The following is a 269,753-nucleotide window of genomic DNA, read 5'->3' as shown; positions in this document are numbered from 1 at the left end:
TTGCATAGAAAAGGGCCTATTTTGGCCAGATGTATGCATATGACCTCATTTAAATACCTGCAAAGCCCCGGAGCACAGAGACGCCCTGCCTGTGTAACCTTCATTTCACAGTAGTGCTGTGTCGTTTGCGAATCTTTTGGGTGAACGAACTGAACGTGAACCCCGTTCTCCTGTGTTTGTGGACTTTCTCGCTCGTTATAATACGTCACCTGACTTCCTTCAGGCTTCCTGGCAGCCCTGTGCGTCCCATACAAACGCTAAAGGGTACCGTCTGTGTGACAAAACGCCCTGTTGACGCCCCTGTTGGACTGGGAATGAGGACGGGCTGGAAGATAATGTCCCCATTCTCTCCAAAGCTCTGATTGGTCGACTGTTTCTCCAACATCCATTAATGAGCCCAACACCAGACCAGGGTAACCCAGCGTGTTTGTGTACGTGCAGATTTTAGCAGAGTGTTCAGCATCAAACGAAGACGTGTGTGCTCCTCCCGTCCCATAGAAGGAAATGTGAGGAAACATACTGCGATGAAAGGTTCGTGTTGTCTCCGTTGGATTTGCCACATGGTCCAAAGGAAGCTGTGGCTGCGAGTGATTAACGTGGAGGCTGCTATCACTGAGCATCTGCTTTAAATGTCTTAGAGACTCAGACTGCATGAACGTTGCGTGCTCATCCAGTGCATGCAAACACGTGCTCATGTTCCCAAACACCGGCCCAAAGAGCTTTTCCTCGTGGGAAGTAAAGATGTGCCTTACACAGGCAGAAGTCAGCGAAAAGCTTGTAGAGAAGCCACAGCTACAGTCGCCTGCTGTGAAAACGTAAAGAGATGAAAAATCTGATACGCTTCAGCGTGACCTCACATTACAGAGCAGGTTTAAACTACAGTAGTTCACAATAGATCATTTACATTTTAATGATGTTTATTTTAAAGTATATATATGTATCATTACATGCCTTATTACTGAGGGAACAATCGATCAAACGACTCCGTGTAATGTGCGAGGGGAGAGTTATCCCCAGTTTGCCTTTTTGTCTAATTTGTCTTCATTAGTTTTGAAGTGGGCAGCTCAGTGATTAGCACCGCTGCTTTCAACAAGAAGGGCTGATGGTGCGTTGCTGTGGCAACCATCTGTATTTCACAATATAAAAAAGCCATACAAGCTATTGCTCTGTGACATTAACACACCAAGCTGATGTGAGAAAAGGACTCCGCCCGTGTCAGAGCTTTGAAGTTCCTTTTTTCGGCTGTCTGCGTGACAGACAGCAGCCTGTCGCTGTATCTCAGCTCACAGCTCTTATTTTTCATATCCCGCTTTCCCCAAACATCTCCCCTGAACCTGACTCTTCACAGCTGCTACACATCTGCCCCTCCTGCCACCTGCTCAGCTGCTGCCCATTCTGCTGATTACCTCCACCCGTGTGAGCCCACGTTCCCCTGCTGTTTCTGCCTCAGCATCTACAGCCGTTGGTTGTGTCTGTGTTTAGCCTTAGCTTCCCTGTGTATCCCCGTCTCACTGAGCCTGCAGATCTCCAGCATCTGGTCAGGCCCTTCTTTATAAACAGGCTATGGACAGGTCAGCTGCTAGCCTGCTAGTGCTAAGCTAGCAGTCCTCTGATCGGGTACGGTCTGCCGTGGACCCTGCTGGTCTTCTGGTCTGCTGCTGGGTGTCAGTTCTCTCCCATCGTACACCCATTCCAGCCAAATGTTGAGGAGGTGTATATGCATCCATCTCTCCAACCTGGATATGTAGTTTTTACTACACCGGTGGCTACGTCAGTGAGCGGTCAGGACCTCTCCTCTCTGTGTTGATGGCAGCTGAAGTTACACTGCCATTAGCCGTCTTTCTCTGCGTCTCATTACACAGACAGGAAAAAAGTGACTCAACAGTTTGAATTTCGTGTGACACCTGGAGACACCTGGAGACACCTGGAGACTTTATCTGACTTATTTTATTGGAACGTCTTTTATTCAATTTATTACAACAACATTGAACTTTATTTCAATGATTCAAGCTTGATTTCATTTCTGTAATTCACCCTTGTCCCTTCTTACACATCCAGCTGTTAAAGCATCAGGAGCGCTCTTTGAATTGCGTCTCCTGACAATTCTTGCATTTTTCTTTTTTTTTTTATGTGCTACATGTTTTGGCAGGAGGAGGTTTCTCTTCTCCGTAGAGAACTTGAGTCTGGAACTGTTGCTGTAAAGCCCACTGAGACGTTATATGTGATATTTTAGCTAATTATAGCTACAAATAAACTTGACTTGACCCGGCAGCCTCTGGTTAGCTTCAGCCAGGATTTGACACATCCAGCCGTTTGTTGTGTTTGCTAACACAAGCAGATTCAGGTTAGTAGAGTGAAGTAGAGCACAGACTAACAGGTTTCATAAGCTGATGAACAGGTTTCACTGCACAGTACACACACACACACACACACACACACACATTGTGTCGCCAGCGTCACTGTACTTTGGTTTAACATTCAAAGAGGAAATCCAAGCTTGAGACTGAAGTCCGTCAACCGCACTCTTAAACAAGCGCACTTCCTCATACACGTGCACTTGCTGCTTCACCGTTACTGTTAGCAGCTCGATGCACTGCCTGCTGTGGAAGGGAACATTTTAAGCTAGGTATTTATTGACGAGAAGAAATCAGTTCAAAGTTATGACAAAGGCATAACGTCAGCACTGGATCCAGTGGATAAACACAGTTCTGTCATCTGCTCAGCCAAGACAAATGGACAAGACATCAGAGCAAGCACAGGTGGTGAGTGTGTTCCTTCCATTAATCACGCTCTTTGTGTTTTTATTCATTCATATCAGTATCTGAAATATATCAGAAATGAAAGTAAAATATCCTGCACAGTCTGCGGTGATTAGGAAAGCAGAACAAAAGGCTTCCACAGTGACATTTAAAGACGTTAAACATCCGAGAACCTGAAGTTTCCTGTGAATATCACATGACAGGAGGAATTGAGAACTTTGATCTTGACAACATCACTTTTACTTCCTGTGGTAACAATTACGAGTGCACATCATTTTGATGTTGATTCTGGGGAGGGAGGGGGGGAGGGGAGGAGGTTTTTTTGACTTTAGGGTAATCATGTGTAGAGACATGAAATGTAGCAGCAAAATATTGGCAACCTCAATTATCAGCTACTGCAACTTCCTGTGCTCACCTTCAGAAAAAGACACAGACTCTCATTTCCAGATTGTTTCACATGTTTTTATTCCAAACAAGTTGAAATTTTCACACTGCACAGCAAAATAAGGTTTTCAGGATTCAGTTACAGACAGAAATGTCTTTATATTTTTTTGCAGATTACACTGCTACGAAAGGGCCATTCTACATAATTAAGTACGTTTATTTTGAACACTTTAAGTACATTTGACTATTAATACTTATGTACTTTTACTCAAGTAAGATTTCGAATGCAGGACTTTTACCTTACATTGTTGTAGTACTACTTTTCCCTAAGTAAATGATCTGCATACTTCTTCCACCTCTGGTGCTTTTAATGTTACAAATGAATCAAACAGCACACAGTGAACCTAGAGCCCCGGGGCCCCCTGAGGGTCTGGGGCCCCCGGGGCAGCTGTCAGTGGTAGAAGACGTACTCAGATTATTTACGTACTACTCTGTAAAGTACCAATACACCAATGTAAAACTTGTGTTACATGTAAAAGTAGAACGTAGGCGGTAATAAAGCAGAGAATACAATGGCCTTCCATTATTGAAGTTGAAGAGATAAGATAACTGTGAGTTAAATCACATCAGGTTTGTGTACTTACAGGCGCGGTCTCGATAGTCGCCTGAAGCCATCTGTTCTTTGAAGCGAATGATAAGCCAGAGGAAGGATGTGTGCACAGGCCTAAAAGCACTTCAGTGGCCACTGGCCAGAGGCCTAACGTGGCATTTGCCTTTTGGAGGTCTGATGTGCTTTTTAGAGGCAACAGCAGGGTTTGGTTTCATTTAAAGCCTCTATGTGTGGAGCTTGTATGTCATTAAAGTGTCTTATTCTAGTGGCATTGTTTGTTTTGTTTGGGGGCGGGGGTGTTAGCAGTGTGTCGGCCCACTGTAGGCCCCAACTGAAGGAACAGCTCGACGTGGTGGGAAATCTACTTATCTGCTTTCTGTCTGAGAGTCAGATGAAGAGGAAGATCAATATATAAATCTGGTGGTTAGCCTAGCTTAGCATACAGACAGGAGGGGGGGGGGGAAGCTAGCATGGCTCTGTCCAAACACCTCTAAAGCATCTGTATCATGAATGTTTAACCCTTACGTAAACAATGTGAAAATGCTGCAACTATTTCTTGACAAACAACGGCCGGCCGCAGGAACTGTGCAGAGCTTCCCCAAGTCTTGTCGTCACAGTGAGGTTGTCGGGTTCGGTACCATCGAAGCAAAACCGGAACTCGCCGACACGCTGCACTGAGGTGCTGGGCAGATGGATACACGTTTGTTTGTTAAGAAATAGTTCCAACATGCAATTCTACAGTTCAGTTTGTGTACAGATTAAACTGAAGAAGATGCGTGTTAATCAGTGAGCTCTGCAGGTGCTGGTGGGTAGCCAGGCTAGCTGTGTCCCCCCGCTGGCGTGTAATAGACAAACCGACGTCACCTTTCCTACGCACCACCACATGAAGTCATAGAGCAGAGGAACAGAGCTTGTTTAGTAGTAACAGTACTTTATCTAGCAATCAAAGTCACGTCTGTAAGTGAATGTGTACATTTCAGCCATCTGGGTTCATCAGTCTGATTCAGAAGCTGTTACGTTTTTAGTACTGACCGCTCCTTGTTATGAGTGTTTTTAATCTCCATATTTGATGAGCAGTGATTGCGCTGCTGCTCTGCAAGTCTTCTGATGCTCTCCGTCACTGCACTGCGGCATCTTTCCTCTCCTAAGGAGCTTTGACTTAATGTAGGTGGCGCTCTTGCTTGCTTTTCCCTTCGCTGCTCGTGCTCACTGCCCGTTTCATTTATTCAAAACAAACAAGAAACATAAAACTCATTGCTTCCTGTGCCAGGGGATTTTTCCCAGGAAAGATCAATGACTGACTAAAGAGCAAATGTCAAAGCTTTCAGAAACTGAAATATGTAAATTTCACTAACGTGTTACTACTTTAACCAACTAATGCTCCGAATGCTTTACGCTATGCTCCGCTAGCCCCGCCTTGATGCATTCCACTCGTACGCTGGTGGTTTATATTGCTGGGGAGTTTTCCCATAGGGCATCGTCATGTCCTGTCATTTTGGTTGGCTATAAATAGTGGCCGTGTCTTCCCATGCAGAACCAATAATGCTCATATACAGGACATGCAGCATGAGCTTCCAGCTGAGTATTCAGAAAGGATCGGTGACTTTGGCTAAACACGCTCTTGAGTTTCTAAGACTAGACAGTGTGAGTCTGTACTTCCCTTAGTAACTACCATGAAAAAGTAAGTGGAAATGTACAAGTTACAAAGTTGCAGCACTTTACAAGAGTTTAAAGCTACACTGATTACTTTGAGACTCGCCACCACGGCAAAACCCGTTGGCCCCGCAGATATCTACTGAAAAAAGTAGATCGTTTGACCTGAGATGGTGAGAAAATCATGTAATGGGACATCTCCATCCATCCGTCTATGTTGTCCTCCCAAGAAAAACAACAGAATCGAAATGCCCCAAAACAACATCTGTTTACGTTCAGGTGACAGCGCCCTCTAGTGGCCGTAGTAACTATGACGCGAGCAGCGAGGTCCACCTAGCGAGGAGGTCGGGGTCGATGTGTGAGTCCACAAAACATCGGACTTTAACACAGGAGACCTGTTTCCTACCAACAGTTAACGCTGCTTTCTTTTAACCACGACCACTCCTGGACCTTAACCATGTTTATTATTATAACCAAGAGTCATTTAAACCCAAACCACGATGTTTCTCTAACCCCCAAACAAGTCGTTTTTGTGCCTAAACCTAACCAAAGTGTTGTCACATCATCAAACTTGTGTGATTTGTAACGGTTTTGGAAGGCACAGACAAACAATGTCGTGCTGCTGATTAGGGCGGATGATCAGAAAAAGCCATTTTAATCTGGAGGAGCTGTTGCATACGCAGCCTGAAGGGTCGAAGGGTTTATGAAAAACACTGGGATTCATCCTCTGTCCGCCGTGAACATCCACACGAAATTTCATGACAGTATGAAGTTGAAGTCGTCAAAATGGAAAGGGTTCATCCCCTGAGAACTTTCTAGAAAACTTCTTGGAAAGCCGACCATTAGTTAGGACACGTTGGACCAAGAGTGAAGATTGTGGCAGTAGATGAAACGTCACCAAAGTCGTTAGGAATCATAGTTTTATATCTCCTTTAAATGTGTCTTTATTCCCTTTTCTGTCAGAATTCGGAGCATCAGCTGTCTCCAAACACAAGGAGGAGTTTCAGCTTCTCATCTCTCCGTATTAAAAGTAAGACAGCGGATCAGACAGTTACACGTTCGCATGCGATGTAAAATGTCTTCATTGAATTAAAGACCATACCTGCATCGCAGTTAGCCTTTTATTTACTGACGGCTGTCTTTTCTGCAGAAAGGCACAACAGCGGCGATGAGGGTGGATTCACACGGCGGAGAGGGTTGCTGTCTTTTTCATCCGTACGAGAGACATCGAGAAAGGGTAAGCGTCATGCTGTCACCAGACCCGGTCAGTCAGCTTCTCTCACTGTCTCACGTCTCCCATGGTGATAACAGACGTCTCATACGACAACATGACAGATCAGCCTGTTCCCTCGTGGAGAACACCGACAGCTTTTAATGCTAATCTGTTCACTTTGAATCCTAGAGTCAGTCCCAGATGAAGATGCCTCGCAGCTGTTCGGGACGCAGGACCAGCTGACGAACACGGGTATGTATGAAGGCAACGTGAGCTTTACGTGGACAAAGCGTGGCACGCTCACTGTAGCATAGCCTTCTTTAAGGCGGAGCGCTGAAGTCACGCTTGCATTAGCAGATCAGCATCAGCTGTTTCACTGGCTCACTCATCAGCCGCCTGGCTACCAGCTGACTGGTCACGTCCAATCATATTCACACAGGTGCGCCGTTTGGCCTTTACGACCTGACACTTCTCACTATTCAGGTGTGTTCGCACAGGATGCAAAGGGACTTTTAGACGCATACAAAGCCAGCGGGAAGACGCAAGGTGAAAAGGTGCTCTGCTTTCTGTCCGAACACACCTTTCCTCTGCTGGTACGCTCACGCCGACGCCGTTTGCTGCTGCAGCTGCCTCCACCGCCCCGCTGCTTGTGGCAACTAAAGCATGATGTTTGTGACGACACCGAAGCGACGTTTGTTAAAGTTAGGGGAAGACGGTGGAGCACGAGACAGGATTTGTTGTACTTTGTCAATGTTTAACCAGAGCCAAAAATCTTTCCCTAACCAAGTGTCTTAGAAGCCTAAACCGCTTGTGGGACGCAGGACGCAAACCCCCGGACTCAGGCGTCCAAGTCCTGCGCTTTGGTGGGCGCCAAACACCTGCACACCACGTCTGTGAGGTGAAGAACACAACACTTCCTGGACTGGACAAACAGCGCCAGTGAACACAACCCATAATCCTTATCACACCAAGCCATGGACCTAATACCTGAGAGACCGGGGTAGAAACTTTTATTTTAAAATACATAGGCCCAACTTTTCTACACACCAAGCAGCAAGTGACGCCATAACTGATATTATCAGCCTTTACATTACAACATAACACTCAGACGCTCAGAAATAATCACCATTGTTTCCCCTGGAGCAAAAACGGCACTCTGGCCAGATCATTAAAAGGGCGCGGCACCGATTTCACACGTCAAGGTCAACGTACTGGTCATGAGAAGATCTGCCAGGCCCGTGAAACCAGTAATGTCTTCCGCGGCTCTCTAAAGTTATAAAGTGTTCCACGTGTCTGTCCAACGTCCCCCTATTCTATGAAAGCGTAAGACTAAGTCACTGCAGAGCTGCTATAGGTCCAGATCACAGCTGGTCACTGGTGCTCTGGGGGACAGCTGACAGTTAGTTGGGGGGTCCGCCAGCTACTGGACTCTGCTGTGGTGGACTTGATTGTGAAAGGTCCTTCAGTGTGATTCAGCTCTCTGACAGGGAACAGGGAAGTAAAAGCTGCTGTGGCCTGCACACTCTGGAGGAGTGTGAGTCCCGGCGTCCTGCCAGGGTAATAGGAAGCGTGCCCCGGGCCGCGGGAGCGCGCATGCCTCCGGTGGAGGTGGACCTTCATTACTACGCTCAGATTTCTCCAGAGTAAATGAAACACACAGCATTATTGTTTCAGTATTGTTGTTTTTATCAAGGACTGATAAAATAACAATGGCTCATCTGTCGTATTGCACTGAAAAACCAAGGCAGTCGTGCCTTTTTCCACGTGAAGCAGACATTTTCTCACGATAATCTCACAATGTTGTCATTTGGTCATCCTACATTACTTCCTGGTGTGTGTGTGTGTGTGTGTGTGTGTGTGTGGGGGGGGTGTAGATCCAGACACGCTGCAACCTTTTGTACGGAAGTTGTTCATTCAAAACGGTAACCCCCCCCCCCCCATAAAGGGTAAATAATAATAATCATCATAAAGACAAAGCATTGTATTTAAAAATCACTTTTCGCAACACAAAGCGGTTAAAGTCGGCTGGACACGCAGCAGTCTGTACAGTGCACAGCGGGCCTGATGACCGCGGGGAGGTTCCGGTGTGCGGGTTGCGGGTTGCGGCCTCGGGGGTACAGCTGGAAGGAGCGCGCGGTGTTCGGTGCGTCCCGCTCCGGTGTGCGTTACGCTGCTGCCGTTACGGACCGTGAAGCCTGCGCTCACAAATCATAAACAAACGTGGGCCGGCTCTCGCACGTGACATGCAGGAGAGCAACGCCTGGGCGCGCGCCCAGCAGAGCTGTTTCAGCGTGTGAGGCACGCGGATACCGGTGGGGAGCGCGAGCCAGGATGCTGTGTCTGTGCGGGCATGGAGAGCCCGAGGTGCCGCTGCGTCTCTGAGTTTGGGAGGACTGCGGTGAGTCTGTGGAAGCAGGAATGAGTGAAGCGGCGGTGAAGAGGAGAAAGGGGCGGACGGACTGGAGGAAGAGATGGAGTGAGTAGCTGCCGCTGTTCCCAATGCGACTAACTCATGTCAGCTTATGTGATGTCCAGATTGAGAGGGCAGCAGTGGGCGCACGTGGGTAAAAAGAAAGCGTGCGTTGAACGGTGTTTTTGTTGGTCATACCTGTCGGAACGCGCGAGGTGTCGACCTGCCTCGAGCAGGTTGTTGTGCCCACTTTGTATATCCGGGTGTCAACTAACGACAGTCGACCAGACTTCTGTATTAGCCGCTGGCCCCGACCTGGATGTGTTGTAGTCAAGTCCTGCGGGCGAATAAAGCGGCACAGGGCGCAGCACGGGGGCATGTGGACCAGCCGAAGTGACTAATGGACCCCGGAGACTCGCTCTGTGGCGCAGCGAGATGTGCGCCTCCACCGACCAGGACGGCAGCATTAAAGTCACAGTTTACTTAATGCGGTTCGGCGTTTTTCCTTTCACGGCAGGCGGGTATTGGACTTTAAATTGACGTGGTATTCCTGTGAAACGACTTGTTAACAATGTGTGTCGATCCAGAACCAGGTTTTTGGCCGTGACAGGCACGTTGCCTAACCTAATACCTGTAAACCTGTCCGTGATCTTAGTCCATCAACTCTTAGCTGATCCACTTGTTGATGTTGGATTACTTGACGGAGACACTGTTGTTAACAGTAATACCAAACCACTTTGCATATTTGAAGTCCACTAACTTTGATCACACATAGGTGAGGTGGACACAGACACGGGTCACCTGTTGAGAATGGACAGGTAGAAAAACAGATAAGTTGACGGTTTTGATTGGAAATCTTTTGGTTGCAGGTTTTCTGAGAGAAAACGAGCCCAGGAACAGGATTCAGGCAGTTTTCGTTGGGCCTTAGTGACTGCGCCACCGACAGCATGGTGCAACATGCTCAGGAGCCTCGGGGCTGAGCAGGGCTGTTATTTACACCCACATCCCAGCTGAACAGCAGTAGCACAGCGAGGCGAAGCCTGCAGCCTGCTCTGCTCACTGTTTATGTCAAGAGTTTAAAAAACAAAAGACCCTACAAGCTGAGGTGGTGCTGTGTTTCTCTGCAGCCAACTGGGTGCACAGTGGTGCAGAACTTGCAAGGCGCTGGGTGGGGAGACCCTGCCGTTGCTGTTGACACAGTGCAAACACCTTGTCCTGTCAGGGGTAGCGTGTCCCGGACTCGAGCCTTCAGTAAACACTGTTGTCAGGAACCAGGGAGGTGAGCCAGATTGAAAGTGAAACCTGGACAGTGTCCAGTGGGAGTCCTGCTCTGTAGGTCGTGGAGGACACGTTCAGTCGAACTGCGTGTGCTCGCTCAGCTCTTTGACCTAACGAGCGGGTGATAAATCTGAGATCTGTGTCTGACAGCTAACCGAGCATTGCAGCGACGACCACAAACCAACAGGAATGCAGTTTGTGGCAAAGTGTTACCAGTTTTGTCTTAAAGCGATTCTCTCGGGATTAGAGCTCCGGTGTCTGTGTCTTCTCTTCAACGCTGTGAATCATTAAGCAGGATCTCTTTTTCCGCTGAGGACACACGTTCAGCCCATATTTGTCCTCACTGGGATGATCTGTGTCGGCCCCCTTTATAGCAAACCGTCTGAACTGCAATGTCCTGACAATTAGAACTGGGCTTTTGTTGCTTTGCACACTTGCGGTATTACAAGTACAAATAAGTATATTTATATAGTTATTGATAGTTTGATGTGCCTGTGTTTTGAAAAAGTCTGCCTCCACCCCAATACAGCGGATGGAGGTGGATGGATGTTTGTCTGTGCTGCCCAGAGCATTGAAGAATTGCATTCAGCAGCAAGGCGTCTTTTTGTTTCTTCTAACAGACTGGTTCTTAAGTGGAACCTGCAAGCGACTTTAAGAGAATATGTAGCATTTATCAATTATTTATAATTTTCTCTTATGCATGCATGCAACTCGGCGGTGGTCCAGGCCTTTCTTAAGAGTCACATACAGAAAGCCGGCCTTTCTCCGCTGGGGGGAAACACTGGTAATAGGCTATATAAGGATGGTAATGCCTTCACCTGAATCAGTCTGGAGTTTAAACACGTTACAGGAAGAAAAAACACCAAATGTCATGTAAAATTAATTGATTTCCGACAGCAGGACTTAAAGGAATAGTTCGGCTTTGTGGGAAATACGCCGAGAGTTCGATGAGAAGACAGAAACCAGTCACTTCCTGAAGTCTCGTCACGGACGGGAAACCGTCCGGCACACGTCCCCCTGAAAAAGCACAGCGTGGGGTTTTTTACACTTCGGTTGTTGTACAAATCAAACAGACGGGATACAACTTGTTAATCAGGGATTAGGTGGATTTAGTTGTCTTTGGACAGAGCCGGGCTAGCTGTTTCCCCTGTCTCCAGTCTTTATGCTAAGCTAAGCTAAGCTAACCAGCTGCCGGCTGCAGCCTTGCAGCCACACAGACATGAGAGTGGTATCGATCTTCTCATCGACGTCTCGGCAGGAAAGCGAAGGAGCGTGTTTCCCAAAACGTCAAACGACTCCATTAAGGCTCCGCGGTGGCCGAGGGACTGGGATCTCAACGGATTCTGGCTTTGTTGCATCTCGTCCTCCCCTCTCTCTCTGTCCACATTTCCTGTCTGCCTCTTGACCATACTCTTTCAATTAAAGGCAAAAATGCCCCCCAATATAATATGTAAGACAAACTTAATGGAAAAAGTATAAGAGGTTTGGGATAACAACACCACAATGTTTTTGTCTGAGGCACAGCTACCCGGGACAGCCAGAACACACTGTATTCAAAGGGACTACTTCTTTGGTAGAAAGTAGTTCCGGTGATAGACTGGCTGCAGCCACTGGTGTAAAGTAATAATGTAGGGATACATGTTTGATACTGTACTGTGTCTTTACTCACTTAGTCAGTGTTTCATTTTTACGTCACTGTATTAAAGTAGAACGGACAGTCAGCGCAGTTTCCCCCTCTCCCATCATGCCTTGCTGCGACATGAACAGAAAATGCAGACGTTAGAGCTGCTGAACTGTTCTGCGTCTGCGTCGTAGGATTGATCTGCACCTTTCAATGTGAAAGTTTTACTTCTGATCCCGAGTTCACCTAACACGATCACGCCTTAACACTTTTACTTGGGCCAGTTTCTCACAAGGTGTCTTGAGTTGGGGAATTTTCTCTTTGTTTGTAATGAAGCCAGCTCATGCTCTAGACTTGAAGTGTGTCCTTGTTTGTAAAACCAAAAGGTAGCAGGTCGAAGCCTAAGGTGAATCGCACATTTAAGATGGTACTTAACAGCTTTTCCCTAGTGTGCTTTATTTACCATCTGAAAGATGAGTTTGACAGCATTTTCCTGAAGAAAGCAGTTTTTCCCACATGACCTGAATGCAGCACAAGCATGAAAATTCTTCCCTCAGTCTGAAGTAAACAAATGATTCAGCAGCCTGTTGGTGCTGCAGAGTATACAGAGGATTAATAGGAAAGACCGGTGTTGCGAAACCCTTTTTTGTTAGGCAACAGGGAGATGTTATCAACGCTTGTAATGATCCAAATCCAGCAACCAGAGCCATGCAGAGAAATCATGCATCTAATATTAAAACATGGCCGTGATGCTGCGGCCACAGTACGTGTGATATCAGCGCCGTTACTTCAGTAAATCCAGCCTGTTTAGTTTTCAGGCTTAGCTTCACCTCAGACTTGAGCAGCGTTACATGTGACATTTAGTACAGTTTATTTCAGCTTCAAGTATCTGCACAGTATTACGGACACAACGTGTGCTTCCAACTGCACTTTAAACTTTGCTTTTGACTGCTTAGATTACAGCTAATAAGTAAATCTGAAGGTACTGCTGTACTGTATTTATTTTAGGTCACGATGATGTGACATCTGTTGGGGTCTGTACCAAACACACATGTTGTCTTACATCTGGAGAACCAGATGTGCACTTCATTACAAAGCTGTTTGTCACACATCTTACCTTCATCAAAAAACTGCAGCTTATACATCTTGTTCTCTGCATTTATGACAGAAAACTCACATTTCAAAGTCAGGAATGAGCAGTTCATAAACCAGACTGGAGTGTTCAGGTAGTTGGACTCATTCGAGCCTGGCTTTGCAAAGTCAGCTCTGCCTTTCAGAGCCTTCCTGGTTGTGACGTGGACGCAGACAGAAGATGAAATGCGTATTTTATAAGTGATGTGGGTAACAGTGGTCTCTAACAGAAAGAAGCCGTCTCAGAACTGTTTAATCACCCAGCTTTTCTCTGTGTCGTCCAGGTGAGCAGCCCAAAGGTAACTTCATCCCTGACGTCGCTGGGAAACACAGTAAGTACAGTAGCTGCAGTAACTCGTGTTACCTTGGAGGGTCAAATAAAGGTTTCATAATTGGAATTCGTCATTTTACGTCTAATTAGTCCAACAGGAGTGGACCCTCCTGAGGATTAAAACCCTGCGCCTGCAGGCTTGAAATGTGGCACTAAAGTTTGTAGTGGACACTTTGTTTCTGCAGCGTGACCTCTCCTCCATGTTTGATCTGTGAGCTCGGTGTGTACTAGTGTCAGCCAGAATACTACCAACCGCCGTTAAGCTAGCAGGGGAAGCTAATGTTGTTGTGTGAAGGTTTCAGTATTGAGCAGCTGCTGGTTTTGTTTCCCCATCAGGTGAAGATGAAGATGGACGACAAGGGGCCCTCAAGAGGTTTAGTGCCATGTGGTCCTCCTTCCGCAGAGGCAAGAGAGATAGTGAGTATTACCGTACGTTACCACAGCAAAGGAAATTATTCACTTGTTCGTGCTGCAAGTACTTCCACTCTGTCGTTCACTGTTACCTTAGTGCCCAGTCAGACCAGAGAGGTGCTGGGTGTTTGGTCACATCGGGATTAGGGCTCACACGGCTTCTGATATTTTCTGGTCGGGAGTAGAATTGCTCTTCTGAAAAGATACTGAACAGGTCTTACAAACAGAGTTAGCTGCAGCAGACACGAGGTGCTTTCCATTTGGCTAACATGACATCTTCCTCGCTGTCACGGCACAGGACGTACTGGTTAAATGACTTGTTGTTGCTTCTAGTGCAGGGTTTCAAACTGTGAGGCGTCTCCCCAGGGGGCCGCAGGAGAGTTGAAGGGGGGCGTGGAGGGAGAGACATGAAGCAAAGACACTGTGAGTTGAACCCAGCTTAGAAATCATAGAAGAACCTAACCTAACTGCAGAACCTGCCTGAGAAAGTTTCCTTCAGTCTCACAGTGATCCAGAGACGGCTGTCTGTCCGTCCACGCGTCCACTGCAGACAGGAGCCCACAGCGTAAATTACTGTCTCCATTATACTTCCTGTTTAGATCCCCCGAAGCATCATGGGAACTGTATTTCCAAAACTTCAAACATGATTACCCCCAGAGGAGTAAGATGGAGAATAATAAGGGGGGGCTGCCACCCCCTCAACTCTGGCCACAGAAACAAACAGACAACAAATCTGCAACAAAAAACTCGCTTCAGGAGGAGTTTCGTGCCCTCAGCTGTAACTGCTTTAAATAGCCTGGGGACACTGTAATAGACTTGTGTTGTTGTAATGTTATACCTTGTGTTGAATGTTATATTTGTGTACAGAGTGTGAAAACAAATTTCCGCTATAGAGGACAATAAAGAATGAATCTGAACATGACTTTTACATGAATCGTTTCAGATGCTTGGCCCCTGTGGATTTAACTCCACTGTGCAGTGGTTTCCGTTGCTCGGGTCGCTCAGTGTAAAAGCAACTGTCTGACATCTGGATTGTTACAGATGTCACTGGGACAACACATAGAGACCAGTATCATGTTAACGCATTCTCACAAGCAGCTCTGTCAGTGTGGCAACCATCTACTGTTCGTACCAAAAGGGACAGCCAAGGCAAATGAAACCTAATGATCATCAAACTTTGCACCAGCAGGCCTAAAACACACGGCCACACAAGGCTGGCGAGCTGAGAAGAAAGCCTCTGCTGGGGCGCTTTTATTTGAGACAAAAAGGGAGGAATGCAGCAGAGAACACATGAGCAGGCTGGCGGCCTGTGAAGGAGACGGGCCGAAGCTGGGCCGGTGAATGACGGACTCTGAACTGAGCAGCAGGTAGAGGCGTCAGGGCCAGCGCCTGTAGGCAAACATTTGTTGGATGCTGTGAATAAATAATTCAGTAGAACGACAGATTCCATCCAAACAGAGGAGAAATATAACGACAGCATAGTGGCTATAGACAGCAGCGGCCTCCTCCCTTACTTCGTTATAATATTACCTTCACTGCAGTGGTTACTTCCTTTCACCAGCCACACTGCAAACTGTGCCGTTACCAACGTACAATGCATAACTTTGGGTCAACAGTCATTATGGTGGGATGCACATTGTGTGTGAGACTTTCTGAGGAAGTGCAGCCTCTGGTGACGCTTTTAACGTCGGGAGACACTTTACAATCGATTACATACAATATGGCGATCAGACCAAGCTGACCGAGTCCAAGGCCAGACAGAGAATGGTCTTTATTGATTCTGATCAGGTCGCATCATTTTAAACACGTTAGATTTTTAGGACAACGCTCGTCTCTTTAGAGTGATTTAGCCACAGCTCGTCTGAACTTCACCTGGCTCTGTCCACCATCTCGTCCAAAGTTAGCGCCTCTCCTTTCCTCCAGGCTCTCAGACAGTAACCGTTCCAGGTCTCAGGCCTGGAAACCTTTCCATCCGGATCACAGTGGTAACCCTGCGTGCTAAAGCGCAATGTATTTCTACATTTCTGTGCAGAAGTCAAAGACGCTGAGCCCACAGAGCCGCTGGACCCGGTGGTGGCAGACACATCCAGGCAGCAGCGCTGCGTCAGCGGTCAGTACTTCTTTGAGTATCTGGTGGTGGTCAGCCTCAAGAAGACCAAGGACGGCAGCAGCTACGAACCTCAGATCACCTACCAGTTTCCCAAGGTCAGTTTGATGGTGGGACGTACATGCAGCAGTAAACCCGAGAGAGATCGCGGTCACGTGCGGTCCACTTGGGAAAGACGAAGCTGTGTGCTCTGTCCCACAGCTGCACTGGCTAATTATCAAGCTGGTGGTCGGGAACGGTGGTTTAAACTACAACAAACGGCATTGAAATAAAAAGCTTATTGTTTCTCAGAAGTAAAAATGTAACTCGAGAGTTTCACATCTCCGTGTGTCACACTGCTGCAGGACTAAGCCCTCGAAATTGCATCCATATAACCATTAACCCCCATGACACAGATAGGAACCGTTACCTCTCATTAGCCTCTAGTTTCATGGCAATCAACAGGTGGTTACAGCGGCCCACAGTGCAGGTACAACATGGTCTGCTCTTGCTTGTGCCATAACTCGGTCCATTAATAACTAAACGGTCAGCTTATCAGTCTAAATAATCTGCTCGAGATGTTTGAACTGAGGTTTCCTGCAGGAGAACTTTGTTACTGTGAAGCAGGGAAACCTGACGTTCATATGTTTGTCTACGAAAACCTGGATTTGTTTTAAAGAACAGACGTGTGTGTGTGTGTGTGTGTGTGTGTTCACTTTCAGAGAGATGGGATGGCGAGGTTTCAGAAGGAGGAGGAGGAGAAGACGCTGAAGGCGATCACTCTCTTTTGTTTCCCAGAGGGCATCAACTGGGCTCCTCTGACAGAATACCACAGGTCTGATTACCTGCATTCTGTGTTCAGGGTTCAGGTCGGGGCACACCAGCGTACGTCCCTGTTCTGAGTTTTCCTTGTCTGTTTCCAGTGAGACCTTCTCCTTTGTTCTGACTGAGATTGATGGCAGCAGAAGAAATGGATACTGCAGGAGGTTACTGGTCAGTGTGCAGACTGAGGGTGTCTTCACCGTGTCCTCATTTAGACTCACGTTCTAATGTTCATTAACCGTCCTCTCCTTTCACTGTCCGACCCGCAGCCTGGAGGGAAAGGAGCTCGGCCGCCCGAGGCTTACTGCATCATCAGCTCCGCGGCTTGTTTCGGCCTCTTCTCCAAGGTGAGGAAATCTTCCTGCCAGTCTTTCATCTTATTTCTTAATGTGACTGAACGTCTCTCCAAACATTGGGAATTTCCAAAATATCAAACTGTCATTTTAAAACTACTGGAAACTCGAAATTGTGAATTTGTGACCAAATCATCGATGTTTTGTGTTTGTGGCGTTGCCTTCAGAAACGTCATCAGCGTTCAGTTCTTCTTTGGAAGAAGGCGACTTGCCAAACTAGGTATAGAGGCCCATCATTCGGCGTCAGTTTAAGAACTATAATTATTACATTATTACTATTATATTGACTCTTTGACTGTAGAGTGAGCAAAGTGCTTCGTATTCTATACCTGAACTGGCTGTTTATTTTACTGTTTATTTTATTGCTTTTCTGTATTTCATGTGTTTTATTTCCTTATATTTCGTCATTCATTGTGTTATTTTATTTTTCTTGTTGTGAAGCACTTTGTACTTTGTTTTGATAAGTGCTCTATAAATAAAGTTTTATTATTATTATTATTATTATTATTATTATTATTCCCATTGTTCCAAGCTAACTCCTACTAGGCGACTATACAAGCAAAGTGCAGGTGTAACCTAAATGTAATGCAGGGATCAATATATTTTATCAAATGGAAAAAAAGAAAGAAATCCTACTGACGCATTTATTGATTTATATGGGTCTGTATATTGTATGTAACAGGAGCTGGGTGGTGACCTAACACTGACAGAACAGTAAGTGTGTCAAGGGCGTCTCGCCCGTTGATTTCCAACAAGCGGACACACCTGTTGTCAGGTGGTTTTCTGTTTGTTTAGCGATGTGTGTCACTTGCACTAAGTGCAGCCTGAAGGTCGACGGGAGCACAGCTGCTGTGAATAATTGATTGTCTGAGCTGTACAATGATTCAGTATTTCCCCCCCAGAACTGTATTCCTGGCAGAGTGGGTGAGGATTCGAAACAGCCTTCAGATGTTGGGAAATAAAAGTTACAGACATTATAATCGAACAATTAACTGAATAAATCAGATGCAAATCAAATCCCGCTCTGTACTTTGAGTTACAATACTCAGACTTCACAACTGCCGTCTGTCGCACTTTTGTTAACGAGCGCGTGCTCATTGAGCTGAAGCTGAACCTTTTCTTACATACAGCTCTGTTAGTGTACTTCTGTTTCACGGCACTACCTAAAAAGAAAGTTGTGCAAATTCTGGCTTTTGTTTAAGAAAGCAGGAGAATCTCTAAAGAATGAGTTGGGTTATATTAGTATTTATTGGTGCTGTATCATGACTGTGTGTGTGTGTGAGTGTGTGTGTGTAGATATTTGACGAGGTGGAGAAGCGGCGGCAGATCTCCATGGCCATGATCTACCCATTCATGCAGAAGCTGAGGGAGGCTTCATTCCCAGCTCCGGGAAACACAGTGGAGATTAAGAGCTTCATTCCTGAGTCGGGCACTGAGGTCAGTCCAAACTACGATAGCGTGTTATTTTCTGAACGTCTCTAACAAACCTGCAGGTTAGACGAACGTATGTGGAGGAGAAAATGAATCACCCAGACTGTCTGTCGTAAACATCCGTCCCAGTTATGTCGGTCCTGACATGTTGTCAGACGTTCCCCACCTCTGAACGAACCGTGGGATTGTTGAGACAGCGGACTGAGCTGCAGGAGGATGTTCAGTCCTGTTTCAGTCGAACACTGTGGCCACTGCAGCTAGCAAGCTCATCATTTGCAAGTGTTGATTTGAGCATAAACTTAAATTAACTTTAATGAATGAATCACTTTTAATTGGTTCGTTATATTTTTAGGAATTATTGTTATATACTGCTGGAAAGTACTGAAAACAGAAGTTAGACAATAAATAATTCTTTGGCCACATCGTCCCTTCTGGTTTTCTGTCAAACTTTTATACTTTGGCCGGTGTGACAGCGAAGCAGGTATTACATTTTATTCTATGTTGCATTAAAAAGTCTTAAATTTAACTTGCAGAAACCTGGAGTACTACTAAAATACTAGCCAGATTGTAATAAACCATAGTTTTCCTTTAAATTTCAGCTTGAAAAAGATCTCCAAAGTTTGGCTCTCTGAAATCTAGACAGGATACACGTGTTTCGGAGATTTCAGACGGCCTAAAATGACGAGAGCAGGTGGGATCTCCCTCCACGGGGGATATCTGCCAGTCAGCTGGGACAAAGTAGGACTACATTCAGTGACACGGGAGGAAAACATTAAGCAGACAGACTGAACGTTATTACTGTACACAGCACGGCCTCGGCTCCTCCGAACTGAGAAACGAGAGTGCAGAGGCAGTCGGGCTTACTCTGGTAACCCAGTGCCTTTATACAGCGCTCCAGGAGGGTGTGTTTGTGTGGAGATGTGTCTGAACCTGTCCCGTATTACCCAACCTTTACCTCACAGCAGAAATCAAACGCTTCTCCCATCAGGCCGCATACCATGTTTCAACAGCTCTCAGTCATCTCAGGTATTCACTGATGCTGGCCATTGTTTGTGTTTACTTGCTGTGACCAGCCCTCGGGGTGAAGCCGGGACAAAGATTCGGTTCTCTGGCTATGTAAAGACCCTGGTTCATGATGGCAGGAAGGGCGCTGTTCTAAATCTGAACAATAATGTAAAGTGGAGGGAACGAACCATGAAAAGCCCTAAAACGAACCTGCATCTCACCCCCACCTTTAAATAAGGTATTTCTTAGAACCCGAGGCGGCGGTGTGGGAGGAGCTGAAAGCCAGGGACTTGTTAGTTGAGTGACGACGTGCTGGTACCCCTGTTGACATGTTTGTGACAGTGGTGGCTCTCCACTAGATCATCAGGCTGACCCGGCCGTTGGACTCCTGGCTGGAACACGTAGACTTCGCCACGCTCTTCGGCTGCCTGACGGACGAGGAGGTGTTACAGGTGTTTGCTGCCGCCGTCCTGGAGAGACGGATCATTTTCATCGCTGATGAACTGAGGTATTATACGACACAAACGGTGAATAGAAACAGCAGTCTGTACGCAGGTTAACGTCACCATCAGAGACACCAACGGGACAAATGAAAGACCTCGTGTATCTGTTTGTGTCGGCTCTAGACGGGTCAAATCTGATGGAAGCAGACTAAAGTCTCTGTGGGAGGCTGCTGGGAGTCCAGCGAGGCCCCCTGAGCTCTCTGTGGCTCTGACTGGATACGAGATCGTTTTTGTTTTCCACGCTGAGATTACCAAACCGACGCGTCGCAGCAAACGTTAGAACCTACCGAATGAAAGAAGTATAGAAGACTTTCAACACTAAAAAAGTTGTTATCTTTTTAGTTTTGGACTGTTGGTCTGACAAAACAAGACACGTGAAGAGTCACCGCGGGCTCTGGGAAACTGTGATGGACATTTATCACCGTTTTCTGACTTTAGTTTCTAAAATAAATCAGATTAATCGATGATTAAAAGTTCTTCAGCAGCCACGTCTCTGATATTGTGTTTCACAGCAGATGGAAAACATGTCTGCAGCTCGGTTATGACTGATCTGTGGTAACAGATACCATATTGTCTTCATCTGTTTCCACAATAGTAAAAATTAGCTGAGGGAAAACTGTTCACAGACGTTGGAGTGACTTAAAAAAAACAAGACAAAATAGTTTTGCTGCATGTCTGTAAAGACAAAGTTATTGACTGAAAAGATATTAATTTCATGGATACATATACGCATTTAAATACATTCACATGCAAATTTTCACCCTTCAAAAAACAAAGCCGGCATATTAAAATAGCAGAACGGAGAAAAGAGTTCGTAGCATCCAGAGGACATTTCTGCGTGACAGCATGAGCTCATCTGATTGGCTGCCAGTTACACATGGCAGACATTTGTAGATCAGTATCATATGATAAGATTTTATCCTCATAATGATATTCCTGAAAGTCAGTATAAAGTACAATAACGTTGAATTATTGCATAGCTGTATTAGAAATAAGCACAAGTTGAGTAATGTGCCTCTATGTTTGAAATAGTAACTCGGCCGTTCACCTAGCTCGCAGCCATACTGTCTGTGCCTCAGCTGCAGAGAGAACCAGACTCTCCTGAATTCTTCATTTTCCTTGTTCTCCGTTTAATGCAAACTCACTTCCTCAAACTCGGCTGTTCGTGCACACGTTACACATTAAAAGCCTTCCAGCAGATAAAAGGGAAAAATCCCTCCCTTTCATAGTAGGCTTTTACTGTGAAAGCTCTCCAGGAAGTGACTGGAATTAATCAGTGAGTTGTTATAGTACAGTTTTAGTACAGACCCCTTTCAATGTTGTCATCAGCCTCATTTGCAACATTATTTAAATACTGGCTTTTATCAGAAACCTTGCGGTGTATGCGTAGTTTGGAAAATGCTGTCGCTTCAGAGATTAGAGTTTTGAAAGGTGATTGGCTGATCTCCAGATGTAAAGGTTGCTGGCATGGCGGTGGTACTGAATGAACCTGTGCTTTAATAACTTTGCAGCTAAAACAAGGAGGAACTGAAATGACGAAATTCAATTTTATTTATACAGCGCCAACTCACAACAGAAGTTATCTCACTGCACTTTTCCTACAGAGCAGGTCTAGACCGAACTCTTTATAATATTAATTACAGAGACCCAACAAATCCCACCATGAGCAAGCATTTGGCCACAGCGGCAAGGAAAAACTTCCTTTAAGAGGCAGAAACCTCGAGCAGAACCTTTCGGATCTGACGTCAGCTCTCTTGTCTCCCTACAGCACATTGTCCCAAATCATTCATGCAGTAGCAGCCCTCCTTTACCCCTTCACCTGGCAGCACACCCTCATCTCCATTGTCCCGGAGATCCTGATCGATGTAGTGATGGCACCCACCCCCTACCTGCTGGGGGTCCAGAAACACCTCCTGGACCAGATCACCGACCAGAGTGATGTGAGTCACCGTGGAGGAGGACACAACAGAACAGCAAAGGGTTTGTGTATTTGAATAACATTACTCTGTTTCTCTGCTCTCTCCCTGCGACGCAGCTGCTGGTGGTCGACTTGTCCGACGATAAAAAGGAGACCTTCATTGTTTCAGTAAGTATAAAAATAATCTTTTGGTTATGACTGAACAGGAAACAGCCATTTGTTAAAACACTGGTGTAAAATGCTCCTTTTCCAGATTGGTGATGAAAGGTCTATTCTGCCCCCGAAGCTGAAAACTGAAATACTCGAGGCTCTGAGTAAAAGACAAAAGACATCAAGTGAGTGAACTGCAGAATCAAACGCAGGTGTTTCAGTAAGGCACACAATATAAATGTTTCCTGTCCTGTCCTTCAGCGGTGGAGGAGCTGAACCGGGTGGTGTCGGAAGCCTTCCTGCTCTTCTTTGTGAAAACAGTCGGCCATTACGCTTCGTATGTGAAACGCGGCCGCGCTGGAGGCGGGGTGTTTGAAAACAGAAGTTTCTACAAGGCCATTGAGTCCAAGACCACGCGACACTTCGTCAAGCAGTTCATCCAGACGCAGATGTTTGACATGTTTATCCAGGAGGTGGAGCAGCAGCCCGGACCGCAGCAAGGTGAGGGCGGGGAACGCATCTCACACACACACACACACACACACACACACACACACACAGAGTAATCCAACACAGAGACCTGATCCAGGTCCAGATCCCCTGCAGGACTGCAGTCCAGATATCTCTGCAGGGCCTCGCTGCATCTCTTAGAGCTCAGACATTAAATACGGAAACATTAACTCCGCCGCCTGTCCTCATCAAAACCTCGTTAACAAGGATTCGAACTCGACTGACCAGAGGAGGAGGAGCAGCTGGTGCGACCGCATCACGCCTGTTTCAGCCTCTTTACGTCGGCTCCCGGTTTGTTTCAGGATTGATTTTAGGATCTTATTGATTACTTTGAAGGCTCTTCGTGGCCTGGCTCCAGACTACATACCACTGATATTTGAGTGTGCTGTTGATGGACGCTGTTGTCCCACAATGCAACGCCCAAATGAGATGGAGGAGCTGCTCACAGCTGGAAAACAAATAGCGTCAACAAAATCTAACTATTAAACCTTTGTGACGTTTAACTGGCAGCGACCTTCCAAAGTCACAGTCTGACTGACGTCCGACAACTCAAACTATTGTTTCATTTCCTCTCAGCAAACAAGAAACAAACATACTTACATACAAACGGTATACTATAAATATTAGTGTAGAGTACACGCTGTATGCAGTGAGCGTGTAGTAATGTTTCCAGAGCATCCGCCATGTTTTTCCAGTTAACCAATCAGAAGCCAAGCCCAGCGACAGCCCAGGTGTCAGTCAGCTCCAGAGTCTGACACTGGACGCTGTTACAGATATTGATATTGGACAGTTTTTAGAAATCTGCTAAGGATAGATCAGCTGATACTCTTTAAGGCGGTGACTGAAGGACATTTTACAGTGTGAAAGTCAACTCGTCAGCGCTCTCTGGTGGACCAACTCCGTAATGGTGACCGTGTTTCTAAATGACCTCAGAGATACAGCGTCTTTGACTGTGCTGCAGTGTCTTGTTACTTATCAGCTGACACACGCCAGCAACAATATATCTGCTAATATCGGCGGGTTACGCCTGACTCGGCACATCATTATTCCAATCTTCAGTGTTTCCACAGGGACTCTCTGCACACAGCGCTTTCCACTGCCACTTCTTTCAGATTTAAGGATGAGAGCGGCGTAAAGGTTTAGCACAAGTATCTCTCTGTGTTGTGTTCCCTTTCTTAATGAACCCAACCGCCACATCAACTCGCAGCATCGCCTCCTACAGCCACGTCCTTTAGGCCGCGGATCTCACACTTACGAGACTCGACTCGACTCGGATGAAGATCGTTTTGAGATCACTTCTTTTTTTTTTCTCCTTTGGCGAATGCAGCCTGCATCGCACATTGTAGTCGTTAGCTGTATGTAGTTTAATACATCCGGTCACCTTAAATAGTCTCACGTTCAGAACCATTTCATATTGTGCACTGATTCGAGCTCCTCTTGTTTGTCCTGCAGGAATATTTCACACAAAGATCGTTGAATACCAAGAGAAGAAGAAAAGGGAAAAGGCAAGGAAACACTAGCTCTCGTCGTGGGAGCCGGGGTGTATATAAAGGAGTACATAGGAAAAGATGTGAACGTTGCACTGTGTGTTTTATGTCCTGTGTCAGTGTGGTTTTAAATAATTATGTACTAATGTGTGAATCACTGTCTGGTTATGTTGCTGCTACTCTGTGAAACACTGGCAGAATGAGAGACTTCACTTCCCCGTGTTGGTTCTCAGTCCGTGGCCACAGTCCGTCACTGACGAGCAGGAAAATCATTTCAAATAAAGACTAGTTTTTGAGTCCACGTGCCTACAGTCTCTGATCTTTGGGCATCCGGGCCCCGACGGCTGGAAGCCTTTTGTGTTTGTTGGTTTCTTTCTGTAAGTCTGTCTTGCTCGCTTTCATTCTTCCTTTTTTAATTCTTTTGTTTCTTTCTTATTTGCGACAGACAAATAACCAAAACCTCCTTTTCATGAACAGAAATACAGGAAATTTAGCAGAGCAGTCCAGATCTCCCCCAAAAGATATACACTAACTTTTTGAGCCAAAAGATACATTAGAAACTATAAAGCAATATACAAGCCTTGTATTTACATTCTTATCTGCGGTGGATTCATGGAAAATCATGTAAATGTTTTGAACAATGAACGGGAAAACTTCAGCTTTCACCAGACTTGGCCCACAGGCTGCTGTTTGCTCACCGCTGCTGTTTTGTAGTTTCTTGCAGTATCTGCGCAGCGTCACATGGAGTTTTCTTTCCCCCGCTTCACCTCATCTGATGGGTTTAGTTGTCCTTACGGGGTTAGTTGTTACACTTTCATTAGCTTTACATTTATATATATTTATATGAAGTTAGCTCTAAAGATAAGGCAGCGCTTAATAACTACAAAATGGCCACTTTAATAAAATACACAAATTGAAAGATGTATATGTTCCCACTGTTTGGATGCTTTCAACCGTTTGTTTCTTGCATTTCTGCATTGGCAAACAACATGAAACAAGTAAATTGTCTCTTTTACCTGGACAAGTGAAAGGTAAATGTCCTTATCCTAAGGACGAGTGTCTCAGAGAGTTAGTGTCGAGCCCTGAAGTTGTCGTCCTTACAAGTATGGATTCTTTAAATGGATTTAATTCCCTTATTGTCAACATCTGAAAAGACCGAAACCTACAATGCGTTTCTTCTGTAAATACTCTTCCTGCTCTCTCCGAGCGTTAGGAAGCCATACATCCCCATCGTATGCTGAAATCATTCAAAACTGCTCGCAAAGTATCACAAAGTATTACATGAAACAGGGGTACTGTAGTTATTACAAACTTTACTTCAAAAGGCACCAAGCTCCATCGATCGATCAGCGTAGCTAATAACACCAGTAGATTAGTTGAGTTCAGGTCATATCAAACAAATGAATTATAGCCATTTTACAAGTGATATACTGGACTTAGTTTCAGCAACATCTAATTCATGCACCGACTTCCAGTCCATCCCTTTACACCAGTGGTAGTATGTTAAACGCATATTTATAACTCGTTGTTTTTAATGGGCAGAACGGCAGCAGGAGAAGAAGAAACAGCTGAAGAAGTGATCGAGGACGTAGTAGTTGAGGTAGGGTGGTTGTAATAAATAAGTGCATTTGTAATTAAAAAGACTCTTATATTTATGTCACCAGAATTAAGATACTGGACCTTTAGGGACATTTTGGTCTTTTTCATTTTTCAATCATTATGGCTGTGTTAATGCATATGGCATGAAGTTTTTATAGAATTTTCTTTCTTTTTTTTTTTTAATCCTCAGAGCCTATAATGAGTATATAATACATTCATTGTGTACTGAATTTACAGCATGTTAAGGACATTTCTGTCCCCACTGAAACCCGTTAAAACCTCAATTTTTGATCCCATGGCTGTTAAAACGTAATGCAATCTATGATATCAGGCTGCAGGGCTCCTGGCTTCAAAGTTATAACTCTTTACTGTTTTCCACCAGATGGCGCCACTCGCCCATGTTTGGCCTGTAGGGGAAACACATGCTATTTTCCTGATTTCCTGTAGCTGCGTTGATCTTGTTTAATGGAACCAATACAGCGTACGTTTGAAACGGAAATGATGTGTGTGTAATGATATGGATGTCGGAGAGTGGTGTGTGTGTGTGTGCATTTAATCCCATCCACCCACTCATACACATGCACACACGTGCACGTGCAGGCCTTCAAACTCAATGGGGGCTGTATAGCATGATCCTATAAGCCAGGAGCAGGTGGTTCACGTTATTATTTTGTCTTTGGTGTACAGAGGTAAAACGTGAGCTTGACTTCGATGTATAAATTCGTTCCTCAGCGAGTTTATACAGGTGCTGTCGCAGCCAAACCTATAAATATAAGGAGCTTGGGGGGGACTAGTCATTTCATATCCGACCGACGAGATGGAGAAACGGCGTCTCTCCCTACTTTTCAGCCCGGGCCGGGACATCTGCGTGGATGAACGGCTGGTACCATTCAGGCCGCTGTGGGTTCCGGCAGTTCGTGCCAAACAAACCGGCCAGATATGGCATAAAAACTCGGGTCGCCTGCGACGTCGGAACATCCTGTGCCTGGAGGATGCAAATTTACACCGGGACACCGTCTGGTGCTGCCCCGGAGGTGAAGCAGGGCAAGCGGGTTGTCCTGGAGGTGACGGAGGGGCTCCAGGGGAACACAGTCACTTGCTGAGGAGCTGCTGAAGAGGAAGGTGGCCCTGGTTGGAACGAGCCGCAAAAATAAGCCGGAGCTTCCCCCGCAGCTGCTTCGGGCCAGACGGAGAGCGATCTTCTCGTCCCTCTTCGCGTTCACAAAAACGCACACAGCGGTGTCGTACATCCCGAGACGGGGGAAGAATGTGTCTGTGATAGATGGACTCACGGATTAGGAAAGGAGTAATACCCTCTGTCTTTCCAGGTCTGCCACATTATCTGCAGACGTACAGTGGCGTAGTGAAAGTAACAATCTAAAGTAGGGCTGCACAATTAATCGAAATACTATCGAAATCGCAGTATGGCCAAGTGCAATGTCCAAATCGCAAAGGCTACAATTTTGAAGTACTGTAGTGCGCTCCAGTCAAAATAATCTCAATATGATTTGTTTTACCACATCGTGCAGCCCCGATCTAAAGCTTAATGAACCGTTTAAGGAAAGGGAACAGGCCACTTTTGCACTGACTCAATCCTACTTATGCCAAGGACCACAACAAATTCCCAAAGTGCCGTCATTCATATGCAAGTAGAGGAAATGCCCCCAAATCTGAAACAGCAAACTCTCCCCCCCCCCACTGCCTGGTTAGGCAGATATTGGAATATACTATTTCCAAGGAACCACAACCGCAGCGTAGATGTTTTAGCAATATTATACGTAGACGAAGGTGTCCGAGTCAGTGAGAAAGCCCTTCAGCTGGAAGACACTCTGGCAAGTATTACTATTAAATAAGATTACAGAAGTCATTCGTGGTTTTCATAATCAGACCGTGTTGTCATAAAATGGCAAGAAAATAAATGTAACTTTGTGTGAAAATATTCCAGTGCACCTCTTCAAGAGGAGCAGCAAACAGTACTCAGAGAGAGCAAAGGGAGTTCCTCCTCACTTTACACCTTTATGGTCCAAAGGCATTCATGTAGGCGACATCCACCAATACGTTTTAATTTAAAACGCATAACTTACGCTACGTTTACACCAAGAGTCCACACTACTCCGGCGTTTTCAAACCCCTCAAACGGAGACTTTTGAAAACGCTGCTGACCCCGTTTTAACTCTGGGTTGCGTTTTAGTGTGGACGGGCGGAAACAGAGACTTTTGAATACGATAATGCAGACACACACGTTCGCTTCCTGATCAGTCACGACGTGTCAAGCCAAAACATTACAGCTAGGCCTACATACCTTTTGTGATTCAAGCCTTCTTGTGTGGTTCCTCCGGCGATGGATGACGCTCCCTGTAACGCTCTGATATGTCGCCGTATTTGCTTTGCGACGACTCCCGATCTATGTTTTCCGACCGCCTTATACTCGTGTTACTTTCAGTTCCACCTGATGGAATATTTTTATTTCTATTTTAATTAATTATGAGCTTTGTGAACACTTCTTCTTCAGACAACATGTGCAAAACATGATCCCTTTTGCCTCGTGCTTGATGCCACGGCACTCCGGAGGCAGGTCTATGATCCATCATTAAAGACAATGACAGGGTTTGTCAATTTAGGCAATCACAGTGATGATGAGACAGAAGAAGCCTCCTGTGTCTTCCAGGTCAAAGTTCATTAGAGAAGGAGACGGCATTAAAAAACGCGAAGAAGAGGAAGAAGGCGCAGCAGGTAGGAAATCACAGCTCAGGCAGCTGAAGCTGAACATATAATGTTATTGCACAAACAGGTCAAATTTTAAACATTTAAAAAAGAAAAGTTATTTATTGCAGCTGTTTAACGTTAGCTAGGTTAGACGTGGTCTTGCGACGACAGTAAGCGAACGTTAGCATGCTAGCATGGTGTGCGTGTGACGATGGCTAGCTAACGTCATTAGTATGGTCTTTAGTGAGTTGGCTACATTTTAAAGCAAAAGCTTTTTCAACAAAAATTGTATAAAAAATAAACTGTATTCCCCTGGACAAAGCAAACAGGGGGGACACAGTATGACAAGAGGTGAGCTCACGACACGGATGTTGAAAATGTTCAACAGATTCAACAGCACAGGTGTGAAACAATCAGTCACGATCGATCGTGGCCTGTTCGGGGACTCATTATTGCCCCCGGCACTGCACCAGAGGTATTATAGTTTTGTGTTTAGATCTCGTTTGTTTTATCTCAGAAGCACTGTAACCGTTAGCTGATGTTCTGAAATCTTATAAAAGCTAACATACAGTTCAGAAAGGATTAACGATGGGAAGTGATGTGTGTTAATCACATCAGTGGCATTCCTCCAACCTCCTCTCACTCTGTTATCTAAAAAGAGGCTAATGCTAAACCAGTGGGAACGCTGGCTGACAATGACCATCATTAACTAGTCTCAGTAGAGAAATGACTCGTTTGTAATTTTTGTTTTCAGTTCGGTTTCAGTGCAGCAGCGCCTCCTCGAGCTGGTTGTGGTACTGTTCTTTATCAGTGCCTGCTTACTATGACAACATACAGTTGGACTGGTAATGCTGCTAGCATGACGTTTATGTAGAATTAACAGCAGAAATTTGTAATATTTATATTTTTCCATGTCAGTTGTATGCTTTAACTGCTTACGTCATACTTTCCCGGATCCCTTGCAATGTTTAGCTTGTGGAAACGAGAACAAATTGAGCAAATGAGACTTTAATTTTAATGTCTTTATGCTAATGCTATGCCTCCTCCTCAAACAACATGTGATTAATGAAGCAGACAGTGTGTGTGTATAACGTACGTTTCCCACCAATCAAGTTTTCTCATTAAACTGAAAACATTAAACGAACTTCTGTCTCGTGTACACGTTAAACATAGCTGTACAGTGTAAATTAACATCAGTTCTTGGGTTTTTCTATTACATTTTTATTAGAAAGCCTATGCTGTTGTTGTGCTGTTAGCTATAGCCAACCAGAGATTCTGATTAACCTTTTCATGCAGTTTAATCTATTTCCCAGCATCGGACACCTTCCAACATTGGGATGACCAAGGTTGAGAACCGCTGACCTACTTGGTGTTGACCAGAATATTTGTCTCTGACGCCACAGCAGCACGCTGCAGAAACACTTCTTGGCGTTTAAAAGAAGCTCCTATCGAGAAGGAAACTCGGAGCGATTAACTTTTAAAATAATGTCCGCACAGACGCAGATGAGTCTTACAAACATTTTTGTTTTTTCAAAAAAGATTTCCGTCCACCCTGAAACAAAAACTGTGCTTGTTCACCTTTTGTTGACTTTAGTGTTAATAAATGGTTCATGCAGTGAAACTGTCCTGAGCGCCATCGCAGCTGTCTAAAAAAATCTATATTTCAGAAGCTAAAAGTTTAGTTGTGTTTCCTCCGGAGAGTTTCCTCTGTCCTGTCTACAGTTTTTTGTTTTGCTGCTGAAATGCCCCACGATATTTGCTGTGTTGCATGGAAACGTTTAAACGGCAGCCTCTCTGATCATTAAAGAAAACACTCATAAATCACCTGGAAAGCTCGCGCTGCTCGACATCATTTAAAAGGCGATGCAGCCTACAGGGACCGGCAGAGGAGGAGTGAAATGTCCGTGCGGGTCTCTAACTCGGAGGGAATAATTCGTTCGGGTGGGGGCGGGTGGACGATTCATGCAGATTCGGATCACGTCAGAGCCGATCCACACATCACTCATTTATCCATTCCTGAATTTATCTATGAATTTGAAACATTTTAAGCATTTTTTCCATGTAATTTAGGATGTTAGCAATGTTAGTGAGTATTTGCCAGTGAGTTAGTGTGTGTGTGTGAGAGAGAAATATATCTTGCCTTATGTACAACTTATGACATTAATTAATATATTACAGTAGATGTGTTTGTGATTGCAACTGTCTGCCAATATAGGCCATAATAATGAATCTATTTAGCATTTCTACATAAAATATATTGCTTAATGTAGTATATTAGCAATTCAGAATACCAAATACAGTTCTTAAAAAATAAAATCATTGTCAATATAAATGCACAGTTATAACTGATTAATGACTGAAAGCATGATTTGTTCTCTTGGAGCTATGATAATCAAACCAGAATCTTTGTTTTTTTGGTTCATTAGTTTTACGTACAGAATAAAAAACAGTATTGGTAGAAAAATACAAGCATTATAAAAACAACATGAGATTCTTTCACCATAGGTTCCAATCACAGCTAGTTTAAAACTGGACTCAGGTAAGATGGCTGCCATATGGTCATTATGACACGTGGCATCTATGCTACTAAAAAGCTATTGTCCTGCTGTATTTCACATCTGCTATTTGACTTGACCGTGCAGAAAGTCTTCTGGCATGACACGACCATTCCCACTGTGTCTCTCCAGTGATGGTCCGGCTCTGTCCGTCTGTCTGTTTTGTCTGCAGCTCCCTCAGACCACACCAACACCTACAGGCAGGAAGGCTGTTCGTACAACCTGAAGTCCAGGAGGGTCTGTGTGGGAAACCGACCTAATGATGATGCAGTGTGGGTTGGGAGAGGACATTAATTAGTGGTGATTGTAAAGGGTAAGAGCAGTGTTTTCAGCCTTGCTCACCAAACTTCATTCATAAATCCTACAGTTTCGTTTCCTGTTGATGTACAAAGGCGCTCACTTAGTGAACTCTCTTCTTTTAGATGTTTTATAAATCAAGAGTGTCTTAAGGTAAATTCAGCATGGTTGACACGAAACAAAACAACGGTTAACGTCGACGAAGTGAAGGGACAGTCAAGTATTCATTCAAATTGTCATAATAGTCTAACCTGTAATATTTCTCTCCCATAGACTTGCACTGAATTGATTCTCAAAAACACGGAACAAAAGCGTGTCCTGTATCAGTTCAATACGGACGTTCAATACGTCTTTTAGTTTCCAATTTCGGGACCATTACGTATTTTAAAAGTATGAGCAGGTTTTGATGTTTCTGTAGGTCTTAGTTACTTAGTTTTTTTTGTCATGTGTGCAAGCAGCGAGTTTGCTACGTTCCACAAGTTCTCGTAGCTTTTACAGTCTAATAAATAATAAAAATAAACTCATAAAAAGTCAAGTCTTACACCTATTTTCCTTATTAAACAGAAAAATGCAACTGCACATCTTCTGAATTCACGTTTCTCCTTCACCGAACTAAGACCAGCTATATATTTTGGAAGAGGCAGAAACTTCGAGCAGAACCAGACTCGGGGTGGACGGCCATCCGCCGTGAGCAAGAGAGAGAAGGGGGGAGTATATCGATGTACTATATGTTTATGTCCTGTACGCGACTACAGCGCCAGTGTGCGTCTGTTTACGCTGTTTAGGGAGACCAATAATGACCTCATCGGCTTTCGATAATCAGCAACGATTAGTTTTTCTGTCCTCTGACATGTCATATCTGCGTGGTACTGAGTACCCAACTGTAGCTGAACTGCTGAGGATATGCAGCAAATGGCTGCACGTTTTTAACAATGTGCTATGCAAATAAAGTGTAATAAATTGTCATCAGCCTGTCAATGCAGCGATGTGACTTCACATTCATTCATCTCCTAAGCTGATGGGTTTTCGGCCGCCTTCTCGGCCGCCACACGCAGCAAATGCTGCCACTTTCAAGAGATTGTTTCGATAATTATCTGTCCCTTTAAAAAACAGTCCTGACTTACCAGACTTTGTTGGGTACTTATGACAAACCTGACATATGTATTATCATCATTCTCAACCCAGTCAGAAGTTTTTCTCCAAGATGCAATGAATGTTCTTTTGCATTTTAACTCATGTAGTTTTAGGACTGACTGCCATTTCATCTGTGAAGTAAACAAGCCCGCCTGTGTCTGTCTTCTCGCTCTACATATACATTCAAAATATAAAATGCGGGACTGGGTAGAGCGCGAAGACGGACACAGGCAGCACGAAGTCTCGGAGAGTAGAGCAGACGTAGTAACGTTGCTCACGAAGCAGTGTCTGGAAAATTATTTAAATGGGGAAACTTCTTCTTTTTCAAGCACTGGCCCGATCAGGCAACTGGCTGATTGTATTTACTGGCCCAACATAACTTTTTAGTGGCCCTGGGTTATTGGGCAGATCTTATTGTTGGGCCGCGCTGCTGCAGCGTTCACAGTACGAGCAGTCGCGCAAGACGCAGCGGTGGCTGCTGATGCTGTCGGCAGCAAAGTTAAACAAGTCCACGACATTTGTTCTTACCAAAACAATAATTTAATGCTAGGCATGACCATGAACAAAATTATTATTATTATTAATTAGGTTAATAAACCCTTTTAATTGCAGAAGGCGGCTTTACTAAAACAAAAAGACTTTAAATGTCACAATACACTGTGTACACACTTAAAACGGTCTGTCTCAGTGTTTTCTTCGTGTCCTCCAATCGTTTCTGTATTGCGTCCATTGTTATAGTGGTGCAAAATGTTTCTCATCAGCAGTCTACCCTCATGAGGGCTGAAGGGCAACGCCTCTCTTATGTTTGTATGTGTTGTCAGTATCCTTGCAAAATCATATAAGGTCACAGTGTGGAAAGGCTTCGTTGATAGCAGCAGGTCAGCAAAACCTCTCAGGCTCTCGGCCCTTAGGTTCAACGTAACTGCATAAGCTACAGCACAGGGCCACGTGACCACAGGCCAGTTAATCTAGTTATTCTACCTGTTCTGAGTAAGTATTTAGAGTAAACAGCATTAAGACATGCATAGAGGTTTTGTTTTACTTGTCCTGTCTGTTAAGGCAGGTGGGCAATACGCAAGGGACTGCAGATGGTAACAGTCAAATGGTATTGAGTTTCATCTCAATAATATGAGGTTACAGCACGTTCAGACCGCACTGCCACCTTTAAAAGGTTCTGCAGGTGATAGTTTTTCGTACGTCTTTGAGTTGTTGAATAAGAACACCCCGGCCGCTAAAGGGATGTCTGGTTCTTCCGCAGTGAATTGGGTGGCATCCTGCTGACACAACATATCGATGGACAGCCAATCATTACACGGTGGTTCAACGAATATTAGATACAAATGACATTTTAAAGTGTGTGTTTACCTCAAAGCTTAATCGCTTTCTTTTCTATCCGTACCAGTCCTGTTAGTTGCACTGTGGTCAACTTAACTTAGGCTAAACGACAACTTCCGTTAGCTTACGGCCTAATGTTAGCGATTAAGCTAGTTAAGCTTCACCGCACTGCAGCTACAAAGGACTAGCATGGATAGAAATCCACAGCAGCAGATTTACCTTATAAATCAACACAGCTACAATGAATCTTTCTTGTTACGGTTCTGTTGTCAGTGTTTCTCAATATGTAGCTAGTAAGCTAACGTCAAGTACTGCGCCACACACACATTTAACATGTTACATTAAATGTTTTAACAACTAACCTACAGTTTAGCTTCCTAACGTAATATTAACACATTTCACTGCAATAAAACTTCTTTTAGCAGTGCAGTCAATGCATTTGAGCTTTCAAATTTTACAGGCAATTCATTTCACATTTCTGCATTTCATCAATGCTTTCAAAATCATTTCAGTTATTACAACTGCTACTACTACAGTCTTTACTACAGTCTACACTATTACAGGCCTTTAATTCCTTTCGTACAAAACTCTTGCTCAGCAAAGATGGGAAATAAATTTAAACCAGCATGAATATTACTTACAAACATTTGGCTATCGAATAACATATCAATCACGAATCATTCATTTGATCTAGCTCCGAGAGAGCACATCTAGAGAGAGAGAGAGACCCTGGTACCAACGGTTTCCTACCTTAGAAAGGGTGAAAGCCGAAGGTTACCGTAGATATTTCAACTTGGAGTGATTTTTATGGAAAAAACGTTTTGATTCTTTTGATCGGTGGACCCTTACGGACTGAAGGAATATAAATAATCGAGGAATGGACATATTCGGACTTTATGACTGCTTCAACGGTGGGGAGTCACCACTTTTTTACCATGCCAGTAAATCTGAATGAATTATATTTTGGTGTTCGTGGTTTCCGTAAAATGAGCCGAACGATTGAATTGAGGAGAATCTAACTGATCTAACGGTGTGAACATTTATTTATATTTGTATGGGCGATCTAAGCAGCTTAGAACTGGGCTTTAAGAGGTTTTATATATCCAAATGACTTCGATAAAAACCAGACCCAGCATCTAATTGAGACCTGCGTTTATTTGTCAAAATGTGTAACCACACCCGGCCAGTAAAAGGGACTCTGCGTTTAATTTAAGTTTTACAGTAAGTGCACTTTATTTTCATCATCTCCCAGGTCGCGAGACCAAAACCACACCCATCCGAGTGAAATACAAAGTTTCTCCCAATCTCACTGCACAACACAGCTCCACCATTTTGTTCTCAAGTCTTTTCTGGTAAGTCAGTGAGCGTCTCTCCTAACTGCTACCGTTTTGAATGGTAGAAATACAGGTTTGGTGTTTTAAAATTACAGTAAAAGTGGTTTCTAACTCATTCAGACTTTAAACAGCATAGTAAAGCCCTTATTTAACCCTAACCCTAATATTAGCCAAAGTGCTATCGCTAGCATAGCTGCTAATGCTAACTTTAGCCAAGTTAACTGACAAAAGAACCACGAGTTAACAATTTATTTCCAATAATCAATAAACCTTAGCTTTATTCACTAACTTACTAACTTATTCCAACACCAGTATAAAGCTGGGAAATCTAAAAAGTGAACCAGTAACTTTAATGGTGTTGTGTGCTGTGGTACACAGTTGGGGCTAGCTCAGCAACGGGACATCAGAGACTGTTGTGCCCACACATCTGTACAGAGAGCTGGCTTCGTCTCAACGTACCGGATCAATCTGTGGCACCCGACCGTGTTTCTCCGCGCCGACAGAACCCAAGACTGAGAGGCGGACTCTGTGTTTAGTCCAAGCTGATGAACAATGTTCCCCCACTTTCTTTTCGTTATGCAACCCTGTGTTATAAATTAACGTGGAACCTTGTTTTATTGGCCCGCTGACTTCTGAGCCCTTTTTATACCCGTTCACACAGGAGGAATCAGCAGGATCATAGGAAAGAGAATAGCCTACGAAGTAGTCTGTTTTTAACTTTTTTTTTGTGGTTCCTTTGAGGTAATATTAAAAATGCTTAAAAAGTAAAGGCTAGTCTGTAAATAAATAGAAGACCATATCAATGGTAAATACAGACATCTAACAATAGGCTAAGTCACGGCTAGTGGCTATTCAAACAGCATTTAAAATCAAAAAGATGATGAAATAATGTCAACCATTACAAAGGTAAAGTTTTATTTGAAACATTTCGATATAACGGAATAACTAACAATAAACTGAAATATGAACATTTGGATAGAATTGAAAAAAATAACTAATACATTACAATAACTACTTTTTTCAGAACTTCACATCAATTAGAACAACAGTAAAACTAACAACAGGTACACAATTACACAACAACTTTACGCAACAGCTTTATTGTGACTGTAATTGGCAATTTCTCCTCTGTGGGCTTCCACGGGCCTTCCTCGATCAGCAGTTTCAGGATGCCCGGACCGCCCTCTACATCATTACCCCAAACGCACCGACTATCTCGTCCGACTTCCTGTTGAGAGAAAGTAAACATCAGGTACCAAGATATTCTCCCTCTGCCACCAATTACCAAAACATGAATCTTGCTTCTTCTCACTAAAATGACCCGGTTCTGTCGCCAGAAATGTCTTGACGTCGCGCTATAATACCTGGTTTTGTCAGTTGAAACGGGAAGCAAACTGTGGTCTCTGCTGCTTTTGCAACTTCCAGCCCTGCAACTACCGATCTCGCCACCAGCCAACCCCTCCTCACCAATCAAGAAAGTCCGCTCTCAGACGTCGTCTGAACTACGTCCCTATGATACGCATTGTAGAAATGTCGATGTGATGCGTATTAGATGTATTAAAACATAGAGATTCAACGTATCTGTGGTTTGCAGAAACGTACAACATTTTATTCTGGCGACTTGGCTGCCTATTCGTTTTTAAATTGTCACTTCAAATCCATTTCATTTACATAGAAAATCTACAAATCACTTCAGCAGACTTCATTGTATATTTTGAAAATGCGATTGTGTAAAAAAAAAAAGAATCTAAAAAATCACTGAAGTACAAATAGGCTACGAAATCAAAAGTAACTGATTGCATACGAAATTATCTCTGCTGCAGCCACTTGCTTTGTTAATTAAATTGGTAAAAACTGATTAGCCTAATTATTAATTTTTGCTGTATATTTTGAAAATGTGATTGTGTAAGGGTTTCTGAGACATTGACGAGTAACTGCGTTACTCCAACCAATCAGAATTTCGAAGTCCTGCGCTTGTATTTTGTTACCGAGCATTCGAACGAACTTTTCCACCTATTTCATCTACGTCCACGAATCTTTCTACAGCGTTGTTGGCAGGGCAGCAGGAGCGAATTCTGAAGCTCTCGCTGGCGGCGGTCTGAACGCACGGTAAGTGTGTCACCGTTGAAATCCTCAGTCCGTGTTCCAATATTGTTAAAAACAACAACAAAAACTACAACAGCAACAACCAGGTACCTCGATCCTCGAAAAGGTCGGCGACTGTGGCTGGAAGCCGTAGTCAGACCTGGTGGCTTTGAGGCGAGACACCTGACCTGGGTCCCGGCTGCAGGTGGACTCCCACCACGGCTGCTTCTCCATAGGCAGAGAGACACCTGCGTTTCCCCCTGTAGAAGGTAATGTAATATAGTATTTTAATTTATAACCTCCCTCTCTCTCCCGTTTGTATCACTACACAAACACTGAATATACCAAGGAGTGAGCTGACCTTTTTAACTTGAATTAAACGAATGATCAATATATCCGACATCTATTGGATAGCCTACCTGCTGCGTGCGGCGTGACGTTGCACAGACGGATGGCCTCTCTTCGGACAGCTGAACAAGGCGCATTGGTGTGTTAATATCACGTTTTATACTGATACTCAACAACTCTTAAACTTGTTTTCCTGTGCTATAACAACAAATGTATTTCCACACCACGGCCCAGTAGGCCAGAAATTTACTTCATGCTTCCCACACCTTCTTAAACATCAAATTCAAGGGCTTTCCAGGCCCAATTCAAAAAAATTCAAGGACCCAACATGGCATAGTTTGAGACACAGATCAAGGTTAATTACTGTTACAACGCTGAGAACTTTTACAGAGGCTCCGCCTTTTACAGAGGGCGAGGCTCGAACGTGTTAAAAAAATATATCAAAAGAACTTAATAAAAAAAGAATACAAGCACTTTCAATGACCCATGTCTATTTTTAAAAAACTTTCAAGACCTTGATTTTCCTCCCTTAAATTCACAAACTTTTTAAGGATTTCAAGGACACGTAGGATATAAAATGCTGATGCCATTTTTTTTTTTTTTTTCGTGTTTTCCCATTGGAGACTCACCTGCGGCCCTGTCGCCGGTCTGGATGCCCATCTTCCTCACGGCTGCAGCAAACAACGCCACATCATCGCACCTCAGCTCCCCAAACGTCACCTTCACAATCTCCTCGTTTGCCTCCGCTGGTAGACGGAGACACACGAGAAAGCGGGGAGGGAGAAACCCCCTATCCTGCCTCTCCTCAGCAGATATATATATATATGTTTGTTATATTGTTATTAATCAGCATAGCGAGCTCCTTTGTCCTGGTCTGCATGTTTGAGCAAGTTCTCAGCGTAGTTGAGCCGAGCTCCTTTAAACCCTCCGGATCATCTGAGATCTGTGTGGATACACCCGCCACCCGGCACACACCCATAAAACACACACCGGAGAGATGCAGCACTGTCACTGACCAGCGCCGTGCGTTTTAAAGCTTTGGCGCTCTCGTCTCTCGTATTCAGAGAACATTGTGTCCCTGGCGAGGACGGCCCCCTCGCTGTATGCCGACTACTTACGGCCACCAGCCTGGGCTGCTCTAAAACCGCCACCACACATACGCGGAGTGGCGGGGGCTTGAAATATGGCGTTGGGGGCTGCGTCCACAGCAGAGTTCTTGAGGCCAAAGTCCTAAGCTAGGCTGCAGACCTACGACAGGAGAGTGATGACTCTGTTTGGAAACGATGATGGATAACCGAGCTGTTTTGTTTTTTAAAAAAAGGCTCTGGGATTTAATTCGTGCCAGGTTTTCTAAATACCAGTCGAATTGTATGATCACACTTTGAGAAGAGCAACACTTGGCGCTCTCAGCTTCAGTCCTGCTGGACAGACGACCACCGATGCTCCTGTTGTCCCACCGCTGTGGACACAACTGCCTGAATACGGCACCTAATACTGATAAATAATCTTAGATAAATGATTCAAGTGATGAATTCATTAGAAAATCAAACGTATTAAATAAACACATATTAGAAAAAAAATGGATCATTTATCTGATTGATTATTTATCAATGTGTGCTTGTGTTTGCACGAGGCTTTTAGATTACCGTACAAACGCACATTAACGCCGATTTCCAACATAATGCCGACGTTCACCTTCCACGAGCGGGAACCGCTTCCTCCTTCCTCATCGGAAAAAAAAACACGGTACGGTCATCCAGGGCAGGGCGGGACGTCCAACCCCGCCACAGCCAGGACCCTCGCCGACCAACCGCTCGCCACAACAATAACTCCCTGACATACATTTTTCCTTTTCTCCCACAACTACAACACGGTTTAAGACCAAGTTCTGTGTTTGGCTGCACAGTTTGTACTGACTGACCGACCCGGAGTGAGTTTAAATAATGAATAAAATACTACATTTATTGATCATTTTACAACACAGTGGTGTATAATGAGATTTTGATTGCAGGTCCCTTTAAGCTACTCAAGAACAAAGTAGTTAGAAATGGTTGTGTGGGATGTTTTTAGTGTTTTCGTGACTGGGCACAGAAACACAGTGACATTTGTAATGTTAGGGGAAGGTTTCTGTAATGAAACGTCGCAAATCCAAGAAACGTTATTATAACCACAGAGGGAACGTTCGAGGAACCTTTAAAAACTACCCACTGAAAACGTTCCTGGAACTAAAAACAACAATGTACTAACTGTCTCGCACTTTTTCCAAAAAACGTTTAAAGAACGTTTTCAGGAAATGTTGTAGGCACTTGGAACCTAACTGCAACGTTAGGGGAACGTTCTGTAGAGCTGGGCTTTTCCAAACATGTAGTATCCCACAGTTCCCGGCGGCCAGTAATGTGCCTACAGGCTGGGGTTCGAACTGACGATAATCAGACGTGAATACGTTTGTGACCTGTGGGATTCTCCATGAATATTATTATTCATAATGCAAAGTTATGGCCTCCACAGATGGTTATCACTTAATATTAACAATCTGTTCTTCTTGATGGGACTGGTAGGAATAATATCTGACACTGTCAAGATCAAGATCAAATATTGTATAATTTCATGAAAGATTTTGAGGAATGTTCCATCTTTAAACATGTTAGACAAAAAACATTCAAAATAATATCATGGTATGTCTCTTTTATGTACTGTAGAGCTTCGTGTTTCTAGATAATTGAATGTGTTTATTAATGTTATTAATCTGATTGTAACTAATACTGCATCCTGCTTATCAAATCATCTGTGCAACTGTGGGACTGGAAACCCCCCCCACGCGCATGCGCTCTTTACGGGCACTTGGTTACACAGTGGTTATTACCAGAAATGCGTCACTGCTCGCAAATGTAGACAAATATCTCTGTGGCAAATACTGAAGAAGAGGAAGGAGGAGTGACCGCCAGAAGGTCATAAGCATCTTGGCCGCTAGGTGTCGCGCTGAGCCCAGACTGACGGTGACGCAACACGGCGCGGAGCAGAGGAAGAGACGGCAGTTAGATACCGCACCTTCGACCAAGGTAAGCGAACAAAGACCGACTCTAAAAATGCAGAATAAAAGGACTACAGAAGGCGATGTGTTGGAGGTTTTCTCTAGTTAACTGTACTACTAAATGAATCGTGAACGCCCTCTGTCTTGTGATGTTCTATTTCAAAACAAACTACTCGGGCTATTTTAGCATAGATAAGTAGCTAACGTTTACTAGCTAACTTTCCCTTAGCTATTCGCTTTGGTTAACTTCAAAGCTGTCAAGTTCGTGAAAATGGAAATCGAGATATTCGAAAGAGATTTCAAAATAAAAGTCAGAATAACGAACAGCATGTGAAACTGTGTTTCCTGTAAGCGTGTCAGTTTTATTTTGAAGGAAGTATCCGGCGTTATTCATACTGTTCCTGTCTGGCTTGACGCAGAAGGAACTTTAATAGCTAACTAGGTAGCTAACTAATGCTAGCAGGTTAAATCATTTGTTTATGAGGCTATAGGTTAACCGAAACTACGCCAACTTAAAAGTAGTTTAACTACAGTTGAACTAAGGTTGCGTTAAAGTACGTTAAGTGGTGAAATTACTCTCTATTCACAATCCTTTACTCTTTGGTAGTTCATGGCACGTATGGCTACGTTGCAACCGAAACTGACAACTTTGTTAGCTACGTGTTGTTGACATTGGCTGGGTCAGTGTGTTTCTCAGAAGAGCTGAACAAAACGAGCTAAAGTAGCCGCCAACACTGCAGGGCTCGTTTATTTATGGAGGACGACACGATGAGCTCTCGTTTAAATTCTGTTAAAACGGAACTTAAGGCCACATTACACGGATCGCTGAACACATGATATTATCATCAGTAACTACGTTGTTTTTTTTTTTTGCCTACATCCAGAATTCATGTAACTGCTTTTCCAATTAACACTGCAACTTTTGCAATTTAGTTTACTGCCATTCCCAGACTGTTTTTAGGCCAGTAAATGCTTTTTGTATCATGTCAAACGCATATAAGACAATTAATTAACTGATGCAAACGATGGCTGAAGTATTTAATATGGAGAGATCAGTATTTCAAAGAACAACGAAAATGTGTATTAAAGTGTAATTAATTTAATGATCTGTAATTTAGCCGTGCCAAATTCTGTCCAGTAACACCACCACAGATTAATTGTGTGTATTAACTCCATACCCTTATGTTTCCTCTCTGAATAAGCGCCAAAGCCAGTTGTACAGAAAAGTCACAACAGCGGTCTTACGAGTCCAACGTAAAGGACAGGTTCAGTGGACTTTTTACAGCTTCCGATAACTTAGTTTCAGTGTATGGTATTAAGATGAATTAGAGAGAGACTTTTAAAAGCACTATATTAAATCTGTCACTTAATTTAACATCTTTTGTACACAAAGAAAATAAAATCTGTTTAATGAACCAGGAGACGATGCCAACTGCATGAATGAAATCTGAATTTATGAATTTATTTTGCTTTAGATTACACTTAACCCTTCCAAGTATGCTGTTTCAGTTCTTACTTTTTCTGACATTTACAGCACAAAATGCCAAAATTGGGTTAGTGTTGCCAAAAGCTTTTGGTTAAAATATTAATTTCAGCAGTTACTATGTCTGTGTAGGCTCCATATTCACACATTTAACTTCACATTAACTGTACAGGCTGCAGCTATGAATGCACCTACTGTGCAGTTATCTTTCCATCTTCCATTGTCAGTCCACCATTGCATAATGTACAGTGTACAAGTGAATGAAGTGAGATAACACATTTATCTGAAGGATTGTGTTAAATCTGCATTAAATCTAGAAACATATTGGAGCTCGGCTCGCCTGAAAACCCCGTCTGTCACACAGAATGACTCCTCCATCAGTTCTTGCACAAATTGCAAAAGATTTCCTCATCATTTCTTCATAACTGCACAATGTTATCATCATTGCTCTGCTCGGGCAGCTTAGCCAGCCGCTTTCCTTCCTCATTTGTTGGGCCAACAGTCGTCTCCTTTCATAGTTCACATTTTTTAGAGCTCAGCTCAGTGTTTTTTGCACTGTTTCCTTCAGCCCTCTGTTGTCCCACCTCTCACTCCTCAGTGGAGCAGTGTTTTTGCTCAGCTGTGTGGCAGCGGTCTGGATGTGCGTGTCTTTCCAGCAGCGCGAACTGACAGGGGATGTATTGTACTGTGGACACGCTCTCTGCTCACTTCATTGTCGGCGTGTCTTTCCAGGTAAAGCATGGCAATGACCGGCCAGAGCTCGTGCTCCTCCATGAGTAACCACACCAAGGAGCGGGTCACCATGGCCAAAGTGACCCTGGAGAACTTCTACAGTAACCTCATCGCGCAGCACGAGGAGAGAGAGATGAGGTAACGTCCACAAGTTTCAGATCTACATGCAGAGTTTTTCCGTGGCCGCACACTGACTTTCTGATGACCGCGATGATGTAATCCCAGACTAAAGTGTTCTGAGAATTTAATTCACAGTGAAACGGAAAGATGACTGCTGCTTATGCTTATAACTTTATGCACTCACAAATACTGTATATGTTTGGGGGGGGGGGGTCATCAGGGGTGTGGCTTATGTCAGATTTAAGTTGAGGCAAGGCCACTTCCTGTTGTGACAAGTTGCTGGGTAATTAATTTATTTTTAATGCAGATTTCAGTCACCTGATGATGATGATGATGATAATAGGAGCAGTAGGCAATTTGAGGTGAGGCTGCCAGCCCCCCTGTTAGAAAAATGACCCGTCCCCCTTGTTAACCTGCTCTGTCTCGTAGCGGCGCTTCACATTTTAGTAATCGCCACGGTCTCTGAACATACGAGACGTACTGGTTTTGAGCAGCCTGTGGGAAGACTGAACGTATAAGAGTCAATTCTGGATTAAAACTTCTCAGTTTCCGCTGTCGACTTTTCTCTTTTTAGAGCACGCCATGTGAAATAATTTCTCCGACTCGTGTGTGTGTGTGTGTGTGCACCTCACTCACTGACTCGAGTCGCGGGCCACTAAACCAGCGCCATAATGGCTGATCGGTTAAAATTGAAACGCTCCAACAAAATGTAATAATTCTCCCATTGGGCCATCCCCCCCCTGTTAAACAAATCACCCACTGAATAGGAGTGTAACTGTACACAAAATTCAGTATATATGTTTTGTTTGAGGGTCACTGTATGAAAAGCACAGAAGTTAACAACATTATTGTCATTTATTTAGAAAAATATAGACATTAAACCGGTGGCTCATCTGCGGGAATTCTTTCAAACTTGCAACACAGGCTTTCTGTTAGAAATGTGTAGTCTCCAAGACCACTCTGAGATAAGGATGCAGTCAAATAGTTCAGAAACGTCATAGTTATAAATCACTGTTTTTTGGTAGCATCAGTAAAGTGTGCCGGCTTCTTGCCAAGATAACTGATATAAAGGGATGTGCGTACACTCCTCTGTGGCTGTACAACAGTGGTAATGGTCAGATTGTCATTTCAGGCAGCAGAAGCTGGAGAAGGTGATGGATCAGGAGGGCTTGGCTGATGAAGAGGTGAGCGACAAACGCACACCGAATTCACTCGAAGCACCTGAGGTTGTTTTCAGTCGCTGTCGCAGCGTTGGCTGGATGTCTGCTTGATGTTTATTTCCTTTGAAAGAACTGTGACGTTTATAATGATACAAGCGTTTGAGCCGATGTGCGTTACACATGTGACAGAAAAACTGTTGCACTGCGATCACAAGATCTTAAATTCCTGGAGGAACTGTACAATAGTGAACTTATTGCTTTAAAAATATACAGTTATGAACGATGCATTTAAAAGTGGCGTCTGTGCTCTGCAGAAACGAATGCGGCGTTCTCAGCATGCGAGGAAAGAGACAGAGTTTCTGCGTCTGAAACGCACTCGACTGGGTCTGGAGGACTTTGAGTCCCTGAAGGTGATTGGTCGAGGAGCCTTCGGAGAGGTAAAACCCTTTTATATACATACTTGGAACACGATTCCCGTGTGCCATTGTGATCCCAGCCATCTGATAATCAACACACCTGCAGACTCTTGGATCACACAGAGGACAACATATTATATCATCTCTTATAATAAGTTCTTGTTCTGTATATGCACTGTAATATCTGAGCACACTGTTAATACCCTGAGCTAGTCAGTAAATATGACCTGTTTGTGCCCAGTGGTCGAGAGGAGTGCTTTTCTGTCTTGTTGACAGTTGGTAAACAGGGTTAGGGTTCAGACATTTCGGGGAAAACTCAAAATATCTCAAAGTTTTTACACTTGTCAGAGGTGGGAAAGCGCAGTGGAAACAGACTGAGTGAATAACTGCTGACCATGAAGCGTGAAGAGCTGAAAACATCAGATGTGTGTGGAGCGATGAGGAGGCTGTAACCTTCCTCACATTAACTAACAGAATCGTCACGTTTTCCACTTGGTTTCCCATCGTCTGAGCTTCCACTGGAGCTCTTTTAATGACGTCGTCTCGCTGCGTCCTCTTCTTCTGCGACGCTTTAACGGCAGCGGCTGGAGGACCGGCTCCACCAGCTGTTTATCTCGACGAACAGTAGTGGATGGAAACACGCATAAATTAGCATTTTCTTCTGCTGATTGTCTTGAAATTCAGTTAAAATTTGCGCTACATTTGGATGGAAACCTGGCTAGTGACTGTGATCAGAGAGTTCCTTTAAATGAGAGCACAGAGCCGCAGTTCTGCTCAGTTTTCTTATTAGTTTGGGTATGATTGTTTTTCAGTGTCGTGTTTCCCCTTGATCAGGTTGTATGAGCGTCGTTGTGTTTGCCTCCAGGTTCGTCTGGTGCAGAAGAAAGACACCGGTCACGTCTATGCCATGAAGATCCTCCGCAAAGCTGACATGCTGGAGAAAGAGCAGGTGAGGCAGCAAGAAACACACACACACACACACACACACACACTGTGAAGCTGCTGTTGCATCTGTTGGGCGTCTTTGAACCCGTGTGTGTGTCCCTGTCTGTTGGTCAGGTCGGTCATATCCGTGCTGAGCGGGACATCCTGGTAGAGGCTGACAGCCTGTGGGTGGTCAAAATGTTCTACAGCTTCCAGGATAAGATGAACCTCTACCTCATCATGGAGTTCCTGCCTGGAGGTATGACCCTCTAACCCTACAGCACACAACGGGGGGACCAGATCACAAGCCAGCTGACCTTCGGCTTAACACAGGTGTTCTGACTCACTTCTAACCAGGACAGAGCATCGTGGCGGAAGAGCTAAGCTCAGGAACTAACAGTTCCTGTTTGCATTTCCACCACATCTGAAGAATTAGCTGATAAAAAAAAAAAAACGGTGGCGTCGTTTGAAACACAATTTTCACACACAAGTAAACAGCAGAGTGATTCTGTCGACTGGCTGAAACATGCAAAGGAGGAAAAGGAGACTGACACAGTATACAGTGTTTTAAAACGTAACCATTGAAATAATCAGAAAATAAAGTTTAATTTCTCTCCTTCACTCTCTTTCTCTTGTTCTTTTTACAAAAACGAGTAACAGCAAACTTTGTTGTAAACGTTACTAAACACTGAGAAATGTCTGCCCCTCGTCCTAATATCGACAGTACCTCTGCAGTACTTTTTGTTTTCTGAACGAAGCGGTGCACAGGCAGCCGAACAGCTGTTTGACCCGTCGGCAGAGACAACACGACGAGTGCTAGTGTGACTGAGGTCTCTGCTGTTGTGGTGCAGGAGACATGATGACTCTGCTGATGAAGAAGGACACTCTGACAGAAGAGGCCACTCAGTTCTACATAGCAGAGACGGTGCTGGCCATCGACTCCATCCACCAGCTGGGCTTCATTCACAGAGACATCAAACCAGACAACCTGCTGCTGGACTCCAGGGTGAGCCACCGTGATTGTGTCCATTTTCATTTTTTGTTAGACTGCAGCAGCTTATTGCATCATGTCAGATCAGTTTGGAGCTCCCTCTGTGCTCAGTGGTGTTTGGCATGTTATTCAAACCATGCTGAAATGATCCAGTCACGCTCCAGCTGGAGGTTCGGTCGTTTTTCAGGTAGTCCTCCTACGTGATTGTGTGAAGCTGATAGTGTTGGTTTACTGTCACACAACCAGGAAAGAGGGATGGACCTTTTTGAGAAAGTAGAGAAGGACACCTGAAGGAAACCGTGAAACCTGTCCTCCGCCAGGCCCGGCCCCTCTTCTTACCCTCCCCAGTCTGCATTCGTAGCATACACAGAGCCTTACTATACTTTAATTCGCTCTTCATGGTGTCCACAGTGTGCCCACTTGGCTTCCAGCACCTAAGCTTGAGTGTGGGCTCATTTTGTTGAAACGTCAGTGCGCGCTGCAGGCGTCAGTAGTTCTGATGGTGTGTTTTGCGTTTCCAGGGTCACGTGAAGCTGTCGGACTTCGGTCTGTGCACGGGGCTGAAGAGGGCTCACCGTACCGAGTTCTACAAGAACCTGAACCACAGCCTGCCCAGTGACCTCAGTAAGCAAAGTCAGGCAACCCCTTCCATTTATTTCAACTGTATTTGTTCATGTCATTTTTATATTTAAATCCCTGTGAAACTGTTTTCTGGCTAAAATGAAGCATGAATGAGTCCAAGATGCAGCACGTCGGCTTGTATGAGAGATTCGGGTGTTTTTAATGCGTCAGTGGGGTCACAGCTTGCTTTTAACGCTGAGCCGTCGTGTCTCCGCAGCCTTCCAGAACATGAACTCCAAGAGGAAAGCAGAGACCTGGAAGAGGAACAGGAGGCAGCTGGTAGGTCTGAACAGGTCACATGGCACAAGAGCCGGCTCTACATTCAACGTGTGAACGCATACAGCACAATTTAGAAGAAAACGTGTCGATGGTGCCATAAGGCAGGGTATCTCACCCCAATACCTTTTTGGTCTGAAGCTGAAGTTTGTCTGTAGCACAGACTTGGCGTCGTAATCTTGTTGACTTGATTAATAGTTCGCGACTTGACTCCACATTTCGCCACTGTATTTCGTTTAGGCAAAGTTCTTCTTCAGCTGTTTGTAGGGCTGCAGCGATCGATTATTTTAGTAATCGAGCATTCTACCGATTATTCCATCGATTAATCGGGTAGGAAATACTTTTGCTTTATTAAAGAGCGATAGTAAATATGCAAAAGAGAAAACTCATTGGTTTCCTTTTATAGAAAAATCTACATTTTTATTGCTTAAATTACATACAATAATATTATCTGTCAGAACAAAAACCCATTCAGTGCATTTAAGTGCCGTATTACATTCTGGGTTTAAAGAAAACATGTTCTGAAATGCAAAAACAGCTTTTGCTTTATTTTATTATATACTCAAGTTTCAGAACTACAAGTTTCAGCCTGACTGCAGCTCAGGAGTAACGTGAGCCTTCACTGTCTTCTTCGTGGTTTCTGCAGGAGACAGAAACGAGCGGACAGGAACTGTGACTGTCATAATAACATGAATGAAGCTCAGGCTTTCAGACTCACTGCAGCATTTTAGTTTCTGTGGTTAATATCTTGAACAAAAAACCCAGCTAACCCAGGGACGTCATAACTAGCCACCACATTGATTTACGTGGTTAACGAGCCGTTACATACGGCCATAATGAACGCAGCCTGCGGCCTGGATGCAGAGACTGAAGCGGAGGCGTCGAGCTGTTGTGGCCGGCTGGTTCAGTTTTACAACAGACGCACTGTGCAGAGTTCTCACGGACACTTCCTGTCTCTTCTCCCTGCCCCTCGCTGCTTCCTCTCTTCCTCAATCCCACCAGAGACGCTGAACGTCTCTGATCACACAGCGTCAGCGCGTCGTGCGACTGTAATGATCATCCGTGCGAAACACAGTGCGCTGTACGTAATTATATGGATTAAACGAAGCTTCGACGCGAATAATTTGAATCGATGATTTTTAGTAATCGAGTTACTCGAGGACTCGTTTCAGCCCTAGCTGTTCGGCTTCTTTTGTTAAATAAAGGGAGTCCTGTACATGAACATGCTTATTGTTTATAGAAGTATAGTTTGGGTGTCAGTAGCAAAGCTTCTCATACTGGCAATGTTATTGAAAATGTTCAGGCCCACAAATGATTCAACTCTCAAATATATACCGCCTGTCTGGATTTATAATGTTATTCAGTAGCATTCACTGAATCTGAGTCGGTCCCCGATCGCATCCATTTGGGTTCAGCTTTTATTTACGAAACAAAACATTAAAATCTTTTTTAAAAACAAAAACAATTCAAACTCAGTTGAGATCAAATTACCCAAAATGTTCGAAAATAGCGTGTTCGTGTAAAACCTCACTGCTCATAGTGTGAAGCTTATTGAAATGTTTTGGGATATTACTCCACATTCATAAAGTGTTTTCCCCTCAACATAGCTGACGGAAATAATTCCCATTCTAGCTTTAATGTCACAGCCTCTAACTTGTTTCTTCCTCCCCGGCAGGCTTTCTCCACAGTGGGAACCCCCGACTACATCGCTCCAGAGGTCTTCATGCAAAATGGATACAACAAGCTCTGTGATTGGTGGAGCCTGGGTGTCATCATGTATGAGATGCTGATAGGTAATGACTCAGAGACGTGTCCACCTTATTTACCTGCAGGGGTTTTGGACCAGGCCAGATGTGGTCTAAATGATTGGTTGTTGGTGTTTTTGCTGCCCTCGCTGTCTGCAGGTTACCCTCCGTTCTGCTCAGAGACGCCTCAGGAGACGTACAGGAAGGTGATGAACTGGCGAGAGACGCTGACCTTCCCTCCAGAAGTGCCTATATCAGAGAAGGCCAAAGACCTCATCCTCAGGTGGGAACACGCCTCCGTCCGTCTGCCGTCACCTGTGCTGTCGTAATTTAAGCACCAGCCTGTCGGTCAGCGATATCAGCGACTGGACTTGTTTTGTATATTGACAGCAGATGCATTGTTTTAGTTATCGATTAGCACCTCAACTAGTTTGTGTTTGATATTAAGTGAACGCGTGTTGTGAGCAGGTTCTGCTGCGAGGAGGAGCACAGGATTGGTGCTGCAGGGGTGGAGGAGATCAAGTCCAATCCTTTCTTTGAGGGGGTGGACTACGACCATATCAGGTGGGGACACTTATCACCTGTGCAGGACACACTATAACTGCGCCTGTGTGCAGATGGCCTTTCTTTGTTTGTGCCTTGACTGGGATGTAACTGACCGTGTCCTCGGTGAATTCCCAAATGTGTGCGTTCTAAATTCACTGTAACGGATTCGTTTTAGTCTCCAGAGTTTTCTGTCTGTAATGACTGAGCGTATTTAAAAATACATTTGATCATAGTGTGCAGATGTGACCACAGCTGAGGTGCCCCTGAGCCTCGCCCTCGAGCGGCCAACACTTCAGACTGTGGTCGTACTGGGCAGCTTCAGCAGCATCGCAAGTCTGACTTCAGTTACCATAGAACATATCCCATCAGACCAGGCTAGTTTCCAGTCTGCCGGACTGGAAGGCTTTGTCCTGCCCAGCAGTCTGGTCTGTAGGCTTCTAGAGAAAGAAGCCTTTTTTGCTCTAATTTTAAATGTTGTGTAAATAAAACCACAGAACAGAAACAGACACCCAAAAATAGTTGTATTAAAAATACACGAGGGACCAGACAACCAGTGTGGTTTTTGAACAACACCCCCACTATACAGAGGCTGTAACCGAGAAGCACAATCCACCAGAGAGAGAACTGGCCTTAATGAACCTTAATGCTATAAAATAAATAATCTGGCTGATGCTTCAAAGTTGTTTAAGGTGATGCTGCATTTTCTACATCTTGCACATCAGTTTTCAGCACTTTGCTGTATTTGAACATCACCTTTGTCCCAACATGTCAGTTTTCTTTATTGCGATTCGATCTGTTTAAGGTACTTAGGAGTAATTAGTTGTCCAGCCAAATGAGTCGTTCTGTGTTAGCCTGCTCAGACGATCTGCTCATTGTCGCTCGGCTTCTTCCTAAGTTTCACTTTGGCAACGTGTCCAACGGTTTTCTCTAACTGGTCTGATGATCTGTTCTCCAGAGAGAGACCCGCTGCCATTCCCATAGAGATCAAAAGCATCGACGACACCTCAAACTTTGATGAATTCCCGGACTCCGATATTCTCACACCGACAGGTATGCTGGCCGTTTCTGTTGAACACATATTTCATATTTTATCTGAAACGATTGAAAACCTTTCCTGTCCTCCTCCTCCTCCAGTCACCCCGGTGTCCAACCAGACCGAGGCCGACCTGAAAAACAAGGACTGGGTCTTCATCAACTACACCTACAAACGCTTTGAGGGCCTGACTGCTCGAGGAGCCATACCGTCCTACATGAAGTCAGGGAAGAGATGAACAGCTTCAGACAGGCTGTTAACCAAGTCCACCGTGAAACCTGAACGAGTCGTCCAAACCCCTGTTCTCTGAGGAACTTGAGCCCTGAAAGGAGAACTCTCTCTGTTACCTGAGTGATGAGGATTCTTGTCACGCGGGACTCAGCAAATAATAAAAGGGGCTCAAATTCACCCGTTGCTTTCAACCATAGGAACTGCTGCTGCCTTCATTTCTGCGGGTCTTCACTTTCTCTGACGCTTCCGAGGGTACCTTCCTACTTCCTGCTCACGCGTGAAGACTGAACTGGGATTAAAGGGACTGGGATTCTCTCCACCTGCCTTCTTCACCAGCGGATGCAGTGGGATGTCTTCACTCCTGATACCAGCATCATTTACATTCCCTCTCTATAAACCAGCACCAGCCTGATGGACCTACCAAGGGCTCCTGTCCTTCCAAACCAGGACATCCACTCCAGACTCAACAACTCAAACACTGCATTAAGCCGTCACTTGTTGTGAATCAGGTGCTCTTCAGGGATTCTGTCCAAATGTGTCTCGGGGTTTCCTACAAGAGCTCACTTCTCTGAAGTGACCTAACCAAAGACTGTGAGCTGAATGGTGTTTCTGCTTGATCTCTCTGTCACGTCACTTCTTGGAACTTAGAGATGTCGTTTTTATAGATTGATATTTGCAAGGTTTGCTTGATTAATATGCGTGAATATATGAGAACGATGCATTTTGATGTACAGACACAAGAGTCTTGTTACGTTTTCACCCACTTATGTTCAAATAACCTTTAGCACCTTATGTGATGCTTGATCCAACTCCAGTACAGCCGGGCCTGCAGCTCGTTAGTTTGTGTTTTTATCGGACTGGAAAAGTTCACGTGTGCCCTCGCACAAATGTCTGCGTCTTGCTATTTTAATGCCATGAACACGTCATCAGGGTGGGAAAGCCCAGATCATCGTGAAACAATACGTCTTCCCGTTCAAACTTCAACTAATGCGACTCTTGTAGGGTGACCCACTCCACCCGGTCGGTGTTACGCAGACTGGAAACTGTGGTGCGGACGCCTGCTGCTGCTGCGGCTCTTTCGGTACCGGTGTTTCGCTTTAGGCTGGGCTGATGAGCTTGTTGTGATGCAGCAGAAAAAGCAAAACCTCGTGTCGAAAATCGTTCCCAATAAAAAACGGTTGGGTGAATCACGCAGAGTAACGGGGACACGGTTGAGCTGCTTAGTGTGAACGAGACTCGCCACACGATGCTGAGCAGCCGCCCTCAGGCCTCTGTTCAGTTTCTTGTGGGAATCTCCGCCTCTGCTTGGCGTACTGCATTCACTAGACATTGGATTGGTTTGATTGATGGACTTACGAGACGTTATTTCTGTTTAGTGTTTTTAATATATATATATTTTGATGTGTAATAGCGGGAAGCTTATTGCTTTTATCAGGTTGTCACCTTGAATGTGTGCGTTTGTTTGTTTTCAAGGCACTCGGCGTGTTTAAGGAGTGACTCCACATCAGTGTGGAGTCACTCCTTAAATTCAGAGGCACAGGGCTAAACACTTTCCAGTGAACACAATATCCAAAATGCTGTCATTTAAAATGAATGTAAATGAAGTTTCATGGAGAAAACTTTTTTTTTTTTTTTTTTTTGCCACAATAATTCCAAAATGCTGTTTGTGTGAATGTAGCCCGGACCACACACGTTGTTTCATCTGCGTCCTGGCACATGAGGGTTAACTGTGGAAGCCCATTCCCCCAGAAACAGGAGGAATGGTCAAATAAAATTATAATACGTTTCAGAATTTCGCAGCAGTAGGTCAAAATTCAAGTCAAACTTTGACTTACTCTCTTAAATCTTTGGATTCCTCTAGTAGTTTTTACTTTGTTTAAATTGTCTGTTTTATGTCTTAACTTTGTAAATCTCATAACTTAGAATTCAAAACTTTGACCATATTTTGAGTTTTACACAATTTTAACTTTAAAAGATCCCTTCGGAGATCAGAGACCTGGTATTTTATAATTGACGTCTCGTCTCTCCTCCGGGCAGGAATGGGCTTCCGTACGTAACGGTTCAGTCTGAAGGGTTTTCTTCTTGTCTGTAATATAAAACTTGGTGTATTCAGGTAGTGTGTAGGCGAAGCTCAGCACATTTTAGAAAAGCACGCAATGGAGCCTCTCTCTGTGGCAGGACGTCACGGGAACGCTCCTGCTCCGCATGCTTTACCCAACAGCGGACGAGTCGGCTTAAAGCAATAGAGCACATGGATGACTTGTTTTATTGATGATGCCGTGTGTGCGTGTGTGTATGAATGTGATCAGTAAAAACAATGCACAGTTGGACTGCTTGAAGACCTGTGTGTGAGGCTCAGATGTGTGTGCGCTCTGCTCGTGTCACCACGTGTGGTCAGAGAGGCGGGGGGGGTTTTGGGAAGGTGGGTGTACATTATTTAAACCACTGTTCTCTTTGTAGCGTGTGGCTGTTGTTTTGTTTTCTGCTATTTGACAATGAATTACTCTGCACTTACTGTGTCGTGTCGTCCTTCACGGTACGAAACGGAGCGTCTTCATCAGGATTCAGGGTGCGGAGCTGTCGACCCGACACGTGACCCCCTGAAGCTTAAAAACTAAAAGGTTCAAGTCTCTCTGACTACCTGTTAGATTCCTGGGACAAGATAAAGTACAGTGACAGGTAGTCCACAGATATGACATCTTTTCAATTAATAAGCCTATTAAGGAAAATGTTCCAATGACGTCATTTAAATGTCAACTGGTGTGAAAACATTAGTAAATGACTTATTAACCATTAATCAACTCATTAAGTGTTTTACAGTCTGCAGTTGTAAATGTTGACAGAAAGTGTCCAGCTGGAGGAGTTGCTCTCATTAATGACTTAAATCTGAAGCAAATTATTTATTAACATAAAGTCAGCTGCTTAGAAACGCTTTAGAAATGATGAATATAAATATGTTAATATTAGTTCATTTAACATGAATTGAAAACTGCAGAGTAGCAAAGAATTTATTTTGTATTTTCATTTTTCAGCGAACGACAGTGACATGATTAAAAACACAAACGGCAGCCGGCAGTTCGGACTTCACTAATCTTTCATCAGTCACGGCGAACGTGATTGGCCCTTTGGTTCAGGTGACAGACACGTCATCCAACAACAACAACAACAACAACAACAGGTGTACGTGTGGCTTTTGACCAGTCGGAGACATTTAAACGCAACACAGACGTGTTTCATGGAAAGAAAAAAGTTTAGAGCACAAAAACATTTTAAAAACAAGCAAAAAGAAAAACTTCAGGGTATAAAATTAAAATTCAAGAAATAAACTGCTGAGCACATCTACATACTTACAGGTCATGTCACATTTTTTCATTTTCCATGCATATATATATATATATATATATATATATATATATCGTATATCATATTTATATTTTCCCAAGTGTTTTTTTCAATTATTTTCTTTAAACTTAAAAAAATACTTTTTGTTGGTCTCCACCAAACCAGACACACGAGTAGTTTCCATAAACAGAAACACAGTTTTGAATTGCAAAGAAACAGCAGAGCCTTCAGATGCAACGCGTGTCCCGTGCAATCGAAGCCTCGCGCAGCTTCAACACTGATCTGGCTCCATACACTTACTGCTAACTGGTGCGGATGAGGGTAATTACTGGCAACAACAGGCTGAGAGTAAGAAGTGGAGTGAGGTCTGAGAGGAGGATTACGTATCGCAGATACATGAAAGGTGACTTATTTGAATGTTGAGCAGCTGCTGCTTGGGGAAGTAAAGACTGTGACTTTTCTGATACGATATAACACAAAAGTTACATTTATCAGCACGAACACACACTCATGCTGCTGTAGGTCTGACCGGTGCTTTATGGTGGCTAACGTTAGCTAGTTTAGGCTTTATGACTCTTCTACTGTCGCACTACATTTTAGCACGTGACATATCAATGGTTCTATCACTAAAGCGAAACAAGAGGTCAACACAGTGCACCTCAGCAGGAGACAGGGGTGTTTCCTGCTTGTGGTCTCGTTCTCAGGAGGGTCCAACTGGAGACCTCACAGCCAATGAAAACAGAGTACGGACCCCAGGCGTAGTGCGTCATTTCCACTGGCAACCTGAGAGATTTGAAATAAAGTCTGGACTTAAAGTAACGTTAGCGTAACGTTGTTTGTCAGGTAACAAAAGCCTGTCCTGTTTCTTGTGTGAAAGAAATCAGATGAGCTACATAGATTCACCCCAGGTGACATTAGGCAGGAGGTGTTGTTAGCCTGTTGGAGAAGCTAACGATGATGTTGCTCAAGGACTCGTGGACAAACGCAACAAGCTAATCTTTAATGGCACATTAGCTGACGTTTAATGTTAGCATTCAGTTGGATCCTACTACCCATTTTTTCTCACCTTGCTAACGTTCAAATGCTAACGTTGTACTTGCCCAGCAGGACTTGAACGTGTAACTCTGTGTGGCTTTTCTCGTTTTTCTGAGGGGAAAGGATGAGAAGCTTTGTGTTTTGCCTTTGCTTTTCTACAGTTGCGGCAGTAAAGGAAGTGATGCACCTCATGCCTCGGGACACTTCTCTCTTTCCATTGGCTCGCAGTCAGGTCACCTAGTGATGACGTCTTTAAAGCGACTCGCTCAGCACACAAGTTCAGTTATCCTGTAATTACCATCGGTGGCCACAGCGGCCGCTATTCAGCAAAACACACAGTCTGCTAGCTACAACACCTGTGTTGTTTAGCTCCTTAACTGCAAAGCATGTATGCTTCGTGTATGATTGATGATGCCATTGGTTTCCACTCATTTCTGTAACAACATGAAAATCAGACTTGTGAGACTCGTGTGTCAGTGAACATCAAGCCTGCAGTAAAACTCTGCACTGCGTTGGCTCCCGGCGATAATGTGCCGCTAATGTTCACTGTGATGGATTATACTTTATAATAATAATACCATATAATACTACAGTGGACTAAAATGTGAGCAAATGAATGGAAATCTATGGCTGCCTGGATCGCTAAACAAAAAACAACCACGTTTGCAAAACACTGAAACATGTTTTTGTCATGTTAAGTATAATGTTGGTGATTAGTAGTGGATTGGGCGGTGTTACGGCCATCACTTCCTTTGAGGTCAGGGTTCTTCTCTCAGTTTGGTTTGTGTGACAGCATTAAGTACTGCATTACCCATGAGCCTCAGCGGCTGGGTGGAGGAGGAAGAACATCCCAGCAGGCGACGACGATGACGACGTCAGTCCTCGATGGAGGGCAGGGAGGTCACAGGCACCCGGCGGAAAAAGAAGCTGGATCCTCTGAAGAGGTGACCCTGACGGGAGGAGGGGGGCGGGGGGACGGGGGGGACGACATACTAACTTTAAGCACTTTGGAACCACTTCAGTCCAATGTGAGCATCAGCCTGGTCAAACTAAGGGACTCTATGAAAATGAGGTTGTTTCACTCCCTCCCATACTCAAAGATTTTAAGATGTACCCCAACCGAAAATAAAATGATTAATTATCAAAAATTACACACACACGTAAACAAAGAGACGACAAACTGTGCGCCCATGTGGCGTCACTACACGTGCTGGAGTGTGAGGCGAGAGGCGGCTGAACGCCTGTACCTTGTGGCTCAGGTGATTCCAGCAGTGCAGCCAGGACTTGAAGACGGGAGAGTGAGGAGGAAGACCTGCAGCCAGCCTGACGACACAAAGCACAACCAGTGGGACTGAGGCCCCCCTGTGCACAAGGGCCCCAAAAGGACATTTCTGAAATCTGCTGTAAATGTTTGAAGGCCTTCTGCACGCCGCCAGGAATCAAACTCTGGTGGGAAAATAGTGAATCCGTATCGTAGAAAAGGTTTCAGTCGTAGTCATCTGGACACTGTTTTCAGAATCAAGACGTTTCGGCTCCCATCAGGAAGTCATCTGTTAAGTACCTGATCTGGACTGTCTGAAAAACTACAAAGGATCTTTAGACAGCACGATGTTCCTGTTTTCTTTAAACCAGGCAACACTTTAAGACAGGAACTCGTTCACCCTAAGGACAAGTTACCCACACAGAAACAGAGCAATGTTGTCTACTCCATTCAGTGCAGTGAGGAAAACTGCAAAGAACGGTACATAGGCGAGACCAAACAGCCGCTTCACAAAAGACTTTATCAGCACAGACGACACGCTGACTCAGGATTACAGAGCGCCGTGCGTTTGCATCTAAAAGCTACAAACCGCACATTTGAAGACAGCGAGGTGAAGAGTCTGAGTAGAGAGAAGAGCTGGTTTGAACGGGGCGTCAAGGAAGCCATTTTTGTGAAAAAAGAGAACCCCTCTTTGAACAGAAATGGTGGTCTGAGATTCAATCTGCCCAAAGTCTGTCACAGTGTGTTAACACCGTGGTCACGCCAATCACATGCTAATCAGGTACTTAACAGTGATGAAGAGGTGCAGCCAGAAAACAATAGGCCTGATTACTGATTACTGGGCCATCATGGAAACTATTAGGTCAGTTTCAGGTGAAACTAGCTATTAACAGATACTCAGGTAGACTCCTCCCTGAGGGCGGGGCTTATGTAACTCAGAGTAGCTTAAATTTCTAGTTCCCGTCCCATTTCTTCACAATTGAGAATGACTTCCGGATGGGAGCCGAAACGTCTTGATTCTGAAAACAGCGTCCAGACGACTACGACTGAAACCTTTTCTACGATAGATCACTCCTGGACGAATGAGGGACTACACAGTCTTATTTTGAAGTGAATCCGTATATATTTCGTTTGCTTAAAACGGGCCAATTTAAATGGATTCATCAGTGTATCTGCAGAACATGAACGTCCCTAACCCAGACTGAAGGAACTGACCACATGTAGAAGGGCCGTCTCTGCGAAACTGTTGCTGATTGTTAATTAGCGAAAGACCGACTCACCCACAGTTGCTGACCGCCATGAGATCAGCCACCAGCATGAACGGGTATGTTAAAACACTCACTGCAATCTGGAGGAAAACACACACCATCAGCTGAGGTGATGCTGCACGTGGGAAACATCTCAAAGAACGGTGCGAGTGTTGAACTTACGCCCATCACAAACTTGGTGTAGCTTCGTACAGCCGAGGCCTGACTGAACTGCAAACACAAGCAGAGAGCTCACGGTCACTGCTTTGCATCAACGCCACATTTAACTGCATTCAACACTACTTGGTTCAGTTAAACTAAATGTAATCTTCCCGTCGTTAACAAGATTAATAAGATTTATCGTCGGATCTCAAAGTAACGCTGGAATTGAAATAACCTGCGCTATAAAAAACTCACAGGGGAAATTCAGTATGACGTTTATTTCCAGAGCCGGGTCGTACTCAGCACTCTGCTGACACTTTAACACCGACACTGTTCTCGGTCACTGATCGCTTCCAGCTGCTTCTACTCAAGTTATCGTCAACGGAACAACACTTCCTGCAGATGTTTCAAATTAAAAGCCTACTGGAACAGAGGGAATTATGCCCTTTGAGCTGCTGGAACGCTTTAATTGTGAAATAACTGAGAAATAAGTGTTTAATTTCACTGATGGGGACTTAACAGTGATCGAAAGAGCCAGAAGGAAGGTTGACTATATATATATATATATATATATATTATTATTATTTATTAATGATCTGATCACTGTAGCACAAACAAATGGTGGACGGGGAGTTTTGGCTGAACTTGACCATCAGTGAACTTTAGTATCACTACAGCTTAGCAACTAAACTGTTCTGTCTTTGTGAAGACATTTAAGTGCACGTTTGGCTGCATTTCCCTCAGCGTACATTACTGCGCACATCTGCACGACGCCGCGACGTCTGAGGAGGTAGAGACTATCTCGTTATAAATGAGAGCGGTTCAAAAGCAGGCAGACCTGTGGCACTTTATGTGCGTATGTGTCGTCAGTAAGGACTTTATTGTGTTAATATAAAATGCTGTTTATCGCTAGCTGTCTCTCTTCTACCATCCAAAGAGGTGATGGACTTACACTTTCGTCTACAGCGTAGGTGTTAATAAAGTGAGCCAGGAGGTTACAACACCACAGGAAGAGGACCTCTCCCAGCACATGGGGTACGAGACCACTGCAGACACACAACACACTGCTCAGACTGCTGGACGCCCAACATCAAGGTTATTATATTAGTGAAATTATAAGTAAGACTCACACATAGAATCCAGCAACTCCTTCCTCCTTAAAAATCTTGATAATACAACTGAACATCCCGCTGCAAGTGTGACACAAACTCCATTAACGTGTGCAGAAAGTCTCCAGGGTGCAAACCTAAAACACACGTTTGGCTCCGGAAACTGTTTTCTTTAATGCCGCTGTCATTCAAATCTGATCCAAAGTCCTGCCGCAGCAGATTAGCGGCGTTAACTCTTAATAATAATGACCATATTTGATATATTTTGGCAACAATATATTGGCCAATATTGGTTCTGAACATAAACACAAGAATAGTGACCAAGATGTGCAGTGAGCCGTTTCTAAACGACCTCAAACGTTTGTTGACATTTCTGCACTGAAACGTCTTCTGTCTTATCGACAGACATGTTATTGTTGTTGCCTGTTTAGAGATAATATTTAATGTCAATGACACAAAACATTTCTGCTGCTTCACATTAAAAGTGTTTGACTGGCAAAACACAGGGTGGCTTTTATTGTGACACAGCCACAGGAAACGCGACGTATTTCTCACAGAGGTTGCTCTGTGAGCGCACTGACATCTTAAGGATTATAAATAAACGTAATATATAACCACCACGGATGTTTCTTCATAGCTTAAACCCCTGAGTATTTCATGTTGTAGAGACAGCAGCATCACAGTCTTACCCGTACTTGACCTCTCTGCCAACAAACTGGGCCATGCAGCGCACTGACATCACTGCCAAAGGAAAACAACACAGGTTCAAGTCGTTTAAGAATGACAACAAGTGTTTCCGTTTCTCCGCTGTGACGACTTTTTGCTGTTTTATGTCGACGTTTAACATCTTTGGGGCATTTCAAGGCGAATTTGTGAAAGACTTTTTCACAATATTCTGACATTTTACAGACTAAAAGATTCATTGAAGAAATAACTTCACAACCAGCCAATGATGAAAATAATCAGTTGCAGCCATAGTTGTGGTTGTGAAGTTGCTTCTGCAGATCAGGCAGAATACGTCATCAAAGATGGTGGAGTAAAGTTTGACAGCCTTAATGAGGACGTACCATGAAAAGGATGAGTGGCCACTCTGGACAGGCACTGGACGACCATCTCATGTGACGTCTGGAGAGAGGAAACAATTTCAGGAGACAAGTTGAAGAGCTCTGTTCTAAAACAAAGCAACAAAATGAACGTGCAGTGTAAACGTGTCTCGAGTCGGGCATTTTGTGGCACCTTATAAACATATTTATGGGAGCCAGATTCAATTGTGCAGTTGAATATTATTCATTATTATTTACATGTTGATATTTAGTCGTGTTTGCTTCTGTTCTTAATACATTATGTTTAATCCAGCTGTACTCTGAATAACGACAATTAGATGTTCTTTGTTTGTTACCTGTAAGGCACTTATAATACAGGGCAGTGAGCAGCTGCATGAATAAAATATATTTGGAGTAAACAGAGATAACCCTTTTCTGTTTTTGTCGTGGATTAATTAATGATGCAAGAGGAGTCGTGTGAGCTGTGCCAAGTTTTGGATGCTGCGATGTCCTCTTTTTCCATCCAGCAAAAGAAGCCTCAGACTGAAACGGGAATAAACACGACTAAGTGACTGTACAGAAAATTTTAAAAAATTAATCTAACATCAGCAAAGCATTTGAATCTGAAAGTGTCTGATCAAAGAACGAGTGAAGAAGAGTACAAATGTGATCGGACCAGTTTTCCACACTCGGTGTCCTTGTCTTGAACCTTGATGTGTGAGAACTACATTTAAATAGCAAAATGTCCGACAGAAAGTACAACGAGACGCTTGAGCGAGCAGATGACCTCTCACCTCTTTGACCACCTTCCCGAGCGAAGTCTGCACGTCATCTCTCTTGGACAGAAGCGCCACCTGCTCAACAAACAACGACAATTACTTTGACAACCATTCACAACACCTTCGCCTTTCAGTGCTTTAACACAACCGTTCACCCACAGACATGTTCTTCTGTTTCTCTCACCCCCCCCGTCGCCCGTATACGCCAGACTCGGGCTGACACATCTCAAACTTAGAAGAGGCAAGAAACTAAATGAACAAGCCGATCTCTGTGAGTCACGTACAGAAACAGTTACAGAATGACTTAAGAGTGAAATGAGGGAGTCATTCTGTAGTTACACTGGCTAATAATAATAATAAGAAGAAGAAGAAATAAAATAAGACTGTAAAGTGAATATTATTATTTAAATCAATCGTCTTCCAAACGTATGTTTTTGGTGTAAGATTCCCTCTTTGTGTTCGTGCTGAGCTGTGACGGAGGGACAGTAACACAACGGGGGAGTTTCTTACCAAAAAGGTGATTCGTGTAAGTCAAAAGGAGCTTCAGATGAACATTTCTGCACAGAACAGGGACCGTGGACTTTGTCCCCCATCAGTCACATCTGCAGTGCGTTAGGAAGAGATCTTTAAATGTCCAGTATGAGCAGGAGGAACGATTACAACCTGTCCTTTAATTACTCCTGTGTGATCAGTTTTATCTCCCTGACTTAATAATCTTTTCATTGTATTCTCGACTGTGAAGCAGCGTGTCGTCTAAATCACTGTTATCCTTTAATAAATGACTGAGGGACCGTATTGCTGCCGAGGACGGGTTACAGGTGCGTGTGATGAATTACTGCTCCAGGTGCTGTAACGGCCACAGCTGCTCTGGCGTTGCTGGAGAACCTCGCAGATGTGACACATTTCTTTCACTGACAGGCCCGAAAACATGCAAACAGGTGGATTCGATTACGGGCAGGTCTGCATCCATTCATGGCCAGCTGTGGGAGAGCAAACCACCTGTGTAACTGAGCGAGTGATTGGTTTAAGGTGCCATCATGGATCCAGTTTGGGGCTAAAACTAAACAGTTTCCCTCCAGTGAAACGTGTCGACCCTCGCTTACCTGCTTAACTTTGCTCCTGACCACGGTGGAGATGGCGCTGGACACGAGGCGAGGCGAGAGGCCACGGAAGAGTCCTCTCTTTCCGTCCACCTTCACGATGTGCTGCGCTGAAAACAAATTCACTTCCTGTCACCTGCTCTTAGCTTGGGAAACAATAAGGCGACTGATGATCAATCACACCTCGCTCACCATAAGAGAAGAAGCCAGGCAGGTATAAGACTCTTCGTCCAAACATAGTCGTGCCCACAGTCGGGGGAAGAGGTTCATGTCCCACCTGGAAACGACAGAGACGGAGATTAAACACAGCGAGCCTCTCTGCTTCATTTTCAAGCCGACTGATTTACTTGTCACATGACACGAAAACTACAGCCAAGCAGCTGGTGGCAATAAAATTCAACAGTGCTCATGAAAAATGTATAGAAAAGAAAATCGCGCGAGTAAAAAATGAGAATCTAAAGACATAGAATAGTGCACTTTAAAATACAGGAATAAAATAATGTAATGCAGCGGTAGAGTGGTGTATAGTAGTGATGAAATGAATAACTCTGCTGTGATGGTTTAACAGCTTGTAAAATATATATGTATACTGCGATGTGTGCAGGTACGAACAGGTAGTATAAATATATTCACAGAGATGAATAAACACGTAGTAATATCAAGTGTACTGACAACTACTGTAATGACCGAAAACACCACGGCCCTTATCCACATTAGACACTGAGTTCTGAGGTAGTGATCTTCTGACCCAAAACCAGGATCCAGAGTGGACGATGCTGGGTGTTTCGGCGATATAAACCTGCCTGTGTGGCAGTAAGTTAACTTTCTCTGCGATCGATCATTTTATCCGTCAGTTGTTGGTATCGACCTGGTTGATTCTGATGTTGTGATCGTGTAAATTTGATCTGTGTTTCTGGCTAAAGGGTCGGCTGATCAGCTGATCGCAGAGTCATAAGGTCGTGGCGGCTCTGTGCTGGCCAACACATCGCAGAAGTGGTCAAACTCTGCCAGAGAGGAAACAAACGCTACGTGTGATATAACGTATACGTCCGTGCCAAAACCCGAGCCAAAACCCCCACAGCACCGTAACAGCAGGACTCTTCTGCCCAGATAACGGTGCACGGGGACCACCACCACCAACAACACCACCAGCAACACCACCACCAACAACGACAACAACAGCAACACCACCACCAACAACACCAACACCACCACCAACAACACCAACAGCAACACCAACAACAACAACAGCAACAACAACACCACCACCACCAACAACAACACTAACACCACCAACAGCAACACCAACAACACCAACAGCAACACCAACACCACCAACAGCAACAGCAACACCAACAACACCAACACCAACACCACCACCAACAACACCAACAGCAACACCAACAACAACAACACCAACAGCAGCAACAACAACACCACCACCAACAACAACACTAACACCACCAACAGCAACACCAACACTAACACCACCAACAGCAACACCAACACCAACACTAACACCACCAACAGCAACACCAACAACACCAACAGCAACACCACCAACAGCAACACCAACACCACCAACAGCAACACCACCAACAGAAACACCAACACCACCAACAGAAACACCAACACCACCAACAGCAACACCAACACCAACACCACCAACACCAACACCAACAACAGCAACACCAACAACAGCAACAGCAACAACAGCAACACCAACACCACCAACAGCAACACCACCAACAGCAACACCACCAACAGCAACACCAACAACAGCAACAGCAACAACAGCAACACCAACACCACCAACACCAACACCAACAACAGCAACACCAACAACAGCAACAGCAACAACAGCAACACCAACACCAACAACAGCAACACCAACACCAACACCAACAACAGCAACAGCAACACCAACAACAGCAACAACAGCAACAGCAACAACACCAACACCAACACCAACAACACCAACACCACCAACAACAACAACAACAACAGCAGCAGCAGCAGCAGCTAGCTAGCTACACCGGCTACCTGTATTAGCAGCTTCACGTATAGCAGCGGGTGTGTGATGGCTGTTACTCCCGCTCCCAGCATAAACACGGCGGTGTCCACATCCACGGGGGTCGGCGTTACGCCTGGCTCAACGCCGACTGCCTGACCGGACCCGTTTTCTGGCGATTCCATGTTTAATTACCGTGATGGAGGGAGACGGTTCATCCCGGTCAGCGCCGAGCCGGAAGACTGCAGCAACAACTTCCGCTCTGAACTTTCAAAATAATACTCCCTGCTTCAGAGGTGAGTCAGTTAGAGAACAACATGCGGTTCTAGTCATAGACTGTATAAGTAATCAATAATATATGATACTACAGACTATGATAGGTTATAACAATAATAATGTAATACATCGTACTGGTTAGTAAACCAGAGTGAGAGCACGGGCGCGTTTTATTGTGATTTCATAACTTGTTGTGTCACGTGACAGCGGAACCACAACACATGGGCGGAGTCTAGCTCGTGCCGTCACACAAAACGCACGTGCGCACACGCTCCTGTCTAATCTCGTGCAGCCAGACCTCAAATATGCTATCACGTGTCGTGATAACGCCAGGTGACGTATGTAGACTTTTCCTCCCTGAATACATTTCATACAAGAAGAGCAAGGACAGCGCGAGATCTAACACCTGTTAGTGAGCACGTGAGAGGTGATGAGCAGGTGCATTTGAACACAGCAGCGCTTTAGCTCCAGCAGGTGGTGATGTTAGCCTTACAATGGTGCAGGCCGTCTCCAGTCAGCAGCAGGGCTGATTTTACTTTGATTTCATTGCTTTTTATTCTTGGCACTGAGTTGGAGACAGACTGGTGTCCAACAACGCAATAAAAACAGTATTTCTGCAGCTCGGTCAAAAAACAAAACAGGATGAATAAAATAGTAGAGCCCACGGCAAATACGCTCCTTGAGGCTTCACAGTACGTAGGTGCTGTTCAGGGTGGTAACCAGGGCGCCACCTCCACCTTTATATTTACAGACGACGACCTGAGAAGGAGAGATCTTCGGTTCAATGTGGTCATGACGCCATATTTGTTTGTATTAAAGGGCCACACGTCACCTCTTCGCTTTAAACACACATGTGGCAAACATTTCCATGTTTATATATATATAGTGTGTGTGTGCTGCAGGTAGTTTTCTTTCACAGGTACATCTACATCTACATCAGTGTGGCCAAAATGACTGAAATGCATTGAAGCCATTAGATCCAGCTGTTCGGTCTCAACGTGTGGTCGTGCTGTTGTTTCTCACTGTGAAATACCAGAAAATGGCGTTAAAACAGAGTGAGAGTGAATAGTTAGAGGCCTGAGGCTCGTTTCCTGCTGCGCGGACGTTTAGATGGCCCTGAGATGTCCGAACAACAGAAATACAGTCGAAACGCAACGCGGATTGAACAGCTCCAATCGTGGAAATGTCAACGAGACGCTTTAATTAACATATCATCTGGTGTCGTCACCGTGGCAAAGCACGATCATATGTGACGACGCACCAAAAGGCCAGCTCTGATGATATATAGATGATTATATGTGATTGGTAGAAGGAGAGGAGCTCACACACACACTATGGATCAAATGGCCGTGCGACTCGGAGCATGATCAATGACTGCAGTCGTCTTTAGACTCCAGCGCGTGAAGAACTTCTCATGCGTGTTATTTATTCACTCTTCTGAGTAGCCCGAAGGGAACTACAAAACACAGTTTCATCACACAACTCTGTGTTGGATAATAATCAGAAAATCTGTCTTGTATCGAAGTCGAGAGAAAAAAGCATCTCTCGCTGATGCATTAGCTGCGCTGAGTGTCGACTCTCAGGCTTTATTGTTGTTGAGTGTCGTCGGCTGTTGATGAGACGTTTGACGCGACTGTAAGTCACATTTTAATGGCCTCGCTGAATCCCAGCGCGAGAAACCAGAGCTGTGGGTTTGCTGTCCTCTTCTGTCCCGTTAGGTATCAGTTTAAATTAAATCTGTGTCCGCCAGCTCGTCATAAATTGAAATGACGGCGTCTCTCGTGCTGGGCCGAGTTAACGTTTCCCCGGCTCGGTTTAATTAAAAGCGTCTTCTCGTTCCATCTGTTATTGATCCCAGGCTCATCGTTTTTCTGCTCTTTGATGTCCACGCACAGCTGTGTGTTTTATTAGCTGCTGCTCGTGCAGGCTGTGGATGTGATGGGGTCGTCCTCAGGTGTAGACGGGGTCAAACGCTGTAGGCAGGTCACATATTGCACATTGGGTCATTAAATCACGCTCGCTCGTCTTTCCTTGTCACATTGCTGATATATAGTTCTGTGGACGGAGACTGCGTGGTCTCTCACATGTGCTGTTTGCTCACACGTTCACCGTGTCGGATATACACGGTGATAACACGTCAGCCGTGAAGCATTTCCAGCTGGTTGTTGTGTTCTGTGAAAGTGCAGCTTTAAAGCGAGTTCTTCTTTAAGAATAACTGATTATTAAGAGCGTTTCAGTCTGGCAGGAGGACTCTGTGACGAGACGTGATGCGTGCACTCCGCTGGTCTCGAACAGCCGTATCAGGCGCGGTGACGTCATCGCCGGCATCTGGGCTGCGTGCCGTGAAATGAAAGAGTCTGCAGTGCAAATTGATATAAAGCGGCTTGAACGACGGACATTTTTCAAGCAGTGACACTTTGGAGAGAAGTGTACGAGATGAGAAATACATGTTCGCCGTAAAGAGTCTGATGTTGAACAGAAGTCGATGGACTGAAATACTGTGTCACGCTGCGTCACTCGGGTGTTCTGTTGTTTTATGGCATAAAGATGCAGAAATCAGTTTATGCACTTCCATACAGTCTGGACACAACCAATGTGATGCTGATCTGACGCCTGTCGCTGCCCATTGACGACAACAACAATATCACAAAATACACACATGTTCAGTTATGCTTAGCTCGAAGACCGGAAGTGACACGTTCCAATAAAGCTGTCTGATTTCTTTCATTCGTATTGTATGTTGTTTATACAGACACGAACGCTGCCGGGGTCATCGACGCGTTCGTGTCTGCTGCTGCAGGAGACCAAAGAGCTCCAGACTGTTTTGCTGGATCTGTAATAACAGTCATAGTAATGTAAAAAGGACCAGCATATTTAATGGGGTGCGGTGTCTTAACTGGGGATCGAACACATCTTAGTATAACGCAGTACAGTTCAACAGCATCGCCAACTACAGCCTCCAAAATGACCCTGAAGCTGTTGCGTTAGACTGCTTTCGTTTTAGCTGGATGAAGCTAATAAACGAGTGTTTATCCAGAGCACGTCAGCAGGGGGAGACGGCGCCTCAGCAACGAAAACTGAACTGAAAACTGAAAACTTTTCCCGTTATTGCAATGTTTCACACTTCCTTTGTGCACCGTAATTAAGTTCCCGTGGTCCTGAGGTTTAGATAGTTATTCACCAGCGTCTCATGGTGATGATACAGATAATGAGTGCCCCCCCATCCAGCTCACTCATTAAAATCCCTGCAAACAGATCACAGACGTCTTGGGACATATTATTGTAGTTTTAGCCCTCGGTACAGCTGGTGACGATAACGTTGTAGTCACCCTAGTGATCCGGGAACGCAGTGATGATTAAACAGATTGTAATCATTCTAAAGGCCTTTGTTTGGAGGCAGGCCTGAACGTGTGTCAGTAATCATCTACAGCCTGGTTCCGCACCTCTGAATCACCAGCCGCATCTCACATTTGTTCAGCAATCAGGCTGTTTAGTGTTGGAGTAACGACCAGCCAATCGTCTTCCTTCACAGCTGGCTACCTGCGTATAAAACTAGCGACAGGAAATAGCAACGAGCCTGAATGAGATCGACGCAGCTGAGCAGAAAAACAAGTGAACTGCAGAACTAAAACATCCCTGGCTGTGGATTAATAAGGACCTGGAGATCTGGACCATGTGAGACCTGGTAGTCGCACACATGTCACACGTATTTGCTCGCAGGTCTGCAGTCGCATGCAGGGCCGCTGCCTCTGAGACGCTAACAGCTCAGCATTCGGTTCCCTTTGATGCTCTTTCTCTCTGTCCTCGCAGTACGAAACAAGCTGAGCAGAAAAACAATCGGTAAATAACTTCTTTACACGACATCGTGGATTGCCGTCTGTAGTCAGTGTTATATTCAGTTTGATCGGTAACATGTGTTCCACCGAAGTCTTCGTGCATATCACATATCTGGTGTTACTGGACATTTTCCCGCCTGCGTTCTGGGCGAGCTGTTGTGTGGAGTCATTTTCATTTTCAGAAATTCAGTAATTGATGTTGTGCTCCCAATAAAATGACATTTTTCACGGCTGTAATTTCATCACTTCTCTTTCGCCTCTCAGTAAAGAGCATCGCGCTCTACAGAGCAGCCCGGACGAACCGTGACCCCCTCCACCCTGTGCACACCATCTCAGTAATCCTAATTATATCTGGCCACTTCAATTAAAACATCAGTGAGCGGATGATGGCGGCCTTAATCACTGGCTTCATCCGCTCAGACACAATGACTTTGGTCTCAGTCGCGAGATGATCCATCAGCCTTGAACGTGTCTTTTTGTCCTCTGAGCTGCAATCATCTGGCTCCCAGCATGCCTTTGTTCTAGCGGTGCGCTCTCATCAGGCCATTCAGATGTCCCTCTCATGTCCAGAGCCGGGCGGCTGATGAGTCTGGCTCCTGTGACTCACCAGCTCAGCGCTCTCACGCGCTGACGAGGACAGAGGACGTTTGCTGAAGTTCATTAGCGAAGACGCCCTCATCTGTGGGATGTGACAAACTCATTAGCAGAAAGACTCGTGTCGTGTTGTCGGCCGCGCCGAAAGCTGCAGACGCACGTGGGGAACGTGGGACGAAGCCTGTGGTGCTGATCGTCATTGCTGCCGAGTCCACCGTGCCGGGATCTGATACTGATCAACAGGAGGCCAGATCCTGCTCGTCCTGCTCGTCCTGCGGCTGGAAACAGCTCGCTCACGCTCAGTGTTAGCTAAATACAAAAGACATCATGAAATAAATAAACGCATGAACAAAGAGTGTAAATCATATCAATAATTACAGAAATGCCTTTATTGCAGTCTGTTGCAGTTTTACCACCATCTCACCTTTGAGCCAATCGCATGCCCCCTCCCTCGCCCAGCTCACAGTGCTGCTGATTGGTTGGAAATGAACTGGCTCTGTCTCGGTGTATAAAGACCAGGCTGCCGCAGCAGCTGTAGGTTCAAACGTAGCCGAGTTATCCTGTAAATTATTACCAGGCTGTGATTTATGCATTACTACAATAAAAGCGCTTGCACCACGGAGAAGTTACGACGACGAAATAGTTACACGTGCGCCGAGGGTGTCCATCGCAAAACGTCAGCCTCTTTACTCCCCAACTTAGCAGAGCAGGACTGTTGCCATGACGATCAGAGGTCCACACTTCCTGTTGACTTGCATGTTGACAGTGATGGAGCGTCTCTCAGGTTTTCCTGTGTAATTAGTTTCAGTCTGAAGGTTCACAACTGAGAAGCATCAAACGCGCGTCTCTGACAGCTCTGTCACACGTCTTCATCTAGAATTTCAGCTCCTCGGTTATATAAGTGTCTGTTTCTAAAAGGGTTCCTACTGAAGGACAAACGATCGCCACAAACGCCTCATTTATCTGAAACGATCATAAGAGGTGTTGTTATTTTTACATTCGGCCCCCATTTACACTTGTCAAGTGTCTGGTATCTGGATAAAATCCAAACATCTGGATTTACACTTTGCCACGTCACGAATCTGATTGCATCTGTTTTGGATTTCCTGGGCCACGTGCTAATCAGGGTTAGCCCCAGTCCGGTCCAGATCCGACAGAAATCAGATATCCAACATGGCAGATGCGATGTTGGTGTTTTTATCGGAGAGCTGAAGAGTGACCCGACAGGCTTTCAACCAGACAGGGCCCGGTGTTGGCCTTTAACGTTGTGCAGCCATTTTATTGTAAATACACATTATGCACGAATAGCACTCCACGTGTTGCATGTTCCTAACGCAAGCTGCCTCCCTCTGGCACCGGCACACACACAGCTCGGTGCTGTCCAGACGTGTTCAGATCCGTTACTTCAGTAAAAGTACTGACACGACACGGTGAAGTAAACGTGCTCCGCGAGGACGTTCGTGCCGTTGGCCCTGCGGCTGGCTGAGGAATAAAAAAAGAGAGCGTGAGAAAGAAGCTCGTCTGCCTACTTCCACACCTGCTCACACCTGGCCAGTCACTGTGTAAAGTGGTTTCAGGTGACACACAGACGAAGCCTCCGGTCAGCTAAGTGTTGCTGCCTGATGCCCTTCTGGTTTGTGGTGACGCTGCATCGATCTGTTTGGCCCTAATCCTGCTGGACGCCTCAGTGCTGGAGTGGAAATGCAGCTGCTTCCCAGGAGTGGAGCCGAGCGGTGCGGCCGGAGCTCCACAATATAACATCGTAACATCCCGCGAGGCTGCCAGGGTCACTGTCCGTGAGTGCACGAGTCACGGCATGAACACCATACTGTACAAGGACGTGACATTAACGACTGCATCCCTGACCCACGAGCCAAACTCTACACAGGGCTCATATGAAATACCTGAAAGTAATACTTTAACTTCTTCCTCGAACAGAACACCAACTTACAGTAAATCCAACCGACACGGTCTAACGTCACAAACATTTGTAAGATTCATTTCCTTTCATCCCTCGGCTCGAGGATGAAGCAGAACCAGCAGTGGGAGTCCTGCAGAGATTAGCCGCATCCTAAATCAAACAGGCTCACGGTCTCTCCAGATCCGTCTGCAGCGTCATTTTGATTAGCTCTGGAGATAAAGGCCAAGACATGCGGGATTAGAGCAGGAAGACACAGCTCAGGCCAGTTTATACAGGCCTGTAAATTACGCCTTCCGATTCGACCTCCTGATCTGCACTCTATAAACAATGTCCATAAAGGTCTGCTTCCGTACGCAGCTCCTGGTCGGTGTGTTTGACAGTTAAATCTCGTTAATGAATGCCGACATTATCATGTATGAAATGAAAATACGACTCTATGGTTATGGCTGGGAAGATTTTCCACGTCTTAAAGAACTCAGTGCACCATTTGGAGCTTCTTCGTCCTCTGTGTGTTGTGGTATTTTTGCGTTGTGACCACCGGATGCAACAGACGCCTATTTGTCAACACACAGCACCTGTTGCCGTTTTACGATGTTTGTGCTATTTCAGGTCTGTAATAATTTCAGGATATTATATTTTGATAATATTGCTGTTTTAGACTACTAATTGAATAATAACAAATGTAATGTTTTTTTACTTGAACTGTATCCCAGAAGATACGTTGCCCAAATGGGGTTAAAACAAGGACTAACACCAGTGTTTTAAACCCGCTACAGCCAGGAAATCAATAGAATGGGATCAATGGAAAAGTTCAGAATCAGAAAAACTTCATTGCTCATGAAAATTAGTTTTTGACGTGACTCAACAGAAAAACATACATTTTAAATTCTATTCTAAGTTTCACTACAAGTTAAATCATAAATAAGGGTTTCAGAGGGCAAATGAGTAAAACAAATATTAGTTATAATAGTTAATATTGTGTGCTTATAGGAAACGCATTTATTGAACACAGAAGGGTATTTTATTTGCTCAAAGTTAATTATACTTGCTGTGCTTGAAATATCCCATCACACACTCATAAACGAGCGGAGAATGTGTGTGAAGAAGAAGCAGCTGCTTGTTTTTAACGTCATCTTTCACAAATATGTCGCCACTGTTGTTGGCGTGAAAAGATTTGCATAAATAAGTGATCCTCTATCTTGCAGAAGACTCTGATTGGGTTGTAATTCAAACGAATCATTTAAATGTCTGACAGGGGCTGAAGATCCGAACGACAGGTCAAGGCGTTTCCTATAATCACTTATTGATCCAGCAGATGTGGGTGACTGTGTGCTGTCTGTGTGGTGCCTGTTGATCATTCACCAGCAGGGGGCAGCCTCCAGCTGTGGCGAGCCTCTTCTTCATCAGGTCAGACAGAAGCTTCATCACCTCCTGTGTTCATGACAATGTCACAAACAGGAAATCACAGTTAAAGCAGCAGTGACAGCAGAGTGCAGCACACCTTATTCATCAGAATAAAATCTGCTGCTGAATTATTCACACGGTTTTGGACGTTTTATGAACAGTTTTAGTGTCTGGAGACAGAGTGTATGTATTAATCATTTGTTACAGCGCACACAGGAAGAGGATGTAGTTGTTGTGCTGTGTACATCATCATGGCTGGTGCTGCAAATTTAACATTTACAACACAATATTTTGTTTGTCAGGGATTGTTTTTTGGTTATTAATAGTTACATTAATTAAGTCATTAGTAGTATTGCTTAGTAGTTAATGGTGCTGTGGCTTTAGGACATTAAAGGCTGTAATTTAAGAAAACATCATCACCACAAAACAAAGCTGCAAATACAGAAAACACAAGCAAATATAGAAACACTGGAAATCACACATAACATCAGACTGATGAATAAGTCCACCTCGGGTCTATGATGCTGGAAAATAAACTTTATTTATCTATTTTTAACATTCTGATCGCATGATTCTCACATTGTTGGAGCTACCTAGCGTTAGCATTTTAGTAATTATTAGCGTGTTAATCAGTTTGTGGCGTTCCAGAGGACCTGCTGTTGTTGTGTATAATATGTTTATTTTGGCAAAACTGGGTTGGAGTTGTACATGTAATGCAAGTAATGATATTTTCAAAGTCACTATACATGTAAATACATATACAGACAGGCAGGTACCAAACAGGTGACAGTCCAAACATTAGCGAAGCCAAAACCAACATAGCAGCTGGGACGAACTGACAAAGAACAAAGGAATCACCGAGACGATGCACACAGGTGAGGGCGGGATAACTACACACAGGTGAACTTAATTAGGGCCAATCCAAACTGCCGGGAGGCAAGGAGAATATTTCACAATAAAACAGGAAATAACCAAACACAGACCCTCAAACCATGACACATACTAACACTGTATCTTAAGCACTGATCAGCTGTGACTCTACAGGTGTCCTCTAAATGAGTGGTTCTCCATAAAACAGAGTAACGTTTACGTGCGACACAGTTGCATGTGTCTAAAAGTTGTGACCAGTTCAACCAAAGAGTGATTTTTTTCCTCTGTTTTAATAGAAAATTATATTTAGAGGCCTGAGGAAGTAAAACGATCGAGTAGTTCACTAGAAAACAGACTAAGAGTCTGCAGCCGATGACAACGCTAACATGCTGATGTTCGGGTATGATGTTCAGCATGTTAGCTTAGCGTGTTAGCATGCTAACATTAGCATAACTGTATGTAGCAGAAACATGTTTTTATCTGCTTTCCTGTCCTCTTGATCATCTCGTGACCCCTCATGAGGGTCCCGACTCCCAGGTTAGGAACTGCTGATCAATATGCTACGAATCTCTGAATCCAAAACCTCCAAAATGTGATGACCAAACACTACCTGGAAGTGAACCCTGCTCGTCCGCCTTCTTCTTCCCGTGTTGCTCTTGAGCAGGTGTCACTAATGGATGAAACTTCAGTCTCAAAGGCGAATGTTCTGTGTCATGAGGAACGAGGCGAGACGCATCTGCTTCTGTAGCTCAGTACAATCTCTCATTCAGCATTTCTTTCATGGGTCTTTCTGAAATAATGAAGCGTGTTAAATCGGCTCCGCTGCAGCCGTGGATATTAGAAACTGAAGCATTCGTGATTTTAACAAAGTTAAACCACAATTTGTTTGTGAGTACAGACAGAACTGGAAGCGAGGCAGCGTGGGTTCTAACGTCACTGTAACTTGGTTTTATCCCTTTCCACAAAACTCACCAACCCTCTCTTCTAAAGGCTTTTTTCGTCTTCCTAGCTGTAATCTCTGCGGGTTTATGGGAAATGGTGTTCATTGGATAAACAACAATATTAGATTGTTTTCCAGTAAACGACCGTCCTTATCTAAAGCGAGCCACACGGCTCTGTTCCAAGGCCGTGCTTCTAGTTTTTAGCGCTGTTGTGCATTTTGAATGAGGTTTTCTTACTTCTGGAACAGAACCCGGAAGTTCTGGTTTCACTTCGGATCTATGTCCAGTCAGTTTGACAGAGGCGGTGCACTGAAATCTTGTTTTATAGCTGCAGGTGAGACAGTCCAGGCAGCAGAGAAGCAGGGAGGCTGTTTGGCTGAAGTGACGCGCAGTGAAAACAGCACTCACCTGTCTGTATGTACAGCGAAAGAGTTATCTGTCGCTGTAATCATTCCTCCCGTTCAAACTCTGCCGAAACCTCACATGTGGGCTGCACTGTTACACAGACAGAGAGCTGGGGAGTCGACGTTGGACTAGCATTGGGACAGGATCTGCTCCCAGGAACCATGACAGTGACCCGTAACCCTTACGACTATAATATTGACATAATCATTCACTTTATAAGTCAGCAAACAGAAAAGAGGTCTATATTTAATTGTAGTGGTAAATAATTAATAGTAATAGTTGATCATAATGATAAGTACTTTTACTGTACTTGAGTAAACAGTTTTGCTGTTCTTGTGTATTTCCGTTTTAAGCTACTTTATACTTGTACTCCACTACATTAAGCTTTAGTTACTTTTCAGATTCAAACTTTACACACTTTAAAACCTTTAATGGGTTCCAAAATGATGTAGTGTTAAGGGTTAAACTACCAACTAAAGTATATGAAGTATGGTAGTTAAAATTAGCTCCACCTCGACCGGCTACAACATTAATATTAATGTTAGAGTAATAATAATAATCGGATAATATAGGATATGAACGACGGGGCCCATTCTGCTGCCTGATGAGTACGTTTGAGGGGCGGAGCCTATGTGTATGATTTGTGACATCACAAGTAGTTTGGAAGCCAATCCCGGTCCGATCTGCACCTGTGTGATGTAGAAACTTGAGCAGGAGACATCTTGGGTCCAGCAGGAAACTTTAGAAGTGAACAGCATTTGCATGTTCATAGATTCTGCAGTTTTAAGCCTTTTTAAGGATTTTAATGTGGAAATTATACTTTTTTTTGTGGAAAAAACATATCAGACACACATTATTGGTCCAAGCTGACTATTTGCATACATGGAGGGGATATAAGTGCTTTTTGCTGCAAATACTTTTATACTTTTACTTACAGTTTCTCGATTGCTAAGACACATTTCTTGAAAGCTGCTCTCCTTTTCTCTAAACTGTGAGCACAAAACACAATTTTCAAGCTACATTCACAAAACCTCAGACTCTTCTTGCAAAACCAAACCTTCACCTCAAAACAGTTCAGTCTGTGCTCAGAACTGAAATGTGTTGTCAAATCGCCCCGAGTCAATCAAAATTAAAAACACTACTGAACAGTCGCTAAACACTACGTAGAACAATAGAAAACACAATGCTCGGGACATGAAGCTGGAGAAATAAGTGTTTATTGTTCACTGTGGGCTAAATGCATGTTGCAAAACAAAACAAACCTGTGCATTTAGCACTTGGACAAAAAGACAAAATCTTATGCGTTTGCCGCTGGTGTGCAGGAAGCTCATGTAAAAATACAGTACAGAAATATACATGAATACCAGGCCTACAAACAGTTAGACCAGCCCTCCATTACAACACTGCAGTATATTGGTGCAGTGATGTACTGAAACATATTTACTGACAGTGTACTGTGGTACAGGATATAGCATGTCATACAGTAATTGCTGTCAACATTTACATGCTGTACTATAATGTCAAAAAAGGTAATTACCTGTCCTCTTCTCTAAATCTTGGGGTTATGGTGGCCACAGTGACTCTGCTGGTGTTTGGTTGGACCCTTTGTCCAGCCTCCCTCATGCTCACACCACGGACAGGAACATGGTCAGTCCCAGTCGCTCTGAGTTCATCAGATATTACTGTTCCTGGTCTTCGCTGACCACCTCGACCTCCTCTTCCTCTCAGGTTTCTATCCGTTGCAGGGCCTCACAGACCAGCGCTCTCTGAGCTGGCTTACTTCACATGTTCCCTCACGTCATTCGCCACAAGTGGGATCAGTTTTGAGTTGTTGTGTTCAAGTGGTGACATCTGTGCTTTAACTGTGTTTGACTTTTGTCACCTGTGCTCACCGTCATGCAGCACGGGTGCATCACAGTGAAAACGTGTCGGCGAGTTGTGTCTGAACAGGTGAGAAGCGCTGATGGTTTTGCCAAAAGAGCGATTGATTCAATCAGTGGGTTCAGGCAGCTGAGCGTTTGGTTCAGTAGGGTTTAGTGTTTTAGCAGTTGAGAAAAACTGTGAGTAAAATGTTTGGCTGCGGTGCGTCCTGTGCTGGCAGATAGGGGGCAGCACTGCTCCCTGCATGCTGCCGCTGTGCTTCACAGATGAGCTGAGCTCTCATTTCGCTCCCAGCCATCAGTTTCCAGGCCGAGGACACAGAGCTGTAAACGTGCTGGGACACAGTGTACCGAACGCTGTGTGCTGCAGCTCAACACACACACACACACACACACACACACAAGACTGGACTGCTGTCACGTGAAACCCTCGTATGTCAATTATTGCAGTCATAAACCAGTGTGGTTTGACATTATTTGGAATTTTATATCATTAATATGTCAATTGAAATATATTTATTGTTTTGCTTATTATTGCCTTGTTCCCTTGTACACAATGTGAAGCTGGGGAATAAGGAGTATATAGTAATGATGAAGAACTTATACTAACTAATGTTAGCGGGTACAGTTTGACTCGCTGACAGCAACAAGCTGGTGTTTGGGAGGAAATGAGAACGTATGCTGTAAGTATTTTTAACAGCCGGGTCGCTATTCTAATTTAAGCATGACCGTCTCTGAGAGCTGCACACAGGTGACAAAGTGTGGCAGCTGAGACTCTCGTCCACAGAGCTGTTGTTGAGGGACGCTAGAGAGACGTCCTGTATAGAGAGACGTATGGAGACGTGTTGTATAGAGAGACGTCCTGTATAGAGAGACGTATGGAGACGTGTTGTATAGAGAGACGTCCTGCATAGAGAGACGCATGGAGACGTGTTGTATAGAGAGACATCCTGTATAGAGAGACGTATAGAGACGTGTTGTATAGAGAGACGTGTTGTATAGAGAGACGTATAGAGACGTGTTGTATAGAGAGACGTATGGAGACGTGTTGTATAGAGACGTGTTGTATAGAGAGACGTATGGAGACGTGTTGTATAGAGACGTGTTGTATAGAGAGACGTATAGAGACGTGTTGTATAGAGAGACGTATAGAGACGTGTTGTATAGAGAGACGTGTTGTATAGAGAGACGTATAGAGACGTGTTGTATAGAGAGACGTCCTGTATAGAGAGACGCATGGAGACGTGTTGTATAGAGAGACGTGTTGTATAGAGAGACGTATAGAGACGTGTTGTATAGAGAGACGTCCTGTATAGAGAGACGTATAGAGACGTGTTGTATAGAGAGACGTCCTGTATAGAGAGACGCATAGAGACGTGTTGTATAGAGAGACGTCCTGTATAGAGAGACGCATGGAGACGTGTTGTATAGAGAGACGTCCTGTATAGAGAGACGTATGGAGACGTGTTGTATAGAGAGACGTCCTGTATAGAGAGACGCATGGAGACGTGTTGTATAGAGAGACGCATAGAGACGTGTTGTATAGAGAGACGTCCTGTATAGAGAGACGCATAGAGACGTGTTGTATAGAGAGACGTCCTGTATAGAGAGACGCATAGAGACGTGTTGTATAGAGAGACGTCCTGTATAGAGAGACGCATAGAGACGTGTTGTATAGAGAGACGTCCTGTATAGAGAGACGTCCTGTATAGAGAGATGTATGGAGACGTGTTGTATAGAGAGACGTCCTGTATAGAGAGACGCATGGAGACGTGTTGTATAGAGAGACGTCCAGTATAGAGAGACGTCCTGTATAGAGAGACGTATGGAGACGTGTTGTATAGAGAGACGTCCTGTATAGAGAGACGCATGGAGACGTGTTGTATAGAGAGACGTCCTGTATAGAGAGACGTATAGAGACGTGTTGTATAGAGAGACGCATAGAGACGTGTTGTATAGAGAGACGTCCTGTATAGAGAGACGCATAGAGACGTGTTGTATAGAGAGACGCATAGAGACGTGTTGTATAGAGAGACGTCCTGTATAGAGAGACGCATAGAGACGTGTTGTATAGAGAGACATCCTGTATAGAGAGACGTCCTGTATAGAGAGACGTATGGAGACGTGTTGTATAGAGAGACGTCCTGTATAGAGAGACGCATGGAGACGTGTTGTATAGAGAGACGTCCTGTATAGAGAGACGTATAGAGACGTGTTGTATAGAGAGACGCATAGAGACGTGTTGTATAGAGAGACGTCCTGTATAGAGAGACGCATAGAGACGTGTTGTATAGAGAGACGTCCTGTATAGAGAGACGTATGGAGACGTGTTGTATAGAGAGACGTCCTGTATAGAGAGACGCATGGAGAAGTGTTGTATAGAGAGACGTCCAGTATAGAGAGACATCTTGTATAGAGAGACGTATGGAGACGTGTTGTATAGAGAGACGTCCTGTATAGAGAGACGCATGGAGACGTGTTGTATAGAGAGACGTCCTGTATAGAGAGACGTCCTGTATAGAGAGACGTATAGAGACGTGTTGTATAGAGAGACGTATAGAGACGTGTTGTATAGAGAGACGTCCTGTATAGAGAGACGTATAGAGACGTGTTGTATAGAGAGACGTCCTGTATAGAGAGACGTATAGAGACGTGTTGTATAGAGAGACGTCCTGTATAGAGAGACGTATAGAGACGTGTTGTATAGAGAGACGTCCTGTATAGAGAGACGTATAGAGACGTGTTGTATAGAGAGACGTATAGAGACGTGTTGTATAGAGAGACGTCCTGTATAGAGAGACGCATGGAGACGTGTTGTATAGAGAGACGTCCTGTATAGAGAGACGTCCTGTATAGAGAGACGTATAGAGACGTGTTGTATAGAGAGACGTCCTGTATAGAGAGACGTATAGAGACGTGTTGTATAGAGAGACGTCCTGTATAGAGAGACGTATAGAGACGTGTTGTATAGAGAGACGTATAGAGACGTGTTGTATAGAGAGACGTCCTGTATAGAGAGACGCATGGAGACGTGTTGTATAGAGAGACGTGTTGTATAGAGAGACGTCCTGTATAGAGAGACGTCCTGTATAGAGAGACGTATAGAGACGTGTTGTATAGAGAGACGTCCTGTATAGAGAGACGTCCTGTATAGAGAGACGTATAGAGACGTGTTGTATAGAGAGACTGTTAAAGGCTGCCAGTCAGCCAGAGTGTCCCAGTCCTCCGTGCAGAGCTGAGTCCTCTTGTCACCGCGGCCCAAAGAAATCGTCCGGTGCCTGGAGAGCGTCTCCTGAGAACGGGCCATCGCAGTGTTTTGTTATGTGCATTAATGCACGTTAGTACAGGACTAGATTATCCATATTTACCGTATATCAAACAAATGAAACTTTCAAAGGAATGCCTTCAGAGACTCACCTCTGCGTGCGCCGCTCGTTGTCTTTGTACTGCCTTGGAGGAAATGACCGAAGCATAATCCGTCACTGCATTATTTCATAATCAGCATTTTATTTGAAGATGCAACAGCGGTCACAATTCAGGGACGAGAACATACAACATGTCGCTCTGAGAACTGCGCTTATTTTGAGTTGCTCTGCAGAGTCTGAGGCCAACAGGAGAAGAAACTGCATTTCTTGTCGTTGAAAACTGAGCCAAAGCCGTGCAGAAATGCATGAAGAACTGTAATGTTGTGAAAAGTAGCATGAGCGCAGAACGGCAGGAGGGAAAGGCCAGCTTAATGAAAACACTAAAGAAATGAAGCCACATGTGATCTGGTCTGCCCTGTCTGTGTGCTGACTGCATTCTGCTGCTGAGTCATCCTCGGTGCAAAGACTGGACTGAGGTCCATCATCCAGACCAGACCAGACCAGGCCAGACCAGGCTGAGGCACAGCATGTCCACAGCCTGTCCTCGCAGCAGATTAAAGGCCCGTGGATTAGGGTTAGTCAGATCTATGTATACCTGCGCAGCCTTAGTGTTGGTGGGAAGAAGCGAGGTCAGGAAGTGAGGACTGTGAGGATAAAGACCCGGGTCAGAGGACAGGCGGCTTCATGTTAGTCTGGATTGTTATTCACAAGCTCGCAGAGCCGCCAGCGTGGCTATACACTCGTTCGATAAGCTGGATGTCATGTGTACAGATGTGCCGGACCTGGACTCTGTAGAGCTGAGACTGATACTGATGTTGATTTCTGTATGTTCAAATCAAAAAGTTCATTAGTTTTGAAGAACATAAAGGACACACGTTCACTTTTCACGGACGCATCGTCACTGTTTTTGACAATAATAAGCAGAAATCTTTCTGTGAACAGCAGCCACGACACCACGTCGATCTTAAAACCGATCGGAAAAATATGACTTCTGCTTTTAGCGACAGAGAGAGATAATTGGTGTGTGTGTGTGTGTGTGTGTGCGTGTGCGCGTGTGTGTGTGCGTGTCGGCTCCACGTGCCGCCCTGCAACAAGGCAGCACCACAGAAGAAGTGGGTCAGCCTGCTCTGAGACAGCCGCTCACTGCAGCTCGTGTGTCTGGCTTGTTAAGTCCCTGTGTGATTGGATTCAGACAGTGTTTCCTGTCTATCTGGATATTTAAGTTGGACTATTTTCATGCCAACGAATACGTGCAGAATAAGTAATGTTTCGTCGTGCAGTCTCCGTAAATCTACTTTTCGGTCGGCAGATTGATGTGATCTGGTGTTTGTGGGTTCACAGTCTCTCTGCTCTCACACGTCCACGCTGTGTGTACATTAAACTGACATCTTTCCTGTAACAGGCTTCCAGTGCAAGTGATGACTGTGTTAATACGAGCGGGTGACTATCTTCCAAAGTTAAAGGTGTTTTAGTACAAACGTCCCTCTTGCTGCGTCTTTGCTGAGCTGCTGTGGACGGAGAGTAACACAAAGACAGAAGACGGCAGTTGCATTTCTAAAAAGCGGGCGAGAGCCCCGATGCCTTACCTCCAACCTCTCGTGATTCTTTACGGGTTTTTCATGAAGCACTTCCATGCAGAGAAAAAAGAACGAGTGTGAACGAGGCTGTTTTGCGTGGACGTGTGAAAAGGAGACACTTCAGGCAAACACAAGCTGAGATTCGAACCAAACCAACAAGCCTGCGGTCGCTGCCCGGGCGTCTCCTCGCCTTTCACAACGGGACTCAGAAAAACGCATTTTAGACATCTTGCCATCAGAGAACAAGACGCTCCGTGTGAAGACGTATTAAGGCATTAACCCAGATCAATACTTCTTTTATGAGGCGAAGAAAGGGAGAAGCCATTAGGCCCGTTATTATCACGTTCACTGTGTGAACCAGCACATCAGACTGTGTGCAGCTGAAAGGACAGAAGCTAATGGAGTACTTGAAGATCAAGACGTCTTTCAAAGCTGTGATCGATTTCAGCAACTTTACAACACCGGTGAAAAACCAAGGAGGACCGATGGATCGATGTGCATCGCACAAAAGGTCCTGCTCATAATCAACCTGCTCACGAGGAGGGGAAGCAGCTCCTCGATTCTAATGAACTCATAATAATTCATGTTTTCGCAGCTGCATCTTTAGACATCGTGCAGTTTGGTACGCAGAAGCACAGAGACTGAACTGTCCTCCTGTGAGCACTTCGTCTCTGACGTTCATGTCGCTCCAACTGTCCAAAGCTGACATTTTCTACAAATAAACAAACTTATTGGGGGAAAACCCCAGAAGCTGAGCACTTCAGTTATTACCCAACTGTCTTCCTGGTCCACCTCTGGCGGACTTACCGAACGTTCAGCGGTTGTGCCCCGAATTCAACAGGTTGTACCGTAGTGAAATGTGGAGCAGTGGAGCAGTGTTACAGTGCGACGGGTGTCCTGCACGCTGACAGCACGTATGATCCCTGCAGCGCTCTCCTGTGTGTGTGTGTGTGTGTGTGTGTGTGCGGAGCCCCTCCCTCCCGTTCTGCATGTTCGGGAACATGTTGTTCTCTGGCAGCGGGCCTGAAAACACCACCACGTCTTCAGACTGCAGCAACGCGAGCTCACCTCTCAAATCTGGCAGAAGGGAGCGCTTTGTGTTTTACAGACTGAATAAGTCTGGTTGTTGATTTTGCATCGTGAGAAGTGGAAGCTTTTCGGTCACCGTCACAATCTGTCTTCACGTCGACTGCTTCCAGCTTGGTTAAAGAATTCATAAACGTATATACTGTATATATACAGTATATTTATAGCACCCATTTAAATGACAAAGAGCTCGTTATCTTTTCAATCAGTTGATGGAGACAATGTGATGTTTTTCTATATTCGTTACCAGTTGTTGATTATGGATAAATGAGCAGAATCTTTTTTTCCTCAACAGCCAAATACGTTTGTGGAGAATTTAATAATTTATTTTAAAAGATGGCCGCATGTCTCTTTCTGTCGTGTATTTGATGAACATGAACACAGGATGCGTCACACAGGATTCCAGCAGCTAATACGAAGCTGGCTCCCAGCCACCACAGGTGATCTCTCAGGCGTGGACATGAATTATGAGCGGTTCAACCAATGAACGACTACCTGTAGGATCGCTCCACTGAAGGACTTGTCGAGGCCCGGAGGAGGAACCACCCGGATGCCGGGAACCACTGACATCGGGGCCTGGAGCCGGAATATGATGTTTCCTTCAAATCCTGAAAACTGCTTCGTCTGGTGTCACCTCAGACGTCGACTCCAAGACTCACTTTATTCAACTCAAAGCTCAAGAACACGGTTTTGCAAATCTCTGCAGCAAAGATGATATTACACAACTGGTTCACGAATATTCAATTCAATTTTCTTTATATAGCGCCAGTTCGTAACAGAAGTTATCTCACTGCACTTTTCCTACAGAGCAGGTCTAGACCGAACTCTTTATAATATTAATTACAGAGACTCAACAAATACCTGCATTTACTTTCCAATATATGAGCAAATTATATATATATATATATGAATATAAATATATATATTATTAGCCCATAATACATTCGATGGCTCATATTTTCTTCTTCTTCTTGAGGTGAGCTGATAAATTGATTCTTAACTCAAGGTCCACTTACTAGAATTCTTCCAGGGCTTTCAGCCACATGTCAGGGCCTTCATCGGCGGACAGAGTAGGAATGTTTTTTTGGAGGCTGTCACCCACATGTTCATGTATGTTCCACTAATTTCACACTTGAGCACATGTGGAAAAATATATATCAATGTCAAAATGCATTTTAAATATTTGTTATTATACACATTTATTGTATTATATAAAACAATATTTATAAATCAGATGTTGCGTATGAATAATTTCTCTGGCAACATTTCTCTGCAAAACAATGACGTTAACTGCACGACAGCTAAATAATAAATATAAGACCACATGAATAATAGACTCTTGGTTCTCGTCTGAGGTTTCTTGCGCTCCTATTGGCTGTTTGGTGCTCATGTCACAGCTGTTTTCAGCGGCTTCTGGTGAAATCTCCCCACCCCCACCCCCGGTGGAGCTCATGTCAGTGCCCACAGCCGCCCCTCCCTGCTCCTCCACTGTGTGTACACTGTGTACCCGGCTGGACGTAAAGAGCACAGAACACTGACATATTGTTGTGTGTCGGTGCGTCTGTGCTGCAGGAAGCCTCCCTGCGGTTTCCCCGCCCCGCCCCCCCCCCGCCCCCGCCCATCATTAATCTGCACTGTCCAATTAATCCAGCAGGCTAATCACCCTCAGCGCCGCATGGAGCAGAGCTTTGTTTCTGACCAGGACTGCGACACGGCAGCGCTGCTCTCCTGTGGAGATGTTTACTGGTCTGTCCTTACTAATTAAGGCAGGGGGCATCCACTTTCCCTCAGCCAATAGGATCCCTGCCCTCTGTTATTCTTTCTGTATTATCCCTGTTAGCTGCTACCGCTGCAGCTGCTGCTCCTCCTGACGTCTGCACAAAAGACATTCCAGACGGCAGACAATCGCACGCACGCAGCAACTCCTAACTCACGCAAGAAAAGCAGAAACAAAGTGCAGTTTTAAAGGGCAAGTCCAGTGATTTCCTGTTGCACTTTCGTACTGTTGGATGACTCACGAGAGACAGATAAAAAAACAAAACAATGGTCAGAACTGAAGCAGGAGAGCCCGACACATCCTGACTCTCAGTTCCCAGTGTGGCTTCGACTCCAAAAACACTGGATCCTACACTTCCCATGATGCAACTCGATAACATCTTTTCGTTAGACCCTCTCCACCTTTCAAACCTCCAGTCTGTAATGGTTAGAAGTCCATGCTGACCCGACCCTGATGACATCACTGGGGTTATCTGCGAGTCACCGCCCACGATTCAAACAGGTCTGTGTTCGCTGACGGCCGTCAAAGTTCGACATTTTAGGAAATTCACTTATTCACTTTCTTGCTGAGAGTTTGATTGACACCACTCGCATGCCTGTACGCTAAATATGAAGCTACCAGCAGCAGCTGGCTAACTTAGCTTAGCATAAAGACTGGAAACATGTGGAAACAGCTAGTAACGAAATCCACCTACCAGCAGCTCTGAAGCTCATAATAAACCATTCAGCACCCAGAAGGTGACTGGATTAACTGATCGAACAGAGCCACCACCCTACAAAATGTCAAAGGAACTGACAGCCATCACAGACCGTAATAACGCCACCGTCTAACGCCGAGTATATACAGTTCATGCACAGAATAGTCTGAATACTAATATGATCACACCGGCCTCTCGGATCTGTTAACCCGGTGAAGCATCACTCTGAAACCACGGCAGCACAGTAATAATCAGTTAGCATGAAGAACTGAAACCTGTCCTCGTCACTTACATGACGTGTGAACGTAAACCGTGGGGTTGTTCGTCTGCAGCTCTCTGACACACGGTGCCGATGGATGCGGGTTTACTTTGCCCTGCGGCGGCCGGCGCTACAGTCTGATTTCTGCTTGGTGTTCTCTGTAATCTTTAAATGCAACATGGTGTTTTTAGTAGCATCCACAGAGGATTTTCCCATAAAAATAACTGTATAGGTTTTTGTTTGGGTGGTGATCAAAGATTGGAGCCTGTCTGGTGTTTCTGGACTGATAAAACAAACCGCGAGGGATAATCCACTGAGGATTAGTGTCAACTGTGGGAAACAACTTCTTCCATTTGGAGCCTGTGCCTAATTAAACAGTGACGGGACATAGACGCTGTAAAACAAACCAATATTCACTTCGCCATGCTTGATAATACGCTACCACTGGAACGTTTGCTCGTTGTTTTTAACGTCAGAGAAGTGAAGCTTCATGTGCACGTAATGTGCAGCTAGGTGGGTTCACAGCTTCATAGAGTTCCACTGATGCTAAAAATACTGTGATCGGCTTGTACGACATAATTCAAGTGTTTCAACATAAGTCAAATAACTATTTCAGACGATCAGTTTCCTCTCTGACACACACTGGTTCGATCAGTATGGCTTTAGTTTCTGTGTCCTGTACAGAAACAGGCCTGAGACATGTTTGGACTAGCTCAGCAGAAAAACTGGAAGCAGGAGGAAACTGCTAGCATAGCTCGAATGTGAAAACATGCCTTCCAACAACTAGAAGAAACAAACACACATAAGCTCAAATCTGGCAACCCCGCTGCAGAGACAGCCAGCCCCCTCGAACCCACTACGTCTTGTGTTAATATTTCTTTGTCTGCAGCGGTTCAGACACGCTAATATGTTTCTGCCGTGGCTGTTTCTCGAACGCAAAGACCAGACTGATATCAGCTGTCTCATTTGAACGTGTAACCCTGTGTTTTTATTGAAAGTTCAAAGCTCAGGAGGAGCCCGCATTTCTGTTACATTTCTGCCCATATTGAAACTATAAAAACCACGTTTACCACGATCCAAAGCGGCCCCGGTTCACATCCGGTCGGGACCTTTGTTGCATGTCAGTTCCCATTTCTGTTTTTAAGCAAAAAACTAAACACACGGCAGATGAAGGGATTCAGTACCTGGCAGCATTTACACATCATCAAAACGCTAAATCAGCAAATACAATGAGGACTTCTTTTAATTAAAAAACGTGTTTGTGTGTTTGGACCCAGGATTTCTGACTACGGCCCTGCACACACGCACACATTTCGGTTCATTTCTGCAGATTCCTCCTTCAGTCTGATCTTCGTAGCTCAGAAAGTTCTGGTCTCTGCTGGTTCAGGATCAGGTTCGGTAACAGAGAAGTTGTGGATTCAAATCTTTTCTTCTTCACTTGGAATAAAAGAAAAAAGGAGCAGCTACACCATCTTCTCCCAGACCGGGACTTGAACCCACACCACCTGGGTGGAACCCAGGAGTCCTAACCACTAGACCATCAGGGCCAACAGGACAAGAGGATCTGGTTTTCCTTGTAAATAATGAGACAAGCAGTTTTGTCTCCAGGTGGATCTGCTGCAGGTTCCTCTCAGTCTGATCTTTTTTGTCTCTCCGGTTGTTGGTGTTCATCAGTACTGAAGACGGTCCAGCGGGGAAGGACTCCGGCCAGCGACGTGGACCTGAGGTAGGTGATAAAGGTGTGTGTGTGTGTGTGTGTGTTCAAAAAGGGGAAAGACAAACCTCTAAAATAATCATAAAACGTTAAAACCGACCGAAATCACGTTGCGTACATTTCTCGTCGCGAATTTCCGACTGCAGCAGAGCCGACCTTCAGAGGAACAAGCAACAGGTGAGTCCAGGTGCGTCGAGCTAGCTGGCTTGATGAAAGCCAGCTAGCGAGATGAGTTTTTGTGTCTCGCTACATTATCTATCTCTCTTTGGACTTATGAGTTTTTATTTATACCAAACAAAGTACGTGAGAAAGAAATGATGTCTTCTGCTCTGATGTCGCTGCACACGTTTCTCACTGTTTTCACCAGTTTTCCAAACCGATCGATCGATCGATCGATGGAGAAAAGCATCATCAGCTGCAGTCCGATACAAACCGGTATCGTGACATTTGTTGATGCAGTTATGTTCAGATGAAGAGATTCAGTACCTGGCAGCATTTACACATCATCAAAACGCTAAATCAGCAAATACAATGAGGACTTCTTTTAATTAAAAAAACGTGTTTGTGTGTTTGGACTCAGGATTTCTGACTACGGCCCTGCACACACACACACACACACACACACACATTTAACCCACACAGTCGTAGTTTTTCATCATTTATTCCAAGAAAAGTTGTCAAACATATTTACAGCAAAAAAACACGATGCTTTCTCAAACATCTATGGCTCCTGTCAGCTTCATTAACAAAACAGTTCTTATTTTACACATCTGAAACACATTTCTGTACACACTGGAAATATGCACGAAAAGAAAAAAGACATTTCACACAACAGTTAGAGAGCGGCGTGGCTCCGCACGGCGTTGACAGAGAGGCAGTGAAACATTTTGCATAGTGTAAAGTGTCTTCAAGTGGAATCATTACTAGTTCGAAGAGAGCTAAATGAAAATGGCTCGTACAAAAACACAGCGGGGCGAGGCGACACTCAGTTAGCTTACGCACCATCGACGATATCACAGCCATGCCATATACAGTCTTTAACCATGTCAGGTTTAACACTTAAAGGAATACTGAACGCTGCAGAGCAGGTCAGAGATTCAACATCCCAAAGGGTGAATAACAGAGTTTCTATGTGCTACGCTCGTCCTTTAGCAAAAAGCCAAAAACGGAAGTCTCATCCCAAAAGCAACAGCTGCGTTAGCCTCCAACAGCTCCAGCTCCCGTGAGCGTCCGAGCGCTTTCATACCGAACGCAAACGAGCTACTTCTGGATCTCCGCTCACGGAGTGCTGCACCTTCGGGATCAGCGCCTCCTTTCCGACAGCAGGAGCAGGTGAGGAGGGTGGTGGACAACTCTCCAAAACAGGCACGCACAATCACGGCCACATGACGCAGTGACTGGTCAGGTGTGACAGCAGCCGGGGTCTTTTGTCTTTCTTCACACAATTGCTTCTGTCACCTTTCGTGTAAAGAAGCGATTGCAACACCGCGCCCGCCTCCGAGGAGAGACGTACTATCATACTGTCATACGAACTAGTTTGTTTGAAACACGCTGAGGCCTTCAGGCTCTACTACAACCTTACGGGAGCTGTAGCTGTGGAACGCAAACAACGTACTAGTAACCTGGACGCGGGGCAGCACTAGCTCTGTAACACAGCCATTACGAGAGAAGCTGCAGTCATAAAGGGAAAAGCTAGGTGCAGCTACGGCAGAACACCACACAGAGAAGTGAGTCAGAAGTAAAAATCTATCCCAAGCAAAGTGCCCCTTGTACCAGAAACTGAGACGAGGCTGCTAATGAGACTGAATGTGCTGAGAATGAGGTAGGACCACAGAACGCCTCAGAGTCTACTGCTGCGCTACTGCCGAGTCACTGAACTGAAGCCCAGCGCCACGCGGTGCCATGAAACCAGCAGTGGAGGCTACTGAGCCTTCCAGCTCTGGATCATACAAACCCTGTAACTACTCTCTATCTGCTTTTTATTCTGTGTTCATTCATCTTGTGCATTTTCTTCTTTGTATCTTCCTGGAAATCCTAGTTGCTTCAAGTACCATCTCACCTGTGGGTCAGTCATGTGGCTTAATATTTCGGTTGAACCCCGGGGTGCACATGTAGTGATCGGTTTTCATGAATCAGAGCACAAACTAGCTGTGATTTTCTCACAGCACAGACAGCAGGCTACAACCAAGCCCTGGCTGAACGTCTTCAGCGTCACGTGCATTCAGAGTCTGAAGCGCTTCAATAAAGAGGGGAAGTCGGGATCCCGGGGCTGCTTTGGGGATTATTTCCAGATGGTAAATCTTCAGCCGCAGATGGCTCGACACTGCTCAGGTGTCAGACCCATTAAACACGATTCCTATCACACCAATCAGAAACCTTAAAACTCAAAAGGTAGAGTACAGAACAACGCTCAATATCTCGAAATGACAAGTTACCCACTGGCTCGATATCTTGAAGTGTATTCAAAGAGTTGATTCAGTTTGTGAGGAGCCCTAAAATGCCACACTCAGCCTCAACGTGAAAAACATTCAGTACAGTTACCAAAACCCACCAGATGATCGCGATTGTTTCTTTGTCAAATATGTGAATACTAAGCTCTGCAGTGATGATAAACAGATACAACAGGTTCTCTTTGGATTAATGCCCAGTAAAACCAGTTTGAATTCCCTGCTGGACATTGTTTGGTTACAACTGCTACTTCCAAGGTGTGTGCTCTATAGTTCACCTTCAAAACAACGTAAAAACCCTTAATGTTCACATCTGTTCTGCCTCTGCCTCCGCAGCGTGCCACAGATTTGTGAAATAACCTTCTTGCGACACTGAAACTAAACCTTTGATGACCGTATCTTGATGATCCAAATGATCACATTCTCTCTTGACATTACTGCAGCCGGGGATTTGTTTAGAAATCCTTAAAAATCATTGAAAGCAAAATATTCCACTGGTCAACTGCACATTTCTGCAGAGACAAAAGTGTTTCCAGGCTCGTGAAGTTTCTGTCTTGGTGCGTTCCTCTAAAGATCCAATCGCACTTCTGTGAATCATCTTTAAGGCACGAGGTTGTACGGGGCAGCGTGGGAAACAGGACCCGGGAGTGTGGCCCGTCGCTCACATGCTATCATCAGGAAAATGACGGGCAGCCCGCGCTTTGACCTTAGCACACCGCTACAGTCCACAGCCGAGGACATCACACATGTTAAGGAAGAGCAGGCCTATACTGGAGCTGCTGGGAACACAAAGCAACACATTTAAAACCAGAAACGTCATAAACCTGGTCGTCACATCCTGTCTGACACCAGTTAAACGTCCTCCGTGGTGACAGTGATTGTAACTGGATGGTGCTGGAAGTGCACTGTGGTCTGATCTGCATACTGTTCCTGTCCCCGAGGTTTGGAGTCGTCAGCCGGTCCATCACTTCCCGCTCAAATTATGATTGTGGATTCTTCACAGTTCAGTTTGTCAGAGTCCCTTTTTCCATCGGAGTCCACGTCCACGTAGTAAACAAAGCTGCGGAGACACAAAGTTTAAAACAGGTCAGCGCCGAGCAACGACAAGAGAAAACTACAGTTTTATTTTCAGAGCTGTGACCATCACTCCTGCAGTCCTGAGAACACTGTTTGAGGGCTGCGGCATGTCAAACACTGGGTGGATGATAAGGCTGACTATACATGTTAGTTAGTACACATCTGAACACGCCTACGGTGGACATATATGACACGCAACCACCTGAGAATTCATGTGTGGAAGCGTGTGCGATTCTTCGCCACAGGCAGAACAACAGAGGCTGATATTAGATTGTCACTGCGGTGAGGCAGCAGAGGTCACGTTCAGATGAATCCGTGTTAGTTAGTAGTGACAGCGCTAACAGATAATAGCTTCTTAAGTACAGTACATATAATACTATTCTTCTGTGCTACGTGCATCACATGAGATGTATTTCATGCGACGCCACCTCAGGCCTTGACGCCTCCATCACTGTTGACTGGCTGACAGTGATGGAGTCTGTGTCACAGTGTAAATCTGAACTGCTTCTACCAGCTGACGCCTGAGTGTGCCTCCTGCCCGTCTGCGTCCAGGTTTGGCTCAGCGCGGGGCTCTAATAATAGCCCAGCGGCTGACACGCCACGGCCCGGCCTCGCGGCGCTTTGTTCCCCCTGTCAGAAGTTGCGTAACCTCACAGCACACGGTGTGAACACAAGTGGGTCAGTTCAGCCCGCCTGCTGGTGACTGTGCTGAATGGAGACGTGGAAAGTGCTTATGTCACTGCTGAGGAGGATTATTATATTTACAGTAAAATACAGTATGCTGTTCACAACATGGTGCTACTGGAAAAAGAAAATTCATTCATTCAGATATCGGCTACGAAAACAGAGTTCAGTCCGCGGGATTCGTCGCCTCCGAGCCTCCTGCCAGGTATCAGAGCTGTAAAGTACCCTGACAGGCTAAGAGCCAGGCTGTTTTCTGGTCCGGGGGAGGACAGAGGCCGCCGGTCGCCGATTTAATCTCCTTTGTTCATCTCAGAGTTTTGGACAAGCAGAAGGATTTCATTTCTGACCTGAACCCAGTTTTCCTTTGGTTTACCTTCAGACTTTAAAAAGTCAGTGTTGCTGCTGAAAAGAGCGGCTGGTGAGCTCGGAGGCGTCTGCTCGGACGCCCCGCTGTGCCTCCGCGTCCTCTCGGAGGGAGCTGTGTGTGAACTCGCCGAACTCTGACCCGAGGCACACGTTTAACGAGCACGCCTCCCACACCTGAGCGCGCTCCCCACCGCGGGGAAGTTACGTAACTCTGCACACTCCGCCCGCGGACTGCACAGGCCGCGAGCTGCAAAGCTCCGACAAAGATGAAGCGCTGCTTCCTTTGGAAGAATCATGGGTTTGCTGCTGTGCTTTCTATTAAAGCAAAAGCTGGTATTAAACAGGAGAAACATGTGGCTGAGCACGCACACAAACAGTAAAGCAAAGTATTCTGATGGAGCGTTTGCATGACCAGCTTTAATCTGTTGAACCGACTGTTTACAGCAGCCGTTTTACACAGACCGGCATTTATCTCAGAATAAACCAGTTGGTTTCTTCTGCTTGAGGTGTTTACATGACGCATTTTACTCTGACTGCGCTTCAGACTGACTCAGCTGGTTTGGGACATCCAAGCACGCACCAAGCCAACCTGAAACATGTCGTACAGATGAATGCAAGGCCTCAGTCCTCCTGGCCCGTCAGCCACAGACACAGACCAACACACAGTCAGGCGTGAAAACTCGCTCTAACGCTTTGTTTTAATCTCCTAATAATTTCCCCTGCAAGGATCCTGGAGAGAACAGATGATACAGACAGAGATTACAGAGAGGCAAAGGTCTGAAACAGTTCGAGTTTAGCTGGTTGTGTTCACTGGAAGTCGATAATTGAACAGAATTTGTAACAAAGTACATACGTCTTTAATAAACGGCTGTACTGATTATAACTAGAGCAGCCCAGAGCAGACAGCCTGTACCCGTCTGCTCTGATTGAGGTTTCTGAGCGTCACTGTTCGGGCAGCTGAGGATTCACATTTTGCCTCCACAGACACGGAGACACATAATGGGCCCAGTGTGCTTCAAACTTGCTAGTCCATACGACGTGTCGTCTACAGACATCGAAATGTAAACGTGTTTCTCGCCGCACTCGAAGGCAGAGTGACCAGCCAAGAAGCGTGAGGAGGGAAAAGGTGCGAAGACTAATAAACGCAGCTCGGTGCACACTTTCAGACACTGTGGGATTTGGTTCAACGCAGATAAAGTCAGAAGGGAAGGGCGCTGTCAGTCCGATGGTCGCACCAGCTGGGTGTGGTCTTTTGCGTTCTGCTGTTCAGCTGCAGAGCAGCTGGGAGACCAGGTGACTGGACAGAAGGTAATTCAACTGGGGGACATGGATTCAAGGATTCAAGCCCCCAACCTCTTGACGTGTCCTACAACAAGACACTGAATCTCTGTCAGGTCCGCTGGAGCTGTTCTGTAGGGGCCCCTGACCTCTGACCTCCCTGCAGAGCAGAGGGCAACGACTAGTTCCTCTTCACAGCAGTCAACAAGTACATTACTAGCCAGACTTACATTAACATCCCACTGAGCCAAAGGTACATTTAGCATATTTATAGAAGAGTTATTTGCATATTATTTGTGTATATATATATATATATGTGTATGTATGTATGTATGTATGTATGTATGTATGTATGTGTGTATGTGTGTGTGTGTGTGTGTGTGAGATACTTATGGTGGAAACCAGCAGACTGAGGACTAACTGAGGCCTGCTGCCTCCTCAGCCGCCCTGCCAGCCATTTGTTGTTGCATAACCCACAAGCAGACTCCCTCGTTAAAAACCGGCAGAGACCGGTATCTTTAGGGAAGTGGTGGGGGCTGGTTTCTTGTGAGCCCAGGACACTGTGGCAGCTCTCTGTGATAACCAGTTGGAGAGGGGGCGTTGGTGTTTTACGAGCTCGGGGTGGTTTTGTGGCCGTGCTGCATGCAGAGCAACACATTCCAGTTGGCTGGCATTCGCTGTTCATTATGTAAGTTTAGGTGTGTGCCTCCGAGCTCCTCTTGATGCAAAACTGACAAAGCACTTCCAACAACAGAGAAAAGCTGCAAGCCCCTTCGCTGATAAATCACTTGTTCATTAACTTTCTGTCTGATCAACTAATCAATTAATGAACTCATTGCTTCGGGTCTATATGAGGGAGGGCACGCACGCACTCGACAGAAACTCTTCTGTTAGAGATCTCGGAGCCACATTCTGAATACTGTCTGTCTCTAAAGTCTCGATAACAGAGAGATTTGACAAATGAGACGGAAATCTGTTCCTGAACAACATCTGCAGAGTGTCTGGAGAGTTTCAAAGACAACAAGGACAAATATTTGTCAAGCCCCGCGCTGGTTACAGGTTTGTTTGTTTGTTTGCTTGCTCCACCATCCGCATCCCTCAGGTCATCCCGCCATCTTGAAGTTCTCGTGTTGTCATTGTCCCGGGCAGAGCGCACGCTCAGTAACAGCGGTGACACGGCAAATCAAAATATGATCAGCGAGAGGAGACCGATGTGTACGGTCTGCGACAGATGCTGAGCACGCCTCTGTTCATCTATTATTTACAGGTCGAAATGCAGCCCGTCAGCTTCGTTCGGACCGTTCAGACAATATGAGCGGACAACACAACGGAGGAACCACAGAAGCGCCGACGAGAACCCAGAGGCCAGAACATCACCACGCACAGCACCTGCAGCGAGCTGTGAGGCGATTAACACGGCGTAAAGAGCTTACAGCCCATTAGATCCAGCACAGTCACCATGAATGGGGACAGCGGAGTGGAAAAGATGTGGATCCGTGTTATTCCAGAGCACTGTGGGATCGCAGGGTTTCCTGGACTGTACAGGGCGCTGACGCTGCGTCGCAACTCGTAGATTTTTATGGACAAAATGTCATAAAAATAAAAAGGAAGTGGTCAGATTCCTGAACTGGCTTGAGCTTTTCTATCTCAGTCTTTTCTTCTCCCTTACTCCCCGATTTTCTACTATTGAATAAACACGAGAACACAAAGAGGAGCTTCACCAGAATCATCTGTACAGGAACTTGTTTTGGCAGTTCAGGCTCTGAACCCTGAGGGCCCTGAGGAAATATTTACAGCCTTCTGCAGCACTGAATGCTCACTTTTACAAGCAGGTTGCATAAGAACGCCAATGCGCTCATCACACCCACTCCCAACATCTCATAAAAGGTGGCGTTTCACAGACCCTACATAATACCCCCCACTGAGTGAGCCGATACAGAACATACCGTACCCTGCCTTCAAACCGCTGTCCAAACAACTTTATTTCCTTTCCAGGAGCAACATCAGCACTGTCTTTGTTTAAAATGTTAGCTGCTTTGGCGTTTTCAGATGGAAGACACATGCAAAGAGGAAAAGATCGACCCTGCTTGAAGGCATCAGTGTGTTTATTACAGTACGTGGAGGCATTCATGTGTGCAGTGCGAGGACAACACCCTGAAAATGCCTCAACTTGTAAAAAGCCTGTTCATGCTGTCAGTGAACTCGAAAAGGATTCTCAAAGTAAAGACTGCACACGTGGGGAGGGCCGGGGCTTACAGCGCTGGCCTGGTTTAGACAGAGGCGGCACATGGCTGGCAGGCAGCGAGAGGACAAAATGTTCCAGACACAAGCCGCCATAAGCCCCGAACCAGGAGCAGCACTCTCTCCCATTGTCCAGCAGAGGAGGGGGGGGGGGGCGGCGGGGGGGCGGACAGGGAGGATGGGCGAGATAGATGGGCACAGAGATACACACGGCTGACATGATGCTGACATTACACATTTTATAAGGATTTCCCACGCCTCCTGACCCAGGTCGTTATTAAATATTCAGTATTTGTCCAAATGACATGTTTATTTTCTTTCATGAAACAGCAGCACTGTGACTAAGGCCAGTCAATTTAAGAGAACAAGTATTTGACTAGTGAAGAGGCTCGCACTGAAACACAACTAGCTTTGATCCCAGCGTCTTCATTCTTTGTAACTGACAGCTCCGCACAGACTGAGAGCACGCCTCCACGTAGAAGAGACGTAGATTATTGTTAGCACGACTTCATCAAACACGGGGACTGCAAAAAGTACACTGGCTGTTTTTCAGTTTCCAGAAATTGTTCCATTTTAGGTGCATGGGAACTTCTTAAAGACGTGCCTTCCTTTTGTTAACCATCACCAGCAGTTGTGGACAGTCGCGTGTCATGACTCCTGACAGCCGGTGAAGGCGGAGCGCAGCAGGGTGAAGTAAACACGGGACTGATCGGGCTTAATGTAGCTGATAGCAAACAATGGAAGAAAGCGTCTTTTAGCTCTGGACGTCCTACATATTCCCGTACATCGGTCAGTGCGATTCAGTATCGGTCTGCCTGCCGGCCGATGAGTATCAGCAAACTGCAGAAACAATCTGTCTATTATCGATTAATTGTTTGAGACATTTTCCAAGAAAAAATGCCATGAAACTTTCTCCACAGTTTGAGGATTTGTTGCTTTTCTTGTGACAGTAAATTGAATATGTTTGTATGGCGTTTGTCAGACTAAATAAGATATCTGAAGACGTCACATGTGAGTCCTGGCATTTTTAGATATTTTCTGACAACTTACAGATAAAACAACATATCGATGAATCGGGAAACTGACAGGGAGTTAAGTCAATGGTGAACGTAATCGTTGGTCGCAGCCCTAACACTATGACATAACATAACTCGGTCACAATTCTGTAAAAAGCAAATCTGGGGAATCAAAAACATTTATCTGTTTACATTTATTTATATTGATAAAAAATTTATAACAAATCTTTTATCATTATCATCAATATTATTGCACTGTTATAGCCCTCAAGTCCAATAATTCCATTAACAATAAACCACATGGATACCTGCAACTGGTGCATTATTGTGCGCACAATTTTAGTTGAAATGAGACGTGAGGAACTTATTTGAAGGCAGTGTTGATCGTTACAGCCGTTTATCAAGTCAAATCTCAATCAGAAGGTGGTTCAAACGTGGCTTCTCTCCGTTTCACCGCAGTTTGAAATGTCGGTCAGACTGAACCAGCGCGCTAAAGACATCGCTGAGGGATTATCTTTTGGCATTTTACAGATTAAGTGATCGACCAATTAGGAGAAAAAAAATAGTTGGTGCATTAATCGATAGTGGAAATAATCAATCTGAAACATCCGCACACTGACTGGACCATGAGAGGAGACCACATCGGCCCCATATTTTGTCCCGTCAGACCGGTGTCTGTGTTAAATCTCATCAGTGATCGAGCTTCGTCACTGTGCTGTCGTCAGCTGTCCCTTCAGTTAACCAGCTCCCCCCCCCCCCGTTGCGTAACATGCTGTCCCATCGTTCCACGAGAGAACGAGGCCAATCTGCAGCAGTGGACTATCACGCATCACGTTACGTCACAGTGGCGAGGGGGCCGGGTCTCTGGGCGGGGGGCTAACAACAAGGGCTTAACAGAGAAGGGTCGCAGGACGGACGGTTCGGGTCAGTGAACATCCACTCGGCGGCTGACTGATGCTACAAGGAGCTTCCGCTCCAAATAGCAGACTGAGACAGTTGACATCTTACAGGGACACTCTTCCTGCACTGTCACTGCAGCAGAAAGAGTCATCCCCCGCTGAGCGTGCACGTTTGTTTTGGGGGGAGGGAGCTTTCTTCTCCGATATCCGAAACACGTCCCTCTTTAGAAAGCAGTGAAGTGGCTGAGGCTGTGTTACAGTAAAAGTTAAGGTCATTTTTCCCACAAAAAGTGTCAGGCGACTTTCTGTTGGAGCATTTCAAAAGCTCTGCACTGAAAAGATTCTGCATCACCGATAAATGAAGGGTGGAAGATACAAGACTGCGTTCTGTGGTTTGGCAATATGAACAACCTACTGTAGGTATATGTGATGTAACGTTGTGGTATTGATATCACTAATGGCTGATAGCTAATAGCATGTGGCCTATAGCTGGCTATGAGAAAAATACTCACCAATAATCTAATCATAATGTGATTAAGACAGATAATGTAAACGCCACACTGTGATTATGCTCACAGTCAGATTAAGCATAAGCAGTGAGTAATTAAAGAATAGGTAAGAAGCAATATATGTTGAAGGACACAACTCTTCTGTGCAGTCAAACGGGAATCTGTGAAGTGCTAACACGTCACGTTCTTACGGCTGAAAAATAATAATACCGCTGTGTCGTTTGCATTTCGGGGGGCGGTTTGAGCCTTTGTGGCTGAAAATGAGTAAATGTCATGCAAACACAGACGTGATACAGTCATCGCTATTTCCTTCATTCTAGAAAAAAAGAAACAGCAACAACGCAGAGCGGTCACCGCTCACAATCCAACAGTGGCAAGAATGAAGCGGCAGTGCACGTGAATGCATCCTGTCACCTCATTGTGACAATCCTGCAAGGAAACATGCAAATCAGTGAGTAAGCGAGCGGCAGGTAGTGATGCACTTCTCAAAAGTGGGTTGTTCTCTGATGGGAAATAAGCCAGACTGCGTGTTCGCTGTCAGTGAAAAGGACATAAATATCACAGGAGGAAGTGACTTGTGCAACTGTCGGTGCTTTGATGGAAATTCAGTGTTTGCATAAGAGATGTGATTCACTTCAAGGTGTGAATACGACCCAGATAAACCTCGTGTGCTGTACACGTCAGGTTAAAGATGCTTCACTGTTCACGCATCTCTGCCAATAACTCATTGTCTTCTGCTGGACTCTCCCAGTGTCTCTCACACACACACCCTGACTGTCTCTCTGTTTTTAAAGCCGGGCTGTTTGCCCTCAGGCCAAGGCTGCACCCTGATTGGTTCCCAGAGCCAATCTCAAAGTCGTGCTCTCTCCTGCTTACACACCTCGCCCTGTCCATCCCCCGGGGCCATCGACACACCTGCTGTTACTTAACTCCACTTTTGTATTTGTTAATTCGCGTTCAGCAGGATGCATCTTTGTCCGGCAGCGTGACTGCTGAACTCTTTTAACGTCAGTCATCTTGTTAACCGCATCAATAGCTCACTTTTGTGTCCTGACGTCGGCGCTCTGCAGTAGATACTTTCACTCTTGTAAATCCTGTTTCCTCGTCAGTGACGTGGGAAGCGGCAGTCAGACTTAGGAACTATTTGGAGAGCAGGGACGAGGCCAACGCGTCGTCTTACCAGCCACTTGTGGTTCAGACGTCACTAAACAAATCTCCAGGTTGGCCAAGGAAGCGGAAACCAAAGGTGAACGGTGAAACTGTCCGCTGTAACATCCATCACAGTTTACAGACCCCCCTTCCTGCTTCACCTTTTACCTCTTGTACTAGTTGTACACTACATCATTAGCGACATTTCGATCGGGATCATTTTCAGTCTTACCTCCTAATAAAGTGGTTGACATTAGAGCCCGATATTGTCCTGTCGCAGATATAATCGGTATCAGCGTGCACGTTATCCGACAGGAGCCGATATAAAACGGTTTTCAGTGTATTGGGCAGAAAGATCGGCCTGTGTTTATATCTCGGTGTCGCTACAGTGGTGAGCAGCGTCACATGAGAGAGAAGAAGCAGCTCTCGAGAACTTCCTTTAAACCGGTCGTGAAACGTAACAGCCGCCTCACCACTGGTTAAAACTATAAACCGGCACAAAGATTAAAAATAAACTACCGACATAAACCACCATGTTCTGAACAGACACATTACAAACACTAGGCAGTGCATGCTGGGAAATGTGGGCCGTCGCTATGGCTACAATCCTCTCAGCACCGCACAGCACATATTTACACAGCACAGTTATTTAGCTATTTATTTTATTTTTATTTAATCTTTCTTTTCTCAGTGTTCATTTCTAGAGTTGGTTAATAATGCGCATGCTAAATTATTTACCATTTTAAAGAATATTTCACTTAAAGTCTGGAAGTAATAAAATGAAAAAGTTGTAAACCACAACAACCAGTGACTTCACAGCACCTGTGGCTGTTCAGTGACGGACGCTCCAGCCGGGACAAGAAAGGCTAATGGGGTCAGCTGACGGGAAGATTACCTGCTTTCAGCCCCGGGTTACCAACGGCCAGTGTTCCCTTTAAGCCAGCGGTGGTGAGTCCTGCAGGTTTTAATTCCCAATAATCACTACAGCAGCTCACTTCACTGACTGCCCCTCCTCTCTGGTTAAAGGCGGATAAATCAGTGAAATCAGCTGTCGGTTGGGTTAAAAACCTGCAGGTTCTTCAGTTGTACTCGACTACCTTAAAGAGAACATTCCTAAAGGTAGGAAGATGGTAAGTAACATTAGTAAGTTATCAAAGGAAGTCGGGCTTACCTGGGAAGGAAAGGGGTCCCTTCTTTGACTGGTCAGGGTAAAACAGGGGAGGTTTTGGGGAGGTGGGGGCCGTCACGCAGCACACGTGACTTGGTCCATCCGCACCTCCAGCTGGAGGGCGTCTGGTCGGTCCTGAGGGTTGACTGCGAGCATGTCCTGGAGGAGTTTCTTCACCCCCTCGGACATGGAGCTCCTGGCCTTCTGAGGGATGTGGAGAACCATCTTGGGGTTCTCCAACAGAGCCTCCCCGACAGGTACGATCTCCGTGCCCTGCCGTATGTAGGTGCCCAGCAGTTCACGCTTGGACTCTGCGTCGATGAAAGTGATCCGCTCGATCATCGCCCAGATGATGATGCCCAGGGCGAAGATGTCAGCCTTGGCCGTGTAGTGGCCCTCCCACACCTCGGGGGCCATGTAGAAGTCCGAGCCACAAGCTGACGACAACCAGAACTTGTTTATGTTGACGATGTTGTTCTGGTTGCTGCCTCTGCCGCCTGCTCCTGCGGCGGGGTGGTCTTCGCTGTTCTTGGAGTTTAGGCCAGCGCAAACTTTACTGAGGCCAAAGTCGGCCACTTTGAGAACCGGTGAACCAGATTTCTGCGAGATGAGAATGTTGTCTGGCTTCAGGTCGCGATGGACGATGTTGTTCTTGTGCAGGAAAGCTACGGCACTTGTTAACTGCCGCATAAAGCTCCTGTTGGTCTGGGGGTCGGGCCGGCGGGACAAGATGTACTGGTTGAGGTCCCCGCCCTCGCAAAACTCCATGACGAACCACAGGTAGCACGGCTCCTCTGGGTAGCCCAGGATGCGCTCCCCTGCAGCGTGAACATTGAAGATGGACAGATATGAGCTGATTAGAGAGACAGCAGCAGTCAAGCCTTGACATTTAGTCAGATTATTAGAGCTCAAAGCCAGCGGTGCTCTGAGCCAGGACCAGGACCAGGACCAGTGTAAAAACACCCACTGCAAGCCCACAACGTTTAATCATACACAAGTACAGCGCTACTTTCACTACAGCACAGTATCTGACACGCTAATTATTTTCTGACTGAGCTACGAGATTCTCGGGCTTGAGACCGAACTGCGTCTTCAGTCATCCACAGGTTTCAGGACAAACAGGTACTTGACTTGTTGTGGGACCCTTAAAGACTTCAGGTTTTCCTCCTGAGGAAGCAACACCAGTATCAGTGGTCTGTGATTGCATGTAACAGACAGAGAGATGTGTTCATACTTTCAGCTGTATCACTTCCACTTCAAAGAGTGTCGCCTTCGAGGTTTCAAACCTCAAACCTTTGCACACTTCTGCATATTTCACAAGCAGCAGCAAGAAAACCACCTGGATCCTGATGCATCTCACCTGCTGATCGATTTAGTCAGTAGATGACACGGTGGCGTAAACATACTCACGCTAGGTCAATATTTGGCCTTTGCTGTGAAACGGCACCTCTCTCAAGTCCACTACCTGATCAGATTCGTTATATAGAAAACTATTAAGACCGGGATCCCAAAGTCTTTTACTGAAAACATTAGCACTTCCTGATTCCTGTCTCTTCCTACAGCCAAACTGGCTTTCAAAATGTCCAAACAGGGTTGCTCCCCCGCACTGACACACGAGCGAAGAGGGAATTTAGATTAAAAACAAGTCCTTTGCGTTGTTTCCCCAAATTCTGCATTATCACTTAGATTAATATTTCATTTCAACAGCCAGGCTATTAAAGGAAAAGAAGCAAAGCCTGTAAACTGATTTAGTCACAACCCCGGATTTATAAACAGCACGGGTCAGCACTGGTATTTCAATGCTAAATTTCAATCTTATGAAAATATATTTAACAGCTGATATCTATTTTTCTATCAGGCCTGCTGAGCAATAACACAGGAGGTGATAAGTAGGTCAAACTGGACTGAGGACAACAATGATACAAATACCTAAAACTGCAGCGGTTATAAGATAAAGTCGCAGTATTTTATTATAATATCCCACATGACAGTGTGACATCACTGCTTAGTGTCTGAGGCTTCAGTCAACAGGCGACGGGTTAACATGCTGCCAGCTAGTACACTGTGTTCTCTCTGAGCAGGGAAACACTGAGAGTACACGCTGTACACACTCCTGTGGGTAACGTATAGCAGCCTGCAGGAGGAACTGCTGTGACTTTAAATTAACAAAAGCCTTTTCCAGTGAACGGCCTCACACACACACACACACACACACAGTTTATGATTTAGTTTAAGATGGAGCAACTGCACACATCACTCAAACCATTAATGTAAACAGTCCTTATATTAAATAAGTGACAGAATAACTGTCATGAGCAAAGTTACACACACACACACACACATATACACACATATACATATATATGGGGGTTCTTTAAGAAATGTTTGGGAGCTGCCTCTGTTTTTCTGCATGCTGTAGTCCTGCAGACCGCGAACAGCTGAGGGCTGCATACCTTTCAGTGACGTCTCCACCAGGCGCAGGTACTGTTTGGACCTCTTGTTGCCGTGGCTCATCTTCTGGGCCAGGCCCTTCCTCTGCAGGACGCACTCCTCCAGCTGGACCACATTCTGGTGTCGGTTCTCCAGGCTGGTCAGGGCCCAGAACTCGGCCAGAGCCAGCTCTACGTTTTCCGGGGCGTCGCACTGGAGCCTCTTCACCGCCACCCTGGCCCCGGTTCTCCGGGCTATAGCCTCGTACACAACCCCGTAGCTTCCCCGGCCGACCTCCCGCAGCAGGCTGTACCGGGGAGACATCACCACGGCGGGCTCCAGCCGGCCGCTCCGGAGGAAGCTAATGGAGAAGCAGTCGTCGCCCTCCTCTTCCTCCTCCTCCTCCTCCTCCTCCTCCTCCTGCATGGGCTCCGTGTGATTATTGTCCTCCACCGTGCGGGAGCGGAGGACTTTGCCCAGCTCTCGCTTCATCTTTCCGGCCTCGCTGCGCCTGCAGCCCCGCACACCGCCGCTTACCTTTCTCCTCTTCTTCCCGTCACAAATATCCATAACTTCTTTTTGGATGAAAGTAAGCATGAAGGGAGCGCGTGTCTATCACTCATCACTTTAACTCGAAACGGGAGAAGTCTGCCGCCCGGACGTCCAGCTGCCTGCCGTCGGGAGAGGTGAAGCGCCGGGCTGCGGACAGGTCGGAGCTGCTCCGGGAGGTGCAGGAACTGCTTCACCTCCTAAACAAAATGTTCCAGCTCGCGCAGAGAACAGAGGGCGGGGTCACCTCCGCGCGCTGATTGGCGGAGAGAGAGCGCCGCTCGCTGCGGTCGCAGAGGTGCGGAAACCGCGAGCACGCGAGGGTTTGTTTTTGTTTTGAAGTGGGGCGCGTGCTCCGTTCTGATTTTACATGCTTTGTTTTATTGTTTTAATGCAGATTTTTCTTTATATTTATTTCGTTATCTATGTTTTATTTTTACTTATCCAGTACAAAAATAGTACAAATAGAAATATAGTGAGTCTAAGAAACATTTGTTTTAAATTGTAGAATGAAAACTGCTTAAATTCAGATTCAAGTTCAGACTCACTGAACAGCCACTGTGAAGCAGGTACACATAATATTTAAATAAGAGTGATAGTGATGAAGAGAGTATGTAGCTGCTTATTAAAGATACAAGGACATGTACAGTATTAAATATATAAGGACATGTACAGTATTAAATATATAAGGACATATACAGTATTAAAGATATAAGGAAGACATGTACAGCATTAAATATATAAGGATATACAGTATTTCTCATATCCATGACATAAAAGTGATAGAAACGTGATGCAGGTAATGTGTGCAAACATGTTTTTGAAAGTGACCAGTACATGCAGTTTAGTATATACAGGTACATGTTTATTGTATGAGCACATATTGATAAAAACATCAATAATCATGAGTGGTCATTATATCTTTGAACAAATATTTTAACATTTATAAAATAATAGCAGGTCACATGAGAGGCCCGTCGCAGATGAACCTGTTGTATCAGGTATAACAATATCAGCAGGAATATTAACGGGAAGCCAGATTTCTGCAGGGCTGTGACTAATATCAGGCGTCCATCCCTCTCTCTCCAACATTTCCTGTCTCTCTTCAGCCGTACCTATCCAATATAGGCAACAGGCCCAAAAACAAATCTTTAAAAAAAGAAACTGACAGGTTTAATAACAGAAGGTAACCTGCGGTGATATTCTGCACAGTGTTTTGATATATTTGATGCACAGGAGAGAGCACTTACAGATGTTTTAAACATTTTTATTCATGAAAATAAATCACTAACCACAGTGGGCCTATATAGGCTATGAAGCCTGTTAAAGTAACATTTATAGAATAATTATGAACTTTAATAAAACTATTTCGGAACTTGAACTTAACCACTGCATTTGCAGGAATATTTTAATCCATTTTTTAAAATTTAATTGCGACCTGACGTATATATTTCAACCCCCCGACGCCTTTTTTCAACTTCAAAATGTTTGCTGGGTAGCGCCACTCGGCCGGGCGTGCCCAAACACTTATTCATAAACTTCAACAGCCTATTTAATGGAACATAATCACAAAGTGCAATGGCACAACGTGCTGAAAACATGAGAATAAAAGACTACAGTATGTGCCTGCTGTCACATGCTTTGATGACGGACTTCAGTTTTCTTGTTCTGCTTCCTGTGGAGGCGTCGCCCCTCTTCCCCCCACATCTATGCAAATCTCCGGACAGGGAAGGAGGCAAAAGAGACGACTGAAATAGACGACTGGTGCTTGGTGACACTGTGAGAAGCCGTGCGTGGCTCAAGGCCAGTGGGCCCAGGACCATCACGAGCGTCACACGAGCGCTGACAGTGAAAGTCCATTTGTGATTTTATTGTTGTTTGCACTACAGACTGTTCTCACGTTGCAGCGCTTTACTTCTCTACATTTAAGAAGCCCCCAGAAGCTTGGGAGCATGTGTGCCGTAGGGAAGTCGATCAGGTACATTTCTGTTTTGTCCAATAACATGTGGTGGAATCCTGCCTTCCCTAGGCTTCCCTAGTTATTGGTCAACGTGTCTCTACCACTGTGTGAATTAGGTCATGGCCAAGTGTGCAGAGGTGGGGCAAGAGATACAATGCATGACGGCCCACCCTGGACTAGAAGGGGTGTGCCTCAGTCCAAGGGTCCTGCAGGCTGCGTGCAACAGCTGCAGGCAGGACTGTATGTATTGTCTTTGACTGAATACCTCGATATCAATATTGTAGGGGTGACAGTGGGTGCTTGCATCACTTACTTACATGTGAAATGTTTTATTAACAATTATTCGTAAACTTAAAATGATCACCGAGCAGGTAGAGGCAAATAATGGATATCATAACTACATTATGAGCAATACCAACCGTGTACAGCAGGTCATAAACCCCTTTCTAACTAACGTACAGTTACCTTTATCACTTCAAATGAACTACTCCACAGTTCACCTGGAACTGATCACCTCTTTCGAGCAGACTCTGATGTGCACCAGGGTTTAATTAGGGCACCCTCACCGACCCAAACCAACAGCACCAAGGCAGCACAAGGATGGGATTCAACTGGAACAAACACCGGGTGGCGGTGTGAAAGCGACCCAACACTATCCTCTAATGCAGATGCGGTGGCCTTTTAAAACAAGATACATGCGTCCTCGTACTTGGAGCTGAGGGGAGGGCGCACTGGGATAGTAGCCAGCAGGTCCTTGTCTGGCTTGGGATCAGCAGTCACCTCCTGGCAGAGATACTCCAGCGTCTTCAAGATGTCAGCTGAGTAGTTTCCCCTCTTCCTCTTCAGAAGCTTCCCCTTCACCCTGACGTTGCCCTTTCGGTTGCGTGCAGGAGGTCTGTGTGCATTCTCATTGTAATGCAGAGCAGCAAGGAGAAGCAAAAATACAATAAAACTAACTGAAATGTGCATTTCAGCTACTTTTCTTCGATTTGAAAACATCCAAACACGTACCTGCACAACATCCCGTGAAATGAGTGCACCACATTTTGGGGGCAGAACCTCAACCCAGGACCGTGGTAGGACTCGATGGAGGAGGTCTGGACTGTGCTGCTCATCTTGACGGTGTCCTTTACCATCGACACCAGTTAGCTTCTCGCTAACCTTTGTACCTAAGATTTACAAAATTCACAGTTAAGTGAGCCTTAATCATTGTCTCAAAGGTCTGTACAAGCCCACAGTTTAGAAGAAAACTCACCAGTTTCTTTGAGATTGCTTAGGACAAGGTATCAAATCATTACAATAACTGTACATCACAAAGCATCCTTACAAGATTTACTAAACGGAAAAACATAATAATTTTTAACACATGCTGTATACATAGATTAAATACACACATTTATCCAGATACCACACATCAAAAATGTGCAGAATGTCAGGCTTCTCCTCCCTCAGGTACTTTTGGATGGAGCTGTGGACTGAAAGCCCTGTCGCCAAACCTTCCTTCTCCATCCTCAGGCTGTTGCCCACAAAACATTAGCATTACACACTGATGCACAGACAGTGCATTGCAAAAGTATTCAGATCTTTAAAGTAGAAAAAAATCATCAGTAGTCATATTTTGAATTAAGACATAACTTGGAAAGAAATATTACAGCATTATTTCTTATCCTGTAACAAAGTGAGGTTTTATCAAGGGTCTGAAAACTTTTTCCAGGCACTGTATATAATGTAAATACTGAGTGTGCACAGTGATTTATCAACGTGACAAAACGTTATGGAATCAAGACTTTATCATAGTAAATGATGCTTCATAGGAACAATTACGTAGATACAAATTAGGATCTCCCATCAGCATAGGTATGATGGCTAAATTACTAATTACTAATAATAATCTCCCTTGACTTTCCCAAACTATTAAAGTTTGTCCACATAGCAGTTTCCTGTGTTTACACAAGTTAATATCGCCAACCAAATAAGCTTTCACTGCATCCTCTAGTGTCAAATGATCATTAATTCACTTATTAATTATTCATCGCTGTGTTTATATCATTCATTCGTGGTTGCATTTATTCGTTCATTTGAGTGTCTACTAGTCGTTAGTTTGCTTGTGTGTCTAGTAGTTATTGTGCTGTGTGTGTAGTTAGTAGTTAAATAAACATTTATTTGCCGCTCAGACGCAAAGAGGCATGACAGTGCGCCTCCGCAAGCTTGGAGGATGAGGTATGACCTTCAGCTTCTACTATAGTACTTCTTTTTTTTTTTTTTTTTACTTTGCACACCATTAAGTTATTTGCCAAAAACAGTGTGGCTAATCAACATTGTCAGAAAATGACTCCGAAAAATATTACATATAAAAATCAATATTAAATCATTGAAAATCAGTATCCTTGTAAATTACTATTTGATCCAACTCAAATAGATGTAAGTAAGGGATATTATTAAAAATGTAAAAAAAACCACACCTCTGCTGGTCATGATGAAATTAGTAGTTTGTTAGTAAAAGAGGTATCTAATTATATTCTGGAACCTCTCACTCACATTTTTTGGCAGATCTATGGAAACTGGTATTGCTCCTAAAGATCTTTAAAAAGCAGTATTTATTTTTTTTTTTTTTTAAGATCTTTCTAAAGCGCTTGACGTTAATCGTGATATTTTGTAAGCCAAATTAAAACAGGCCAAGGTCATACACTAAAGTGGTTAACTAGTTATATGAGTGAGAGGGAGCAATATGTAATAACAAATGTTTGAGCTTCAAACGGAGTCATATATAACATGTGGGGTGCCACAAGGATCTGTTTTAGGACCCTTATTATTTCTTATTTATAGGAATGATTTGTCATGACTCTTGTACCATTTTGTTTGCTGATGATACTGAGACGACCCTCTCCACGCTGTCCGCCCGTTACTTGGCTTGTGTGGCTGCTTTTTTTGCAGGTACTGGAGGTGGGCGGGGCAGAGGGTCATCAGCAACACACCTGGGCCCTGTGTGCCAGTGCTCCTTCAGAAACCCTCTCGGAGCTCAGTTGCTGGGTGCTCTCCTCCCTCAGTCACCCATTTGGTTTTTGGTTGTTGCAGCATGCAACGCTGCACCCACAGACACTGCTGATCTTAATGATTACAACACCAATATGTTTTATCACAGACAGATTTACACACTTATGAGGAAATGTTGAGTTGCACGATGGTTTCAACTTAATAAGCTCTCATTAATATCAAAAAGGCACATCACATTTAATTCATGACTAGTTCTTTACTTTTATCTGTTTTTTACATGATTGTTGTTTTGTGAACTCTTCTGTTAATTTTGTGTGTTTCTTATTGTCATTTATTTTCTTTGTAATTTGCTAAATCATGTTGTATTTATTAGTTTAGTATATTTTTCTTTGTTCTCTTCTTTTCTGAAGTTGAGGTCTGTTGCATCAGCTATTATCTGGTTTTATGCCGTTGTATATGTGTGCAAACAAAAACAAAAAAACTAGCAGGAACCTGCTGATTTGGGGAACTAATAAAAAACTGCTGGTTTGAGTTGACACCCACGATAATGTGCGGCAGTGTGTGCAGCCTGTTAGTCTGTTTGTGGCCCCTGGAGTCGTTGCTATTCCTTAAATCCAAACAAGCCCAAAGGCAAACTGACCATCAGAGTGATTTGCCATCCTGAGAGCCCTTTGCTTTTGCTAGCAGGGCTAAAAACCCAACACTGTCAGATGAAAACAAGCCCTGCTTTTGTATTATGCCATCCCATTGTGGCATTCATTGCCTTGAATACCAGGCTGGCTGGACTTAGAGAGCAGACTGTCTATTGTCACAGCTCAGTGGCCAGTGAAGCTTTATTTGTGCCTCTAATCAAAAGGGGAATTTACCGAGGCTTAGGCCACTGCACTGCAATCAGCAAGAATCTAACTGAGGACAAAGCACCACAGACTCTTCGCTTTGCAGGGCGCTGCATACTTAGTTTATTTCTCACTGCTTAAGTGTCACATGTGACTACTTGTCCCAAAAGTAATGAGCTTCAGGCTTTTCTTTAGCACAAAAAATAACAGTATATAACCGTGCTTCGTCTTTACCACAGAAAACTTCTAGAAGGTTGACAGATAGAAAAAGATTATATCTTTATCAGATTACAGTGAAAGAGGTTGCGGGTGATGATAGTGTGGCGGCAGACAGGAAACAAGGGGAGAGAGAGGCGTTTGACATGCAACACCAGAGCTGCACCAGGGACATTGCTGTTATATGGCGTGGATCACTCCGTGCCCTGCCATTTTCATTAATATTGGGTTTTTTGCTGTGCATAAAAGTATTACCAAACTGATTTGCAATTAATCAAGTCACCATAAACACCACATAACGAACATGGAGCCGTCAGGCCCCCCGACGGTCCGGGGCCCCACAGGGCAGTAAGTCAGTAATCCAGCCTCCCATCAAACCAAAACGCCCACTTGTACTGACATCGAATGTGCTGCACATTCATGCTCTCCGAGGGTGATTTTATTGACCTGACAATCTTTCCTCTAGAACCACCCTGTAAACACACTGCATATATATTATTATTATATATTATTTAATAAAGCTTAATTGTAGAAGAGATGCCCATATGTTTGTTGTTCTTTCCATCAAACGCTGTTCTGGCTGATCGCGTGGTTTTGGACTTTAAGCCTTGTGAGACGAGACGTTAATTAAGATAAACTCAGAGCTGCTTGGCCTTGGCTTGCCTTCATGCGTGAGGTGTTGGAACACGCCACAGCTTCCTACACGCTCAGCCTCTTTATTTCAGAGGACGAATCAGGGCCAAACACGAGGACGAGGAGGGGAGACCGAAAGAAAGACAAGAACATCTGCAAGGCTGCATCTGAAAAGATGGAGGTGGTTAAATAATGAGCTGCTTCAGAACATAAAACTATGGGAGGAGGCAGAGAAGAGGAGAGATCGTTTTACTCTTTGAAAAGGTATCATCAGCGTGTCATGTTATGGCCTCAATATTATTTAAAAAACATTATTTGAGTGAACACAAGAGCGTTTGGAAAATCTTGCAGTGAAATTAAAATATTTGTAAGGTCAGTTTCAAAATAATTATTATTATAATTGCAGTTTCTAGATCTGCAGAAGAGAGAAAGGGTTTTATTTTCACAACAGATCGTGTGTGGAAAAAGCTCCTCCTAACAACAGATTTATTTGTTTGTCAAAGCTTAAAGCTTAAATCAAATATTTCTACTAAGCTGGAGACATTTTTAGACCGTCCAGCATTTGACATCCTGGAGACAATTTAAAAGAGACGAGAAGATACGGCTGCAGGACATCAGCGTAACAATGGTAGGAGATGCAGTGTTTTTAAAACAGACGCCAGTAGAAGCATATATACTCTATATATACACATAATGCAAGTCAAAGTGGGCCTAAAAGGGAACACGGGGGAACACCACGAGAGACACGGGCACAAGAGGACAAACAGTTCACTGATATATATCTTTCAATTAAAGGCAAACTTCTCTAAAGAGGAATCACTGAATACTGAGGAGGGGACATTACAGCTTTCTTTTAGCTTTTGGAAACATTTGATGACTGGTCATTAGGCCATTATTGGAGGTGACAGTTTTCCATGTGTTGGGGGGATGTGACACCTCGCCCCCCCAGTGATGGAGGTTGATTTTCTTACTGAAGTCTGTCTGAACATTGTCCTCTTGCCGTCCAGCTGCCATGTTCCGCATGAGAGAAGAGAGGAGTTGATTGAGATGTTGATGTGTTCACCTGAGTCTCCTTCAGTTATCACTGTGGCTCAGAGCAATGAGCTTAACGAGCAGCAATGGGTAGTAGTGCTTGGAGGACTTTTCGTCCTGGGTTTCGCCTCTCAGGCTGTGTGCAGCCTGAAAGGAATACCTGCAGACACTACTCAGGGCTAAAGATGGGTACAGCTGGTTACATTTTTAGATTCAAAATGTATTTAATCTGTATTTTTATTAACAGTTCATATTGTCCTAAATTAAGTCAAAAATTAGATCGTTAAGCACAGTGCTGAGTAAAGATGCAAGTACAACATTATTATCTATAAGGTACGAGGCATAGCTTATATAAAGGAACCTGAAAGGAAAAGGTAGGATTTCTACAGAGGTTTACATTGTATTTTTATTTTTTGTTATACCCCAATTATTGTGGAAAGCACAATAACCAATTTTATCATGATTTGTTTATATTTGCTCGATTCATTAAAATGTATAAAAGGCAGGAAATAAGTGCATGTATACTCTGTTGCCAGCGGCCAGTTGCGTTACACTGACAGCTGTTTCCATTATTTTGTCCAGCCAATGAGAGTGGGCTAAACAACAGAAACCCCTCTCGGTGCAACACGATGCAGTTCAACAGCAGCACAAACTGCATCCTCTGTGATGATCCGACACTTGAATCAACACGTTTCTAGAACAGCTTCAACGCAAACTGAACTTTACAACCTTCATGAAGGAGGATTTATTGCAGAGCTGCTGTAGTATTATTATTATTATTATTATTATTTTTTTATCAACAATCCCACCGACTTTACCCAGAGATTGGTCCGGTGTGTGGTGTCAAAGAAGGCAGAGTTCGTACCTCCTTTCATTTATAGTGTACAACCGAGCGCAACACCATTAAAGCCTCTGAGGAGAGACTGTCTCAAAGTGTGCGCCCCTTTCATCCCGATTTGTGCTATTCACTGCCTCCCGTCCGTCTCCATCACAGCAGGTTTGGAGCGTGGCCATCTGAAACAGGCAACTGCACATCATCAAATGGAGTGTGACAATTTTGAGATTGCATCTGTGAACTAAAGAACAATGGAAAACTAAAAAGAAAACCTTGTGTTGCTGCAACATGAAAGATACATCCTGCAGATGTGCTGGGCAGGAACCTGGGGTCCTCGGGTGCTCCAGCATCAGACACCCTCACCCAGGCGAGCCAGCTGGGGCTGATCAAATCCCAGCCTGCGTCCCAGCAGCGTTCGCCCACTGATCTGCCCTCTTGATCCGCAGCCACCTACTGGCTTTCTCTCAAGAAGCGCAAAGGCTTTGCAGAGCGAGCGCCCTGCGGACCCTCGACAGCCCACCTCTGCAGGCTCACAGCGAGTCCTCCAGGCTTCCAGTTGCCGGTTGGCAGCAGTGGTGAGGAGGCCAGACTTTGCTCTTGGTTCGGGGTGGGGCTTCTCTCCGGCTCTGCAAAACAATAAACATGAAGAAATATAAAGCAAGTACTGCAGGTCAAGAATCCTAAATATAACATTTGGGATAGGATATTAAAGAATATAAAAAAAAGAAAATAATAAAGAATATGTACAATATGACTGTTATTTAGCAATCAATTATTAATTAACAGTCTAATGTATTTATAGTAGACAGTGCTGGAGGAAGTATTCAGGCCTTCTACTTCAGTTAAAGTACTAATACCACACAGTAAAATACTCCAAGTAAAAGTCCTGCATTGAAAAAGTAAAATGATGTAAGTAATATCAGCAAAATGTACTTGAAGTGTGAAAAGTAAAAGTATTCAATGCCGAACAATGTCCCCTGTGGCTGTTATTAGATATTATGTCATTAGATTATTATTACTGATGTATAAATGTGTAAGTAGCATTTTACTGCAGCGGCTGGTCGAGGTGCAGCTCATTTTAACTTCATACATACGCTTGGCTTGTTTAATCTGTAACAGGGCATCATATTATATATAAAATCTTAATTTGTCCAGTAACTAGTAACTATAACTGTGAAATAAATGAGGCGCAGTACAAAGCGCAACATTTCCCTCTGAAATGCTGCTGGTGGGTGACGAACATCAGAGAAACGAATAATGAGAGAAATGTGGTTCAACAGTGACACGTGTTCGTACAGAGAGCAGACAATGAAGAGGAGAGAAACCAGACAATTACATCTCTGTTGCTGCTTGCTCCCCTGACTGATGCAAAAATAAAATAAGACGAAGAAGAAGAAGAAGAAGAAGAAGAAGAGCTAAACTACAAATGTTGTGAATACATGTAGCTTCGGCTCAGGTATGTTATGTTCTGTGTGTTTCTGCACTGCAGCCTTCACACATAGTATAATATAAAGCATGCACTCCTGACCTCTTGTGGCTGAACTGGAATAACATAGTGTAAATTGCACCGGTCATATATTTTTGTCTGTAAGTCAGTATACTGAGATACAAGCATCAGAAGAAGAATGAGTGTCTCTTGGATGATGAGGTCCAGGAAGACCTCAAAGTCTGGGCTGATGGTGAAGCGCTGGAGGACACGTTGAAACACTTTCAGCATGAAAATGATCAGATTTGAACATTTTGATTAGCAGTATAATGGTAATGTATTGATATAATATTGGTTTTAGACATAAAAAAATTCAAATCCTACACGTCTGACTGAAAGAGAATCAAAAGCAGTGATGCTGCACAGGAAGAGGTGTGTGTGTGTGTGTGTGTGTGTGTGTGTGTGTGAGTGTTCAGAGAGATCGTGATCAAGTGGAGGTGGGTATTCATGCTCCATTCACACTCATGGTGCAGCTGTGTGTGTGAGTGTGTGTGTGTGTGTGTGTGTGTGTGTGTGTGAGTGTGTGTGTGTGTGTGTGTGTGTGTGTGTGTGTGTGTGTGTGTGTGTGTGTGTGTGTGTGTGTGTGTGTGTGTGTGTGTGTGTGTGTGTGTGTGTGTGTGTGTGTGTGTGTGTGTGTGTGTGTGTGTGTGTGTGTGTGTGTGTGTGTGTGTGTGTGTGTGTGTGTGTGTGTGTGTGTGTGTGTGTGTGTGTGTGTGTGTGTGTGTGTGTGTGTGTGTGTGTGTGTGTGTGTGTGTGTGTGTGTGTGTGGCACTGACCTTGCCCCTCTGTTTGCCTGCAGAGGTTTTGTGTTGGAGCCAAGTTCTGGCTGTATTATTTTGCCTGTTCCGCTCCCGGATAAGTATCTTTCACAAGTTTCAGGGACATTTACTTTAGCTTCTGACTCAGACACGCTTACAACCACATCTCTGTGCGTGTTACCACGGCAACCTGAAGGCCGATACCGCTGAGGTAGAACCGTATGGATGGAGATATGGAGACGCTAGTCTCTTGGTGTCTCTTGTCTTTAGTTTCCTCTGTTGTGAATTCATTAATCGGAGGACATTCAGGTCTCTGAATGCAGCACTGAGACCAACTGAAGTCAGTTTGAGATGAGATACTATTACAGATTTCAGTATTTTACATTCTCATGGATATGGAGTGTTTTCAACTCTATACTGGTTTAACTTTTACCCACTGGGCACAAGATGGCAAGGAAACAGAAACACACCGACTGTTATACACATAGTACAGTAACAGTATAACAAAAGATACAGCATGACACCAGAACAGCTCCTCACCAGTGCTGGCTCTCGCACTGGTGGCACTGAGCATCATCTCAAAACCAGCAGACACTTTACGTAATGAGCCAAAAGGCTGGTTCTATGGAGGACACTGTTCTCCTCCGGGACGCAAAAATATACAACACCCCAAATACTATTCTGCACAGCAAATATTAAAGCTGCTCTAATCAATATTTTTATTTGAATAATGCATCAAATGGTGTCATTCACAGAGAATATTCAGCTCTAGGGAGCTTTTGGGCCTCTTTCAACTGCTTTTAACAACTTTGCTGTTTTGGTTTCCAGCAGCTGTTTCCAGAGATAAACCTACCGTACTCTATGGAAAGCCAAGTGGACCATAAACATCTCAGAAGTGTAGTGTACCATCCAACAGGCACGTTACAAAAACGCCTGCTGAGGCTACAGTAAACCCCTGGGCAAGGCTACAATCGTATCCTGCCGAGGCGACAATTGTAGCCACACGCAGGTGAGGCAGGCTTTACTGACTTACAATAGTTGAGGCTTCGCATGATGCTCACTGGCTCTGTAGATTATTTACTGCACCTGTTGTTGTTGTTGTTGTTGTTTTTGTCTAGCTGTCAAGATATCCATCCTGATGAGGAGGTTCATACAGTGCGACACCTATTGGTCATTGTTTGTAACTACTTTTGGCGTGCTTGCTGTCGGCTCTATGCCATTGATCTTTCTAATTATTGAGGACAGACTTTACTGTCCAAAGTACATCCTGAGGAAAACTTAAAATTAAAGTGTTTTCATTTTAAAAATAGACATGATGCGTTAGGGTCACTCAGCTGCACATGAACAGGCAATACAATAAAATGCTGTTGCATTACTTTATAATCCATGCATCAACAACAGAACATTTGAAAATGAATACGAAAAACATTTTTATTGTGATTGTAGGTCATAAAACAAAATTAGGTGTTATTATTCAATTATAATTATAAAGGCTAAAAGCCATCATACCGCCAACACAAGTAAGATAGATAGAGTACTTTACTAATTCCAGCAGGATTTTTTTCTGTTACAGCAGCTTAGAGCATTTAAGACAAGATAAAAAGCAAAGAAACATACTTATCAACAATACAATACTTGATATTTCCCCTTATGCAGATATCTCAGTGTTAGTGCACTGACCTTTGATTCAAGTCCCACATTGGGCAGTTCTTTCTTTGCGTCTCGGCGAGGCTCCAATTGTCACCTGCCGAGGCTACGATTGTCGCCTGCGGAGGGGTTCATTGTAGCCTCGACAGGCGTTTTTGTAACGAGCCTGTTGGATGGTACACTACGTTTCTGAGATGTTTATGGTCCACTTGGCTTTCCATACATGCTCACAGTTAGCTAGCTGGTGAACATAGTGGAGCCTTTAGCAGCTAAAGAGCCAGATATTTCCCTCAGGAGCTGCTGGAGACCAAACAAAGCTAACAGAGAGAATATTGGACTGGCGTTCGTCTCGATTCCTGCAGCTGAATACAGGTATCTAACTGAGTGAAAAATAAAGCACTTTTTACATCCTGCAAACAGCTGTGAATTACATTATCACAACCGGCTCTGCAACAAGATATAAGAGGTGTGTAACGTCCATGTCATGGGATCTTTTGTTTCCTATTGTTGTTTATAGTACATGAATGTGATGTAACCCTCAGGTGCTGAAAGTGGGTGGAGGCAATGAAGTGAGAGCTGGCTCCCACCTCCATGAAGTCATTCTCACGACTTATGGATAGCACTTAATTTCTCCACAGGGAGAGCTCTAAAACACTCACACTACCACTGATTTATCTCTTAACTTCTATAATCATACGTATTTTCCAGGCAACAAATCATTTATGTTTAAGGATTTTTCTGTTTTACGTTTTAAGGAATAAAACTCTTGACTGTTTTGCTCTGTTTTCACTATTTCAATGTACAGATGACAAGATTTGTATAGATTTATTAGACTTTTCTCTTTCTTATTTCCATTTGGTCTGAATATGTTTTTAGTTTTTGCCACCAGAGTTACCATGATGCTTTGGGTGGTATGTTGTGATGTGACTACACACTCAAAAAAACTGCTGGACATTCATTGGATGGCATTTCAGGTCGATTCCAATATGATACATTCACAACCAGGTGTAATTTAGTTTTTTTTTAACAAATCTTAATTGCCCAGGTTGGACATGTAACGAGAGTGAAGTTACTCAGTGTCGGTGAGAGGAGAAACGTCACGCTCCCGCTGTGGACCGCCAGAACTTGGGATTTCTGGTGGCCAAAGTGAGAATTTGGTGAGTGTTTCAGACGTTTTCTAACAATAACTGTGTCATCATAAGTTTGGGGCATTTTGAAATTGTCAGCAAGTAAGTATTTACCGAGTATTTTAGTGTTTGTAGACTTGTTTTTTATTGCATATTTAAGGCGAAGATTTCTGGGGCTTTAGGTAATTGTTTAATCCTGGTGTCCTGTAACACTCATCTTCCTGGAAATTGGTTCACTTAATTCAAGACTAGACTAAATCCAGGACTATTAACAAAAAACTACAAAACTACAATAACTCTGCCCCAGCCCTCAGTGACTCTGTGTTTAATGGGATGTTTTTGTTGGTTTTGACCATTACACACACAAACATGTTTCTTCTTTTTTGTGTGTGCGTTCTGTGACTTCAAGGACCGTGACCAGGCTGAGAAAGAGGAGGTGGTCCTGGGATCTGTGTGGTCCAGGCAGAGGGCGGAGAGCAGTCACCAAAAGACGTGATGATTGGGATTGAAGGAGTAGTGCTCTGTGCCTGCGCAGTGCTCACGGGCCTCAGTTATGCTCTGGGTCTGAGCTGCCCATCCAGCCTTCCAGGTCTTTCAAAAACTCTTGCGGACTCTGGATGGGCAGAGGCTGCCAGAGTCCAAAAGCAGCAGCTTGAGATGTTTGAGTGGATCTGGTAACGGCTCTGGTAACTAACATTTGTATTTTTTTTACTTGGAGACAGTTTCAAAATGACATCTTTTCGGGATTTCTGATTCAACATCTGTTGTCAGGCCAACACATTGATACTGGTATATCTGCATTAAGCTTACATCAGCTGATGTATTGTTTCCAGTTGTTCAATTACAGAAAGGTGTTATGAACCTAAAATTAAATGTGATTCACAAACTGTGGGCTCGTGTTGTGAGGCAGCAACAAAATATGTACAATTTTGATGCGTGTTTGTTATTTAGTTGTAGCAAAGTGTTGCCACGGTCTAAATCTGGAGTTCGCCTCTGTGAAAGTTGACAAAGTCTCTGTCTTTTTCTCTAACCATTAACACCTAACATCCTTGCCAAGCCACGAGGGGCCTCGCCTACAGGACGGCACAGCGAGGTAAAAGGTGTTGTTTGCCTTGATGGACTGCTGGATTTGTAGCTCTAGCACCTGCAGCTCTTAATCTAACAGCTCATGGTAGCTGATTCTTCTTGTTCCGTTCCTCCCTGCCATTAAAAGTGATCAGCTGATTTCGTGCAGACCAATTTCTGTTCTGCAGTGACGTGGCCAACAGAGCTCTGCGAGCAGCACATCCCTGTTTCCTGTTTTAATGCGTACATGGTCTCATGGGTACAGTTGTTTGTGCCTCTTTTTTTGCCATTGTGCAGTTTTGTTAAATTCATGAAATGAATAAACACAAAGGCTATTTGATTTGTTTACTTATTTGTGTACATAGTGTGACTGCATATCTGTGAAGGCATGTTAACAATGTGAAAGACATGCATGAAAACAACGTGTTGAATTAGTGAAATGCAGCCAAAAGATAAAATGCGTTGGAGCAGAGTCATTTTGGTATAAATGACTCGAGGAAAAACACATTGGGTTAATGTGACATAGTTATGTTAGATCTACCAGAAGGTTACATGTAATGTACAATGTAATATAGCTTGATTTACAGGAAAATTACACTGGTTCGATGTCATTGTGATAATTCCAATAGAAACAATTTGATTACATCCAACAAACATGATTAGATGATATATGGCTATATTAATGTATTAATGTAATAGTTTTACGTGGAAATTCGCCACGTGGATAAAATACATTCAGCTGAGGCATTTCTTTGAGTGCACCTGAGCTCTGTTTGTACTTAACCTATATTTCTTATCTTTCTTAATCAAATCTTCACCGTGGAAAGTCATCCTGTTCCTGTTTGCACTGTAACCATGGAAACACACAGCAACCACCTGGGCTGCTTTGATGCAAAAAGGTTTCGTGATCGTGAGGCAAGACGTGACGTTTCTAGCTTCACTGGCCCTCTTCAGCCCCGGGTCACAAACTGGCACAGGGCCTCGGAGCGTTGGCTGTCGGGCCGCAAACAATATGATTGATCAGAAACAGCTAAATAATGATAAAATAACTTTGTGTGGTAAAGTCTTCAAAACTTCTCATATAATTTGTCGAGTAATTCTAGGAAACCCGGTTGGTTCAATAAGATGTTATTTTCATAATAAGGAGAAAGTTACAAAATCAATTTGGCTTGTTTTGTTAAAATGACAAAGAAGCATATTTTTCTGAATGTGCGTCTGCGCTCCTCCATGACTGACACCATGCTGCATCCTACAGGAGGGAATCAGAGGTGCCGAATCATGTGGCGTCCCGACACAGGACGTCGCAGGTTTCACCGCAACAGCTTCTGGTGAGAACCCAGCACATCTTCCCCCAGACAGTCGGGTTAAGGTGAGTGACACCAGGCCAGTAATAGGAGCCAGTTTCCTCAGAGCACAGCTAACAAGGCAACAAGCGCTCCCCCCTGCTGTGTGTCTGAGAGCAGCTACTGCCTTTAAAACATAACAAAGGGGAGGAGGAGACTCGACAGGCGGATGTTTAAATATCAACTCCTTAATTGTGATAAAAGTGTGACTTTTCAGGCCCACATAAAAGACACCAGAAAAACTCTTTACAATGAAAAGGTAATTGACTTTCAGATAATCACACACGGTCACACTAATCAGAGCAAGTACCATCCAGACAGGGAAGAGAACATGAGGGGGAAGCAGATAACAAGCTCGCTGATGGCATGTGAACCCAAACACTGTTAAAGATAAAGATAAAAACAGGTACTCTGTACTCTAGCTGTGTGACAGGGTAAAACCCAACTTGTGTCTTATTTCTGTAGTTTTGGCCAACATTTCCATTGCTAATAAGTGAACTCAAGTTAACTGCTGACAGCTAATCTGGCTAAACTGCTGGCTTGTTCACCACCGGCCTGATGTGTGACTGATGGAGAAGATATCAAGGGGGAAATGAAGAGTGTAAGAAGTCAGAGATGACCTGTTCAGGGATCCCTCACCGCGGAGGACGATGCCCGATGAACAACAGCCTCTGTAACGGGGCAGGATGTGTGCGACAGTGACCTTTGTCGTGTGGGGTCACACACGGAAATATCCAGCATAGCATGCAGCACAGGTGGAGTCCTGCTGCTCAGCATCCGGCAGGGGTTTCTGTGTGATCTTGTTGGGACTGAGTGTGCAGGGAAGAATAGCGGAAATGGCTTTCAGGTGCCTCGCAGGAAGTCTGAACGAAACGCTGCGTCAGAGCCGCACAAAGGAAACGTGGGAAGTCAAGCAGGTGAGCGTCTGATGCATCATTTATTATTGAGTCTCACAACAATGGAAAGTCACTGTTATCTTCCTCAAACATACAGCAGGATAAACAGTTCCACCATGTGTCAGCCATTGTGCTGGAGGAGAATTAGAAAGTGAACTGTCTCTATGGATCTGAGCGCCATCAGCGTCATATTTGCTCTCTGAAATGATCGAGCATTTTTACATTCATGCAGCGTTCTGTGGTCACATTATTAAGTTGCCATCATTTACTTTTGTGTGGATTGTGGATTAAAAGACACTTAAGCCTTTCAAAGAATGAATGCAGCCAGAGGAACTTAACCGATAGAGATATTGTGCTTTTTTGTGTTTATCTTCTGCAAGAAAGTTCTCAGAGTTCTTGAGGCTTTTTCCAGAAATGTGCGCTGCTCTGAAAATCAAGTCCTGGAAACGAACCAACAGAAACAAAAAACAGATATGTATATTGTCTCTAAAGTTAAATATCTGGCTGACTGGCGCACGCCTCTCCAAACCAGCTGGTCACGCAGAACAACGCTCTTTTTCTTGAGGTTGCTTCATCTGCTTCTCACAGCGTGTCGATGTGAGGATTTAATGTCAAACAACATCAAGACGCATGCTGGTCGAACTGCAGTAACACTGTAACTGTAGAGTCTCGTCCATGTTGTCACAATGTGTGTAGACCACATTTCAAAATAAAGACACTGTAATGTCTCTGAACCCAGATGGGAGGACTCGTACAGACGTCTTCAGAGCAGAGGTCAGTAACAGGAAGTCAGCGAGGGAAGGCAAACTAACCAACAGACACCCGGCAGGCAGGAGTCATAAACAGGTCGACAGGTAACACCGAGGCTGTGGAGCACAACTCAGCACTGCTGGGGAAAGGGGGTCGGTACATATACCCGGTGACTAATGGGGGGGTGAGGGGCAGCTGCACCAGTGTGAGTCGGGTGACAGGAGATGGCGGGAGCACACCGAGGGCAGCGACAGGACAGGTGAGAGGGGAGAGGAGAGGTTAGGGATGGGCCCTCATCCCTCAGGTATTCTGGCTGAGTTTCTGTCCACCAACCCAGAGAAGAGGGTCAGTGCAGAGCGAGAAGAGGATCGGGACAGGCAGGGCCAACCACCCAGTCGAGTGAGCGACCCAGGTGTGAACTGGTGTGAAACCCCTCCCCATCACCACACCAGCAGGTTGATATGGGACGATTCTGTGAAAGCCCAGGTTGCATTCAGTGACCGCATATCGAGTGCAAACACTTTCTACAATATCTGCACATTGTTATGGTGAAAGTCAGGGAAAGATGTGGTTATGGCATATAAACTATGGTTAGGGTGCCAGTGAGACACCAGGTTAGGGTGCCAGTGAGACACCTGGTTAGGGTGCCAGTGAGACACCTGGTTAGGGTGCCAGTGAGACACCTGGTTAGGGTGCCAGTGAGACACCTGGTTAGGGTGACAGTGAGACACCTGGTTAGGGTGACAGGTTATAATTGCGGTAATTTAAACAGTAATTCATTGCTAGCCTGTGACGGGCACAAACTCGCGTCTCTAACGGCAACATTCAGTGCCAAAGCGGGACACATTGTTTACTGCACTGGCACTGAACTAATGACATGACAACTCAGGGTTGCCGGTTGTCATAGTAACACGACACGCTTTCCAGCTCGGGAGTTTTTCAGGAGCTCAGCAGTCAGAGAAGTAGCGATGGAAAGATTGGACGCTGTAAACATCTCGGCCCTCAGCGCGGTCTGACAGGCCTGAATCTGAAGTCAGGCGCAACACGACTCGGCTGACGGCTCAGAGGACGGGTTCTGGCTGCTTCTGGGAGACGGGTGTCCATCATCGTCTCTCTCATCTCTGGTAAACATGACGACAGGAAACCAGCTGTCAGTGGAGTCACACCTGCAATTAATAACAATACTGTAAAATATAATATTGTTAAAACCAATAGGCATCTGTGTACATTTACGAGTGATATATTGGGGGTTGGGTGGCTCGGGGTGCCATGACAAATGTCCTCTGAAGGGGTGTCGTGATCTCACGTGTCAAAGATCAATCAGGAGAGGCGTCTCACACCGCTCCACGTAGAAATGAATGGGAAGCGGATTTCGGCCTGATTGGCCTCAGGGGATCAAAGCGGCACCTCACCTGGAACAGGTTTATAATCTAGCAGATTAAATGATCCAAGCAGGAGATCTGGAATAATACAGTCACATTGAACTGTGAGTGATTTGACTGATTTGAGCGCTGAAGCTGTACTGCAGCAACCTAAAGCGTTCGTCACTTCCTGTCTCCGGTGTCTCAGGGACTCGGGAGGCTGGAAAACGACCTTTAGCTCCAAAGTAACTGAAAAGAAAGCGAGACTGTCTCTTGGTAACTGAGGGTTTGTGTGCATGTGTGTCTGTGCTTAGGAACAAGACCTCCTTCAAATCTAGAGAATTCAATCAAAACATTTTTTTATTTTTTACATCAAGTTAAATTAAAAATACTCAGGAAATCGTTTTGAAGGGAAACGTTTGTCTGTTTCAACATTTGTGCTATGAAAGCCTTTCATTCCACTTTCACACCTTTACAAAGGTTTACACCCGAGATATTTCTCTCTACATAGCTTTTTCATTTCATTTTAATGCCTTGTTAGAACAATTTAGGCTTTTTCACATTTGAGATTTGTGTTTTTCTTTTTTCTCTCAGGATTTAGCAACATTTGAACCAGAATCTGATGACAGCCGGTGGGTTGTTTGTCACTGTCAATCTAAACAAAACACAGTCCTGATGAATACGTTAACTGAGTTTATGAATGTTAAACTCAGCCGGTCACCATTACTGCCCGCCTTTTTCCAGAGAATACGACAGTGTCGGAGATTGTTGAATATCTTCCACGTCGCCACTAGTTTCAGATCATTTCAGAACTCTTGGAAAATCATCATGCAAAGAACTGAAGTTCTCGTAAGGTGATTCTTAAAAATTCAACATCACCATTACGTCATTCAGCCCTCTGAGACCCGTTAATGTCCGGGACTTCCTTTTACACGCTCTTTATGTTTTATTATCAGTCTGCACGCTGTCGTAACCACACAACGGGCGCACACGAGAAATGAGCTGCCAACTGTCACACTATGGTGACGACGTTACTAAAGGTTTTACAGCTCAGTTCTGAGTAAACGTAGCTGTTCCATGTTGTGTTTATATCACCTGCTTCATGTTAGCGGCCTGGTTCACAGGACACGAAGGCCGCTCACTGGAAACGCTCCCTGCTGCTGCTCCAGTGAGGGGCTGAGCAAAGAGCCCACACGGGGGTCTGTTCTCCGCTCCGGGGCCGAAGTAAGTAAGTAAAGCTTTATTTGTATAGCACTTTTTAAAACACACAGTTCCAAAGTGCTTCACACACACACACGAAAAATATAAATGAGTAGATAAATAAAGGTATATTACAATACAAAACACAGCAGAAAACCAAAGTGCAACAAACCAACACATCAGACAGGGGTGGAGAGCTATAAAGTGCGTTTTGGACCAACTGTAAACGATTTAGAGCAGCTTGACTGAGGCACGTGTCGAGGGAATTACAATAATCTGGACGGGACAAAGTGAAAGTGTGAATTTATTTCTTAGCTGGAGAAAATGATGGTCAAAAGTCATACTGGCGAAAGATGACTCCAAGATTCTTAGTTATTAGAGTGAAATGGTCCAATAAACTGAGTTATCGGGTCCAATTAAAAGAACTTCTGTCTTGTCGGGATTTAGGTGGAGGAAACTACGAGAAATCCGATCTTTGGTGGCGGCAAAGCAATGATGGAGGGAGGACAGTGGACTCAGGTTATGGGTTTGGCAGAGAAATAGATCTATAACAGAGGTCTGACATGTTACGACCCAGAGGAAGCAGGACTGGTCCGAGGACCGGCCCCTGAGGGACTCCACACAGCAGGGGAGCTGAGGAGGACACATGAGTATTGATACAAACGTTAACATATCTATTAGTCAAATAAGAATTAAACCAGATGTAACCCATCAAGTAAAATGGCACGATCGATGGTATCAGCAGCTGCGGTCCAGTCCAGCAGTCTGAGGACTGAATATTCACCTTTGTCTGCAGGCACAAGGATGTCATAAGTCACCTTTAGTGATGCGGTTTCAGGACTATGTTTGTGACGAAAGCCAGACTGAAATTTATGAAAGATTTTATGACTCTCAACCAATTTCAGGAGTTGGTCTGTAACGATTTTTTCAAGGATTTTGGATATGAAGGGCGGCTTGGAGCTCGGTCTGCAGCTCTCTAACTGGGCTGGGTCCAGAGAAGGTTTTTTAAGAAGTGGCTCGACACCGGCAGCTTTAAAGTAGTCCGGTCCAGACCCGGATGTGAGAGAGTTGCTGATAATAGCGAGCAGGCTGGGACTGGAGGAGGGATGGGCTACAGTGTCAGACAGGATCTGCTGGGAGACCCACACAGTAGAATAGGACGGACGGCTGTCCACCACTTTGTCAAGTACTGAATTATGAATTACCATAACGTTTTACACAGACCTTCATGGTCCCCAGAGGAAGACTCCTAACGACTCTTCCTCTACTGGCAGGTCGAAGGTTTCACGTGTTGCCGTTATTTTATTCTATTCTATCTGCAGTAGTCGTGTATTTTTCTGATCATTTATTAGTAATTATGCTGCTGTTTTATTACTAGGCCTGCGTGAGCGCGGACACTAATGTTGTGTTACGGCTGAACCGATCTTAGTTTTATTGCATGGCTGATAGTAATATTATAACGTGGTAATAATATAGTAATATCAAATACAATGTTTATAGAGTGTTTGTTCTTAATACTTTGTCCTGAGGTGCTCTACTCAGTAGTAGCATTTCTTTAAATGGCACTGGCCCTGTTACACAATGACTTGTTCTAGCGACATCCTGACGTCAAACATTGCGCCCCCCAGCAGCAAAATCATCACTTTATTTCGTCGAGTCCTTTCACACTGTCGTCTTTTTCATCCTGTGTTTTTAGGTCTTTTCAAAATGTATTTCCTGAAGCCAGTACAGTATCTTTTAAATATATTTTAAAGGCAACGCTTTCAGATTTCATTTTTTAGGGCAGTATGCCTTCAATAAAGCCTGTTTTCCAGGGCAGCGTATTGTTTATCTCTGATGGCAGCATATCAGTAATATTGCACAAGGAGTCTGTCACCGTCCAGCAGCGCCAGCGTCACTTTAATCAGTGTCTAGGCCGCCTTTTCACACACTTTTGTTTGTCGGAGAGCAGGTCCTTTCAGTTCCATTCGAGGCTGCCTTGGTTTGAAGCACAATCGCTTTGAGTTGCTTTGATTCAAACGAACAGAGGCTTTTCAGCCCCGCACTACTTAGCTGAAATATTTTGCCTCTACAGTGTCAACTCTAAAAACTCGGCTTTCATGTTGTCATTAGCCGTGTACAACTGGAGAATGACGTCAATGAGAAAGTTACATACGCCTTGATTAAAACAGTTCCGCTGCCCGTCCGCATCACCACCGCCTGGTGATTCACTTTGTCTCTCTATTCAACGAGGTGAAAATGTAGAAAGTGATCCTCCACCCATCAAGAAGGTTTATTTCTGGTGGCGATGGCAGCTTTTCTTAACGGCTGCTATGGTTACCTTCACACCAGATACGGAGTAGAGCTCAGGTTGGCGGTGTTGTTGTCGCTTGTGCACTCACCTCACTTTTGTCTCATAACAGATCTTTTTCATTGGTGGAGGTATAAGGCATCACCGAGGAGTCGGTGGGAAGGGTGATGATGATGATGGTGATGATGATGATGCATGGAAAAGCCTGAGGAGAGGTCACAGTTTACCTATCAGGCACTTTGTCATGATGTGGTTGTGCGTTTCTACACGTAGCGGAGGAGCACGCCGCTGACTGAGAGCTCGGAGACGGAAAAACTACGAGGACGTTCATTATGTCATGGCCACTGAACACAAGACAAACAATACAAGTTACTATCTGTGTATATGTGTAATTGTGCTGTAAATCATGACACATATGATAACACCAGGCTTCATAGTGTGTGTGTGTGTGTGTGTGTGTGTGTGTGTGTGTGTGTGTGTGTGTGTGTGTGTGTGTGTGTGTGCAGCATGTGGGCGTAGTAAGCTTGTGTTCTGTGTAAGATGCAGGTGTCTCCAGGTTACTGGGGAATGTAAATGCAAACAAGGCTGCTCAAACAGAGGAAGGGGGAGTTTATGAAACCCGGCGCTACACACATCAGTGAGTATCGTGTTTGTGTGTGTGTGTGTGTGTGTGAGGGTAAGAACGATATCTCATTGGCCGATATATGGCCAATGTTTGAATGTTTGGAAGTACATTATTACTTCCTCGTGGGGTTACAGGGTTGTTGATCAGTAACAGTCATTCAGATGAATAACGTGCGGAGATTCATGTAAAGATCATTTGTTGGTTTGGGGCTGTTTTGGGACACCTAACCTGTTTGGTTCAGACCAGCCAACAGGACCGAGACTGGAAGAGTGGGTCCAACCACAGGACTCTGTGATGGTAGATGTGTGATTTTAGCATGAATGTAAACGATAAGCAGGTAATACGGCGCAACGCGGCGCACAAAACTGGGAGTAGTTACTAAGGAATGAGCGAGGAACGAATCGGGAACAACCTGATAATCAATGAATCATCAATAAGTAGTTCCTGAATAACTCGAGGACTATATGGGAGATAATGATGAGTTACTGGAGACCAGACCAGGAGATACTACATCAGTGAAGCATTAGCTAATGATCAGTTCAGAAATATCTTAATATCGCTCTCCTGATTACAGGTAAACTGCTATTAAATCCATCTGCTGATCGTCAACCGTCAAAGACTCGATCTCCCGATCTGCGTAAGTGATGGATATCGTTTTACAAGAACATTTGGTAACCATGGCAACGTGTATCAGCACACGCGAGTGGGATTTTCCCCGACACATCAGAAAGTGTGAAGAGGTGTGTTTCTCATTGAAAGGTGAATGAAACGTAGGGACCACACATGTTCAGAGCAGAAGTGGCGACACAAGTCAGCACCTGGCTTACAAGCAGACATGAATTCCACTTTATTACAGGCTGGATCTTATTTTCTTTCCATTTCTGTTGGTTATAAGAACTGAGATTCAGGAACATCACTACAACAAAGTCTGTCCATAAAACCAAAAATGTTTTTGTTTTCTCTTCCAGGTAAGTTTGGTTCACCTGTCGGCCTGTCTACCGCTGCTCTGGCTGCTCATGTTTCTGTTGTTTCTCCAAATGGGAACTAGCTGTTGGTGATGGGGCAACACCAGACCCCTGAATCACTAGACACATTGAAAAAGCAGGACGTCCGGGTGGCCTCGGGGGTCAGATGCTAGCCATCAAAACGTCACCGGTTCGAGTCCAGCTGGGGAACCAGGTCTCTCTCTCTCCTGTCATTTCTTGTTATCTCTTTGCCAAAAAGTCCTCCAAATTAAACAACAAAATACGCTGTTTGTTCCTCGTGCCCTTTAGAACGACACATACAAGTGTTTTATTAGTTATTTGTGTCTTCCAACACTGTTACGAATCACTGTTGGAAAATAAATGTGTGACAAGGCTGTGGTTATGGTTAGGTTTAGAGCAAAATCGTGGTTTGTGTTACAGTGACTAGTTCGTTAAGGTCAGAGGTTAGGCGTCGTTACGGTTACATTTATGGTTCGGGAACAATGGCGGTCATGATTAAAAAAAGCACCAGTGACTGAAACGTGGACACGCCCCTGGGGGAGAAAGTGAGCAACACTACAAACTAGTTCCCGAACCTCCCTTCCTCCTTTGCTCCCATCATTATTACTATGGCCGATAGAGGGCGCTGTCTCCTGAACGTGAACACACGTTTGCTGTCGAAATAAAGCTGTTTCTCGCAGCAAAAGATAATGAGCAGTGTTAGTATATCCACTTCTTCAAGAAATGTCTGTTGGATCACACTGTCTACCTGCCAACACTCCCCGTTTTTCCCGTTTTCGCCCTCCCGTTTAGTTGTTTCTCCAGGGAAACTCCTGGAGTAATTTGCATGGCCCTCAAACTTTATTATGAATACATGGATCCAAGTTTTGGATGTTGGTCTGACGTCACCCGAGTTTCCAGATCGTCTATGAAACACACTCCACACATTACATACGATTTCAACCCATCTGTCACGGCAATCTGGCGACCCACACCCGGACCCACGGGGCGCGTGCTGCAGGCAGACGGGACAGCTAAGTTAACGTTAGCTGTTGTCAAACATTCCTCCACCCCAGCCCCCCCGCTGCCGTGAAAAGCTCCCGTATTTTGAAACCTGAATGTTGGTACCTGTGCACTCTAACTGATATGGTCTTCAGTGAAGGGTTCAGTATCTGACCCGTGATGCACTGAATGTGGTCTGTGCTGCTTTCGATCAGTTTGAGATGTCTTTGATGCCGAATCATCAGCTGTTGGCAGTGTCAATAAAAAAATATCGGCATACTATAATCGGTCAAGCCACATCTTCAGATGCCTCACAGCACACGAGACAAGAGAACTGAAGTTAACAAATATTTGCTTTTGTTCTGAACCTGATTCACACTCTTTTAGGCCATGTTCAGACCAAAAATAGCACTGCCTTTAAAAAGCTCAAGGGGCTGCACTGGTGTGGGCGTGTTGCTAACAGTACCGGTGAAGATGACATGCAATGCAAGTCTGATTTGACTAATACATCAGTCGTTTTGAAGGTCAGTACTGTGAGACACAAGTTTAGAACTTCACAGTCACTTTCGCTCAGTAATTGGAAAGTACGGTAATCAGCCTGCGTTAAGCTCGGGTTAACATTGAGGATGTCCCACAGTCCAGGTTGTCAGAGTGACTGTTTCAGAGCTGTAAAGTTTGGCCTAATGCTGTAAATTATTTTATCTTCATTCACAGGCCTTTATTTGAAACAGGCCTTTATTGCTCTGTTTTATTAGTGTAGTTGTTCATATTGTAGTTAGAACCCTCCCTGTTTTCTATTAATGCAAACTTGCTCCATGTTTATTTGTTGTCTTTATAAATTCAGTATAATGTACATTTCCACAGCATTAATTCCATCAGTGCAACATCAGAGTTTTTGTTCGCTCATTTTTTCCAGCTACTTTTGGATCACTGTTAGCGGCCGTTAATGAACCTCAGCTAAACTCATCCGTTTCATACGTCTGCATGAAGCTGAAGGACAGCAAGCGAAGAGACTTTGCTCACTGAACTGATCTTTGAGACAGCACTTTCGTGACGAGAGTTAGATGAGAAGATAAATGCCAGACTATTTCTTGGCCAGGCTAACTGGCAACCTCATGGTAACGACGAGACATCAGGAAGTTATTGCTCTTTGCATGGACAGGTTATGAGACAATGGGCCCCGGGGACAGACATGTAAAAGGACCCCTACCCCACCTACATAGGGGCAAGACACCCGGACTGAAAGAGTTGTTTTGCTTTGTTTTGTTTTGATCAATTTATGTCTCTTTGTCGTAATTTTTTGTCACTTTATAGTTATTTTGCTTCTCTTTATGGTCAGTTTTTTGTCTCTTTGTGGTTGTTTTGCGTCTCTTTGTAGTCGTTATTTGTGGTCATCTTTGTGGTTAGTTTTTTGTCTCTTTGTGGTTGTTTTGCGTCTCTTTGTAGTCGTTATTTGTGATCATCTTTGTGGTCAGTTTTTTGTCTCTTTGTGGTTGTTTTGCGTCTCTTTGTAGTCGTTATTTGTGGTCATCTTTGTGGTTAGTTTTTTGTCTCTTTGTGGTTGTTTTGCGTCTCTTTGTAGTCGTTATTTGTGATCATCTTTGTGGTCAGTTTTTTGTCTCTTTGTGGTTGTTTTGCGTCTCTTTGTAGTCGTTATTTGTGATCATCTTTGTGGTCAGTTTTTTGTCTCTTTGTGGTTGTTTTGCGTCTCTTTGTAGTCGTTATTTGTGGTCATCTTTGTGGTCAGTTTTTTGTCTCTTTGTGGTTGTTTTGCGTCTCTTTGTAGTCTTTATTTGTGATCATCTTTGTGGTCAGTTTTTTGTCTCTTTGTGGTTGTTTTGCGTCTCTTTGTAGTCGTTATTTGTGGTCATCTTTGTGGTCAGTTTTTTGTCTCTTTGTGGTTGTTTTATCTCTTTGTAGTCGTTATTTGTGGTCATCTTTGTGGTCAGTTTTTGTCTCTTTGTGGTTGTTTTGCGTCTCTTTGTAGTCGTTATTTGTGATCATCTTTGTGGTCAGTTTTTTGTCTCTTTGTGATCATTTGAGCGACTTTCCAAGAAATGTTACCAGTCACATGAAACAGAGACTTTGGCCCCTTGACTAATGAAGCTGCCTCATGTAGACTGGTGCGTGCACTGTACTTGGGAACTTGGGAGGCGACAGAATACATACTCGATGCACGTTGGGTTGTGCTTGCGGGTGGGGGGTCAATAGGGGCCCCTAACAGGTTAGTCTGGCCATGGCTCCCCCTATGCAGTCTGCTTGCCTGTCAGTCTGAACACCTATACAGTGGCCATGTGACCATAAAGGCATTCTCATAGACAAAAATATAGTTAAACTGTGTCTCATCCATCACATTACAGGTGAATGATACCGACTGGATCAATGGATGATCAAAGACAGTAGTGTGTAAATATAAGAGTCTAAGACAGGAGGAGCTGATAAATCACTGCAGCAGCCAGCGGCGTCTCACAGCGCTCCAGCCAACACTACACTGAGCGTCAGATCAAGACATAAACCAAAGAAACGAGGAGGGACACAAAGAGAAATCCCACTCCAGGTTGCTTAGGAACCTTTGACAAAGGCTCATTAAGAATGAGATAACATGATGCTCAAACACTTAACGGTCGAGCCCTTGGAGAGAGACACGGACGAGATGCCTAACAACGGAGCTTCTTCATCATATTTAAATATGAATACAGGAAGCACAGAGCACATTTTGTCACTGTGAATACCGCTGCAACCAGCCCGCTTGTCTTTTTTCATTGATTCTTTTGAGTCTAAAGTATCTGAATTTCAACACAACTGCTGCCTTACAATGATATCTTAAATGATTCAAATATCAGGGAAACTAACTGAATGTTATTTTAATCACTCTGTGAGCATTAGTGTCGAGAGAGATCCCTCTCCAATCCATTCATATTACTTTCATACTGTGATTTACAAATGGTCTGACTGATATATATATATATATTTAAATGACAATTTTATGTTGTGTGCATTTTTATTTAACTGCGCATACTACAGTTCCTGTCAGCTGCTTCATTCAATCATCACTGACTCGTTCATCAGCTACCAGCTGACGGCTTAACATCCATTTATATTCATGCAGGTTTACAGCGCGCCATTGAAACGTGACACTTGTGGCTGTTGCTCTGCTGATGCCGTCACCACCACCAGGGTTCATGTGTGTATTTATCAGGGGAAGCTTCATCGCTGCTCAGATTCTTTGAGAGTTGCCCCAAAGAGCCGCTCACTCAGGATGCCGTAGTGGCCTCGGGACCCTGAACAGCGACGTCCGCGGTTCGAGTCTGGCATTGGTCAACGTTTCAAATGTGACTTTGTAAACCTGAGGAAAGATGCATCATAATGGACAAATTCTTTAGGTTAAAAAAACCTGCAATAAAAATTAACATTTTGAAGGGTAAATAGGAAAAGATCAACTCATCCTTTAAGGTTAACCGCACTTTCTTACCTCTGTTATGGAAACTTCTGAATGCTGCCTATTGTATAATTTGTACAAGATAGTAGTAGTGTTTCATATTTGAATCTTTTAAAACTGTAACACAGGCACTATGAGTTTGGCTGTAGAAATGAGGACTAAACACTCTGCTACAGCTTCTCACTGCGCTCAGGAGCCAGTTTATACCGTTGTCAGTGCAGTTCTTCTACGCACAACTATAGATGGTGGACAGCTTTCTTCCTTGACTAGGGCTGTCATTTCTACTGTTTTACTTTTTACATGTTATTTAAATGTGCCACCCTTCTGTGAGTCTGTGTCCCAGCCTCCCCCCCATCAAAAATGTTTCATGATGAGATGTTAGATGTACAAACAACTCCCAAACAGTGACTCTGCTTTCCTTAAAGCCTTAGACTCATTGCATGCTTCTCGCGCGCCCAAAGCTCCCACATTTACGTAATCGCAGCTGGTGCCTCCCAGAATTCACACACCAACTGTGTGAGGCTCCTTGTTGATGATTGGCTCGTTGGTCTGTGGTACGTCCCGACCCAATCGCTCCCTTTTCCGCCTATTTCCAAAACACACCGGCGTATTTATACAGACCGCAAGAACCGAAGCAAGTGGAAAACATACAGCCACTGTTTTAACTAACAACCTTCATGTTGGGCGTTTCCTTTCTTCTTCTACAGCAGCCGTCCCGTGTGCTTGCCGTACACTGGCCCACAGCGCCCACTACAGTGTTGTACACAATAACTGTTGCAGACAGCGTGCCAACGCCCACAGAGGAGGTCGAGCGCGGGTCACCACATGGACCGTGCCAGAGCCAGTACCCATGCTGCAGCTAAAAATGTCACATCTGTGCTATGACACACATGTTAGCAAGCAATTTCCACCTGCAGCAGCTACAGAGTCACATGACGCTTCATCAGGAGGCGTGTCTGCGTCTCCTGATGGACGTCAGTCCGGTCTTCTCTCCGTCAGCTCTGTGTTTGGTCTCCAGCAGCTGCTGAGGGAAACATCTGGCTCTTTAGCTGCTAGATGCTCCGCTCTGTTGGGTCAACAGGGGCCCACAGCTCATTTTTGCACCTGGAACCTCGCGCATATTAATCCAGCCGTGGCAACTAGTGGGGGAAATGTAATTTGAACTTTTAGCTCTTTAACTGTGGGTGTCTATCCCAGCATAAAGTCCAGTGTGTTCGGCTGAGACTTCTGTGTCAGGATGACATGCTGGTGTAAAAGAACAGCGACATTTTCCGGCTCCGACCAGTCTTATATAAAAATAAGTCAAAGTTAAAAAACAGCAAAGAAAGAACATCCAGGGTGTTCTCAAGAAAAAGTAACGCTGGACAAATGCAGGTGAAAAAGTATGCCATGGTAACCATAGCAACTATTATGTTCTGCACTGTAATACTTTTACAGATCCACGAGAGTGACGTTGTGGTGTCAGACTTTATTTTGTACTGTATCGAACACTGCATTGTGTGTCTGTTTAGGCTCAGCGGTTGCTGTGGAAGAAAAAAAGAGAGCCTCGTCGATACTGTGTGCACAAAGTCAGGCTTCGACTCTCCAGCCTGAATCCATCATCTATCCATGGGCCAGGAAGTGGTTAGTCACGTCGCTCACAACTGGGTCTAAATGGCGTCATCGAAGCAGAACTTCCTGGCTTTCGTCCTTGAAAAGCAAAGAGTGTCAAACACAGAGCAGAACTCCACCATGTTTCTCACTGCATGTTATGAAACATTTTGTGATGTGATGGTTTCTCAAGAACTGCATCACAAGACGCTGAAACTCGCCACTGAACCCAGACCAGTTCTTTACGAATCAGCAGCTCTGTAAAGTAGGACGCCCTTTAGAGACGGTCCTCCCGAGAAGAACGACAGAATTAGTCGTTTCAGCAAGTGCCCCAAAACGGCTTATGCTTGAGGTCATGTGACAAAGCCCTCCAGCTGCCGTAGGAATTAGGACTCTTGTTCAGAAGAGGTCCACAGAGGGAGGAGGTCTGGGTGGATGGATGGGTCGACAAAAGAGCATAACACACCGCGTTGAATTGTGGGTAACGTAGGCGCCAGGTTTTGACAAGGAAGACGCACGTGTGGAATATAAAAGATGATATCTCTGGTTCTGCTGCCGATTTTGATCCTTTTTTTTTAAACTGTCCATCATGAGTCTGTCAGTGTTACAGGAGTGACGTGATAAATCTGTGGAAGACTCTTTCTACTATACCACAGCTGCCACGTGTATCAATTCACTGAAGGTGACCCAGAGTTTTGCAGAACTGTCCTAAATCTAAATCAGTGTTCTTGTCTGCCGAGAGGATCTCTGCTTCAGTGGGTACAATGGAGGTCAGCTACAGGAAACCTGTAAAACGAACGCCACGGTGTCTCGTTGTTCCATCTCTGAAAATGCCATGTTGTCAAGATGTGTGTAGCCTACATTTCCAAACGAGGACACTGTAGTGAACTCACGATTGTTCATTTAAACAGAATAGAAAATAATTGGTGGGTTTACCTGGTTTACGCTGCCTTTCCGGGTGGCTTTCCAGTGTTCTCGCTGTAGGTTTGGAGATGTCGCACAGTTCGGTGAAGAGACCGCGCTGAACCTGAGCGTTTCACTGCAGTGTAATGCCACACTGCTTTAGACTGGACACAGCAGGCAGCGAGGGGGGAAACACAAAGGTTCAGCCTGTGTGTAGTTTTATTAACAAAATCTCAAATGTTGAAAGATTATGAAATGTGTCGTTCCATGTGTGTCTGTGTTTAGGATCCAGCCTGGGGATCGTGAATATCCGCTTCTCTTGTGTACGAAGATCTCGAGGGTGGTGCTGGAGAAAACGACAGGAAGGGAAATGGAAGGGGTTCATCCTCTGGGGAGCATCAGTTCAGTAAATTTCATAACACTCATCAATCAATCCATTATATTTTCCACATATGTCTTTAATAAAAGTGGAAATCTGTCACCAAAAACATTAGGATTCATCTTCTGGCGAGAACCAACAATATCCACAGATAATTTCACAGCCAGCTGGCCAGCAGCTGTGGAGCTCTCTTGGACCAAAGCGTTGGACGGACTGACAGACCGACCGTATCCTCGTGTTTAAGCCCGGCCACTAGTGCGTGAACATCGCAGTTGGCCTGTGCGAGTGTATTTTAATTGTAGGAGGTGACAGCGCCCTGAGTATTGCAGAGCTGCAGATCAGCACCTTCTACGGACTAGAGGAGGAACATGGCACAGTCACAGTGTAGTAAGTGATGAAATGTTGAACACAGTCGTCATGGAATTAAATGAAATGTGCAAACAGAATGAAATGTAGTGGGATAGATACTATCCATAATAAACCACCAGCAAACCAGAAAGTCACGTCTTATTTTGGAATAAGAAATATCAGCCTCAATCCACGTAAAAGACTTGTTGTCACACCAGAGTGAAAATACACACTGTGCACTTGTGGACTGCACCAGCGTGATGTATGTTGTGGCTTCACTCAGTTGCAAACACAAGGTTTCTCTTCATTCCTCGCCTAAGATAAAGGTAAGAAGCCCCGCAGTGCGATCTTGGTCCGTCAATGAGCTTGTAAAGGCTTCACCCGTGAAATGGGCTGAGGCTGAACTGTCGTGTGTGGATCATTTCACCGGGTCCTCCCACAGAGCACATGCTCGCCTCGCTGCTGAATGTAACGATGACATACAGTCGGTGCAGGTTTTCTGAGAGGCAGCGGAGGTGTGGACATATTCCGCTTAGTATAAAGAAATCAGCGCCTGACTGGTGTACTGTAATATTGTCGCTGTCGGGTGAAAACCTTGCATTTGTATTTACCTTGAGGACAAAGTATGGCTGTGTGGGTCCTGCTCTTTTTTTCATTAGACAATATTAGGTGACCATCTGTTAGAGCAACACGTGAACAGACACCAAACTCAAACAACGAGACACTGCAAACGGCAACAAAGTCAAAGTCAACCAGACAAGAACAACGTCAGGAGAACAGTCAGCCACCTCTCGTGTCCAAACACAAACTATGTTGAGCTGAACACAGTCTCGTTGAATTCTGCGGGGTCTTCGGTGTGCGTGGCTGCTTTAGCAGTGGGCAGCGTAGTAAGTGGTCAAGGTCTGTGGATCTGTACCGCATTCACACGTCACGTGTTCACCCCCCCAGATAACCCCATTTCTGCAGCGTTACCTTGCATCGCCTGGTTCCAGGTCGCAGTCGGTTAAGACATTTCCAGCGCACCCACCTCGAATCCGCGCCGGGAGGTGGAGTTTCCGTACGGACGATAGGAAACAAGCTAGGCGGGAGATTGGAAAGCCTTTCGTTCCACGCAGTAACTCTTACTGTGCTCTCGATGGGTAAGTGTTCATGAAACGTCGGAGAGCTGGCCTTTGCGTCCTTTTCTGCTTGCTGCGCTGCTTCTGGTTTCAGGAGGGGCTATGCCTGATAGCATGTACAGACCTTCTGCTGGTGTTGGTCTGAGGCACCCTGTTATTACGCCACGAATAGCGTTGATGGCGGGGTCGGGTTTCTTTGCAGTGACTGATCGTTCCCATACTGGACATGCGTACTCGGCCGTAGAGTAGCAGAGGGCTGGGGCAGTGGATCGTAAGGTTTGTGGGTTGGAGCCCCAGCTGGTGCCAGTGAGTTTGGAGATTATGCTGTTTCTTGCACATATTTTGGTTAGTCTTTACCGGGCTTAGTAGTGCCATTACGGGCCTTCTTCCAGATCTTTGGGAGTCTGAGCGTCGACAGGCGGTGGCTGAATAGCCGTAGGAGCCATTTCTTTGCTTCTGACCCGAGGTGTCTCATCTGCTCAGCTGAGATTTTATCAAGTCCAATTGTCTTTCCTGGCGTTAGTGAGGAGATGCAGACTTCCAACTCTTCTATTGTGAGATTTTGTGAATCCAGGGTCTTGATCGTACTGTTTGCGACCTAGTTTGGTCTTCTTCAGCGCCTTCCCGCTTTAATAAGCAGCTGGTGTGCAACCTGGTTAACGGTGACTTCCGGGTGCTGGGGAGCAGCCTTTGGGTCCCCTGGAAGCTTTCTGATGGTTGACCTTGCTGTTTTTTGTCATATCTGTGGTCTTGATCAGTGTCCTCCTTGTCTTACATCGTTCTTGCGCAATGCCCTCAGAGAGCCTCTTTCCCGTTTCGGTTGATTTATCGGAGAAAGGGTCGCATTCTTCGTAGAGCTCTTTTGTTTCCTTGGATAGTCCTGTATGTACTCCACTCGCTCGGTGGCTAAGACCCCACCGGGTGTGGCTGGGCGGTTACTGTTGTTCCCTCTGTGAGCCTCCTGTAGGCAGAGGACATCACACTGGAGATTGCACCAAACATAAACCCGAGCAAATTAGCATCTGCAGATATCAAAGCAATGTCATAATCAGTCATCGTCGTCATCATGACTGCGTGAGTGATTTGATTAAAATAAGCAGAATGCATCGTGTTCGTATTTGGATCAGTGTTTTTCCATTCAGTTCAGTTAAAGCCTGAATTCAAAGTGATGTCTCTTCTCTCTTGTAGGTTGCACTTAGTTTCAGTCTCACTGAAAAAGAGAAAGCTCTTTGTTCATTGGTGTCAGTGCGGTTTACAGCCCAGGGTTTGATTCAGGGCCCCCTGAGATGGAGTGATGATGATGATGATGATGCGCTGATGGGATGAACTGCGCTGCTGCTCCTATACCTTCTCTGTGTGGGCGTTGTTAAAAACTCCTGAAGCGGGGAGGTGGTGGGATTATTTACGCAGCATATTTCCCTCCCATTGGTCCCTCAGCAGAAGCTGCTGTGATGCGCTGCGGTGACACAGCCGAGTCTGCGGCGATAAAAAGAAAGGCGACGAGCCGCGCAGGAGAAAGTGTTGGAGGGCGGACAGCGAGTTTCCATTCGATGGTAGATGCGCCTCTGCGAGTCCTAACACGGCTGGAAGTATCTGTCCAACTCCTGAGGTACTGACTCAACACTTTATACTCTACTGTCTGTCTGAAACTTTGACCACATTTCATGAGCTTGGTATTAAATAAAAAGTGAAGGAAGAAAGACTTGGCGCCAGTGCGCCATTACGCACCGCGCACAGTCTGCATGATCAGTAAAATTATGTGTTTTAATTACCTTTTTTTTATTAAACAGACTGAATTAAGAGTGTTTTCATGAAATAAGTCATTTTCAGCAGTGCAGGCGAAGTTATTCCATGAATTTCTAGAGTCTGCGAATCCTGAAAGATGATCCGGTCTAACTGTGCCGTGTGTGTGTGTCAGGGATCTGGGGAAGAATGGAGTGGTATGTCCTGGTGCTGATGCTGAGCTTGCCGCCCTCCATCCACGCAGATTGCTCTTCACAGTGTCAGAAATGCGCGCAGCAGATGCTCAGCCCCGACGCCGCCTTCAGCAGCCTGGTGAGACGACGTTCCCTTCTTTCCTTCACGTTTCCCCGAGAGAGAGAGGAGGAGAGCCGCTGCTGGCTGCAGCATCCATTCGGCTTTCATCACAGCTTCTTATTCAAAGCTCAAATTAATACTGGGATGGTTTCTGACTTCCGGACCTCCAAAAGCATTCATTTCTCTCTCCAACAGAACTTTGTTTTATTATTAAATTTAAAATGTGTTATATTAGAAATGAAATTGTAATTTTAAAGTCCCAAATGCTGAAGTTACGGAGACCAGATGTGTCCGACTGAACTCTGAGTAAATGTGGAATACGGCGGCGCGTAAAACTTTGACACCTTTCACTCATCAGTAGCAGGCTGTGTGATGTTGGCACTGCAGAGCTACTGAAGGGGAAATGTGAGGAGGGACTCGGGGCTCAGATAGTGGTCTAACTGACGCCAAACCCTTAAAAATGTATTCAGCAAACAAAAACGGTGCGCGTGTGACTTCTTGTCCCACGCACCTCACTGTGTGCGCGCAGATGTCGGTTGCTTTCACACTTTTCTCTGTGTGTGTGTGTGTGTGTCCCGCAGGCGTGCAGCGCGGACTGTGAGGGGCAGCTGGAGAGCTGCGGTCCGGCTCCGGGGCTGGCGGACTTCAGCCAGGATGAGGCCGCAGCGGAGGAGGAGAGCCAGCAGGCGGACCTGGTCAAGCGCTACGGCGGCTTCATCAAGAGGATCGACAAGAACAAGAACAAAGTCTTCAGCTCTCCGTGGCGCGACAATCACATCGTGAAGGCCGGGGCGCTGCCCAAGAAATACGAGGACTTGCTGAAGAGGCTGGAGGAGAGAGATGTAGACGCAGACGACGCTCCGGAGGACCAGATGCTCCACAGTTACGTCAAACGTTACGGCGGCTTTTTACGCAAATTCGGCCCCAAGTCGAAGAGGAGTAGCTCCGAGAGCCAGGAGCCCGAGGAGCTGCAGAAGCGCTACGGAGGCTTCATGAGGAGGATCCGACCGAAGCTGAACAACCTGAACTGGGACAAGCGGTACGGAGGCTTCCTGCGCCGCCACTTCAAAGTGTCTGTGCGCTCGGTGGAGGAGCCGTATTACTCCTACGATGCCTTGAGCCTATAGACGAAGCCTGCTGAAAGAGAAAAACTACAAAGAACTTGTGCAGGTTCACTTGAAATGCCGCCATTTATCCAACAAGTATGATATGCCTGCCTGTGTTGCTTCTAGCCGGCCGCCTTCTGTGTCTCACCTGTTGTTGGCTTCGTCGTCTGTCACTCAGTAAAGGATGCTTGTTTAATAAAACCATGAATAAAAACGCTTTGTTGTTTGTCCAACGAGTTCAAAGCAAGCCGTACTTGTGCGAGTGATTTCAGTGCGTTCCGTTCCATCGTGCCAAACTCCATTCAGAATTTTGGCACTTTTATGTTTTCTTAGCTGCTTATGGACAGAGTTATGCCTGGACATGACTAGGCTAAATGTCTTTAATACAACATAAACAAGAGACGCTCTTCGGCATACGCCATTAACACTGAGCGGCACTTTAAATGGTACATTTCAAACTTGGATCCCAAATTTGGTTCACATTCTAACCGTAGCCGGAGATTAAAGGTGGGCTTGTATGAGCAACTATAAATGTGAAATATTAGTAAAATAATGAGATGCACGAAAGTTCCGTTTGTGCCACATTTACTCTGATTTTATCATTGGAAACGAATATTTCTCATAACTGACAAACGATGATTAATTAATGATAGAAATTGATATCAAAATGATAGAAATCTTGAATGGAATTCGGCTGAGCTTCACTGACATACCTGTATAGTTTGAGCTGCAGGCAAATACAGAGTTCAAATGCCAGTCTGATCTTTCACTGTCAGGATCATTTAAACGAATATGGCTTAATTATTCACATTTCCCCAAAAGTAAGAATGCATCACTTCTTTTTTTTGTTGCCATTTCTGTCAGACAGGGAGCCGAACTGTTGTCTGAGGCCCCCGGGGGCCACTGGGAGCTGATTAGATTAACTGCACGTTTTGGTCACATGGTGATTATTCTGAAACCGTCTTCAGTTCAACCAGCTGACACACCGGGGAAGGTGGATCCGGAGTCTGGATCTTTGGGGTCTTGGAAGACGGTTAAAAATGAATCTGGAACTGTTGTCATAGCAACAAGTCCTTAAACCCAAACCTGAACTACAAACAGGAAGTCATTTTCAGACACAAATGTTTCTCTCCCTTAGATTTGTAATGAAAGAGTTGATATCATTATGATACTTACTGAGAAATCATTAAGATCTGCGGGTGTAATTATCACAATGTCGTTTTAATAATGAACAGTTACCTGCACTCACACATGATCCAGTATGCAACACAATGAACGTCTGCGCACTGAAACAGGACCGAATGCAGTTTGAGAAAGTGAACAAAATTTGTGTCCATGAATCTGTCGCCCCAGTGCATGCTGGGAGGGCTCCCAACACACCACTGCAGTCACATGGTTTCAACTCTCTGCCCAGTTTGCCTCTATATCAAAATAAGAGCACGCTGTTATTCAGGATAACTTCATCCAGGGTCGACAAGTCAATCCTCAAGCACAGAACCAGACTCCCTGGATGAGGATCGACGGGGTCATTTAGGCCCGACGACAGCCCGAAGACACGCCGCGCGTAAAACCGACCACCTGTTTCGGATTTACCTGATTTACCTGTGACGTGGGAACAATTCGTGCAAAACTTTGGTCCTTTTTTGTGGTCTTAATGACTCTAGTCAGCCAATAGTTATTACAGCTGACGCACTGACACGACGGCTGAGCACACTCCATCTGACGAAGACAGTGAGCTGCGGTTGAAAGTTCCAGAAGAAGCCAGTAAGTGGACCTTGAGTAATTTTCTCTGAGACCAAAAAACAAAGCGAGCTTGAAAAGGTACGAGTCCTCGGTCCGTCTCCGAGCGCACTCCAGTTACACGCTGACGAAGACGTGGAATAATACATGATAATAATATTTAACACAAGTTGTTCTTGAAAACATTTATTACCAAACTGAACAACGCTGCTTCTTCCAGCCTACGTGGAATAAATCCCTCCAGTAACAGCAGTATCAAACACATTATTTACAAATGCATATTTACAGTAAAATCGCTCCCGCCACGCTGATATAAACTCGGGTATCTTGACAGTTGGACGACATCTCCGAGGAAGGCTCAGGAAGCCGTTAAAGTTAAAGGACAAAAGCACACGATGCGTGAAATGGTCTGTGAAAGCCAGGAAGTGGACGAGCCGCCGGCCTCCGTTCGGTCCAGGGTCCAAAACGATGACACGAAGGCCAGTGACAGGCTGGGAGGCGGGAGAGGGATCGCCTGTCTCACAGCTGCTCCCCGCCTTCCTCTTTAACCTGCCCTGGCTGACCTTCCTCGTCACCGTCGGCCTGGCCTTCCTCTTGTGAATCGTCTGCAGCGGTTGCCGTGGCGTCCACCACACTGATGCTGCCCACCTGCTGTTGGACGGCGGCGCTCTGCGCGGCGGCCAAGCTCTGCAGAGGAGCCGGCAGCGTCACCAGCTGGAACTGGGGGCCGACCACCTTAACGAAGGCCGTGGAGGCTGCGGAGCCGGCCGCGCCCTCCTGACCCGCCGCGGACAGCACGGTCAGGTTGGAGGCGTCGGCCGTCAGCTCCGACCCAGAGAGCGAGGAGGTCAGGAAGGTGTAGCCCCCCAGGTTGGCGCCGGCAGGGCCTCCTGCCACGGTCAGCACCTTGCCCAGCGGCAGGCCCGTCAGCTGGTTGAGAGGCAGAGTGATCTGGGCGGGGGCGGCGCCGACCGAGGCCGGGCCGGAGATGGCGCGGGTCAGCCGGGGGCGCTTGGGCGCGGGGGGCGCAGGGACTGGGGTGAGGGTCATCAGGACGTTGTTGAGGTGCTGGGACTTGCTCTTCAGCTCCTTGGCTCGCTTCCTGTGCTCGTCACACTGCTGCTCCAGAGCTGCAGGAGGAGACGACGCATCATCAACATGCACAAACACACACCAAGATCATTATTCAGCCCTCAACACACAACGCGGGGCGGCCATTTCAGAAGACTCTGCTCGGGGGGGTCGTACTGACAGGCGAGGCTGCGAGTGTACTGCTCTCTGTAACGGTCCATCTGGCTCTTGTGACTGGCCAGAACCTTCTTCACCAGGTCCAACATCCCGAAGTTCTGCACCGTGTTGTTGAGCAAAACGGCATCTGAAAAGACAAACAACAATTCGTGTGCAATGGGAAACAGACTTCGTTAAACATTAAAGAGGGAAGTGTGTTTCCAGGTGTTTCCAGGTGTTGGGGAGTTCTGCTGCACATGTAGTACGAAGCCTCAAGTGATGTCACAAAAGTTGCCCACATCACATCACATTCATCTGGCAGAGACTTAAAGTAAGTGCTGGGCCGATGTTTAAAAAGTAACGTAACACCGACTAAACCTTTCTGAGTTAGTAAATTATACGTGTAGTCACAGAAATCAGCTGAGTTCCTCCTGGTCTCCAGAGACAGTGTGGACGGTCTCTGGAGGTCACGCAGGAGACAGACCGTGAAAGTCTCAGTTCACGCTGTTCGAGCGAGAGCGACGCACACTGAAGCGCAGGCGTAAACAGCTTTATTAATTCAAACTGAGCCGTCGAACATTTAAAACGCTCTTGTTTCCGAGCTGTCCATCCACACTAATAACCGCCCCGAGTCCCCGACTGTGGGGGGGCCAGGCTACTGACACGCAGCCCGGTTAGTCTCGGCCCTCTGTGTACTGTAATGCAGCATTCAGTTCGTGTTTCTCCGTTCCTGCTGTTAGACGACTGAACGAGAACCAAACAGTGATCTGACAGAAACTTGTAGCCTGGCTTCAACACACTTCCTGGTTTTGTGTGTGTGTTTTCTGAGTGTTAAACAAGCTAAAATGGGGTGTTGGGTTAGTTAAGGATTGGTAGCGTGGAGGCGGTCTGTGTGCAGTCTCTGGTCCCCTTCTGGTTTGTTGCAGGCACCAGACCAGCCCCTGCGTGTGTGTGTGTGTGTGTGTGTGTGTGTGTGTGTGTGTGTGTGTGTGTGTGTAACCTTTGACCTGTAGCGGTGGGTCACACACTCTCTCCTGCAGCCCCTTCATCACCTCCTGCAGCTCCATCTGGAAGTCCTCCACCACCTCCTCCAGCAGCCCCGCCTCCTTCACCCCACGCCAGAACGCCACCGAGTCCTCTGGATATACACACACACACACACACACACACACACACACACACACATCGTAAAGACTAAAACACTCCACCCAATCAGTTCACCCCACATGACGGCGAGCGCGTTTGCGTGTGTGTGTGTGTGTGTGTGTGTGTGTGTGCGTGTGTGGGGTGCTCACCTCCGATGGCTGTGACCCACTCTGAAGTTTCCTCGGCCACCTCTGGAAACGGGACTGTCGCTCCGTTCACTGCAACACAAACAGTAAGTCGCACTCGCTGAGTAACACACAACGCTTCCACTGAATAAGAGCACCAGTGAATGTGTTCAGACGGGCGGTGCGGGCGGGGCGGGGCGGGGCGGGGGCGGCTCTCTCCGGTGATGATCGCCCGTCTGCTGCGACAGCGGAAACATCTCTCAAACGCAGCTTTAATTGCATAAACAGCAAAGTGAGTTCTGCGGTTAATCATTTAATACGTCTTAATGTTCAAATGACAAGTTATTTCAGCACGTTCTGGCTCAGTCGGCTCCGCAAACTTCATTTGCTTTGGTTCTTTTTTAGAGAAACTCTTACTGTGTTGTCTATTCCGTCTAAGTTTGGGCGACTCTTCGTTACTCTAATGAAATAATTACAGATCATCTTACAATGAGCTGCGTGTTTTCATGTGAAACCATCATTAGTTGAACAGAAAGCAGCCGTCTGTGTCTGAACGTGACACCAGCCCTGAACTGGGGGGGCAGGTGAGGCTGGGGGACTCACGCTCGGCTGATGAGGGGGTGACAGGAACCAGTTCAGCAGACTGGTCACTGCTGACGGACACTTTGGTTCCCACCAGGTCTATCTTAGTGCTGCGGCAGGTGTTGGAGCAGACCTTCGTGTGCTGGTAGAAGTCCAGTTCACCTGAGTCCATGATCTTCCTGTGAAATGATGAAAGGCGTTTAGGTCAGGATTCACTGACTGATGGAACGGCGCCACCCGGAGGCATATTTGATAACTGCGCATCGACCACTGAAAGGAAGGAAGAGATGGAATCACATTTGTTTAAGGATTACAGATCAGTGGAAATATAAAATAAGTCTAATCTATAGGACGCCGAACGTGTCTGAACGGTGATTTTGTTCGGATTGCAGTATTATGGCCTCGCAGTCTGGGCATTAATGCAACGAATGCTTCCAAATCCTTCAAGAAAACCATTTTGGCTAGAGCAAATTCTCAGTGGCTGGGGATTAAAGCGTTCATTTGAAGCCGCGCTGGATAGTATTGTGAATTCAAAGTGTAATTTGACTGTTCGCAGCAGCTGTGGAGCCCTTAGTGGTGGGAACTATATCAAAACCCTTAACTGAAGTGGAAGAAGCAATACTACAATGCCAAACATTTCCATTAAAATACCTGAATTCGACATTTTACTGAAATAACAGTATGGAGGTATTAGTATAAGCAGTCGAATGTAGTTTAGTTTTCAAAGTAAATGCACTCGTTCTGAATGGTTAAATTATCAGTGAGTTACCTTAATCTTCAGCATCACAATAACAACAAATTCAACCCATCTGTGCATTACTGGTGAGAGAACCACAATATCGAAAAGGATCCACTGAGGAGTCCTGGACACCAGTACTGAGGAGTCCTGGACACCAGTACTGAGGAGTCCTGGACACCAGTACTGAGGAGTCCTGGACACCAGTACTGACGACGTTTGACTTTCTATGAAACATAATAAACGAGGAGGCTGCGGGCTTTGCATCCAATAATATCAAACCAAGTGAAATCCACTGTGGGCGTGTTTGACGAGTCCAGACCTGAGCATGGTGCCGTTGAGGCGGATGGCTCTCTTCCAGTCCTTCAGAGTGGATTTCCCTGCTAAACACACAAACTCCTTCGGGCTGATGAGCTGCTCGTTGAACTGATCAGAGAGGAAAGAAAACGGTCAGGAGCTGCAGATCATCCACTTAATCCTAAACTTCCTCTACATCACCTTGAATGCGTTCACAAGTCTGACTTCACACAGGCTCCGAGGTTTCTAAACGGCAGCGCGTACCTGGACGCACTTCACGTTGATCCCAGGGCAGACGAACTTCTTCCAGACCAGCGTGGCTTTGGCGTCTCCACAGGTGATCGGGTAGAAGACATCCGCTTCCACGTCCACCTCCTCGGTTAGCTTCACTGCAGAGACAGAAACACCCTCACACAGCCGTCCAGTCTCATCCGATCGCACAAACCGAAGGAGAAGCGTTTACAACATTATAACGATCGTGTGATTTGAGTCGTGGAGGAGGGCGACTGCACTGACTGAAACATACGGCGGACTCGGAATTTGTTTATTTATCACGTCATTCCAGTTCACAGTAAAACAAGACTAAAAGTCGAGCGTGATAGTTCACACTGGCTAAAAACGTTGCGATCTACTGAACTTCCATATTTTACAAAGCGTAACAAAGTCTCATTACCAATGACCGCCTCTTCCTTTGACAGTGAATCTGTTGTGCCGGCGGCCTCGGCTTCTGCTTCCACCGGCGCCACAGTGAGGACGTCCTCCCTGGAAAACCACACGTGTTTACGTTTCACTTTAGCAAACTGAACAACCTCCTCAAACACTCCCACACAGTCTGTTCAGCCTGTCTCTGCTGATGACCACCAAGCTGTGTGTGTGCAGTGTGTGTGCCTTACCCCGGCTGGGGGGTCAGCTCCGCAGTCACCAGCACCGCCTTGTCCTCCTCCACCACAGAGGGCAGGTCCTCGCCCACAGTCTCTGGTATGGTGACGATCACAACCTCACTCATTTCCTGCATGCTGACCTCTGATGAAGCCATGGTGCACAGACGGAGCTTCACAACACAGTGTGGCAGCAGAGAGGGAACATCCATGTTATTATTATTTATATATATATATATATATGGGCCTAATATTGGAAAAAAGGTGGAGCAATTACAAGAACAGGGATAATATTAATACATTACAATATTACTATCATCATATTAAATCCACTATATTAATAGAGAGGGAGAGCAATGGGCAAAAATGTGCAACACATTTTAACCTATAGCACCTATAGCTGTACTGAATAACTGGCAATAATAAATGTCGGTAATGAGATGGTTTGTAAACTTCAACGCCACCCGAGACTAGTCCCACAGGCCTGCATCGGGGCTAGCTAACGCGGGGAACTTAAACCACTTACCGACTCAAACAGCGCACACGGGCTGCTAGCTAAGCTACCGCCGTCGGCAATGACCGTGTCGTGGAGGAAAAGTTAAACTCGTCTGTGTATTGCATGTATGCCGTAAGGCTATTTGAGAGTACACCCTACTTGTGAATGTTTTAAATCGTGTTGGCTTCAACTGTCTTGGCTATAAATCAAGAGTAATTTAAACTTGTTGTGAGTTTTGAATGCAGTTTGGTGCGCCCTGTTATTTAGCTAGGACTGAACGGGATGTGGTACCGCATAAGGCAAAGGCATACGGCATTAGAGATATCGAATAAATCTTACCTTTTGATCTGAAGTGGGGAAAAACTGTCGTTAGTTGATTAATGTTGCCTCCTCTTGTGAAAAAGTGAGGGTTTGTGACTGTTAGCGCGACAGGATGCTAGCTAGCTAGCTAGCTTTTTTTGACCTATTCCAGCTAGCTAGCTAAAAGCAGAGAGCAGCTAACAGCTCCATTGAGCTGGCAGGTGTCTCTTTATATTTCTAACACAACACAGCCGCCCGGTTCTTACAGATTTTGGAGACTACTCGTGGAATACATTTAATCTCATCTTCACAAAGCTGCATGGATGTACTTTACTGTCATTCCTTCTTCTTTGTGTTTATTAGCGGATCGTAAACCAACATTGTCGCCACCTAGTGCACAAGAACAGTCTGTGCAGTCGGCTGGCATCAAATGTATGAATATCAGCATCGACACACATAAACTATCTGTGCTAACTTAAAACATTAACAATTTATATGAAAATAGAGGCCTTAACTTTAGTTTAGTTCATATATTTAAAATCAAAAGTATTCTGGGACCAATGCTGAGTTCTCTGCAGGACTGCCTGTCTGACGTAAAACACTGGATGTCGATAAATCTTCTTCAGCTCAACTCAAATAAAACTGAAATCCTTGTTATCGGGCCCCAACACATCACTAATCAAATACTGCCATCCACTGGTAACCTGTCACAACATATGAAGCCTGTTGCAGGAAACCTTGGTGTCCTGTTTGACAGCAGTTTATGTTTTGAGCAACACATCACTGAGCTCGTCCAATCAGGTTTCACCTCAGAAACAAAAATCAGATCTATTTTAAATCTTAGTGATGCAGAAACTGTTGTTCATGCTTTTATCTCCTCACGCCTCGATTACTGTAACAGCCTGTTCACTCATCTTAATCTAAACACTCTGACAGACTGCAGACTGTACAGGACTCAGCTGCTCGGCTGTAAACCAGGACCCAGAGGTGCGACCACGTCACACCTGGTTCAGCCTCTTTACACTGGCTCCCTGTTGGTTTCAGGACTGATTTTAAGATCTTGTTGATTACTTTTAAGGCTCTTCATGGCTCCAGATTATATTTTAGACCTTGTAGTCCCTTATGAACCTTCACGTAGTCTGAGATCTTCGGGCAGGGGTCTCCTGTCTGTTCCTGAGTCCAGGATGGAAACTAAGGGGGACAGAGCTTTGGCCATCAGGGCCCCGAGGCTCTGGAACAACCTGCCCGAAGACATCAGGCTGTCTGAGTCAGAGTCTTCGTTTAAGTCTCGTCTCAAAACACATTTTTATCTGAAAGCAGATCCTGATTTTACCTGAACTGTTTATTTTATTGTTTGTGTGTTTTATTTCTTTATATTTCGTCATTCACTGTGGTGTTTTATTTCTCTTGCTGTGAAGCACTTTGTACTTTGTTTTGATAAAGTTTTATTATTATTATAAAGGTCTTTCTTTTTTTAATCCTGGGTCACTTTGGAACTGTATACCTCATTTTATGTTTATGTTTTTTAAATAAGGAGGCCTTTCAATTCTAAACATGTGCAACTATAAGTTATCGTAGTTTAAGTGTCTTGCTGGAGGCCCATTAAGGTTACTTTTTTTACTAAAGTTTTCTGCTGAATGAGTGTGCAGTGTGGGGAAGGCTTTGGCACAGCACCTAGACCTTCATGTTGGGGAAATAAAATATGAAAAACTACTGAAAAACTATTTTCTTTTGGTCAAATTTGTTCTGAGGAAACGGAGATGAGCCAAATAGAAAATATATTTAAATACATGGCCTGTGTACACGATTTTGCATAAATAACAGTATTATTCATATTTGTATTAGATAGATAGATAGATAGATAGATAGATAGATAGATAGATAGATAGATAGATAGATAGATAGATAGATAGATAGATAGGCCAGTCTTAGGGAGAAATGTCCAATGGTAGCAAGAAGAAGAAGAAGCAGAAGAAGACGAAGAAGAAGCAGCAGAAGAAGACGAAGAAGAAGAAGCAGCAGCAGCAGACATGCGCATTAGAGCGAGCCGCTGTGAATATTAGCCCTTGACATTAGCCGAGTCGTAGTTATTTGTTATTTGTAGTTATACTTGTAGTCGTAGTTATACTGTTATTTGTTGACATAGTGGCGTTTAAAATGTCTAACTCTGCCTGGTCAGACACAGTGCTCCAGCTGCTCCGCCGCATGAATAACTTTTATTTACCAGGTAGGCGAGTGTTAGCATATTCTCCAGTTTGACGTTAGCATGCAGTCGGTTGTTTTGAAAGTAACCACTTCCTTGTTTCCGCAGGCTCCTCTCGCACCAGCTGCTTTAGGTTTGAGATAGCCGGAGCACAAGTAGGGTGGATTCCCCCCCATGTAGCCTCGCTGCTGACGCGGTTCCCGGAGGTGTTCAGTCCGCCACACGGCGGCGCTGTGGCACCGTGTCCCAGTCTGGACTCGTACGGGCGGAGATCTGAGGCGGTGGACGCCGTCCTGCAAACTCTGAGACAAGAGGGCTCCCTCGCCTGCCTCAAAGGCTGGAGAGATGAGGTGAGACACTCAGCTCGAGCATGCGCACACGCACACATACAGGTGTCATGGTGCTAGGGCATTACATCATGGCCAGATTTACCTGTCAGGGGGCCTCTAGGGGCCCCCCTCCCACCCCTGGTGCTTGCATCATGTCAGGTTTTATTGCACTGAGGCGATTCCCTGTGTTCATGCTCCCCAGAGGATGCTGCTGAAGGGCTGTGGCATGGGTGTCTATACAGTTAGTAGACCGGACTCCAATAAAAGTTCAGGGGATATTCACGGTCCACACTAATGTGAACTTTAATGGCCCCGTTACGAGTCCACCATAAGGATACACTTTCGTTAGTGTACAGGAAGTACTCTGATGGGGAGATCACGTTCACGCTCCCCAGAGGATGAACCCACGTCTGACTAACGGCAGGTTTTCCATGAGATTAGTTTGTTCTCCCAACAGAGTGAATGCTGGTGCTTCTGGACCGGACCTCGGACTGTGAAAACCACGTTGTCAACCACTAACGGCACGTGTAATGTATCGCAGTCTCTTTCCTCTTTCAGAAGTACAGCGTGATGCCGTCGTTCTCCGACCCTCCTGTGATGTGGATGGAAAGAGCGGCTACAAGTGAGTGTTGGCGCGCGCGCGCGTATTCTCTACATATGTAACGTTTTACTGGAGTCGTGCGCGCTGACTGCGATGCTGCACTGCAGGTCTTTTCGGGGTGAAGCGGTATGGAGTCCACCTCAACGGGTACACTGTCAGCGACAGCGGGGAAGTCAGCATGTGGCTGGCTCGACGCTCCGCCACTAAGCAGACGTTCCCTGGACTACTGGACAACGTGGCGAGTACAAGCTAACTGACGCCGTCTACACGTGCTGCAGCGAACAGCGATAATACATTATTAAATTAAAGGAGTGAGAGAGAAGGCTGATGTGTCGTATCTTTGCAGGCGGCGGGCGGTCTGGCCGCCGGCGTTGGCATCAAACACACTCTGGTCAAAGAGTGTCAGGAGGAAGCGTGTATCCCAGCAGCCATTGCAGAGAAGGCTCATCCCGTAACCACAGTAAGGTGAGTCTCTGAGTTAAAGGAAGCCCGGTGACTTCCTGTCAGCAGATCTGATTTAAAAAGACTCAGACAGGAAGTCAGGCGGTACCGGTTTGATCGTTTAATGCCGTGATCGTTGGAGCAAACAACTGATCTGTCTGCAGATTTGGATTCAAATGTTGCTGAGTCCTGATTGGTGCATGGAAGTATGTGACATCACATTTTTCCAGTCCCGCTTCAAACCAACCAGCGAGAAGAGCTCAGACAAAAACACTGAGGGTCCACGAACCTGGACCCTCGAAAAACAGCTTGAAAATGGTCTGAAGGTGGCAATAAACTACAAATATCGTCCAAACAAAATCTACTTTGTGAAGCAGATTAGAGTTTATTCACCTGAGGTCCAGCGCGTTGAGGACTAAACACACCGGCGACGCGTGATTCGTGTCGAAACATCCACCTTCACTGTTTTCCAGCCACACTCTGGTGGCGTCCGACGTCCCAGAGCTGTCATCACGTCCAGACGCCTGTAGCTCGACTTCCTCTGTCGGGACGGTGCATCCGGTGTGTGCGCGTCGCGTGACGCAGCTCGGCCGGCGAGCGTTCCCTGGGGAGGTGGCGAGGGGCGTGACACGCATCGCGACGTACCAACAGAGGCAGTGGAGAAGAAGACTGGTAAGGGGAAAACACGCACGCTTCGAAATGTTCAAAACACGACTCGTTTAACGAGACAGGAAGTGCGTTCAGCACACGATGAGTTCTGGGGAGAATGACTGTAAACACAGCTGTTTGTTTACATGGAAACTGCGCCTTTTAAGGGACGGGGGGGGGGTGGAAATGAAGAGGGGCACTGGGACTGGTGGCACCACAGTTTAGGTCTCTGTGAGGCTTCAGGCCCTCTGAAGGACCTCCTTCATGGGCGCTGCTGTCTTTACGAAACCGACTTCCATTAACCAACTGCTTCAATATATTTTCCAGCTACACCTACGAGGACGGAGAGGGCGTGTTTGCAGAGAGTCAGTTCGTCTTTGATTTGGAGCTTCCTCCAGAGTTTAAGCCCAGAGTCGGGGATGGAGAGGTGCAGGACTTCTACCTGCTGCCCATCGAGAAGGTTCCTATCACACCGTGAGCATTCATTCAAAGCACCCAGATTTAGATATCGGGACAATGTGACGTCTGCGTCTGCCTTTCAGGTGAAGGAACTGCTGGCTACTGACGACTTCAAGCCCAACTGCGCCATGGTGGTCCTGGACTTCCTCATCAGACACTCGTTTATTGAGCCGGACACAGGTTTGTAGCGATCTACGACACTTCCACTGTTGATAAACCTTCAAATCTCTTTTTTTAAGGAAGCTGATCGTGTGCTTTTTGTTTCAGAGCCGTGCTATCAGGAATTTGTGGCAGGACTCCATCAGACATTATAGAGCGAAGCCGAGGACGGAGCCCTCCTCTGGGGGGGCCGCTTGTGCAAAGATAGACCTCAGACCGTCTAAAATGTCCAATTCTTTACCATCTTCAGACGTTTGCAGTTGCTCTACAGAGGAAAACCGGTTCTTTAGAGTCCAGGTGGATCTTCCTCCGCAGCTCGTATTCAGGTGTCGGCCGCATCACTCCTCTCTTCGGCCTCCCGGACTCTGTTTGTTCAGCTGATTTGGTCTCGAATCCCTTTCAGCTGCAGACTGTTGTCTTTCCTGCACTCGTCCGTTCTTTCAGCGCGAGGCCCAGCTTCACCTTGTCTGCTTGCATGTCTCCGTGTCCTTCAAGTAACTCGCCTGACTTCTCATTCCTTCCTTTAGGCTTTTTTGAGGCCCACAGACCTGAATCGAGTCGATGCGGGCTTCCCCCCAACCCAGAAATCCCTGTCCTGGTTGTTTGGTAACTCAAAAAGTACAACAGTTATTTCTAAGTTATCAATAAGAAAAGTCATAGCTCCCATCTACTGAGAATTGAACACAATTAAAATATCGATCACCAGAAGATCGCCAGGAGACGGAGCACAAAGGCACCAGTCCGTCTCTGGTGTTCAGTCTGTCTCTCGTCCAGCTGTCTGTGAACACGACACCACACCTGCTCTGAAGAGCTGCTGGACCTTTGAGATCAAGAATAAACTTTTCAAGTCATTTATATTATTTTAAGATGATTCAATCTTATATTTTGCCAACCTCCTTTTACTGTACAGGACATTATTAAACTTGTTTCAAGGTAACTGGTGTTGATTTTCGTTAGTAACAAGAAACAACTCAAGCCACCGAGTTTACCTTTCAGAGTCTGGCAGTAAGAGAACTTCTCCGAGTGGAAAACGGGCGCGTGACGCTGGAGGAGCTTCGTCCAGTCTGAAGGTAACCCTGATGTCTGACTACACCTTCATAACGGGATATTCTGTGACAAGCTCTTCGCTAAAGCCATTTGACAGCCAGCGGCTATACGAGTATGGCTGCACCGTTCAATCAAAGGGAAATATTTCGCATTTTACACTCATTTCCCCAAAATCCCGCCTGACAGATTTGGCATCTTTGGAAACTTTGCGAGCTCTGCTGGAATTTAAAGTCAGGTTCAGTGGGTTCGAACACAGTCTGGCTACGCGGCATGAGTTTGTAACGACTGACCCGCCGGAGAGGTGGACGAAAGCATGACTTGTAATAACAACCGAGGTGGTGTTGAGAGACAACGCATGCGAGCAGAGTTTGGTCATCATCAGTTACAATTTATTTCCTTTAGAATACATTAAAAAAGACGAAATGCGAGGATACATCGGTATACAAAAGAATATTCCTCTTACAAATAACCAATCCTTTAGGAGTTGCTTGCATTTTGCATTTCATAATTTGACATTTTTTCCAAAGTGTATACCACACTGACCTTTTGTTTTAAATTGTGTGCAAATAATACAACGTAAGCCAGTAGAATATCACATAAAGTTAAAATAACATACAACAGAATACGAAGCGGAAAAACAGAGAGTTGTAGAGATCATGAGTGGAAACGCCTCCAATGACACCCTGACGGGCAGGGACACTACATGTTCAAATAAAAGCTGGTATTTAAATAATAGGAGTGTCGAATGACAGCCAAACCACAAATAATGGCTGCTTAAAAACACTGAGAGGGTGGAATTACTGTAGAATAATGTCTTACATGCTAAAGTTCAGTATAATGTACGTTTCCATCAGCACAACAACAGAGCCACGTCACACTCGCTGCGTTCATCCTGCGTTTCACTTCTCTAACAGAGAACCGTTTTCATTCACTCATTATGTCCACTCGCAGATGTTTCTAATTAAACGACCTGCTGGGAGGTTTTTAATATCAAATCTGCACAAAGCGCTGCGTCCCGCTTAACAACAACTAAAAAACAGCGTAACTGATAAATGATTAGTAACTGAAAACAGTACTTGTGTTAAAAGGAGAAACTCGGACGTGATGTTGTGTGCTGATGTACGTTATATGCTGAACTTATCGAGACAGCAGGTAAACATGGAGGACGTTTGCATCGACAGCAAATTAAAACAGGAGCAGATCAGAAAACACGGAGGCTTCTTTACTAAAATATGATGAAGTATACTTTTCGAAATAAAAGGCTCGTCTCTAATATATCCCTGGTTTACATAAAGGTCTGGTCCTCTCTGTAGATGAGGTAAATTAAGGCCCCGCTACTAATTTACAGTAACTGTCTCCAGGATAATACGATTTTATTAACCCTTTAATACCCGACTGTGTACAGTGTGTTTGACAGTCCACATCAATTCAATCTCTTACAGTTTTTTCTGACAAGCTTGTACAAAACACTCAAATAAATTGGTCTCATTACCGTCACGTATTTATGCTCGAATGCCAATAATCAAACTCTCAGCTTTTTAAAACGGATGAGAGTTGTGTCCGATACTACGGGTTCATAAAACAGGAAGTCCACATCGAGTTAAGTTGGGCTACGTTTCCGCAGGGAAATGCAGGAGAAAGAAAACGAACGATAGGGCAAAACTGAAAGACAAGCACAGTCACACTGCAAGCCATGGAAGTCTTCCAACGGTTAGTCAGGCAGGCACACATCTGACCCCCCTGGTCTCTTCTGGAGCTGGTCTCAACCCCAAACCACAGAGCTACAGTTTAGGACAGAGGAGACCCTGCTTACAGTACACAGCCTCCCACACTTTTAAAAAGTATCTCTTCACATTCTTGTTTGATTTCAGGTCTAATCAATCCTAAAAGATTATGGTATTTTTATTTGAAAGGACTTAAATGTAAATACTCCCTTTTTTCCTTTGGCCTGGTTTGACTTTTCTCCCTGTATTCAATTGTGCCCGCCTCGGTGACAAAGCAGACGCAGAGGAGGGGTGTTTTTCTTGGCCTGGTTTGTTTCCCCCTTCCCTCCCCTTCCGGTGTGACCTGACAGCTCTATAGCAGAAGGCAGCCGCCCTTCTTGCCTCGTCTCTTGGCCTGCAGCGCCGCCCTGGTGGCCATCTCAAACACCTCCCTCACACCGTCCTTGGTCTTGGCCGAGCACTCCAAGTAACCAAAGGCATTGATGCGGTTAGCCATGTCCCTCGCCTCGTCCGACTTCACCGGTTCCTGTTTGAAGAAACCAGAGTCACGAGCTGAAATACAACAGGACTTTAAAATAAAAACCTGAATGACCTCTTTGCCTCTTTAGAGCAGTCGGTACGTGAATGTAATGTTTCCAGAGCCCATTTAAAAGCCCGGTGTCTGAACCAGGAAGTAACGATGATACAAGTATAAGTTAACAACCAGCCTGGAAACAATTAATTCATTTAGAAAAGCTAAAGGACAGACGTCAACGCAAACTACACTTGTGTTAGTTACAAGTTCACAGTTTGAAGTTTCCTGTTCCTTTAACTGATTCATCCAAACTAACTGGATTTCTCTGTTTTTGGACTTAATCAGCAATTTAAGGATCACACTTACTGGGAACTAATGATGTGCATTTGTTATTATAATATTTACTAACTGATATATACTAATGGATTAGATTTTTTTTTTTTTTTTTAAATAGAAAAATACAAAACAAGGGGTGCACGGTGGCAGAGCGGCTACAGCTCCTGCCTCCCAATAAGGAGATCGTGGGTTCGTGGGTTCGATTCCCGGACCGGACCAACATCACACAATCTCTCTGGGTGGAGTCTGCATGTCCTCCCCGTGTTACCGTGGGTTCTCTCCGGGTTCTCCGGCTTCCTCCCACCGTCCAAAGACATGCATGTGTAGGTTAATTGATAACTCTAAATTGCCCGTATTGAATGAATGTGTGAGTGAATGGTTGTCTGTCCTTGTCTGTGTCTGTGTTAGCCCTGCGACGAGGTTGGCCACTGTCAGGGGTGTGCCCTGCCTAAGGCCCGAAGTCACTGGGATAGGCTCCAGTCACCCGCGACCCCCTAACGGGGACCAAGCGGTAGAAAATGGATGGAAATACAAAACAAATAATGAGAGTAAGAATCGGCTGCAGCGTGCGGCTCTCACGCTGTCGTACGTGGAAGCTTAGAAACAAACGTGGCCTTTTATACGCTTGTAGTCGACACATCAGTTACGCTTGTAGTCGACACATCAGTTACGCTTGTAGTCTCTTGGTGGGATTAGCGTGAAATTCTTTGTGTACAAAACTCCAGCGCCTCACTGACCTGCTTCATCTTAGCCAGCTCTCTGCGTGTGTGCTCATCATTTCGCAGGTCTTTCTTGTTTCCCACGAGAATAATGGGCACGTTGGGACAGAAGTGCTTGACCTCAGGAGTCCACTTCTCTGGAATATTCTCTGCATCGGGCACAAGGTGTACACGTTGAACACGGAGCAGATGCAAACACAACGTTTGTCAAAAGCGACGACGGCAAAGAGGAAATCTCACCCAGACTGTCGGGGCTGTCGATGGAGAAACACATGAGGATGACATCAGTGTCTGGATAGGAGAGAGGCCTCAGTCGGTCGTAGTCCTCCTGGCCCGCTGTGTCCCAGAGAGCCAGCTCCACCTACAACAGGACTAGTTTAATGCATACATCCATCCAGCAGTACATCTTTATTGGGGTTAAAGGTCGCGGCTCAGAGGCATGCAGCGAGAGGGTGAACAGTTTCTGAGTCTCGAGGCTCCTTTATTCACCCGATTATGACATTTTGAGAGGGAGCGAGTCACAACAGGCGCCGATTTGCATTAAGAGGAATGGCTCTATATGCAAACACGTATGGGCTCATTGCAAAGCCTGTGGTTGGACCCAAAGAGAAAATATAATTAAGAGCTTTTGGGAACATTTGACTGCAGATTTGCATTGACGCATGACAACGTAAATAACTGAGTACTGTGTTGTATTAAAGGAATACTTCAACATTATTATAGAAAACACACCTTTTCTCTCTCTCTCTCTGAGAGTGAGATGTTCGGATGGACTGCACTCAGAGCTGGAGTCAGGACGTGGTTAGCCTAGCTTAGCATAAAGACTGGAAGCAGGGGGAAACAGCTAGCCCGGCTCCGTCCGAAGTTCTAACACCTCGGGTATCTCGTACAGAAACTGAAATTTGTGATTTCAGGGGTAGCTACGTGCTGGAACTATGTCTTGGTGTAAATAACTATATATAAGTTCATTTAGATATCATGCAAAATTCGTAGTTCATAATTTCTAGTCACTGTATAAGACACAAGCAATGTCTAAAATGTACAAAAACAAATGCATGTATCCTGAATGCTGATTACTGGCGCGCCCTTTAATGCAGCGAGCGACGTCATGTGCAGTAGAGTCGGCCAGAGAGCTGCATTCGGCGCCGGAGCATATATTTTCTACCGGATCACATCTCCTGTCATTCAGACTGAAGTTACTTTGCCTACAGCTCGTTGGTGGCTTATGTTGACAACAGCCGGGCTCAGTGACTTCCAGAGTCTCGTCATGTGCTAAGGCCTGTAATCAGCTGTCATTGTCCAGGTAAAGTATCCAGGTGCGGGTATATCAGCCAACATGAACTTATTGCAGATGTGTCGGCCGATAAGTAACAAGAAATTGCAGTACAGACTAGGTTTGAGGTCATTTAGAAACCGCGTTGCAGAGAGAGACAAGTGGATTGTTTTAATGTCACGCTCAGTACCTTGGTCACAATTTTAATAAACCTAATCTGAGGGATCGTATCAGTGTTGTTTGTTTAATTATATTGTACATGATAGATATGTCATTATCTGATTAGTATCAGTATCGGCCTCAGAAAATCCAGTATAGACTACACACTCAGTGCTACGTTAATGGATATCCAAAAAAAACACATAGAATTGACATTTGTCATTATAACAGCTAGCTTACCTGTTTACCATCCACCTCAATATCTGCCACATAGTTTTCAAACACTGTGGGCACGTACACCTCAGGGAACTGGTCCTTGCTGAACACTATGAGGAGACAGGTCTTGCCACAGGCTCCATCACCAACTATCACTAGTTTCTTTCTGATTGCAGCCATCTGAAAGAATGAAAACACAGTGAAGGCATTTACCAGCGTACGAGATCAGGGTTGTTTACAGGCAAGTTCAGGCAGGTGGGAGGTTTTAATGACACGCTTTTAAGCAGAGTGAAGCGATTTAGGAGAAACATTATGGACAGTTTTGTCATGAGAAACATAATGAAACATAACAAAACATAATGCCATCTGTATATAATGTCCATAGCACCACTTGTAAAATACTTTCATAATACTGCTCTGTCCTGCACACACTTCACATCCTGCTTATTGCACTTCTGGTTGGACATAAACTGCATTTTGTTGCCTTGTACTCGCACATGTGTAATGACAATAAAGTTGAATCTAATCTATAAGTGTTGAATATAACGAAATCTGGAAAGGCTCAACAGGAAGTGCTGGGACGCATTCAGTGTGTGCAATGAATAAAGAATGTTCTACGCACGGCCGACAGCACGGTGAACACATGCTCGCTAATCACACGATGCTCCTAAAACCTTGCTCAGTACAGCTGCAACGTTTCATCACAATTTATTTTTAGAAAAGTTAAGAAACCAATCAATGCAAACTCCACGCTCTGCTGTTAGGCAACAGTGGTGTTGCTGTTTCCTGTCGTGTCAGGTAACGTAACTCACTGTATCCTGCCGCAAGTCTAACTGGGAATTCAGACCAAAAGCTGCGTTGATAAAGTGACCAGCGAGATGATGAAACAGGATCCAGGTTTGAGTTATGGATCCGTGAGTTTGTAGGTTTACACTGTTCTCGTCACAGACGTAATCTACCAGGAATGTTTGCTTGCAAGTATTTGAAATTTGTAATATCTGGCTTTCGTCATGGCCGTCCACCAGATATTTGTCAAGATATTTCACTCTAGACCAAAGTGGTGGATCGACCGACGCTGACTTTTTAAATTTGATTCTGGCATAAAACAACATACACACAGATACGTTCCCCAGAGTCATGCCTTTACTAACCGGGTACATCACCACCGACCAAGTCCCACTACAAACTACACGCACCAGCCAAATCACAGCCACCCACCTTCTGTGTCGGCCTGAATGCTTAGTTTAGGTGGTCGCCAATAGTCATTTCAGTCAACACATGACAATAAATCACAATATAACCTGATAATTGACAGACTCATTCTTATTCATTTTATCAACAGGATATCTTGGATATAAATTACAGCAACGTTCACTGGATGTTAACAATATGTTGATAAATAATAATAATAATAATAATAATAATACGTCGCCATTTTTAATCCAAAACAGGTCATCTCAGAACATATTTCTTCACTGGAGCTTCAAAATTGTGCCTAAATAAAAGTCATTCAACCCAAATTTAGATTTTCAGTGGATGGGTCTCCTGCTAATTCATTATTAATCATTCAGATTATATTCAGCCGGTCTTTCTGTAACCACCTATATGAACTATTAGAGATTTACCTGCGTTAACGCTACACACCGTTGGCAAAGGTTATAGTTGTAATGACACTCGTACACAGTTGGAGCTCTTTGGCTAACTGGCGTATCTGGAAAATGTGGCAAGTTTACGTTGAAACTTCACTTCCTCACTGCTATTAAAGGGCTGTTGTATCTGTCAACTTAACCTCTGGTGCTTTGCTTCACGTAACAGATAACTTGCCATCCTAATGTTACCTTAGTTTACATTAAAACTGTTTTTTTTAGCCACTGAATCTGTGGAGTATCGGCTAACTTCAAGCTAGCAGCAGTTTCCATTCCATCTAAGGAAGCTAACCATTAGCTTGCTAACTTTGCTTAGTTTTTCCGGCCTCTTGTCAAGCTGGACACATAACATTTTGAGACCGCAATATATTGCTTTATTCTAGCAGCTACCCCGACACACAAAGCAACTAAGCAGAGATATATTCTGAGTCGTCACTTAAACGTAATTTTACCGTTTAATTAGCGATACTCGCCTTTCTTTAGTTTTCCTGTCGGACCTAACAGCCCCGCCCCCGACGAAGCCACGAAGATTACGCCCGCCCACATTGCGTACTTTCAGCCAATGGGACGCGGCCAAATCATGAGTGACGAGTATCTTAGCCAACCAGCACAGCACATATCGCCCGTCCTGTTTTACCCTAGATTAAGGCGTTGAGAGCTCCATTTTGCCCCGGGTGAAGCCTCCCAGGGAGGACTCGCTCTCAGTCATTGTGCTGCCAGATGTATGAAACAAGGCTGCCCATGTTGCTTTACAGCTTCCTCCTTATTTCCCAGGTTCTCTGTGAACTGATAAAAACGAGGGGCAGATACCACTATGTTCCTGAAGAATACACTTCAGGTTAAAATTCAAATTAATGTGATGAGAATTTCTTCAGGGCATGTGAAATATTGAAATTTAAGATTGTATATTAAAGATTATGAGTAGTTCTATTAATTACTGCCCTCAAACAGCAGGTAACAACATCATTATAGTCAAAGACCAGCGACATGCTCCCTTAATTTTAACCCCATTGTAGAAAAAGAAAGAAAGAATATGTGTCCAATGGTTGTACGGAGATCTGAGGTGTAAAGGGGTTTACTTAAACGCCATACCATTGCATAGCAGCAATACAGAATTGCACAAAGTTGGAGACTCGCAAGAGACAGATTTTTAAAAAGAACGGTCAAAAGCAGCAGAGATATTCAGACTAACCTTTACAGTATGGGTCATGCTTGAAAGAAACTGGATCCTACACTTCCCATAATGCAACTCAATAGCATCTCTGTGTTAGAGCCTCCCTGCCTGTTAACAAACAACAGGATCATGGAGTCCGGCTGTAGCAGGATCATGGAGTCCGGCTGTAACAGGATCATGGAGTCCGGCTGTAACATGGTCATGGAGTCCGGCTGTAGCAGGATCATGGAGTCCGGCTGTAGCAGGGTCATGGAGTCCGGCTGTAACAGGATCATGGAGTCCGGCTGTAGCAGGATCATGGAGTCCGGCTGTAGCAGGGTCATGGAGTCCGGCTGTAACAGGGTCATGGAGTCCGGCTGTAGCAGGATCATGGAGTCCGGCTGTAGCAGGGTCATGGAGTCCGGCTGTAACAGGGTCATGGAGTCCGGCTGTAGCAGGGTCATAGAGTCCGGCTGTAACAGGGTCATGGAGTCTCACTGTAGCAGGGTCATGGAGTCCGGCTGTAGCAGGATCATGGAGTCCGGCTGTAGCAGGGTCATGGAGTCCGGCTGTAACAGGGTCATGGAGTCCGGCTGTAGCAGGGTCATGGAGTCCGGCTGTAGCAGGGTCATAGAGTCCGGCTGTAACAGGGTCATGGAGTCTCACTGTAGCAGGGTCATGGAGTCCGGCTGTAGCAGGATCATGGAGTCCGGCTGTAGCAGGGTCATGGAGTCCGGCTGTAACAGGATCATGGAGTCTCACTGTAGCAGGGTCATGGAGTCCGGCTGTAACAGGGTCATGGAGTCTCACTGTAGCAGGGTCATGGAGTCCGGCTGTAGCAGGGTCATGGAGTCCGGCTGTAACAGGATCATGGAGTCTCACTGTAGCAGGGTCATGGAGTCCGGCTGTAACAGGGTCATGGAGTCTCACTGTAGCAGGGTCATGGAGTCCGGCTGTAGCAGGATCATGGAGTCCGGCTGTAGCAGGGTCATGGAGTCCGGCTGTAACAGGATCATGGAGTCTCACTGTAGCAGGGTCATGGAGTCCGGCTGTAGCAGGATCATGGAGTCCGGCTGTAGCAGGATCATGGAGTCCGGCTGTAACAGGATCATGGAGTCTCACTGTAGCAGGGTCATGGAGTCCGGCTGTAGCAGGATCATGGAGTCTCACTGTAGCAGGGTCATGGAGTCCGGCTGTAGCAGGGTCATGGAGTCCGGCTGTAACAGGATCATGGAGTCTCACTGTAGCAGGGTCATGGAGTCCGGCTGTAACAGGGTCATGGAGTCTCACTGTAGCAGGGTCATGGAGTCCGGCTGTAGCAGGATCATGGAGTCCGGCTGTAGCAGGGTCATGGAGTCCGGCTGTAACAGGGTCATGGAGTCTCACTGTAGCAGGGTCATGGAGTCCGGCTGTAGCAGGATCATGGAGTCCGGCTGTAGCAGGGTCATGGAGTCCGGCTGTAACAGGATCATGGAGTCTCACTGTAGCAGGGTCATGGAGTCCGGCTGTAGCAGGATCATGGAGTCCGGCTGTAGCAGGATCATGGAGTCCGGCTGTAGCAGGGTCATGGAGTCCGGCTGTAACAGGGTCATGGAGTCTCACTGTAGCAGGGTCATGGAGTCCGGCTGTAGCGGGATCATGGAGTCCGGCTGTAACAGGGTCATGGAGTCTCACTGTAGCAGGGTCATGGAGTCCGGCTGTAGCGGGATCATGGAGTCTCACTGTAACAGGATCATGGAGTCCGGCTGTAGCAGGATCATGGAGTCCGGCTGTAACAGGGTCATGGAGTCTCCTGACCACCTGACCACAAACAACATGGTTGTGTCAGAAATTTCTACCTTGTTAACGAATCCTGCAACACATACACTTACGCTCAGTGCCTTGTAGCGATCAGTAATTTGTGTTTTTTTGGGTTAAAGTTGCATGATTTACATATCTAATAAAGACAAAGCGTTGCTGTTTGGACGCTACGTTTTCATTCCATTGTTTTTGCAGCACTGCATTGTGCAGAAATTTAACACTTAGAAGTCAGACACTCAAATGAAATGGCAGAAAGTAAATACATTGCAAACAGGGAGTAGTTTTGGACTCAGACCAAGAAATTAGCACTTTTGACAATTTTTCAACTAAAAAAAAATTAATAATGAGCGACCCAGAGCTGCGAAAATGTCTGTAAAGCGTTTAATTGATGAGGTTTTAGGTGGCTGACACAGACTGGGAGGAAGCTGCCTGGGAGTCTGAGCTCAGGGCAGAAAATAACATTATACATGGGCGTAATTTTACTTCCCCTTTGTAATGTTGGATTTGTTCAATTTACTTCCCCTCAAAACACACCTTTTATTTCTTTGTTTTAGCCAAACATCTCAACAACTATTGTACAAACATTCACGGTCCCCAGAGAATGAAACCGACTGACTTTGGTGATCCCCTGACTTTTCCTCTAGCGCCACCAGCAGGTCAAAATGTGTATTTATCCATCACTTTGGTTTGCTAAACTGATGACATTCCCATCAGCCTCAGCTGTACTTTATGTTTACTGCTAATTAGCTAATGTTAGCATGCTAACACGCTAAACTAAGATGGCGAACATGGTAAACATTATACCTGCTTAACTTCAGCATGGTCATTGTGAGCATGTTAGCATGCTGATGTTAGCATTTAGCTCAAAGTACCAAAGTACACCCCGGCAGAGCCGCTAGCATGGCTGTAGACTCTTGTTCAAGCTCCAGTGTGGAACATTTAGGAGCAGCTGTCGGCAGAAATGGAATATAATATTTATAAGTATGTTTTCATTAGTGTTTGATCACCTGAAAATAAGAATCGCTGTGTTTTCATCACCTTAGAATGAACCGTTCACCGCTACAGAGGGAGCGGGTCCCTTTCCACGGAGGCCGCCATGTTGAACCGCCATGTTGGACCGCCATGTTTCTACAGGAGCCCAGAACAGACAAACCAAACACTGGCTCTAGATAGGGCCTTTTGCGTTTTTCGCAAGTTTCGCGGCCGCCGTAGTTTCTCCTACACGCTTGGAAGGGGAGGGCGAGGCGAGCGGGATTCAGCTAGTTGCAATCTGCAACTTCACCACTAGAGGCCACTAAATCCTGCACACTGGACCTTTAAGTAATGTGGGGCAGTATATACTTTAACTGACGTTAAATTAAGGATAAATTAAAGCGCAGACTAGAAAATTAAGAGTAAAACTACCAAAATATCTTACATTATACACTTTCTATTTAATGTCAAAGAAGGCCCCTTACTTTAACCTCACATGTAATTTATACAGGACTTATTATGGATTTGTTGGGTCTCTGTAATTAATATTATAAAGAGTTCGGTCTAGACCTGCTCTGTAGGAAAAGTGCAATGAGATAACTTCTGTTATGAGTTGGTGCTGTATAAATAAAACTGAACTGAGTTGAAAACTTACAGAATGTCTACTTTATAAACTGCTCTGACTCCTGAACACATTTACTTTACAGTACTTTTACAGTATTAGTTTTGGTTTATTAACCCTTGATTGATTAATAAACAACGCATTCGTTTTGGCCATTTCCACATTTTACGTGCAGTGTGTTGCGATCGTGTGGTCAGGTGACAGGAAGTTGACTTGTGAGCCAATAAGCGGCGAGCTGATGACCGTGCCGTTAGCCATTGGCTGGTTCAAAACGGAGGAAATTTAAAAGCTAACGTTGCGACTCGCGCGGCGCCCACAGTTTCACCAGTGTCGCTGGAGCAGACGGTAAGCGGCTCAAGTAATCTGACTCTTTTAGGGCTACATCGGTAATTGTTCCCGGTTTTCATAGTCCCGAGTTTCCTGAGCGAGAGATCCACATGGATGTAGCAACATTTAATGTGTTAAACAGAATTAGCTGATGGTTTTATTCATGTATCGCTGCCTAACGTGCGCTTATGTACGCTAGCTAGCCAGTTGTTTTTTTGTTGCTCATAGGAGGAAAATACGACATTCAGTAACTTTATTACAACAGAAATGTGTTGTAAATGTTTGTTTTAATCGGTCAAATGTATGTCCTTTCGTGAGGCTTTTGCTGCTCGGTTCGTCTGTTAACTTAATACAGCTATCAGAGGTCCGAGCTAGCGTTAGTTGGGCTAAAATACGTCGCTAGCTCTGTCGGTTAACTGGACGCGGACTTCACCGCAAGGGCCTTTCTTCTAACGTCAGCTTTACCGGGTTCGGTGGCTTCTTGTTGCAGTGAGTTGTCGAGCAGCACACCCTGAGATAATGGCCGAAAGCGACGGCGATACTTCCGACCTGTACGAGTTCGATGCCCCGTCCCGAGTAGTCGACCTGAAGGAGCTGGAGAATGCCGAGGGCGAGGATACCTGGTTCGGTAAGTTGGATCTGGCTGTGAACGTGAGCTGGTTACTTGTCTGTTACATGAGAGATGGAGATGTTTGGAAGAGATTGATCTGTTAACATGCAGGGGTCCACAGAGAGCCCCTGGCACGCAGCCTGGGGTCACTGCTGTTTATTCCCCCGGACAACGCGTCAGTAATGTACACCTGTGACGTAAGGGTTCAAAGGTCAGGAAGAAGTGGCACACATCAAAGCAAACGACACCTGTAGAGCTTTACATTTTATTAAAATATCAGTGACACGCTTCGGCCATGGCCCTTCCTCTGAGCATGACAAATCTGTAAAAGGAGTCCACATCTACTTGATCTTTAACTGTCTCTTACCTGCAGAACAACAGGCTGGGGGAGGAGATAGTCACCTTAAAACACCTTCGAGACTTGACAAGCCCTTTAAGAGAAGTGATGCGGCCAACCTGCCTAGAGCCATCGTAACCCCTCTACTCAAGGCGGACGTGGACTCTGGTTAGTTTTCTTCGCATTATAGCTAATTACTAAGGGTGCACAGTCATTAAGTCAGTGTTGTGTGTGTGTGTGTGTATATAGTTAGATGGTATAAGGATCACAAATATGTCACGTAAACAAACAAGCACTCAGACTGGCGTGTAGTTGTCTCCTGTGTCCCAGTGAGCTTTATGGTGTCGGGTTTGGAAAGCTTGAACTTGATCCTTCGCGTGTATAGACGCGTGGTTAACGTGAACCCATACTGATCAATATTCCAGGTCCTAGCACTTCCACAGCTCATCCTTCAAACATCGTCACTTCCTGGGGTGCTGGAACTCCTACACGGACAGGTGCCCGACCAAAGACGGCCGCTAATCAACCCCCTGCCCAACCACGCAGGTACAGGCCTTGTGATGGCTTCTCTCATACTACAGTGGGGCTACACACTATATCAGACTGTGCTACCGATTCATAACTCTACAAAGCCTTCTTCTTACCTGATGATTGTTGGCACATTTTGATACACTTCAATTTCGCTTTGACAATATATTTTTCTCCCTAATTGATTCTTTTCAGGGTTTCAAAGCGTAAAGAGGCAGCCAGCGGTCCGGCTGTACCACCATCGAAGAAATACAAAAAGTAAGTGTCATGACTGTATCCTCCTAACATCTTCTCCTGCCCTTACAGGGTCTCTTATGCCCAGGCGTTCTGTAAAAGCCCCCATTTTTGTTCTCCCCCCCAAAAAAAAAACAGTTCTCAACTCTAGCTCTTTGTTCTAGGAGTCCTGTTGGCCGACCAGCCCGGAAGTCCAGTAGCGTCGTCCGCAGGAGGCAGTCAGAGTCCAGGACTGTGCCCAAGACCCGGGCAGCAGCTTCCACTACTGCAAACACAGAGTGAGTCTACTACGACTTCTACCGCCACCGGTGTTTCTCAGCCTCGTCCTCCTGGAACGGGGGGGTGGGGGAGTTATGAGCTCGTGCAAATATTTGAATGAATTTCTGTCTTGTGATTACATAACCAAAACATCCTGAAGGGACTGATAAAATACCTGCTCCCTGCCAGCTAAGGGTCAGGGTGTGCTAGAAAAGAACATGTTCGTCCAACAAGCCAACGTCTTCCAGCTGATCTGGACAGCCCGTCAGTTACTTAGAACCCAGCGGAGACGAGAGACTTATTGATCATTTTACAGCACAGTGTTGTATAGTGAGATTTTGTTTTGTAGTTCCCTTCTTATGCTATTCAAATAATAAAAGCTACTTTACGCGGTGGAGTGTTGAGGATGACTTGGAGTCTCTCAGCCTGAGGGAAGAAGCTGCTCTGTGGTCTGGTGGTCCTCCTTCCAGGCGGCGGCAGGGTGAGCCGGCTGCGGGGAAACACTGCTTTAGATTATTGTGGATGAGATTCTGCGGCTTGTTCTGCGGGGGGAACATGTAGCCACACTTGATTTTGACGCGGCAGCGCATGTTATGTATTTCTGTAATCGACTGACGTCGATGAATCGCCCTAGCGGCAAGACATGGGCGTCGACATGGCCAAAGCCTGTTGCTCGCCATCTGCTGGCTGATTTCTTGTGCATGTGGGAAACCTGTCGGGATCGGTTTGTCTTCGGATAAACTGAAGCTGCCGAGGACTCGCTGTTAATTGGTTTCTAAACGACTTGAATAAGAGATGTCCACTTTAACTGGGAGGCTGAACTGGTTGAAGCAGGTTAGAGCTGTATTTTTGCTGGTTGTGTCCCAACAGGCCGAATAGCTCTGAAGAGCAGGAGCTGGAGCGCATCAGGAACCTCCAGAAGGAAGTGGCTCTGCATCGCAAGAAGAACGAGGCCAGCTACAAAGCTGCTCTGGCTGGCAGTGAGTAGATGTTACTGATTTACTCTGTGGAGCTGCAACATTAGTCTATGTGCTGAGCTGTTGGTCTGTTACCCTTTTTAAAAGATCTGAAAGTTGGGCTTTAGTTTGCCTTCACGTCTTGAAAGGAAGTCTGTTATTTCAGATCCACCACCGAAGAAGATGGTCATGTCCACAACTGTTCCTAAGGAGTTCCGCTTCAACACAAACAGCCGCGCTAAGGCCACCACTTCATCCAACACGGCCCACAAGGAGGTGGCCTTTATCGCTCAGCTTCGCAAACCCTCCTCCCCAGTAAGTGCTTCATACACGAACACCTTGACGCTACACTGACACCCGAGAGGCCGAACCGTCCAACACAGACCGCGACGCTTCACCCAGAAAGTGTTCAGAAGTGTCGTGGAGGCAAAGCTGTTACTGCAGAGGGTTTGGGATCCAAACTGGCTCTTCAGCGACTTTAGATGCACAACAAACAAACTGCAGTTCATATTCAAATTACTGTGTAAATAAAGGTGATAGGAAAACTAGAATCAACGGCTCGTCAGCTTTGACACAGACCTGTTCGCTTTTATACATCGCTTGATGGAAACCACACATTATAAAAAGCTTTGCTTCAGCACTCCTTCATTTTGAGTAAAACCTGATCGAGAAATCTTTAAAACACCCTCTGACTTTGTTGCGTGGCCTGAACTGTCCTCCAGCTCACTGTTTGAAAACTTTAAACTACAGTTCGGTTAGGTTTTTTTTTTTTTTTTTTTTTTTACTTTTGCATTTTTTAATTTTCACAATGAACAAGATAACAACTGGTAGGGTGCTACAAATACAGATCTTCCATTTGTTTCATATATTTGAGTGGGTTACATAGTTGGTCCATTTCCACCATCGTAATTTACATTTATGTGCATCCAATCTCAGGTCGTGGGTCATTTTTTCCATTGTAAAAATTTCCGCCATGATATTCTTCCATTGGTCCAGACTCAAAGGCTTACTTTTCAACCAATTCCTCGTTATAACTTTCTTACTTGATATCAGCATCACTTTGAATAGATGAATGTCTTCCCCTCTAACAACATCTTTAGTTAACAGGCCTAAATACAGAGTCTGTGGGTAGTTCGGTTAGTTTTTAAAACGCGTTCTCAACAGTGAGCTGAAAGTCACGAACATATGGACCACACGAAGCCCACACCTCATTTTTACAGTCGCATCCCCTTTTCCTGTTTTTAGGCCAAGGCTATGAAAGGGGCCACAGTGCCCAAACCCTTCAACCTGTCGACGGGCAGCAAGAGAAAGGCGGACGAGTCCTCTGCCTACGTGCCCATGGCTCAGCAGATAGAGCGCTTCCAGAAACGAACCCCTGACCGCTACCATCTGCGCAGTCGCAAGAGTCAAGAGAGAGGTGAGCGGGGGGGGGGTCCTCTGACGACGTTCAGTGTCAGGTTTGTTTCTAACAGGTTTAAATGGTTTTCTGTGTAGTGGGGGTTTAAGTGTATAACTGAGTCACGTGGGTTTTTGTCAGGGCCGTCCCGAGCGAAGGGCGAGCACCTGAAGCTCACCCAGCCTCACACCCCAGACCTGCTGACCCGCCAGCGGAGCCGGCCCCCCACGGTTAAGAGCAGCGCTGACCTGGAGGCTGAAGAGGTGGACAAACTTAACAAGTAAGAGCCTTTACCCCCGACTCTCAGCATCATAAATATATCTGCTCTACTTGTTACTTACACGGCTAATATCTGGACATTTCATAGACTTCACCATCAGAGCTCCAAGACACGGAGATGTCTGGACTCCACAGCGCCTTCCTGTAGGAGTTTACTTCTATTAACAATGTGTTTTTTAATCACAGGTTTAAATTCAAGGCCCTGGAGCTGAACAGGAAGATATTGGAGAGTGCAGAGGGCCTGAAGAAGCCGGCCGTGAAGGAACCCACTGTACCCGAAGGCTTCGAGCTGCAGATTGAAAAAAGGCTCCAGGAGAGACAGGCCACCAAGAAGCCCGAAGGTGAAGAGAAGCCGCACACCTTTAAATCCCAGCCTCTGCCCAAAAAGATCCTGGAAGGAGTAGTGGTGAGTTTAAATCCTGCCGCCGAAAGTTCAGTGTCAAATCCGAGGGTTTCCACCAAAGCTGGCTTGGTTTTTACTGCTTTGAGAGGAGACGGTTATTTCTACATATGAATTTAGTAAACCAACGATTTCCTCCCGTCAACAGGGACTGCCAGAGAAGAAAGTTGTGCATCCGACTGTGCCGGAGTCTCCAGCGTTTGTCCTCAAGAAGAGGGTTCATATGGAGCCCAAGGTGGAGGAAGTAAGAACACACCTGGTGCTGCTCAGCTCTTTTCCCCATCACCCCACCCATCCCCATGTAAATCACCTGAAACCCGGTGTCTCTTGTTCAGGTAAAACGGCCCTCGCCAATCAAGGCCCCGCCCGTGCCTCACTTTGGCCTCCCTTTCCAGCCCCGGCTACAAGAGAACCACCACGTGGAGGTCTGCCCCTTTCCTTTGAAGAGAGGGAACGAGAGAGGAGGGCGCTGAAAGAGAAGAGGCTGGAGGAGAAGCGCAACGAAGAGGTGGAGTCACACCTCCAGAACCTGCGGTCTTACGCCTCAGAATAAAGGCACAACTGTTAAATCGCTTTCTCGTGTTCCCTCTGAACGTTTGCAGGTACCACAGTTCAAGGCCCAGCCGCTGCCAGACTTCGACACGGTGGTCCTCCCAGAGAAGAAGAAGCTGGAGCCCACGAGACCTGAACCCTTTAAGCTGCTGCTGGATGAACGGGGGGCCGTGAGGAGCAGTCGCTGGGAACAGATGGTACGACAGGGTCTGCCCCTGAGCGGTTTCTATTCTCGACAATAAACGTCTCCGCCGTGGCGTTCAAACACGACCTCTGTGCCTTGCAGGTGAAAGAGGAGCAGAAGCAACAGGAGGAAGCAGCGATATTCAAAGCCAGGCCCAACACGGTCACTCACAAAGAGCCTTTCCAGCCCAAAAAGGAGAGCCGGGCTACAGTGGGTAAGACTGCACCACGACCGCCCAGACCTGTGACTCACTGATGCTGGTAACATGGCCGTGGAACGTGCACATTTCTGATTGGCTGACACCTCAAACATGGTTCCAGTAAACAGACTTATTAAAACTACTGCACGGCTCCGGGCAGCTTGGGATAAACTGGCATTATCTGATGGTTATTGTTTACAATGGGTTAGTCCGTCTCAGTACTGAGACTTCCTACCTCCTTGTTTGTTTTAAAGGAGGAAGAAAGGCTCAGTAACTTCCTCAAGCAGCTGCTCACTGTAGTTTCCTCGAACAGGAGGAAATAGTGCGTCTGTTGTGGAGTCAGAATGACTTTAATAAAACTTATTGCAGTCCACATTGAGTTGCTACAAAGGATTTGATCTCCAGCTGCTGTTTGAAGCTTTTTCTTCGGCTGCATTTTACTCGTCTGACACATTAGCTGTATTTGCATCGACGTCCTGTGCAGCAACACACACGTGTCATTTGATGCAGTTTAGGGAGTTACGTGTGTTTTGACGTCACAGATCTGTCTGATTAATAATGATCGCTTAGAGGCCTGAAACGGGATCGTGATCACATCTCAATCGTGCGGCCCCCAAATTATTGTTGGTTTGGGTCTGCACGTGGCTTTGTTGACAATAAGAAACACGAGACCTTTAAAATTGCAGGTCGCACGATCCCTTTGGGCCGTGTACAAGCATTACAAAGTGAAGAGCTGCATGTTTCTCCTGATTTGTGTCCAAATGGCTGGACTGGACTCAAATTGTAGCTTGAAGCGAGTTTATATGACGGCTTCAGATCAGCTGAGGGAGAAAACGCTTCATGGCGTGTGATTGAGACAAAGAGCCGGATGAACTTGCATGTAGAGTTTCCACTGCACTCAGAAAACATACTTCAATATTACTGATATGACTGCATTATCACTGTGTTTACGTGTGTGTGTGAGCTCCTGAAGAGGCTTCAGCGCTCTGCTCGGACGCTGAAGTGCTCGTCAGCGTTGTGTAACTCCCTGTGTTCTGTCGCCCTCACCACCCCATCACGGCACTCTGAGAAGGCATTAATTCTTCTACAGTTGTGGAGGCCTTCGAGCTGTCGACGGAGCGGCGCGCCCGGGAGCGGCAGGAGTACGAGCAGCTGGCCAATGAGAAGGAGGCTCTCAGGGCGCTCATGGAGGAGGAGCAGAGACGAGAGAAGGAGCAGAGGGAGAAGGACGAGGTCGCCAGGATGCGGCAAGAACAGGTCGCTGCAGAGAAAGGGCTCATGGGAAAGAGGGATTAACTGGGATTACGAGTTATGAATCAGTTACCGCTCAAACGTTTAGTCAAGTTGCTCTTTCAGCTCTGCATTGTTTCTTTACAGCAGTGGTTTTCAAACAGGTTTCCCCCCCACAGGAGGAAAGAACAATGTAGAGATTTTTAAAGTAACAATAAGAGGCAAAATCAAATCTGTAAGGCTTCATTGTGTCGTATTAGTCTGACGTCGCTCTCCTCCTCCTCCTCCTCCTGCAGGTTCACAAGGCTCAACCCATCAGACACTACAAACCTGTAGCGGTGAAGAAGAGCGAAGTTCCCCTCACAGTCCCCCAGTCACCCAACTTCTCCGACCGCTTCCGCCTGTGAGCCGCCCGCCTCGCCTCGCTCCGCTCCGTACGAATCCGCATGTTTGGCAGAAGCTCTGAAATGAACTTTGACCTCCGCTTCAGGCCGTCAGTAGCAAACTGGCTGTAAAGTTGTAAATAGATGTTTTTTCTGTCAGTTCCATGTTGAGCTTTAGATTTTAACCACGTGCTGTATATTCTCTATCTCCCTCTTCTTGCTAATAACTTTTAACTCTTTCAAATAAAACTGATAAAATCTTACCGTGTGTGCGCGCTGATGTCACAAACACTGTGGTCATTGGTGGATTACAGGGAAGCCAATTCCCCAGGGGCCCGATACTCGAGGGGCCCCAGAAGGCTCCGGGTTCAGTTTGTTGGTTATTTTAACTTCAGTTGTGCGTACAGTATTAAAGCGCCTTACAGCCACAATCTTGAGGCCCTCACTTGAAATCTAGCTTAAATGACTTTATTTTTAATGTATTTATTTTTATTATATCTTTGTGTGCGCTTCCCTAAATTTGTGCTTGTGCAAGTCACCGCTTCAGAGTGGCAGAAACGGAGTCATCGGGCCCTTAGCGGGTTCATTCAGCAGCCTGAAACCTGGACTAAATCAGGTTTGACTAAACTGAGGGCCTTTAAACCTGCAACGTGTTACCCAACCTGGCTGTGAAGTCTTCTACCAAACAAAGAAATGTGCAGTGAAAATAGTGCGAATATTAATTTCACATGTTTTATAAGATGTAGGCTGCACTGAACTCCAGGCGCTGACTGGTTCAGTGTTACCTGCAGAATAAAGAAACCCTCGAGGCAGCCGCTCTTTCTGTAGGTTTACTGCAGACGGACTCGCAGCAGCAGATCAGTGTAATCTGCTCTGTGCAGAGGACCGGCGGTCCCGGGGCGGTTCTGACGGCACTATGGCTGAAACTAATCAAGACTGGTCATCAAGTGTTTAATCTTAAGCGAATATCTCACTGTGAATCACTACTGAACTCTAAAAGCAGCTATAATCAATATTTTTGATAATATATCGAATGGAAATGTGAGAACAGTGTCGTGTCTCTAGTGAGTTTCAGCTGCATGTAGAGACGTGGACAAACTCAAACTTACCTGGTCATGTGATCTAACTTGATCTGAAACGAGCTTTTTGAGCTCAAATTAAAATATAGATCTTGAATATTGTGAACCGTGAAATAGATATTAACTGGATGAGTTTTCGTACTTGTCCAACTTGAAACTGACTTGTAAGATTCAGATGGTTTCAAATATTTCAGTATTATACATTTAAATTTAAAGCTGCAGCGCTGAACGCTTGTCAGACTCTGTTCAATAACATTCAAGCGGCTTATTGGCTGCATAAGATACAGTCAAAGCACATTAACAATCATAATGAAGAAGATAAACAGCTCGATAACAAACGTCCTGTTTGTGTGTTTACAGTAATGGCGGACTGCGGAGCTCTCTACGTGGCTCTGGGTTGCTCCCCGCTTCCAAACCTAACCAATCACTGCTGGCTGACGTAAAACGCATCACTACCGGTGCGCCAGCGCAGTGATGTCGCCACAGACACCAGAGTTAAAAACTGGCGGCGACGGGCTTATTCAGCACCGTGTGAACTCGGATGTAACGGACGTGAAAGTCCTGCACTCCAGCTCACATTAAGAATTCAGTAGTGATTAAATTTCACAGTTAGTATTCAGTCGCTTCTAAGATTCGAATCGCTAACTGCTTCCACACCTGAGAGGGTTGTTCAGGTAAAGATGTCTGACAGAGACGTTCAGTTCAGGCGGGTCCACTGTTTTATTCAGGTTGCGTTCAAAGCACACCGGTAGAAACTGTGCGACCAACATCAGTGAGGGAAAATATAAAAAAATAAATATAATAGTCTCGACAGGCTTTGAGTGTCTCAGTTCCAGAGAGAATTAGAGCAGAACAGCTTTGGTTAGGGAAGTAAAGTACAACAACATAAAGGTTTTTCACAAACATAAGCATGAAACGTCTAAGCTGAACTCTTGCTGATTTCCTGAGAGAAGTCCAGCTCAAGGCACAACAGGATCAGAGGCATTATTGATTCACACCACAGACCGACCGGGACCAGGACCAGGACCAGGACCACATGATGACAGCAGCAGCTCGTTCCTCCCACAGCTGGATGGAGAATTATAATCTCTGATGTAAGACTGCCGTTTATAAACGGACACTGATCCAAGTGAGCTACTCTGTTCTTCAAAAAGGCGACATTGTTCAGGAAGTTAGTTTAGAACTGGGACTAAAGTAACGCGTCCAGTGTGTGAGCCTTTTCATTATTAACGATTAGTAAGATAATCTGTCAGAACAGTATTACATGCTTTTATGTGTTAAGAGTCACCTCACTCACACACTCCACACATTCTTCTTCAAAACCTGGCGCCTACATTACCCACAGTGCACCTCTTCCCCTGACAGTTGTATGGTCCCTCCCTCTGAGACACTAAAGGCTTTATACTGCTTTAAAACATCTGCAGCAGAACTGCCCGACACCTGGAGACACCTGGAGACAGACGCTGAGGTGGAAAATGGGTGGAGTTCAACTTTAATGTTTTACCTGCACAAGTTACCCAACAGGTACCTGGTTATTAACCCATTAGGGGCATTAAAAGTACATCACAGGAGCCCTTCACAAGAAAATGCCTCACCAGGACATAATAATAATAATAATCATCATCACTGCTTTATGAGGCCCTTCTGTTGTTACTGGGATGAAGTGGTGCACATTCCCAAACCTGTTAGCACTAACCTGAACCTTTCAGACCCTTGGAGGTGTGGGGCCCCAGGGCCCCCTTGGCCTGGTTGAAACTCCAGCCTTGACTACATTAGTAACACTGTGCTAGTCTGCGTCACAAACACTTAAAACCAAGTCGTGTGTGGAGGTCTGAATGAAGCGTTACTTTGGACCCAGTTCTCCTCTGACACGTTATGTTTCATTACGTCAGAGCGCTGACTGACGGAGGCCCAACAAAGTCACAAACTGCATGTAATTGTTTAAGTGAGACAGAAACAAAATAACATTAAAACAAGCAGCTGCAGGAATGAAAAGAGAAACGGTCACAGCTGTGATGCTGCAGGACCTGCGTGGTCTGGACCAGCCCGTGATGCGTGCCGTCTTCGGGAGTTCAGGGATCCACGAAGGACACCGCGATGTACCGGACCCCGGCGGTGGTCGGCAGGCCTTCGTGGTAGTGGGTGAGGCGGCCCGGGTGCATGAGGGCCCAGCCTTTACGAGGAGCCTGAATGGAGCAGTCGTAGCGGAGGAACCTGCATCCTCCACCCTGCAGTCACAACACAACACATCGTCACGACACCTGAAGGACCGCCTGCTGCCGCTTTTAGCCACGTTTAAATCAGCCTTAAGTGCCTTTCTAACGAATTTAACTCGAGGTTTGGGGAGTTTCCCGAGCAAGTTAACTCGTGAGAAACCTTTCCACTGCAGGAACTTACAACAAACGCCCCGACAGCGATCACCTGCTCCTGCTGCACCACCAGCGCTGGACACGACACGTGAGACACGATTACAGAAAAATAAAGGATCCTAATGCGCTCGCCTACCAAACAGCACATAAAAAACAACATAGTTTGACAATATTTACCTGGCTCAATGTCCACTTACTGGCTATTTTTCCTCAGCTTTCAACCACACGTCTTACCGTGAAGCAACTGTGTTTTTGAAAAGTGCTAAAAAAATAAAGGTTTTATCATTATTGTCATTATCTCAAGGTTTTCATCAGCAGACTTTCTTCTGGTGAGCAAACTCCATATGCAGATGAAGACCATGAGATCTGGTTGAAAGCTAGTTAAGCTGGTTAAGAATGCATTTACACAAACCCTCGACACAGTTGCAGTTCTGTGAGATCTGAAGTGTCCTGGTTCGTCGAGTCCATGAGGACCTCCAGGTTGTTAAGCTCCTGCAGTGGAGAAGTGTCCTTCTGTCTGAGGTTAACGGTTAATCAACACCTCGTTCCAAACGTGCTCATGTGAACTGATTTTAATTGTATAATTATATAAAAGTGGATATTTACAGTTTCTCAGTGGGTTTGGTCCGGTTTGCGTCAGTGCGACTACCAGAAGCTGGTGGTTTCACACATTAAGCTATAATCAATCCCTTCAGCTGCTTCAGTTTCAGCGTCGTGGCTCACTGTACTTGGACAGAGTTAATGTTGTTAGCAACGCTTGTGCTTTCCCTGCTGTGATAAAAGTCTGGCACTGATTTGCCGTCTTGCAGGCAGCTGGTGGTTTCATCTTGTACAACTTGTACTTGCTTGAGATACAGAAACGCCTGAATAAATAAATGAAGAAACGGCAGTCTTCCGACACGAGGACTCACTCGGGTTTGATGAAACTGAACCGTATAAAAACGCTTTGATTAGATTTTGCTGTCAGTGCTTTTCAGCAGGCCGGTGTTTGAAAATGGTTCCGGCTTGCGACTTCATTACACGTCTGTGCAAGTTGATTTTAACAGTACAGTGAAATCAACAGGAACCAGTAGCTGTCTGGAAGGTGAGACGTCAACCTAAAAGCTTACTGCGTGCGTTGGAAATCAGCAGGAACGCCAGTGACTAAGTTCTCAAATAGTGGCCTTTATTTGCAGCAGGCTTATATTAAAGAAAGGCAGAAGATAACTCAGCACTTGCTCCCTGTTTACCTGTTGTCTTGATAATTTCAGTATAATGTACATTTCCTCAAAACAGAGTCATGTCACATTTAACACTGAAGGCCTTTTCAGACCAAACACGAATAATCGGTGCGAATAAATCCACACCGAGTCCGAAACTGTCGCATTTCGTAGGTGTTTCGATTTCAGCAAATTTCAGGATTCCGACAAAAACGAGCCAACCAATGAAATCCTGACTTTTGCCGACGCGGCCAATAGATTCAGACGTCGGTGTCATACTTCCATTCACACTCATCGAGGTGGGTATTGATCGGCTGATCCGTTTGGTCTCACAGCACAGCGCTCTGCTTGATTGTGTGCGAAGCTTTAATTTTATCGGTGGAACGCACAGAAAGCGAATATTCGTGTCGGACTTGGTGCGAAAGCTTTGAACGCGAAAAATCGCCATTTTTGGTTTTTTTTTTTTTTTTTTCCCGGTGTGAAACGGCCTTTATTCTGTTCTCATTCACTAATCAATCACTTCTACTTTAGGCTTTTCCGATCACTGTTAAAGCTGCTGTCAGTGAAACTCAACACTTCCTGCAGATATTTCACATTAAAAATCTTCAAGAAGCTCAATCCCTCCCTTTCCTTGTGGGCTTTTATTGTGTAAAACCTGTGCTGGCGTCCATCAACTGTAGCTTAACAGTGATTGAAAAAACTGCAAAGTTGAAGTAACTACAAATAATTAGTGAATGAAAACAGTGTAAGTGTTAAAAAGAGAAAGTGCCGAGTGTGACACGACTCGCTGCTGGAAACATTACACTGAATTTAATCTGCCTTTATTCGTTCATGTCGGCTTTTATTTTGAGAACGTAGGATACGTGTGATTTCTAGTTAATGGTCTATAACAAGCAAAACCACTGGTGTTCATCAGTGATCGAATATGACATATACTGTAAGTATTCAAAAATGTTAGGTACGCTACATAATATATCATCACAACAGCTGCACAAATGATAGAAACTCTTCTCAATTCAAACCCATAATACCGTGGACTAACAGCCGGTTGTGTAGTCCAGTTTATCGAGGATGCAGGGAAACAACATGGATGCAACAATAAAAACAAGGCTCCTAGCTTCAGCTTTGGGTGTCATGCAAAGAAGACAGACTCGCAGACAGAGAGATGACGGGATGTAGACGTACATGCCAGAAATATGATGGCATTCCACGTTCAGTGATATGATTCTCATTTCAGCACCATGCTTTATTAAAAGCTGAAGCTGTTGGTTGAAAGTAAAACTCGATGTTTTATTTGCTAAATCTGTAAACTCCTAGTAATTTCCTGGGAAGTTTCCATAAACAGACATTGTTCCATTAGTGAGTCTTTTACTCAGTGACCAACGGGTCAGCTGAACATGTAAAATAAAGTTTTGGATAGTAAATGAAGAGTGAATGAATATTTACTTTCCCTCCAGTTAGTACCAAATGACGTGATCCTTTCTAGGAAGTCATTAGGAAATTACTGACCCTTAAATACAAGATGTCGGCTATGTTATCTGACTTACTGTTACAAATTCCACCTTTAAACAGCATTCACCGTATTTCTATAATACTGTGCATCTTTTATTTGTCATTTTCTGAGTTTTAATCTGTAAATGTGAACCAGTCTGTCCTTGATACGACAGGACCTTTTTTATTCTAGCACCAAGTCAGACGTGCAAAACGTTCACATGGTGGCTTGTGTTACTTATTGGGACGCATTCGTGATTCACAACTGTCCCATTACTTATTCAAAGTAGCTGCCAACGTTTGTACCAACTGTCCAAAGATCATTTGAGCAGCGTGATGTAAATTCTGATTTAAGGTGGATTTCATTGCATGGGTAACTAACTATATGTTGGGTAAATAACGTTTGGATGGAGTATCCACGAGCTACCTGTTGGAAATGTCAGATTTCTACCAACCTCTAAACACACTCACCTGGTATTCAAGGCCCACTTGATTGAGTGCAATGTTTATAGTGAATGTGGAGGCGTCATGGTGCGGTCTCAAAGAGGGCTGCTCATCTGGCTTATATCTAACTACAAAGGCCAAGTCAAACTGAGCCTGCAAACACACAGACAGAAAGGAGTCATGCAAGCATTCGCGTAGAAACCGCTCATCTGGCCGCAGACAGAGCGCCTGCGCCCCTCGCAGCTCCGGCTCAGTACAGACAAGCGTCAGCCCGGTTCCTGCTCCAGCATTCGCCTCCAGAGAGGGAGCAGAGAAGCAGAGAGAGAAGGGCAGACCGCCTGCATCATCGAGTCCCGTAGCTTCTACTACCTGCCCGCCGCTCCTCATTTACCTGGTAGTCAACGCCTTTGCTGTTGAGAGCTACGTTAATAGTGAATGTGGAGGCGTCATGGTGAGGGACGAGCAGGGGCTGCTCGTCGGGTTTGTACCTCACCACAAAGTTCAAGGGAGTGGCACACTGATGAGAGAAGACATGTCGGTCAGCAGAGCACACAGGAACCAATGAGAGGGCTGCAACTCTCGCTTTCAACAACTACACATTATTCAGTTAGTGAAAGGCGATGCGTCACGTGTTCAGAGGGTCTTTAAAATGCAGCCTTACAGATGTTTTTCTGCTTGATAAATGATTCATCAGTGATCAAAACTGCACAAAACTCCTTCTCATTTCAGAATCACCACGTTTTCATTTAAATAACAGCACAGTATTGATATATCTTCTTCCTCTGTGCCTCAGAGCTCCACTGTTCTCCGAAAACTATTAAAAACACATCAAAAACGTTTCTAAATGTTGTCTTAAAAACATTTTACAAACTTTACTAGATTGCAACTGTACTGTCTTACCCAAAGTGACCCAGTTAGTTCAGTCTCTTCTTTAATCGCTGACTTAACGAGGAGGCTGTCAGACCGCACGCCTGCCTGCTTGTCCTCTAGCACCAGAAATAAAATCTCAGATCTTTCAGCCGAAAGAACCGGGCGTTTATTTGCTTGTGTTAGAGACGGGCCTTTATTTCTAATTTCCCCTGTTCTGTAAGAAGATTTTGCCATAACTGGTCTGCTCCTGTTTTATCTGTCTGCAAACTCTGCACTTCCTCCATGTTTACCTGTTGTCTTGTCTTGTCTTGTTGTCAGTATCATGTACATTTCCACAGCGCTGCTTCCATCAGTACAACAGATTCAGGTCATTCTCTCCATTTTCTCCACAGATACACTGTTTTCAGTCACTCATTATTTCCAGTTGCTTCCACTTTGCCATTTTTTTGACCGTTGTTAAGCTACTGTCAATGAAACAAAACTTCCTGCTCAGATGTTTCAAATTAGGAGCTGTCCAGCGGCTCAAAGGGCATAATTCCTCCCTTTCCTGGTCGGGTTTTAATTTGAAACATCTGCAGGAAGTGTTGAGCATCTTTGACAGTAGCTTAGCAACAATAAACAAGTAGAAGCGGCAGGATGTAATTAGTGCACTTACGCAGTATTTGTGTTCAAAAGAAAAACAGCAGAGTGGTGAGTATGGCATGACTTCATCGTTTACTGATGGAAATGTGACCTCCTCAGAGTTTTTATCCACCCTTTATAGCGACCGGCCTTCGTGCGGGCCACTTGAGACTCGGCCACTATTTGAATACCACCTTTTATTTGAGAATTTACGGTAAGAGCATTTCCCCCCCACTCAAAACAATTCCTTGGGACACACCACCTAGAAGAAGATGTGGGCTAGTTAGCATTAGCAGCCACCATGGCTGAACAGACAAAAGCAAACATTCATCGACAGCTAATCCAAAGAAAAAGTTAGCACAGTTTGACCTTACAGAGGAGCAAAGTGGGTTTGGCCACATAACATTAAAGATTCCTTCCCAATGTGCTTCCAATGTAAGAGACGGGGGACAAAGTGATCCGCAGTCCAGCAAAAATACGTTCACCTGGAGCTAATATGAGGCTTCAGCAGGAGGGGAGTCTCCTGGGTAATTTAAACGCCGTAAGTTCATGCTACTGACATCAAGCTGAACTGATGATTGACAGTTTAGACCTGACTTTGTCTATGCAGAAAATAAACATCTTGACGCCCAAAATAACTCCTCCCACTTTGCTACTCTACTGGACTGACAGGTGCACTCTGGGAAATGCAGCAATGTCCACTCTGCAACAACTCTGGAGACAAAGTAGGATGAAGGAGGACAGTCAGTTTAAAGCAAACATGATCACTGTAGGAAGCAAAACTTAATCACCTTCAGCCACGGGGATCAACTTAAGATGACGTCGCTGTTAGCATGAGACGTGGAAATCGCAGGAGGGATTATATGGATTTGACCTATTTTCATCTCATGAGAATGTGTGACGGTGATGGTTTGTACCTCCCTGTGTTCAGAGGTCTTACCTTGGTGTAGTAACCAGGATACATTTTCTCTGTTACCGGAGCTATGTACTCCAGTAAGAACTTGTGCCATTCCTTCTCATAGTTGATTTGATTCATGTGGATATCGACTGTGGGGACGTTCTCGTAGCCGCCTTGGATTCTTTTGTCCTGACAAACAGGAAAGAGAATCAGTTTAGAGAAAACCTCAAGTCATTAAACATCAACTGAACGATTGTTTTGGCACACAGGTGTGCGCGGCTGCCAAACACCCAACTATACTCACAAGTAAATCTGTATTTTTATTAGTATTGTTACTGACGATCACACCGTACGATAACATACCACATTGCCTCCTCCTGACCACTTCCCATAGTGTTCCATCTCTTCAACAATGTGGTCACAAGCAACATCAGAGAAAACTGGGAACCAGTACACATCGGGACAGGGCTGGGGGGACAGAGGAAGACACAGCACCGATTAACCCCTGCCTCACAGAGTCCGCAGTCACTTATATATGTGTATTTACTGCGTGTATGAAACACAGAAGGACACGGGGGTTTAAATCCCGTGTGGTGACTGAACGTGTTGCAGCTCACGGTTTCAATCAGCTTGTCTTTCATGATGCGAGTGTAGTTCTCGTGAATGTAGCGCTCCTGCCAGTCCTGAAAGAAGCAACATACAGAGCACGTTTACAGTCTCCTCGTTGGCAAAACCACCACTTACACAACTGCACCTGCTACTGTTGCTCTGCTACTAGTTATGTAATGGTTCTGCCACCACAACTACTGCAGCTGCTACAGTTACAGCTGCTGCTGCTGAAATGATGTTCTAGCGCTGGTCTGTATGAAGCCGTGCCGAGGAATGAACCTGAATTAAGAGTAAGTGCTAAGACTGGGTTTCAGGGCGCTCCACCGGTCTCCTAACCCTGCACAGGTGCATCAGGTAGAGTGAGCACAATAGTGTTTAACCACGTCCGTATCAGTTAGGACTAATTATTTCAGTAGCTGGGCGGTGGAGTACAAGGATATTAGTGAGTGTGAAAGAGCAACAGTAAATAAGAAATCTCAGTCTAAACTCATAAACCTTCCAGGTTAAGTTTATGTTGACCCACGTGGTCTCTGTTTCCTTTAAACATGTATGTGGTTAACATTATTATTATTATTATGTTAACATAACTGTAGTCCTTATTTTACAACAGTGAGGCAACACTGAAGAATCACAAGTGCTCTCTATCGTCCTCCGTTCTTCTTCTTACGAAGAAGTCAAAGTTTTTAAAAGGTTTCATAGCGCTCGGCACATTTCCAATGACCTCATTACTGCCACGGCAATAACCAGCACCACACCAACACTACAGCAGCCGCTAATATCAACAGTGCGCACTAGATATTAGATTGATATCTCACCACTGGGTTTTCAAAGATCTGCCACAGGTCATTATGAAGATGGCTGCTCTGGTAGTTTTCTGTTGACAGGATGCGACCGAAAGTGTGCATGTTGGTTACGTACATGAAGATTCCCTGAGAGAAAGATTCACAACAGGTCCAATATTATGATATATATATTTTACGTTTACAGTTATAAAGTAGCAGAAGGAGCAACAGAGTCAAAACTAGCAGAAACCAGCTGTTTCTACACAGTACATACGCGTGATGTGAAACCCGTCCTTTGTCTCTTACTGACCTTGTTGCGAATGTTGAGACAGTACGCCATGTCGGGGTCTAAGATGTGTGAGCTAAACAGCTCGTAGTCTGTGAGCTCTGATCGGAGGAGGCTGGCCTTCACCAGGTAAACACTGGACACGTACGGGACATTCCACACACCCCTGAAAAACAGCACAGCCATGGACGATCTACATAACAGCGGTGGGATCTAATATCAGCAACAGACTCAGTTAAAATACTGTCCAACAGAGAGAGAGAACCGAAGGCCGCGCCTTGATATTTCATCATATTTTAGCCTCCCTGTTTTCTTTTGCTGTTGATTAGTGCTGATACACTTCTACAGCACTACATCACATCAACACTCACATCATACTGTTTTAATTTGCTTCTACTTTCCTTTTCTCCATTGCTGTCAGTGAAACTTGTCACTTCCTGCACAGATGTTCACATCAAAAGCCTTCCAGTGGACATAATCCTTCCCTTTCGTGCTGGGCTTTTAGTTTGAAACACGTACAGGAAGTGTTGAATTTCGCTGAGCAGCTTAGTGACAAAAAAAAAAACACGCAAAGGAGAAGCAATTGGAAATATTTAGCGAGTGAAAGTTAGCGTTAGAAAGAGAACGTCAGAGCAGCAGAGAGGTGAGTACGACACGACTATTTGAGAAATGATGAGTTTAATAGAAGATATATTTTACTGAACAGAAGAATCTTGAATAAAACAAAGTAGATGTTGAGGACATATCTCTCTACTGCACCCCACCTTGGGCTACGCCACCGTATCTTGTTGCTTAACGCCCGTCTGAAGTCTTCAGCGAACGACGTTTAAGAACTTACACTCTGCGTCCTTGAACTATGTCCACGTAGTCCTCAGACCTGGCGTAGTAGCCCTCCGCACTGAGGGCTCCCCAGAAGTTGCTCCACAGTCGGCCAGCTCGAGTTATCATCGGTGCCACGATAGGACTGAGGAGCAGTTAAAGGAGGGTTATTACATTTCTTCATCTGGTGCAGTTAGTAAGAGATTTACTGTGTGGCGACATCACCAGCTAGCACACGATCATTATTAATAATACTGATAAATATACTTGCAGGTTTTGTTCGATGAGAATTTTGAGTGTGTTCTCGTTCTGTAAGACCACTTCAATGTCCACGCTGAAGAAATAGTCGCAGTCCTCGTCCTTCCGGCACGTATCACTGAGAGGAAGGAAAGACGCGTACGCTGAGTGAAGTCAAAGAAAGAAATCAAAGGCGACAGACCGCAGGTTACTGGGAACTCACAAGCCCAGGTTTCTGGAGGCAGCTCCGTCCATCTGCTCTTCAGGCCCGATGAACTTCACATCCTGATACAGGCTCCCGTGATCCTTCAGGAAAGAGCTGACCTGAGGCTCGTGATGAGCTTCCTGCAGGGAAGAGAGGCACGAACGGATCCTCGGAGTCACTACACACACACAGCTACAGGAGAAAGCCAGGCTTTTACTGCGGTGGAGTTCTGCCTCCATTCCCCACGTCCCCAAACCCGTTCACTGCCATTCCCCACCCGTCCACCCGTCCACCAGATACCTGCCCCAGTCACCTGACTCCCTCGTCCACCTGCTCGCCTGTTTCCACTTTCCCGTGTCAGCCCTGCCGTATATAACCGGCCCGTTTCCGCTCGTTCCCTGCCGGGTCGTCAAAGTTGCCATGTTGTGCCTTTGCTTTCGGGACCTGGCCCCGACTCTGAACCTGAACCTGCCTGTAGGCCTACGAACACCTTCACTTTCAATGAACTGCCCCAGTCTGCACCTGGGTCCTTCCCCTGTTGCCTCGCACTCACACAACCGGTAACTCTGTTTGGGCTTTTATTGTGCCGACAAGCTCTTGAGTGTTTTATAATGTGGAATAATAGAGGCATTAAAAATAAACAGGTGGAGCGTTAACCCTTTAACCCTTTCAGTCTCTTTATCTACTTTTGGTGCGGTCACTGCACTAGATGTCTTCGCTACGTATGACATACACGTTACTGTCAGGATAAGCTAGGCTGCTCAGAGATGCCATCAGTCGTCGTCAAATCTGTGTATTATGTGTATACGACTGAACAGAGGAGTCAGTGTCGATGAGACATTCTGAGTATTAAAGAATATTATATTATTATAAGGACAGTTAATATTCATGGATTTTGTCGCTCCTAAAGCTTTTCCTTAAATTAATTCTATTTGGGACAAATCTGCCCCGAGTGTTGGCACTACACTTCCCATCATGCTTTGGGTGGGGCAAACATAAAGTTTACTGTTGCCATGGAGTCAGTCAGCTTTACCTTGTTTTTTTGTGTTTTTTCGTTTTTTGGTGAATGTGCATCATGAAAAGTCAAATCAGTCTCCTGATCCCTACATTTAGACTTCAGTGTGTCGTTAAATGTCCTCCAGCCTCGTGCTCGCTATACTGGCTTGGTTTCAGGTAAAGCTCAGAGAAAAACAGGGCTGTTGGGACAACGTTGACGTGCTAAATGTCCTCCCGTTACCTGGTTGTAGATGAAGAGTTTGACCCGGTTCTTGGGATACTGGAGCTTCAGCAGGCGTTCAAAGAACACTGTGACAAAGGGGGTGGGCTGCTGAATGAAGATGCCGATCACCACCAGCGGGTACTCACTCTCCTGTTGGCAGAAACAGGCGTCCAGGAGAAGTTCCTTATTACTTCTATTTGACGTCGATGGGCAAAGAAACACCCGCTGAACAGGTTCAAATAACTCTCAGTATTGATTAAATGTAGACGTGATCACACCTTAAGAGCTGTGAGTGGGCGGAGGTCCTCGTGGCACACTGTGCAGCCGCTCTCAAACGTCCAGGTGTTGGGGATGTAGTTACCCAGGTAGTTGATCTGGAGCTGGAAAACACGTGTGCTTGTAGGTTATCTCATCTCAGTCTAACATCCGGCACTTAAAGAAGAGAACGTGTCAACGAGAACTTACTGGACGCTTGTTATGAGTACGTTTCTGCAGTAAAAACACGTAAAGTCAAAGCCAGAAATGCTCCTCTGGTGGCCGGTCGACGCCGAGCTGAGGCAGCGACGCGCAGCGTAACAAGCCGAGAACACACTGTGGTTTGGAAGAACATTTAGCATCTAAGCTAAGTTGTTCAGTGTGCTACAGCTGACTAACTCATTAGCAAGCTAAGCTGCAACACAAGACATCAGCTAGAAGCTAATGAGGCTGCTGCTGCGCGGCTGTTGGTCCGAGCGGTGATGTTACTGCTTCACGCAGTCTCAAATGAAATGATTTCATTGGCTATAGACACACTTCTGATATATGCACAGACAAGAAGGCGCTGCGATGAAAATACATACTCTCCCCTATTAAGGCTGTGCATTCATCACTCCTCTGACAAGAGTCTGGTGCAGCTGCTGGATGACGCGTTCAAACTTTATCAGGCTGTGATTGGTCAGTACCTTGGTCGGTCCGTTCCCGTGGACGGCGACAGGCAGCGTGTCATACAGCACGTTTCTGGCTCGTACCCGTCCGTCCTCAAACTTCAGCACCACCTCGTCTGGACACACACACACACACACACACAGTTCAGAGACAACCAGTACTTTTCAATCTACACTCACAGTGTGTCACACGGCTTTTAATAAATTGATTAACTGTAGATTTGAGTACAATATCAGGTGGGTCGTGTTTATTCGCTCATCACTTGTAGGATCTTGTGTGTCTGTGTGTGGTCAGTAGGGGCCCAACTCAAATTCTCGCCCCGGGGCCCCTGACGGGTTAATCCGGCCGTGCCCGTGCGGCAGAGGTAACGGGCCTGTCAGTCAGGAAGGAGGGTTTACAAACGCTTTAATGATCTGTGTTTATGATGGTGTAAAAAGCCTCTATCGATATTCAACACCTGACGACTTCTTCTGTCACACTTGACGGAGCGACCAGGGGAGCTGGTGAGGCTGTGCGGGGGCAGGGGGGCCCTCAGGGACTCCAGTCATGCCCCGGGACTCTTCGTGCTGTCTGCGTGAGCTCCGACACACCCGCCTCACAGAGGACGCTCGAGTTCCTCCCTCAGAGAGAAGAATGCTGCAGAGAGCTCAGCTCATGTCTAAACGTGCAGCTCCGCCTAAACGCTGCAACTGCAGATCCCTCAGCTCTGAACGCGTTCAGGTTCGCCTCGACCACGAGCCCACGGTGACGGTCAGATTATTGACGAGGCGGAGACAGAAACACAGCGAGGAGCCAGAGAAGAAGAGCTGCAGAGTAAATATCCACAGAAATGTGACGACGTGTCATCACATAAGCTGCTAGTGTTGAACGCACTAGTTCAAGAGGCAAACCATCACCCGTGAAGCGCTCTATCAATGTATTAGCAATAATATTGATAACATCAATATACAAGATATTGTTGCCATAATATCATGACAGAGCTTAAACGTTGTCTTTGTCTGGGCTTCGAGGCTGCAGCAAAAACACCTGTAAAGAGTGAATACTGTGTGCGTTGAGTTTGTTGCTGCGGCCCAGCGGCTGAAAACACGCGTACGTGCTTGTGGTTAACACGTGGATCGATAGCGTGCGTGACGTCATCACACGCCGAGCAGGGGGGGACGATCAGAAACGGACAGCGTCAGCGGCACAGACGCCGTGCCTGCTGGAAACATGTCTTTGCTTCAGAAAGTAAACTCGACGCACTCACCGAGGGCTCCGTGCAGGTTCTGGAACAATCTGCATTTGCTGTCCAGTGTGATGTTTATGGATTTCTGAAACATGGAGATACATTATTGTTTTTATGTTGCAGTCACATCTAACAGCAGAAAATATAATAACAAATAACAACAGATGTGGGCGGGGTGAAACACTGAGGGGGCGGGGTTAACTGACCTGCGGTCAGTATGTTTGTTTGTTTCCACGAGTCGAGTCCTCTCTCTGTTTTTAGCACTAACACTGTTTTCATTCACTAAGTCATTGCAGTCACTTCTACGCTGCCGCTTGTTTGCTGTTAAACTCCCGTCGGTAAAACTCAGCACTTCCTGCAGATGTTTCAAATTAAAAGCCTACCAGGAACAGGAGCGATTTTGCCCACTGAGCTACTGGAAGGTTTTAACGTGAAACATCTGCGCAGAAAGTGCTGAGTCTCACTGACAGCAGCTTAACGGCACTGAAGTGACAGGAAGTGGAGCTTTTAAAACGTAGACAGCAGGAGGACGTGCTGAGTTTGCATCAACAGCAGATCAGAAAACGTGGAGGCGTCTTACTAAAACATGATGAAATATTCTAAACAGGGTAAATGATTGAAATATATCCCAGAGGAATTATATAACAACGTCATTATCAGCAGTATTATAAGTATTTAATTGATCGCTGCAGCGAAACACGTCTCACTCTTTTTGCTGGATCAATGTACATCTTGGTGAAGAACAGCTGATCGCTGTCACCGTCTTCTCCGCTCCAGTCAGCAACCATTGCTCTGACGTTGGGAAGGTAGCCAATGAAAGCTGAGGACAGAAACAGACAGGAAGTGAGTTATATTTCATTTGCATATTGATGTATGTGGCTGCCAGGTTCAGCCCACAGACCTGCCGTCTCCCTGCTCTAAAAGCTAATGGCCGCTGCACGTTATTAAAACGAGACTAATGGAAACACAGTCAGTGCTTCCACATATCTCCACTTTGAAGTACAACGGGGGGGCGGCGCCTGCTAACTATGGATCTAAGTGTGAGGGCGTGGCTGAGACTGCAGCCCCCAGTTAAAGGCGCCCTGCGTGGTTTTAATGTCTGCATGCTTCAGGTCATTTCCTTCCTCATACAAAGCAGATTTATTTCAAATGCGCAGTAGCTTTTGGCACATTTGGCTGTTAGCATCCACGTTCACCAGCTTGCAGTCTTCTTCTTCTTCTTCTGCAGCCTTTGCTGGCGCACTGCTGCGTCTCTCTGCCCACCACCTCCACCTGTAGATCGGCGGATGGCGTGTGAGCATTGCCAGGACTGTGTATGGCGCCGCCCCCGTGCTCGTGGGCGTGGCCTCGGATGCCCACTGCGTACCTTCAAGCTACACGAGTACCTGTGCTTTCAGTCCGACCTCCTGATGGGACTACTTCAGGGGAAACCTGACACCGTACTGTACTGTGTCCTGCCCCAGCGGCGTGACTGACGTACCCCCTGAGCCCAGGAACCTGTTGCCCTCCCTGACGTGGGGGTGTTTGTCCTCCAGGTGTCTGTCGGGCCAGATCAGGCTCTCGGAGGAGAACACCACCCTGTGTCTGGCCTGCTGGAACTTCTTGAGCAGCTCTTTGGGACCCGAGGCGAAAACCACATCGTAGCTGTGTCAAACAGGGAGTGAAAATAGAAAGGTTTACTGCGGCGTGTGGCTCAGCCAGAGACATAGTTAAAACAAATGAAGGGGTTGGCTTTATAAGACGCCAGCTGGCTTTATTTGGAGAGCTAAGTTGCCGGTGGTTGTGTTTACCGGCCTAAAGAGAACTGAAAAACATCCCTCTCTGTTTAAGAACCACCTCGGTGGCGTTACACTGTTTTAGCCTTTTTCCTACAACTCCCACACAGTCTCTCACTATTACACACGACTGTGATCACAGAACAGATACAGAAGAATGTGCTTATCTGTTTTCTCTCAGCAGTGAGACGAGAAGTACAGGTGTTCGGGCCCAAATCTGCAAACTGAACTGACCGGACCGAATCACACTGTCAGTAGCTTTTAGTAATATTCAGACTCGTCTAAAGCTCACTGCCAACATGTTGCGTCTGCCTTGTTTAACCTGGACGCAGAGAGAAATGGCTGCAGTGCCGGCACGCTACCTGTCAATAAAAAGGATGATCTGCTCCTCATTCTTCATCTCCTCCAGGGCCGCTCTGAGGAGTCGGACTTTCTGGCCTCCTCCGGGAGCCGACATGTAGTCGCCCCCCTTCCATTCCTGACCCCGACCGAGAACCTTAAAACACACAGACGTCCATTTAAAGATATTCGTCCTCAAATACTTTCCCGCCACTGAAAAATAAACACGTCTTGGCTTCCTGGCTTATGGAAAAACAACAACAGTTGCGTCAGAGAAATGTGGATCTGCTGTGTTTTAAAGAACAGACGGAGAGGATCATACCTTGACAGTGTAGTTGAAGTGTTGGGCCGACCCCAAGAAACGCCTGAAGCCATCGGTCTCTTTGGTTGCGACTGTCACGACTAGGAGTTTCTCTGGAAGACAGACATGACAGAGGAGTTCAGACCCACGTGTTTCTTCTGCCCGAAGCGGCGCGGCGGCTCTGCCACACCTGACACTTTCTGCGACGACTGTGCGTGGAGGGAGACCAACGGAAACGAAGCTGCGGGAGCTTTAACGCATCAAAGCATCGACCAAGGCCCCGCGTCTATCAGCAGGTATCTATCTTCCGATCAGAAACCCAGATTCTAACGCAGGACGGATCCGAGCAAGCAGGTTAAATACCTAACGCTGATTCTGTGGTGAACATTCAAATTAACTAATTAACTAACCCTAACTTCCCCAGTTTGACTCCGGCCAACACAGCTTAACATAAACATGTCTGTTACATGCCATTGTTACCATTGGGCCCCATTGCTTGGGGCCCCTGAAGGCTACCGGGGCCCCAAAGGAGCCAATGAAAAGTGTCTCGGTCTGTGCTCAGGTTTCGTGTATTTCTGTCAGATCTGGTCTGCTGTTGTTGGCCCACACCGAAAGCTTTTAGTCCTGAAGTCTTCTCTCCTTAAACTCCACCGGGTCTCAGTGGAAAGGGGGCCTCTTCATTCCGGCGGCCGCTTCCAGAAGGTTCCTGTCTCACATCAGACCTGGTTCCTGATCACACGTCCTCTACACTTACTACGAGCGACTATCGCAGTGTTAAGGAGGATCATACAGAAAGCCCGTGCTCTTTGGCTGCACGCGCATGCAGCCCGCGGGCCTCCGTCCACGTCAGCGGCATGAAGTCCTCCTCTGCGCCGGGCCGCGTGCGGCTTCCTCTCGGCCTCACGGGCGGGACAGAGAGCCTCGTGCAAGTTTAAGTAACGTGTCGAGCCGCGCGTGCACCAACACAATCTCAGCTTTGTGGCTTTTATTCTAACACACAGCACGCGGCCGGTTCACTACCGGACACCCGGGGACTCTCCCTCGGCCCACCGAGAGTCTGCCTTCACGCCATTATTACCTGCAGACCCCGCAGACCCCCAGACCCCGCGTCAGTCCCGGGCAGCGCTCCTGACTCACCTTCGGGTTTTCGCTGCTCCTCACAGTTAGTCAGAAGGAAAAGAGCGCAGACCAAAACCCCCGGAAACCGCCACGAGCACCGAAGCCTCATTTTGCTGGTTAAAGTTAAAATCCGACCACGAGTCCGAACTCAACGGTGCGACTCAGTCCGAGAGAGACACGACTTCACGGGACTGTTGACTCTGCCAGCACCGCCTACTGCCCCCCCTCCTTCCCCCTGTCTCCCCCCCCTGTCTCCCTCAGCCTGTCTGTCTCTCTGCCCCCCCTTCCCCTGTCCCCCCTGCCTGCCTGTCTGTCTCTCTGTCTGTCTCTCTGCCCCCTTCCCTGACCCCCTGCCTGTCTGCCTGTCTGTCTCTGTCTCCCCTGTCTCCCTCAGCCTGTCTGTCTCTCTGCCCCCTTCCCCTGTCCCCTGCCTGCCTGTCTGTCTCTCTGTCTCCCCTGCCCCCCTGAAATCAGCTCAGTGGCTTTATTGAAAGTTTTGAAAAACTATTTTGCAAAAGCATCCAGGTACAAACAGATCAGATGTTTGGAGAGTAGGGGGGGGGCTGCATGAATCTGCACCGCCCACCTCCACCCTGCACCGCCCACCTCCACCCTGCACCGCCCACCTGCACCCGGTGCAGCAGCGGAGCAGCTGTTCGGTGGACGTGAGAGCTCGCACGTAGCCTGGCTGCCTGCGCACGTGCAGCTTTGTGTTTAAGTCTTTATAAAAAGTCAAAAGTTACAAAGGGTCTTGTTACAGTAGAAACCGTGTAACGACAGCATACCGATATGTAGTCCTCCGGAGCCGCAGCCCGCCACGAGGAGCGCAGTGAGACTCCGCGGGTCCAGGCGGGACCGGGTCCAGGCGGTACCGGGTCCAGGCGCGGTGTCGCTTACCGTCTGAAAAGACCTGCGTTCACATCAGTTAGACTTGATATTAGAAATACTCTATAAGACCAGCACACAGACACAACAGACGGGGCGGCCGCCCGGTGGCCCCCCTGCTCCGATGGTCACCTGTCCCAGGTGAAGCGGGCCCGGTGGCCCCCCTGCTCTCTGGAAGACTCACTGGGGGGCGGACTGAGTACTGATGCATCTGTGGTTCAAAATGTGGCACGGAGACCTCGGACCTCCTCAGAAGACATCACACAGTTTCACAGGCTGAGGAGTCCTCACCATGAACCTGAACACACACCCACAGCGGCCCCCATAGACTGTAACATCAACCCTGTGGGATTGTGGTCTGGGCCCCTGGTCCCTTTCTCTCTCAGATATACTTTATGAATTAAAAACTAATCTTTGAAAGCAGCTGAAGTGAGCTTGATGAGTAGAAGTGGAGTGCCGCAGCCAGTCAGGTGGTAGAAACACACCTGATTTGTCTGAGGCAGACTGCCGAGGCCTCGTGCTGGCTTCAGATGAACTCTGGAAAGCCTCTTGGACTGGCTTTAGTCCCCCATCACTCCCACTGGAAGGCTAATGTCCAGCAGGGCCCGGCTGACACGTTAAAGACAGTTCAGTAAACTCCACAACAGAGCTGTGAATCTAAACAACGTGTTTGGATGTATTTAAACCCATTTGTCATGACATTTAATAAATAAATGTGACATGTTTTCTGACGCTTGCTAATAAAAGGGTTGCACATATTCAGGCCATTTCTGACACGCTACGGTTGTTTCACCTCCAACATTATAATTCATATCGCTAAATATAATAGATTAATTAAAGTGTTTGGGTCTGGGTTGTTTTACACATTGTTCCTCTCAATATATTTAAGCGTTGTGTTTTTATTGACTCCTTTTCCTGCATAAAAACATTTTGCGACATTTCCGGTTGCTGTTGCGTCGTTTTGCTTTACGGCAGTTGTGACAAACCGGAAGTGTCAGCCGCTGGCTGCGGAGTTATTTGGACCGACAGGTGCATTTTGTTTTTAAACTGAAGGCAAACAGAGCCCGGAGGGACCCGAGACGCGACGCACACCTGCGGACAGCGGACACCTGATGTGACCGTAACGATGCGAGGAACAGCGGCGCAGTTTCCACAGCTTCCGTCCACAGCGCGAGCTAAGCTAACTTAGCCAGGAGCTAGCGAAGCCAGTTTGTCAGCTTGGATCCCGGGACCGTGTTGTGAGCCAAAGTCGATGTGACATCCTGAACTCTTCAGCCCGAGCACCCCGGGTGCAGTCCTCAGACGCCGACTCATCGCTGGGCTTCCGTCTTTTAAACACACAATGTGGCTACAGCAAAGACTAAAGGGGCTACCGGGCTTGTTATCGAGCAGCTGGGCGAGAAGACTCCTCATCGGGCTGCTGCTCTTCCTCATCTTCTACTGGTACCTGGGGGCCGAGCGCAGGTGGAGCTTCTTCAGCGGCTCGGCCGTGCCCGGCGGGGCGGCCGGACACTGCCTGCTGGCTGAGATCCACCGGTGGAAGTCTCTGGTGGACCGAGGGGAGGGGATAAGCAGCACACCTCAGGACCAGCTAGACACACCTTTTGTGTCAGGTAACGGCCATATTCTGATTGACGTCGACTCTAACAAACTGTGGGTAGCGTCGTCTTCGCAGCCCGGCTCGGCTCCGGTCCACCAGACGGAGTACTCACCGAGAGTCGGCGTCCACCTCGAGGGGAAGCGGGCCGAGGCTCAGGCCACCATGCTGTGGTTCCGGAAAGGATCCGTGCTGTCGGTCCGCTGCGCCTCCCCCGCCGCTCTGCAGTCATCCCGGGACTGCGTCACCATCAGAGAGGAGTTCATCGCGCACCGGAGCAGACCCAACGTCTATCTCCAGCGAATCCACATCAACAACCCGTCCGACAGGGCCGCCTCCCTGGACGTCTCCTCCGACGCTCCCTCCTTCGGTAGCAAGTTCTCCACCAGTGTGGAGAAAGTGGAGGACAGAGAGGTGGTGCTGTCCTCCGGCAGAGTGCCTGTGGAGAACAACCGGATGGTGCTGGTGGTGGTGGTCACCAAGAAGCTGGCCAGCAGGATCCAGGTCTCTGCCAAGTCAGAGTACACAGACAACATCCTGTCAGTGGTGTGGACCTCGGAGCCCATCGAGCCCTCCAAGCTGGAGGAGACCTTCGGCGCCCTCAGAGATGGAGCCAAAAGGGAGCTGGGGGAGCTGCTGGGGGCCAGCGTGGACGAGCTGGCCGTAGACCACCAGCAGGCCTGGATGGACCTCTTCATTTCAGGTGAGCTGAGGTTCTCGCAGCAGCTGGCTCTGGGTTTCAGCGGGCCACGCTAGGGTTTTAAGAGATTTGAGTCCACCGATACACCGAAGTGCGCTTCCTCTGAAGGTCAAAGGTCAGAGTTAGAACTCGCAGCAGGTACGCAGGTGACACCGATGTGACTGTGTGGGATCAGATATAGACTTCATGGCGGATCGTGCTCTGGTAACAGATGCAGAGCCTCGCTAAACTAATGGTAGCTCACGTTTTCATTTAACACAACGCTCAGATGTAAAACAGCCGTACAAGCACCGTGCTCAAATAAAATGTTCAAAATCTTTAAAAAAAACAAAAAACAATCTCGCATTTGGTTTTTGTTACAGATCAAACACGCGATCAGTTTGACTTGCAGATTAAAAATCAGCATTCTGTGTTTTTGCAGCTGATGTAAACGCCAAAATAGCTCCAGACAACGTGAAGACTCTGGTTGTTGTGTTTAAAGACGAGCTTCAGCAGCTCTTCACGCCTCGTCGTCGGCCATTTTTCTTTGTGCTTCATGTGACGCAGCGCGATAACGTCCATCCGTCCCCTGAACTCGCTCCGTCTCTAACGGACCCCGTCCACAGACCGGGTCCCGGTCTTAAACTACAGAAAGAGCTACACACAGATGACGTCTTTGATGTCACAGAAATAAAGTAATCGTGGTCGAAAGCTCTGGAAAACCTAGTAAGTGGGCCTTGAGTTAAGATCGAGGTCAGGGAACGTATGCGACCGTGAAAGCAATCCGCTGCATGGCAGGTTTTTGTGAAGTTGAGCTTCTGCTTCTTTGTTCCTTCAGGTGTTGAAATGAGGAAGATCACCGACTCCCACACACCGTCGAGCCGCACCGTGAACACCACCCTCTACTACATCCTGTCCTCCACCACGGCCCCCCTGCTGGATCGAAGGCTGAGCGGCGAGGAGCGCGCTCGCCTCGAGTCCAGCCTCAACTACGCCGACCACTGCTTCAGCGGCCACGCCACCATGCACGCGGAGAACCTGTGGCCCGAGCGGGTGAGCAGCGCCGCTCAGATCCTGCAGCTGGTCACGCTGTGGACGCTGACGCTGCAGAAGAGGGGTTGCAAGGCGCTGGTGGCGGCCGGAGCCCACGGAGCCATGCAGGGCATGGCGCTCAGCTTCGGCGGCCTTCAGTTCACAGAGAACCACCTGCAGTTCCAGGCCGACCCGGACGTGCTGCACAACAGCTACGCCCTGAGGGGGATCCACTACAACCAGGACCTCATCAACCTGGCGGTGCTGCTGGACGCGGAGGGGAAGCCTTTTCTTCACGTGTCGGTGAAGCCGCAGGAGAAGCCGGTGAAGCTGTACGCCTGCGAGGCCGGCTGCCTCAACGAGCCCGTGGAGCTGACGTCAGAGGTCAAAGGTCACACCTTCCCTGTGATGGTGACCCAGCCCATCACACCGCTGCTGTACATCTCCACAGACCTGCGCCACCTGCAGGACCTCCGCCACACCCTGCACCTCAAGGCCATCCTGGCCCACGAGGAGCACATGGCCAACAGGTACCCAGGCCTGCCCTTCCTGTTCTGGTTCAGCGTGGCCTCGCTCATAACGCTCTTCCACCTTTTCCTCTTCAAGCTCATATACAACGAGTACTGTGGCCCCGGCGCTAAGCCCCTCTTCAGGAGCAAGGTATAAACAGCGGTGGTAAAACAAAACTGGAAACAAAAAAACTGCAAAATGCTCTGCTCCGCTATTTTTTTGACTTGTGTGTGTGGTGGCAAAGATTTCCTCTCTCACCGTCGCCGCTCTCTGCGGGCCGGCTTCTCAGTCGTGACTCTCACGTTCTCTGTGAGTGAACCTTATTTTCCCGTCTCACTTCACTCGTGTCTGGAGTGGGTCGGCACAGTAGCCTTACACACCTCCCTCCCCCCTCTCGCTAAAGCCGATCCCGCAGTTTTCGATCTGTGTTGAAGGAGTTTTTACTGCAGCGGTTTCCTCTGAGACTGTGAGCTACGAGTTAAAAGCACCGGTAGAAGAGTAGCCTTCGTTCCAGATCACAGGCCGTTCAGTGAAGTCACAACGAACCGTTTGCCGTCTGGCGTTGTTTCAGCACACCACCTGTTCGACTGCACACGCGTCCTTTTGTGGCACGTAGAGCGTTCGTTGATCGCAAAGGAAGAAAAACAAGCACACAAGTTTTTATTTCTCTCAAATTAGGAGCTTATTGTTTTACTGCGTTCACTTTGTTCCGACTCTGCATCTTAAAGGACCGTGCCAGCATTTCTGCGTTTATAACGAATCACGCTGACTTTACTTTAGTGAAGGAACATTTTCCAAAGTGTAAAAGGTTTTTAGGTTTTCTAATGTGTTTTTTTTTGTCATCCTCCTTCAAGGAAGCCAGTAGTTTTCATCCGTGTTAAAGTTTTACAGTGTTTGAGTTGGGCGGTCCGTCCCAGTGGACTCCGTGTCTGCTTTTGTTTTTGTAAAAGTTTCTTTATTGCTGTTTCTTAAGGAGTTTTCAGTTCAAACGACATTTAAAGGAACCCAGTGGAGTTTCGGGTGATGCAACACATCCCCGCTTATGGTTTCTCGCTGCTCCACCGATCGACGGCTGGAGGCGGTAATGCACCAGCCGACGTAGTAATGTGCCAACAAGCCAATGTAAACATGGAAATAAATGTTTGTTTTTTTTTTTAAAAAGAGCTTTGCAAATGTGTTATGAGGAGGAAATGGATCCAGCATGTTTATCAGGCCTCAAGGATACACACTGAACTGTTTGGTTAACAGAAACGTCCACTGGATGTCTTTAACTCTGACAAGCGTAGGAGCAGCTTCAGTGCTCACTGTGACTCTTGACCTGAGTTGCTTTATACCTGAAGCAATGGAAACCACTGGCTCCCTTCAGGGTAGGAAGAAACCTCGAACCTCAAATACTCCGGCAGGTCCAGAAAAGCATAAAGCTCACATGAACGTGACGATTTGTAGTAAATGAGCCATAACATTGGTGCGGTCCTTTAAAATGATTCTTTAACGGAAACCTTTTAGTTCAGTTTTCGTAGCTCTGGTCAACAGAACTGATTTACATTGTACTCACCAAGTGAATCGCTGAAATCTGGGAACAACAACGTGAGAAACAGATCCCACACAGACGATGGGACGGGCTGTAAACAAACCTTCAGGTTAGCCAAACCTATCCGCGCTGTCTGTCGTAACAATAATCCCCGTGCAGCGAGGGATTAGTAGCAATATTCCACGTGTGCTCACTTTCGGTTTGACATCCAAATCAAGTGGTTTAGAAAAACCGATGGTTTGTTTCCGGCCCGCCTGACCGCTCGTGTTGTTTTGATCTTTCCATAGATGCAAACGATGAAACCCCAGTGGGAATAGAAGTTACCGTAAGCCCGAGTTAGACCTCGGCGTAGTTGGGTGGTGCTGAAAGTCCATAACGTCCATGACAGATGTCCTCAGAGATTGAGGACTGTGTGCTCACTTTGCCAGAAGTCTTTATCTGCTATTCCTTTTCTTCCTGCGTTTTGATGATGTTTTATATTGAAGCACTCAATTAAATTAACAAGAAATCTACGGGTTGGCTTTGGCTCTTTACTTCTGACTACTGTCTGGGCTTGTCTGTGTGTTTCCATTTCTCTGGCAGGCAGTATGGATGTGTTTCTCAGCCTTTTTTAATCCTCCCCTCTGACTTCACCAGGTCTCCAGCAAAAGTGAGGATGACTGCTGCGACACCAGGACTGCTGCTTGAACACGCACGCGTTCAACATGCGGTTCTGCTTTCGCTTTGGCAGCACGGGAGATGTTAACACGGGGGTGCTGGTGCTGAATGACGTCCACTGTGGAGTGGCACCACCCACAGGCCTGCTGTGAGAAGATGTGGAGGCATGGAGGTTGAAACTGGGGGTCACTTTAAAACCAAACAGGGCTGCAACTAGCCGTTATTGTCATTACTGATTAATCGACTGGTCTATAAAAATCTTGATAAATGCCCATCGCAATTTCCCAGAACCCAAGTTTACACATTTAAATGTCAAACACAAAGAGATTCAGTTTAATCTCACGCAAGACTAAAAAACTGCAAACATTCACATTTGAGATACTGAAAAAAACTTTACATTAATAATGAATAGATCCTAAATATTGTTGCAGGTTAATTTTGTGTGCAAGACTGTTTCAGCATGAGTCCTCGTTCTGAATCTCTGATCTCACTGGAAAAGTTTTAACTGATTCATCACGTCACTCCTGTGACACAAAAAAGGATCAAATCGATGAACCAGACGTCGTCTATTTTATTCCACACCTTCTTCTTCAAAACCTGGCGCCTACATTACCCACAGTGCACCTCTTCCCCTGACAGTTGTATGGTAGATTGTGGTGTGTTATGCTAGCAGCAGCTAATGTAGCCTGGAGCTGCAGAGCTCTGCTGAGCTCGCTGCTTTCTGACTCCACACCAACACTTTGGTTTCGTCTTCAGACTTGTAGTCTTCAGCCCCGAGCGACGCCGAAAGGCTTCACACTTCTTTAAAACATCTGTAGCAGAACTGCCCGACACCTGGAGACACCTGGAGACAGACGCTGAGGTGGAAAATCGGTCAACTTCAACTACCTTTGCCCAGAATGATTTCGGATGACCTCACCAGGCTGTGTCCTGGTTTTGTTATTGGACCCCAAATCCCCAATAATTTAAACTCCTCCGTAAACGGCATTTTTAAACAAAATATTCAAATCTCAACTCTCCAAAACTTCACAGAACAGGTGTGACGGCAATTTTGTTAACTGACAGAAGAAGAAAGTCCGTAGTATTCAGAGATGTGATGGGAGTTAGTGGGTTTCGTTGCTGTACTTCAGCTCGCTAACATGCTCACAACACCATGCCGACGTTTAGCAGTTAATGTTGCTGACCATCTTAGTTTAGCATGTAGGTATGCTAACATTTGCTAATTAGCTCTATGAATGTCTGTACATCACTCGATGGTGATCCCTCCAGTCGTGGCTGGACAGACAGACAGACAGACAGACGGTACACTTACAATGATAATAACTCAAATGTCTAAACCAGATGTTTTCATCTCAGTGCCTACACATCTTCTCCACCAAAGCTGCATCTGCAGGCCGGTGTGGCTGGAAGTGGTGACTTTTCAAATCCTTTGAGGACTGATTTCAGCTTGCATCCCTGGCTTTGGCCTTCTGGACTCAGTGAATGAGTTACATTAAGAGCGTGTAGTATCTGCTCTGCTGGTTTGTTTCAAACCGGTCTGTGTGCGCACGTTTCTTTCCCCGTGCACACTGTTTTCAGTGACGTAGCGCGCTCCGGTGAGTACAACGTCACTACGAGCTGCACTGCTCTGCTCTCCAGGAGTTCAAACATTTAAATATGCTGCACCTTTGGCCACACCCTAATCAGTGATGTCACAGCGGGTCTTCCAGGCCAACTGGAAACAGCTGCTGTGACGTCGCTGACGGGCTTCAACCACATGCTTATTAAAGATACTTTCTGACTAAGGCTGGGCGCCCAGTCTACCTGTAAAACTAATACATGTACAGAAGGTAAACGCCTTGGTAATGGCAGCCACTCTGTGTGTAGCTTCCTATTGGCTGCTCCTCTGATTTGAAAAAAAAACCCAACACATTTAAGGTACAAATACCTTTTTAGATTTTGGGATAAGGGCAGCTCACCTGGGGGAGAGCGCCACATTTCCTGTCCCTCTTCAGCTGTTTCTATCAAATAAAAGGCAAAAAGCCCCAAAAAATCTTTAAAAAAAAAAAAATATATATATTAATGAGGTACAAAAAAAGTCGTGTCAGTATATATGATTTACATGTTCTCTCTGATTCAGCGTATCTGAGGATTGCTGAGCTTTTTCTTTTCTGTTTGTGGGTTTAATCATCATTTCATGTGAACTACTGAGTGTGCCTTAGTGAAGGAAGAAGTTAATTTATTGAGCTCACGACTATAATCTGATTGGATTGTACTTGAATGTTTTGTGATCATGTAAAAGTTTAAAATGTTTCACCGTGTTTCCTGTTGGGAGAATAAATCACTAAATAAATCTGTTCCAGCTTTTTGTCATTTCAGCGTATGGAGTCTGGAATAATTACAGACTGTTTAATTCTAATCAATTTATAAAAATCAACCAGTTTAAAGCTGCAATATTTTTATAGTAACGCGTGTAATATGGGATAACTCATAGTGACAAACACACACAGAGAGTGACTCTGCAGAGCGTTTCAGCCTCTTTACAGCTTGCTGCTGCTGCCACCAAGCGGCCTAAAATAATCCCGCCTGACCCTTCACAGGACTCGCAACAACACACGACAGCCGTCCAATCACACGCCTGCTGCTGCTCTTTGGGCGTGACCTCTTCACTTTAAGGCGGCGCTGGTTTCACATCAATAAATTAAAGCGCTCATCAGATGGAAAACTGTCACCACTGAGTCAAGATGGAGGCAGATACATCAGTGAGTGGAATAACAAAAACTACAATTTAAATGCCAATTCGTTATAAAAGTCTGTTATTAATGTGGAGTGAAACAGCGAGGACCCCGGACAAGAGACTGGAGGAACACCAGAAACAGCAGGGGCGCGTTCAGACTCAGAACAGCGTGGAAACCGTTTCGCTACGGCTTCTGCGGTGAACAACGTTTCCTCTAAACGGTGTGCAACAGGTGTGTCAGAGGTGTTACCCAATCAGCAGCCACTGTCTGTCTGTCTGTCTGTGTGTATATTTTTTATATAATACACACACACACACACACACATTAAAAAGGCAGTGCGCTGCGAACACAGCAGGGTGTTAACGCACCACGTTTCCGTTTAAACAAACGTTTTGGCGCGGCTGAACGCATCCCAGGTTTCATACTTAGCAATGGTGACATCATCCACGCTCAGATCTTATTCTCAGAGTGTAAATGTGCACTGGTAGGTGAGGTGACGTACAGGTGTAATGCACCTGATCTCAACAGGATCTGATGATGACTGTTTGAAAATGACCACATGCAGTCGATATAATTCATCTAATGGTTTTATTTCGGAGTTTTGGTTTTCTGTATTTCAAAAAACAAAACTTTTTAGGAAAAACGGTTCAATAATTCAGAGGCCAGTAACACTAACCACTACCCACCTGTCATTACTGTGACACAGGTGCTTTCAGGACGCTTTCTGTCTCCTATGAAGATTTGTGATGTCACAGCCATGACCCAATCACCACGGTGTTTCAAATGCAACTAAAGACACCAGTTTTATTCCAAAATGAAATACTGTAAACAAACGACACCTTGTGATGCAGATTATATTATGTTGACCAGTAAGTTACAGCCAGACTAGTTTAGGAAAAGTCTCTCCAGTGAAATGGGCCTCATGACGTCCATGGATTACACGCCGCCCTTCTCTCTTCAACGACAGAGGAATATACCTCGTCTGCAGGAGGAAACCAGAGCGGAGGTACCTCAGCAGTGACATTCACTTGGCTTTGGTAACAGTGTACTGAAGTGACGTACAAACCGTCCACAGCCGACTTATACTTCTGCGTCTCCGTGTCACCACAGGCACTTATGGCGGGGACTCCATATGATCGCTGTGATGGCAGCGTGGAACGTGAGGAAATTCGAATCGCCTTCTAATTAAATGTAGCGCGAACTAGTCAAACATGACGGGGGAACTGAATCAATACAACTATGCTGGATCACTTCTATACGTCTGTGCAGAGACCCTGAGACACAGAAGTATAAACCAGGAAACAAACACGAGGTTTATTGAGTCAGTGTGTTTGCACTCTATCGTGTCCAAAACCTCGTAAAAAAGAACCAACGGTTCTTAAATTGGTACAATTAAGCAGCGGGCCATCTAACCGAGGCGTCTTCTGATATTTAGGGAAATGAGCTTGTGTGCTGCGTTAGCAGAGTCAGGACCACCTTCCTCCTGGGCTTCATCTCTGTGTGCCCAGCAGAGACGGCCCGGGACATCTTTAGTCCAGCTCAGCACAAAGACTGGTTCAAAACGGTCTTGTGCACACACAGTACTGGATCCTGTTAATGGCTGTTGGACAACAAATGGCTCCAACTGCAAACCTCATCATCATTAAACAGCTTCTGGGTGGTGGTTTGGCTTTTCTCCCAGCTGCTGATGGAGTTAATGCAGCAGTTTCCTCCAGCTTCCAGTCTTCCAGTCCAGCACGGTATCTTAGCCCTGATCCAGGACTGTCCTACTACACATCACGGTCCTGCATCGCCATCTGCTGGATCTCCAACATTTCAGTCACTGAGCGCCTCAAACAAAAACTGAACTCCATCAGCTGATGGCCAAGAATTAACTTTTATATTCAGTAAAAAAAGAAAAGTGGAAACACACCGACCAAAGATGGCGCAGGATTTCTTTGTCACTCATCAACTGCAGAGCTGTGAGCTCAGTGCTGCCACTGGTGGCTGGAAGATGTATCGCAGCAATGCTGCTTCTTTCTATAACTTCCCTTCTCCGCCGTTCAGCGTCACTTTACATGGCTTGTACTGACTTTAATGAAGAAGACCTTTCTTTGTAATGTTCATGGCTTTTGTTAAAAAGACTGCAACCCTCCATTCTCCCTCTAAGGCGCTCCACTGAGGCGCTCAGTGACTGAAATGTCCCGAGTTCAAGGAGGAAGCAGGACCCTGATAGGTAGTATGAAAGTCTTGGATCAGGACTAACTGTAGCTCTGCACAGGATGCACACTGATCTTCTAACCATCAGGTATGTTTCCCAAAATGTTCCTAAAATCTTCACAGTGGTGCTCCGGTGAGAAACACTAGAACAAATCAACTGCTAACCTTAACCCTCTCCCGCAGGAACCCAAGGTGCAGCAGCACATTACGAAGACAACGATGTGTTCCCACCGCAGACTACCTAGCACCGTTCCTGTCAAACTACGGGGAGGCGTTTCCTGAAGTAGTGAAGTCATCAGTGTAAAAGGCGAGTCCTGCAGTCCCAGCTGATGTCCTCGCGTTCAGCAGGCCACGACGCGAAAACATCCATCAAACATGTCTGACCCGCGACCTGAAGTGAGCTCAGTTAGTCAACATGTGGGATCCTGAGCACATCCTGTTTGTCCCGTCGCAGCAGAGTGTGTGTGTGTGTGTGTGTGTGTGTGTGTGTGTGTGTGTGTGTGTGTGTGTGAGAGAGAGAGGTGAGGTGGGCTACGAGTCTTTGAGCATGCTAATCTGGGCAAAGACCTTGAGCGCAGGGCCCAGTTTGATGTTCATGGTCCCCATGAGATGGTCCTCCTTCAGCAGCAGCAGGGCCTGCCCATCGATCTCCTGACAGCGGAACTCCTCAGCGATCTCCTGACAACCTGCAGCCACAAAGCACCAGCAGTCAGCGAACAGCACAGCTCCACGACGGCTAGCCACATGCACTATAGTCACAGCATTTTCTCTACAGGGCTGGTATCGGAATAATCTGGATCTGTATGAAAGCGTGCTCCAAAGAAACCTCTGGAGGTTGAGCACAGATGTGTTGAAGAGTGACTCCTTCAGAGCAGGACGGGCACTGAAGGCTGAGCTGCAGCACAATGATAACGGACAAGTCCGTCCTGTTGTATTATGGGATGCAGCCAAAGCTTTCCTTAGAGGAAGCTCAGACTGAAACTGAAAAAGTAAAAAAAAAACTGCTCGATCTGCACGACCAACTTGTCGTGAGTCTGGAACAGAAACTCAGCTCTACTACAGATCCATCTGTTCACAGTGAGGAGAGAAAACAAACACGATTTATATGATGCAGAGGTGCAATCAAATAGGTCCAAAAGCCCCGCAGTCTTTAGCCCGGAGGCTCCGTGAGCACAAAACTACAGACCCTTTAACAAATAAAATAACGACCAAATTAGAAGGAATCCAGAAATGATTTGAAACATATTACGAATCCTTAAACACGCAACCCGACAACAACAAACGGACCTGTTTTCAAATTCATTAAAGAGCATAATGATAATCTTATTTCTGAAATATAAAATTGATGAAATAGATAAAACTCTCACACATTACTGATCACATTAATAATCACAGATGTTGGATCAAGTAATGGACAGATTTAGATAAAGGACTTTTACAACGTTTAAAAACACTACACTCATCCCAATGATAAAAGTTAATTCAAATACTGAATAGGGCTGCGCAATTAATCAAACATTATCCAAATCGCAGAAGCTGCAGTTTTTTGATGAAGGTAAGATGTGTGACAAACAGCTTTGTAATGAAGTGCACATCTGGTTCTCCAGATGTAAGACCGCATGTGTGTTTGGTACAGACCCCAACAGATGTCACATCATCAGAGAAAATGAAAATTGTGATGCAAAAATGATCATTCCCACTAATCGTGAATCATATCGTAATATCTGTCAGAGTAATCGCAATATGATTTTTGTTTTTAACCATATCGTGCAGCCCCATTACTGAATTAATCCCTTCATATTGAAATCGTTGGATTGTCACATTCTTTCCATTTGTCCCTCAACGTTTTTTGTTATACAGTTGTGATGCTACTGTCCAGCTGCTGCACATTTACCACTGATGTGCAAAATAAATGGTCTCATCTAAAAAAGGAGCCTCTTGGATTTAGTGGAGTTTTGAGATTTGAGATATACATATGGATTTTACTAAGCGTGTGTTATCTTTAAAACATCGACAACTACCAGAAACTATTAAAACACATCGATCAGCGAGCTGCTCTGCTGCCCTGGCTGACATGTTGCTTCATCACCACGAACACACACACTGGAGTTTATTCTGACTCCGCCCCACACACACCGTCCTGCTGCCCCAAACACTCACTACAGCACCACATGTGGATTCATCCGCCGCTGGAAATAGTCCCCAACAGACGCACTGTTTCCTCCTGTTGGTCTGATAAAAACTACAGCGAGCAGCTGTTTGAGGAAACTACTGAGCCTTTTTAAACAGGAAACTATATTTGTGTTTTTAAAGATCTTCAGCAGGAGCCAATGGGCTCGCAGCTGAGCGCCGCAGACAGGACGTGAGACGGTGCTGAGAGACGCGCTGACGTGTTGCTGGTTTGAGTCTGAAGAAGAAAAAGACGTTTAACGCTATGATCATTTGAGAGCACAGTTTAAGTATCGCATCATCAAACAACCCCACAACTGCGTGCAGATTTGGATTCAAATGTTGCTGAGTCCTGATTGGTGCATGGAAGTACGTGACATCACATTTTTCCAGTCCCACTTCAAACCAACCAGCAGGAAGAGCTCAGGCAAAAACACTGAAATCTCTTCGGTCACATGACCAAAAGTGTTTCGAACCTTGCGTACAGTAAGAAACTGAAAACAGGCCTTTAAAGACGATGTAACAGCAGCGTCCCAGGTTCGAGTCCGGCTCCTCTCGTCACCTGTGACCTGCAAGAATCTGCACAACATGTGGATGTGAACAAATGTAAGACAGTAACAGCCGAGGCAGCGCCCACCTGGCAGAGAGGAGATGAACTCGTAGACGTCCTCTATGTTCCACTGGCCGGGGTCGCCGGGCAGGAAGCTGGGGGGCAGCTCAGAGCCTCGCACCGCGGGCGACTGGGGGGACGGGGGTCTTCTGTAGCCGGACAAGTCTGAACACTGGCTGGACTCTCCCTGCGCAGGGTGGAGCGAGTGACCCGCGGACAGAGCGGCAGCAGGCTTCTGCACAGGGGGGGCAGCCTGAGACAGCCACAGGGGTTTAAATACGACACTTCAACTATATTTGCCTCTGACATCATGACGTGATCTAATGTGTAATGAGTCAGATAAACAAGACAAACGGGCGCTTTCTGTTACATACACAGTGCAGTCATCCTTCACTTTTACCACGGTGAGGAATCTTTGCACGGCATTAGAAATTAAAAGTCTGTCTCACCTTCTTTTTAGGCTCTAAACTGCAGTTTTTGTGGTTTCCGTTCAGTGCTCTTTGTTTCTTCATGTTCTCCAGGGTGGTTTTGCGGTTTGGGAAGAGACCCATTCTCTTCGTGCATCCCACATTGTAGCTGCAAAGAAAGTAAACAAGCTCAGACTTACAGCCCGATAGCGAATCGGAGCTGGCTCGTGTTCATTTTCACACTGCAAGCTCCGTATTTGTACATTATGAGCAGGTGCGTCCCTCTGTAAGGTCCCCGTCAGTGCCAGACCTCAGGTGTGTATGTTAGCTGTAAATAAACGTGTTGTTTCGTACGTGTTGAAAGCTTGTATCGCAGCACAGGAATACAACGTACTCTGCGTTTCTTCAGACACAAGGATAACACGGACACATCTACACGAGATCTGCGGACGAAACATTCAGGCAGCAGCGTCTCATTCTTATCCGACGCTGAGCGGTTGAGATGATCACGTCGGCTGTCTCGAACGTTAATTCTGTGAGTAACTTGATTACAGCACTAAATTAAACGGCTCTGTTGTCAGTTAATTTCCTCTCTTCAAGCCGGTCTACTCGGCCAAACATTATCTGCGACATAGATCAGTTTAAATTGATTTGTCCGTTAATCTCGATGGCTGCACTATTTCTAAGTCTTTTGGATCCCTCGCTCAACTCTGAGCCACATATCCGCTCCAAAATACGCCCCATTTAATCCGATTCACGCGCTGAAATCCTTGTACATGCTTTTATAATATCCAGAATCGTTTTATTTAAGTTTATTTAATTAATAAACTTTCACTGCATATTATTATTATTTCAAATCCAGGCTGAAAACGCCTTCGCTGGCTGGGAACAGTTACCCCACTTCTGTTCTGTTGCTGTGTGAACTTTATTTTTAACCTCAGTCCTGTTGTTATAGTAACATTATTACCTGCATGTTTGGGACTTTGTGTGTGTGTGTGTGTGTGTGTGTGTGTGTGTGTGTGTGTGTGTGTGTGTACTTGTGCCTGATGTCATGTGTTTTAACTTGTGCACAGACTCTTTGGGTGATGCACGCTTTATATTAGAAAAAGACATCAGGCTGTCTGAGTCAGAGTCTTCGTTTAAGTCTCGTCTCAAAACACATTTTTATCTGAAAGCAGATCCTGATTTTACCTGAACTGTTTATTTTATTTCTTTATATTTCGTCATTCACTGTGGTGTTTTATTTCTCTTGTTGTGAAGCACTTTGTACTTTGTTTTGATAAGTGCTCTATAAATAAAGTTTTATTATTATTATTATATAAAGTGAAGCTCCACTCTGTAACACCGCTGCTTCTGTAGCTCCAACAGCTCGGACAGAGAGAGACGTCTTCTCTCTAGCCGATCGCATTACGTCAGTCTCATTCTCCAGTTAAACTTTTACTCATGTCAGATCAATAATTTAATCAACTTTTAAATCAGGACCTTCAGTATTTGGACCAAGCAGCTTGTGAAACATAAAGTACGGCAAGTTTAGTAGCTACAGCTGTTATTTCCATGTGTCAGATACATATTTAATCAAACATTTATGTAAATACAAGTATCGGATCGGACTCGGTGTCACTCAATATTAGAGAACTCTGATCAGGACTGGGGCCAAAAAACCTCTTCGGGACACCCCTGATTTCCCCCACAGGGTGAATTGTGTCTGTAATGCCTGCCCCGCCTTACCGTTTGGCGCACACAGTAGAACAGAACCTCTTGGACCTCTTGAAGACGTAGGCGAAGTCCACCCTGCCACACAGCTCGCAGGTCAGCATGGGCTCCTGCTGGGCCTTCAACTCTGAGGGAACACAGGCCGCACAGGTACCATCACCAGCAACATCCACACGAGTGTGCAGGGACAACGGCTAAGCAGTCGCACGGTGTCAGCTGTTAGCCGACCGACGTCTACAGTCGGTCGGCTAACAGCCGGTTGGGGCCGATTATTATTATAGATACTGTGAAACATGTAGATACTGGAGGAGGGAAACGTCAGCTCCCCACGTGACGCCGTGCTGCTGGTCTGACAACTTTAAGAGCTTTACCTTTTGGGTAGAGGCCGTCCATCTTTGAGTCTGCCGTGTGTCTCCTTAGGCTCTCAATTGAGAAAGATGGACGTTCCACCTGCAGACAGACAAACATATACTTCATTACAGCAGCTGATGCCACTGCAAGGGACTGAGAAAGTGGCGAGGGAAGAGTTTGACGTTGAATGCTACGGTTCTGTTTGATTCTGTTAGCACAAGTTTCCCCCTCAGGAGCGTTTTCTGCCTCTTGACTGCAGGATCAGGGTCTACATGTAGTTCCTCGAGCACAGAGAGTCCCTGCTTTTTGGTGCAGGAACTATCCGGGCGGATCACCGGTGACGATGTGATCAATGCTTTGGTGATCGGTTTGACGTGTGTTTAGAGTTTCAGTGTGTGACTTGGTGCACGCTGTGCAGACTGATGGCTTTGGATGTAAGATGCATCACACAGGTGATCAGAGTCTCTTCCATGATGTGGCAGATAAATAATACTTATTAAATCCTGTACTGACACAGTTATTAGTGATGTGCTGCCTGTTTACACTGACGGATATCTAGTGTCTGGTATATTTTGAGGAAACAGATTTCCATACGTGCTAACGTCATTAATATCCAGAATGAGGGAGGTTCTGTGCTTTTAATTTGTGCTGCCGGTTAATGTTTTGGGACACAGTTCATTTCTCAGCACTTGTAGATTAGCATTTTCGTTGCTGCTAGCTGCCGTTTCTCACTGGAATCCACGTGTCATGTTAGGTAGCCAGAGCTAACGGGCTAAGACAGGCGTGTGGTAAAAAGGTTTGACCTTTAAACTGTATTTTAACTGGTTCCCAGCAAGTAGCTTTATTTATTAAGTACTAAAAATGTGCATAATTAAACTATCATCATGACATGGTGCCTAAACTTGCGCCTTATTTTTAAAGTTTTGGCTATCATTTGTAATAATAAACACTGCACTCACTAAGTTACTAGCAACGGGGCAAGAAACATAAGCGGTCCACCGATCAGACAGGTTGGAAACAAACGCCCCAAATATTGATAATGTTAAGTCTTTGCTCCTGGTCAACCAGTCAATATGGCCAGTGTTGTTTTTGAGCTGCCCGCCATTATGGGCAGTGATTACTGTCATATTCTGTGGTTTACAGACAGACACATGCAGAGCTGCAGTACTCACGGGGAAAGGCTCAGCACCCTCCTGGATAACGAAGCCTTCTATCAGGTGGGTGAGGATGTGGGACTTGACTAAGGCCTGGGCTGGTTTGCTCTCTCCATCGTGTTGGCTGCTGTTAGTGTTCCCATTCCCAGAGGTCATGACTGGAGCACAGGCCGCCCCTCACCTGTCAACACAAGCAGCATGGCAAACTCAACAAGCGCTGGACCTGGGACCTGCACCCCCCCATAGCTGCTGTTCAAATACACAAAGACTGCAAAGCTCACATCATTCAAACATGGCAGTTTAGTGTTGCTCAGTGTTTTGGCAAAAGTACACAGCGTTACTATCATTTTACTTTACATATGACAGGTGTTATGACTCCTTAAGAACCACTTTTGAATTTGGCATAGCTATAATCCACTAAAGAAACTTTTTTTAAAATGTCTTCTTGTTATTTGTTAACTTTATTTCTCGGACAATCGTCTTGCACTTAGTTGTATACAGGGGGATTCAGTTCTACAAGGAGTTTGAACGAGTGCCGATGTAAAGAGCTTCTTCCAATGTGTCACAATCCGTTTTGAGTCGTATTTTATTTGTTATCTTTTCGTTGCGATAAGCAAGACAACCCTGAATTGCCAGATTTCCGAATGCAGTCCGGCGTGGCCATCTCCCCACACAGGTCCCGTCCGTTAGGCTCGCGTGGACGCGTGTGTACATTACTGTGGTGGAAACCCGTCTGCTTAATATGAAGATAATATAATAATAATAATAATAATATGAAGATGAAGGAGAAACTACTGATTCAGTGCACGTTATCTGGTAACGTTAGGAGTGTTTTTTATTTGCTTTGTATTAAGATGTCTGGCTTTAAAGAATTATAACTTACACAGCATTAACAAACCACTTAACGTTAAATCCGAACTCGCTAAGGAAAAGAAAGCCTTTTCCAGGCTCCCTTTAAAACACACGAGCAGTTCAGAGTAGTTAGCTTACTTTCACGGTCGGAACCACCTCCGAGCTGGGTCGAAAACAGGCGCTCCGCTCGGCAACAAAGGTAACGTTAGAGGGAAGAAAAGCTCTTTGTTCAACGGCTCCAAACAACGCGTTCATTTACTCACACTCCCGCCGCCAAAACGGCGAGGAGCCGCTCCGCCACCGGAACACCGACAAATACTCAACCGGCCGAGCGGGCGCCGTTACACGAGGACACGCGAAGTTAGCAACGGAATCATATCCTCGCTATGTTTCTGCTTTCTGCCCGTCTCCTGTCTACAGACACCACGGTCCCGTCGGTGTGTGCGCGCGTGTGCCCACCGACCAAGCACGAGACATTCGCGTCAGGGACTTCCGGCAACAACCTTCAAAATTAAAGCCCATTTATTTATATATATGTGTGTGTGTGTGTGTGTGTGTGTGCGTGCGCGTATAAATATCTGTGAAAATTTCTTTCTTTCTTGCAAAATGTGTTTTATAATCATACAGTCAGTATTAAGAGCATCAATTTAGGATTTTATTCTTGACCTTAGAAACAGTAGTTTGACCAAAAAAAGACCCACTCGCTTTTCTGAAGCTTTTAACGCAACTCTGGACGGAATTCACTCAGTTGTCATGACAACCGTGAAAGCTAGTAGTAACAGTAGTTGTAGCGGTAGTGTTAGTGGTGGTTGTGGTAGTAGTAGTGATAGTAGTAGATGTAGTAGTAGTGGTAGTGGTAGTAGTAGTTGTAGTAGTAGTGATAGTTGTAGTAGTAGTGATAGTGGTGGTAGTGGTAGTAATATTAGTTGTAGTTGTAGTGGTGGTAGTAGTTGTAGTTGTAGTTGTAGTAGTAGTAGTGATAGTAGTAATGGTAGTAGATGTAGTAGTAGTGGTAGTGGTAGTAGTAGTTGTAGTAGTAGTGATAGTGGTGGTAGTGGTAGTAATACTAGTAGTGGTAGTTGTAGTAGTTGTAGTTGTAGTAGTAATGGTAGTAGATGTAGTAGTAGTGATAGTAGTAATGGTAGTAGATGTAGTAGTAGTGGTAGTGGTGGTAGTGGTAGTAATACTAGTAGTGGTAGTAGTATTAGTTGTAGTAGTGGTAGTAGTTGTAGTTGTAGTAGTTGTAGTAGTGGCAGTAGTAGTAGTGGTAGTGATAGTAGTAGTAGTTGTAGTAGTTGTAGTTGTAGTAGTGGTAGTAGTAGTAGTTGTAGTAGTTGTAGTGATAGTAGTAGTAGTTGTAGTAGTAGTAGTGGCAGTAGTAGTAGTTGTAGTAGTGGCAGTAGTAGTTGTAGTTGTGGTGGTAGTGGTTGTAGTAGTTGTAGTTGTAGTAGTGGCAGTAGTAGTAGTGGTAGTGATAGTTGTAGTAGTTGTAGTTGTAGTAGTGGTAGTAGTAGTAGTTGTAGTAGTTGTAGTGATAGTAGTAGTAGTTGTAGTAGTTGTAGTTGTAGTTGTAGTAGTGGTAGTAGTAGTAGTTGTAGTAGTTGTAGTGATAGTAGTAGTAGTGGTAGTAGTAGTAGTGGTAGTGATAGTAGTAGTTGTAGTAGTTGTAGTGATAGTGTGGTAGTAGTAGTAGTAGTAGTAGTAGTAGTAGTAGGTGTGGTAGTAGTAGTAGTAGTGGCAGTAGTAGTAGTTGTAGTAGTAGTAGGCAGTAGTAGTAGTGTAGTAGTGGTGATGTAGTGTGGTTGTAGTAGTTGTAGTGATGGCAGTGTAGTGATTGTGTGGTAGTGGTTGTAGTAGTTGTAGTAGGTGAGTAGTGTGGTAGTGTAGTAGTAGTAGTAGTAGTAGTAGTTGTAGTAGTAGTAGTAGTAGTAGTAGTAGTGTAGTAGTGGCAGTGGTGTAGTGAGTAGTAGTAGTAGTAGTAGTGGCAGTGTAGTGGTTGTGGTGGCAGTAGTTGTAGTTGTGGTGGTAGTGGTTGTAGTAGTTGTAGTGATAGTGATAGTATTAGTGGCAGTAGTGGTAGTTGTAGTAATGGCAGTAGTAGTGGTAGTTGTAGTTGTGATAGTAGTAGTAGTAGTAGTAGTAGTTGTAGTAGTAGTAGTAGTGGTAGTTGTAGTAGTGGTAGTTGTAGTAGTAGTAGTGGCAGTAGTAGTAGTTGTAGTAGTGGCAGTAGTAGTTGTAGTTGTGGTGGTAGTGGTTGTAGTAGTTGTAGTGATAGTGATAGTATTAGTGGCAGTAGTGGTAGTTGTAGTAATGGCAGTAGTAGTGGTAGTTGTAGTTGTGATAGTAGTAGTAGTAGTAGTAGTTGTAGTAGTAGTAGTAGTGGTAGTTGTAGTAGTGGTGGTAGTGGTTGTAGTAGTTGTAGTGATAGTAGTAGTAGTAGTTGTAGTAGTGGTTGTAGTAGTAGTAGTGGTAGTTGTAGTTGTGGTAGTTGTAGTCCAGACACACACATTTGATGTGAAATGAAATGTAGTTTTTTCAGCAAAGCTCTCCAGTTTAACGCAGAGGAATCATCGCAGCTCTGACTCAGAGTCAGCAGCGGTTAAATACAACTGAGCTGCACACCATCAACCATCACTGACACCGAGGGCAGCCTGTGCTTGACTAAAAAAAGAAAAAAGCTGCGGTTTAGCAGCACGACCACTTCCTGCCAACCGATTTCACTTTCAAAATAAAAGACACAACTTTACAAAAACCATTGCCAGCTTCACTGTAATGAGAGGGCTGAGAGCCTAATGTAAACTGAACACGTGAGGGTTTGAAAAAACAAGTTACTGCATGTTATCCACGTGTTTCCAGGCAACAGTGGTGCTGATCAGTGTGCCACACCGAGCCGAATAAATATATTATTGTTTTACTTTGAAGTACGCAGGCGGAAGTTGGGAAGACGCTGCTGCGGACTTGGTGCGTCCGCCGCCTAACGGGGCATCTCTTCAGTGCGGTCCCCCCTCTGCGGCGACTGCGTCCTGAGAGGCCCCCTCTGAGGTAGGGAACTAACCGCAGCGCGAGTCTCATGTCATCGCTGGACTTGATGAAAAAAGAGTGTTTCGCATCTGGGACCCTGTCCTCGGCCTCTCTCAGAAGAAGACTCGTGAAGAAGAGGAGGGTCGCTCCGGGGGCGCAGCAGGATGCGGACCGGGACTGTCGGCTGTGCAGGTGAGACACCACGACTCTCCCTGGAAGTTTCTCTGGAGTAAACCTGCTGGTCCAGCTGCTGGCTGAGCTTTGACTTGTCTCAGTAAGTAAGTTAGGACCTGTTCACACTGAGACCTGCAGGTCCGGATCGGGACCTGTTCACACTGAGACCTGCAGGTCCGGATCCGGACCTGTTCACACTGACACGAGCAGGTCCGGATCCGGACCTGTTCACACTGACACGAGCAGGTCCGGACCTGCTCAGGTCTGAGCTGGCTTTCACATTCAGTAGTCTCACTTGTCTTTTAAAAGAACGCGTTGATTCACTGAAATGTAGGTTTTCTTTTTAAAGTCGGGGGATTATCTTCTGCCGGACTGAGACGATCTGATGTTTTGCAGAACACAGGTACCACCTCGGTCACATGTCACGTGATATTACCTTTTTCTCCCAAATGTATAATTTACCTGCAGCTAATGATGATTTACATAGATCTGTTTATGGTTCAGTCACGTGAAGGACAGAAAACAGTTCCCAGAGCAGCAAAGCCTCACACTCTCATACTTTAGCTTTATAAATAACTTCAATCAACTATCACATCTGCTGTCAGTTAATTTTCTGTCAGCTGATTAATATATAATGTTAATGCTAGCAAACGTTTCATTTCCAACATGTCTTATCTGTTTTTATTATTGATTTTAACCTTATTGTTGGGTATTTTAATCCATCACCCTTAAGTCAAGAATTTAGAAAGCTACTGTGAACTGAATAAAATTAATCGGCAAAATAAAATACAAACAGATACAGAAGCAGAGCGATGCGACGCCAATCGGCCAAAAATGATCATATAAGAAAAGACTTTAGACGCAATCCAGACTGTTTAAATATCATTAATTAAATTAATGAATGAAAAGATAGCAAGTCTTAAAGCTATTTGTTTCGCTTAGTAATCGCTTAGTAACCGATTCAGCATGTAACCGTGGAAACCGCAATGTTTTAATTTAATGTTCTGTATCTGACATTATTTTCTAACTTTCCAAAACCAACAGTGGGACAAACATGGCCGCCGCGTGCAGCAGTTTGCCAGGTGCGAGGGCGTTTTGCCGCCTCCTTCAGGAATTCACCGGCTGTGCTCCTGTTGTTCCAGGTGTTCCATATTTTCCCAGTCTGGCAGCAGTCGCACCGTCCGGCGGATTCTGACGGCCTGCCTGCTCTCCTTCCTGGCCCTGCTCGGCTCCGTATCCATCGACCTCAGCTCCACCTTTGACCTGCTGCGCACTACGGAGGCGGCGTACGGCGAGCTGACGTCGTGCAGGACGACGGCTATCCTGCAGCTCGTCGCTAAGCTTCAGAAGATGAGGCGTTTATTTACCAAAGACGTGGGCAACGAGACACTGGAGGCAACTTTTTCAGAGGTCGCGTTTCCCGCGTTCGGTCATCCGTGCGGTGAAATGGCGGGGGACAGCCACGGCCTCCCTTGCGGTATTGAGCTGGCCGGATTTTGCCAGGAGATGAGGAGGAGCGTTCAAGGATTTCCAAACGCTTCGTTGGACACAAACGGCACGAGTGAAAACGGTACGGTAGCTTACTCCCTGGCCATCGGAAGACTTCTCGACATGTGGGGTACGGTCGAAGATACTTTAGCCAAAGTCCACCACAATCCTAACTGGGGAGATGTGCTGTCTGCAAGACTTCTGGTCGCGTTCATAGAGCTCAACCACCAGCTGATGGACTTCCCCCACCTGGCGGCTCACACCGGCTTCCAGTACAAGTGGACTTACGTGCTGAGCTACCTCGGCTTTGCCAGGGTTACGGCGGAGCGACTGAACGGCTGCTGGTTGGAGAACGTAGACCTCAAGTTGAACTCGAGCCAGAGTGTAAAACATTCCTGGATTTTTGACACGCGTCTGTGGCAGATCTCCGGAGCTGGGACGGAGCTCCTGTCTGGGTCCGACGCCGCAGTTCAGGCTCTGACGAACGCTCAGCAGTGCTTGTTTGATCGTGCGGCGCCGGCTCTCAGGTTGGCGTCTCGATCCGTGTCTTCGGGCCTCAGTGTGAGGGTCTGCCTGCTGGCCATCGCCTGCCTCATATACCCGGTGGCGATATTCTCTTTCAAGCTGATGACCGAGTGGATACAGAACTACGCCCAGAGCTTGAAGGAGAAGACCGAGGACCTGAAGCGCCAGAGGCAGCTGGCCGAGGATCTGCTGCACCAAATGCTGCCCAAGTCAGTCGCCAAGCAGCTCCGCCAGCAAAAACACGTCAAGGCCGAGAGCTATGAAAAGGTTGGTGTAATCATTTGTGCTTCTCTCGCTGTGGTTTAGTGCGGTCGAAGCAGGCGTTCGCCCAGGACGGGTGAAGCAGCAGACGACTGCTGGTGCTCAGACCCTTTTCACCAACGGGCTACTCGCTGGCCCGTCACTGGTCTTTGCCTTGGAGAAGGCAGCCAAACTAAACCTAAACTATTTATGCAAAACCAGTTTCAAAATAACTTAGAGATGAGAAACTGGTTATGCAGTTGACGAATCATGTTTCATCTTGCATCTTTCATTTCTAGTTTCAACAGTCAGTCACTTCCTGCCGCCAGGCTCCGCTGAGCCTCAGGCGCTGAAATCTGGTCGGGGCGACGACTTTGTAAAGTTCTTTCTGCAGCAGCGCGAAACGTGAACAAGAGCTCGGGGCGGTAATGCCCTCGAGTTCACGACGTATCAGCAAAAATAATAACCCAAACTGCTCCCGGTCCCGGTCAGCATCCAAATCGTAAAGCGCTACATGAATGCAGCCATTTGTTTACTAGCTCCTGTATGAAGATGTGCAGACAGACTCTCCACCTGCGGAAGGTAGGTCGCTGTGTTGGCGCTGCAGGGCTCGGACTAAAAATACAAGCTCATCCAGCACAAAAGTTGAACCCGACTCGACTTTTCCCCCAAAGCCAATCAAAGACACGCATGCATGTTTATCTGATATGAAACTTATTCCACTCATTAATATAAAGCACTGTGCTGTGTTTTGGCATCTGACCAGGCTTCCGACTCATGGATGTGTTACTCAAACTGGACGTCGTGGATCACATTTCATCGTCTCGCCGGTACCTGAAACCCGCCCCCACCAATGCAGCCCCTTGTGTTTTAAATAAAGCGCGGAGTAGGGTGTTCTCAGAAAATCAGAAAATAAACATTCGTGCTCAGCAAACCCTAAACTGGATGATTCAAGACTAGAAACGCCTCAACAAACCTGTTCACTTTGTAAGCACTCCCTCCAACAGGTGTGGCTTTGAGTCACATGATGTGGACTCAAGGATCTGACTCGAGTCACGAGCTGATGACTTAGACAAAATAAGAAAAAGACTTTTCCACCAGTGACTCCAGAGTTCACTTGGACTTTAGCCTTTTGACTCGGAGTGACTAGACATGATTAAAAATTATGTCATAAAAAAGTGAATCAACTCTTAATTTTTCTGACAGCAGATATACTTTAATCAATCCCTAAGCAGCCAATCACGTTGTTTGTGTTGTGTTTCACGCTCTGGAGACCCAAAAGCAGGACCTGTCGGCAGAAGCAGGGTCTGGGTCTGGGTCTGGGTCGGGTCGGGCACACCATGGGCCTCCACCCTGAGGTCGCCTTGGGCTTAGTACCGCTGAAGTGCACCGAACAATCTGGCAAAGACCGGAGAGGAGAGCCGGGGTGAAATACTGCGTGGTCTTGATTGGTTATGAGCAGCACGCCCAGACCAGTCCGCACACACAGACAGGTAGACAGGTAGAGGGGGAAAACAACAGCTGAATCCTGACAGCTTGTCCTGACGGTTATTACATTCAGCTCAGAAAAGATAAATGATTGTAGCTGAGTCACAGCAGTAACACACCTGATCAGTTTAATTTAAACTTTGGAAAAGCATTCATTATTTATGCCAATTCATCAGCTGTTACTCTATTTTAAACATGTTAAATGGCATTGCATTTGACTTTTAAATGTCCATGAGGGAAACAAGCCACAAAACAACACCTACAACACAAACTGAATGCAAACCTTTAAGGCAAATGGTAGAAACAGACAGTTGAAGACAGATAAGGCAGTAAAGCCCCCACGTTCACTTTTAACATTTAACCAAACAAATTGAGAGCTTCCAGTGTGGCGAGGGGTGTGGGCTGCTGCTGCGAGGAGGCTACCGCTGCGAGATCTGCAAACGCGATGAATGCATGTGTGCGTTTGCTGCCTTTGTTGCTATTGTTGGTGTAATTACCTATAATTGCCCTGTTCCATATTCATCAGGAGATAAAACAAGTTATATTTGTGAAAATTGCGTCTGGCTTATTGAAGAGGTTTGAAGCAGCTGTACCAAAAGCACTCTGCGTGGGGAGGGGAGGGGAGGGGAGGGGGGTTACTGAACAGGACCACGGGCTCATTGATTTGGAGCTCTGGAGTATTCTGGAAAGAAGATTTAAGACCCATCGATTCTCCTTTTTGTTCCAAACCGAGTGGAAAAGTAAAACTTCCTGAGCCCCGAGGGACGCAGCGCATGTGACTCGTGCTACCGACGAAGGTTACAGCGTTTGTGCTGAAACGGTTGTAGAGACGAGTTGACTCAACTCCATTATAGAGGATGTAGTTCAGCTGCTGCTGAACTCTGTTATACAGAGAGGGGTTTCTGTTTTTTAGCCCGCTCTCATTGATATAAATGGGGGGGACAAAATAATGGAAGTGTATCTGTTACTGAGATTTACTGTAGGATTGTAGACTGCATTGGTTTTAGCTAGGTGGACCTAATAAACTGTGCATGTCTGTCCAGTACAAGCAATAATGCTGCACACTGATGGAGTCACTTCTCTCCACGTTGTCCCAGGTGACCATCTTTTTCTCCGACATCGTGGGCTTCACCTCCATCTCTGCGTCCTGTACTCCTCTGCAAGTGGTGGAGATGCTCAACAACCTCTACATGTGCTTTGACACTCGCATCGACTCCTACAACGTCTACAAGGTAACAGCGAAATGTCAGCACACACACAGACAGTTCACGCACCGACTTTACCTTAAAGTTTAACAGTCAGCACTTCTTTCCTTTAACATTTGGTGAAAACAGTGGCACACGCTCAGAGGGTCGAAGGAGGGGAGGGGTTTAGATTTGTCTAAATGTAACACAAACAGCAGCTCGTCTCCAGGTGACCTTTGCTTCGGTTGCTGTGTGTACGCCTGCAGCCCGGCCTCAGCCTGCAGCAGAGACAGAGATGTGGCTACCGGCCTGTTGCTCAGACTGCTAATTAGTCTGATGAGCTGCAGCTGAGCCTCTCTGGTCCTCCGCCTGCAGGCACCGCTGACACCACACCGAAGACCTGCATTTATTGTTACATGCAGCACATATTAACATCTGTTCAATGTTTTCTGCAGCCTGTCCAATGTCTGCATTTGTAGAGGGGGAAAATGGTGGCACTTGTTGCGGGTGATACACAGCTTAGAAGTGAGCTCTGCCTGAGAAGACGACTATATGGGAAAAACGTCACAGGCGTAATTAATATCCATTTAATTGTAGCAGTGGCAGGGTGCTGGTGCTGTGCGTGCCGGCTCACTAACATGGCTTATCGGGACACTTCAGCGCACCAGAGCCATCGTTAACGTTAGTCATGTGTTCATTCTCACCCATGTGAGCACTCAGTGTGTCTATAGATTGATCAGCTGATTACTGGTCTGATCAGACTGATCACGTGATGACAAATGTTCTGCATTTGCTCCATCTTCTGACGCGGTTCAGTCACAGTGCACAGTCGCTGCACCCGCCTGTTGTTCATCAAGAAATAGATCCGGCGTGTGACGCCCCCTCAGCACAAGCTGCTGTCGCTTCTGTTACAGCATATTGCTCAGAGTTTCCCTCTGCGTCCTCACTACCAGACTCCTCTTCCACAATCTGATAGTATATTTATCATTTGTAAATAACTAAAAAAATGTGATTTTGGAAGGTTAAAATATGAATTATTCACCGTAATAAGAGTGACGCTTTGCAGAATTTAGATTTTGTTGCATGAAAACTGTCCAATTTAAAGATACTAAATTATCTGTTTTTAAAGCTCCCAAACAAAACAGATGGAAAGCAGTAACTCAGCTGCACAGGCCTACATACATGCCAACCGCTTTTAGCCTTTTAAGCCATGTTTTATTTTCTTCTCAGTTAGCTTGAGAAGTGCGAGTCATTCCCTGATTGGTCCACGTATCTTCCCGGGATAATTCAGTGTTTCAAACTATGAAACCAGGTGGAGACGATCGGGGATGCATACATGGTGGTGAGCGGCCTGCCTGAGAGGAACGGGGACAGGCATGCCGACGAGATCGCCAAGATGGCGCTGGATCTGGTAGCAGCCGTCAGACAGGTCTCCATCCCTCACATGCCCAACCACAGGCTGCAGCTCCGAGCCGGCATCCACACAGGTGAGAGGAGGCTCAGGTCTGTGCCGCCAACACGAACCGATCACCTGTGCAGGGACCGATAGGGACATCGATCAGTTTTGGTTCGTGTCTGTGAAAGTGTCAAACGTGGTGATTAATAAGTACACTCTCAACCAATCACGTCACTGGTCTCATCGCTCTGAAACAATCAATCAGAGGCAGCAGGGAAACTTTCCATCCAGAATAGAGCAGCTGTTTAGAGATAAATGCATTTCTGCTGATTTAAACTCATTTACTGGTTGGAGAGGCTTTAATTACAATAGTTAATATATATATTTAGCATTATTCTGTTATATTCTGTTAGCTAAACATCAGCATGTTAGCATTGTCACTGTGAGCATGTAAGCATGCTGCTGTTAGCATGTAGCACCGCTGTGTCTACGTACAGCCTCACAGAGCTGCTAGCATGGCTGCAGTCTTTTTATTTAGACTTGAATTTTGTATTTGAATCTATTTTACTGGGAAGGCTTCAGCTTTCTCCAGCCCTGTTGCATTGTGGGATGTATTGGACTTCTTGCAGCAGAGTGAAGCACAGCTGTTTTTCTCCTGGCTCTAAAGGTCCGTGTGTGGCGGGAATAGTGGGCTACAAGATGCCAAGATACTGTCTGTTCGGAGACACGGTCAACACGGCGTCCAGAATGGAGTCCACCAGCCTGCGTATGTGCACCTAGACACACAAACACACACATCTGTGTGCGTGCAGGGCGACACACCTCGCACAAACACAGCGACAGTGGAAACTAGATGTTTGAGCCCGTACATGTAGGACTTGACTGGCGTCTCCCAGTGGTTTGATCCAAAAAAGGTATTTGCAGAGTCAAACTCAGAAGGGCTTTAACCTTTGTTGCATACAGATCCTTGAAAACTTTAAATTTGAATTTGGAAAACAAGGACAGCGCTGAGATCCATGCTTAGCTCGACGTTGGCCAAACCTCAGTTGTGTGTTACAGAATTGATTATTTGTGTGTTTGTGTGTCAGCTCAGAGAATCCACACCAGCTCAGAAACCTACTTGGCTCTGATCAAAGACAACGCCTACGAGCTGCAGCTTCGAGGAGAGATTGAGATTAAGGTAAGAGATCCCAGACGTGCCGTGAAATGAAACCTTAGGTTTGTTGTTACATCCAGGAAGCCATTTACTTTTATTGTGGATGTAAATTTTAAAGGTTCATATCAAATTCGCTCCACAGTCGGATGAAAACATACATCTGCAATAAAGACTAAAACCTCACCTCGTACTGTGGCTCAGTCAAAACCAAGTTTACAGAGTTAAAGGGTCTGTCCACCCAAACCCACACACAGCGTCTCCTCACACAGCCCAAGAACTGTCTACATGCGTATAGTTCAGGTCTTATTTTGCCAGGTTTCAGAGAATGTTTTCGGTGGCGGCAGATTTCTCAGAGATCTGAAACCAAAACCATCTGGATGTCTTACCTGCAGTGCTGTTGGTAGTTTTTGTAATTTGGGTGAGACCCTTTTTAAGTTGGACTTGTCTTTAACAGTAACCTCTGGTAGTCACTGTTCCTCTCTGGTGTCGTTCCTCCTGCTGCCAGGGTAAAGGCAAGATGAACACGTACTGGCTGATTGGCCATAAGAACTACAGCGTGCAGAACGACAGCCTGGTTTGTCACTGGAATCCCAACAAGGCCAGGAAGAAGAAGACGGTGGCCGGCAGCGAGGTCTCTGTGGGCAATGTGAGTTGAACTGGTTCAGTTTTCCAGATGTTTGTCATTAGAGGAGCCAGAACGTTTGTCCCTGTCCTGTAGTTTGTTGTTGGCTTCAAATAACTCACCGTCTGCCTGTTTTATTCTCTACTTGTACACAAGCTAGAAATTCACTGAAGTGTCCTTTATTCTTCCTCATATTTAACTTTTTTCTTACTGCATGTCGCTACCGTCCGTCCCATGTGACGTGAACGTGGCATAAATATTCCTGCAGTTTCACTAAGTGTCACTTGCACAAGTTTATATCCCAACACTGGGTTTAACGTTGGCAACTGAGCATCTTAATGCTACCAAACCATTTCCCTCCAATCTCACTTCCCTCCATTTGTTTCTGCTGTTGACCTGCAGTTTACCTGCAGGTTAGCCTGCAGGGTAGCCTTCAGGTTAGCCTGCAGGGTAGCCTTCAGGTAGCCTTCAGGTAGCCCTGATCCTTGATCGCAGTCTCCTGGAAACTGGACATTTTAGTTTTGGGAAGAATGTTGAAAACACACAATCACCAGATGGTAGGAAATCTTATTACTGACTCATAGTTTGTGTTAAGAACTAGGTCAAAGCACTGGTCCGACTCTTCTCTTCTGATACCTCAAGTCAGGGTGCCTGCTGAAACCAGCGCTCTCTGTCCCATATTAAAATCTGTGTGTGTCTTTCAGCTCTTGGTATTTTTCGAGCTTCTCGTGTTCCTTCCTCTTGAATCCAGGCGGTGCACAGGTCGGTCTGCTGGTCTGGCAGCCTCGAGTGAGCTGGTGCTCGGCTCCCCTGGTATTACTACCAGTTCCTCTCGGGGCCATGTGCCTACTCGTCTCAGCCGCTGCGATGCCTGACAGGAGCTCCCGTGCTGTGCAGAGGCAGGTTATTGGCCGGTAGTTGGGAGGGTCCCATCCATCAGCAGATGGCTCATTCGTGCTGCCCGGCGTTCGTGGAGCGCAGTTAGTTTCTTCAGCCAGCAGGTGTGGATCACGTCGGGGCCCGGTGCTGTCCAGCTCCTCGTGCCTGACGCTCTTGGACGTCTGCTCTAGTCCATGAATGTCTTGTTCCAGTAGTCCACTTCTCATCAGGTTGCCCTGGCTGCCCTGGTAGTGTGTGTGTGTGTGTGTTCACTGCTCATTGGGGCCATTTTGTGTAAAGTAACACAAGGACAGCATTGCTGAGACACTAAAAACCGCATGAACTGAGAGCTGAAACATTGTAGTTTATGACAGCAGCTGTATTTGATGTGGCTCGGTCATGTTATGGTACACGATCCACCTAAAGGTCGGCGCCAGCGCTGATCTGGTGCATCGGATGTGTGCACCCCTGCTGCAGAGGAACGAGAGCTACAGAAAGTACGCTACCATTGATTTACTGATATAATATAGCTTCCAGCCTTCAGCGAGACATTCTGCGCCATCACTGATTTGAGTAAATCGCGTGTTATCGTTACTTTGCACCTCTCCTCACAGATCCCCCCCCACACACACACCTTATAAACTGATAAGGAGGTTGCCCACTATCTGGTGAGTTCATGTTCTCAACATTCTCCTTCATTCGAGTGATGCAATGTCCAAATCTCAAGAGATGGAAATGGATTACGACTAGTCAAGCTGAGCTTGTTAGCCAGCCTGCAGATGCTGAATGCCAGTGTGATAGATAAAAGAATGAAATCATTGTAGTCACCCTCCCTAACCCAGAGACGCCGCTTTAGCTAAAGGTTAGATGTGGTTGGACGGCTCCGCCCAGTGACACTGCCTCTACAGAAGTTTGCCACCAGCAAAATATAACATGTGAACCTTCAATCTTTGTGTTTTTGATAGAAAATGAATTGAATGTCATCTGTGTCTATGTATATGTGATGAATTTACCTCACATACGTACCTCTGTGCCAGTCATCAGTGACAGTGCAGAGCCTCAGTGAGAACGCCACCACCCCCGTCTCCCTTCCCTCCTCAGTGTTGAACCAAACGCCGCCGCCGCCTCGGACAGACAGGCCTGGCCTGAGCGTGGCGGCGCAGGTGGAGCCCTGCGGCGGCAGCCACAGTACCCTGGGCTCCATGATTGGGGGGCTGCAGGGGGGAGATGAGAGTCCTCTGCCCAGCCAGCGTGGGAGCAGCAGTGGGCACAAACCTGACCTGCTGCCTGGCTCCAACCACCACCTGTAACCAGCTCAGGACTTCAGTTACCATGGAAACATCACCTGACTCGCCGCAGGAGCGAGACAGAGAGGCTGTAGTAGATAAATTACTGCTCAATAATGTAATCAGTCACTTGTTCCAGCTCAGACGCTTATTTGCTTTCTGAACATTTGAGTTGGAAAAACTTTATTAAAATAGTTTGTTTTCAAAGTGAAAGAGTCACCTGGTCTTACAGCTGACCTGGCCTCTAACAGTAGTAGTTTCTGTGGTGTGTGTGTTTCTGTGTGTATAATTTAAGTATTATTGTATGTAGTCTGTTTCCTTTTTGTAGCTGTGAAGCACCGTGTGTTACATGTGAAGTATAAATAAAGTTTACTTACTTCCTTTTGTTCCGTATTTGATCAGATTGTGACGGAGAAAGTCTGCAGACTTAAAGAAGTCGATGCTTAAATTAAAAATAAGAAAACTTTTGTTAAACGACATTGTTTTCCACGTTACATTAAAATCAAAGTGAAGAGGCGTGTTTTTATTCCAGCAGCAGAACACAATGCCCACAGTCAACCGTAAATTATAACAGATCAGATTATAAATAATCCCAGTGGCTTCTCCTACCTGAAGATGTTGTTGTAGGTGAAGCCCTGCAGTGTCTGTGGATCCTCCCGTTGTTCGGCCCAGCTGCTGTTTGTCTGTCTGAAACGTTGTGTCAATAAAGTTCAAGAGTTCAAGGGATGGACAGTGTGCAGGAGTCTTATATTGAAACTAAATGGCAATATATAGCTTATTTCACTACAGGGAAACTCCCAGGAACAAACAGCTCAGCTGACAGATCTCAGGTCAGAGACGAAGCTGGAAGCACCTCCAGCAGATCTGGATCTTATTCTGGGAGAAATCCACATGATAAACCGTTTCAAAGGTGAGATCAGAGTCCTGCCTTCCTGAGAGGCATCAGTCATCGACACCAGGACCAGGATCATCAGACCCCAGAGAAATGCCCGAGTGCTGGGCATGCTCCTGCACTTCCACACCGAACACATGGAGAGTTTATAAAATCTGATGTTTTGTTCCAACAGTTTATACAAGTGCAGAAACGATGAGTCGATTAATCAATTCATCGATTGACAGAAGATTAACTGGCAGCTATTTTGATGGTTGGAGTCATTTTTCCTGTAAAAGCACTTCCTGGTTAATCGGTTTGTCCAGTCTGGTTATTTGTAACGGGCTGAGACTGTCTGAGGGACTGCGTTTCTTATGGACCAGACCTCTCAGGTGGTCTGGGATCAGGTCTGCTCTCGGTCAGCGTTCAGGTTTTATGCTCCACACATCTGGAACAAACAGCTGCAACTCTCAGCTCTGTCAAATCAGGACTTTTCAGTTTGTCAAATCAAACCATGGCTCATTTCTTCCTCCTGGTTTATTTTCTGTTGAACTCTTTTTAAGTGTCTCTCATTGACTTTTTGCATCTTTTGTGAGATGTTGGACCATGTTTCTCTTTGAGACCGAAACAGTTATTTCAGTTGAAGCATCTGAGAAGTTCAGAGGGGAAAAATCACGTTTTTGTGGAACCGAGGACGTCAAGTTCATTTATTGTTATTGTTATTGTTATGATTTATTGTCATGAACACAGCAGTTACAGTGAAGCAGCCGTCTCTCAGGCTCTTACAGACATACATAAACATTATGCATGGACCTCAGACATAAAACAGGGCCTTCGCTGAAAGCTAAAATACAGGAATAAAATATATATAATATAAAATAATACATAATACTGTGCAGGTGAGTTATAGTAAAATGTATTAATGTAGACAGGTTGTGCAGTAAATGTTTATACATAATGAGAACAGGCAGTAAAATCAATATATATACTGAGATGAGTACAGGGATAAACAGGTAGTAACCAGGTAAGGTGGCAGGTGGAGCCAAGCAGACCGTGTTTGTCTGTGAAGGATCACGAGCCAAACAGGTCCTGGTTCAGTCTGTGGACCAGGACCTGTGTTTACAGGTGTGTCACGTGTTTTTAAGGTAAAACACCTGGTACCTGCAGAGCTGAAGCAATGAACGCGGCTCTGTGTTTGTTATGGTCCTCTGTCACTGTATGTACTGAGGGCAGGAGGAGAGGCGTGATTTCCATATAATCTGCATATTGATTAATCAGGACGAATCAATGAAAAAAATCCTTCCAATCAAAGGTTTTAATGGACCGTAACGTGCTGTTTGTTGGCACTCTTTGTTCCGGGCTCCGGTGATCTTCCTCTTTCTTCTCAGCGGAACTTTTCTTCTGTGCCGCAACAACTTTTTGCAAGCCAAAAGTTCGGTTTTGTTTCCAGCGCCAGAGTCCGTTCGGTAAAGTCTAAATTTAACGAGCCGCGCGTTCGCGGTCCGGTCCGGTCCGGTCCGGTCCCGGCGCGTCGGCGCGTCCAGCCGCGTGCGGCGGTGAGTGCTCGGTTTCCTGTACGATCGCTTAATGTGAACCACGTGGTGTGAAAGCAGACTGCAGCTTCTTTTGTTCAAATCAATCAAACCGGAGACGGACAGAGAGCTGCAGTCAGGAAATCACCGGTACATCTGTTTAGTCCTCGCTTCAGCGAATCGCTAACGACAGCTCCTGGACGCCGCGGAGGTCGAAGGTACGCTGAACTCAAAACGCGTCCAGTCAGGGACGAGGTTTGGGAAAGTTTTAGTAGCAGCATCGCTTCGTGTAACGTCAGTGTCCGTGTCTTTATTTAGTGCCTGTTAGCTTACAGTGGCGAGGCAACGTTAGCTTAATGAGCCCCATCACTCCGCTCTTTAAACACCTAACACTTATTTCAGTCCGGGTTTAAGACAGTTTGCTGTCTTTGTGTCACATACAAACTTTGCCTGGCTCGTTTGTGTGGCGGCTAACTATATAACTTCACGTACGGTGCGTTAGCATGTCAGCTAGCATGCTACCCAGCCATTAACGTTGTGTGAACAAAGGACAGCAGTTAGCCGCTTAGCGTAATGAAGCTAGCGGCTAGCTGCCAGGCGGACGCCGGTACATGTTTCAGTCCGCTGTCGGTGTCCGGTGTCCGGCGACACTTTCCGCTGCTTATTGATCAGAAAGCCAGTGAGCAACGTCATTTAACACCATTGGCCACATTTTCCATTTTAATGCCTGCTACTGGACAGTAGCTGCAACCCGGGCTACTTAAATCACGAATAGTAAACTTTACCGTTATCCGGTGTAGACGCGTTCGGTGGCGTCACTCCGCCGGTGTAAAGATGCGTTCGGTGACGTCACTCCGCCGGTGTAAAGACGCGTTCGGTGACGTCACTCTGTCGGTTAAAGATGCGTTCGGTGACGTCTCTCCGCCGGTGTAAAGACGCGTTCGGTGACGTCACTCTGTCGGTTAAAGATGCGTTCGGTGACGTCACTCTGTCGGTTAAAGATGCGTTCGGTGACGTCACTTTTAAAGATGCGTTTGGTGACGGTTTTAAAGACGCGTTCGTGACGGTGTTAAAGACGCTGCGTCGGTGACGCCTCTCCGCCCGGTGTAAAGACGCGTTCGGTGATGGTGTTAAAGACGCGCGTTGGTGATGTGTCGCCGCCGTGATGGTGTAAAGACGCGTTCGGTGACGGTTTTAAAGACGCGTTCGGTGACGGTTTTAAAGACGCGTTCGGTGACGGTTTTAAAGACGCGTCCGGTGATGGTGTAAAGACGCGTTCGGTGACGGTTTTAAAGACGCGTTCGGTGATGGTGTAAAGACGCGTTCGGTGATGGTGTAAAGACGCGTTCGGTGATGGTGTAAAGACGCGTTCGGTGACGGTTTTAAAGACGCGTTCGGTGACGGTGTAAAGACGCGTTCGGTGACGGTTTTAAAGACGCGTTCGGTGATGGTGTAAAGACGCGTTCGTGATGGTGTAAAGACGCGTTCGGTGATGGTGTAAAGACGCGCGTTGGTGACGGTTTTAAAGACGCGTTCGGTGACGGTGTAAAGACGCGTTCGGTGACGGTTTTAAAGACGCGTTCGTGATGGTTTAAAGACGCGTTCGGTGATGGTGTAAAGACGCGTTCGTGATGGTGTAAAGACGCGTTCGGTGACGTGTAAAAGACGCGCGCTCGGTGACGGTTTTAAAGACGCGTTCGGTGACGGTTTTAAAACGCGCGTCGGTGACGGTTTTAAAGACGCGTTCGGTGACGGTGTAAAGACGCGTTCGTGACGGTTTTAAAAAACGCGTTCGTGACGGTTTTAAAGACGCGTTCGTGACGGTTTTAAAGACGCGTTCGTGACGGTGTAAAGACGCGTTCGGTGACGGTGTAAAGACGCGTTCGGTGACGGTGTAAAGACGCGTTCGGTGACGGTTTTAAAGACGCGTTCGGTGACGGTTTTAAAGACGCGTTCGGTGACGGTGTAAAGACGCGTTCGGTGACGGTGTAAAGACGCGTTCGGTGACGGTGTAAAGACGCGTTCGGTGACGGTTTTAAAGACGCGTTCGGTGACGGTTTTAAAGACGCGTTCGGGGACGGTTTTAAAGACGCGTTCGGTGACGGTTTTAAAGACGCGTTCGGTGACGGTTTTAAAGACGCGTTCGGTGACGTCTCTCCGCCGGTGTAAAGACGAGTTCGGTGACGGTTTTAAAGATGCGTTCGGTGACGGTTTTAAAGATGCGTTCGGTGACGGTTTTAAAGATGCGTTCGGTGACGTCTCTCCGCCGGTGTAAAGACGAGTTCGGTGACGGTTTTAAAGATGCGCCGTTAAGGTGACGTCTCTCCGCCGTTTTAAAGATGCGTTCGGTGGCGGTTTTAAAGATGCGTTCGGTGACGTCTCTCCGCCGGTGTAAAGACGAGTTCGGTGGCGCCGGTAAAGACGCTGCTCGTTGACGCGTCTCTCGCCGGTGTAAAGACGCGTTCGGTGACGTCTCTCCGCCGGTGTAAAGACGCGTTCGGTGACGTCTCTCCGCCGGTGTAAAGACGCGTTCGGTGACGTCTCTCCGCCGGTGTAAAGACGCGTTCGGTGACGTCTCTCCGCCGGTGTAAAGACGCGTTCGGTGACGTCTCTCCGCCGGTGTAAAGACGCGTTCGGTGACGTCTCTCCGCCGGTGTAAAGACGCGTTCGGTGACGTCTCTCCGCCGGTGTAAAGATGCGTTCGGTGACGTCTCTCCGCCGGTGTAAAGACGCGTTCGGTGACGTCTCTCCGCCGGTGTAAAGACGCGTTCGGTGACGTCTCTCCGCCGGTGTAAAGTGTGTTTACAGGCTCCGTTATTCACTTGTTTTGTGAAGTTAATTTAACTGAAAGCAGAAGTGTGGAAGTTTTTGCTTTGGCTAATAATTCTTCTTCCACAACCTGAAGTGTTTAAATGGTGCTGCATCATCTGTGTTGTGCTATTCTGTAATTCATACTTTGCAGAATATGAATATTTTTTTAGATATATAAATATATAAATAAAATAAATAAATAAATTGTTGTTGTTGTTGTTCCTTTGAAGATTTGAGTGTGCTGATGCCGCGTACTTGTTGCACTCTGTATATCTTTCCCTCTCGCACAGCCTCTGATTGGAAAATGCCACGTAAGAAGGTGACCGATGTTTCGGGGAACGGTGGGGTGAAGAAGAAGAGGGCCAGCGGCAAAAGGAAAGAGAGGGACTTCAGCAGCGACGATGAGTTTGACTTCGAGCAGGAGAATAACAAGAAACCTGGGAAGCCCGTGAAGTCCGGTCTCCAGCCGGTCACGGTGGCCGACGACGTCAAAGAGAAGATAGTGGGTTTGATTTCAAATGCTTCAGTAGCTTAAAATCACAGACGCTGATGGTGGTGATGATGAAATAATAAGTTTTTGAATTTAGGCACTGACCTCATTGTGTCCTTTCTACAGAAACTTGAGTGCCCAAAGGTTAAAGGTCAGCTGCTCATCTTTGGAGCAACCAACTGGGATTTGATTGGACGAAAGGAGGTGCCCAAACAACAAGGTAGAATATTTAATATTATTATTATTATTATTATTATTATTAATAGCTGGAGTGTGGCTGATGACTCTCGCAATAACAAAGGTTAATGTCTGTCATCTAAAAGTCAGACTTATTGCCATTATCGCTTCTAAATGCAAGAGAAGAGTCGGCCGGCTTTACTGAAGTTAAGTGCAGCGGTCGCCTCTGAGCAGGGTCGACTGCTGTGCTTTGAGGACCGTTGGGGGCTGGAACTACTTCTTGGCGACCATCGGTGCAGCTTCCTGGAGCCTTGCTGTCAGGTTTGGCACCGTCGTCCCTGTACGGAGACCCGTGCTGGAGCTCGAGACGCTGCACAGAGGTGCCAAACCGCCGCTTGTCAAGAAATGGTTCCGGCACGAAACTAAAACCACAAGTTGTCGTCTTTACGTTTCCGTCGGTGTACGGATTAAACAGCGAGATACAGCACGTTCGTCGGAGAGCTTCAGAGCTCTGCTAGGCTAGCTGTTCCCCCCTGCTTCCAGTCTTTGTGCTAAGCTAGGCTAACCACGTCCGGACTCCAGCTCCGTAGTGGACACGCAGACATGAGACTGATCTTCCCATCTGCCCCCTCACTGTGGTGTACAGATGAGCTGTTCGGCCAGACAGGATCAATAGGGGATCGATCAGGTTTCCCGGTGTGAGCGTACGTTTGGCGTACGTGTCTCTTTGTTTGGGACGCACAGCCACATACGTGTTAAAGCCAGTGAGATTCCTTTAATTGGTTGTGACAGTAATGTCTATTCATATGTATGCATGTCCTGCCCCCCCCCCGTGAGGCCTGGGGCAGGCTGTGCACTGCCTTGCTCCAGCCTCGCCTCACTACTCGGGTACACACTGATAAATCTGCTTTGTTGAGACGGGGTGGGGGTGGGGTGGGGGTGTCAGCAGGAGCAGCTGCGTAGACAAAGACGATGTGCGAGATGCTGCTCCAAAAACACCTTCGGTCTCCTGCAGAACACTTACATATATAAAGGCTTATTTGGGCATTTGAAGCAGCAGCTTGTCTCTGAACTGAGCTTCCTCCATTTAAAGTGATCGGAGACTGAATATCTCGCGAAACTTCCTTTTTATCTGTGAGGAACTTAGTTCAAGTAACCGATTTAACAAGGACGCACTCATCGCCGTCCGTGCTGTTGAAGTGAAGAGGGCGGGTTCCTTAAAGCCCCTTTTTTAATTTAAAGGATAAAGATGGTGTCCCATGTTCGGACTCAAACCAGCAACACGTCGGCCCGTCTCTCGGTACCGTCTCACTTCCTGTCTGCGGCTCTCAGCTGCGAGCTCATTGGTTCCTGCTGAAGACGTAAATCTTTAAAAACACAGATATATAGTACTAGTTTTTATCAGACCAACAGGAGGAAACAGAGCGTCTGTTGGGGACTATTTCCAGCGGCGGATGAATCCACATGTGGTGCTGTAGTGAGTGTTTGGGGCAGCAGGACGGTGTGTGTGTGGGACTGAGTCAGTGTGTGTATAAAATGGATGATATCAGGTTTTGTTGTGTGTTTTCAGCTGCTTTCCGCAACCTGGGCCAGAATCTGTGGGGTCCTCACCGCTACGGGTGTCTGAACGACGTCCAGGTCAGCTGCGTGGTGTCTGGTCCCTGCGCTGCACACAGTCTCCTCATGACCACCGAGGGCAAGCTGTGGAGCTGGGGTAAGTAACGTGCTGCGTTCAGGTGCAAATTACAGTTCCACCTGGACTGTGAGTAAGTGGGTTCGTGCCGCAGTGTTTGAGTCCGGGCTGCAGGGAGTTCTCGGTCGCTGAGCTCTTGGTTTCTGGCTTCCTCAGGTCGTAACGACAAAGGGCAGCTGGGTCACGGGGACACCAAGCGTCTGGAGGCCCCCAAGCTCATCGAGGCCCTGGCAGATCACGTGATTGTTGCTGCGGCCTGTGGACGCAATCACACCCTGGCACTCACAGGTAGGCTGAGCCATGATGTCATCGGGGGCGTCTGTGTTTCCAGCAGCTGATTAACGGGTGAAAGCATCTGTTGAGGTCATTGGCTGAAGGGAACCCAGCGCGCTCTGGGGTCGTAATAACTCAAAATGTGTGATTGTGTTGTTCTGTGCTGCTTCTCTCTCCCCTCAGAGGACGGCACTGCATACTCTTTTGGTGAGAACAAGCTGGGCCAGCTCGGCCAAGGCAACCAGACTGATGCGGTCCTCAGCCCAGCACCGGTAGGCCATCGCTGTGACGCTGATACACACTGTAACACATGACCCGCACTGACCCAGGTGTCCAAATCACATCACAGGAAAGAATGAAATATGCCTCTTCAGGGACGGGTGGCACCAACTGGTCTTTACTAAGCCTGGTGCGAACTACTGCTGAGCCGGTCTTTGTTAAGACCAGTCTTTAGAACGGACTTTACGTCGGTTGCACCGCCCAAACTTAAGCATCACGTGACTTGGTGGCGGCGTGGTTGGTGTTATACCGCCGGTCTGGTAGCCTCTGTCGCCGAGGAGCGGCCCGTTCATTCTGCCAGCCTCGAAGTCCTGGCATAGCGCTCTCCCGGAGGATGCGTGCGTCGTGGGTAGGCCTAGATTTTGACTTTCCGCCTGCTCCAAACCAGGTGTAAGAGTTACGCCCCGTCTTAGAGAGAAGAAGGCTCAAGCCTCGATGGTGCAACCAGCGTAACTGTTCTGTCGAACTTAAGGCCCTTTAACACACGATGCGATTTGGGTTTAGCGCACTCTGCAAGCGGCGCGCTGTGCGGCGTCGAGCTTGACGCAACGAAAAGCCTTCGCAGTGCACGCCTTTGGAAATAATGGGTTTCGGAGCGCAGCGGTGCCGTCGTCGCGTTGTCTGAAAGGGCCTCTAGAACGCCAAGTTACGACTAAGACCAGACGTAAGCCCGGTTGGTGCGCCCGGCCGCAGGCGAATACAGAACGCATCCGAGGTTGAGCTGCTGAATTTGAGAAATAATGGTCAGACTGAGCCAGAGAAGAAGAAGTAGAATTAATAAAACTTTATTTATAGAGCACTTATCAAAACAAAACAACTTATCAAACAAGGGAAATCAAACACCACAGTGAATGACGAAATATAAAGAAATAAAATACATAAACAATAAAATAAACAGTTCAGGTAAAATCAGGATCTGCTTTCAGATAAAAATGTGTTTTGAGACGAGACTTAAACGAAGACTCTGACTCAGACAGCCTGATGTCTTCGGGCAGGTTGTTCCAGAGCCTCGGGGCCCTGATGGCAAAAGCTCTGTCCCCCTTAGTTTCCATCCTGGACTCAGGAACAGACAGGAGACCCCTGCCCGAAGATCTCAGACTATGTGAAGGTTCATAAGGGACTACAAGGTCTAAAATACAGTCTGGAGCCATGAAGAGCCTTAAAAGTAATCAATAAGATCTTAAAATCAGTCCTGAAACCAACAGGGAGCCGATGTAAAGAGGCTGAACCAGGTGTGACGTGGTCGCAGCTCTCGGTAATAATAATCAGTCCTCCAGTGGAGGCATTATCAAGTTAGCGCTGCATCAGCGCCCCTTCCTGATGCTGCGGTAGAGCTCGTGTTAAACAGTCGTGTGATTAGCGGTAACCTGCAGAGACCCAGAAGCTCAACAGAAGTGTCCATGTTAGTCTTCCCTCTCTCTCTCTCGCTCCCTCCAGATCTCCTACCATGGCCAGCCCCTGGTGAAGGTGGCTTGTGGGGCAGAATTCAGCATGGTGGTGGACTGCAAAGGAAACCTGTACTCCTTCGGCTGCCCGGAGTACGGACAGCTGGGTACGCTCGCAGCACGCCAACACATCTCCGGTTTCATGTGTCGCTTTAACGTGTGTGTCAGTTACTTAGTGATGTCAGCAGCGCTGCTTATAGCTGATGGAGATAGATACTGGTATCAGCGCCTGTCTGTGTCAGCTGATAAGAGATGTGGGGGGTCATTTAGAAACGGTTTGTCCACCAGAGGGCGCCGTTTTGTTTATGTGAAGTGTTGACGTTAAAATGCAAGGATCGGCCGATATATCAGATTCTTATGTCTTGTAAATATTCGGGACGTTGACCCCGTTTGACGTCTCACTGCAGGTCACAACAGCGACGGGAAGTTCATCGCTCGCGCCCAGCGCATCGAGTTTGACTGTGAGCTCATCCCTCGCCGCGTCGCCATCTTCATCGAGAAGTCCAAGGATGGGCAGGTCATGCCCGTGCCCAACGTGGTGGTCCGAGACGTGGCCTGCGGGGCTAACCACACGGTGAGAGCCTACAGTAGTCTGTCCAGCGATGGTTCTAACAACAAAGTTTACCAACTAATGCTGTTATCCTTTACACTGAGCATAAACCTGCGTGTGTGTGTGTGTGTGTGTTTGCAGCTGGTGCTGGACTCTCAGAAGCGAGTGTTCAGCTGGGGTTTTGGTGGTTACGGGCGTCTGGGTCACACGGAGCAGAAGGACGAGATGGTTCCCCGACTGGTCAAACTGTTTGACTTCCCTGGACGCGGTGCCAGTCAGATCTGTACAGGCTACCAGTGCTCCTTCGCTGTCAGCGAGATGGGTGAGGACAGAGACGACGTGTGGACGCAGTCTCGCCCGCTGTCGTCTGATAAGTGTTGATCTTCAGGCGAGGGCTATAAATTGTCTCAGTACTGTATATAATAAATGACGCTGTTGTTGTAGGTGTCTGATCGGTGTTGTATTTGCAGGGGGGCTGTTTTTCTGGGGGGTGACAAACACTTCCAGAGAGTCCACCATGTACCCCAAAGCTGTGCAGGATCTGTGTGGCTGGAAGATCCGCAGTCTGTCCTGTGGGTGAGTGCCGGCGTCACGTGTTTGTTCCTCTCTCTCTCTGTGATGTGGTTTTTCGTTTGTGTGGAGGACATTTTAATGTCTTGTCCTCGAGGGACAGTTCACCGGGGGTCAGAGCTCTGATCGTTGGCGTGTCTGAAGCCCTCTGTGTGCTGCAAACAAAGTCGATCATTCAGGGGGTTTCCAGACTCTGTTGGACGATCCTGTAAACACACACACACACACACACACACACACACACACACACACACTGGGATTCACCGACAGGGAAGTGTCTGCTCTCGGTCCTGTGAGACACTGGCGTGATTGTGCCCTCATCAGTACGGTTAGTGACGACTCTACATTCGCGTGCGCTCGCTGACAGAGTGCGCTTGTGTTTAACAGGAAGAGCAGCGTCATCATTGCTGCAGACGAGAGTACGATCAGCTGGGGCCCCTCGCCCACGTTTGGAGAGCTGGTAAGACCTGAGCCGTCGGCCACGACGGGGTCCTTATTGATTCGGTATTGGCTGTCGTGATGGAGCCGGGAGCGCAGCACTGATTGGCTCTTGTGTTATTTGTCCTTCAGGGATATGGAGACAACAAACCCAAATCCTCCACCACCGCCCAGGAGGTCAAGACCTTGGATGGCATCTACATCGAGCAGGTAAATGCACACATCGATCAAACGTTCTGATCAGCTCCTAACAGGGGGAAACTGTTAGAGTTAGAGTCCAGGCTGAGCCGTCTACATTGGAAAGTGCAGTTTTCTCTCGCTAGCGGCTGGAAGTGACCTGAGCGGATAAATCCAGGCACAGACGGTCTGCAGCTATGCTCTTAGCCACAGCAGTGCTTTGAGCTAAATGCTAATGATAGCATGCTAACATGCTGATTTTTAGCAGGTATGGCTGCGTTTCATTAGTGTTTCCCCTCAGCCCCTGGTGTCACGTACCAGCAGACGTCGCACGGAGGCCACTCGGAGAGCGGGCGGGGGAGGGGCGGGGGTTTAAATGGGACGCACCTCCTTTGTACACTTCAGACCAAACTATCGTGGATCGAACGCCAGTTGTAGCTCAGCGCTTTACTGTTGTTACAAACCATCAAACACCTGCAGACTCAGCAGATAGCTGCAACGTCGGCACTTTGGAATCAGCTGCGTCAGTTTCTGATGCAGAAACGTCTGCTTGTGACGTGTATCGTGATTATTATAACTGATGTCTGGCAAAGCAGCAGTGTTTCCATGCGTTTACAGATGATGATGGAATAAAGAAATCACACAAGCTGAACAACAGTCCAAGTAAATATTAACTGCAGATGTTTTTCAGTGAAACATCAAGCTGTCTGAGATTATCTGAAGAAACTAATCAGGCAGCAGGAGTTTTGTTACTGCCACCTGACCATGGATGTGTTTTCCCCAATGCATTGTGGGTGATATACACCTCTGGAGTGACCATCTTTGTTGATGCTAACATTAGCTGGTTAGCAGTGAACACAGAGTGCAGCTGAGGCTAATGGGAGCGTCATCAGCTCTGCAGGTGTTTGGTCAGAAACCAAAGCGTCGGACGCGTTAACATGTCGACCTGATGGTGGCGCTAGAGGGAAAGTCAGAGGATCAGCAGAGTTATTACAGTTCATCCTGAGGGGAGCATGAACGACGCACGTCTCATCACAGTCCGTCTGATGGTTGTCGAGATGTTTCACTCAAAACCACAGATGCTAACCTCGTGGTGGCGCTAGAGGAACCGCCAGGGGATCGGCGGTTAGGTTCGTACAGGCCTGCAGCCGCGAGCCGGCTCTGAATGTTCCTGCGGTCTGACGTTGAGATGCTTTGAGTTAGTCATCTCTTCAGGAGGAGCAGTACGTCTCACTGAGTGTGTTGTTGTTTCTGCAGGTGGTGATGGGCTACTCTCACTCTCTGGTGATTGCCAGACAGGACACTGAGCAGGAACAGGAGAAACAGAAAAAGCTGCCCGAGTACAACCCCCGAACGCTCTGATTGGTCCTCCGGCAGCGACGGCTCAACCGTTCTCGCCGCAGCAGAGACCAGCGACGCTCAGCGGGAGAACACCTGGCCTGTCCGGTCACCGCCGCTCACAGGGGGGTATGGTTGAGTTCGGGGGGAGGCGCTGGATATCCACACATCTCAACTACCAGCAAACCGGCTCCACACAAATTTGGACACTGAAATCAGAGTAAATGGGACAGGAGACGGACAGATCTCGCAGCGAATGGTCAACACATCTTCACTTCCCACCTCGAGTGAACCTGCAACAGTTTGCTCCAAGCACTTCCCTAAAAAAAACACATTTTCTATTTTGTAATACAGCCAAACATTCATGTCTTTAGCTCTGTCGTCGTTTTCTTTGTTGCAGTATTTGAAATAACGTTGTTTGTCACATTTACGGGTGCTACAGCAGGACCCTCAGTCTTTTCCTACTGAGGGCTTTTCAAAGACCAATACTCTCCATACCTGTGCCTTTTTCTACGCGTGTTCAGGATATGGAAGTCTTGTTTGTGTTGTTCAGAGGATCAGCCGATCGCTCTGGTTTAGTGTATGTGAGCAGGTGTGCGCAGCTGCCACAGATTACAATCAGGATTCGGAACGTGATATTCTGAGTTCGTGCACTCCGCTCGACGTTACATTCCCTTTGTTGTCGTCTTCAGTGTTTGCATCGAGGATGCACACCTCAGTCCTTCCGAGACCACACTGTCTGCTAGCTCTTTGCTAATTTGAGTAATATTAACTATTCCGACGCTCAAAGCGGTTTCACGGGCAGGTCAGAACTTCAGGAACCAGCGAAGCAGAGTGCTGGGAAAGAAGGCGTGGCGTTTTTAAACAGCAGAGGTGCTTTCCTCCTACTTGTACTGCGTTCTTTTTTATGGTGAAATTTCTCTGGGTTACATTGTTTTTTTTCATTGAAATGGTTAAATAAAGATTCATGTGAATTGATGAATTGTTTTCTTTGCTTCTCCACTTGTGCTACATCATTGACCTTAATCTATAAAACTCCTTCTTCAGACCGCACACATTGATTTTTATTTGAACTTGAGTGTGTGTCCTGTCTGGTGCAGGGAGTCCTGCGTCGGGGGGCACGGCTGCGGCTCTGGGTTGGACTTTTACCGCGACATCCTCTTAACGCAGCGTCCGGCTGCCAGTCCAGACGATTAATGCCTCGTTTAATTATCAGTCTCAGAGGTCCACGGGTAATAACATAATTATGATTGCTTTACTTACTTTAATGAGCTGTGAATAGCTGGTTCTCTGCAGAGGGCCGTTTACAAAACCAGATTAGCAGGAGAACGCACTGCTCTCTGAACGGGATTCACATTACACGAAAACATAATCGGAGCTCATGTCTCGTTCAAGTACCTGCAGTGTTCAGTCAACAAGAAGCTACTCGACCGCTCGGAGGAACAGTGCCATCAAAGAAAACAAACAGCAGAATCAGAAATCCTTTATTGATCCCCGAGAGGAAACTCTTTGTTACAGCTGCTTGCTGTCACGTCAGTCACACAGGAAGAGAAACACTGAGCAAATCAAATATCATACACTATAATACAGGCAAGACAGATTAAGAACAAGGTGGGTATAAGTATAAAATTAAAATAAGTGTAAAGTACAAAGTGGATTTAGAGGTTGATGAGTATGTACGGAGTAATAATACAATAATGAGTCCTGTGAAGTGCAGCTTATTAAGATTATTATGAGACGGAGGATGTTGCACAGCAGTGATAGATGTATGAATAAATATCAATAAATTAAACTGAAAAGAGTATATTGCACCGGAGTATTAAACAGTATATTGCACAGTTATCTCAAGTATTGCAGAGATGTTAATGATCAGTGTCCAGTTTAGTGACTTCGGGTCACACAGACTGACACTTAGAGGGAGGAGTTAAAGAGTCTGATGGCCACAGGCAGGAATGACTTCCTGTGGTGCATTGTGGGGGGATGAGTCTTCAGCTGAAGGCGCTCCTTAGTTTGACCAAAGGAATAAAGGTCATGTCACATTAGCACACCTGCCAAAGCCAGGGTGTGGCATTGTGACGTGACTTCGCAGAACTACTCAGTGACGATGTGACCTGAGAAATACGAACTTACCTAAAACTTCATTTAAAAGCCGAGTCCCTTCTACTGCACTCATTCAGGCCGAGGTCTGCGAGGAGGAAAGAGACCTCTGACGGGCATATGATGGGCCTAAGAGCTACGTCCAGTTAGTGTGTGGGGGGGGTTGTTGTGTCTCTACCAATGCTGAGACCAAACCTACGCCCTTGGGTCTTAATGTATGCCAAGAAAATATCTACACCGCCACCAGCACCAGCCTGTAATACAGAAAACGATGAAAGCCTATAGAAATGTCCCGGCCGGGCAGCTTTATATGACTATTTTGGACACAAGTACTAACGAGGACTTGAGTATGAACGTAGATTATGGTCACAGGCAACGGTTTTTCCAGTGAATGCAAAGGTAGCCTACGTAAGGGAGGCGGGGGGGTGGCAGGCGTACAGAGTGCAGGACTTGGACTCCAGAGTCCTGCATGTGGTCAGGTTTAGGCAATAAAAGCACTTTGGTGAAGGTGAGGGAGAGATGGTGGTTTCAGTTACGTGTTGATAAAGTAAACATGTTGCTGCTGGCTTCCTATATTACGGCCTCGTCACACCAGCTTTCCACTCCAACAGAATCGCAGCAGTTAGTGGATTCACTCACGGGCAGAGTAAGTCCACGCTTTGGTGAACTTTGACCCGCAGATTCACAATGTTCAGCAACAGTAAGCCATCTTCACAGTGCTGACCTTTTAAGGGGACGGAGAGCCGGAGATCAGAATAAGGTCAAAACTAAATGAAACTATATATTCGGAGCCGACATGCCACAGACACGAGTGGAAAGTCAGAAAGATGAACTAACACATAAAATCTCGAATAACGCCAGCCTCGTCCTTTAAAGGAGACGGTTTTACATGCCTACGCATACAGAGGAAAGGGGGGCCGCTGCCAAAACGTGATGTTGTCTTTCCCCCACAGTACTATACATTCACTCATGGCTTCCCTTATGTGTTATGTAATGAAGCTATTTTGGCAGCCTGTAATGTTCAAGCTGCTGTGATGCCTGAACGCCTGTGAACCAGTTTGCAGCCCACTGTGCTGCCTTTGATACAACTGATCATGGCGTTCTTTTAGACAGACTGAGGCACATCTGGCTCTGCACTAGACTGGTTCTCATCTTATCTGTCCAGTAGGAAATTCTGTGTCAGCATTAATAACTTCATGTCATCCTTTTCCCATATCAAGTACGGTGTGCCTCAAGGTTCAATTCTGGGACCAATACTGTTCTCCTTATACATGCTTCCTTTGGGTGATGTAATCCGCAGACATGGGATTTCTTTTCATTGTTATGCAGATGACACACAGTTGTACCTCCCTGTCGAGTTCTCTGCAGGACTGCCTGTCTGACATAAAACACTGGATGTCGATAAATCTTCTTCAGCTCATCTCAAATAAAACTGAAATCCTTGTTATTGGGCCCCAACACATCACTAAACAAATACTGCCATCTACTGGTAACCTGTCACAACACATCAAGCCTGTTGCAGGAAACCTCGGTGTCCTGTTTGACAGCAGTTTATGTTTTGAGCAACTTATCACTGAGCTCGTCCAATCAGGTTTCTATCACCTCAGAAACAAAAATCAGATCCATTTTAAATCTTAGTGATGCAGAAACTGTTGTTCATGCTTTTATCTCCTCACGCCTCGATCACTGGAACAGCCTGTTCACTCGTCTTAATCTAAAAACTCTGACAGACTGCAGACTGTACAGGACTCAGCTGCTCGGCTGTAAACCAGGACCGAGAGGTGCGACCACGTCACACCTGGTTCAGCCTCTTTACATCGGCTCCCTGTTGGTTTCAGGATTGATTTTAAGATCTTGTTGATTACTTTTAAGGCTCTTCATGGCTCCAGATTATATTTTAGACCTTGTAATCCCTTATGAACCTTCACGTAGTCTGAGGTCTTCGGGCAGGGGTCTCCTGTCTGTTCCTGAGTCCAGGATGGAAACTAAGGGGGACAGAGCTTTGACCATCAGGGCCCCGAGGCTCTGGAACAACCTGCCCGAAGACATCAGGCTGTCTGAGTCAGAGTCTTCGTTTAAGTCTCGTCTCAAAACACATTTTTATCTGAAAGCAGTAATTCCTTTAGTGGGTTTGTGTCTGTCTGTTATTTCTCCCTCATTAAGTTCAGCATTCAGCTCTTCACTGAACAGATGTAAGCTGTGCTCGCCGTCTCAGCTCTGAGCTCAGCGTTCAGTCTCTGTGCGAGATGTTTACAGTTGAACCTTTAGACACCAAAATGTTAAACCCACATAAAGTTTGTCCTCCGGGCAGACAGCTGACCTGCGCGACACTGACAGGAAATCTCACAGAAAACACGCGGGACAAGCTTCTGTACTGTAAACAACATTTATTTAAATGTACAAAATCTGATGAGTTGTCCATTTAATCCTCATCTTCCTCCTCCTCTTCGTCCTGGTTGATCTGGAAGTAGCGGAGCTCGTAGCTCTCCTTGGTGTTCGCCACGACGCGCAGCCAGTCACGAAGATTGTTCTTCTTCAGGTACTTCTTGGTCAGATACTTCAGGTATCTGCAAAACAGGAGACAACCGGTGCGTCAGACTCACTTTCACATGAATCTCACACAGATCAGGTATGACGAGGGGGGGTTAGGATATCCTCAATATCTCTTAAAATCAATCACAGACTGCTCTGTGGGTTTAGCTGTTTACTAACATTAAAAATAGCGCAGACCCATGAACCTGAAACCTGTCATGGATCCATCACACTGGATAACATCACGGCCGGAGTCCGACGCTGCAGATGAACGTCTTGCTGTCCCGCTCGGTTTACTCCACTATCGATCAATCTGTTAATCAGTTAGTCTGAGAAACGTCCATCACTCTGTCCCAGAACCCAAAGGGACGTCTTCAAATGTTCAGCGTGACCGACGGCCCGAAGAGATCCAGTTTACTGAGACGTGAAACAGAACATCGGAGTCACTGAACCAACTGGAACCAGTTTCTGACTGATCCACCACCAGCGTCCCCCTGACCAACCAAGAGTCTCCCTACACACAGGAAGTAAACTTTATTTGTATACAACAATAAATACAATACATGCACCACACAGGACAGTGGATTACTGTACGTGGCAGAGAGAAAGCAGAGTTAGTAGAAAGTGCTAGCTCCCCGACAGCAGCAGCAAGCAGCTCGCCTGACGGTAACAACACATCAGCAGCTGTTTATCTATCAATCAATCAATCAATCATTAACTTCTCTCTCAGCACAGAGTGAAGCTTCTGTCAGTAACGAGAGAGAGAGGTGTGTTTACACGAGAAAGCAGTTGTTCACATCTATGTTGTATTATTAACGCTTTATTTTTAGCCTCAGTAGCCGTCATCGTCCCGAAACGTGCCGTGGCAGCAGTTCGTAGAGCGACGGCTGAGATTACAGCCAGGTTTCCATCCACAGGCAGACGAATCCTGATAACAGCAAAAGAAAATGCGAATTAACGTGTTTCCATCGACTCCTGTTGGGCGAATATTAGGAGTTGGTTCGTCGAGGTGAACAGCTGGTGGAGCCGGTCCTCCAGCCGCTGCCGTTAAAGCATCGCAGAAGAAGAGGACGCAGCGAGACGACGTCATTAAAAGCTCAGACGATGGGAAACATGACGTTTCTGTTGGCTTCATGTGTTCGTGTGAGGAAGGCTCCAGCCTCCTCATCGCTCCACACACACATCTGATGCTCTCAGCTCTTCAGGCTTCGTGACGTCAGCAGTTACTCACTCACACACAACTTTTGCTCTTCAAGCGTCATACTTTTTTTGCAGTGTGAGATTTGTCCTTGTTTTCCACTCAGGTTTATTTTGTGTATAAAAACAGGAGGAAGGAAACGCACCGCAGGGCGCTCAGCCTGCTGTGCGAGTGTAAAACACATTTAGGAAGTTACCTGTGAATTACCGCAGCGTCTTTGTACATTCAGAAACACATTTTGTGCCACTGTCCGATCAGTCAGTCAGTCAGTCATCGTAAAATCAGCAGGGACATTAGCAACCGTCGATTCCCACCTGGTGTTAACATGTGATCTGGATCATGACATCTTTACATTTACACCTGTTGTCAATAAGTAGGCGGAGCTGGAGGACGAACATGTCAACAGTCACAGAGCGAGGGAAGACTAGCTGCTAGCGTGTAACCAGGAAGCTTAAGCTAGCAGGAAGAGGTGGAGTCAGGTGACCTTTCAACATGTTGGGGGAGTTTGTTTTCTCAACGCATCCAAACTTTACAGACGTCATTTACACGGAGACCAGATCACAACAGAGCGCTGGCTCATCTGAATGCGTTGTGCTGCATTAACGTGTGTTTCCTGGTCCAGATCCTGGTTAGCACCAGGTGGAAACGGCTCTGTACGATCCGTCAGTGCAAGCCTGCTGTGGGACTCAGGAAGTGTTTCTTACCTCTTGGAGAGGGGCACCTCGGAGGACACTGTAATCTTGCTCTTGCTCCTCTCGATGGAGACCACGCCACCACCCAGGGTGCCGGCCTTCCCGTTCACCTTGATGCGCTCCTGAAGAAACTGCTCCTGGAAACCACAACAACACACACACACACACACACAGCCATCTGTACCCTGATCTGATCATGCTCAGGATCAACATCACGTGCTGGCTGTAGTGGCTTACTGTCTGTCTGGGAAACGTCAGGTCGAAGTAAAGAAATGAGAGACTTGAGAGCCCCTGATGAGAGGCGGACTTACAAAGTTGGCAGCGTCCATGATTCCGTCCTCAACAGGGTGGGTGCAGTCCAGGGTGAACTTCAGGACCTGCTTCTTCTTCTTACCACCTTTGCCGGTGTTCTGCTTCTTCTGCTGACAAACACAAAGCGCTGACGTGACTGGACAGAACCGCTCACACAACACAGCAGCCAGGGTCCGGCTTTCTACTCGACAACAACGAGTTTTCAACCGGAGTTACGCCTGCCGTGAGGCTACACGCAGTCACGAATAAAGCCATCGCTTCTTTACACGCTGCGTGCTTTGAGGCCTTCAGGTGTCGGGATAGCGAGCTACCTATCATCTCATTAGCTACCCGCCTCGGTAACTATCGGTACCTCACCGGTGCAGCTCGTTAACAAACCGGACAGGCTTCACAACGTGGTGAGCACAAGTCCCTGCTTAGCTAACGTTAGCTAAACGGCTACAGGCCACAGAAAAACTCCGCTACATTTGCGCTCATAAAAACACTTAGAAGCCGACCCCGAACTCTGCATCATGACCAGGACTGTTACAACACTACTGCCATTTCACCCCGCTCGTTTTCTCTGGCTTTCACACACGGAAATCTGCCTTTTTGGTGGATTTATTAACACGCGATTGTACTTACAATAGGCGCCATGGCGGAGAAGCTAGCAGAAAGGAAGAGCAGGCCGTGCGCATGCGTTACACGTACCAATCGAACGCCGAGCTATTGATTGAATCCGCGCATCTGGGATTGATTTAATAAACTGGGATTTATTTGAAAGTGTCAGTAAATACGAAAGAGCGCGTAATAACAGGAAAACAAAAGAAAGTAAAATAAAATCTAGTAGTCTGAGACAATTATTGCAACAACTGTAGGAAATAGGTGGTCTCCGCTGGACCTGGGCTCGGGCTCTTTTTCTCCGGGGTCCTCAGAGACCTCAGCCTCCTCCTGACTGCAGGGAGCCTGAACAGCAGCTGCCCGGCTCGGGGTGGGGGGCCGACAGCCTCGTGTACTGCAGTGGTGGGTCCTTTACCAAACACCACACTGTGCAAATACTCCACTACCAGTAAAAGTCCTGCATCCAACACCCCCTGGTCCTGAACACCACCTCATGCTTCTGAGAGCATCACCACGTTAACTCACCTCCTCCACCTCCTGTGTGTGAAGCAACCTGATCACATTTATTCTGTCTTACACATCTCACTGTTACTATATTGCACACAGTAGCTTAATGTCTGTTTACCTTGTTGTCCTTGGTCCTTAGCTTTATTCCTGTTTACACTGAGAGCAGCAGGAAAGCGGAGTCAGATTCCTTGTATGTGAACACACACCTGGCCAATGAAGCTGCTTAAGTATAATCAACTAAATCTATTGAAAGGATCAAAGTAAAAGTACTCATTGTGCAGTAAAATGGCCCCTGTTATATCTGATGTCACTACAGTATAATAACAGTTCTTCATGGGGATGCTGCTCCGCCATGAGATTCATATTTGCTGTTACTGTGGCCACAAGTGGCAGTCATGGATGATGGGAAATGTTAAAAACAGTGTAACAGCAGCACAAGTACAGGAGAGTTATAACATCAGCAAAGTGACTCAGTAGCATCTAAAGTTTGCTAACAGGAGCTAATATTAGCCACCACCAGCTGCTGGTCCACCACTGCTAGGCCACCACCAGCTGCTAATATTAGCCACCACCAGCTGCTAATATTAGCCACCACCAGCTGCTGGTCACCAGGAGTTAGTCTGTAGCAGTAAAACACCTGAGCAAGAGTTTTATTGCTGACGAGTTAAACTTTTCGTTCGTAAGAAGATGGTTGTGTTATTTAAAACTTACAGTCTTGCTTTAAGGTTTAAGCCAGGGTTAGATCTGTGTCGTCTGCAGCGTTTCCATGGTAACAATATAACTTTAAGAGAAGACAGAACCAGACTGGGGGGCACAATGCAAACTCCACCTAGAATTTTAAAATAGTACAATTGTAGTGTTAATAAATTAGTAATAATAGGAATGACAGCTATAGGAAGAATAATGTCAGTATTAGTAACAGAGCCAATGACAACAACTGTAGCAGCCGTTGTCGAGCAGGAACACAGGGGCAGCAGGTGGCCCACAACCACAGATCCAGACTCTGCAGGAACACAGGGATCCAGACTCTGCAGGAACACGGGGGCAGCAGGTGGCCCACAACCACAGATCCAGACTCTGCAGGAACACGGGGGCAGCAGGTGGCCCACAACCACAGATCCAGACTCTGCAGGAACACAGGGGGCAGCAGGTGGCCCACAACCACAGATCCAGACTCTGCAGGAACACGGGGGCAGCAGGTGGCCCACAACCACAGATCCAGACTCTGCAGGAACACGGGGGGGCAGCAGGTGGCCCACAACCACAGATCCAGACTCTGCAGGAACACGGGGCAGCAGGTGGCCCACAACCACAGATCCAGACTGCAGGAACACGGGGGCAGCAGGTGGCCACAACCACAGATCCAGACTCTGCAGGAACACGGGGGCAGCAGGTGGCCCACAACCACAGATCCAGACTCTGCAGGAACACGGGGGCAGCAGGTGGCCCACAACCACAGATCCAGACTCTGCAGCTCCGGGGCAGAAATACCTGCTGAAAGCGACAGAAGGAGAGAGGAGAGAGACGAGAAATCACAGAACTACGGGAGAGAGAAGATGTCGAGTTAGTAACATGCAGTAATGGGATAAAAATGCATACAGATGGAGGAGAGAGAGAAAAGAGGTGCATCATGGGAAGTCTCCCGGCAGTGTAGGCCTATAGCAGCAGAACTAAGGGATGGTTCAGGACTCACCTGAGCCAGCTCTAACTATAAGCTTCATCACAGAGGAAAGTCTGAAGCCTGCTCTTAAATGTGGAGATGATGTCTGCCTCCTGAACCCAAACTGGGACCTGGTTCCACAGGAGAGGAGCTTGATACCTGAAGGCTCTGGCTCCCGGTCTACTTTTGGAAACTCTAGGATCCACAAGTAACCCTGCATCCTGGGAGCGCAGTGATCTAGTCGGGTAATAAGGTATTATGAGATCTTTAAGATCCGATGGTGCCTGACCATTAAGAGCTTTGTAGGTGAGGAGAAGGATTTTAAATTCAGTTCTGGATTTCACAGGGAGCCAGTGCAGAGAAGCTGATACTGGAGAGGTTTGATCTCTCTTCAGTGCCGCAGTATTCTGGATCAACTCACCACAGGCCTCCTGTATGTTTTCAGTAACGGTCACATAATCATCCTTTACTTCAGTGTAATGAAACAAATGCATTGCTAATGAATTACACTTTAATCCTTACTGTAAATCCACGACATCCTCCCCAGTACAGGATGGCGTTCGTCCCAGCGCACAGTTCAGAGATCATGAGGTAATAATGACAGAGCCTTAGTAATAATTGCCTTGATTTTATTTCACACAAGTGGTGCTGCGAAAGTGTGCTTTGTGAATAACTGCACAGTAATCAGTCCGAGTGTTAAACACAGGCCTGTGAGAAATGTAAGAGTGCAACATATCCAAAACTCAGCTCAGGTGTGCCATGCTGCAACAGTCACCTGGCATACAGCGGCCTCATTATCTAACCCTACACAGTCACAGATATGCTACAAGTGTCACTTTCAACTCTGCAAATCACCCCAAAACACTCGTGCACTCTTTAGCTGCATTACACCAGCACAGTATTCAGTAGATTGAGCCATTGGTCGCAAAACTACACGAATGAATTGGTTGAGTATTTTTTGTGTTCAACGCCAGTCCTGAGGGCTGGGATTAGCACGCTCTATTCTTTAGCATAGACTGTGTAGTGACAGTTAGCATGCTAATACTGTAGCATACAGATTAAATGGTAAATTAGTAGATACAAAGCTAACATTGTCATTGTCAGAGGGATGTGCAAAATCCAAACCAGATCCACGTATCGGTGAGAACGTCCTGTAACACTTCGGGCTCGTTTGCCCGGTGAACGACACGGTGTCAGCGCTTCTCTGCAGCAGGGCTTTTTGTTTCCTCTGTTAGAGGAGGGAAGGCAGGAAATAAAGGAAGAGAAACGAGGGATGGCATGCAACTGGAACCAAACCAGGGACATTGTGATGACACGGTCACCCCCCTCCCCCCGTTATCTTTGACATCACTTAAACATGTTAAAATGTCAACTATTGTTTTAATGTTTTGTGTGCACACATGATCCATTTTGAGAGTAAAAATTGCGTACGAAATATTAGTGTGTCAGCAAAGACCTGAATAAACACTTCTACTCCACAATCATTTTCATGCTTTTCATTTTAGTACGCGAGTTGACCAATGGGACAATCTTCCAAAAACACTGAATAAGAAGATTCCTTTTCTTTAATGTTACACTGAAGGTTGCATCCAAACATGGCACTACAGCGCCACCAGTGCTCATAAATAAAGTCCACATTTATTATTTTACCTTCAGAAAACCCTTCACTGACCCGTCTCCGTGTCACAGTGAGATCAGGGTTTGGAGAGTAGCAGCACTGAAGCCACTCAGACAGATCGAACCCTTTACAATACACAAGTCAGTCGTTGGGTTGGTTTCGAACACAAAGAGCAGGAACACGCTGATGAAATGAGAGGCCAGCAGCGCTCAGGATGGCGGCTTCGCACCAAAACAAATACTGATTTATATGTTGAACAACAACAAAAGAGACCAAAACACAGGCAGTGATGTCAACACTTGTGCAGGAGGAGAACCCAACTCTTCTTTTCTCCAGTGCAACACAACATTTAATGACCCATCATGCTACATGCCCCTGTGTACAGAAACATGTCTATTAAATGAAACAGAGAATACGAAGCGACTGCTCCTTGTTCTGTCTCTTCCCGTCAAACTCAAGTGTTTCAGCCTGAGTGCACGATGAGGAAGTGGGCGAGACAAACATCAGGCCGCGGTTGGCCCGGGAGCTTCCTCACTAACGACATTTAAACAGTCTCAAGAACCTGAAAGAAACCTATACTTTCTTTACACATTCGATTCTTTCTATTATAGTTGAATAAGGATTCTGAGGATACGCTCAGAAATACATAAAAAAGGTCACCTGTTGTTCCTTTTACCACTGTTTGGATACACGTGTGTTCAAGAGCTACGAACTCTACAAGAACTACAACATCCTTGGTTTCGTGTGGTCTATTCTATAATAAATTATTTAAATATTTGTTGCTGAAATGAACCCTAAATACACGACTTGTGGCGGCTTTGGATCTATGACATGATGATGACATGAAGTCATGTATTTAGCGCTGGTGTGGAGAAACTACGGTGAGCGGCGTAGAAGGAATTTGTTAAGTTTGTCCAACACGTCTGCACTCCCAAACTAGTCCAATCAGGAACAGACCTGTGGAAAACACCCGGGGACACAAACGCACGTCCGGCACGTTTCTCTCACTAACGATGCTACGCAGATCTGAGACCTGCAGCGATACAACGGGACCCTACCAGATGTGATTAGACCGGATATCGCTGTGCCCCGGCTCGCCTCGGGTCCCGGGGCGGCGGGTCTGTGAAGACGGGATGACAGATTTTCAGTGGAGCATTCCTTAGGTTTTAACCTTTGATTAAACTAGGGACAGTGCTGGCAACGTGTTGAAAATATTGACGATCACATCATAAAAGAAACCCATTGAACCTGGTGGATTTCCGGTGAAACATCTCCAAACATTTACCGTTAAAACTTGAGAGAAGGGCCGGCAGAATCACTCTTCAACACAACATCAGTGAAAACACTACGCGTGGCCAGAGCATGCAAACAGAAACACTACTGAGACAGATGGAGCGGGTGTTATTGGGATACATGTAGTACAGTGGAGGTTGTCTGGTCTTTAACTGGAAGTCGGTAGAAAAACAGCAGCCCAGCTGCCCGATGCCGCCACGGTCTCCGTGAGCTACAGGCTCTCAGCCAGCTGCAGGGTTCCCCTCTGGAGGGCAGCCGCCACGGCAGACGCCACACACCCACCAGGTCTGACCTGCTTTAGTGCTCTAAGTCTGTTACGTCCAGCGTCCAGCTCCTGGGCCTAGTTGACACGGATGCCTGAGATGAAGGGCAGCCCGGTGGGAACCTTCTTCTTGTACTCCACATAGTCCTCGGCAAAGAAATGGATGAGGGAGAGCTCCTCCTCCTCGATCCGCTCCCGGAAGAACCTCCAGCTGGCTATCGTGTAGCCCAGTATGCACACCGGGTTACACAGCATGACCTGCAACAGCCAGCAGTCTCATCAGGAAACACAACACGAGGGAAACCAAAGCAAACCATGACTCATCATTTCATCTGTTCATCGTTAACAGTGTTGGAACGCGGAGTTTTTGCTCCGATTTTTTATTATTTTTAGATTTCAGCATGAAGTGGTTCTGTGGCCCAAAACCCTCCAAGCTGCAAATGTGACATTTGCAAGGAGGAAGTCTTTCCAGCCCTTTATATCCGCGGGCTCGTTATTAGTGATACAGGCCACACCCATTTCTACCTGATGGATGGTGCCATTTTTGGAACATTTTCTCACCAACAGACACTATATTCTGTACACCCGGAGCACATTTGTATCTCAAGATTACATTGTTCAAATATCACTAAATTTGGTGTGCACATCCAGCGAGTCCTCCTGTATCGTCGCGCTGAACTAGAGAAACTTTGCCAGCGCTGTGCTGCTGTAGCTCACCTGTGTTCCTGTGCTCCAGTAGAACCAGCCCACATAGGAGGGGTGTCTGAAGTAGGAGTAGACCCCGCTGGTGACCAGCACGTGGCTCTGGGCCTTCTCATTCTGGACGATGTGGTTGAAGTTGGAGCCGGCCGTCAACATGGCCGCCTTACGCAGACCCTCACCACACAGCACCATGAGCAGACCCACGACGCTCAACCAGTTCAGCTGCTTCAGCTCTGAGAGGGAGGACAGGCTGGTTAAATACCGGTGGACACACGAGAGACTCTGCACACCGTCAACAGAACACACGACGACAGCGACGAAGACCAACCTGGAACTGTCAGCTTCTCCACAGTGAACTCCACCCATGATGAGATGGCAGCCAGGGTGTACTCCACACTGTGGTTGAGCAGGAACGAGTCCAGCGACAGGCTGCGAGGGTTGATGATGGCAGTCACCAGGTACTCAGAGTAATGGAAGAAGGACAGGGAGCACATGTACCTGCAGAGAGGCACCATTACTACACATGTTCAACATCCTGCTGCCAAAATGGGGCACATGCCCTGCTTCACTGTGTATCTACATACCAGCCAAAATGTGTCCAAGTGGTTTCGGAGCAGCTTATAATTAAGCCACAGCCGAAAGTTACCCCCAGAAAGCAGGCTCTCACAGCAACCTGGAACGAGGTAGGACACTCGGGTTATCCCGGGCAAACGGCCGGCCTCACCTAAACAAAGCCCAGCTGGCCCCACTGCTAATTCAGATTAACAGCAGGTTTCAGCGGGCTACACTGCGGACTCCCTACGCAATCTGGCATTTTAAATGTGTTGATTACCTGTTGCTAAAACCCACATACCTAGCATTATATGGAAACCATTCTACCGATCATTAGGGTACACTCTTAAATTCGGCTGCTTTCCCCACCATCTTCAAAAAATATATTTTGGGTAGCAAACCAACAATAAATCAAGTTTAGCTAGATTTTAGACAATACACTAGTAACTGTTTTGTTTAGTGGATTGCGCCGATTTTGTACCAGGAGCCTGTGAATTCGTCAAATACCTCAAATCATGTTATAGAAGTAAATTACATTCGACACAAGCCAAGGTAACACTGAATCAACAGATTTCGGGATTGGGTTCGGTCTCATTCTTTCAACGGCGCATACGGAGCCTGTCAGGGCTATTCAGAAAATTAAACATGCCACGTGCCAAGTAGGGAGTAAGCCTCTGCAGCTTTACCTGGCTTAGGTCTCTATTTCGGGGACGTTAACGACAGCTGTCTCGTCCTTCTTTAGCTAATAAGATTACCTTTAACAGGTAGCTAGCGTTAGCTAGCTAGCTAGGTGATTTGGTTAGCCAACATTAGCAGTGCAAAATTTAAGTTTAAATGGCGAAGTAAGTTATGTCATACTCCGCAACCTTAGCTACTGGTAGATGAAATCCTGCCGGACAGCACTAACACTCATGTGCGCTTTACTCAGTATGAGATAAACTGAAAATCAAGGCAGGAAGTGGGCTAACTAACGTCAATGCTTACCTTGTATAGAGGTCCCCTGTATATGATTAGCAAGAGGCCGTTGACAACTGCAATGTGGATGCAAATCGCTATTTTCCCGGGAGTTTCTGTCAGATAATCAAAGACCCAGTCGATATGTCCAAACCAGGTTCTTATCAGTGGGATTACAAGCACGCCGAGCCCTAAAATAAATGCATTTATACTTACTCTTCCTTCTAGCACCAACTTACTGCCTGCCATGATGGAAGTACTGTGCTGAAGGAACTATCGCGATACCTAAGTACTGTGCTGAAGGAACTATCGCGATACCTAAGTACTGTGCTGAAGGAACTAAAAGGCGACCTCGTGACGTCCGTATATGGCTTTAAGGACTCTTTGGGTTTCTATGGGCCAAATGAAATTTGATAAAAAAAACTTTTTGGGTAATAAACAAAACAAAAAAAGTCATTTCTTTTAGCCAACGAAAACAAAACAAAGCGCAGCTCAATGCCTGTCTGCAGGGGCTCTCGCTGGAGCCGGTCCTGTCCTGTCCTGTCCTGTCCTGTCCTGTCCTGTCCTGTCCCTGGGGACAAGCTCCAGAGAAATGTCCTTATGCTTTCAGTGGAGACAATGTTGAGTTTCAGCTTTGTGTGCAGTGTTGTCAAGGCAGGATTTACCAACCAAGCAACGAGGGCCATCGATCGGACCTGAACTTGTAAAGGACATGAAGACATGTTGCAGCTGGTTTGCAGGCCAGATGTGCAAACAGCAGTTTGTCAGGTGCAGAGGGAAGAGGATGAAGCTCCTCATCTACCTCACGGAGCCGGCTCAGCACTGCTGCTACACAACAAACCTGAGGCGCGTGCACATTTGATGAATTTTAATTCGCGAAAACAAATTATAAAAACATTTTATTTCTTCATACGTTACATTTTCACTTTTCTGACATGAATTAAATACAGACCAGGCATTTCATTTACAGCTGCAGTGCAAAGTCCTTCCGGCCCTTGTGCTAGTGTCATCTTAAATTAGTGATCTAGTGACAGAGGTGCAGCTGCTGAGTGTTGTCAGCAGCTGCAGGACTTCGAGTCCATCGGCTTCAGCGCTCAGCCTCCTGCTCAGCCGGAGCCTGGGGAGTTCAGGCTCTTGTCAGCAGCTACAGATGTGGACGTTTTGAAATCCATACACAACGTTCCTGCAGCGCAGATCCTACTTTCTTTGGCTGCTTGAGAAAAAACTGTGAATCTTGCTTTGTGTCTTCACAGGAGGTGACGACGACGACGCTGAAACAAACAGAAAAGGAGTTTAAAGGTCTCACAGGGAACACATGTCTCGTTACATTTAATACTCGTTCGACAGTTTTTTCTGTAAATAATAACGCTACTGTTGTTGTGTCTGTGGGGAAAAACATCTGAAATGTGTGTTTTTCCACAAAGTTAATCCGCCGCTGAAAATAGTCCCCGACAGATGCTCTGTTTCCTCCTGTTGGTCTGATAAAAACTCCAGCGAGCAGCTGTTTGAGGAAACTACTGAGCCTCTTTAAACAGGAAACTATAGATCTGTGTTTTTAAAGATTCACGTCTTCAGCAGGAACCAATGGGCTCGCAGCTGAGAGCCGCAGACAGGAAGTCAGACGGTGCTGAGAGGCGGACCGACATGCCTGGATCATGTCATGGGATTTGTTGACTATAAGAAACATTTAAAATAACATCTGCACAACGTCGATCACTCGTACTCACGTTATTACCAACGTGCTGGTCCTCAGGCCTCCTGAGACGTTAATAAAGTGGATGTAAGTTCCTATGTGATTAGCTTAGCTTAGCACTGACTGATGTTCTCGTCTAAATCTCGGCGAGATACTCCTTTAACCATTTTCACTTCAGGTCTACCAACGACCATCAACCCCCGACTTCTGCAGATATTAATGATCTCCGTGAGGGCGATTCACTGAGCGTCACCTGGTCTTTGCTGGTCTTCGCTCAGAGCAGGAACATCAGCAGCAGAGCCCGACCGGCCTATCAAAGCATCCAACATGTCTTTGTACCGCTTCTTATGGTGAGGGCGGATAACCATCCCAAATCCTCAACAACAGAAAGAAGAAAGACGGAGTGAGAACCGCTGACAAGAACATCTATTACAAGGAAGTCAGTATAAGTCGGGATTCGAAAGAACGTACTGACTAGAAGGTCGAAGTCCTCATCTCTCTCTGTGAATAAGCTCCCCACTGTGGTCACCAGGTCCTCGTAGTTGTCTGTCTTCTTGTAGCTGTGAATGGCCTGAAACAGCTGAGCCGTTTTCTCCGCTCCGAGGGCTTTTTTCACATCAGACAGAAAGGCGGCGTGGACTTCGCTCTTCGCAGCGGAACCTGAACAACACGAGAGGAGACGCTTAATAACCACACGATACACTAAATCTGCCAACAACTAAACTACATTATTCTGCTCAAACTCACTAGTTCACAGAAATGTGTAGAGACGTAATAATGCTGTGTGATATGCACGTGTAACAAATGTGTTCATGGCGTGAGAGGAACTAACCAGCGGTCAGTCTGCTCGACAAGACGAGCTACCTGCGTCTTCATGCCGCCATTTTGTTACGTGCTCTGATTACTGATTTGGAACATGAGGGCGGAAGTTTGTCTCTTGCCTTTATTGGACAGGCAGACAGGAAACAAGGGGACGCGACATGCGCCACAGGTCCCGGGCCGGGATCGAACCCTGGACGTTGTGGTTACCTGGCGTGCGCTGTAAGGAGATGACTAAACCGCGCGTGTCTGCTCTAACTCAAGTTGCTGCTACCAACAGTGGTGACTGTCTCGTGTCCAAGGTGAAAGGATGTAATGTCCCACCGGTCTGAGGCTCTCGGAGTCCCTGCTGGTTCAGGTGCTGTCCTCCTCTGTTGAGCTGCTGCGTGTTCAGCTGGCTGCAGGCGGACGTCCCGCCGGAGGAGGCGACACCCACGGCGGCCTGTCTGCCTGTAGCTTGAAGGAAACACAACAGTTACACATGCTGTCCTCCTTTCCTGCTGCACCGTCACTCAGAAGCAGGGCTGCGCCGTGTCGGCCGCGGCATCATTTTTAATATGATGAAAAACATTCATATCGCCATAATGGCAATATTCCTTCTTGCTGACGTAATGACGTCGTACCGTTACGCAGCAACAACGAGCACGGCTGAAAGGACCTGGCTCCAAAAGGGGCGACTGCAGCGGTGGAAGTGGTTTGGTCGGTTAACAGATCAGAGGTACAACAAACCAGGGTGGCATGTAAAGAAACACCCTGAAATCTTATTTGAGGGCCACATCGCCCAGCTGAGGCCAGATAAACCCTCCACCTTTTCCCATGATGCATCTGTTCTGCTTTTAACGGATAATTAGGACTCAAACACACAAATATCGAGCCGAAAGAAATCTCGGGGCCAGTCTGAACAGTGTGAATCCTCTTTGTCCGAAGCTTTATTTATAATGCACGCAGATACTAGAGCCGGGAGAAATATTTCAAATATGTATTTATCGATATTTTTACACAAGACTTTATACTTTGGTTGCGGTAAAATTGGGATTCAACTTCAGTTTGTGTCTTACAGGTCGACGATGGTAAACGCTACAACGCCGTAAGTAATCTCCGAAGCCCCAACAGTATCCATATATATAAATATATAAAATTATATTTATCATTATAAATTAAAAGTAAGTTGATCGGACAAAAGAAGCAATCCGATGATGACACCCTGGACGTGACAGATGCCGACTCACACATTTCTGAAACTTTAAAGACTGAGTTACTAACACACGACAGATGGTTCAGTCCCCGTGTGTTTGAGAGCTGGCCCGTGTCGCCCGTCAGACGGCGTGTCGGGATGTGTCGTACCGCTCTGCAGCAGCGCCGCCTTCCTCTCGTCCCTGGACAGCGAGTGGTCGGGTTTGTAGCCACAGCTCTGCCCAGTCAGCTCCTGGCACTGCTCATCGAACCTCTTTTTGTGATGTGGGCGAACAAACTGGTAGACGCCTGTGACACAGTCAGAGAGCGGCTGGTGACAAACACCACTACTATTTACATCATTAATATTAGATCCTGATTATTTGTGTTTCTTTGGAAACAAAACAGGTTTATTAAACTTTCAACATCTGAAACAGAAAACTGAATCCACTAATCCAGCCAGTGACAGGAAATCACATGAATCCAGTCCTGCAAGAACTAGACCAGGGTCCACGGCCATGCTAGCAGCTCTGAGGCTGTCCTCAGGCACGGTGGTGCTGGGAGCTAAATGCTAACACAGCACGTCAGCATGCTAACAGCTCATTAGCACTAAATGCTAACTAAAGCTGAGGCTGATGGGAATGTCATTAGTTCTGCAGGTATTTTGTCAAAACATATTAAAATGTTGACCTGATGATGGCGCTAGAGGGGAACACAAATGTTTAAATTTCATGGGAATCCATCCAATAGTGGTGCAGCGGTGGACAGAGACAGACAGAGACACTGCGTGGTGATTTAGAGGCTGTGGTTTGTGGAGCTGCTGTAAATATTTCTGGCTGAACGTGAATACATAATATTAGAAACACTTGTACAGCCTCAAACCCCACCAGATAAATCCCAGGTGCAGGTCCACCACAGCAGGAGACCTACCCCGGAGCAGACCGTGAGTATTAGCGTCTTCAGTTAAGACAGCCGTCCCCGTCAGCAGGACGTCCAGGTTGTCAGTCTTCTTGTAGTTCTGCAGAGCCTGAACGATGCGGTCGAAGTTGACCTGGCTCAGCGACTTCTTCATCTCCGCCAGGAACTTCTTAGCCCTGCTGGCCGAGCCCTCCTCCGACACGTCCTCCGACACGCTCGTCCTCTGCAACCGGGACGGACAAAAACACACTGCTCACGTTCACCGCGTACACGGAGAACATTTTTCATAGAAACAACAATCAGTCAGAAGATATCTGAAGCACCGCAGATAAGACTTTATCACTTAGGGAAAGTAATTAGATGATGGAGGCCACAACAGTTTCAACAGCCATTTGGACGGCCCTGTCCTTAAATTAAATAAAAACAAACACACTGAAACCAACTTACAAACTTCACATATTTACAACTCAACAGAAACGTCTGTCGAGTCAGCTCACATACAGTTTAACACCGCGCAGTGATGAAGCGGAGCGTCGTGGCTTTATCTGCCGTGTGCAGAGTGCAGCATCATGGAGGCAGATTACTGCGTGCGTCTCTTCACGGGCGTTCATCTTCTCTGCAGGTCACCTTCCACCTGTGTGTTCACGAAGCCTGAAACACGTGTGTTGGTTTGTTCTGTGCAATCCCCTCTACGTGTGTTTGACTGTGTACTTAATATAAGATAATATCTATGGTATAATATATTATATTAGATATATAATCTTATACATGCCTACCATATTCCTTCTCACAGTTCATTAGTTTCCACGTTGTGACGATTTTAGATAATAGAGAGCCGTCTTTCATCTAAAGTCGTGTAAGCAGAGCGCCACCTGCAGTACAGGTGAAATAAGTCCAACCCACAAAGCAGCAGAAGGACCTACGATTGGCTGTCAGGCCACCAATCCCGTCGTTACTGCAACAAACGTGTTTGACAATTTAAATTAATGTGTGAATGAAATGTCGAGACACCTTGGATGTCAGGAGCACGTCATCATCCTCACACCCGGAGATTTTCTCTCGTTAGCCACGTGAGATTTTACTCATCTTTTCAGGCTTAGAGTACACGGCTGTGTATTCGGAGCGGAGCAGCACTGAACGGATCCAGACTCTGCTTCTTCAAGACGGCCGACGGCTGCTCGGTGTTTCGCTGCTTCTGCTGCGACACCCGGAGCTCTTTCAGCAGAGAGGAGCTCACGAACACCAGCGGGCTTATTTATAGTTATTCTTGACCTGCGGTACTTGCTTTATACTTCTACTATTTTTATTGTTTTGCACCAAAATACCAAAGCAAATTCCTCGTGTGTGTGTCAACCTGCTCGGCTGAAGCTGATCTGATTAAAACAACAGGAAATCCAACACCACAACAACACTGTGCTGTCTTTAACAGGTAACACGTACCTGCTCTTGGACCAGCTTGATTTTCCGTTTGCCTCCCCGCAGTTCATCATCCATCCTCTTGTCGTGTTGAAGAGACAGCGTGGACAAACGGCTGGCCTTCAAAAGGACACAATGTACAGCTGAACAAATAAACATTAAATCACAAATAATTTGACTTGACCTTTGTTGTCTCTCAGAAACAGCTGGACTGTTACACACAGAGCGGACCACCTCCCTTACAGGTGAGCGCACGTCAGAAAGAGAGACGTGCTTTTGACTAGCGGGACGGACCAAAGTGTCTCACACAGGTAAGCTACCTTCTCCTCTCCCACGACAGCGTCCGCGTCCTCTGCGCCGCAGTGTTCGCCTCGCTCCAGAGCGTCCAGCAGGCTGGCCGGCCTCCTCTGGCTCTCCTGCACCTCGCGCTCATACTCGATGCAGATCCTGGCCATCCCATTGGCTCCGGCGTGTTCGTCTGATCACAGGGCGACAGGTGAACAAAGGGCTCACTCTTCCTGTGTGAAATGTTTTGAGGAGGCGTGGAGACACTCACCGAGTCTCCTCCTCTTCAGGCTGGGCAGGTGGGCGTCCAGCACCCTGGCCTTCTGTGGGCGGGGGAGCTTTGGGAGCTTTGGGAGGACGAGCAGGACGTGAAGCCAGAGGACCGAGTGTCCGATGGACACGCCGTCCCACAGCTCTCTGCTGCAGCCTTCTTCTCCACCACAGGCCTCTGACACAAACACAACCAGTCAAGCTGACAAATTAAACTTCCATAACGCCAACACACACAACCAGGTCAGACCGTCTGAACTCGTGCATTAACCGGAGTCGCCGTCAGTCACTTTAGTGAGGACAATAACAACGCCAGACATGTTAACAGAGGAAGATTATGTACTAAAGCCAGCCCGTGACTCTCCACCTCTGAGCTACAGGGAAGGCTGTGGTTTTATTTATAACGAGCGGCGCTGTATCAGAGATCTAAACAGAAACGACAACACACTGTACGTGATTATTTTGGCCCAAATAAACTGGGAGTTGGTGTCATCGTCGAGTTTAAATTCAAGTGGACTGAACATAAACTACATCTCCACCTGCTGCTGCAGCCTGCAGAGGTTTGTGCATCTTATTCCATCTGTTTTTCATTTCTCTTGTCTCCTTTTGTATTAATAATACAACGAGTCCTCAAAGACTGTAAGATCATCATCTAGCTCAGTCAAAGTAAACGTTGTGGAGTCGAGGTCATTCACGAGCTGCTGCACAAAGTCACTGGCACTTTGTAAATCTGGCCCTCGATGTCTTATCAAGCACCGGCTTTCCATGTGTGTTACGGTTAACTGTAAAACAGACGGCTCCTGTTCATCTACACAGTAGAAACGTAGTGACTGGAGCCTATGCTTAGTCCCTGAGGGGGACGACTCGGTCCAACAGACACACATCTGTCTGCAGAGAGATTAGACAGCTGATGGGGTCTGAGGATTATTATTATTACTATTTTTGGCACCAAAAACCAAACACGAGTTACGGTTCACTGCGTCACAGCAGCCTCGTTTTTGGCCATCTGACCCAGGACCAGGACAGCGAGTCGGCACCATAGCATTTTTGTGAGCCGTGTGAGGAACCAACCATTTTCTGTGCGATCCTGAAGAACTGAGAGGCGTCACGGACCACGTTCCCGAAGCTGTCGTACAGAGACGCACGTAAGGCCTGACCCACGATGGAAGCTGAGCCCTGACATCAGAGCTCTTAAACCTGCGGGGGAGAGTCACATGTTAGTCTCACCTCGTCACGGTTACTGGGCTTGGACTTTTTAACAGGAACGCGACAGTATCAGTACAACATGTGGTCAACACGAGTCCCATCAAAGGAAAAGTAAAGGAAAGCTCTCTGTCTTAAATCTGGCTTTTCATTTTCACTCGGAGTAAAGTTGGTTCTTACATTATTTTCATCCTCGTGTTTATTTTTATTCTATGAGTTCTATGTGTTGACTTCTAACACTTTACTGTTTGCTGTTGCTGTTGCGTCATGTTTCTACGTAAAGCACTTTGGGCTCCATGTTTGTGTGAAAGGTGCTATAGAAATAGAGCCGGTCGGTTCTCATCTAGAAGAACATCAGCTTCTGTAAGAGCAAAGAACGAGAGAGAGTGAAGCGACGGAGATGGAAGATGGCCATGTTTGGCAATAAGGGGGAGTGTCCACAGACGTATTGACAGCTGCTGTCCGTCTTTGCTTGACCTCCTACTCCGATAGATAACAGGCCTTTTTCACAGCAGACATTTTGACTTGTCGTTGCAGGAAAAGCACACGTCTCGTTAACGACGGCTCAAGAAATCCCAACTGTGTTAGGTGAGACTGACTTCAGGGGCTTGTAACGACATTTCTTAACGATATGATTACCGCAACATTACCACAGTTTAGTTTCACATTACGACACTTCTTTCTGGACAAGTAACACAACGTCTGCAAAAGTCTCGTTGTGTCCGACGTAAAACAGAGAAAAGTAGCGGGAGAGCAGCCGAACGGCTGCAGATTAATTTTCTGTCGATCGACGAATCAGTTAATGGACGAAGTGTTTCAGCTCCGCCCGTGTTGACTCTGTTGGAACGAGCGTTTCTGTGAAGAGTCTCAGAATAAGCTGTGATCGCCTGACCTCTGATCACACAGGAAGATGGCTCCGTAGTCCTCCTTGTGGCGGATGACTCTGCCGATGGCCTGGTTCACAGCTCTGAAAGCCTGCTGCCTGTACCACTCCTGCCCAGACAGGTACTGCGCACACACACACACACACACACACACACACACAGAGATAACAACAACCATGATAGCACTAAAACAACACACAGCCTCTTCAGAGAGCAGCCCCCCCCCTCACCTTCAGCCCAGGAGCTTTCTTCTGCCTCATCTCGTCCAGGAACTGCATCTTCAGGACGACTCGGGGGTCCATCTTTGGGGGGAAAGGAAGGCCGGTGATGACGACACCCCGACCAAAGGTGTCTGCGAAATCCAGACCCTCGCTAGCCTGCAACAGAAGACGTTTACAGAGAACCTGCCATGATACGAAGGAACTCCATGTCGACACACTGAAGCCTGGGACTGCCATAATGATCATATCACGTGTTTTCACTGCAACATGTGAGACATTCGAGGCAGTAGCTTCTTTTCAAGGCTGATGATTTATTAAATGAAGCTGAACGCCGTCCGTCCCATTCACACATCTGCTGTTACCCTGCGAGACGAGCTGAGAGGTTACAGCTGGGCGAAATGTAAAAACCACGCTGACAAAACTGCAGAGATGTTCAGAGACAAAGACTCAGACGGACAGAAGCACAGAGAGCTTATTATGTATTATAAATATCTGAAGTCCTGTATACTTTAACCTAGCCTTTCTCCCAATTTAGATTTGACTCCATTTTCTTTATTTATGCATTTTAAGTGTTGGTTGCCACTGTCGCCAAGTGCTTGCTCATGCTGGGTCTCGGTCATGGTGCTATACAAATTAAACTGAATTGAATGGTTGCTGTCGTTTGTCCTCGTCTTGTTTTGCTTTTTACGCTTTTTGGTGAAGTCAAAACTATTTTCCACAACGTGGACAGTAACCATAACTTACACCCAACAGCGGGAGCCGACTATCTGCTGACACTAGAGGAAAGGCGATGATTGCTTTCTCGCCTTATCGAGGTCCGCATGTCGTACGATGTTGCCGGTTGTGTTCACACGGTTTATTTGGATAGGAATGTCACCAACATGTTAGCCAACAGAATACACAGCAGGGTTTCCCTACATTATAAGCCCGAGCGTTTAGTTCCACAGCTCCTGAACAAACGACGCTGAGTCCGAGACACGTTCTGCTTCGGCCCACTCGTCGTCTGCTCTCTGCGTCTGAGTTTCACCGCGGGCGGCTTAAAACTTCATTTCTATTTGAAAAGGTGTACTTGAATTATTGTGCTATCATATTATTATTATTATATCAGTGACATAAAATGACAATAATATCGTTTATCGCAATTTTTTCGGGGGCAATATTATCGGCCAACAAAAGTAGTTATCGTGTCATATTATGTAAAATGCTCCATCTACTGACTGTCAGTAAACCTGTATACTTTGAAACTTGTACTTTTCCAGACTCCACGCTCACCTTCCCTCGACACACAGCGAAGAAGGTTCCCCCTTTGGATGCCGGATCGTTGACTTTGTTGTAATATCCGTCAATAACCTGAGAGCAGACAGAGAGACAAGCTCGGCTGGTGTTAGTCCTCGAAGGAAACGTCGAGCCTTTACAGAAACCTGGAAATGTGTTTTTCAGTCCTTTAATAAAACCACACTCGCCTCGTTAAAGGTGCCCTTTCCTTTAGGTTCAACAAACATGGGCTTTACGTTCTCAATGCGAGCTGCGTGTCCGTTAGCCTGGTGACACACACACACACACACACACACAGTTCTGACTTTACACCGTTCAATCAGAAGTCATTATAAATGAATCAACAATATAAGTTATATTCCGTTATAATCTCCACTCACTCTCCAGAAGTCCAGGGTTTTTTCCATTAAGGGGAAGGAGGGAAAAAACACTAAGAGGCCATGAGGAACCACACGGCTCAGGTTGGCTGAGGAGAGACACAGCAGACACACGGCATGAAAGACATCCCACAATCCCTCAGCGTCAGCCGCAAAAACATTTCTATCTCGTTTGATCTTACCGACAGTGTTTCCCAAAGAGGCCATGTTTTCAGGAACAAACCTGTCACACAAGGAAAGACCATTTGTTTTGTTACATCGTCACAGCGAGAGCGAAGAGAAACTACTGCGGAAGGAACCGCTCCGAAGGCAAGAGACACATCGGGACGCCAGGGAGGAGATATGGTGGTATGTAAGGAGACGCAGCTCCTCACATGTTGTAAAATACTAACCTTCTGTCAAACGCTGAACTGAGATGCACGCCATCTGGGCCTCGTTCGATGACGCTCACAAAGATCTGGTCCCGCTCAATCACATGACTGTTCTCCAGACTCACGGGGAACTCTCTGCAGCAACAAGATCAGGTTTACCTGCCGTTAATGCAGCAGCTGGACTAATAAAGCTTTTTAAATGGGGTGTGTTGGATAACATGTCCCGCTGGTTCTGATGAAAGGTGCTTTTGGTTAATAAAGAACGAATATAACTGACGTGGTTTCCTTCAGAGAGGTCTGGTGCAGAGCAGTAAATGAGGGACGGCCGCCGGGTCAGTAACACGGCCTGGTGATGTACTGAGACGTGACTGGACCTCACCGCTCTCAGCTCACCGCAGGCGGCTGCTTTGCCTTTCTAGCGAGTGCTAGCCGCCGGTGTCTCTGCACCTCGTCGGCTCGGCTGCCCTTCGGCGCTTTCAGATGCACTGCGTCAGCTTCACTCCTGCTTTGTGGCGAGACGTTTCCGTCTGACGGACAGAACAGCGGACACGTCCCGGTCTCCCAGACTGCGTGGGCGTCTCCACCTGCTGTTGGTCACGTCTGTGTGTTAAACGGCCGGCTGAAGGCCAATACAGATCACAGGATGCTGTGATTAATAAACACACCCTCAACCAATCGCATCACTGGTCTCGTCGCTCTGAAGCGGCGGAGCCAATCACGGCGACGCATGACGACCGCAGCTCAACAAACGGAAAGACGCTGTGATCTGGATGACGATGGCGTGGCCTTTATTCCATTAGTACAGTAATGACAGAAATAAATAAGAACAAATGCTGATGAAGCCGTCTGAGCAGCGTTTACACTGCGCTGCCTTTCAGGAATAAAACCTGAATAACAGTAATAACGGAGGCTGCCGCGCTGAGGTGTAGCTGGCCGGCCTGATGCGTGCAGAGGTGTGCGTGGTTATTCCGCAGCCGCCTGGTTTAATGCGAATAAACAAAGCGGATGGTCGTGTGATGGTGCCGCACTCTGATTTACTTTAGAGATCAGCGCAGACTGATTTCACCACATTAAATGTTCATTTGTGACGCTGATTTAAAACGCGAGTGTTTAAATTAAAATAGTTTATGTAGATTTGAAGCATTATTGTGTTACTGCTGCACATTCGCTCCAAGTCTTTATAAAATCACCAAAGCGGCAGCCGGTCGACGTCGCAGCAGAAGCAGATGTGGCTCTGAGACGTCTCGGGTCAAAGTCTAAGACCCAGTTTCCCAAAATACCAGCAACTCATCTGAACGAGCCTCCCAGCTGCGCACGGCCGAGATTCACAGTCACATACGTAACTCCTGTTTGCCGACCGGAAAGAGACTGCTAGCGTGCGACTGACGTAGTAGGAGCAGTTTACCACTCGGACTTCAAGCTACACCCGGGTGTCAGTTGCTTTTTCATGAAGTACGTGACAGGTGACTCACATCCTCATCTCAGAGGTGAACGAGGTCAGCGGAGAGAGGGTCCCACTGGTCAGAATGATGCAGCGAACACCCTGATTCTTCAGATCCTGCATGCTGAAGCCCGGAGAGAAGCACCAGTAACTCAGAACGTTGCCTACAAGGTGCAAAGAAACACGTGAGAACCAGGTTTACTGGGAGTCAGTGAGAGAAGCTAACGACGAACTAAACTTTCAACATCCGCAGGGTCTGACATCCACACAGAGAATCCGTTCATTCACTCAAACACGGTCAGCCAGCACGCCTCGGGCGGCGCGTCATCACCTTGTTTCTTTGATGAGGATGAAGACGAAGCCCACACATCGGCGCTCTGTTTCTTCTTGTGATAGCTGTTGTCTCGATGGATATGAACCTGAGCCAGAAACACAGACACGACAGCTGACGTCACCGTTTACACCGTGGAGATCATTTCAATATGGCCGCCGATGCCTTTAAACGGACACACACCTTGAAATGAGTGGTGTTGAACTCCTTCTGCTGCTGTCGCTCCTTTTCTGATGGTTCACCACAGAACACCAGCTACAAGAGAAGGACACAGTCACAGCAGCGATGTGTCTAACATCAGTCTCATAACTGAATCTCGGAAAAACAGCAGTTTGTGGTTTTAGTGACACTGCGGTGCAGTGTCTCCGGCTGCAGCGCCGGGCGCCACATACAGTCGGGGAGTCCAGGTTTTGGTTGTGGTCTCTGTGCAGACACGATGGCACCAAACCTGACAACCTCACTGATGAAAAGACTCCAGGAAGCTGCACGCAGTCGCTGCACCCAGCTGTTCACCGAGAAACACTTCAGCACGTAACTCCCCCTAAAACCACAAACGGCGGTTTTTACATTTCTGTTTGTGTCCAGATTAAACAGACAGATGCAGCGTGTTCGTCGGAGAGCCAGGCTAGCTGTTTGCCCCTGCTTCCAGTCTTTGTGCTAAGCTAGGCTAACCCCGTCCCGACTCCGGCTCTGAACTGGACACGCAGACACGAGAACATCATTCAGAAATGTTGAACTGCAGCATACCTGTATGATATCAGCCAGCTTCTGCAGTCCACCGATGTTCAGGAAGATTCCTGATTCTGATGAGAAACGTCACACAGCTCATTTGATTTTTTGATTTTGTAGCAGGGTCTGTACGATCCAGCCAGCAGACAGCGAGTTTACATACACTTCCTGCTCATACATGCAGCTTTGAAGGGAAGTAAGACTCACATGGGGGACAGCAGAAAACGTAACAGCCCCTAAACCAAGAGACACGCTGTATAAACAGAAACATGAAGAAATGAATCCATACTGACGTCCTGCCAGGTATCCGCTGATCTGCTCCAGAGCTTCATAGACAGACGTCTTGCTGTCGTAGGTCAGGTGGGCTCTCTCTAACAGCTCGTAGATGAAGCTGAGACGGACAGACAGACAAGTCAGAACCATTAATATGTTGACAATCATTTCGACTGTTCTTCTGGGTTTTTGTTCTTTCACCAGCAGCTGATTCCAGCGAGAGCAGCTAACCCCGAGGGAGGGAGTCTCCCTGTGCTTCCAGACCACATTCTGGTCTCGCTTCAGACCCAATATAACTTGTTTTTATAGCCAGGGGATGTGAAACACAGCCTTTCGTACTTCATTCTACGTCATAACCCGTCACTTTCTGTTCAGGTGTTCAGCACAAAGAAGAGGCAGGCCCTTCTCGTGCACGGCTGTGTTTAACAACGTACTGTTTCATTCGTTACTGAGCTAAACGTGGCAACTGATTCCAGGTGATAGACCAGCCCTCTCTGATGCAACGAAAGGCGGTTGGCACCACCGTCAGTGGATCAAAAACAATCTCCTACCACGCTTCCACGTACATTCCAGGCTTCGTGATGCCTCGGTCACTTGGAAGCTCGTAGGAATCGATGGCAGCTTCCAGATCCAGCAGAATCTCTGTCAAAGCACACGAACGACAGTCAAATCCCACAGAGAACCGACGAACGGCCCAATCTAGATATCCAGATATTTATCTTCTTCACACCTTCACAACACTTACTTTTAATTTTAGCGATGGTTTCGATTTCCATTTTTAAACCTGAAACAAAAACATATCACCAGCTGGTATTTAAGTACACAAACTGTAAAGGACAGATTTATTTCAGTCAAATGCCATTAATCCCCGGGACAAAGACACATGCTGACCGGAGTTGAGGGATCCTACGCTGAACTCTTCAGCGGCCGAGTCTCCGCGGCCGACTTCTTTCGCCTGCTCCACCAGCAGCCTGTCCACGGCGGTGATGGCCGAGGCCACATCGTAGGGAGTCAGGTCGAAGGATGTTGATTCTTCGCACGTCTTCTCCTGCAGACAACACACACATCATCTGAAGGGTCACGTCCGTCTAGTCCCGCACAGGCTCAAGGGTCCGCACCTTTCAGGAGAATGCAACGCTGCACCATCTGACCTTTGTGCCTCATTGTCTGAGCGATAAACATTAGACTTGCTGTAACTATAAAATAAACGATGCACCTCACAGAGTCTTACCACATTGTGAGCTTCATCAAAGATGACCACAGCTCCGTTTAGCTCGATGTTGTGCGCCCTGCGGCTCTGTAATGAGAGGACCGATCATCGCACATCAGTGACAGACAGCACTCTAAGATCTACATAAAGGCGGCTAGTGGCAACTCACAGGGCTAGCAGGCAAACTATTGAAGCTGGCGAGCTAGCCACCGTCGTGTTTGCCCACCGGGAAGATGCTAGTGCTAATCTAAGTCTAGAAACTAGAAATCAATTCCTCCGGCTTTAACACCGGCAGCAGGAACCTGGAGTGGGCAGCGTACCATTCAGGACTGTTTGGGTCTTATTTTTCCAACAGACGTCACCTGAGTTCTTTCCTAACGTCTTGGATAAGCTCCGCCTCCTCTTTCCCAGCAGTCCGCTCACCTTGGGATCCAGCAGGTAGTTGTACGGCATGAAGATGACATCTGCTTGCTGCTTCAGGGACCGGGAGAGGTAGTAAGGACAGACCCTGCAGAAACACGCAGACTCGGTTCACTGAACTTGCCTTTAACAACGAAGCTGCAGCACAAAGGACACACAGCACACAGAATATTCCTGACATCCAAACACTGAGTGTTTAAGTTTAAAAAGACGTCCGACTGCTGACGTGGATTCACACCTGGCAGGTGAGGCTGGTCTCAGACAGACAGTCGACGAGAACTTGCTCATTTTAAGATATGTGGCTAATTAGGCTAAACACTTAGCTATTAGCCTGACGGTGAAAGGCAGACTGCGGACAAAGATCCCTCTTCTGCACGTCGAGGTTTGCTGAACAGGTGTTTTAAGTTCACCTGAAGACCAGGCTGCACTCGTGACCATGAGTCGTGAGGTGAATCAGCTGCGCTGAGTGATGCTACCATGTTTAGGATGTCGGCTGCAGGTGTACTGGGGCTGGTTGATGGGTATTGCCAGCTGGTTGCCACAGTGATTCTTGCTAATGGCATTTTGCCGGCTAGACGGCTAATTACACAATAATTTACTTGCAAATATCGAGACTGGTCTGAATTCAAAAAGGGGCGGTACTTTTTTATTTTAATTTAATTTAAGACGGACAAGTATGTAGCACGGACCGCTGACACAAGCCCCAGCATTTCCAGATGCTGATGCTGATGTGTCCTGATGTGGCTGGGCTCTATAACGCACATCTGGGAGAACAGAAAATCAATTTGCAACTATTCCGATAATCAATTATTGGTTCATTGGTCATTTTTCGAGCCAAAACTTCTCTGGTTGAGGATTTGCTGCGTTTCTTTCTGTCATGTGAAGTTAAACTGAATATGTTTGTTGGATTAAACAAACTATCTAAAGAAGCCAAGTTGGGTTTTAGGAAATTACGAATACTTTGAGTATTTTCTGACATCTTACCGACCGGCTGGGACAACGATCGGCAGATGAATCGGTAATGATTCACCCCCACACACACACACACAACTCCTGGGCAAACACCGAGCAGCCGCTGCCGACTTCAGGACAGAGGCTGTTGGGCGAACACGAAGGCGTAAAGCTCACCTCTGTTTGTTGCCGAATTTGACCAAGTCCTCCACGTCGAGGATAGAGCTCGCCAAGTCTCTGTCGGTGCTCTTCTCTGAAGAAGAACGGAGAAAAGGCAGTATTTAACAAACAGATGCTGTTGTTGTCCATTAATGATGCAGTGATCTCACGGTGTGACGGTGTGCGTTAAACCACTACCTTCGACGTTATTGTAGTAGACACATGACCGGGTGGAAACTTTGCCTCTGCACATGTGGACCTGAAAAACAGGCGATCGCACAGCGTTCAGCGTCCGACCTGCTGCTTCTTTAAAAAGACACACAACCGCGGCAGTTACTGTCCGAGACTGCGGCGCTGCAGTGGGCTTACCTTGACGTGGTTGCTCTCCTGACGCATCACTTCCTGGTTGATACACAGCTGCTCTCTTGACCCCAGCACACACACCTTTGGACTGAACATTAGGGTTACACACTGGTTTACCAGAAACGGCCTTAAACGCTGGACAGTTAACGCTTTAAAGCCTTCAAGTGAAACAAACGTTCTTTCTACAGTTATCTGATCTGAAATACATCAGATCCTGTCCGTCGTGCAGCCATCAAGAAGAACGTTTCTAACGTCTCGTCGTGTTTACCTGTACGAGGTGTTCTTCAACTCGCCGATAACCTGTGCGAGCTGAGAGTGCGTCCTGGATGCGTATATGATCTTGGGAACATCAGTGTAGTAGCCTGGAGGAAAGCGACAACACACAGAGTCACATGACGGAGTCACATGACGGAGTCACGTGTGGAATCAGAGCATCAGGGAGAAAGAAATGAGCTTCCTCAGCGACTTAAAAATGGCTCGTTCACAGCGTTTCCTGCGTTATTACACGGATCTTATGTTGTCTGTGCGATGATGAGTTAGTTACAGAGGCATTACACTGCTCCACACCCTTTAATCTGACGTGTTTTACAGAAATGTTACAGGTCTTGTGGACCGAGAGAGGAGACGGGGTCAGCCCTGTGTGGTCGACAGGTGATCGGTCTGTGTCAGCCGTAAGATATTTATCAATACATAGGAGCGTGAAAAGGAGCTTACTTCGATGTGGACATTTTAATAATCGTGTCACAAATGTGAGACAAAGTCACGCTGACTTGTGTTCTGACTCTTCCTCCTCTGACGGCCGTGAAATTAGATTTATTTACTGCGATTATCGAACGTACACTTGATGAACTTAATGAGGAATAAATCTCACAACAGAGTCACAGTCGATCAAACTGCCGTCTCTGTTCCCGCTTGTTGCCGAGCTGCTTTGACTCGCATTAACTCGCCTGCCGTCACGATAAGCTTTTAGTTTAGTTCATTATTGCCGGAGGAGGCTCGTCAGCGCCAGCAGACTGCGAGCAGCTCTCGGGATCCTCTGGACCTCCAGCTTCTCTCAGACCAGCACCCCGAGGAGTCCTGAAGCCGGGACTCGTCGTTGGGCGTTCCTCCTGCCTCGGGACGTTTTGCGACTACGAGCTCTGACTTAGTAAGAGTGTGGCTGTGACTTATTCAGACGTGTTAAAGCGTTTGCACAACAGGTGACAGGTGAGCTACGGGCCAAACGCTTTAAACCGCCCCGAGCCGCGTGGTGACGTGACGTCAACATACTTGGCGTGTCTCCGTCTGTAGCAGCCGTCCCCCACGATGACAGCGTGGCGTTTGGGAACATCTCCTCGCCGCTCAGCCTCTCTGCTATCTTGCGGGCAGAGATGGTGTCCTTGAAGTGGTCTCTCCAGGCCAGGGTGGCACACAGCAGGCACAGGGTTTTACCAGTACCTGTGGGACTCTCCAGGACCCCATTCACCTTCTGAAACACACAGGCAGACACTGGGGTCATCGTCGTGTCCCTGCAGGTCTGACGTCCTGACAGAGCCGAGAATAAGAGGTTTCACAAATCCGCCAAGCAGCTGTCATTAACATAACGTCTGATGATTATGGGAGGAAACAACGTTAATGAGATTTATGCACGTCAGCGAGCACAGAGGCGGCGGCGGAAGTCTTCAGATCTTTGTGACAGTGAAAGTCCTGCATGTAGAAGTATAACCAGCTAAAAGTAGTTAAAATGTGTGTTTATAACCAGCTAAAAGTAGTTAAAATGTGTGTTTATAACCAGCTAAATGTACTTAAAGTCAGTGTTTTATTATATCTGATGTTTCTGGATTCATATTCCTGCTGCATTCATGTGTGTGTTGCATTTTACTGCTGCAGATGTTTCAGGTTGAGCTCATTTTAACTGCTTTATATACTGTTGGGCAGTTTAACCTGCAGCAATGCATCATGGTCTATAAGGTCATCACGTGTTTGCAGCGTCACCGTCCTGTGAGAACCTCGTATCTCTAAAAAGTCTCCCTGAGCTCAGAGAAACAGCCTGTTTCCAGCTGATCCGAGGGGGGGTTAAAGAGTTTATTCAGCTTCAGGAGGAGGAGAGTTTCCTCAGCACGTGAAGGAAACTCTTCACCACAAACACCTGGAGATACGGGGTTTACAAAGCGTGTTGCCATTAGCAACGTCACAGGTAAAATGCCGTCTTACCCTCTGAAGACATTCAATCACTTTGCTCATGTAGTCCTTCTGGCAGTCGTAGGGGGGGAACGGGAAGTTCACGGTGACCCCCTTCAGGGTTAGTGAAGCCATCGTGCGTCTCCTAGCTTAAACCAGCAGCAGCGTCAGCTCCGGTTAACTGTCAGACCCGTTCAAACCGGTGACACGTGCTAAAGTTAGCAGTTAACCGGACTGCTTTACCCGCACACCTCATCCGCGAGCTGCTTGGCGCCACTCCACTGAGCATGCGCACCGTGACGACGTCCCTCTGCTGCGTTCAAGGACTCGCGGAAGAATGACCACCGGGTCCAAGTGTTGATGCCAGCGGGACATTTCTAACGCGCCCGATGCCACAGTCAAATAAAAACAATACAAGTATTTATTAGGTAATTAATTTAGGCACATTTGATGGCACAATGATTCGTTTTTAGTTTAAAATGTAATTTACAGTAATTTAACAATTTAAACATCAACTACTAATTATATCAGCTGTGCTTGAATGTGGCATGATTAAACTGTGCAAAAGGCTCTGACACACACTTCCTCAGGTACACACACTTCCTCAGGTACACACACACCTTCTGACCTTCTGGTTGCCTGTGACTGGAGTGGTGACATGATGTCAGTATACAGCGGTGTGAAAAAGTGTTCGCCCCCTTCTTGATTTCTTATTTTTTTGCATGTTTGTCACACTTAAATGTTTCAGATCATCAAACGAACTTATTCTGTTCTTTAACAGATTTGACACACCGGCTCCTGCTCATCCCCCCTCTAACTCAGCTGCTGTCGGCCCTCAAGCTCCTCTGAGTCCACGGCCCCCCTCCATCAGGCTAACGGCCCTCTTCACACTAATGACTCCCCCTCTCCCCCACCTGTAACCTCTGTTGTGGGCCTGACTGCTGACCAGGTGAGAGGACAGCTGATGAAACCCCACTCAAACAAGGCTGCAGGCCCCGATGGCTGTTTTGCTGCTTCAGGACCTGGAAGACTTGCTGTGATAAATGGAAGCATGAATTCTGCCGTCTACCAAAAACTCCTGAAGGAGAACGTCCGGCCATCTGTTCGTGACCTCAAGCTGAAGCGAACTTGGGTTCTGCAGCAGGACAATGATCCAAAACACACCAGCAAGTCCACCTCTGAATGGCTGAAGAAGAACAAAATGAAGACTTTGGAGTGGCC

General features: G+C 46.1%; 18 protein-coding genes and 2 long non-coding RNA genes across 43 annotated transcripts; 11 read left to right on the top strand and 9 right to left on the bottom strand.

The window, feature by feature from the left end:
- The first annotated feature begins 2,504 nt into the window (after positions 1–2,504).
- Positions 2,505–24,367, top strand: LOC122883749 (DENN domain-containing protein 2D-like). Of its 3 annotated transcripts, none has more exons than XM_044212865.1 (17): positions 2,505–2,762; positions 6,370–6,436; positions 6,557–6,643; positions 6,809–6,871; positions 13,344–13,391; positions 13,727–13,807; positions 15,834–16,006; positions 16,610–16,722; positions 16,811–16,880; positions 16,979–17,056; positions 18,359–18,499; positions 19,858–20,006; positions 21,770–21,941; positions 22,037–22,087; positions 22,173–22,254; positions 22,331–22,570; positions 24,032–24,367. In XM_044212865.1, the coding sequence occupies exons 1-17, from the start codon at positions 2,733–2,735 to the stop codon at positions 24,097–24,099; spliced, it is 1,713 nt and encodes a 570-aa protein (XP_044068800.1). In that variant the 5' UTR covers positions 2,505–2,732; the 3' UTR covers positions 24,100–24,367. The 3 variants fall into 3 exon arrangements, with proteins under 3 accessions (XP_044068800.1, XP_044068801.1, XP_044068802.1); XM_044212866.1 differs by having other exon boundaries at positions 2,512–2,762; positions 15,837–16,006; XM_044212867.1 differs by lacking the exons at positions 2,505–2,762; positions 6,370–6,436; positions 6,557–6,643; positions 6,809–6,871 and adding an exon at positions 8,666–9,095.
- A 16,006-nt stretch (positions 24,368–40,373) lies between these two features.
- On the top strand, positions 40,374–53,283 carry stk38a (serine/threonine kinase 38a). Of its 3 annotated transcripts, none has more exons than XM_044212851.1 (14): positions 40,374–40,518; positions 42,706–42,843; positions 43,958–44,009; positions 44,300–44,422; positions 45,267–45,350; positions 45,461–45,584; positions 46,177–46,331; positions 46,838–46,940; positions 47,155–47,216; positions 48,889–49,006; positions 49,118–49,241; positions 49,427–49,522; positions 50,460–50,554; positions 50,639–53,283. In XM_044212851.1, exons 2-14 carry the CDS (start codon positions 42,713–42,715, stop codon positions 50,773–50,775), a joined length of 1,404 nt encoding a protein of 467 aa, XP_044068786.1. In that variant the 5' UTR covers positions 40,374–40,518; positions 42,706–42,712; the 3' UTR covers positions 50,776–53,283. The 3 variants fall into 3 exon arrangements, with proteins under 3 accessions (XP_044068786.1, XP_044068784.1, XP_044068785.1); XM_044212849.1 differs by having other exon boundaries at positions 46,838–46,949; XM_044212850.1 differs by lacking the exon at positions 40,374–40,518 and adding an exon at positions 40,560–40,584 and having other exon boundaries at positions 46,838–46,949.
- Positions 53,284–53,762: 479 nt separating this feature from the next.
- LOC122883748 (mitochondrial carrier homolog 1-like) lies at positions 53,763–71,915 on the bottom strand. Of its 11 annotated transcripts, none has more exons than XM_044212856.1 (13): positions 71,847–71,915; positions 62,039–62,123; positions 61,850–61,956; positions 60,762–60,821; positions 60,397–60,510; positions 59,992–60,049; positions 59,614–59,665; positions 58,946–59,005; positions 58,768–58,861; positions 57,837–57,884; positions 57,749–57,754; positions 56,393–56,468; positions 53,763–56,095 (listed from the first exon to the last, which is right to left on the bottom strand). In XM_044212856.1, exons 1-13 carry the CDS (start codon positions 71,907–71,909, stop codon positions 55,953–55,955), a joined length of 966 nt encoding a protein of 321 aa, XP_044068791.1. In that variant the 5' UTR covers positions 71,910–71,915; the 3' UTR covers positions 53,763–55,952. The 11 variants fall into 11 exon arrangements, with proteins under 11 accessions (XP_044068791.1, XP_044068794.1, XP_044068797.1 ...); XM_044212859.1 differs by lacking the exon at positions 71,847–71,915 and adding an exon at positions 64,053–64,310 and having other exon boundaries at positions 61,850–61,951; XM_044212862.1 differs by lacking the exon at positions 71,847–71,915 and adding an exon at positions 64,053–64,299.
- A 27,381-nt stretch (positions 71,916–99,296) lies between these two features.
- On the bottom strand, positions 99,297–102,464 carry stk35 (serine/threonine kinase 35). Its single transcript, XM_044212848.1, has 2 exons — positions 101,747–102,464; positions 99,297–100,111 (listed from the first exon to the last, which is right to left on the bottom strand). Exons 1-2 carry the CDS (start codon positions 102,318–102,320, stop codon positions 99,369–99,371), a joined length of 1,317 nt encoding a protein of 438 aa, XP_044068783.1. The 5' UTR covers positions 102,321–102,464; the 3' UTR covers positions 99,297–99,368.
- A 258-nt stretch (positions 102,465–102,722) lies between these two features.
- On the top strand, positions 102,723–117,201 carry LOC122883746. The gene is made up of 3 exons (XR_006379703.1): positions 102,723–112,234; positions 115,715–115,826; positions 116,206–117,201. It is a non-coding gene; the product is annotated as an uncharacterized LOC122883746 (long non-coding RNA).
- A 7,900-nt stretch (positions 117,202–125,101) lies between these two features.
- On the top strand, positions 125,102–134,488 carry LOC122883744. The gene is made up of 4 exons (XR_006379702.1): positions 125,102–125,338; positions 125,901–125,963; positions 126,295–126,505; positions 133,511–134,488. It is a non-coding gene; the product is annotated as an uncharacterized LOC122883744 (long non-coding RNA).
- Positions 134,489–136,495: 2,007 nt separating this feature from the next.
- pdyn (prodynorphin) lies at positions 136,496–138,427 on the top strand. Its single transcript, XM_044212842.1, has 3 exons — positions 136,496–136,679; positions 136,989–137,125; positions 137,689–138,427. The coding sequence occupies exons 2-3, from the start codon at positions 137,003–137,005 to the stop codon at positions 138,232–138,234; spliced, it is 669 nt and encodes a 222-aa protein (XP_044068777.1). The 5' UTR covers positions 136,496–136,679; positions 136,989–137,002; the 3' UTR covers positions 138,235–138,427.
- A 986-nt stretch (positions 138,428–139,413) lies between these two features.
- On the bottom strand, positions 139,414–148,076 carry gmeb2 (glucocorticoid modulatory element binding protein 2). 2 transcript variants are annotated; one of them, XM_044212839.1, is made up of 10 exons: positions 147,965–148,076; positions 144,960–145,117; positions 144,740–144,828; positions 144,331–144,455; positions 144,092–144,195; positions 143,055–143,212; positions 142,476–142,544; positions 142,181–142,318; positions 141,206–141,328; positions 139,414–141,083 (listed from the first exon to the last, which is right to left on the bottom strand). In XM_044212839.1, the coding sequence occupies exons 1-10, from the start codon at positions 147,983–147,985 to the stop codon at positions 140,473–140,475; spliced, it is 1,596 nt and encodes a 531-aa protein (XP_044068774.1). In that variant the 5' UTR covers positions 147,986–148,076; the 3' UTR covers positions 139,414–140,472. The 2 variants fall into 2 exon arrangements, with proteins under 2 accessions (XP_044068774.1, XP_044068775.1); XM_044212840.1 differs by lacking the exon at positions 147,965–148,076 and adding an exon at positions 145,780–146,399.
- Positions 147,718–151,517, top strand: tpk2 (thiamin pyrophosphokinase 2). The gene is made up of 8 exons (XM_044212841.1): positions 147,718–147,967; positions 148,052–148,293; positions 148,831–148,894; positions 148,981–149,111; positions 149,220–149,338; positions 150,290–150,422; positions 150,505–150,601; positions 150,689–151,517. Exons 1-8 carry the CDS (start codon positions 147,898–147,900, stop codon positions 150,733–150,735), a joined length of 903 nt encoding a protein of 300 aa, XP_044068776.1. The 5' UTR covers positions 147,718–147,897; the 3' UTR covers positions 150,736–151,517.
- A 477-nt stretch (positions 151,518–151,994) lies between these two features.
- rhoaa (ras homolog gene family, member Aa) lies at positions 151,995–158,921 on the bottom strand. 4 transcript variants are annotated; one of them, XM_044212846.1, is made up of 5 exons: positions 158,852–158,921; positions 156,593–156,748; positions 155,161–155,281; positions 154,939–155,069; positions 151,995–153,877 (listed from the first exon to the last, which is right to left on the bottom strand). In XM_044212846.1, exons 2-5 carry the CDS (start codon positions 156,746–156,748, stop codon positions 153,704–153,706), a joined length of 582 nt encoding a protein of 193 aa, XP_044068781.1. In that variant the 5' UTR covers positions 158,852–158,921; the 3' UTR covers positions 151,995–153,703. The 4 variants fall into 4 exon arrangements, with proteins under 4 accessions (XP_044068781.1, XP_044068778.1, XP_044068779.1 ...); XM_044212843.1 differs by lacking the exon at positions 158,852–158,921 and adding an exon at positions 158,688–158,829; XM_044212844.1 differs by lacking the exon at positions 158,852–158,921 and adding an exon at positions 158,667–158,805.
- A 596-nt stretch (positions 158,922–159,517) lies between these two features.
- LOC122882497 lies at positions 159,518–161,254 on the top strand. Its single transcript, XM_044209960.1, has one exon. It carries the CDS (start codon positions 159,518–159,520, stop codon positions 161,252–161,254), a length of 1,737 nt encoding a protein of 578 aa, XP_044065895.1.
- A 1,695-nt stretch (positions 161,255–162,949) lies between these two features.
- tpx2 (TPX2 microtubule nucleation factor) lies at positions 162,950–170,897 on the top strand. Its single transcript, XM_044212836.1, is given in 18 exon segments — positions 162,950–163,106; positions 163,579–163,716; positions 164,072–164,203; positions 164,461–164,581; positions 164,759–164,821; positions 164,962–165,075; positions 165,926–166,035; positions 166,178–166,326; positions 167,257–167,428; positions 167,549–167,687; positions 167,873–168,092; positions 168,235–168,330; positions 168,422–168,521; positions 168,524–168,594; positions 168,689–168,835; positions 168,925–169,036; positions 170,112–170,278; positions 170,548–170,897. Coding segments are annotated over 17 exon segments (2,133 nt in total). The 5' UTR covers positions 162,950–163,106; positions 163,579–163,607; the 3' UTR covers positions 170,659–170,897.
- A 1,517-nt stretch (positions 170,898–172,414) lies between these two features.
- On the bottom strand, positions 172,415–189,665 carry plod1a (procollagen-lysine, 2-oxoglutarate 5-dioxygenase 1a). Of its 4 annotated transcripts, XM_044212829.1 has the most exons (20): positions 189,464–189,665; positions 188,348–188,439; positions 188,049–188,182; positions 187,392–187,555; positions 186,619–186,731; positions 185,933–185,996; positions 184,704–184,801; positions 184,041–184,142; positions 183,781–183,912; positions 182,562–182,683; positions 182,373–182,477; positions 182,121–182,246; positions 181,307–181,448; positions 181,030–181,143; positions 180,223–180,288; positions 179,969–180,073; positions 179,648–179,794; positions 177,608–177,733; positions 177,244–177,369; positions 172,415–173,941 (listed from the first exon to the last, which is right to left on the bottom strand). In XM_044212829.1, the coding sequence occupies exons 1-20, from the start codon at positions 189,552–189,554 to the stop codon at positions 173,786–173,788; spliced, it is 2,325 nt and encodes a 774-aa protein (XP_044068764.1). In that variant the 5' UTR covers positions 189,555–189,665; the 3' UTR covers positions 172,415–173,785. The 4 variants fall into 4 exon arrangements, with proteins under 4 accessions (XP_044068764.1, XP_044068766.1, XP_044068765.1 ...); XM_044212831.1 differs by lacking the exon at positions 177,244–177,369; XM_044212830.1 differs by lacking the exon at positions 177,608–177,733 and having other exon boundaries at positions 189,464–189,664.
- A 570-nt stretch (positions 189,666–190,235) lies between these two features.
- kiaa2013 (KIAA2013 ortholog) lies at positions 190,236–198,672 on the top strand. 2 transcript variants are annotated; one of them, XM_044212834.1, is made up of 3 exons: positions 190,236–192,630; positions 193,445–194,168; positions 196,316–198,672. In XM_044212834.1, the coding sequence occupies exons 1-3, from the start codon at positions 191,673–191,675 to the stop codon at positions 196,422–196,424; spliced, it is 1,791 nt and encodes a 596-aa protein (XP_044068769.1). In that variant the 5' UTR covers positions 190,236–191,672; the 3' UTR covers positions 196,425–198,672. The 2 variants fall into 2 exon arrangements, with proteins under 2 accessions (XP_044068769.1, XP_044068768.1); XM_044212833.1 differs by having other exon boundaries at positions 190,237–192,630; positions 193,445–194,298.
- Positions 198,673–199,624: 952 nt separating this feature from the next.
- Positions 199,625–209,019, bottom strand: phc2a (polyhomeotic homolog 2a (Drosophila)). Its single transcript, XM_044212835.1, has 7 exons — positions 208,647–209,019; positions 207,675–207,837; positions 206,523–206,601; positions 206,167–206,278; positions 204,481–204,607; positions 204,059–204,284; positions 199,625–201,938 (listed from the first exon to the last, which is right to left on the bottom strand). Exons 2-7 carry the CDS (start codon positions 207,810–207,812, stop codon positions 201,784–201,786), a joined length of 837 nt encoding a protein of 278 aa, XP_044068770.1. The 5' UTR covers positions 207,813–207,837; positions 208,647–209,019; the 3' UTR covers positions 199,625–201,783.
- On the top strand, positions 208,301–222,693 carry LOC122882496. Its single transcript, XM_044209959.1, has 9 exons — positions 208,301–208,360; positions 211,569–211,721; positions 212,748–213,983; positions 216,542–216,676; positions 217,941–218,115; positions 218,692–218,790; positions 219,113–219,204; positions 219,686–219,826; positions 221,719–222,693. The coding sequence occupies exons 1-9, from the start codon at positions 208,301–208,303 to the stop codon at positions 221,989–221,991; spliced, it is 2,364 nt and encodes a 787-aa protein (XP_044065894.1). The 3' UTR covers positions 221,992–222,693.
- Positions 222,694–224,377: 1,684 nt separating this feature from the next.
- On the top strand, positions 224,378–235,589 carry rcc2 (regulator of chromosome condensation 2). The gene is made up of 13 exons (XM_044212827.1): positions 224,378–224,588; positions 227,472–227,683; positions 227,798–227,891; positions 229,419–229,562; positions 229,698–229,829; positions 229,998–230,086; positions 231,531–231,645; positions 231,946–232,112; positions 232,230–232,410; positions 232,559–232,664; positions 233,046–233,118; positions 233,229–233,306; positions 234,531–235,589. The coding sequence occupies exons 2-13, from the start codon at positions 227,486–227,488 to the stop codon at positions 234,633–234,635; spliced, it is 1,482 nt and encodes a 493-aa protein (XP_044068762.1). The 5' UTR covers positions 224,378–224,588; positions 227,472–227,485; the 3' UTR covers positions 234,636–235,589.
- A 3,491-nt stretch (positions 235,590–239,080) lies between these two features.
- LOC122883734 (60S ribosomal protein L22-like) lies at positions 239,081–242,120 on the bottom strand. Of its 2 annotated transcripts, none has more exons than XM_044212826.1 (4): positions 242,067–242,120; positions 241,442–241,549; positions 241,143–241,267; positions 239,081–239,275 (listed from the first exon to the last, which is right to left on the bottom strand). In XM_044212826.1, exons 1-4 carry the CDS (start codon positions 242,076–242,078, stop codon positions 239,131–239,133), a joined length of 390 nt encoding a protein of 129 aa, XP_044068761.1. In that variant the 5' UTR covers positions 242,079–242,120; the 3' UTR covers positions 239,081–239,130. The 2 variants fall into 2 exon arrangements, with proteins under 2 accessions (XP_044068761.1, XP_044068760.1); XM_044212825.1 differs by having other exon boundaries at positions 241,442–241,552; positions 242,067–242,119.
- Positions 242,121–244,821: 2,701 nt separating this feature from the next.
- On the bottom strand, positions 244,822–249,870 carry icmt (isoprenylcysteine carboxyl methyltransferase). Its single transcript, XM_044212824.1, has 5 exons — positions 249,621–249,870; positions 248,669–248,757; positions 248,413–248,582; positions 248,100–248,317; positions 244,822–247,640 (listed from the first exon to the last, which is right to left on the bottom strand). Exons 1-5 carry the CDS (start codon positions 249,837–249,839, stop codon positions 247,461–247,463), a joined length of 876 nt encoding a protein of 291 aa, XP_044068759.1. The 5' UTR covers positions 249,840–249,870; the 3' UTR covers positions 244,822–247,460.
- Positions 249,871–250,443: 573 nt separating this feature from the next.
- Positions 250,444–268,956, bottom strand: rtel1 (regulator of telomere elongation helicase 1). Its single transcript, XM_044212823.1, is given in 35 exon segments — positions 250,444–250,861; positions 251,537–251,659; positions 251,755–251,943; positions 252,427–252,558; positions 253,447–253,584; positions 254,206–254,416; positions 255,634–255,729; positions 255,930–256,087; positions 256,166–256,229; positions 256,232–256,342; positions 257,236–257,301; positions 257,304–257,361; positions 258,260–258,375; positions 258,482–258,628; positions 259,745–259,822; positions 259,936–260,013; positions 260,128–260,213; positions 260,307–260,347; positions 260,517–260,630; positions 261,968–262,100; positions 262,268–262,355; positions 262,451–262,522; positions 263,015–263,070; positions 263,290–263,387; positions 263,836–263,911; positions 264,015–264,053; positions 264,161–264,317; positions 264,501–264,566; positions 264,903–264,987; positions 266,028–266,103; positions 266,208–266,268; positions 266,379–266,460; positions 266,641–266,734; positions 267,642–267,840; positions 268,566–268,956. Coding segments are annotated over 35 exon segments (3,564 nt in total). The 5' UTR covers positions 268,668–268,956; the 3' UTR covers positions 250,444–250,787.
- Between the last annotated feature and the right edge of the window lie 797 nt (positions 268,957–269,753).

This window comes from Siniperca chuatsi, linkage group LG10 (assembly GCF_020085105.1).
Source record: "Siniperca chuatsi isolate FFG_IHB_CAS linkage group LG10, ASM2008510v1, whole genome shotgun sequence".
Lineage (NCBI taxonomy): Eukaryota > Metazoa > Chordata > Actinopteri > Centrarchiformes > Sinipercidae > Siniperca > Siniperca chuatsi.
This window is presented reverse-complemented; position numbering and strand designations above follow the sequence as displayed.

Coding starts and splice junctions, on each gene's coding strand:
- stk35 (XM_044212848.1), bottom strand. CDS start 102,320: ATGCTTACTTTCATCCAAAAAGAAGTTATGGATATTTGTGACGGGAAG. Junction 100,112..101,746: donor GGTGGAGACGTCACTGAAAG/GTATGCAGCCCT, acceptor TTCACGCTGCAG/GGGAGCGCATCCTGGGCTAC.
- pdyn (XM_044212842.1), top strand. CDS start 137,003: ATGGAGTGGTATGTCCTGGTGCTGATGCTGAGCTTGCCGCCCTCCATC. Junction 137,126..137,688: donor ACGCCGCCTTCAGCAGCCTG/GTGAGACGACGT, acceptor TGTGTCCCGCAG/GCGTGCAGCGCGGACTGTGA.
- stk38a (XM_044212849.1), top strand. CDS start 42,713: ATGGCAATGACCGGCCAGAGCTCGTGCTCCTCCATGAGTAACCACACC. Junction 42,844..43,957: donor CACGAGGAGAGAGAGATGAG/GTAACGTCCACA, acceptor TTGTCATTTCAG/GCAGCAGAAGCTGGAGAAGG. Junction 49,242..49,426: donor GCCAAAGACCTCATCCTCAG/GTGGGAACACGC, acceptor TGTTGTGAGCAG/GTTCTGCTGCGAGGAGGAGC.
- LOC122883749 (XM_044212865.1), top strand. CDS start 2,733: ATGGACAAGACATCAGAGCAAGCACAGGTG. Junction 6,437..6,556: donor CTCATCTCTCCGTATTAAAA/GTAAGACAGCGG, acceptor TCTTTTCTGCAG/AAAGGCACAACAGCGGCGAT. Junction 13,392..13,726: donor TGACGTCGCTGGGAAACACA/GTAAGTACAGTA, acceptor TTTCCCCATCAG/GTGAAGATGAAGATGGACGA.
- gmeb2 (XM_044212839.1), bottom strand. CDS start 147,985: ATGCTAACACTCGCCTACCTG. Junction 145,118..147,964: donor TGCTAACACTCGCCTACCTG/GTAAATAAAAGT, acceptor TGTGTTGTGAAG/CTCCGTCTGTGCACCATGGC. Junction 144,196..144,330: donor TCAACGTGAAGTGCGTCCAG/GTACGCGCTGCC, acceptor CTCTCTGATCAG/TTCAACGAGCAGCTCATCAG.
- rcc2 (XM_044212827.1), top strand. CDS start 227,486: ATGCCACGTAAGAAGGTGACCGATGTTTCGGGGAACGGTGGGGTGAAG. Junction 227,892..229,418: donor GGAGGTGCCCAAACAACAAG/GTAGAATATTTA, acceptor GTGTGTTTTCAG/CTGCTTTCCGCAACCTGGGC. Junction 231,646..231,945: donor CCCGGAGTACGGACAGCTGG/GTACGCTCGCAG, acceptor GTCTCACTGCAG/GTCACAACAGCGACGGGAAG.
- phc2a (XM_044212835.1), bottom strand. CDS start 207,812: ATGACCTCTGGGAATGGGAACACTAACAGCAGCCAACACGATGGAGAG. Junction 206,602..207,674: donor AGGGTGCTGAGCCTTTCCCC/GTGAGTACTGCA, acceptor GTCTGTCTGCAG/GTGGAACGTCCATCTTTCTC. Junction 206,279..206,522: donor GGACGGCCTCTACCCAAAAG/GTAAAGCTCTTA, acceptor GTGTTCCCTCAG/AGTTGAAGGCCCAGCAGGAG.
- plod1a (XM_044212829.1), bottom strand. CDS start 189,554: ATGAGGCTTCGGTGCTCGTGGCGGTTTCCGGGGGTTTTGGTCTGCGCT. Junction 181,144..181,306: donor GTCTCAACATTCGCAACAAG/GTCAGTAAGAGA, acceptor TCTTTCTCTCAG/GGAATCTTCATGTACGTAAC. Junction 179,795..179,968: donor GGTCAGGAGGAGGCAATGTG/GTATGTTATCGT, acceptor CCTGTTTGTCAG/GACAAAAGAATCCAAGGCGG.
- kiaa2013 (XM_044212833.1), top strand. CDS start 191,673: ATGTGGCTACAGCAAAGACTAAAGGGGCTACCGGGCTTGTTATCGAGC. Junction 192,631..193,444: donor GATGGACCTCTTCATTTCAG/GTGAGCTGAGGT, acceptor TTGTTCCTTCAG/GTGTTGAAATGAGGAAGATC. Junction 194,299..196,315: donor AGCCCCTCTTCAGGAGCAAG/GTATAAACAGCG, acceptor TGACTTCACCAG/GTCTCCAGCAAAAGTGAGGA.
- LOC122882496 (XM_044209959.1), top strand. CDS start 208,301: ATGCAGTCCGGCGTGGCCATCTCCCCACACAGGTCCCGTCCGTTAGGC. Junction 216,677..217,940: donor ACTCCTACAACGTCTACAAG/GTAACAGCGAAA, acceptor CTATGAAACCAG/GTGGAGACGATCGGGGATGC. Junction 218,116..218,691: donor CCGAGCCGGCATCCACACAG/GTGAGAGGAGGC, acceptor CTGGCTCTAAAG/GTCCGTGTGTGGCGGGAATA.
- tpk2 (XM_044212841.1), top strand. CDS start 147,898: ATGTCTAACTCTGCCTGGTCAGACACAGTGCTCCAGCTGCTCCGCCGC. Junction 147,968..148,051: donor GAATAACTTTTATTTACCAG/GTAGGCGAGTGT, acceptor TTGTTTCCGCAG/GCTCCTCTCGCACCAGCTGC. Junction 148,294..148,830: donor TCAAAGGCTGGAGAGATGAG/GTGAGACACTCA, acceptor TTCCTCTTTCAG/AAGTACAGCGTGATGCCGTC.
- rhoaa (XM_044212846.1), bottom strand. CDS start 156,748: ATGGCTGCAATCAGAAAGAAACTAGTGATAGTTGGTGATGGAGCCTGT. Junction 155,282..156,592: donor TTGAGGTGGATGGTAAACAG/GTAAGCTAGCTG, acceptor GTCCTGTTGTAG/GTGGAGCTGGCTCTCTGGGA. Junction 153,878..154,938: donor AGCTGGCTAAGATGAAGCAG/GTCAGTGAGGCG, acceptor TTCTTCAAACAG/GAACCGGTGAAGTCGGACGA.
- LOC122883734 (XM_044212825.1), bottom strand. Junction 241,268..241,441: donor TCATGGACGCTGCCAACTTT/GTAAGTCCGCCT, acceptor TGTGGTTTCCAG/GAGCAGTTTCTTCAGGAGCG. Junction 239,276..241,142: donor GAGGTGCCCCTCTCCAAGAG/GTAAGAAACACT, acceptor CCTGTTTTGCAG/ATACCTGAAGTATCTGACCA.
- LOC122882497 (XM_044209960.1), top strand. CDS start 159,518: ATGGAGTCCGGCTGTAGCAGGATCATGGAGTCCGGCTGTAACAGGATC.
- icmt (XM_044212824.1), bottom strand. CDS start 249,839: ATGGCAGGCAGTAAGTTGGTGCTAGAAGGAAGAGTAAGTATAAATGCA. Junction 248,758..249,620: donor ACAGGGGACCTCTATACAAG/GTAAGCATTGAC, acceptor ACCTCGTTCCAG/GTTGCTGTGAGAGCCTGCTT. Junction 248,583..248,668: donor ACTTGGACACATTTTGGCTG/GTATGTAGATAC, acceptor GCCTCTCTGCAG/GTACATGTGCTCCCTGTCCT.
- LOC122883748 (XM_044212852.1), bottom strand. CDS start 64,042: ATGGAATCGCCAGAAAACGGGTCCGGTCAGGCAGTCGGCGTTGAGCCA. Junction 60,511..60,761: donor TCGGGAAGGTGGTCAAAGAG/GTGAGAGGTCAT, acceptor TTCCCGTTTCAG/TCTGAGGCTTCTTTTGCTGG. Junction 58,862..58,945: donor GGAGTTGCTGGATTCTATGT/GTGAGTCTTACT, acceptor GTGTGTCTGCAG/TGGTCTCGTACCCCATGTGC.